Here is a 209,016-nt window from a genome sequence, read left to right on the forward strand (position 1 = left end):
AAGGAAGGAAGGAAGGAAGGAAGGAAGGAAGGAAGGAAGGAAGGAAGGAAGGAAGGAAGGAAGGAAGGAAGGAGGGAGGGAGGGAGGGAGGGAGGGAGGGAGGGAGGGAGGGAGAGAGGGAGGGAGAGAGGGAGGGAGGGAGGAAAGGTAGACTTTATCTGATAAAACCTCAGCCCAGGATTCTAACCTAGTTCAAAGGACTCAGCCCCACTACCAAGTTCAATGAGTCAGTATAGCCAATATTTTTCTTTCCTGTTCTTCTTCTTTTTTTTTTTTTTTTTTTTTTTTTTTTGGTTTTTGGGTCACACCAGGCAGTGCTCAGGGGTTATTGCTGGCTCCAGGCTCAGAAATTGCTCCTGGCAGGCACGGGGGACCATATGGGACGCCGGGATTCGAACCGATGACCTCCTGCATGAAAGGCAAACGCTTTACCTCCATGCTATCTCTCCGGCCCCATCTTTCCTGTTCTTCTTAGGAACAATAAATCTGTCTCATTGAAAATTTTTTTGCCATTAAAGTTCTTTTAATTCAGGCTAGAGTGGTTTATGCTCTTCCCCTCAAAGTCCAATTCTCTATAGACTTAGTCCAGTAACAGAAGACACCTTCTCCAAACTCCGCATGTCTACACAAGAACGACTTGTGATCCCCCACTCATACCCAGCCACCACCATGCTCCAGTCTGAAGAAACAAAGTTAGTGCACTGTCCCTCAGTGGAACATCCTGATGTGGTTGGTGAAAGCACAGCAGTAGTGCCAAGCACATAGGGACCCTGAATGCAGTGTCTAACATTACTGGGTAGAGTTGGTCTGTGCCTTTCCTAAACAATAGTGCTGCCAAATCTCAATCTCCCCAGGCCCTTAGGGTCCCCTCTGCAGCTACAAAATGGACAAAAAAGAGGAACCTCTCATTCCTAGCCTTCTCTTCCTCCATGCTGGCCAGCTCGCCCTTTTTCTCCTCACTCAGCTGCCTCACTGGAAAGCAGTCTGCTCAGATGAGCCTCTCCCAAATGATCATCTATGTCACTTAAAAGTTGCCAGCACAATACATTCCAGAGCTAGCCCAAATGGATCATGGTTTTGTTGTTTGTTTGTTCTCCTTTCTGCACTCAATCTTAATCAATCACTGAATTCTTCAGAGCCTCCTTGCTGCTTCTCTCTGACACATATGCATTTTAAAGAAATATGAACACGGAGACAACGCCTTAATGCAAGGTAATGGCCCTCTAATAGTGGAAGTCAGGCACCAGGAAGGAGAAGGCGATTCAGGGGATGCAATAGGAGAAAAATGCTGGTCACTAAGCCCTCCAGCGCTGCACTCAGCTCCCGGACACAGCCAGACATAGCTGGGGACAGTAGTTCTTAGATGCTTTCTCAGATGTACCCGTCACATCCATTACAAGGGCTCTGCAGGTGACTGGAACATGGCTTTCTGCACCTTAGGGTTACATGTGTGTATCCTGCCATGTATATGTCCCACCGTGGTCTATTGGGGGGGTCTAAAAGCAGCCTACCCACTGTACAAAGGAGAGGGATGGATTTTGTTGGAGAGAATGTTGTGCCAAGAAAAACAATCTGCACCGTTGGCATCTGAGGTCTAAAGAATCCAAGTTAAAGCCATAGAAGCACTTCCACCTCCTGTCACAGGGCAGAGCACTCCTGCCAGCTCCAAAGGAGGGGCATTTTTATCCTCAGCTGCTACTAACAGTGCCTGCTGGCTTCCCAGCATCTACATGCTCCACCCCTCCATCTGACTCCTCATCATGAGAATGAAGAAGGGCTTCTGGGGGGTGGACAGGGGCAGGAGGTCAGGGCTACAGATGTCTGTGCCAATGAGCTTCAAAGACCTCTTCAGGGAATGGAGAGATAGCATGGAGGTAGGGTGTTTGCCTTGCATGCAAAAGGACGGTGGTTCGAATCCCGGCATCCCATATGGTCCCCCGATCCTGCCAGGAGTGATTTCTAAGCATTGAGCCAGGAGTGGCTCCTGAGCGCTGCCAGGTGTGACCCAAAAACCAAAAATAAAAAGAACAAAGACCTCGTCGGAGTGACCACCACACAGCATCACCCTCTCGGTCAGCCCAGCCTCAGCACTTTTACAGATGCCACAAGATCCCCAGGGCCAAAGGCTACTCAGAGAGGGCAGGACAGGAACTTGCAGTATCCTTCCTGGACCTCACACCTTCCCAGTTTCCCTCTACCTGCTTCCTCTTACTTGCCTAAGAGGTGTTGCAAAGATAACACCTTCTTCACACTAAGGTGAGGCACAGTCGAAATCTGAGGGCTGGCAGGTAAGGCCCAGGGGGCTTCCTGTGTACCCTCTCCTACATCCCAGTTATCTGGCTGCCATTTCCCAACTCCACCACCTGGCTTTCTTAACTGGTCTCAGAATAGGAACAGCACAAGTAAACAGCAAAGATCTGGCAAAGCACCCTGTCTGGGACCTGTGTCACCCTCAAACCTGCCTGTGTAGTCACAGGCCACCGTGATCATGAGGGTCCTCTGGCTCTGTGTTCACTGTCTATGTGACCCTGAACACAACCCTTTACTTGACTATATCTGAAATGAAGGTGGCCTCAACCTACCAGCCCCATACAGCTGGTGGTTCCCCCAGCCAACAGCACCTGATGTTGTCAACACTGGCACAAGACCTGGCATAGTCTCCTGGCAGAAGGACCAAAGTCTCCACCTGCTGAGAGCCAGGTACAGAAGTACCTGGGGCAAGTATACAAAATAAGCAAAAAATCATCTGTATGAGGCAAGTTTGAGAGCTACAATGGCCAAATCAAAATCGAAGAAGGAGGGAGGTGGACTGAAAATGGGGTATGTGTGGAAATGGGGACTTCCGAATAGTACATAAAGAAATAGCACTGAGTTCCCACTGATGGCATTTTCTTACACAGAATGGCAAATGGTCCTGAGAATCCAAAACGAGGAGCATGTATGGCCTGAGTTGTGTGTTCAAGACACGGTTAATGGAAAACACCAGTCCTTGGTCATCCTAATTGAGCAACGTGAGATGTACCAAGCAGCACTCAGGCCCAAACAACAGCCAGGGCTGCAGGATTTTCACTCTCAAGTTTATTCTTTCTTCTTTGTGAAGCTTCACGTAGGCTCCAGAGGTCCTGCTCTGTGTGTCCCAAAGGTCATGCTGGCTGATGGTTCTGTCCTCCCACCCCAGCAGAACATAAGCGTCCTTAATCTCTGAGGCAAGTAGTCTCAGTACAGAGCTGGCCATACCACTCAGGCCCCTCTACTCACAACAATCTAACAGTGTCTTCTTTTTTTTTTTTTTTTTTTTTTGTGATTTTTGGGTCACACCCAGCAGTGCTCAGGGGTTATTCCTGGATCCAAGCTCAGAAAGTGCTCCTGGCAGGCACAGGGGACCATATGGGACGCCGGGATTCAAACCGATGACCTCCTGCATGAAAGGCAAGATGGTGCGGGGGAGAGGAGACATCTATGTCATCACAGCCCCTACTGGGGAGCTGTTCCCCTCAAGGTCAAGAAGACCACGACTAACCTGCATCCGTTGTTTTTCATCTGGGTAACCCTCTAAAGTAGTAATTAAGGAGCACTGGGGACACATCTGATGATTCTCTACCAACTAGGCTGAGTGGTTCAATGTGAATACCCCAGAACAGCATGCTGCTTGGGACTTGTGGTCCTGGGGTATTAGAACTCTGGCCCAAGTGCATGTAACTCTGACCCCTGAACTATCTCTTAACTCCATCACTTGCATTTTCTTTTTGGAAGGAGGGGAGACTATGCCTGGCAGTGCTCAGGGTTTATTTCTGGCTCTGAATTTATGGGTTGCAAGATTGGGTAGATAGATATATGAGATGTGGGGAATAGAACTGGGTAGGCTGCATGACTTACTTGCTATATTACTTCTTCAAGTCATCCAACCTTCATTTTTTAAGTCTAAAGTGACAAGGCAAAAAAACTGTAAGTAACAACTTCCCCCACGTTCAGTTTATTCTGTAATTCAGATAAACCCAGATGTAAAAACAAGGCTACACTTATTGAATAAGTCTATTCTCTTCTCTACTGTCCCCTAAAATCCATTTCTCTGGAGCTAAGGGCTTTGTAATCCCTGAGACATAGAGGAGGATAATAAAACTCAAGGTGTCCCTCCCTTTTAGAGAGAAAACTAAGACTAAAATATGAAATGCAAAAGAACCCAGTGTACAAAGCAGCTCATCTTAAGGGATTGGGAATGAAACTTAGCAGTAAAGCACATGCCATGAATGATTGAGGCCCTGGATTCAATCCTCTGGCAGTGAACAATACATGCTATAGACTCACTTTATAACCATGCTATGTCTTCCACAGCAAAACTCTATAACATATGTGTGCTTTCCAGAGCTGGGTTCTTGGCCCAGTTCTGCTTCTCCTGTAACCTCAACCTCCTTGTCCAAAAAATGGGATAATAGAAATACCTACCTCCTGGGATTATGGAAAAAAAAATCTAAATCTTATCTCCAATTATCTTTCAGTAAAAAGACGTTTTTTGTCAACTATAGACATCTCTGCAATTACATGACCAAAAATAGCTCCGAAAATTAAATCCCCTAAGGGTGAGACAAGGGTCTGAGGGAGCTCAAACCTGCTAGAAGGCAGATGAAGAGGGACAAGCCTCCATCCTGGGACTTGTCCATACATCTAAGAGGGACCCGGGCCCCTCCACTGCTGACTCCCCTCCTGACTATAGATTCTCTCTCCTGTAGACTTTCTCTTAAGTGGGATGGATGGTGACTCAAGGACATGGGGGTATTAGTTCACACACTTCCACACACACATTCACAAGCGTACATGTACATACACTCACACTCATAACATTCTCACACCAAGCACATGCACATGTGCACTTGAACTCCCTCACACATACTCTTCATGTATGAACACACACTTGCATACATTCACATAGACTCACACAATTCTTATACATAAATTTACATAAGCACACTAACACACACTTGCACACATTCACACACTTTCATGCACTCCAACACACACACACTACACTCACATATTCTCACACAAACACATTCATACACATTCTTATATATTATCACACTCACAAACACACACATACATTCTCACTCTCAGACAATCACAGATGCATAGGAGCCTGGCCTTCCTGCCCTCCTCCACCCTTCTTAGCTCCCACTTTCAGATCTATCCTGTTCAAACCTCAGGGGCTCACAGCCACATTTCCCCCACAGAGCACAGAGCCACAGAGCACCCCCACTAGGCCCTGCAGTCCTCACCCTCCCCAGCCCAAAGCCTTCCACCAGAATATCTTCCTACCATCTCTACCTGTCAAGTTTTTCCCCAGATACTTAGAAAAATGTCAACAGCAGTTATCTTTGGGTGATGAGATTACAGATTATCGTCTTTCCAATTTTCTCCATTTGGAGATTTGGGAAAAGGAGCCTGTGTTATTTTTATAATCAGAAAAACACAATGACAACCCTACCTCCTTAAAGAGCCTTCTCTCTCTGAATTCTTTGGTGCCCTGAGAGCCTGCAACCTGGCACAGGGGACTTTGTTCTCGAGCCCCACAGCCATGTGGAGAAGGTCTGATGTCCACAAGCACAGGATCACAAGCACACTGAGAGGAGGCACCTGGTGTCTGCACTGCAGTCTTTTATTGAGTGTATCCCCCAGACACTGAGACTTCTGTTTCCCCTCATACAGGGGCTCCAGAGAGGTATCCCAGTAAATCTTACACCATTTTCAATACAAACAATCATAGGAAGTCGGGATAGAGGGGACCACACCATTGACAGGCTGCTTCTGCCCTATAATTTGCCCACTAATAGGGTTTTATTACTCCTACCACTTATGAAGCCCAACTAAGGTCTAACGAGATAAAGCTTTGGCCCAAGAGTCCAAAACCAACATTTTCTATCACCCAGCCCAGTGCCCTCAGCCTGAAACCACAACTGCCACTGCAAGACCTTATTAACAGTCATTTCTCCCCCTAGTCAGTGGCTGGACATGGATTGCCAGGTTAATAATTTGTTCATTAGGCGCCTAATGAATTACTTGTTAATTGCTAACTTGATGAACAGCCAGCAGTCTCCATCTGCCTGGAGAAATGGCAGCAAATAAACCAGAAGGGTCGGCCAAGGCCCAGCTGGAGAGGCTGAGTTTTCCGCCGAAGGGTGTGGCTAAGGCACCCAGAATGAGGATGTTTTGGCCAGTCTCCCACGCCCAGAGTTGGACCTCACCCAAGAATTAGGGGTAGCTCCCCCACCTATGCTGGCATCTAAGCAGTCCAGCACTAACAAGGCCCCATGCTGTATCTGCTGGTGTCCAGGGCAGCCCACATCTGCAGCTCTCCAATCTTTTAAACTCCCATTAAAACCTCCCACAACTTTTCTTCCTTATCCATCTCTCAAAGCTTCGGGCACTTAAAGCCTGCAGTGCTCCATTTGAACCACACATGCACGTTTCTTGTCACACAGTGGCCTTTTCCCTGAGCACTGACTGACCTTGTGGCCCTGTCTTAAAAGCAGTTGCCATTTCCCTATGAGACTCTGTCAAGCTTCCTGTTCACAGATGCATGATGTTCTTGTTAGTCCTATTGCACCACAAAGTAAGGAGGAGGAAAGTAAACCCCAACTAAGTAAGGACTTCTGGCAAGAAGAAATATTTCTTAGTTCTTTCAGGTATACACCTGTACTCATCAACTCAACTTACTAGAACAAAGTCCCTAGCTATTCTCAGAGCTCTCGATGCTATGCGTTATGTGAGCACAGTTTTGCTTTCTCCTGGTGCATAGCTCCTTACCTTGTCAACAGCCATCCTCAATGTCTCTCACAGCCTTTCTTCCCTGTGCACACCCCTGGGACCTCTTGATGTCCAACTTCCACTCTTCATATGAACATCTTTACAAGATTCCATGAGGGCCCAACCCTAATGCTCTCATTTTAACTTAATCACTTCTTTAAAGATCTAAGGCTCAAAGATATGCAGAGGTACTGGAGCATTAGGGATTTTAACAGAGAAGTTTGCAGAGACACAGTTTGGCCTATCACAACTTTTCACCTCAACAACAAGACACAAATTACATGCTCCAGAGATGATATACATTTCATCTTCTCTTGAAGGGCTCATATTAATGCCTTCACATCCCCCTAAAAATTTCCATGGTGGAGTATTTAAGGCAAAACCCTCCTGGTCATATCGGCTCCTAAATCCTAATAGCTTTGTTATTCTGGAAATAGCTCTGGAGCAGCATTGAATAGAGATGATGATTTTTCACATTTGCATAGCAATTTTTCTTATCAGAGCACAGTCTCCTTTATCCTCCAGCATTGCTACAAGGAAGGAAGAGGTGAGTTAAGATGTCCATCTTATGTACAAAGAATTGAAATAAGAGGGAATTAATCTACTCTCCCAAATCACACTAAGCCTATCTGTGGCTTTCACATCTTAGGTCCCTTCCTTGCCAGCCCATGAAGGTCAGGACTCTGCCATTCTCCTCCCTCTGCTGAGCAGGAAGAGGTTGCTCTAGGAACCTTAGGGATGAAGATAGTATAACTTCAAGAGGCCAAGTCAGGACTGACCATACCCAAGACTCTAGGTAAAAGCATCCTTGAGGCCATGTAGACAAGCCAGCTTCAGTATCTGGCATCCAAGCTGGCCTACCTTTCAGTTAAGACCCTGAAGTCCAAGGTTAAAAACTGAAAATGAGTCTGGAAAATAACATCTATTATCGCCTTTGCACTGCTACCAGTGACGATAAGGAAATGTGTTTACAGAACAATTGCAAAATGATTTCACATATTATTTTTTATCCCTTTATATCACAGGTATTTTTAGAAGCTGCCTCAAACCTATTGTGGAATGAAGCAGGATATGAATTTTTAAATAATTCATATTTTCCTCTGAGCAATCCTTTAAAGTGAAAAAGGTGTCATACCCATTTGTCAGATGAGTTAAGCAAAAAATAGAGAGGTCGCAGATCTGCCCAAAGTCAAACAAAAGAACCAGTAAGTAAGTAAGGCAGAGTTGGACGTGGATTCTTTCCTCTGCCTAGATTGGTGTGGAAGGAATTCCCACAGAACCTATGAGGGAACAACTCTTTCCAAGAGAAGAGACTGCAGAAGGTGATAAATTTAGTCTATAGGTGCATTTACTTTGCACATAACTCACCACATTCGAGTTATTTTTTAGAACTGGCACAGAATGGTTTCAATTGAGGCCCAGTCTCCCACACCCAGTGCATTCATCAGTCCACATATTCTCCTCACATCGCTATCTGGATGCCATAGATGTGAATGTGTACCACCATTATCACCACCACTGCCCCAGTCCCACCTGCCAATCACAGCCTGTCACAGGTTTCCTGAGAAGATGAATGCAGGGGCTAGAGTCATAGCACAGCAGGTAGGGTGTTTGCCATGCAGGTGGCTGACCCAGGTTTGATCCCCAGCATCTCATATATTCTCCTGAGCCTGCCAGGAACGATTCCAGAGTGCAGGGCCAGGAGTAATGCCTCGGTGCTGCTGGCTGTGGCCCAAAAGCCAAAAACTAAAAAAAAAAAAAAAAAATTAAAAGAAGATGAATGGAAAGGCACACAGTAAACCCCTTCCACCATCAACCACCCATCTTTGTTGCTGTTCCTCCATGAACAGAGATCCCAGTGCAAATAGACTCTGTGCAACCGTGATCCTTGGGTTTGGAAATTACCTACAAACTCCACTCCTTGTGCCCCTACTTGCCATGTGTCTGTCACCCTACCTTAACTAGTCTGAAGTCAAGTAGTTACTACTTTGTCCTACAGTGATGGTCCTCAGTCTCTTCAGGACCTTTCTTTCCCCCAGTGGAAGAGTCCTTCTTAGATATTTGCTGGTAGCAAAATTTACAGATTCTCAGTGCCAGCATCCAAGGACATGGAGACTCATGGAATCCTGTGTCCATCTAGAGCACCTGTGAATTTGAGGTTCAACTTTGGTTTCCCTCTTGCTCAAACTTTACATGGGCAGCACCTTACTTAGTATCATCTTGAGACTTTTTAACTTGATGATAATGAAAACTTGATGACAATCTCTGTTCAGTAGAAATCTGGCATTGAATTTTGATCTCTGACCTCACTCAAGCTTGAGGATCTGATGTCCCCCTGCTCCCTGTTGCTACTGGCTTCCTCAGCAGTCAGATCATCACAGAGGCAAACAGCAGATACTATCTCTGGTCCTCACCCTCGGGAAAGTGTTTGTCAGGTACTGGGACCTGGCCAATACTTTCCCTGGTGGGCAATCCTGCCCCTGGTACAGAGAACAGGAGTGTGTGCTCTGAGCATGTTTAAAGAGACAGGGCTGAAGTGTAGTCAGTCCTTCATGATTTGAGAAAGATCTGTGTTCCTAAATCTGGGCCCTGTGCCATAACCTCTCCAGATGCTCAAGGTTCTGGAGTTCTCCTACATACTAAGTCTTGCCCTCTCCCTACTATAGGCTTTGCCCAGAAGTGAACAGAGCTCTCCTCTCCTTTCCACCACGTAGAATCTGGGCCATCACTATAGAGTCTGAGCCAGCTTTTGCTTAGTTATTTTTTTTAACTTAAAAACAAAATGACATAAAAAATAATAAAAAATATAAAAATTGACAGAGTAAATTTAAAACTCATCAACAAATAGAACAGTATAAATTGCTCATACCCCAGTGTGCCCAATGAACACAGCTGAACTACTCTGTATTACAGTAGGAGATCCACAGGGACACTATATTCGGCCATTTTCTTTCAGGAGAGACAAAAGTGTCCCACCACAGCCACCAGGTCTCTTCTTCTCCTTTCCTGCCCTCCTTAATTGTCCATTTGCATACTGTCCTTGCCAATGCTCCATTTCTGTTGCTTCCACAGGCCACAGAAAACCTCCTCAGAGACCAGACTAAGACAGACAAAAGTGACCCAAGGCAAAGTGAGATTAATCTATATCTAAGTCAAACAACCCACATGCCCTAGAACTGGGGTGCCACAAATCAGCCCAGACCTGCCCCGCATGTGTCTGGTGTGCCCACTTTTTCTGACCCCTTCTGCCACTTAGGAGGCATAATGTCACCTGCCTAGGCCTCTCCTTCGTGAGCTGCTCTTTGCTGCCCCCACCAGGTAGGATGAGCACAACGAGTCTAATTTGAAATGCTCCTAGTACTGTTCCTACATAACTCATTTTTATTACCTAAATATAGGGATTAATATTTGTCCCTGTTAAATTTCATCTTGTTTGTTTCAGGCATAACTTCAGCTTATCAGGATGTTTTCAACCCCTCAGCTATCTCTCTAGACCTCAATTATCCCTTCTAACTGTCATCTAAAAATTTAATCATCCTGCTCTCTGGATCTTTGGCCACGTCATAGATGAAATCATTGGAGTGAACAGCACAGTGGTGAAAAGTATCCCTCCTAGGATGATTTCAGCAATCTCTGTTGTGAACAATTGTCCAATGTCTCTACTGTAAACTAAATTTCTCTTATTTTCTCACTTATCCACAGGACTACTGCAAGTGATATGATGCTGTCTACTCACAGGCGCATTCGCTCAAGTTGCTGGGTTTCAGGCTTGCCTTCCATACCCAGTCACAGAAACTGACTCCCTGCATCAGCTCCAACAACCAGATGCTCTAAGGTCACCTGAGTGTTGACCTCAAAGAGTGGAAACTCAGCTCCCTGACTTGGCCAGAGCCGTCTCTCCAATGTGTGAGAATAGGGCAACACCTTGCCTACTCTGAACCCAGGTTCTGTACCTAGAATCAAAGATAGATGGCTTTTTCCCAACCCACCTGAGCTCTCTATTAGCTGGGCCACTCTGGGCCTATTTCCAGTCCCTGTTGAACCTTTCCTGTTCACCTTTCTCCCATGGAGCCACATGGTTCTTTCAGCTATGTAATTAGCTATGAGGCTCTTCTTGCTCCCCATTGTTTTTAAGGGCCCTGTACTCCTGAATATGTCCAGGAAAAAAATAGAAATTTAAGAGGGGGCTATCTGACAAGGCCAACCCACTCTGCCTAAGTGCCTAAGTGACAAGAACAATATCTGAAAAAGAACTTCATCCCCACAGCCCACAACTGAATTCCCTATAGCTGAGCAGAAGTACCCTGTCACACTGATTACCAATCTACTAACTGTCAATAAAAGGAAAAGGAGGTAGTTGATCTTCTAGGCTTTAAGTGAACTCATGCTGACTTCTAGAAATCACCTCACTTTTCTAAGAACTCAAAAATTATTCTTTTCAGTCATCTGCTTTGGAATTATACCAAGAATCAACATTGAAATGACTAAATAATCATTGCCAGAATCAGGAACAGTTCCAGGCTATCTGTGCCTGATGAATGGGTAATATCCTCCTGTGGAAGCCGCACTCTTGCCAGCTGTTTCTTCCCTCTTATCAACCACCACAGCCGAACACATGCAAGCACCAGGGCACCCCACAGAGGCCTCCTAAAGACCCTCTAACATGTCATACCATTCAACAGCAAGGCACCACTGGAGTCAACACCCTGATTCTGCCCCATCTTCTCCTTTTTCTCACTCCACACTGTACTGTGCTCCTTCTTCCCACCTCTCTGCAGAGTAATAGACATCTTCATATCTTGTCACTGAGACTGTGCCTAAGCAGCCGAGGGATGTGGGCTGAGAAGATGGGCACTGGGGAAGGCATTTGGGCGGGCTCTGACCCACATCACAAACACAACTCCATCTGTTCGTGGCAACCCTCCCCATGAGGGGAGCTGCCACAGCACTGACTGCCTGCCACTCTACTCTTGTCTGCAAGCACGGCAAAGACACTGTTTCCCATGAAGGAATTCTAAGCTTAGATGGGAGTCTTCTCAGAATTATAGTAATTAGCGCTGAGGAAAGAAACACTACAGCCTCCCTCATTAACCTGTCATTTCTGGGCTGACGTCAGGACTGAGACTTCAAGGTCACCTGTCCTCCTTGGCAATGTCCTCTTTCCTTCCTGCCCCTTTCCCTCCTCTCCAAACCTTATTTCAGAAAGCTCAGGGTCTGGCCTTATCCAATCACAAATGCCAACCAGAACCCAGGCAAATCTGGTCCCTTAACAGTGCCATGATAGGGAGGCAGGTACTGTACTGTTCTGGACCATCTGAGCCTCCTAATGCTTGGGACCAGTTCAGACACCGTGTCAAAGCCAGAAAAGTCCTGCCAATTCCACAGATAAAGGAAGCGAGGCTCTAAGAGAGAAGTAACTAGTTCAAATTCAGCCAGAGTCATGGTTCCCAGATGAGAGTTTGGTTTTTCTGATTCCTGGTCAGTCCCACTACCTTAGACTGTTTACTGAAGCCAAGCACTTGTTAGGTATTTTATGTAAACAGCTACTCTTTTGAGTTTCATTGTCCCCCATTATTTGAAGACTGATAAAAAGGAGTGATTTGCCCAAGATCTTATAATCTTAGAGAGGGATTCAAACTTGTTGCGCCATTGTCTCTCAGACACCCGGTTAGGGTGGACAGAATTGAGTCTGAGAACATTTGTGAACATTTTAGATCTCTGCTAACTCCTAGTGGAATGCTTCATTTGGGTCTCTATGGGCAACTTGGCAAGTCCTTACAGAAGAACTACACATGCCCAATATCAAGGAGCTTAGAGCCAAGCGATATCACCCTTGGGAGATAGGGAAAAGTTTGATGCAGAATGTGCATCTAATTGCAAATGGGTCTGCAGTGGGGAGGGTCTGGGTAGAAAGACAAAACAGTAAGCACTCAGAACAGAGGCATCTTAGAGGAGCTCTCAAGAACCAGCAATCTATCTTGGTGTCCATGCTTAAGGAAGAGAGAAGGTGCTCAGGCTCCCCACTTTGCTCCCCACAGAGCTCTGTTCCCCATTCTCCACCTTCCCTCCTGCATTGGCAGGACAATTGTGTCCAGGCATCCCAGACTCAGAGAGTATGACAAGGTTTCAATGTACTTGCTCTGTACAAACCAAACTCCATTTCTTGAGAAGCCATGGGGTTCTGCAGAGGAATATATGATGAATAGGGAATGTGGGCAAGAGTGGTTATTTGGGGAAAACAAGGCCTTACACAGCAACTGGGACTGGGGTAGGTCCCCAAATAGCTTGATCTTTGTGGTTCTTAGGACAAAATTTGCTCCCTCAGCTCTCTCAGGAGAATGAAACATAGCCTTGCCCTCATCAATTGAGTTAGATCATGATCTCCTAGTTTGTCTTTGCAAAATGAGACTGATAATAGTATTCACTGCACAGGTTAGTTGGGGAAATTAAATGAGATGCAAAGTACTTGCTATTGCTGCTGGCACATAAATTAGCACACAATAAATGTTAGAATTTTTTATTGTTGTTTTTATTTCTATCTTGATTACAAATGCATTGTTTTCATATTGTTATAAAACTAAAAGAACCATGAGTTAGGTCCTACAATTTCATTGCCAACATCATGTACTTTTGACAGTTCGGTTATATTTGTGCATTTTTAACAAAAAATCTTGCTGTCTCTCTGCTCTCTCTTCCTTCACTTTTTTGCCCTTTCTTTGTAAATACACACAACACACACACACACACACACACACACACACACAAAACTTAGGAGGAAAGTACTGCCCTAGCCACCCAGCCATGCCTGTGTTCATAAATCACCTTTCATTTCTAGGAGATTCTTCACTGTTCCTCCTTGCGCTACAGTGTGATTCTGAGGTCAGTGGGGCAGGCATTGTTATATTTCCTTTATTAGATCCTGACACTCACAGCCAAGATGGTGTGTGGTTGGACCTCAGAGTAGTACCTAGGCCCTTCCCAGTCGGAATGCAGCAGCAGTGAGCAAGAGAGCAGAGCAGGATGCCAACCCCTGCCCTTTGCTCTTTACTGTTCTGTTCAGTTTCAGTCAGATAAGATCATTCTCTTATAAGGAGACTTCACAATCTTGTGGAGTTTGGAATCCTGCACAGAGGTGGTAAGTATTTTTTAGGGAGTAGGGATCCACAAAAATGCTTGGGGGCTACTCTTGGCATGATGCTTAAGATTTTGTGCAGTTAAAGGGAATCATATCATTTCAGGAGTCAACCTAAGGACTCCTGGATGCAAGCATATGCTCAAAAACTGCTCTTTTAGGGGGTCAGAGAGATAGCATGGAGGTAAGGCACTTGCCTTGCATGCAGAAGGTCGGTGGTTCGAATCCCAGCATCTCATATGGTTCCCTAAGCCTGCCAGGAGCGATTTCTGAGCGTAGAGCCAGAAGTAACCCCTGAGTGCTGCTGGGTATGACCCAAAAACCAAAAAACAAACGAACATATAAACAAAAACTGTTCTTTTTAAAACTTTATTTAAACACCATGGTTTTCAAACTTGTTCATACATATTTCAGGTGTTTCAGGTATTCAAAGTTCCAATACCAATCCCATCACCAGTATGAACTTCCCTCCACCATTTTCCCCAATTCTCACCCAACCCCCAAGCTCCTTGGCAAGCACCCAAAAAAACTCATTTTATATTGTTTGTTACAACAAAATGCTAAGTGAAATTATCAAAAAATAGTTTAGTAAAAAATGTGTGAATATTATGTCTCACAATGGGGTTATTAAAGACATTGTCTGAAGAGTTGCTGAGCTGTTTGTTGCTAGTTGAGCTTCTGTGTTATTGGTTTTGCATACTGAGGTTAGTTGACTTCTATGCTACTTTCGCATCTAATTGCTATGTTCTTACAACAATTGTAAAATTATAAGATAATGCATAGCCACATTTGTAGTCACATGTTCCAGGAGCTCCAGAATCTGTGTATCTAGGAGTTTTATTAGCTTAGCATCTCTCTCTTCAGAGATTAGTCATGAAGCAGTGAAGTTGGGCCATTTGTATGGCTATGGTATGATTGCCAGGGCTTTGACAGGGCAGAGATTCAGCCTACCCCCTTCTCAAGAGAGCCCTCGAGTTTTCAGTCTGAAGATTGATGTACCCGTGAGTTTTATCAGCTTGGCTCGCATCTCTTCCTAGATTAGTCGTGAAGCTGGACCTATTACATTGTGGTGGTGGTGGTGAGATGTGAGTGTGACTGCTTAGGCTTTCTGAAAGACAGAGAGTCTGGGGTTGGGGGAGGCTGCCACTCCCCCTCACAAAAACTACCCTTTTTTTTATCAAAGTGGATTACATATCTTTCATAGTAATATTTTAGGTACATATTAACATTGAATCAGGGGAATTCCCACCATCAAAGTTGACTCCCCCCCCCCATTCCCAGCATGTATCTGATACCCCCCTCCCTTATTCCCCAGGCTGCTAGTATAAGTGATCCCCCCCCCCCCGTATCTAGCTTGTTGAAACTACCCTTTTTAAAGAAGAAAAACAGTTTTTGAAACTACCCTTTTTAAAGAAGAAAAACAGTTTTCTATCTTAAAGGCTTCCCTGAACTCAACACTGACATTCCCATCTCTGCTTACACTCAACCATTCTTTTTTTTTTTTTTTTTTTTTTGGTTTTTGGTTTTTGTTTTTTTGGGCCACACCCAGCGGTGCTCAGGGGTTACTCCTGGCTGTCTGCTCAGAAATAGCACCTGGCAGGCACAGGGGACCATATGGGACACCAGGATTCAAACCAACCACCTTAGGTCCTAGATCAGCTGCTTGCAAGGCAAACACCGCTGTGCTATCTCTCCGGGCCCCACTCAACCATTCTATTTTTTTTTTTTTGGTTTTGGGGCCACACCCGGCGGTGTTCAGGGGTTACTCCTGGCTGTCTGCTCAGAAATAGCTCCTGGCAAGCACGGGGGACCATATGGGACACCAGGATTCGAACCAACCACCTTTGGTCTTGGATCAGCTGCTTGCAAGGCAAACGCCACTGTGCTCTCTCCGGGCCCTCAACCATTCTTAACTACCCCCTACCTCTGCCATCCTGCTTTCAGGGAGATAGGCAGATTTAAACTGATGCCAGGGCTCTGGAAGCAGGGGTCAATTAACTGCCAAAGCCCCAGTTTTCCAAGATAAGAGTGTTCTCCCAGGGGTTCCATGTCTGAGTACCACCCTGCATATTTTCTTGACTCCCATGACTTGTGTGCTCACTTCCCTCCAGTTAAGTTGACCACTGTGTTTCTGTCTTCTAGGCATACTCTCCAAGGCCTTTCTCACAGTCCTCTCTCCTGGAATTCCTCTTCATTTGTACTCAGCTCCTACCATCCCTCAGGACCCTGGTCAAGAGCCCATTCCCAGTAAAAGCTTTCTGCAGCTCTCCCTAGCCATGGTGTTTGCCACCATTCTCTGCCTCCTTGTTGATTACTGTAGAGACTAGCTTCTTTCAAACAGCAGACTCTGTTATTAGAGGGTCATGGAAATCAATTCAGTGGGTCCCAATGAGTATTCTTTAGACACATCAAATTGAATAGAATACAAAATATCAGGATATCGTGCAATGATGAATATGGATCCTGGCACCTTCCTGCATATGTAAAAGCCACATGTGATGCATATTAATGCAAAGTAAAGTACATTTCTTACTGTGAGGTTTAGATAGGACTTTTTTGGGGTTTTTTTGTTTGTTTTGGTCACACATGGTAATATTTAGGGCCCATGGTTTGTGCTCAAAGATCACTTTTTAAGGAGTTCAGGGAACCTCATGTGGTACCAGGGATCAAATCCAGGTTAGTCATGTGCAAGACAAGCATACCTGCTGTACTATCACTCCAGCCTCTCAAACCTTTTTTTAAAACAATGTGCAGGGGCTGGTAAAATAGCATGGAGGTAAAGCATTTCCCTTACATGCAGAAGGATGTTGGTTTGAATCCTGGCATCCTATATGGTCCCCCGTGCCTGCCAGGGGATTTCTGAATGTAGAGCCAGGAGTAACCCCTGAGTGCTGCTGGGTGTGACCCAAAAACCAAAAACCAAAAGAAATAAAAATAAAATAAATAATAAAACGATGTGTATAAGTGCCTTCCATGCTCAATAGAAACATATATCTACCTGATCCCTCTAGCCAAGATGTCAGGGTCTGTGAGATGAAGAAGAACTGAAAGAAGAGTGTCTGCTCCTAGGACAGAAATCAGGGGTTGGCAAAGCAAGATCAGACTGTTCACCTCCAGAATGACCAGCTTGTACAGGCAGGGATTCAGCCCTACTACTGACTTCTTCATAGCTTGAAAACCAAATAACAGAAGTTGAAATGTCATGCTAGTGTATGGATGATCCAGGTCAGGTTAGCCTGCTCTATAATAGCAATCAAAGAAAATCTACTTGACTTCATAGTGTTTATTTTCCACTCATGTATATGCCAGCTTGGTTAGCTGTTCTCCAGCTAGAGCTCAGAAATCTAGGCCAATAATATGAATCCTACACCCTGTTTCATGTATGCACAGATTCCTAGTAAGAAGACAGGAAAAAGAAAGAGAAATGGCTGCAAATGACAACACATGTCTTTGTTTAGTATCACCAACCCCAGGGGTAGGCCTTGTCACCTGACCTCCAGCCCAGGAACATTCAAATCTCTTGGAGAGGAGCAGTTGCATCTTGACCATTAAATCCAACTGTCTCTACTAATGCTGAGCCCTGTGCTTCCTTTCCTCACCCACTTGGTCAATATTCCTCCCCAGCTTCCCTCTTCCCCATGCCATGGAACTTTTGGGGACCTGTGCTGGCCCCTGTAAATATAAGTTGACTAGGATAGTGTCCTCATTTGGATCTCCCTGGAGCCCAGAGCACATGTGACTGACAGAGGAATGGGGAACCACAGCAGGTTGCAGGCTATAAGAAAGCCTGTGACCAGTAGGTAGGTGTCTAAAGCCCACACCCCACAAAGTAACTCTGGAAACAGTGTGCCACATCCCCTACATGCTCCATTGGAAAAATAAAAGAAGTCTTCAGTCTTCCCCAGTATCAGTTCTGTAGCTTTTCTTTGGCCTAACAGCAGGCAGCCCCAAACTGAGAGACTGAAAGGCAATCTGCAGGAGGCTGTAGGGCAACGTTTGCTTTCCCAAGCCAAAGAGCAGATGTGGCTGCTGCTGAGCATTCCTGCCTCTGGCCTTGAATTCAAACAGGAGCCCCTAGTCAAAAGAGCACTGCAGTGCTAAGCCTAGTGTGTGTAGAGTATGAAGACAACTGCCATAGATTTAAGAATGGCAGAGTGAAAAGACGCTGATTGATAGCCAGGCAATCCTGTCTTCTCATCCTGTGAAAAACAGAGTGTCTTATAACTTTAAGCCCCATTTTCTCTAAGATCCTGTATTTGCAGCCTTTAACAGCCTCAGAGAAAAGTTCAACCAGTGGATGTCAGCTGTGGAGCAGCTGGTGGGGCCACAGAGCATCCTTTAATCTGGAGAGAAAGATGTTGCAAGCAGAGGGAGGAACAGGACAGAAAAGACCCACCTTGGTCAAGGGGAATAGCTCAAAGGGCTTGTGCACATTTTCTGGATTTTATTCCTGGCACTACATGGTCCCCTGAACATTACTAGGAGTGACCTTTGAACACTGAGCTGACCTCTGACACAGGAAAAAATGATTGCTGCATCACTTTTATCAGGGAAACCTGTCACCCCATAAAAGACACAGATGATTTCTTGTGAATAGATGCCGGTACAATTGTATATTATCTATGGCCTAATATACTCACCATTCAGCACAGGCTGAAGTTAACTGAAATGAAGTTACTGTAATTATTTTCACTTGACACATAGGACTTCAATCAACTGCATGAGCTATTCAAAAAGGTTGCAGTCATGTTTCTGTACAAATTAACTCAGTCTGTCACCTCCTGCTCTGGGCCTCAGCACATTTGTCTGCAGCTTCTATACTGGGGGCTGTGACTATTTGGACCACACCCTGAAGAAGGGTCCTGACTCCCTTCTCTTCACTTCCATAAAATAGGGAGTTGGGAGTAATAGGAGGCCTGGTTCTAAGTCTCTAAGTCTAAGTTCTAAGTACTCTCAGTCACTATGCACTAAGCAGGGGAAATAAATTGGTTTAAGAGCTAACCTGGAAAGAAAAGCTGCAGATCAAATGCACATAGCTCTTCAGGCCCCAAATAACTCAGGTGCCAATCTAGCTCTTTCATTTGTGCAAGTTGGGGGCTTTTGTTTTTTAGTTTGTTGGTTTGGGGGCCTAGGAGCTCTTTCTGGACATACTTATCTAATCAGGTCCACAGCTCAGTGCTAAGGCCCAACGACACAGTATTGCTCAGGCCCTGTATTGCTGGAACCATGGGAGCCACACAGTTTATGCCCAGGGGTCTCTAGCACTACATTTAACAATGTTCAGGGGGCTCTGAGGTACCTGAGATCAAGTCTGGGCAGGACAGATGCCTTGAATTCATTCCCAATACTAGCTCCCCAGTCCTGAAGTGGCTGTCACTGTTAGTTTTATAAAACTCTTCCAACTAATATTTCAAAACCCAGGATGAGGGAAGAGATGAAATCAGATGTTTACTCATGTTACATTTAAATATAAAGTGATCAATTAACCCCCTAAATCAGTGGTCCTCAAACTATGGCTTGCGGGCCACATATTGTATTTGTATCTGTTTTGTTTCTTCATTGCAAAATAAGACAAATGCAGTGTGCATAAGAATTCGTTCATAAGTTTTGCTTTTACTATAGTCAGACCCTCCAATGGTCTGAGGGACAGTGAACTGGCCCCCTGTTTAAAAAGTTTGAGGACCCCTGCTAAATTAAGTAAGAACCAGGGAAATCCACCAAGATGAGGCATTGGACTTGGTGTTCATACACCGATCAACACTCCAGTCCTAAATTATATTTGACATTTAATTAAAACCCCAAGGCAATGAAGTCAAGAGCTGAACTGTTACATTTCTAGAAAAGGAGCCACTTTTTAGGATGGATTCATTTATCTCCTGTCACCAAAGGCATCAACACCCACCCCTTATACCACCCAGCTCGGCTCAACAGAAGACAATGGAGCAGTCAAAGGAGGAAGAGCTCCTCACTCCTTGCCCTCGGCAGCAGTGTCCGCCAAGATGGAAATGTTTATCCCATTCCATGCCACTGATGGGAAGTGCTCCTCCTGCCTGCGGTCCCCAACTCACCTCAATTCTACCCTCATTCCTTTCCTAGAAACATCATTGCTTGCACAGAAACACGAAGACATTCAGCATTAAGTGCTTTTTCCCCTTCCCTCATTCTTTTCTTCCTCTCTACCTCCTTCCTTCCTTCCTCCCTCCTTTCTTCTTTTCACCTTCCTTCCCTTTTCCTCATTCTTTCATCTTTTATCCTTCCTTTATTCCATCTTTATTATATTTTTCTAACCTTCCTTCCTTCCTACCTGCCTTAATACCCTTCCTCCCTTCCATACTTCCTTCCTTCCACCTTCCTTCTTCCTTTCTTCCTGGTTGCTGCAGAACTTGCTGAGCAAAATTCATGTTCTAGGACTGTGCTAAATGTGATAGGGGATATAAAAACCTATAAAACTCAGTCCTGGAGACTAGAGCGATAGAGCACTTTCCTTGCACTTAGGATTCAATCCTCGGCATCCCATATGGTTCCCCAGCCATCGGGAGTGATTCCTGAGTGCAGATTCAGGAGTAACCCTTGAGTATTGCCAGGTGTAGCAAAAACAAACAAACAAACAAAACAACTCTTCTGCCCATGGGATATGAGTAGAGATGAGGGACGCTCATGGCAGGCTGACTTTGCACAGTGACAAGGTTGTGGTCAATACTTTGGAGTCTGAAGAAGAAACTTGTTGGACAGAATGGATTTCACAGGAAAGACAAGACAAATCTGAATCTCTAGAAGGCAAGAGGAAGAGGAAAGAACTTCTAAGTCAAGATAACAGTACATAAAAAGGTCAAAAAATGGAATTGCAAACAGGAACTCATGAGCAGGCCCCTCTGCTCCAAGTGGAGGATCAGTAAGGAACTAGAGAAGACTCATAGGAGAAGCTATATTAGTGACATTCAGTAGAGTCCAGGTTCACCTAGATCCCTCCAGGGATTCCACAGATCCTGCCACATAGAGGGAAACTGTGTGCTCCTGACCCCCGAGAGGGGGCCTGTGGCCTGGGCAGTCACTTTCCAGTTGCCAGTTCTTCCTCTCTAAAGGGAGTGCCCATAGCCTACCTTTCAGAGTAAATCAGTACAGTGACAAGTATTAAGTTTGAAAACACAGACAGTAGTCTTGAAGCCGGATGTTGCTTCTTGCTTCCAGAGGTTTAGGGTATCAGAACAAAATGACATTTCCCTGAAGCTAATCACAAACGTAGCACAGAATGTAAACACACCAGTAGCAATTCAAGAGCACAGATGTGTCCAGAGCCACTGAGCTCACTGCCTCCAGCCTCGTCTTAGAAGATTCTGAAGGCAGCAAAGCAATGGTGCTCTCTGGCAAAATTTGATCCAGCAGGAGGAAACTCCCAATTGTTGGACGTGACTAAAACCAGAGGAAAGGGCCAGAAGAACTTGAACTTGTCAACTGAGAGCTTTCCTAAGAGAATAGTAGGGTAGAGAGGCAAGCCAGAGCCCAAGACACAATTTTCAGTTAAGAGATCAGGGGAGGAGCTGCCCATGGCCTGAACCTTTCAAGGGAAGACTTCTGAGAGAGACTGTTCCGGAAAAGAGATTCTCTCTGTGTGATTAAAAACTATTTTAGTAGGGAAGAAAGAGCGAGCTTAAAGAAAACAACTTCAGCTATATTCACAGCTCTCGGGTTTCAGCAGGAAAAGCAGAATTCTGAAATTCCCGCCTCCTGCCTGAGCAAGGGCTTTGTTTTGAAGCTTTAGATTCGGTGGTTCAGAGCCCTACAGTGTCCTGCACAGACTTTCACCACAAACACCAGGCCAGACAGGTTGGGCTCACTCTTGCAGCTCAACAACACCATCCAGTCTCTACAGAGAACCAAATGTACCAGACCACAGGGAAAATCCAGTTCATCACCTGTGAAGCTACAGCTCACGTGCTAAGAATGGCTTTCACATTCTTAAATGGTGAGGAATAAAAACTCGAGATTTTTTTTACTGGTTTTTGATTGGTGATGTGTAATCATAATACAAAATTCAAATTTCAACCTGATATTTCAAGTCTGGTAAGCACAAATGTACTGGCCTGTTTCCATACTACCTGGTATTGGTTCAAAGGGTTGCCATGACAAAACAACACAGATAGGGCCTTCGACAGCAACTCATGTGCAAACCACACTCATTGACTCCTGTTCTAGAATCTACACAAGTCTGTGACAGAGCTTTGGGTTAGTGACTTCTCTTGAGGTCTCTCTCCTTGGATGGCTGACTTCTCCCTGTCTTCACACCTCTTCCTCCTGTGTGTCTGTGTCCCTGTCCTGTCTCCTCTTATTGAACATTAATCATATTGACCAGGGACCTCATTTTAATTAATCACATCTTCCTCCAAATAAAGGCTGTGCAACTAAGGATAAGCATTTCTCACTAGGGTTTAGGGGACATAACTCCCTCGATAGCACACTCACTGCCTGTCCTGCAATAGCAGAACTGAATCAATGCAGCAGAAACCACATGGTCCACAAAAGCTATTAGAAGTGGCTTTACTTTCTATAGGCTGTTAACTACTTGACAGAAAAGCAAAGCTTAGAGCAGCTTTGCTTGCTATTAAGCCTCCAAATGTCTTGCCTCACTTTCTCTTTGCTAGATCTGAGCTTCTCATTTCTTCCATAAAGCCCTTCCTCTTCGTCAAGGCATGAGCAACAGTCATGGCTTCACATAGGGCCTCTGCCAAGGACAGTAAGTCAAGAAAATGTCCCCCTTCATTAGGATCATTCATGTTGTCAACAGAAGTACAGCATCCACATCAGAATCCACATGGTCCTCGCAAGGGGGGTGTGTGTCTGTGGATGATGGTTTTCAAAGAACAGTTTAGGGAAGCAGGAATAACTGCTAGGAATATGGGTGTGGTTTTCTGGTTTGGGTATGAGTATTAGAGCTCTAAGTGAGAAGAAAAAGATATAGAAGTTTAGGGAGGTGGAGCAATAGTGCAGAGAGTAGGGTGCTTGCCTTGTACACAGCTGACCCAGGTTTGAGCCTCAGCATTTCATAGGGTACCCCAAGCACTACCAGGGCTGATTTCTGAGTGCAAAGTCAAGACTAAGTCCTGAGAATTGCTGGGTGTGGCAAAAAAATAAAAAGATATAAAAGGTTTGATACCTACTGCTCTGAGCAGTAAATGTCAGAAGATCCTTGGAAAGATGAAGGCATGGGGAAAGGCAGCAGGTTGTGGAAGAAAACCAGGAGAGGGGGAAGAGAGGAGTGAGCATGGCCACCCGACCTCTTCTGAACAGCAGTCCCTAGTATATAGTCTAAACAGTGGAGAGAGAGAGAGAGAGAGAGAGAGAGAGAGAGAGAGAGAGAGAGAGAGAATGACCAGGTCAATTCAGAATGAGTTGTAGAGGAGGCAGAAACTGCCATAGGATCAATGAGGTAATGTGGGGTCCAGAACTGATGTGTCCCACATGTGTCTTTAGTGTCCTTACTTCCACCAAATGGACAGGGCTCAGGGAGAAAGCCCCTGCATCTTTCCTCAGATACCAACTCCACCCCATGCAACAATTGGGCATGATTATCCCTGATCTTTTACAAAGCCTGTCAGAGAGGCTCCTATACCCCCTTCCTAAGCTTGTACAGTCCTGGGCCAGCCTGGATTCAGCCTTGCTTACGGTAACCTTGACTGCCTGTGTCCCTCCCTCAACCTCAGCATCCCCCTCTGAGATTACAGGGGTAGGGCCCAGCCCTCCCAGGCCTGCAGTAATGTTCTGGGAGGGGCTGATTGTGAGAGGCTGGGCAAGACACAGGCTGTAGGGGATGACAGATGTGGGGGAAGGCTCTGGGAGCAATAGAGAGTATGGTTTGGATGAAGCCCAGAAACCTTCCCCAAAGTCTGTTGGCTCTGGAAGCTTGTACAGGTCTGCCGGGGTGGGAGGGAGGTAGTGACCTTGTGAAGGGCTTCTCATGGACACAGGGTGATGTTATTATGCTGTGCTAGGTATGCTAAGTTCACGTATGTGAGCACATGCATGCAAATGTAAGTGTGCACACTCACACATACGCATATAACATTTCACATACAGCATACACATTCAGACATATACTCACATACTCTCTCCACTCTCTCTTCCTCTCTCTCTCACTCATGATGTATGTTGCCTTGAAGGTATCTTTCTAGCAGAACAGGAGAAAAAATGATGGAAGATAGCCCTTATTCTGTTTCTGACTTTTCCAGACTATTTTGCCATTTTAGAGAAAGCCAAGCTGAGGCAGCTACCATCTGGGAATCCTCCTGGAGATGCAGTACAGGAGGTAAGGTGCTTACCTTGAATCCTGTCAACCATGGTTCAAGCCCTTGACACCATGAAACCACAGGTGGTTTCCCATCACTGCCAAGGGACACTCCTGAGCACAGAGCCAGAAATAGCCCTAAACACCACAGGATATGGCCCACTTCTCCCTCTAAAGAAAAATATAAGAAACTAAATAGGATCATCAGGTAGGGGACAAAATGATAGCATTACAGAGAGGATGGGAGGAGAGAACTAGGAGAGAGATGAGGTACAATGGATGGGGGTGGGAGGGGGCTGAAGACTCTTCCAGCCTAATGGGACTGAGTCAACAGTGAGCAGAGCAGCACTCTCTGACATTCTGAACACGAAGGCCTGAAGGCAAAGGCGGCCTCAGAGCCCATTCCCAGTTCCATGCTCTGCTTTTTCATGTCTCTGTGCCCTGTGCCCAGCTCTCTTAGGTCATAGCCTTTGGGGATTCATACCCAGGATGGACTGCTCTTCCTCCCACTCATTGCAGGCCTTGCTTTCAGATGACCTCAGAGGACATCCCCCACAAACCTCCTAGCAGAAGAAAATGCTCCCAAACTTGTTGGGTTTGTACAGTGGACGTCAGAGCCCCTGGGAAACTCTTAGTGTTAGTAGACATGAGTCCCATGTGTTTAGTGAGGCCCACAGGAGGGATGAGGTGAAAAACCAAGCAGCTAATTTCCAGAACAATTGGCCTGGATGGAGCACTAGTGACTGTATGCATGAGGCTGATGCTGTTAGCAGGCCCTCGTGGGAGCAATGGTGGAGGCAGCTGTCTTTCCCCTGCCCTCTAGACACACCCTTTCCTCTCAACATACCCTTCCATTCCTCTAATGTGATGCCACAGCCACTGTGCAGTGAGGCCCAAGAGAGCCTTTCTGCAAGTCTCCTCTAGAGAAGGCACACTCCCTGTCACTGCCTCTGGAGTGGGGTGACCTAAAGCCTGCCCCACATGCCTCCCTAAGACACACACACACACCCATTCTGCTATTCTGCACACCCTCCTGGTCAATGTAAGGGGCAAGAGAGGAAAATCTTGGGAGCTAGATCAATAGTAGGTAGGGCATTTACCTTGCATGTGGCCAATCTGGGTTAACTCCCTGGCACTCCATATGGTCCCCTGAGACCACCAGAAGTGCTCAGGATTTTGTCCTGAGCAACATTGGGCATGAACCAAAAAAGCAAACAAAACAAAACACAAAAAGGAGATTCTCTAACTGATCTTAGTGCCATAGGTCTCTTCTTATGGGAGAGCCCATTAGGGCTTAGAGGGAGTGTGCTGAGCCCCCAATATGTCCTCTGGTAAGGATTTTCCTTGCTGGCCACTTGTCTGTCCTGGTTATAGGGTTATATGGTTTGTGTGCTACAATTACAAATTATCTCAAATTGGGATGCAGAAGACACAGATAAATGTATGTGCTGACAGTATTGGAAGCCAGATGGCCCATGAATCAGCAGGGCCATGCTTATCCCAAAGACTTTTGGGGAACTTCTCTTTCCTGTCTCACCCAGCTCTTGGAAAGCCCCATGTTCCTTGGTTTGTGGAAGCATCACCAAGTCTCTGCCTCATCATCACACACCTTCCCTTATATCTATGTGTCTCAAACTTCCCTGTGCTTTCTCTACAAAGTTCACCTTACATAGAATTGGGGCTTATCCTAAGCCCAGACCATGTGATCCCTGCATTCCCTGACTGCATCTGCAAAGCCCCAATTTTCAAGCAAGGTCACCTTCTCCAATTCTGGGAAAGGACAAAGCTTTGTGGGGGATAAAAATTTGTTCTATTTCCAAGCCTACTAGCCATTGCTCCTGAAGATGATCCCCTGTACTGTACTTTGAGATGTAGGCTGCTCACGAGTGATTCACTCATCAGCCCAATTTCCCGAGTTGTCCACAATGTGACCCCATGGCAGTCTCCTGTCCAAGCTCAGAGTCCTTGTTCAAGTTACTAAGCTCTACTCAGGCTGCCCCCACATGCAAGTTGTCCCCTCTCTGTCCCCCTGCCAGAGCGGTCCGGCTTTAGAGTCTTTCATCTGTGAAAGAATCTGCCCCCTGTAAACATCCCAGTGCATGTTTGTTCTCTAGTTATATGTTTGTTCTCCAGTTATTTGATCTTCCCTTCCCTGACTCCAGTTCTTATTATGGTCTGCTCTGCCCTTAATTGTTACATTCTGTTGGCTGTGTCTCCTCAGGTTAAAGCTTCTTGAAGAAAAGAGCCTGACTAGGGCTTATCCCAGATCTCTCCCCAGCACTTTGGCCCACCCTTAGTTAAGATCTGAGGCTAGAACAAATACCTCCAGTTAGCTAGTCTATAGGCCATAATCCTATTCCATGTCCACCATCATCAACCTGGGCTCCTTTCTTACTCCTGATCTTGTACATCATGGAGATGCAGGGCCCTGGCTCCTCGGGCTATGGCCAAAATGGGGGTTGGGGGAATGGGCAAGAGTGGGTAGTAATGGAATGAGTAGCACTGAGATCCAATTCCACCATTAAGGTGAGAAGGACAAACTCCAGAGGCCAATTGTTGGTGTAATTAGGGTGAACAGCCTATCAATGCAGGCTGAGAAGCCCCAGGGCCAGACAGGCCGGGTCCAGCCCTGTTCCAGAAAGACCTCTGTGGTCAGCCAGGCTGAGGAGATCTCACTCCATTAGGTGCTGGCAGGGCCAGGCGAGTGGGCTGCTCTGCATCATTCGGGCACAGCGACTGAGTGGATGTGACATAATTGAATGAGGCTTCAGAATCCTCCACCCAGAGCCGGTGAATTAGCAGACTGACCCGCGCCTTGGGAGGCCCACTTCTGCCCTGCATCACTCCACTCTCTGCCGGGGGTGCAGGAAGGAGCTCTGCTAGGGCAGGGTGGGGCCAGGGAAGTCCTGAGAAAGGAAGGGGAGGATAGTCAGGCAGGAGAAGAGGGGCTGCTAAATTGTTAAACAGATGACATAGGCATCACCAGAGAGAGGAGGAAGAAGAGGCTGGAGGGAAAAAGGGATAGAGACAGGCAGAGGAGGAGAGGAGAGCGAAAGAGTCGAGGAGAGGGTAAAGGCAGCTGAGACAGAGATGAACTGGGCCATAAGGGAGACAGGGCTGAAAAGAAACAACTGAGTACGAAGGAAGGACTCGTGGGCAGCTGATATCAAGGGCAGAGGAGTTCCTGCAAAACAGGCGCAAGGCTCTCGCAGGGGCCCACAGTGGGGTAGTGACCCTCCTATCGTGCTCCCCGCAGTGCAGTCCCACATGGAAAAAAGTGGAGGTTAGACAGGTCTGTCAAAGGGAACCCGCTGGAAGTGAAGGATCCAGGCAAGGCCTTGTGAGATTTTTCTGACCTTTCACTGCCCACTAGAGTAGCTGCCGCCAGCCCCAAGGATGCAGGACTTGTTCCTAATGCCAGGGGCCTTGTTCACTGTCTCTCTTCCCTGTCCCTGTCTGAAGCACCTGCCCACGTGAGTGCGACCCACCTCTCTTCCAAGGGTTGTTCAAACTCAGAGTATAAAAGGTAGCCCCTGAGCAGTTCCAAAGACCTGATTTCTAATTCTGTGACTCTGCTGTGTGATTCCCAGAAAACACCAGGCCTCTCTGGCATCATTGTCTTTTTCAGAGTAGTGAGTAAGCTCAGAGTTGTTGCTGAGGGGGAAAGGGAGGTGTCAGCAAGGGCTGGATCCATGAAATGATTTTCTCTAATCCACCTCAGTGAAAAGCCCTCGGTTTATCTATTTTATTAGTAAGAGCTTTGGGAAGGGTTTCATTTGGACCAAACATTTGGTGGATATGAAGAAAACACTTAAACCTGACCTCTGTGACTCCTTTCTTTTTCCTGTCTCATCCTCCCCCTGACCCAGACACTCCCAATTTCCATTCATCTCTCTGGGGTTGTCGATGTCAACTATGAGGCTCAAGCCTGAGTTAGGTTCCAAGTCTCAGGCTAGGTGTATGTTATCTGGGCACCACCCTTCAGATTCTAGGAACCAGATATCCCTGAAAAGGACCAACACAGTCTGTGTCTAAGCCAAGTTGGATATCTTGAGGTCTGGGGATCAGAGGAGACTGTGGCTGGGATGCACAGGTTCGGCTGCTGGAAGTGGACTAAGCTAATAAGAAGCTTTCAAGAGAGGCTTGCACTGTGCATTGCCCAGACTCTACACAAGGGCACATCTTGTTTTCATGGGTGAGCCAGGCAGTAAGACATCAAGATCCTGCCCCAAGTTTCATCTAGAATCCGTCCCCCAATAGTCAAAGATCTAAATCCCCAGGTGCAGCCTGAGTCAGAGGGAACCCCACACTTTTGAGTCCATCACCCAGTGAGCAGTCTGAGACCAGAGTCCTCTGGATCAACTTAGTTTCTCAAATACCACTCAGACCATACCCTTATCTTCTCTGTGGTTCTGGTAATCATCTCTCCTGCAACCCAGTCTCTGACTGTACCTCAACACCTGTACTGTTTAGCCCTAACCAGGACTTAATCCAACCTGCAAATTCTCCTGCTCTGCAGGCAAGGAGCTTTGAGTCAGGCAGGCAGGCTACAGGCACTCAGCCCCAGGTACAAGGATCAGGATGGCACAACTATGAATGGAAGAAGAGGCTTGCTAGGCCTCCATGTTCCTTCCCCCATCCTGGAAGGAGCAGGGGAGGGACAGACGGTTTTCACCTTCTGGAAGAGGGGCTGCCCAGGGGGAAGACCTAAGGAGGAAGGAAAATCTGACAATCTGAAAGCATCATGTCTCAATCAGTCAGTCCTCTCAGGCCTCCCGCACTTCCATTAAATGCAACCTCCACTTAGCACAACCCAAAGGCCCATCAACTTTGGCAAATGAGTGCAGTCTCCTGCATATGCAGAATATTATATGGACATTAAAAAGAGTGCAATAGAGATCAGACCTAGTGAAACCCTGAAACCAGGAGAAGTGATGGGAACATCTTACAGGGCCCCACCTTTGTATCAGAAACAGAGCCAGATGGTTAGGCCAGGAGAAGATGCACTAGAACTCACTCAAGCTAGCTCAGGGGTGACAAATGGAGACATTTTATTTATCATGTGATATATGTGTTTTTGCTGTTTGAAGTTTGAGTGTTTTCAATAATTAATTTTATTAAGCTTTGTGGGGGTAGGCAGAAATGCCCCATAAAAGAAAGCAATAGTGTCACTGGTTCAGGCTGGCATAGGCACTGCAGGAAAATCTGGGTCCAGGGCAGGCATCAGAAGGGAAGATGTGAGCAGGTGAGGCCTCAACTACCCTGCCCAGAACTTTTCTCGGTTCCCTCTGCTTTCGGTCTTGAAATCATTACATGTTTGCCTAAGGCTCACTCTCCAGAGTAACTTTATTAACTAATGCCTTTAAAAATTCTTGATCATTGGAACCCACTTAAAATTTGAGGTTAACTTAAGCTAATATGCATGTACAGGGAAATGTAAAAAATACTATGCCTCTAATGTTTAAGGAGTTACATAAGTTTTATGGCTTTAGATTGCCTTGTGTGCTGTTAAATATTATAATGTGTTACAATTTGAGGACTTGAGGAACAAAGTAATTGTACATGGATTCTATTTTGTTTGTCTTAATGTTCTTTGGCTGAAAGTTCAAAGTTAAGATATTCAGCAAGGGAACTTCTTCGGAGAATTATGTTATGGGTGATTGTCCTTACCACTGTAACTTTACCTGTCCTCTTTCTTTGCATCTTTGTTCTCATTATTAAAAATAAAAAAAATTAAAAAAAATTCTTGATTCATTTGGGCCCGGAGAGATAGCACAGCGGCGTTTGCCTTGCAAGCAGCCGATCCAGGACCAAAGGTGGTTGGTTCGAATCTTGGTGTCCCATATGGTCCCCCGTGCCTGCCAGGAGCTATTTCTGAGCAGACAGCCAGGAATAACCCCTGAGCAATGCCGGGTGTGGCCCAAAAACCAAAAATAAATAAATAAATAAATAAATAAATAAATAAAATCTTGATCATTTACAAAGCACTTACACATTTTTATTCATTCCCTCAGAAATGCTCCTGACTCTCTATTGGGGAAGGCATCACACCCAGACATGGACCACCAGAGCTCCAATAAGTCACTGCCCTTGCTCCTGCAAGGAGGCCCCAGTGGCCACGTGTTGCCTCACCATCAGGGCTCATTCATAGGCATGCCAGAGTGGAACAGAGGCCTCTGCTGTAGAGAGTGGGGGTGCTTGAGCTTACAAGAAGCAAAGGCATAGAGAAAATTGGAAAGACTGGCTCCATAAGCAGAAAGGCTCTTATCCTATCTTCTTGAGCCAGGCTATGGGCTAAGAGTCAGCTGCCTGCCTCTCTTAATCCCACCACACTCCTCTGCTGTGCAGCTTGATCTCTCTCGCATGGAAAAGAAACTGTCTGCAGGAAGTGAGAAGGCTGGCCCACCTGCTCCCACCGCCTCCATCTGCTTCTACCTCTGGCCTGACTAAGCCAAAGGCCATATAGGATGGGAAACAAGCAGCGATTTCCAGGTGCCCTGGGATGATGGGGAAGGTCAAGTACCTGTGAAGGAGGGAGAGTCCCACTGTTGTAAATAAAATGTAAACATTTTATATGGGATTATTATGTTACTGACCCTACCCACTGATCAGTGATTGTGCCCTACCCTAGGGTGTGACCTGGCATTCTGCCTCCACCCTAGGGGTGGTACCTGATTCTGCTTCCACCATTGGGTGGTATCTGATCCCACCATTGGGTGGTACCTGATTCTGGGGGATTAAAACAAGGGTCTGTGGAAGGCAAGGGGCTTTTTGCTGGAACTGAGGCTGAGACTTTGGACTTCAGTCTTGTCCACCAAATAAAGCTAATGTTTCCACAAGCCTGACTGTCTGCAAGCTGTCTACCCGCCATTTCACCTCAGAACCATCGGCTGGACAGGTGTGGCAGACTGCGTGCTCCCAGCTGGAGGGGAAAGACCTCATCCTCCATCCCTCCATCAGTCAACCTCTTCAGGGGCTGACTAGCAACACCCCACCACCAGATAGTTTGCTAGAGGCTGACACCTTACAAGGAGCCTTGATTTCAGTGCCTTGAAAAAGGCCAGTTGGCCTATGAGTCCCCACCATTCCCCACCATCCCCACCCTGTTCTTCTGACAGGACCCAGCACTGCACATCAGTACAGTCTGAGGTGCCAACCCCTCCCCCACTCTAATCATCCTTTGTCTGACCCAACTGGATTGAGCTCTTCTCACAACACTTGTTTTGCACCAACAAAATCCACATGCTTAACTACTCTTCAGTTCTTCCTGTATGTGTAAATTTATTTACAATTGTAGGCCTTGTGTACGTGCATGTCTATAGTGCTTGTGTGTATGGTTGTAAAACACAACTAAACTGTAAATTTAGTAATGCTACAGCTCCTTTAAGATGTTCCATATTTATTTCTAGTCTGTACAAATAGGAATTCTCCATTTCTGTCCCTGCGCACCCAACCCACTATACTCAGAGAAGCTTGTTGCCTCTGTACCCCCTTTGCAGGGCTGGGTGTATAGATTGGATGTTGATACTTGAATCTAGCCCTATATCAAGCTCTAGCCTTCCATCTGGCAGCTCTTCACCCCAACAACAGGAGTAGAAGTTCCCTGTACATGTCCTAGAAGCCATGCCAGGGTCCCAGATCTGAGGTGAGAGCAGTAGACCCTAGAGTCTGGAGCAGTGTTACCACAGCCCTCAGCTCTGGACACCTCTAGAAGCACTCTACTGGGAAGTAGACTATCCTCTGTGCTATCCAAATATGCCACGAGGGACAGAGGGGCCTTGGGGTCATGGTGGGAAGCAAAGTAGTTTAAAAACATTAAAGAATAAAGAGGAGGAGGAGGAGGAAAAGAAGAAGAGGAGGGGGGAGAAAGGAAGAGAGAAAGGAAAAGAAGAAGAGGAGGAGAAAAAGAGGAGGGAGAAGGAGAGGAGGAGAATGAGGGAGAAGGAAAAGAAGAAGAGGGGAAGGAGGAGGAGGAAGAGGAGGAGGAAGAGGAGAAGGAGGAGGAGGAGGAAGAAGAGGAAGAAGAGGAGGAGGAAGAAGAGGAAGAGGAAGAAGAAGAAAAGAAGAAGGAGGAGGAGGAGGAGAAGAAGAAGAAGAAGAAGAAGAAGAAGAAGAAGAAGAAGAAGAAGAAGATGAAGAAGAAGAAGAAGAAGGAGGAGGAGGAGGAGGAGGAGGAGGAGGAGGAGGAGGAGGAGAAGAAAAATGGGTTTCTGGAACTTGATCTCAGAGAGACTAGGAATCCAGTGTATCCTAGGAACCTCAGAATTCTTAATTTCTTGCCATGTCTCCTTGGGCATCCAGGTGGCTTAGTGCCCTCTTAGCATCCAAAATAAAATCTGAGAAGGCAGGAGCACAAAGCCTTTCTCCCAGACACCTCCTATAGAGAGGTAAGCCACTTCTTACCCCATCAAGTATCCAGCCACCTCCATGGCCCAGAGCCAGAACAGTGGGGCATTGTGGGTGGCCACTGCTCTTTGATGGGAGCTAAATCTACCACTTCCCATTAACTAGGACACAGTAGCTTGTACCCAGAACTCCCTAGGGAGACGGGAGAGGGGCCAGGTGTGGCACTGCAGCTCTTAGGATAGCTGCCTTCCATGCAGGTTCCTCTCCCACAGTTCACAGCTCTCCCAGAGAAGCACTGTCCTTCATCAGCATGTGTGTTTTCTGAATTCTCATAAGGACTTTGTGCATGAATTTCAGCTTTTCACTGTGCTCACGGCAAGGAACCAGGTCCAGAAGCAGAGCAGGTTGGGCCAGCAGCGGAGGGGTGCACTGAGCCAGACACAGTGAGTCTTGCCAATGTCCTGGGAGAAGATTGGGGGGTATGACCCCAGTATGATACAGCTGACAACCTGCTCCACATTTCCCTCTTATCCTGGAATCTCAGGAGCTACCTTGCCAGCTGCTATGCAAACTGAAGTGAAGTTGCTGTAAGGAAAAGGTTTTGGCATGCAGGACTCTAAAACATTCTATATAAAAGTCACACACTATTATTATTCTGTTGTATGACCCCTTCTATCAAAGATTCCCTAAGACTAGGCCAGGGCTGGCTGTGGGGTACGATATTTAAACCTCTCTCCTTTTGTCTCTATGTGTCCACATATCCAAACTGCTTCTCAATGCCCACCAGCACAGCTGGCCAGACCCCACCCTGTCATTGTGTGTGTGCTCCCTCAGTGACAGCCATGGGCAATAAATAGCCTCTTCCAGGATTCACACACACAAAAAATCCCTGCAAGTGATACACAAGGTCCCCCCCCCCAAAGTTTTGGTACTATCAATCACAGGATGACTGTCATAGTTACCTACAATATGGCTTAAAATAGGCATTATTGGGGCTAGGGTAGGCATTCAACATGCTGGAGCACACATTGCAGGGGCCTAGGCTTGATGCCAGCACTGGACGCGTCCCCTCGATAGCGCTAGGAGCAACACCCAAGCCCCAGAGTCCTGGAGTAAGTGTTGAGCACCACTAGGTGAGATGCCCCAAAATGAAATAAATAAAACCATTACTGTTGGTAATATTTTATTCATATTATTATTAAATGATATTGATTAATTGATATTAATTATTATAATTGGAATTAAATGATTAATATATTAAAAGTCATAGTAAAAACACGTTTTAGAGGCAAATCGCTGCTCCACCTTCACAGTCTATGCTTAAGCCCCTGTTCCTCCATCCTCAGACAGGAAAGACCAGCTTTACCTTCCTTCTTCTGACCACAGGCTGGGGGCTCAGCAGGTGCTGCTCACTCCCCTAGGCACAGTGCACTGTGGATGTAGGTGTGATGAGACCCTCAGGGTCTCCCTTCTGCCCCACCAGCTGCTCTCCACAAGGGCACCTCTCCTACACGTACTGCCCTGAGAGCACAGCACTTTCCTCAGCATGTGTGTCCTGAATCTCATAATCTCATGCATCATAGTGTGAATGTTCTCTGGTGTTTTACTTTTTTCCACCTTGGTGCTGGGTCAGATCTATCTGCTGAGCTGAGCCAACAGAATGGAGGAGCCCTCATGGCCACCTCACAGTTGGCTTTTCTGCCTGTGGGAAAAACCACTCGCCCTGTGGAAAAACACATTCCTCTAACAGGTTCACCCTGCAGGGCCCTTATCCACTGGGAGACCTGCTCTTCTAGAAGGATCCCTACATGTAAACACCACAACCTGGAGCACTTGCCTCTAATTATGCTTCCAGCACCACTTAACATACTCCTAAGCCCCACCAGGAGAGACCCTGTTAGCCCCCAGTATAACTGGTTGAGTAACACCAAACTGTCAAACCCCCATAGCTGAAAGCACTGCTGGGAGATTTCCCCCAAACAAAGAAATGAAAATATGCTAATTAACTGACTAGTAATACTTGAGGGGTATTTGGAAATAGTTAAGAGCAGCATCTTAAATGCAGCAAACTCTGTGCAAGGTCTATCCAGTAAAACACACACACACACACACAAATAAATAGGACATAATTTTCTTTCAGAAGTCAGCCCATTGGCAGTGTTTCCTACTCCAAGCTCAGGAATGGGAGGTTTACAGTCCCCGACTCTGTTCTCACTTTCGAGTTCTTCCATTGGGAGATGAGTCATCACACTGCAATAATTAAGCAACAGTCCTACACCCCAAACCCCACTCCCTGCCCCACATCTTTACCTCCATCCCACCACACCCCACCCCTGTTGACAGTATTTGATTCCCTTCTCTAATACTCAACTTAAGAGGCATTCATCATCGGGCTTCTTTTTTCAAGGTGGGCAGGGAATAAAAACACACATTCGCTTGAAGAAAAGCAAAGAATGTGGCCTAGATCCCACTTGAGTGCCATGGTCTGGTTCCCATGCTGAATGCTGTGGTCTAGTCCCACTCTGAATGCTGCTGCCTTTGAGGAACTGATCACTCTGCTGATGTCTCGATGTGTTGTCACCTTGGGCAAGGATAATCTGCAAACATATCGGGAGAATCTTTCAGCAAACAGGAAAATCCAGCTGGCCACACAAGATCTCCCTTTCCCTGTTAGGAATCCAAGCCAGCCCTGTCCAATCCTCCATGACACACAGCTGGAAGACCCCTGAGGTGACGGGCCAGGAACACCATCCCTAGAAATTCCCCAATCCTGACCTAGCTCAGCCACCCCTGCCCACCCAGAATCATACCTATTCTGTCATGATACTTTCAGCATCTCATTTGATGTGAAACTCAAGGCAAAGAGCCTAAGAATCTAGGTGGCTGTCCCCTCTTGGTAACAGAAAGGGACCCTGCAGCAGGTCAGGGAAGAATTTCTCTCCCTAGATCCTCATCCAGGTCTGCCACTTTGCACCACTCTGCAACCAGGTTATTAAGGCCTGAAGGGAACACCACCACCATCCCATTGCCACCCCACCATCACCACTACCACCACCACCATCACTGCCTGTCAAAGCCTCAAAGGTCCACATATCATCTTCAGCTTTGGCTCCTCACCAGCCACAATACCTGCCAGCTACTGCTTTTAATTTTCCTCCTTCCCAATGAACTTTTAATTTTCCTCCTTCTCAAAGAACTTTTAATTTTCCTCCTCCCCAAAGAACTTTATGGGGGCTAAGATGTCCATTTCAATGGAATGTATTATAATTCAAAGAAACCAGGGGACTTGCCATAGGTTTCAATGGCACACACAGACTTAGGCAACCTAGCCCACAGCCATTATTTAAGGACAGCATGCCATCTCCCCAAATGCACCTCTTCAATTCCATTTTCTCTCTCTTGACTGAAATGTATTGTCATACAGCCTGCCTCACCCAAGAAGCCTTCCATATCCCAATCTCTCCTATAAACCTCTGTGTTAAACTTCTGCAAGAAAAAAAGTCAGTAGGATGTGAATGTGCAGGCACAAGGGAGAGAGACTGATATTCAGGCATTGGTTCATTGCAGGGCTAGAAAATCACAAATATGAGGAATAGGCCAGCAAGCTAATTAGATGGAGTCTAAAGACCATCTTAAGACTAGAGTTCTCTCTCTTTGTATGAACTCAGACATTTGGCCAGGCAAGACCCATCTCCCTAAGTAATGTGATCTGCTGTTCTCTGAGTCCACCACTCATCTCTGTTAATCTCACCAGAGCAGCTTTTCACTGAAATCTAGACTATATAGGGCCCATATCTTAGTATTGTATTCTTTCCAAGTTAACACATAAAATCACACACACTACACACACTACACACACTACACACACTACACACACACACACACACACACACACACACACTAAGCTTCTCCCTTGCTGCCTGAAACTCACTCCCCACACTTGCAGAGATGACCACAACACAGTGACAAGGATGAGACATCATCTCCGTCCCTGCTCTAATACTTGCCCTGGCTGCTTCTCCCACATCTCCAGGAAGCAGGACCAAACCCTCCCCAGGGACCAACCAGAGGAAAGCCAGTGAACACAGTTTATTTCACTGACAGTGACAGGACAGTCCAGCAGACTCTGACTGGCTTCCCTGAGGATCTTCTCCCTTCAAGAATTACCCACTCCTAGATATATATAAAAATATATGCACACATATCATTGTGTGCAGCTACAAGATTAGGGGGTGAGAGATAAAACTGGTGACAGGTGAGCCCACAACTTGCCTGGGGAAATAAGAGTCCCAGAAAAAATAGGTCTGGGCCAGGCACACCCAAAACTCCTGGAAAATAAAACAAAAAATCTGTCCTCTCCTACATTCCTCCCAGTATTACCTGAGAGGCATTGTATACTTACCAAGATCTACTTTATTTTAAAGTGCTGTTTCCAAAAGTGGGCCACCAAGTGCACCCTGGGACTGAACCCTCCTCTCCTCTCTTCCCCAACTCCTAAAGCTTCCACACCCACCCTACCCCCAGCAAACTGGGAGAGAATCACAGATGCCACCAAAAACAGAGAAGACCAGAGCAGACATCCAGTGGAACATGGCTCTGGCCAAAGGTCATGTCAAAACCTGGCTCCATTTCCCAAAGCAGCCACAGAAAATCTCCCCCAAGAGATTCTCCAAGATCTCCCTGAATGAATGGGGGACATTAAGAGTGAAGTAGAGGGCCTGGAGAGATAGCACAGCGGCGTTTGCCTTGTAAGCAGCCGATCCAGGACCTAAGGTGGTTGGTTCAAATCCCGGTGTCCCATATGGTCCCCCGTGCCTGCCAGGAGCTATTTCTGAGCAGACAGCCAGGAGTAACCCCTGGGCACCGCCAGGTGTGGCCCAAAAAAAAAAAACCAAAAAAAAAAAAAAAGAGTGAAGTAGAAAAGTCACACGTGCGCGCACACTAGCACACGCACGCGCGTGCACACACACACCAGACTACAAAAGAAACCACGGTAAAGAGTACAATACCCGACCATAGGTAGTGGGACAAGATTGTAATCCTGAGGACTCAATAGGAACAGCAATATATATCATCTCCCTGACTAGGATTTCAGAGTGGGGATGCTTAGGATATTAAGGTGCTAAAAGAAACAATGAAACACACTACCAAAACACACACACACACACACACACACACACACACAAGAGGATACTAAAGCAGAAATGAGAAAACTACAAATAGAAACTTGGTAGGTGAAATGAAAAACTCACAAGAAGGCCTCTTCAACAGAGTGAAAGCTGCTGAGGATAGAATCAATGAACAGCAAATTGAGGTGTAGGAAACCTCCAGAAAAATGAATATGGAAGGCGTTACTTTCTCCAACTTCAAACTGTATTATAAAGCTGTAGTAAATAAAATAGCATGGTATTGGAGTAAAAACAGACCCTCAGATAAATGGAATAGAGTGGAATATTTTGAGACAGATCCTCAAATATGTGTTCAGTTAACGACCTTTGGTAAAAAAGAAAAAATTATGAAGTGAAGCAAAGTAAGCCTCCTCAACAAATGTGTTGGGAAGAGGAGTGAGCTATATGCAAAAAATGCATATAGCTAATGCCATGCACAAAAGTCAAATCAAAATGTATGAAATACATTTTTATAAGACCTGAATCCATAAGGTACATAGAATAAAACATAGATGAAATCCCAATGCCATTGAAACAAAGGCATATTCAAAAATAAAATACCACTGACCAAGCAAGAATAAGCAGAGATAAGCAAATGGAAATACATTCAATTAAGGAAGTTCTGCACCTCAAAGGATACAACGGCCAGATACAAAGACAGCCCACAGAATGTGAAGAATTATTTACCTAGTGCTCATCTGATAAGAGGCTAATATCAAAGATAAATAAGACACTGGTAGAACTTTACCCAAAAAAAACCTTTTTTCGGGGCCGGCGAGGTGGTGCTAGAGGTAAGGTGTCTGCCTTGCAAGCACTAGCCAAGGAAGGACTGCGGTTCGATTCCCCTGCATCCCACATGGTACCCCCAAACCAGGGGCAATTTCTGAGCGCTTAGCCAGGAGTAACCCCTGAGCATCAAACGGATGTGGTCCGGAAAAAACAAAAACAAAAAACTTTTTTCAACCCATCATTAAATTATTAAACAATAAAAAAGATTTAAAAAAAGTCTGCAAAAATTTAGAAAAGAAAAATAAAAGAAAAAAAGAAACTTCGGCAAAGAAGAAATACATTGGTCAAAAGACATAGTGAAAAAATGTTCTGCATCACTAATCAACAGGGAAAATAAAACAACAAGAAGATATCATTGGGGCCAGTGAGGTGGCACTAGAGGTAAGGTGTCTGCCTTGCAAGTACTAGCCAAGGAAGGACCGTGGTTCGATTCCCCGGCATCCCATATGGTCCCCCCAAGCCAGGGGCGATTTCTGAGTACTTAGCCAGGAGTAACCTCTAAGCATCAAAAGGGTGTGGCCCCAAAACAAAAACAAAAACAAAACAAAACAAAAAAAGAAGATATCATTCCCCTACACAGAAACTAGCACACATCAAACAGAAGGCAAATATGGTACATGTGCACAATGGAATAGTATTCAGCCAAAAAAAAGAAAAAGAAAGATAGTCATGCAACATGAAACTGCATACCTGTAGAGTATCAGGCTGGCACAGGATGACCTCTCTTGTATGCAGAATATAAAGAAAGATAGTGGTAAAATAAAAAATATTCAAAGTTAATGGAAACAAAGAACACGAGAACTGGTATTCAGTAGGAAATATGCCACTTGAGGGGATTAGGGAATAGGACAGAGAGGAGACAATATTTACTATGGAGGGAAGGATCAAGCAGGAGAAAGGTGGTACTGAAAAATGGTAAAAATGTTATTTATGAGACCCTATCAGCAACAGTACTGTGAACCACAGTGCAAGTACATAAATAAACATATATATAATATCTCCATACATATATATAAAGCATCTCTTGGCGAAGCAAACCAGTGGGTGGGAGTCCCTGATAGAGGGAAGTGGACACTGGTGAAGGAATTGATGTTGTGTCATTGTGTGTCTGACACCCAATCATAAATAACTTCGTCATTTCATGGTGACTAAATTTAAAAAGGAAACAAGATCGGGTTTTTTGTTTTTTTTTTTTTTTCCTGTTTGTCTGGTTTCCATGGGGTTGAATCAAGGAAGGTCCCAGACAAGTGAACCACTTCCACCAACTACCAACTTTCAGCTCTTTTCTAAAGCAATGGGAAGTTGCATAAAGAAGATCTGGTTGAAACTAGGGAGCAGAGGAACCCAGACCCATGAGTATCAGGACATCCATGTGCTTGCACACAATGTATCTTCACCCTAGTAAGGGAGCTCCCCCCGCCCTCCCCTACCAGCCAGCTAACTACCTACTGCCCACCATTACCCCTGTTAAGGTTCTTTTCCATGGTCTAGCCCTGGGAAATTGCTCTGAAATCAGGGAAGCTGAGTGCCTCAGAAATGGCTGGAAGAGGATCACAGAGGCTGGAGGCTGAGAGCCCCTTTGAGGCCAGGAGGGCAAGAAAAAAGCTCTTTGGGCCAAAGAGGAGCTGGAGCTGAAGGCTGCGGGATCAGTCTAGGGGGAAATCACCAAGGATGCACCAAGCTAATGAGATGCAAATTGTCAGAGCTGGGGCGGAAGGATGCTTAGATGCAAACAAGTCAACCAGCTTAATCTGGATTAAGCTCATTATGTTTTTGAACCTCTTTTGGCAGAATTCACCCCCAAGGCTGAAGGGACCTAGAGAGGTCCTCAGGGCAATAGACAAACTGCTGAATCCAAGTCCACACTGGTGGAGGTGCAGAGCCCCTCCTCCAGAGCCCTGGGGGGATCCTTGCAGAGAAGCTGTGTGCACAGATGCAGGCTGTAAACTACCCAGCTCCCCTCCCACTTCCTCTGCCTGCTCAGGGGAACCGGAGAAGCAGGGCTGTGGAAGGATGAAAGGACCAGGAAAGGGTCCAAGAAGTTGTGGGGTGGGGTGTCCAAAAGAAGATGAGGGAGCCCACAGGCAGGAGGAGAAGAGGCCTCCCTCTCTCAGAAAACTGGGCAAAAAGGGATAAAGAAGCAGATTTCAACTAGCTTACTTAAGGCCTAGGTCAGGAATTTTGAATGAAAAATCTGAATTCTAATCACTTTTTAGCAGATATGTGCCCTTGGACACATAACTGAAGCACTTGAACTTGATTTTACTATCTATCAAGTGGACACCAGATGATCCCAGTCCTGCTTCCTCCCTCATAGAGAGACCACCGGGGGAAAAAGTGATGGACAAGAAAGACTTTTTAAATGTGAGGCAAATAGGAGCTTTGTTACTCTGGCTGGATAACTGAGGTCATGTGGTATGTGCCTTCCTGCCATTAGGCATGTTGGGTTGTGCGGGGATCCCTCCATGTTGCTGCCCTCCTTCTGGACACACACACATGCCCATGGTTTAGGTCAACCTCCAATATCTCTAGGACCCAAGAGCAGAACTGGGTTGAGCCAAGGTTCTTATCAGCCTAGCATGAGAGCCTGATTTTTTTTTTTAATGTAGAACAGAGAATTCTGCTGAATACTGGACTGGTATGTGCCCCAAAGAACTCAATTTGTATTTTGGTCTTGCTTTTGGTTTCTTAGCAAGAAACTTCTCTTGGCTTTGTATGGAGGAATGAGCAGACCTTTATTGTCTTAAGAACTAGGGCTTTCCATGCTGAAGAATGAGCACAAAGATCTTTCTCAGAGCTCTTGGGTCAGGGTCCTCACAAACTCTATTTGAGAGGCAAGTGGAAGCTGCAACACTTGTGGGCAGGTACAGAAGAAAAGTGGGGTAATGAAGAAAAAGTGGGTAGACTCAGAAACAAGTCCTGGTCATGGAGTGACAGGGTGCCTATTACCCAGAACTTGCCAAGTCAATCAGGTTCAGAGCGGGGGCAGCGAGCTTTGGGAACAGAACCCAGATATGAGTCTGGGAACTTGTCTAGCCTGGACCTTTGCACCTCACCCACCAAGCTATAGCGTGCTGTTGAAGAAATCTAGGGCTCACTCAGATACTCCAAATCACCTGAATCCCAGGAAGCCAGGAGAGGAGAGTTGGGTCATATACAGATATATCATGAGCTGAAACCAGGAGAAATCTGTCTATCTGTCTGTCTGTCTGTCTGTCTGTCTCTCTCTCTCTCTTTCTCTCTCTCTCTTTCTCTCTCTCTCTCGCTCTCTCCAGTATCCACTTTCATTTGTATCCCTTTATCTGGTTAGAGAAGGGTTGGAGATGAGCTTGGCCTCCTTACACCATCCACAAGATCACTGTGGGGCATGTCACAGTCAAGGACAGACACCAGGAATGGAAAGGATCTCCAAAACTGTGGCCTTCACCAGACGGCCTAATGCTGGGCCTGAACCAGGGCATGGGGACACACGAGAGGTTTTGTATCTGGCTGCCAACTTCCTGAGAGTCATAAATTGGCACAGTCATTTCCTAGAGCTGCCGTAACAAATTATCACAAATTGGATGACTTGAAAAAACAGAAATTTATTCTGGAGGCCAGAAGTCTGAGCTCCAGGTGTCAGCAGTCTCCTGGTTCTTCTCCCAAAGCTCTACTGAGAAATTCCTTGCCTATCCCTAGATTCTGGGACTTCTGCCAACACAGAGTATTCCTGATTGAGTTTCCTGTGCTTTCCACTCACACCTTCCCTCTAGCCTCAAGCCCTCTTTGGAGCAAGTTTCCAGGGAGATGTAGCTAATCTCCTCCTAACTTGGTCATTTCCAGGCCCTCGGTCCCTGTATGGTGCCAGTGACAGAGCTTAGAAGGGCAGGAAAGTGGAGAGTCACACTGTATTTTCAGTAAGCTTCTCACTTATGCATTCCAAAAAGGCCTCTCTCTCCCTAAGGACAGACTGCATGAGTTCTGATCACCTGTCTTACACTCAGTTTCCCTCTAGAAGGGCCAGAGAGAGTTTGCACACAGCAAACTCGGGTTTGACCTCCAGCATTTCCCCTTGCACCCCCAAAGGTGATCCACAGTGCAGAGCCACAAGTAACCCTGGGCATCATCAGGCATAGCTTCAAAACAAACAAGCAAACAAAGATTCCCTCTAGAAAAGGCACCAGGATGAAGAAGATGGGTTTCTGAAGAAGCTATGAGCTGGATCACAGGCTATAATAAGGTGCCAGTTATGAACAGGTTCCAAATTTGGGTCAGCTTTTTGACACAAGCAGGTGATGTGTATAGGCGGTTGCTGAAGACACTGAGAGGGTGATGGAGACGATTTGAAGACAAGATAAGACTCAACTAACCTATCCATGCAAGGAACTGTGGTTTACTTTAGTTCTTCCCTTTGATTGTGAGTAGAACTCCCAGCTATAACCTACAGGCAGCACTTCTCACCTGGGCACTGTGGATGTTTCCAAGCAGAGAATTCTTGATCACAGAACAGGCAATGTCTGTCTGTGCATTGCAGGGCTTGCAACACCTATGGCCTCTACACACTAGAAGCCAACAGCTGTGGTACCAAAAATAGCTCCAGACATTGTTCAGTGTCCCCAGGAGGCAAACCCAGCCAGTTCCAAATCACTTCCTAAAAGGTTCAAGGTGACAGGAGAGATTGGGGCAACTGCTTCCCACAAAGGACCAGAGATTTGCTATGACGGGTCTCTCCAGCCTACAGCTCTATTCCACCTGCACTGAGACCAGATCATTGACAGATTTTTTGAGTCATGACCAAGACCAGGCAGATCCTCAGGGTCTAACTAAAGTGAGAATGGTGAGGTTTCCCCTCTAAATTCAAAATTTGGAGCCTGACCTTCTGAAAGAACAGCCTTTTGTTGAAGAAAGTGGTCCCTACTTAACATAATGCTGGGAACTAACATAGCAACCCCTGTGAAAACAACATGGAAATGCCTCCAAAATTAAAAATAAAACCGCCATGTGATTCAGCAACCCCACTCTGGGGATTTGTCCAAAGGAAATAGAAACCGGATCTCTAAGAGTCCCCTGCCTTATGTTCACTGCGGCTTTCCTCACAACTGCTGCCTAGAGGGTCCACAGCAGGGCCCATCTGTGCAGAGATAGCTAAAGATGCTGTGCTGTAATGCTGGCAGCCCACATGCACAAGTACACATATGAACACAGACAGGCACACAATAGTCACACAGTCATGAGAAAGAAAAGCCTGTTGTAAAGAAATAAATCTCAAAAATATTAACATTGGAGAACAACTGAGAAAACAGAGATTAAAATGGTGGTCAGTGGGGGCCCGAAGAGATAGCACAGTGGCGTTCGCCTTGCAAGCAGCAGATCCAGGACCTAAGGTGGTTGGTTCGAATCCCGGTATCTCATATGGTCCCCCGTGCCGCCAGGAGCTATTTCTGAGCAGACAGCCAGGAGTAACCCCTGAGCACAGCCGGTGTGAACAAAAAAAAAACTTAGTTGGGGGCCGGGCGGTGGCGCTAGAGGTAAGGTGCCTGCCTTGCCTGCACTCGCCTTGGATGGACTGTGGTTCTATCCCCCGGCGTCCCATATGATCCCCCAAGCCAGGAGCAAATTCTGAGCGCATAGCCAGGAGTAACCCCTGAGCATTACCAGGTTGTTGAATTAAATAAATAACGATGGGGCTGGATGGAAGTGGATGGGTCTGGATTTCTCTCTGCCATCCCAGGCCACGTGGCTCCGCAACCCCATCCAGCCGGCGGGTCCCAGGCCCAGGTGAAAGGCGAAATCAAGACTCACTCACAGGCAGGCATTAGGAAGCATCATCTTTATTCATGCCCTAACCACCACAGGTGTGTGGCCTATCTCATAACCTTTCAAGCATTCGGCCATTTTTAGCCCTGCATCTTATAATTCAGCCATCTTCCTTTGGCCTCCATCCTGGTCAAAGATCAAAAGAAGCAAAGAACCTAAAGCCAGCGAGCGCAGCAGGGCAGAGCCCTTAATTCCCTGGCTTCAGGGTTTATCTACCTATTCCAAGACCCCTCCCAGGAATGGGCCGGGTCTTGCAGGTAAGGTCACACCTAATATCCAGTTCCCAAGACCCCTCCCAGAAATGGGTGGGTCTCAGGTAGCTACACCTAGATCCAGGGTCTCAGATAGGTACACTACACCGGGTGTGGCCCAAAAACCAAAAAAAAATAAAATAAAAAATAATGGTGGTCAGCAAGGGCTGTGGGAGGGGCTAGACAAAGGTACAAACCACTTACAACTTCCCACCAGTCTCTGGCTCTCAGACAGGCAAGGCTCAGAATGCATAATGTGCTCATCAGTTACCAATCTATTTGAAAGTGGCTAAGAGAGAAAATATTCAATATTTTTACCACAATAAAGAAGCTGTAGTTATGTGATGTGACGGAGGTGGTAGCTGATCCTTGCTGGTGATCACACTGCATCAAATCAACACATTGTACACCTCAAATGTGTATGTCAATGATGTCTCAGTAAAGCTGGTTGATGCTAACCTCAGGAGCTCACTCATTCTTCAGAAGTTGAGGCCACACCATGGGACTGACTGATAGAGCCACAAGCCTTAAGTGTGAGGTCTGGAGGGTCAAGTTGGTCTGTGACAGGGGTAAAGGCTAAAGACAGATATCATGGAGGAGCTGGCTCCACCGCAGCCTGGTTTCACAGTACCCAGTTTTCCCCATGGACCAGTACCAGTGCCCCTGATCCCAGGGCCCTGCTCCCTGAGAGGAATCTCTTTGGTCTTTAAGAGTCTTGTGTAGGCTGAAGCAGGCCTCAGCCAGGGTTTGGAGTACAGAGCAATGTATGGGCATCTGTAGCAGAGCCAAGAGGTAGCCAAAAACAAAGCTCCCTCCCACTCCTGAGACTCCCATCATTTCCAGGACATCAGCAGCCATATGCAGGAGAAGTCCAGAGCTCAGAGATAAAGGACCTGCAGGGGCTTAGGGGGCACCCCCATTGGCAGAGAGGAGCCGGCTCCTGGGCCAGTATGGACTGTGGGCAGGGCTCTCTGGGAGCAGCAGTAGCACCCGGCTTGGCAGCTGCTCTAACACAAGGCTCATGCAGCCATCTGGCTTCCCGGATAAGCTGTCCTTCCCTCTTGAATCTGGGGTACATGGTAAAGTCTTCCATGATATCCTCTTCACTAAATCAAGCTGACATTTATGGGGTCCAAAGAGCACTTTGGCTAGGGAACCTGCAATGACCACATGTCACAGTATTGGAAAAAGTTGGGCTCACCCAGCTACTGTACCCAAAGCCCTTCTAAGATTTCATTTATTTTTTATAGTGTAGAAGTCTCAGGAGTTGCCTCTGTGACCCAGCAGGGCCCACAGCTGAAACACTGAGAGATCAGGTTTCCCTGGTCAGACCCAGGGCCTGTGCTCTTGTGGGAGCTTAGGCAGAATTTCCAGTGGTGCTTATCCAGATGGCTGCCAGTGGAGAGTCAGCTGGGCTCAGGGATCATGACAATATCTCATCCTTACCCAGCCCTCTCCTCATTGCCTTTGGCATAGATGGGATGACCAAAGTACCCCTTGCAGGCTGCAAAGCCAAAGGATACCAGCTTTGGGGAGCAGCCAGGCAGCAGGACCACCATTTTCTGAGAAGGCCCAGGAGATGTTTGGGTCAGAACCCCCAAACAGGCTTCAGTGCTTTCTTCATCGCCAAAGACGGCAAGGCGGTACAGTGTGGGCGACCTACAACACAGCTTTGTCCTGATTGCTGGAGATCAGCTGCACCGCCTTGCTAGGAGGAGCTCCCTAAATGCAGGGCCAGAGCCAACTGATGCTGCATCTGTAACACCTAACCTCAGGTTTGAGAAATAAATTATAAAATAAGGCAAACAAAACAATGTTTGAAAAAGCCAAAGGATGAGCTGACATTAAATCTAGAAACATTCAATGAATTCAGTTGCTGCTAATACCTGCTGGTCCAAGACACTGGAAACCATGGTGGCTTGTAATCAGGGCATTTCATACAATTAGTAAGACATGTACACATCAGCCTGGTCTGATTTTACTCCTTCCTCTTTTTGAACTTTGTCTAAACCCATTGAGGAACTATGGAGAGATTTCTGGGGGGCACAAATAGTTAGCACTCATGGAAGAATATTCAGTTAAACATCTATTTAACAAGGGACAGTACCCTAGTTACCCCTAGTTATCCCTAACCATAAGGCTTTCTGAGACTAAGGGTCCCAGGTGGAAAACTAAATTTTCATATTACCCTAAATTTCTTGAACTTGATGGAATATAAACTCAGAGATGCCACATGAACTTCCACATTAGCATATATCAGGTGTCTAAAATAAGGAGAAATATGAGAGCAGGAGATGATTTGAACAGTGAGATGCTCTGAGTTGATTTCTGGCACCAAATGTCTCCAGAACACTACAAAGACATGGCCTTGGTGGCCTGTGGTTCCTTACAGGGCTGGGTACCAAACAGGCTATGCCATTTGACTGAGGAATTGCTAGGAATTATCCTTTGTAACAAAAAATAAATAAATTAATAAATTTGAAACTGGATCTCCTGGAACATCCCATATACCCATGTCATTATTGCTCCAATGAAGCTCTTTGGCTCTCCCAGCACAAAATTCTAAATAATCTGTGATATTCTTGAAGGAAAAACATTGTGGAGCCAAAGAGATAGTTCAGTAGTTAAGATATTTTGCTTGAATGTAGTCAATCTAGGTTTGATCCCCAGCACCACCTATGGTCTCCTGAGCACAACCAGAACTAACCCCTGAGCACAAAGTCAGGAGTGACTCTTGAGCACAGAGCCAAGATCCCTATGCACAGCTAGGTGAAAGGAAGGAAGGAAGGAAGGAAGGAAGGAAGGAAGGAAGGAAGGAAGGAAGGAAGGAAGGAAGGAAGGAAGGAAGGAAGGAAGGAAGGAAGGAAGGAAGGAAGGAAGGAAGGAAGGAAGGAGAGAGGGAGGGAGGGAGGGAGGGAGGGAGGAAGGGAGGGAGGGAGGGAGGGAGGGAGGAAGGGAGGAAGGAAGGGAGGAAGGGAGGAAAGAAATAAAGAAGAAAGAAAGAAAGAAGAAAGAAAGAAAGAAAGAAAGAAAGAAAGAAAGAAAGAAAGAAAGAAAGAAAGAAAGAAAGAAAGAAAGAAAGAAAGAAAGAAAGAAAGAAAGAAAGAAAGAAAGAAAGAAAGAAAGAAAAGAAAGAAAGAAAGAAAGAAGAAGAAAGAAAGAAAGAAAGAAAGAAAGAAAGAAAGGGAGGAAGCAGGGAGGAGGGAGGGACAGAGGGAGGAGGGAGGGTAAGACGAGAGAAAGAACTAGAAAGAGGGAAAGAAGGAAAGAAAAAGGTTTCAGCCTCTTTGAAGCACCTAAAGTCTAATTTTCCCCCTCTTTGAAACAACAATTACAAAACCAATTCCTACTAGGAAAAATGCCCGTGTTTCAGACTCAGTACCTTAGGATGCTTCAAGAATGCCAATCAATGGTGAAACTCTAAATCTGCACCCAAATACTAAAATAAACCTTATTCACCATTTGGGACCAGGGACGCTTCCCCTACCCAGCGCTGCACACAGCCAGGGTGCCAGATAAGCCAATTGCTGATGACTTGAGAGAAACATCAGCTGAGCTTGAATTGATAAAGAAGCCCTAGAGATTATCACAAAAGTCAAGAAGTCTTCAAGCTAATTCTATGTCCTTGCAATTATAAACCCTTTTTGCAAATCTTTTCCAAGGACAAGGCTTCCCTCTTAATTATGCCACAATGTATGCATCCCTGAAATGAGAGTCTCGATTGGCATTTATGAATATCTGCTTCTCCTCCAGCCAAAGAAGCACTTTTACATGCTGATGTGCTGAATGCCAGCTTTGCAGGATTCCAGAAACTACCTCTAAAAACAACTTGGAAGAGAAAGAAATGACCACAAAAGTGGGGTGCAGAGAAGACATGGTAAGGCATATTAAACCCAAATATGCTGCCGGGAGAAATAGTGACAAAGAATTGACTACTCTAAAGGGAAGAAGACCTCTCCACAGCCTGAATAGCAGAACAGACTGGAGACTTCAGTGCAGGGGTGAGCAAAAGGCAGGGAAGTCCAATGCACAATTCTATTTGGGAAGGAGGGGGTCACAAGTGATGATCTGGGAGCCCAGAGTCTACACTCTGGTGATGCTTGACCAACTCTGATGCAAGGATTGGAGAATTTAGTGCTGTGAACCACCCAAGACCACTCTTGTGGTACTTGGGAGCAATATGGCGAAAGGATCAAACCTGGGCTAACCTCTATTAGCCCACACATCCCTATTTTAAAGGCTTCTACAAGCTAATGTGCAGAGGTAATTGCAACAAAGTTTACAAGTTAATTCTCCAAATAAACAAATAGAGCAAGTCTGTTGTTTCAGGAATAACTTAGTTACTTCACAGTGACTATATAACAAATAAAATTAGAGCCAAAACAATAGCATAGCAGGTAAGGAGTTTGCCTTGTGCTTCTGGACCCAGGTTTGATACCCAGAGTCCCATAAGGTTCCCAGTTCAGAGAAAAAAAGCTTTTAGCTCTGATGGCAAACAGGGGACGTCAACAGAATGGGGTTTGTACGAAGACCAGACTGTCTAAAGTGGATATTTCCATGTTCTAGTGAGGGAGATATTTAGCCCTGAGATGTCTGGGAAAGGGTCCAAGGTCACAGGGCAGTAGGGGCTGGAAGACATTGAGAAAGGAGACTGCATATAGGACTGTGGAAGTGAACTCTAGAAGTCTATTGAAGGGACCTGCCATCTTGGCTTGCCCAGGACAGCCAGTTCACTGCTGCTATCCGCTGTGATGGTTAACAGCTGTCCCTTAAACCCTCGAGTCAGAGTCCAGGGTCAAGTGAAAGGTCACAGAGTGGCATAGTATTCCATTGTGTATCAGTGAACCATCATTTCTTTATCTCGTCATCTATTCTTGGACACTTGGGTTGTTTCCAGATTTTGACTATTGTGGATAGTGCTGCAAGGAACACAAGGGGGTGCAAATATCTTTTCTTCATTTTGCTTTGGGCCCTTAGAATATATTCTAGAAGTGGAGTTGCTGGGTCAAATGCAAGCTCAATTCCTAGTTGTTGTTATTGTTGTTGTTGTTGCTCTTTTATGAATGTTTGTACTGTTTTTCAGAAGTAGTGAATGAGAGCCCCTTCCCAGTGACACTAGTGAAGGGATCTGTGTTGAAACATTGTGTCTGAAACCCAATCATGAATAACTTTGTAATTTCACAGTGACTATATAACAAATAAAACTGGGGATAAAACAATAGCACAGCCAGCAGGGAGTTTGCCTTGCTCAGATGGATCTGGGTTTGATCCCTCGAATCCCATAAGACCCCCAGAACCTATCAAGGGTAACATCTGAAAGCAGAGCCAGGAGTAACCCCTGATTGCTGCCAGGTGTGGCCCCCCAAAATCTAAATAAATAAAATTTAGAAAATAATTATATAAAAGTTACAGGGTGGCACTATGGAAGAATCTTTGAGCAACCCACCCCACCCCCACACCCTATATACAGGGGGCTCAGAGATCATGCAGTTCCCACTCTGCTCTGCAGGAGTCTCCCTCGCCAGACCAGAGCCTTGCCTGGCATAGCAGCCCTTCTGCCACCCCTACCCCATCCCACCCCACCCCACCCTACCCTGTTAGAAGTGCATAGCTTCCTGGTACCTGAGGGATAAAACAACAGGTAGGGCATTTACCTTGCACACAGAAAATACGCGTTCAATACCCGGTATGCCATATAGTCTCCTGAGTCTGCCAGGATCAATAACCCCTGAGCACTGCTGGGTGTGTACTAAAAAAAAAAAAAAAAAAAAAGGATTTCCTGGGGGCCGGAGTGGTGGCGCTAGATGTAAGGTGTCTGCCTTGCAAGCCTTAGCCTAGGACAGACCCGAGGTTCAATCCCCCCACCCTCCGAGTCCCATATGGTCCCTCCCAAGAGATTTCTGAGCACATAGCCAGGAGTAACCCCTGAGCATCACTGGGTGTGGCCCCCCAAAAAAAAGATTTCCCCAAAGAAGGGGGGGTATTGTTTAAAATTATTAAAAAGACAAAAGGATATTTAAGGGAAAGTAATGGAGCCACATCAAACTAAAAAAAAGTTTGCATGGTGAAAGAAACTAGGTTAAAATTAAAGGTTCCCTTTAGAATGAAAGAAAATATTTGCCAACCATTCATCAAACAAAGACCTAATATCTAAGACACTTAAAGTTGTCACAAAATTCAACAATAGAAAATCCAATAACCCCACTAAAAACAAGGGACAAGAGGAGAAATAGTGCAGAATATAATGCACTTGCATGACACTAACATGATTTGAATCCCGAACATCATATATGCTCCCAGCATTACCAGAATCACCCTGAGCACAGTCAGGTATAGTCCCTAAGCATCCCAGGATGTGAACCCCCCAGCCCCCAAATATGGGGAGAGACAAACAGACACCTACTCCCTTGAAAAGGACATACAGACTACCTGCAAGCATATAAAAAAGTGCTCTTCACTTACCATCAAGGAAATGCAAATCAAAGCAGCAATGAGCTGCTGCTGTCTTACATCAAAAAGACCAGAATAAATCAGTGTTGGAAAGAATGTGGTGAATAGGAACCTCATTCACTGTTGGTGGAAATGCCATTGGGTTTAGTCTGTATACCACAGTATGGAGACTTCTCAAAAGAGTAGGAATAGAGGGCCAGAAAGACAGTGCAGTGGATAGCATGCTTGCCTTGCACACAACAGACCCCACTCAGTCCCTGGCATCCCAGATGCTTACTCAAGTGCTGCCTTAAGTAACCTCTGAGTGCAGAGCCTGGAGTAACCCTTGATCAGTTCTGGATGATTAAAAAAATTTATTTAATATTTTTAAAAATAAGAATAGAGCTTCCGGGCCTGGAGAGATAGCACAGCGGCGTTTGCCTTGCAAGCAGCCCATCCAGGACCAAAGGTGGTTGGTTCGAATCCCGGTGTCCCATATGGTCCCCCGTGCCTGCCAGGAGCTATTTCTGAGCAAACAGCCAGGAGTAACCCCTGAGCACCGCCGGGTGTGGCCCAAAAACCAAAAAAAAAGAATAGAGCTTCCATATGACCTAATAATTGCACTTTCTGTCATCTACCACAAGCACTCAAAAGACTAATTCAAGAGATAAACTAACTGAGCTCATGTTTTGCATGCAGGAGGCCCAAGTTTGATTCTCATGGTCCCAGGACACTGATGAGAGAGGTCCCTGAGCACAGATCTAGGAAAAGACATTGAGTACTGCCAGCTGTGACCATAAAAGGAGAAAGAAGAGGAGAAAGGACGAGGAAGAGGAGGAGGAGGAGGAGAATAGTTATTTAAAAAATGAAGCCTGCAGTTGTGCTGCAAATTGGATGGAACTGCTGACTTATGTTAATACAAACTTTAACAGTGGAGGAAGACCAAAACCAGATTATCTCACTCCTCCATGATATAGAGAGAGATAAAGCAAGGGAATAGACAGTCACATAATTAAAAAAAAAAAAAAAAAAAAAAAACTTGGACTTTGACTATAAAACTGAGGTTACCAGACAGATAGGGAGAGTGTTTGGAGGATAAATAACACAAAGACTTTTTTTTTTTGCTAGCAAAACTACAATAAAATTTATTTAAAATTTAGTGGTGGAAATACATACCAGATGTGATACTCTGGGTGATCCTTGGCACCAGATTAAAATAATTAAAAAGATCATTCAGATTAAGATATTTTTGAACAATTTTTTAAAAATATGACCTCAGCATAGATACTTGTAATTTAAGTAAGAGGGATTCGTAGTCCAAAGACAGAAACTCAACATTGCAGTTAAGAAAAGACATATAATCCATTGAGGGAAGGAACATAGAAAATGAATGGGCATTTCGCCAAGTGGTAAATATGTTCAATCTCACTAATAAGTGTATACCTAGAAACAGCAGGGAAATATTCACCCAGAGTTCATTCTTACTATGTCAAGTGCCAATGGGTTATTATCCAGTTCGTGGAGGACATATGAAACAAGTAAGCACAGCTTTGTAGACCAGAAGGTGCACATGCTGCAAGACCTGCCATTCAGCTCCTTGGTGGAGTCCCAAAAAAGTCCCCTCTGTGGCAAAAGGAGTGCATGTCTTCTCATATAATTAGTTCTTAAGTGCCTGAGAGTAACAATGAAAATCATTTAGGGGAAAAAATTTCAATTTCCTTTAACAAAAGAAAGAACAAGTGGGCCGGGTGGTGGCGCTAAAGGTAAGGTGCCTGCCTTGCCTGCACTAGCCTTGGACGGACCGTGGTTCGATCCCCCGGTGTCCCATATGGTCCCCCAAGCCAGGAGCAACTTCTGAGCACATAGCCAGGAGTAACCCCTGAGCGTTACTGGGTGCAGCCCAAAAACCAAAAAAAAAAAAAAAAAAAGAAAGAACAAGTAAGTTTTATATATCATAGAATGAGTATTATGCAACAGCTAAAATGAATAAAACAGAGCCAAAATAGGTACATAAGAGGGGCCGGTGAGGTGGCGCTAGAGGTAAGGTGTCTGCCTTGCAAGCACTAGCCAAGGAAGGACCGCGGTTCGATCCCCTGGTGTCCCATATGGTCCCCCCAAGCCAGGGGCAATTGCTGAGAACTTAGCCAGGAGTAACCCCTGAGCATCAAACGGGTGTGGCCCAAAAAAGCCAAAAAAAAAAAAAAGAATAGGTACATAAGAACTGTTTAATAATGTTGAAGGGTCCAGATAGTTTATGGGCATATACATATGTCACATACATTTTATTTTATTTTATATTTGTTTTTGGGTCACATCCAGCAGTGCTCAGGGGTTACTCCTGGCTCTGTGCTCAGAAATCACCCCTGGCAGGCTCAGTGGACTACAAAAGATGTCCGGGATCAAACCAGGGTTTTTCCTGGGTTGGCAGCTTGTAAGGCAAACATCCTACTGCAGTGCTATCACTCCATCCCTGTCACATACATTTTAAATTATGAGTACGATATAAACTCACTAGAGTAGTTAGCTGGGGAAGATGGAACAATAGGTTTGGAGAAGAGTATTTAGGGAACTTCTATTGTATTTGTAATATATCATTTTTTTAATATGTGAAGGGCCATAGAGAAAGTAGAGGAGTTAACTACCTTGCATGCAGTTGACCTGGGTTTAATCTCAATCACCACATATGGTGTCCCGAACACTGCCAGGGATGACCCCTGGTCAGGAGTAAGCCATGATCACTGTTGTCTATGGCCCAAAACCCAAAAAGGTGAGTACAATATGGCAAATGTTAAAGTTTGGCAAATCTGAAAGATAGATAAATAAATGTTCGTTATATTATTGACATTTTTTTCTTTGTGTATTCTTGGAATATTTTGTTATAACAACAAAATAAGCATTTCAGTGCTTGAGGGTTGGGTTCAGTCGTGTCCATGGGTACAAAGCTTATAAGTTAAAGGCCACAGACTGCAGCAAGCTCAAATGTGACTCCCAGAGTTTCTCCATGACCCAGTAGGGCTGGGGTCAGGATTAGCATCTAATTAGTTTTATGGTATGGACCAAAATATAGGGGTGACTCCCCTCACAATTGTCTTCTTAAACAGAATTCCTCTTGGCACACAGTGGTAGGATGTTTTTCTTGCACACAGTCAACCCAGGACAGACCCTGGTTGGATTCCAAGCATCCCACATGGTCCCCTGAGCCTTCCAGGAACAAATTCTGAGCACAGAGCCAGGAGTGACCTCTGAGCACCAACAGGTGTGGCCCAAAAATTAAAAAGAAAAAAAAATAAAAAGAATTCCTCTTGCCTTGGAAAACACAGTTTTCACCTACCAGACTGACAAAGATGAAAATGTTTGCTGCAACCCAATATAACAAGTATGAATTTATTCCACAATACTCTGGAAAGAAATGTCACTTGACCCATTTGTCTAAATCCAACTATACTTGACTACAAGTTTCTATTCTCCAATACTGACAAAAAGCAAATCAATCTTTGTCATGACCTGAGGATCCCTCTTCCTCTTGAAAGCTGCCCCAAAGCCCTGGGATTGGGAGTATACATTCCAAAAATGGGACAAAGGCATCAAGTGTCAGTCCATCCTGGCACCTTGAGAAACTCACCATCCCACCATCCAATGTCATGCTCCTTTCAAAATCACAGACACACTCTGTCCAGGTACAGCTTGGAAAGGGTCCCAAAGAATCAAAGGGGTCTTATCTCTCATCCCTGGCTTCTCTGAGGCCCAAGATTCCCCCTCCAAGTCTATATATGAGAAGCAGTCAAGACATATCTCATAGCATTGGACTCAAAAGAATGGTGACTGGAAAGTATTGACTCTCAATCTGCACAGGGCCATACTCTACAGAGAACACAAAGATGAGCAGGGTGATCTCTGAGGCAGCAGATGGAGGGCCAAGGAGGTGCAAAATTATCCTACAAAACACCATAATCCAGATGCAAGATGCCCAGGAAGGGTCTTCGAGGCCCTTCCAGAGTCAGAAAAGAAGTCCCTGATCAGCAAGGGGATTTGAAAGTGACTTTGCATCTAGACCCAAAGGATTGGTAGATTTGGTCCGCATGGGGCTGAAGAGATAGCATAGAGGTAAGGCATTTGCCTTGTGTGCAGAAGGTCAGTGATACGAATCCCGGCATCCCATACTGTCCCCGAGCCTGCTAGGAGTGATTTCTGAGTGTAGAGCCAGGAGTAATCCCTGAATGCTGCCGGGTGTGACCCAAAAAGAAACAAACAAGCAAAAAAGAATTTGGTCCACACGCTTGTGCATGTGAAGATGCTGTTTCCGTCCTCCACAACACTTGGCCCCAGCAAAAGAGAATGGTAGACATTTTAAAAGTGTTTATTATTGCAAGAATAATATCTGATCATTTTGGAAAGTTGAAAAATACAAATAACTCAAAGTATAATCCCTTTATAACTCTATTGTCCAGTGTAAAAGCGCTGCTGTTTTTCCAGCTTGGATAAAAATGTCACATCAACTTTTATCCTGTCAGTGAACCTTGATTCCCTTCCTTGGACTTCCTCTACCTCCCATCTTCCTTCTGGGGTTTTGCTCAGTGAGGAGGAATCAACTTGATCCTAAAGCCAAGGAAAGGGAAAAGAAAGTACTGTTCACAGGTTTCATTGTAAAGGGCTCCTTGGTGTCACTTCCAACTGTAAAATACTGACCTATCTACCCACAGCTGCCTTTTCCCAGCATATACCTCCCTCACCAGGCATATGGGTCTCCCCAGCCCAGAACCTGCTTGTGTAGTTATGACTGGTACTAAGAGTTACCTGGGATCAGGTGAGCTCCAAAGCACTGAGGGTGTGTCTGAATCCAGTCCTCTTTGCTTCCAGGTGTACCTTCTGATTCCATTTTGAGCCAGCTAAGGCTGTGAAGTAATCGAATTAGGCAAATATTATGGGGAAGAAAATGGGCCTGTAAGTAGCTTAAAGTGATGGAAATGACCTGGAGGTGGCCATGCAAATGGTCTGTATAATATCCTGTAATAACCCTGTCCATGCGGCCCGAGGAGGCAGGCTTCCAATAATGAGGTGTCTGATTAGAATAATGTTCAGTAGGAGAACGTGTGAGTGTCTGCATAAATCAGGCCCAGAGAGCCTCCCCAATTAGCTAGCAAGGAGAAAGGCAAGGCAGGGGACATGGTGCACCAGGGGGCTGCCAGGCAGGCTGCAGATAGTAAGTTGGGAGAGGAAACCCCTTTCTTACAACAATCCTTGGCTTTCTGCACTAGAGAAGCTACAGCACTCTGCAGCTTGTAAACCCTTTTTCTGCTCTGTGTTTCATCCAGTCCTTGCACAGATGTTCAATGATGAAATGAGGTCATGGGCCCAGTGAGAAAATTAACTATCAGCTTGGCTCTGACTTTGGCCCCAGCACCCAACATGGTGTCTGGCAACACAGTGGCTGTTCAGGGCATAGAAATCACTGGAGAGGATCACTTTCCACTTTCCACCAAGCCTCCTTTCCCTTTCTCCATCACCAACCCTGGGTGCTGGCACTGCCCACAGGGCCCTGCCAAATGTCAGTTTGTCTCTATCCTCCCATCAGTCCAGCTGACTAAACACAGGTAGAATGCTTCCGGAGGTCCCACAAGACACCTCATTCCTTGTACTGAGAATCTACAGTGTATTGTTTATTCATTTCATGGTTCATAAACAAGTAGTGAAGCCATGATGGCCCAGCTCAGGTCCCTGGGGGAAAAAAAACAAAGGGAAAAAATCAACAATTCTGGGGGCTCAGGCTGGCAGAGGATGCTTCCTCCCTGGGCTTCTGAATGAGTAGGCCATGGGGGTGGGGGGGGTGAGGCTGGGGGAAGGAGGGAGGGACAGTCAGAGGAGGGTGAGACCCAGTCACTCTCCCCATAAACAGAGAAAAGGTCCAGAGAAATCACACCAGTCTGAGATATCTGCTGACCTGCAGACCTTTGTCCTGTCCTTAGTGTTGGGCTCCAAGAGAGTCTGTGAGGAGAAGCATGTGTGGCCTCAAAGTCCTGGAGCCTCCTCTGCTTCACTCACTTCTACTCACATCACTTACACCCACACAGAGATTCTCTCTTCATCGTGAGCATACAGAAGCACCCAAATAGTACCCACCCTCTCAGGCTTTTATCATTTGATGCCAAAATGTAACAAATTGGGGAAGGAAATCGATTAAAGTACCAAACCCAGGGTTGAAAGATTAAGAACTTGTGCCTTACACTATGAACTGGATGGAGGCTCTTGAGAAACTTGGAACAAGTCAGGAAAAACCTGACCCAGGAACCATGTGTCACCTGCAGCCAGACACTAGAAGATTCCTTGGACCTGAGTCTGCAGTGTAGACTGCTAGAATGAATGGGCATGTGCTTCTCCCTCCCATCTCCACACAAGCAAGGAAGCACAGCGTTGTAACAGCACCGGAAGCTACAAACACTCACTTTCTCACTGCCTCAGTGGCTCCAAGACCAAGATAAAGTTGTAGTAGGACTGTTTCTGGGTGAACCGCCGCCGCCGCTGACAGACAATGCTCTTGTCACTGCCTCCTCAAGAGACTTTTCATCTGTGCTCTATGCTCAAGCAGAGAGCTCAGTAAGCAGTTGCATCCCTTCTTTTATTTTTTTTTGGGGGGGGGGGCCACACCCTGTTAAGCTCAGGGATTACTCCTGGCTATGTGCTCAGAAATAGTTCCTGGCTCGGGGGACCATATGGGACACTGCGGGAATGAAACCAAGGTCTGTCCTAGATCAGTCGCTTGCAAGGCAAATCCCCTACCACTGTGCTATCGCTCTGGCTTCTCACCTCTTCTTTTTTTTTTTTTTTTTGGTTTTTTTTTTTGGGGGGGGGTTGGGGGCCACACCCGTTTGATGCTCAGGGGTTACTCCTGGCTATGCGCTCAGAAATCACCTCTGGCTTGGGGGGACCATATGGGACACCAGGCCAACTAACTAGACCCAACTTTGTGGTCTTGTGTCATTGTGATTGGTGTGATTTGTGATTGGTCCCTTAGGGTTCCATGTCCAAATCTACTCAAATCAATTCAGTATTAATCAGCGCATTACCCACCAAACCCTGCTCCCAGAGGAAGGCCTGGCAGCACCCTGCAGCTTTGCTCAGCCCTGCCACACCTACTCTGTCCAGAATCTCCCTGGCCCTCTGGACTCTTTCCTCCAGACTATTCCTCAGCAACTGTCATCAATGCTGAGGAAATGTGTGTCCAAAGAGCAATAGGAAGAAAGCCTCAGATCCCCCAGAACACAAGCACCCCACAACCACATCAGAAGTGGGCCTGAAAAGAGGCATAAATACCTACAGTTTGGAGTCACTGAGACAGATGCAAAATGGAGGAACTTCAACCACAGTGCTGGGAGATACACCCATCATATCTCTTGTCCTATCAATAGAAAAACTGAGGAAAGGAATAGGCCCAAGATAATCAGCCCCTGCCCTGTATGTTACAGGCTTTCATAAATCCTTTCAGTCTCTAGAGTGGTATTTCTCAATGTTCAGGCTGCCATTCCATATGCCAGAAGCACTTGGATCTGATTGTCCTGAAAGCCCCACACCCACGCCTGAGATTGCTTCTTCACATGTGGGATGGGCTGCCATGTTACAACTCTCCAGGTAGAGTACACACTAACACCTGAGGAGTCCAAGCATGCTGCAGCAATTCAGAAATCATCACCACACAGAGAGAGCAAAAGGTCCAAAGGAAGCTCCTAGTGGAGAGGCATGGGTGGGGAAATAGGGAATCTACAACTAGCACAGCTTGGCAGTCTCACCAGGAAGAATGTGGTGGAGGGGAATTGTCCATCAAGGTCAACCAGCTCATGGCACTTATCAGAAGAATAGCAAAGCCACAGGCAATTTGCGCTGACATCAGAAATACAGGCACATACCACATACTTTTCTTTTCCCTTTGGAGCTTAGGGACATCATGACCAGCCAACTGGCATTTGATGGCCATGTGAGGTCAGGTATCAAACACAGGGGGCCTCACACATGCAAGGCATGTATTCTATCACTTGAGTCACATCCCTGGCCCGAGGCACACCATTTTTCATGAGCCCCAGAATTTTGTTCAGAGACTAGTAGTAGCCAAACAGCGTTGGAATTATGATCTGAACTTTGAAGTTTTGTCTATGTAGAAATATACTAGGGGCTGGAGAGATAGCATGGAGGTAAAGTGTTAGCCTTTCATGCAGGTCATTGGTTCAAATCCCGGCATCCCATATGGTCCCCCGGGCCTGCCAGGAGCGATTTCTGAGCGTGAAGCCAGGAGTAACCCCTAAGCACTGCCGGGTGTGACCCCCCCCCCCAAAAAAAAAAGAAAAAAAAAAGAAATATACTAGACATTTATAGATTGCCTCTCCCTACCATCTAGAAGGCAACTGAGCTGTGTAGGTTCTGAGAAGCCACCTGATGGCCACAGAAGGAACTGCTGACAGAACTTTTCCCAGCCTTCTATTAGAAGCATCCATCTTTCAGTAACTTTATCTTTCAGATACTTTATATCACATATTTTTATTGATTCCCTATTAAATAGCTTCTTGATGAAATCACACTCAGATCCTCTACTGGGAGGGGCAGAGTCCAAGCCAGACTATGCTCAGAGCTTACTCCGGACTCTGTACTCAAGGATTACTCCTAGCAATGCCCAGGGAACCATATGCAATACCTGGGATTCAAATCAGTGTGCAAGGCAAACATTTTAATCCATGTACTATCTCTCTGTCCCCATACTCAATTTCTTTTATGCACTTTTTCTGATTTGTTGTAAGGGGGTGGATTAAGTCACACCTGACAATGCTCAGATCTTGGTTCTGGCTCTGTGCTTTGAATAAATAGACCTTTTTGGATACCTGGGATTGAATCTGGGTCAGTCATTGCAAGACAAGCTCCTTAAATTCTTTTTAACCTCTTTTCTCATATTAAGTCACATTACCTAGGGGTTGTTAAATTTAAAGACCAACCAGAAATAATTTTCTTAAATGAAATCCTGTATGGCAAGCAGTCACCTGCTGTCAAATGTAGAGTATTCAAGAGCCTGGTAGAATGTGGATGCTTTTCAGCAATGTCCACTATCCTGGTATAATACAGATATTTTCAGTAATGTTCACTATCCTGGTATAATACAGGTATTTTTTAGTATTGACCACTATTCTGTAGCAATGCTATACCTTTTTTTGCTGGGTGGCTCCAGGAGACGGAGGCTGGGGCATTCTCCCTGCAATTCTCTGTTAACCAGTCAAGCAGCTCAGAGTAAGGCCTGAGGATTCGGTGTTTCTCAGACACTGCAGTGTCAGAGATTACCAGAATCACCCCAGCAGTGCTTGGGGCCCTCCAGGGCTATTCCAAGCAATGATGGTGCCAGGGAACTAGGGATAGTCACATGCAAGACATGTGCTTTAATTGCTGTACTATTTCTCCAGCACTCAGTAGATACTCTCTCTCCCTTTACATTTCTCTAAGTAAATTTCTTTAAATAAAAATATTTTACTTCAAATTTTTCAAATTATTCTAGATCCAGAGAACTTGTGGAGGGATTAGGAGCCAATTTTGACCCAGCAATGCAAGTTACCCACCCCTTGAACATAGACTCAATAGTATTTCCCTAATCCAAAAAAATTTTTTTTGTTAAAGGTAAGCTAAGATATAGCTCAGTGGCTAAAGCTCTTTCCCTGTATGGTTGAGGTTGTGAGTTCAATCCCTGGCATCTCCAGCCTTCACTCAGCATAGTCCTGACAGCTCTGCTGTCTGTGGTCCTTGGCATCACAGGGATCTTTGGCTAGACCCAGCCGTTGTGTGTGAACAGCACAACAAAGGTTCCATTGAGCCCAGTGATCATGAGTACTGCAATGAAAAAGGTGCTTGAGCACTGGAACACCCAGTAATGTGTCATGACCACCATAGTAAAATCCCTAAGGGTACAGCACAGTGTGTGAGTACCCCAACTCAATCGTGTTTGTGTATATGTGCAAGCACCAGAACCAAAGACAAGCACCATGACTGCATGAGCCCCACAATCTGAAGTGCACCTCACAACAGTTACATAAGCAAATGTGTGAGTACCACAGCCAAGTACGGGCAGAACCTCCGTTGTCACAACAACAGAATGAAGAAAGCATACAAGAAAACAACCTTGAGATGACATGCAGGTACTGTATTACATACCTGATTTTTGTATGTGTGTGTATGTATTTTTAATGTGTGTGCCATATCACACTGACCACACTGGGTTGCTTCATCTACTCAGTAGTAGTTTTAATGTGCCAACTCTTTGAGGCCACACAGTACACCAAAACTTTTCATCAGACATCTTAAAATATGCAATTCTTAGTTGTCAGTTGGAGCTCCTAGAGATGTTTTCAATAATAAATGCTGCATGGCATAGACCCAACATAACCTGAGGGCCAACGGTTTCTGAAGTCTGTAGTCAGCCTCCAGTCTCTGAGGGGGTGCTCTCTGAGGGAAGATGAAGTGGTGAGGGAGGATGCCTTAAATTTTAACCAAAATCAGACATTTCAAGAGTTTGAGCCATTCGCCTCTATCTCAGACCCTACACACACACACACACACACACACACACACACACACACACACACACACACACGACTCTCCTTAATGCTATTCCAGATATCATCTCCTCTTCACATAAACCTGCTTCTCTCAAGCACCAGGATTCTAGATAAATTAAAAATGAGTTTATAGTCAATGGAATTGTTTTTTCTGTTTTGTTTAATTACTAGGATTGTAACAGTATTGTTTTATATCATTTCCAATGCAAATGCACACTTTCTGCTTTTTTACGGATTAAACTGGTTTTATGAGCTAGCCTGGGACAGCTAACCAACCCTTAAAAACCACTCCTATGGGAAAATATGTGCCCAGTTCCAATTTGCGTCTTTTCAAATCAGCCCTGGCTGGCACTGTCTGCTCATATGCTGAGGACTGCTAGGCAAAAGCTGTGCTCAAGGCATAATCTTCCTTTCACGCCACTTTTCCTGGAGTTGCAGGCTTTGAGGGTGAGAAAATCCCACTTTGTCCAGCCCTGCATTTTGCAGATGAAAAATATGTTTAGATGCAAAGTGGAGAAGCATGCCCCAAATTGATCAACTAAATGATAAACTGAGTTCCCAGATTCAAGAGCAGAGGTCACAACCTTTGTCCACAATGGGGTATCCTATAGCCACAAGGAGATCCAAGAAGAAAAAAAAGTAAAATTAAGCAACCAATATTTATTTAATACTGGATGTGCACCAGGCACATCACTAGGCACAGGTCTGCATTTAACCTTCCAGAAGCCCTATCAGGTGGTACAGTATTAATTCCCCTATGCAGAAGTTAAGCTATCAACTCCCAAGTCAGTGAAGTCAGATTTGAATGTCAGACTAAGTTTCAGGAGGGACAAAGAGATGGTACAGAAGGTAAGGTGCTTGTCCTGCAAATAGCCAACCCAAGTTTGATCCCCTGTACCCTTGTGTGGTCCCCTGAGTCCCTCCAGAAGTGATTCCTGTGCAAAGAACCAAGAAAAGGCCCCAAATAATACCAGTATGGCCCCAAAACAAAAAGTTCCAGGAAATTCAGGCAGCCACACTCTTAATCAAGATGCAATTTCAAAGTTGTCCATGTATTTCCCCTGCCTACCAAACCCCCATAGAAAGACCTTGGGTGTCAGCCATCCCCCATCCCTACACATTACATCTCACAGCTTCACATGGTCATCCTTCTTTCCTCATGTAGGAGGGCCTCTGGGATGTATGATTCATACAAAGAAGTACCAGCAAGCCCTCTCATTTCAAATAATAGGATAGTATAGACTCCAGAAAATGCTCCCAGGGAAGAACACAGAAAATACAAATAAAAATAATGTCATAAATGTGTGGCTGACCTGAGGAAAACCTAAGAGCAAAAATTTTAAGAAAATCCTGAAAGAACAAAAATCACCAGAAAGCCAAATCTTCAGGTACTTTTCAACTCAAGGGGAAGATGAGGGGATCAGATGGTGCCTTGTGAAGCTGAGCTCTGGCTTTACTGGCTCATCAGGCAAGAAATGGGCTCAGAGGCAAAGCCTGAGCTCAGGAAGTGCGAGCAGTGGAGGAGAAACCCCTCACACCCAGGGAGTCTTCTCTCCCAGTAGTAAACCCACCCCACTATGCCTGTGTCTGCACGGAGAGTCTCTCCCCTAAAATTTCTAATTAAAAATTTACCATCCAGTGGATTTCTAAATGTAATGTGTACCAGCTATAAGGGACAACACATAGAAGAAGTTATTGGTGCCTGGAGAGGTAGGGTTCTTGCCTTGTATGTGAGTAGTCTAGGTTCAATCTCCAGCATCCCCATAGGATCCCCTGGGTCCCACTAGAAGTGACTCAGATCACTGCTGAGGTGACCCCCCCAAAAAAATAAATAAAATAAATAAATGAAAATTTTATCTTAAGATGATTTTTCTTGAAGAGCACAAAAACACAGCAAATCCCCCCTACCCACATGGAGGAAAATTATTCTAATTTAGATATCAAAGAATTCCAATAGATAATGGGTTAAAGAAATAGTCCCATATGGGGCTGGGGCAATAGCACAATGATAGGGTGTTTGCCTTGCATGAAGCTGACCCAGAACGAACACAGGTTTGATTCCTGGCATCCCATATGGTCCCCCAAGCCTACCAGGAGTGGTTTCTGAGCATAGAGCCAGGAGTAACCCCTGAGCACTGCCAGGTATGACCCAAAAACCAAAAAAGAAAAAAATAGTACCATAAAACTACCCCCTTGTTTGACGACATATTAGTCACAGAAACAAAACTTAAAAACAACCTAAGTGTCTGTGGACAGATAAATGGATAAAGAAAACATGGCATATAAATATGCAATGGGGTATTACTGACATTTTAAAAATAAGAAAACCCAGGGGCTAGAGACATATATCATAGAGACATATATATCAGGTAGGGCATTTGTCTTGCACATGATTGACCTGGGTTTGATCCCAAGCACACCATATGGTCCCCTGAACCCCACCTGAAGTGATTCTTGAGTGAAGAACCAGGAGTAAGGCATGCACATTGCTAGGTGTGGTCCTAAAACAACAAAAATTAAATAAAATAAATTAAATTAAATAAATAAAAATAAGAAAATCTTGCCATTTGCAAAGACATGAATGAAGCTGGAGGGCATTATGCTAAGTGAAATAAGTCAGGCTGAAAAAGGCAAATACTGTATGGTATAACTTACATGTAGAATTTTAATAAGTCAAACTCATAGAAACAGAATAAAATGGTGGTTGCTAGGGGCTGGAGAGGGAGGGAATGGAGAAGGTTTAGTAGAATAGCAAAAACTTTCAGTTATAAGATGAATAAGGTCTGAGGATGTAACATACAGCATGGTGACTATAGTTAATTATCCTGTATTGTATACTTGCAATTTGCTAAGAGAATAAATCTTAAGTATTCTCACTTCAAATAAAAAGGTACCTATATGAGGTAATGGATGTGTTAATTACCTTGATTGTGGCATTCATTTTACAATGCTTGCATCTATCAAATCACCATGTTACACACTTAAAATATATTTCAATTTTATTTGTAAATTATATTTCAATAAATGTATGAAGAATAAAGGAACAATCTTATGATAAAAAATTACAGGACATTGCCAGCAGTGATGAGTATGCATAGAGAAAAGCCAAAGGAGAGCAATGAAGAGGGATGGAACTGAACCCTACATCTCAGCTTGTATCCTCTACTAATTAGTCAGCTGGTCAGCCAAAGGGTTGTGTAGGAATGCACTTATAATACACAGTTGGAACAGGCATCCTGGGCCACCTGTTCTCTTGTTTTTGAAACTGTAAGTCTGGCCATTTCTGATCTTAGTTGATATCTAGATGCTGATACAATTGGTATCTGGGCATATAAATGTGTACAGCAGACATAAATGTTTGCATCCTCCAAAGAAATAAAACAACAGATAATATAGATAGATGATTGATTGTTTAATAGGTATATAGAAAAAAAAAGTCCAGATATGAAGTTGAATATGGATATAGAGATTGATAAATTGATATTTATTTCTTATGAGGAATTGGCTCAGCTAGTTATGGAGAGTGAGAAGTCCAGGATGTGAAATCTGAAATCTGGACACCCAGTAAAGCTGGTGGAATGATTCGGTTTGAGTCCAAGGACCTGAGAGCCAAGGAAGCCAATGATATAAATTCTAGTCCAAGGGCAGGAGATGAGATGTCTCAGCTCAGTCAGTGAAAACAAAGAAGGCTAAATTACCCTTCCCTCCTGTTTTGTTCTAGTCAGGAATTCAATGATGATGACAGATGATGATGGATGATGCTGACCAGATTGGAGAGGGCAACTACTTTACTGAATCCATCCATTCAAATGCTAATCTCATCCAGAACACCCTCACAGGCACACCTAAAACTAATGTTTCAGTGACTCAAAGGGAGTTAAGTTGATAAGGAAAATTAGCCATCACACAGACCCATACACTCACACATGTACACACACATGCTCCAAGTCACTGTTTGCTTTTATGGTGACTGAGACCCAAGGAGGGAGCAGTAGAACATTCCAGCTAGGGGCTATGTCCTGCTAAGCCCATGTAACAAGGGAACACTGGAAGCCCTTGCTTTGCACAACCCTGGGCTGGGAACCCATCTTGTACTCCCTGGACAGAAAAAAGTCTGGTCCCACAGGACAAGTCTGATCCCACAGTAATCAACTGTCAGGGCACCTCACACTTCCAAATGATGCCTACTCTATCTTCAGCCCCTTTGGAGAAACATCCACAGTACATCTGCTCTCACAACCACACCCAGTCTCAAGACAGAAGTAATTCTGAATTACTCCCATGCCATTTTCTTTTTTTCCAAGCACGTGTGTGCACATGTGTGTGTGTTGTTGTTGTTGTTGTTGTTGTTTTGGAGTCACATCCAGCATACTCAGGACTTATTCTTGGTTCTGAGCTCAGGGATTGCTCCTTGTGGGGATTGGAGGACATACGGTGTGCTGGTGATCAAACTCAGATTGACAGAGTACAAGGCAAGCACGGTACTTGCTGTAATATCCCTTGGGCCCCATCCCATGCCCTTTTCTTTCTGATAATTTGTCCAATGACTTGCTCTTAAAGGATAAAAAGTTTAAACTAAAGGCAAATTTTTCTAATTTTAGCATCTTTTCCTTTAAACCAGCCAAAAATCACTGATAACTGCCATGAGGGAGGGTTGGGATGCCTGGTTGCCTCTCTCTCCATGTGTAGTACTGGGAACATCCTTCCTAGGGGTGGTGGTGGTCTTAGCACTGTCTTCCTCACCTTGGTCTCTTGGGGTCAGGTTGCTCTATTTTGGGGTCAGGGCCCTCCAGTCTCTTACTTGCAAGGTTGATAAGAAGATAAACAGATAAGATTTTAAAGTTATGAAACTACATTTTAAACAGACTTAAAATTCATATTAAATAAAGGTACAAGCTTTACCGCTTGAAATTTAGCACCTTGGGAGACAAATAACTTATTTCAACCATGCTTTCCATTTCCTTCAGCATCTCTGGTTCACGAACATAAACGATCACAAATTAACAAATGTCACTTATGGATCAGGCACTCTCCATCCTCTACCCAATTAAATCCTGAACAAGAAGAACCATCTCCTCTAGACAAAGCTAGTTTTATTTTATTAAATCAAACTTCATTGGTGGCCATAAAAACTCTAATCCTCCATTTTCATCTTCACACTTGGCTCTAAATGACTTTAGGCTGTTTCCAGGAATCAAATCTACACTTGAGATGCAAAGAGTGGCCCCCACAGAGAACAGTTAAGAAAGTATGTCATCTGCTCAGTGGGATTTCCCAATATGGAGTTTCAGGAATATTTGTACCATGGCAACATCTTTGCAGTAAGTTCATGGCAGAGGATGACATTTATGTGTGTGTGAGTGTGAATCTATGTGTATGTGTTTCATCAGTCAGGATAGTTCAGATATGTTCGCTGTATTCCTAGAAAAATCTTCCTATATATCTGACCTAATCCTTTGAACCAGAGGAAGCAGGAAGAAGATGCCTTATGAGTTTCCTTTACTGCTAGGTGAAGAGTCATGGCCGTCATGTCTCCTGATGCCCTCCTCTCAGGCTATGCACCCTTTCTCTCATCAAATCCACTACATTTAGCTACTTCACACAGAGGGTCGTCAAGGGGAAGGCTTGTTTCTCAGGGAGAGAAGGTGTTAGGGTTCCCCTTCCTTTAATAACGAAAGTTATCCTGGTAATTGCATAGTTCTTTGCTCTCTCCAGAAAGTGTTTTATTCGCTATGGTGACTGAGTTTCCTCATCTTGATGTGGGTGCTCTGCAGGTTCAGACCCAGACTCCTGAGTCCTTCAAAGAGAGAAATTGAGCAATGGGCTGATGCTGCTTGATCCACCCCAAAGATCCTGAATCTCACGCTTCCCGCAATTTCCACTCACAATCTGAGATTCTTGTTTTACAGAAAAAGACAAAGGTCTAAAAAAGCACACCCAGATCTCAAAACTTTTTTCTGTGCCAGTAACTTTTCGGCAAGATGCAACTTAATTAACAATGCCCTGCCCTCCTCAAACTACTTCTCTCCTCTGCAGCCCATGCAAAGCCCTTTCTCCCCTAATCTCTCAGCAGAAATGCCTTCAGCTGCAGGGGATTCATACTCAAACTTTATCTTTGTTCAAGTTTTGAGGTCACACTTAGAGGTTCTCCGTGTAGGTTCAGGTTGTGCTCAGGGGAGTATATTTGCCAGGGATCAAACCTGGGCCTCAACATGAAAGCATGGACTCAGACCATTGATCTAGCACTGGCCCAATCCTTGAACTTTTATAGTTTACAACCACTTTCAAAGTGAACTTATTGAAACTCTAACACCTGACTCCTATATTTCTATCCAGCCTATATTCTCCAAGAGTTCCAGACTCAGCTGTCACAGACCGTCTTCCTCCCAGTCTTATTCTTCCCCACTGAGAGCCCCGGTTCTTCCCTCCAGGCTTTTCTGGGAGCCTTTCCTGTACCAGTAAAAAGCAGCTCTATTTTTCCAGCCACGCAGTCAAACACCTTGTTATATCCTTCTCATAGAACCTCAGTCAGTGAGTCTCTTAAGACCTAATTTCACAGTGAGAACAGAGTCTGGCTATTTTTCACCACACACTAGCTATATCCTGGTCTCCCCACACTTATCTCCCTGGATTACTGCAAAAAGAACATTTACCACAAAACAAAAAGAGAGCGAGAACATTTACCAAAGGTCCTAAACTTGAACAACTTAGTAACATTGACTACTCAATGAATAAGTTCCCCTTCTTAGTTCTCTTTCAAAGACTGTTATGGTTAGAACTGTGCTCACCCCAAGAGTTCAAATATCTCAAATATGCTCTTACTTGAAGATAGGAAGGTTGCTGCTATAATTAAGGTAAAGCCATACACATAAAAAATGTTTTTCATCACTAATCATCAGGAGATACAAATCAAAACAACAATGAGGTACCATCTCATACCACAGAGACTGGCACACATCACAAAGAACAAGAACAATCAGTGCTGGTGGGAATGCGGGTAAAAAGGAACTCTCATTCACTGTTGGTGGGACTGCCTTCTAGTCCAGCCCTTCTGGAAAACAATATGAATATTCCACAAAAAATTGGAAATTGAGATCCCATATGATCCAGTAATAACACTCCTAGGAACACAGAAACAATACAAAAATGCCCTCTGCACACCTATGTTCATTTCAGCACTATTTACAGTAGCCAGAATCTGGAAACAACCCAGATGCCTGACAACAGATAAGTAGCTAAAGAAACTATGGTACATATACACAATGGAATACTATGCAGCTGTCAGGAAAAATAAAGTCATGAAATTTGCCTATACATGGTTGGAGATGGAGACTTATGCTGAGTGAAATGAGTCAGAGGGAGAGAGACAGAATAGTCTCATCTGTGGGGTTTAATAAAAATAAAAGACAAGTATGGTGATAATACCCAGAAACAATAGAGATGAAAGGACCAGCTTATCACAAAGATTGGTGAGTGCAGTTAAAGAAATAACTACGGGGCCGGGCAGTGGCGCTAGAGGTAAGGTGCCTGCCTTGCCTGTGCTAGCCTTGGATGGACCACGGTTCGATCCCCCAGCCAGGAGCGACTTCTGAGTGCATAGACAGGAGTGACTCCTGAGTGTCACCGGGTGTGGCCCAAAAACCAAATAAATAAATAAATAACTACTCAACAACTATCATGAATATGATAGTGAGTGAGAGAAATAGAATGCCTGTCTTGAAGATAGGCAGTGAGTGGGGAGGAGGAAGATGGAGAGCATTGGTGGTGGGAAGGTTGCACTGGTGAAGAGGGGTGTAATTATTTTATGACTGAAACACAAATACAAACATATTTGTAAACATGGTGCTTAAATAAAATTATTAATAAAAAAATGTTTTTAAAGATGAGGCCATAGTGGAGTAGGGCTGCCCTGAATCTGCCAAACTGTGTTCTCTAAGAAGCTGACCATGTGGAAGCAAGTCTCAGAGGGTGACCATGTAGGACAAGAGCACTGAATGGGAGTGATACCACCCAAAAGACCATAGAGACCAGCTATGGTGGCAAATATGGGCCTGGAGGATGGCCAGTGGCCACCAACAGCTCCCCACAGTTTAGAGACAGCACAGGCCTTGAACATCTTGATTCTGACTGTACAGAAACCAATTGCTTAATTCCCGGAACTGTACAGAAACTATCTGCTATTGCTTGAGCCACCCAATTTGCAGCCTCCCTAGGAAGCTAGCACGGATCCTGATTACCTCCAGGATAGCACTCATTGGGGCTGGCAGTTTTTTAATGCCTTTCCCACACTTGCTCATTTTCCTTCTCACAAACCAAAAACCCATCCTCCGGCTAAGAGCTTTCATCAGGAAAGGCACCTAACTAAATTTTAATAACCTTGTTTTGATCTCATTATATTTGTTTTTGTGATTGCCATCTATTTCTGGCAAGTGGTAACTAGTTTTCCTTGCAAGGATGTAAAACAACATTTCATTTTTAAATAAATAGATTGAGTTAAAATGAGTTAAAGAAAAAATTGCCGTATTAATAAAAGTAGTATAAAATATGGCAAAAAATAAGCAAATAGTAATGGAAATGTGACCTAGACAGTCTTAAGGAAAGCCAAGTCCAGCTAGCTACTATGTGGCTGTCTTTGATGGTCAAATCACAAAAGCAAAGCAAGTAAAAATGACAGGCCATACAATAATTGGAAAAAAATATGACACTGCAAAATAAATTACCTTTGTGCCTTTCTCTGTCTTTTCCAAGCTTGCCACTCCACACCCCTTGTTGGCCTTCCCTGACTTGCCTATCCAGGGCCTACACAGGGTCAATGTGCCTCTTGTCTCTGAAGAAATCAGATCTCAGAAGCTGAGCTGGAAGCAGAGAAGTGGGTGACAGCCATGCACTGTCTCCCACATGATGAGTGACCTTGGACAAATCCTTTATGCTCCCCAGGCTTCTGCTTCCTCCAACAGAAAGATAACACTATCCACAACATCTCTTCCCATACTGAATTTTATGCTTCTGGAATGCTCATGATATAATTCCCTCTGAGAGATGCCTTTTTTCACTTTAAAAGAGACCCCAGGAAAGGAATGAATTTGTTCACAGAAATTATTCCCTCAGAGAGGGATTCTAGGCACAGTGCCACATGGAAGAAACATTCTAGGATGGTGGGGTGGCACATGTGTAAAATTACACACTAAATAATCATTTTTTTCTACATGATTATGGACTGATTGTCATCTCAGATCCTGCCCACTCGCTCCCAATAGATTCATTTTGCCCATCCTGGTCACTATCTTCTAATTCATGAGTAAACAAGAATTCAGGTCTCTGATAGGCTCATTTATACTTGTATTGTTTATAAAGCAAACTATAGAAGATAGAGAGATAGTACAGGTAGTAAGTTGCTGGCCTTGCACCACATCTGGCCTCCCAGCAACCAGGAATCACTCCTGAGCACAGAGCCAGGAGTAAGACCTGAATCCTTCTAAGTATGCCCCCAAATATAAAATAAAATATAGGCATTGGGGCCAGAGTGATAACACAGTGGTAGGGTATTTGCCTTGCATGCAGCAGACCTGGGACGGACCCGGGTTCAATCTCCAGCATCCCATATGGTCCCCCGAGCCTGCCAGTAGAGATTTCTGAGGGCAGAGCCAGGAGTAATAAACACATGAGTGCTGCTGGATGGGGCCCCAAAACCAATATATATGTGCATTTATTTGCAAACAGGCACACACACACACACACACACACACACACACACACACACACACACACACACCAAGCTGGGGGCAGGAAAAGGCTAAGAAGAAAAATCAACTTTGACAAGCTAATAAATGTCAATTCTGAGGGGGGCTGAATTGAAGATGAATCCTCACAACTTTAATTGGAGACATGATGCTCTCACTTTGCCAGGCAGCCCTGTAGCTCCCCAGATCCCTCCAGATAGGAGGCCTCTGCCTGGATCTAATTGACAAGAGGCCTCTGTCTGCTGAGATTTGTTTCTAAGATGTCAGAGATGGGTGGTGGGGGATGCTCTACTGTCTCTCTGACCCACTCCAGAGCACCTCAGAGAAAAGAGGGGAGCAGGGGGGCTGGGTAGAACCCAAATGCTCCCTGAAACCTCCCTGTCCCACTTCCATGTGCCTGACCTACAGGGCAGAGACAAAGGAGCCTTTGGGCTCATCATTTGACCCATCTCCCAGGAAGTCAAAGGCACCTCTCTGACGCAGGCTAGGTGGGAGAAGGTGCTTGACATTCAGTACCTCAGTTTCACAGTCTGAAGTAAAGGTGTAGCTCTGCGGTTTCAGCACTGGTCCCCAACCTCTGTCCCATCAACCTGGGCAGGAAGGGCCATTTTCACCACCCAGGTCAGCCCCATGAGTCACTTCTTGTAATAAACCAGGACATGTTTCCTTCAAGACCACCATGTCAGGGACCTCCAGAGCTACACTCAGCAATATCAAGCCAAGGAATGATCCAGGATCAGCCACATAGAAGGCCAAATTCTCCCTTTGTAAACATAAAACATAGTCTAATCTAAATAGAGTTTGTGTTTTTCTATCTTTTACTTGGCAATAGCTAGCACTTCATAACAAAGGTTTCCATTTTCCCTCTTATGGCTTTGTCCTTTACACAGTAGCCCAGACATCAACTCTGAGACTCTCGCATGATTTCCAACCAATCCATCGCAAGAAGGCTACATACATAGCTCTAATGAGGCTTCTGTCTCAATGCCGATTTACTTGCAAGACAGAGTCCCAGGAGTGGAATTTCTGGATCAAACATATGTATGTCTCATATTGAGAGCCCATGCCACATAGCCCCCAAAGACGGGGCTATTTAGCTTCTCTTAAGAAATCCAGGGTGTTCCTCTCCTTCCCATCTACCCATTAGAGTGTTATCACAAAGCTGGGCTCTTGCCAGGCTGGCAGGTGAAAGCATTATTTACCAGTGAGATTTAATTTCTGTATCTCGTCTTGTGAATGAGGCTAAATCTCCGTGCTGTGTAAAGCTAAGAGTCATTGCTCTTTTATTTGCCTCCATGTACATTGCTCACCATTCTCCTTCTCTGCACCTCATAGGAGCCTGTAAGATCTATCTGGAAAGTATAGTATCATTACAAAAATCTGCATTTTCATATAATAAAGCAAAGTCAGCAAAGGCTGACTCCAAACTCTAGGCTAATACTCCACTTTCCTTCTCTGACTACCTCAAATCCTACACACCCCTCAGAGAACCTAAAACAGAGCCTAGAGGTGGCAGGAGGAAGCAGGGTCAGGAAGTTGGGGGCAGCAGTTGGAGACCTGGCCACTGACTGTGGCCTTTGTGCTAGTCCCTCCACTCCTCATGGATTTCTCATCTCTGTAAAACCAAGATCTGAACTACAGCACCCAGGTTCCTTCCAGGAAATTATTACAGCGGGAAACACTCCATGAATCTTTTATTATTATTTCTTTTTGAACGGAGGAAATAAAACAGTTTTCAAACCTCCCAAGATAAGAACTTTCAAATCATACCGTTTATGTGAGCCTCATCTAATCAAGGCAGTGAGTGAGGCGCAGGGGAGGGAAGAGGGGGGGCTTTGGGAAGGGGAGGAAAGGAGAGGGTGGGGCTGTATGCTCCAGTCAGCTCTCAGGGGAGCCAACCCAGAGCTTATCAGCAGCTTTGCAAGTGGCTGACACAAACTGACAGTGGTAGGAGCTTGAGCAAGTTGCTCAACTGCTGAGCCTCAGGTTGCTTGTCTGCTAAATGGAGAAGTAAAAGCCATTGCATGCACCCTGTGCGGGGGTGGGGGCACATAGGAGGATGGAGAAGCAACCCACGGACCCCACAAGCCTGGATCTGGCTCCACAAGGCCTGTCTGGTTGCTCACAGATGGAACGCAGGACACAACACAGGAGGGGAGAAGAGGACAGTCCACCCTATTTTATCCTAGGTCTTTTTTCCTGAATACAGTGAAGTTGGAGACCCTCCTTCAACAAATCCCAACCCTCTTGCTTATGGCCCTACAAGGTCAGCCCAAGTCAACCCTGGCTCCCAGGGAGGCCTTCTTAATGCCCCTTTTCAACAGACCCACCAGTCTCTTGTCTCTCTGCCTGAGTCCTCCCTCCCAGTGCAGCAGTGCTCAGCTGGGTCACCTCCTCTGGGAAGTCAGGTATGTCTGGGAAGTCAGATGTCAGATAGCTGGGCGCCTGTACCTGGTGAAGACCAGGCCTGGATCAGTTACCTGTTCCCTACCACACAGCTCAAGGAAGGAATGTGTCTCTTGTCTAGGACCCCAAGACGAACTAATAGAAGAAGAGAAATGGATAGGGAAATGGGCAGAGGAAGGAAAGCAGGAGGGTGGCAGAGACCCTCCGAAATGAGACCTTGCCCTTCCATCCCAGACATGGTGCTGTTTCCCAGCATACTTCCCTCCCCCTTTCTCTCATTTTTCACTCCCCCTCATCTTTCCTCCCCAAACATCTCCCTGTCCTATCCTCTCTCTTCTCCCCAAAACTTCCCACCTCACACACCTTCCCCCTCCTCCTGTCTCTCCCTCCCCTCACAGTCTCTCCTCCTCCCCTACACATGCTCTGCCCACATACACTCTCACACAGCACCATCCCAAGCCTTGATTTTTCTCCTGCAGAGTGACCCCTGTTCCTCTGAATGGCTGCAGTGTTCCCTCAGAATCTTGGTGTGAAACAAGAGAGAAATTGCCCAGATTAGAGCTGGGTAATGAGCCATGGAAGTGAGCAAGCACCATTTTCCTTACTAATCATGGCTGCTCCGGAGACTTCCCCGCCAACCAGGACTGTTTCTAGCTGGAGGCCTGCCAAGGGGATAGAACCCATGGTCTGGTCCGCTCTCCTGTGGCTGGAGGAGGAAGACAAGGACAGAGAGCAGGTCTCAATACAGGAGCCTGAACTTGGGAACCTAGAGCCTCACAGCTGCACCCACCTCCCAGCCCAGCCCAGAACCTGGAGCAGCCTCAGCTACCCTTCCCTGAGTCTTGGTCTTCCCCAGAAACAGGACCACTAGTCAACTCCCTGAGGTTCTAGTTGGGGGGTTAGCTGCTGTGGCCCCTAAAATAAAGTAAGCTTCTCTCGAGTAAGGATTTCCTTCTCTTTTGTTTAACACTGCATCCCAGACCAAGAGTTCTATTTGGCAATTTCCTGAGGTTTGATCAATATTTGTTGGATGAATGGAAAAATATATATCCCAGTTTCAGTACACTTTCAAAACACACACATATAACATTTCACTATCACACACACAAGCCTTATAATTAAACATACACTCACCTTCACAATCACACACACTCACACACACACACCTTCTCAATCACACATACACACACTTTTTTTTTTTTTTTTGGTTTTTGGGCCACACCCGGCGGTGCTCAGGGGTTACTCCTGGCTGTCTGCTCAGAAATAGCTCCTGGCAGGCACGGGGGACCATATGGGACACCGGGATTCGAACCAACCACCTTTGGTCCTGGATAGGCTGCTTGCAAGGCAAACGCCGCTGTGCTATCTCTCCGGACCCACATACACACACTTTTACAATCACACATATTCACACACAAACCTTCACAATCACACATACACACCGTTGTCACATATATGCCTTCATACACATAGGTTCCTCTCAGAGGTCATATTTCTGGTTGTCCTCTACTTCTTGTTGGCATAAGAATAACTGGGGTGTTTGTTGATGGTGAACTTAAGGCCTGACTACTTTATATAGTGCTAGCATTTTATCATGGGGGGGCTTAAGAATGTTGAATATTTCATGTGGAATAGAGTTATAATAAGTGGATTCTGGGCCGGAGTGGTAGCGCAAGCAGTAAGGCATCTGCCAGGCACGCACTAACCTAGGACAAACTGCAGTTCAATCCCCCAGTGTCCCACGTGGTCCCCCAAGCCAGGAGTGATTTCTGAGCACATAGCCAGGAGTAACTCCTAAGCATTATCGGGTATGGCCCAAAAAACAAAACAAAACAAAACAAAAAGTGGATTCTATGGGGATACACTTAGGACCCCCCACCTCTGCTCTGTTTGGAATACCTCAAAGCAGATGAGTTCAGAGAGGAGAATTGGATCTCAACATCACATGACCAGTAGCCTCTATTCAGTTTGGTATCCCTAAATCATGGGGAAGCTTTATGAGCCACCCCCCCACAAAGTCTTCCATATAAGGATTCTGTCAGTCTTTGAAATGTCCCCAGATCTGGGCCCTCTCTGTGTTTCAGTCAGGTGTGGGAGCTGCCTGTCCTGTGGCCTGCATTCCTCCCCTCATCAGCTCTATGGGCCAAGCAAGCCCTTCTCTATGGAGTACCCAGGACAGTCATCAAAGTGACCCTCCCTGAAGAAGGAGACCCATGGTTGGGAGGAATTTTCCCACTGGAGACCCCAATCAGGGAGCCAATCTGCCTCTCCTCTTGCTGGAAGCTGAATGGGCACAGCCCTGGCCTGGAAAGGAGCTGCTGAGGTGAGTCTGCAGGCAGTACCTGAGCAGTTCTGTCCAAAAAAAACCCCAGAACACCCCCCCCATCAGGACACTCTCTGCCCTAGCCCTGTGTTCATGGGGGACAGCTCCAGATACCAGGTTAAGACCTTGTCAGTTCAGAGAGGGTTCCTAGGAGGGCAGGAGTTCAATAGGGAGAGATCTTAGAAAGGACCCTGAGCTCCAGCTACAACTGCAGGGGAGAACAATGGTTCTGGGGTGCCTCTGTCCATCCCCTTCAGCAACATAGTCTCTAGGCCCCATGGAACCTGCAATGATTAGTTCAATCCATCCTCCCCTGACTGTCTAGAGTCTGTGGCCTGCCCAGATCCAAGGATCAGGAACACCCATTTGGTGTCCTGTCAGCTGCCAAATCTCCTTCAACCTGGGGCATTTACACTGACTCCAGCTGTGCAGCCTCTGGTGACTCTTAGAGGCAACACTGGTTGCAGGTGGGTGTCATGGAAGCCTCATGTTTCAAGGACATTAGAGAGACACAGGACTAGAAGCAAACGCTAATTCAGGAAATAATCCAAACACACGAAAGGGGGTGAAACAAGTTCAGGAATTCCAACAAGCAAGCCTTCCACTCCTAAGAAGCTGATAGTTTAATGGAAGAAAGCCAGAAATGCAAAAGAGCGGTTGCCTGAGACCTGGGATTTTTTGTTGTTTTGGGGGGGCCACATCAATGGTGCTCAGTGGTTACTCCTGGCTCTGTGTTCAGAAATCACTCTGGGAATCATATGGGATGCTGAGGATTGAACCCCCATTTGTCCTTGGTCAGCCATGTGCAAGGCAAATGACCTACCACTGTGCTACCACTCCAGTCCCAACCTGAGGTTTTGTTTTGTTTTGGTTTTGGTTTTTGGTTCATACCCAGTGACACTCAGGGGTTACTCCTTGGTATGCGCATAGAAATTGCTCCTGGCTGGGGGGACCATATGGGACACCAGGGATCAAACCCAGGTCCATTCTGGGCAAACACCCTACTGCTGTGCTTTTACTCCACCTCTTCCCCCTCCCAGGATTTTTATCAGGAAGAATCCACACCCTGGGTGGAGAATAGGGAGGGACTGATTAATTCAACAGATGGAGCTAAGAGTTCTCAATCCCTGAACCCCTTCCTGGGGCCCCACTGCACCCAATGCTATTATTCTCACTCAATCTGTGCAAGTCCACATGAAACCCAAGCCATGAACCAATAATTCAGGTATTTCTCCACTGCTGGGGCTTAGGAAGGTGACTTTTGAAGGAACAGAGGTGCGACCTTTCTGTGATGGCACATAAATTCCAGAATAGTGCCGTATGTTGGTGGGTGGTACCAGTGATACACGTATCACCAGCCTGCTGTCCTGCTCCTTTTCCACTCTGGCCCACGACCTCTTGGATGTCTTCAAAGTGTCGTCTTGGCAGGCAGGTCACCTGGTGCCACTCCAGCCTGCAGGCAGACCCGGAAAGCTAAACACCACTGGGTAGTCTGCTGGACATAGGCAAGTCCTTAAGTTTCCAGTCTGCTACAGCTTCCTCCTTGCAACAAGCTAATAACACCCACTGTTTCTGAGACAGAGGACTGGGCAGGACAGTTCAGGTCCTAGCAAGTCTTATGCCCAGAAGAAGGGCTGTGGTCTCTACACCCCCGAACAGCACCCACACAAATACTCAAAAGGGTCACTATGGTGACAAGTCAGCCTTACCACAAACTTACTGCTAGAAACAAAGCTCTGCTTCCTCTCAGAATGCTATACCAGAACAAGAGGGCAGGAAGGAGAGAGAGAGAGGGAGAAAGTAGCACAAGATGGGGGACAAGGGAGAGATGTAGAGGGGTACTGGGAATGGAGGAAGGGTGAACTGGTGCTAGAAAAATAGTACAGAGGTTAAGACACCTGCCTGGAATACAGAAAACTCTGGCGCTTCATGATCCCCAGAATAAGGAGCCAGGAGTAGCTCCTAAACACCACTAAGTACAGCCTAACAAAGAGAGTAAATCCAGCTGGGACAACAGGAAAGACACAACAAGGTGGTGGACAGAGGGCCAGTTCGAAAACCGACTTCCAGTGCCAGTAAAGGCCTAACAGTGCCTTAAAGCCTCCTCCACAGGCAATGCCCCTCATTTATGGGGGTCCCCAAGCCCTTGTATCATCACCAATACCACCTCCACTGAGCTCACCGGGCCTAATGCTTTGCACTGCTCTGCCCACTGTGCAACACTGAAGCATGGCAAGGTGAATCTGCTGACAGTTTGACAACCCAAGGAAACTCTGCTCTTTCTCTGTCTCGGCGACCGCTGTGGAAACTCCCAGACATTCAGTCAGTGATCTGACAAATGAAGGTTCTGAGGGCTCTTGCCTTGTATACAGCCAGCCTGGGTTCAAGCCCTGGCACCCCATCTGGTTCCCCCCAAGCCCTGCCAGGAGTAATTCCTGAGCATAGAGCCAGGAGAGGGTCCTGAGCACAACCAAGTGTGGCCCAAAAATAAAACTAAACTAAGAAAAAGAGGGTGCTGAGGGGGTCGGAGCGATAGGACAGCAGATAGGGTGTTTGCCTTGCATGCAGCCAATCAGGGCTTGATGGTCACCCAGAGCTTTCCCGGAGTGAGTCCAAAGCCCAGAGCCAGGAGTAACACCCGAGTATAGCCGGTGTGGTACAAAAACAAAAACAAAACAACAAAAAAAAAGAGGGTGCAAGGTCCAAACATACATGATCTACATGACCCCACTTGTCGCCTACATGACCAGTACTTCAGCTTCTGCAGGGGCCCAGCTGCTTCTCTGCACATGGTAGCCCTGGGGAAACTTAGCACACTGGCTACCAAGATGTTGTTTGTTCCTTGCCAAGCACTCATTCAGTAGCCCCTGGGTTTCATTACTCAGATTCATCCTTGGAAGAAACCTCCCAGCTATCACTTGCCTTCAGGGTAGATTCACTCCAGGAGTGCATCTGACCCTCATGAAGAACCCCCAGGGTGGTTCTCCATTCAGCCATATCTGATTTCAATAAGGGGGCCCCCACGTATCAATTTAATATCAATTTAATATCAATTCTCTCTATTCTCCCTATAGGCAAATTTTTTTCTGAGAATTTCTGTGAATAATTTCTGGAGAAAAAGTCTCCAAAAACAAAGGACAGAGAGTGGGACAGAGAGAATTTTGAAAGTCTAGATCCAATTTTATCACTTCACAACTGGCAAAAACAGGCCCAAAAGAGCATGACACTCACCCAGTCAGGTAGTACTCCTAGCTTAGTGCTCTCCTACTGGCCTTGGAGGGTCAGAGCACAGAGTTGCTGAGCAGGCCAGTATGCCCCAGAACCTCCAAACTGCTACAGCTCTTCAGCCACTCTCAGCAGTGCTCCTAATAATGTGGGGACAGTCATTCGTGCCATCCCCACAGTGCTGGAGGCCTTTGGGGCCTCCCTAGCAGTGCTCAGGGATCAGACCTGGGCATATGCCAGGCTTGGTGTTCGTCTCTTTGGGTAATCTTGTTTTCAAAGGAACTCGGTTTTTCCCTGCTAGAAGTGGATCCTGTGGTACGCCAGCCCAGCCAAAAGGCAGGACCAGATTACAGGTGGCCAAAGGGCATCTGGCAATGCCCCAAGGAGGGGCCCAGTCTCTGCCTGAGGTTCCTTCTGGGGTTGGCTGATCAGCTAACCCATGAAACAGATTTGAGCTCTTGAAATCAACTCTGACTTCCTGGAAGTCATCTGTTCCCAGAAGCCCAGCTTAGGCCACGCTCTGGGGACCCCCGTCAGTCAAGTTCTCACTTCTCTGCCAACAATCCTTGAAAAAAGTTGGAATTTCCCCCCTTGTCGCTTAGGCATCATCTCTTGTTCTCACAGCTTCTCTGAGGTTACTTCTCCCTCTGTGAGCAGGCAGAGGAGCCCACTTCAGCTCCTCTGCCCCAGTCTCCCAGACTCCATTGGCAGCCCATTGCCTCTCTCCTTCCACTACCCTCCAGTATCTCTAGGGGGCTGTTGGCAAGAGAAGGGAGCTGACTGCACCCTTCCGAGTTGCCTGCTGAGGAAACAGACGTGCACTTAGAGTCAAGGGTGACATGAGCGGGAGAGGAAGAGGGTGTGACAATAAGGAAAGGCCAGCAGACCCACGGACTCCCTTCTTGTGCGTCACTGAGGGGGTGAGCAAGAGAGGAACCGCTGCCCTTGATAATCAGGCCATGTCTGCTTCTTCTGGAGACATGGAAAGGAAGGTCCTCATAGAGGACCCTGCAGGGGCACAGGGATGCTCTCCCCGATCCACATAAGTTGTTTGCACTAACACCAGACAAGACCTCCAGGGAGCTCACAAGAGGGTGTAGTGAAGCCTGTACCCACTGACCAATGGCCCTTCCAAAGTCATGTTTCCTGGTTCCCTCTTCTATAAAACTTCCTTCTGTGACCACGCAGACCAGATGGTTGCTTTAAGGATGAATCTTCCATCTTCCTACCTGCTGTCCATTGCTAATAAAGTTCTTTCTCGGCCTGTCACCCTCTCTCATTTGACTGGTCCTAAGTGGCAGGGGAATAACTTCCACAGTTACATCCCCACCCAGTGGCCTAAAGGACACTCATATTTGTTGTCGTCTCATCTCTTTGACTACTATTATGTTTTTCTCTTTGCTTGTCAAATTCTTACTTTTCCTGGGTCCAGAGTGATAGTAAAGCAGAGTGATTGATAGTCTTGCACGCAGCTGACCTGGGTTCAATCCCTTGCATCCCATATGGTTCTGTGAACACCGACCCAAAATTTTTTTTTCTTCTTTCTTTTTTTGCTTTCTGGGCCACACCGTTGACGCTCAGGAGTTACTCCTGGCTATGCACTCAGAAATCACTCCTGGCTTGGGGGACCATCTGGGTCTGTCCTAGGTTAGCACATGCAAGGCAAATGCCTAACCGCTTGCATCATCACTCCAGCCCCCAAAATAATTTCTGAGCACAGAGGCAGAAGTAACCTCTGAACATTGATGAATATGACCCCAAATTAACAAAAATCCTCCCTCTTTTTTTCTAAGTCCTCCCACTTCCACAGTGTCTCAGTTTACTTCAGACCCCTAAGATATGGGACCCAATGCTCCTACCTTGTTTGTAGGGCAGAAAGTCCTGCCCTGCATTCCCAGGGAGATGCTGGGAGGAAAACCAAAATGATGCCCCTGCCTAGGGCTCTGTGTGTCCAGCAGCAACCCAGGCTGCGCCACATTAGTTTCACTTAAGCTTCACAGCAGCAGGTTATTTCTCTCCTCACTTCAGGGCAGGAAAACAGATGCATAGGGCAGGTGCCATAGACACTGCTCTCATGCAAGCTACAGTCTGTAGAATATGCCACTTGCCCCTGAGTTACTTGGCAAAGAGACAGCTGTATGTATAGCTTCTTGCCTCCAAGAGAGAAAAAATACACACAGGACATTCAGGTCAGTGACAGAGATTTTATCAGGAGAAGAAGGGAAAGAATAATAGTTTGCTCTGAAAGACACAGGAGTACAAGCCCCCATCCTCCATGGGTTTTATTTGCCCATTTATTTCTTTGTTCCCCTTCCTGGTGTTCTCACCATTCTCTGACTGCTGTATTTATTACTTCTGGCCAAGTTGGCACCATATAATCTCCTCCTGCTCAGGACAGGATTCGGGCATAGAGAGAAGTCCCACCCCCAGATGCTCTCACCTAAAATAACCCTGGTTTGGGGCTTTCTTAGACTTTGAGATCCCACCCTGCAGGGTGCTCTGACTAGGCAGTTTTCCTGACTCTTAACATTCCAGAAGGCCCTGGAGATCCCACTTGGATGCTGTGCAGTTCCCCTCAGCTCACTTATGTATGACAGAAAACCGCCCCAAATGGATTGCAAATAAGGCAATGCAGTACAAACTCAAGGGCTTTATTATTATTTTCCCAAAGTCACCTCCATTCAGACCTCAGGGATCAGCCGCCTGAACACACAGGCCGACCTGCTGTGGGGGTAGAGATCCCAGAGTTACTTAACCCAGTTCTGGGGCTCTTGCTCCTCCCCACAAATTCTTTAGAACCTCTGTGTTTCCATCCCCTCCTTGTCCCCAAAGAGTAGGGGGAGCACAGGCCATAGTTGCCAGCACAGAGATTTGGGAGCTGGCATCAGGCAAAGAAGAGCAGTGAGGGGAGAGAGGCAGGCGTGTTAGGCTGAAGATGCCCAGCTTCATGCTGGTCAACCTGGGGAGGCACAAACCTGAAGAGGCAGCAGCTCAGCGAGCAAGTCCTCCACCCACTCCACCCCTGGCCCCACCGCCTTCCCAGCCCCTCTCCAGCGCTCCAGCTGCTACTTAAGAGTTTATAAATAGCCCTTGCAGCTGGTGGGCACCTTGGCTATTGAATCAGTGTCCATGAGGCAGGGCTGGAGGCTGGTTAGCATCACAGGTGAAAGGTGGTGGCAGCAACAGCTTGAGCGCAGCAATCAGGGAGGAGCTGAGCGTGCTGCTATGTGGGCCTTGGCATCTTCTGAAGCTCCAAGGTGTGAACGCAGAAGGGACCCTGGCGCCCCTCCACAGTCTGAGAGTGGGCCAGTGGGTTGCACCACCCAGCACCCAGCACCCCACCGCCACTCATGCATGCCAGGAGAGCAACAAAGGTGGTGGAGGAAGGCGAGAGCAGGGTCCTAGCCGGCACACCACGCACCCTTGCACTTCTGCTGATCATGCGAGCCGGCCCCTGTGCCCAGAGCCTCAGTGGTCAAAGCAGATCTATTTCTAAGAGTCCTGCTCCAAGCCCGTTCTCACAGAACCAAACAGGAATCTAGGAGCTGTTTTTGCTGTGGATGTGACACTTGGCTCGTTTCCTGTCTGGTACCTAGGACTGTGCCTTGACCAGCCAAGAGGGCCTCACAGCCCTCAAGCTCCTGCTGTTTCTGTCTGAGCTGGCCACTCGGCCAGAGTCCCTCTTGGCACTTGGGGAGGAGGTTGGCCTGAACCAAGGCACCAGGACAAGTGGGCTCCCTGCAGGACAGCCCTCCAGGGCCTACACTCCGCTTTACATCTGTGCCCCACGCCTTAAGGGCGCTTTCTGGCTTCCCCCCCCCCCAAATGTCCCGTGTCCCCTCTCCCTGGGCCTGCCCTTGCCTGTGCTTCAGGTCCCCTTACAGTAAAGCTGACTCTGAAGAGAAGAATTCAGTCCTCAAACCCTTAGGAGAACAACCACTTCAGCTCTTTTCAGGGCGAATTTCAAGGCAAGTACGCAGCAGCATTGGGCATTCAGTGCACCAAAAGGGCCACTCTAAAATGCAGAGTCCGAAACCTGTCTGTGTGCTTGGGGTAATAAATACTCAAGTTCCTTCAGGGCCAAGCCCCAGGCGGCCTTTTCCGCGGGTGTACACTGCCCTCTGCTGGACAGAACGAGGATGTGCACCCGCGCTAAGCACGCCAGCTCCCACCCCAGGCAGGCCTTAGGGCATGCAGCCTCTGGGTATTCTGATTAGGTGCCAGCAGCAAGGCAACCCTCAGTTCCAGGCAGAAAAGGCCCCGAAGGGTCACCCACTGTCTTCAGCCTTCTCACTTGTTGGTTTAAGTGCTAGTGATAAGGGCAGAGGCCCAGCAGGTAAGAGAAATGAAGCAGTAAGGAGGTAGGAGTCTGGTATTCCCCCATCCCCCATTGCCCTTTAAGAGCAGCTGGGTAGAGTGGATTTATCCCAATATCAGCATATTAAGAACTCAGCTTTCCTTCTTCCTATACCAGCAGCTTCCTAAACACCTGCTTCTCTGTGTCCATAAGGGGCAAGATGTGAAGCTTATGCACCTCTGATTTGTGAACCCAGAGTCTTTTCTGACCATCCCCTTACTATTCAAATGAATCTGCCCAGCCCAGTCATCTTCCTCTGGGCCTTGAGCCTTTTGTGTGTTTTGGGACTTGGCATGGACAGTCTGGCTACCTGTCCTTCCTCCCCAAGGAGACAGGAAAGGGATGGACCATCCAAATCAGAGATCTCTGCAGCTTGACTCCAGAATCCTTTCCAGAGCATCTTCCTCTCCAGCCTCACTTGCTCCTGCCCATTGTTGTATATGAAAATATTTCCATAAGATTATTCTTTGCCTGTTGTCCCACCTTGACCTTCCAGGTGGGGGCGCTGTTGAGAGCCAAATAAATAGTCTGGGAGCTAGGTTTTCAGGGTCTTTGGCCAAGTTGGCAGGCTGGCTCGAGTGTGTTTTGGAGCTAGCAGCAGGCTGACAAAGGACTCTCTTCGCCCAACCTTTTACCCCTTAACCCTCCTGTCTGTGTGGATTATTTGCTGCGGATAAATATTACCAAGATCTCCCCCCAAAAGGGGACAAGGGGATGGAAATCAATTTCTCATTCTGGGAGCGCTTTGCGGATACACAAACAATCAACAAAGGAGTAAACGAGACCCAACAAATGGGGCAATACCCATTACTTCCTGAACTTAAATGCCACCATTGACCCCACAAACAATTTTCACCCTGAACATTCATATGCTGACACCCCTCATGACATGCATCCATGCCCCTCTTGCCCTGCTCTGGGCGTCTCTAGCTCATCTTCTGAAACACTTCCACCCTGTTAGAGAACTGCAAGTACAGCCCACCCTTGTTTCCTGCTTTTAACCACCCCCACTCCCCATGCCACCAGCTGTCTTCAAGGGTTGCTCTGAGACCAGGCAGACTTGCAAACAGTGCCCACACACCGACCCAGCTGAGTGCAGGTGTGATGAGGAGAGCACAGACCTGTGGTGGAGAGCAGGAAGAGCTCACAGGATGGAGCTCTTTCTTGTAAAGACAAAGGGTGTCTAGGGGAAACTGAGGAGGCCCGCACACTACCTGCTCTCTCCTCCAACCCTATTCCCTGTGACTTTCCCCACATCAGCCCTAGGATGGCAAAGTGTCAGGGTCTCTTGTTTCTCGTTTCCTGACTAAGTTCAGGGCTTATTCCTGGCTCAGTGGTCAGGGATCACTCCTGGCACAGTTCAGGGTATCCTTAGGGGTGATGGTGACCACTTAGGTTGGCCATGTGCAAGGCCAACTGTGCTATCACTGTGCTATCACTCTGGCCCCTGGATCAGACACTCGTTTTTTGTTCTTTTGTTGTTTTTGGGTCACACCTGGCAGCGCTCAGGGGTTACTCCTGGCTCTATGCTCAGAAATCGCTAGACTCTTGATAGCTTTCCCAGGTGTCCTAACTTTCATATCTGAGCACAGGTACCAGAGTCCCAGCAGATGTGACTGATGGCCCAGTGAAGTATATGTCCCAACAGCACCGTATCACTAAACTCACCTCCATACATTCAGACCACACACATTACACAAGTTACAATCCAGAACGTTTTTTTTTTGTTTGTTTGATTTTTTGTTTTTTGAGGGTGGGTACAACTCGTGGTACACAGGGCATACTTCTGGCTCTGCACTCAGGAGTCACTCCTAGCAGTGCTCAGAGGATTATATGGTATGCTGGGAATTGAATCCAGGTCAGCCATGTGCAAGGCAAGTGCCCCGCCCACTCCCTGGCCCAATTCAGGAATATCTAATGCCACCACGAAGCCACACTCCCCAGAGAGTGCCGGCACAAGCCAAGGAACCACAAGTTGCTGATGTAGTTTTGTCCCTTGTCCTCTGCCCTAAATGCCTGTGGCTCTGCTGCGGAGTGTGGGCGGAGAAGAGGAAGTGTGAAAGGACTAGATGGGCCCTTTTTCTGCTTTGGGAGGGTGACTCATGTCATGGCTCTAGAAGGGACAATGCCTTTGACTAGAAGAGTAGCTGGAGGGAGCTATTTGGGAGATGCAGTAGCCAGAGGAGCAAGGTCACTTGTCCCAATGATTTAGCTGACAGTCTGTCCCCACCCTTCACTTGGGCCCTTTCCTGAGCACAACATTGTCATACTCGGTGCCTGGTGACCAGTCAGTAACACAGAGCTCCTGTCCCGCTGAGAAGACATGCTGGAGGCCACTCGGGTCCCCATCAGGGGTGGCCTGCCTCCTCCAGGCCTCCCCTCGGGGCTCCTGGGGACTGTCATACAGAGTCAGGGCCGCCACTCCCTCGGGCTCATCATATATGTGATCGGGTCTTGGGGGCTCCTGCTCCTCAATGCTGTCATACAGAGGGTCGCCTGGGTACTGGGGAGGGGCTGCCAAGATTCCCCTCAAGCTCTTGCTCAGATTCCGAGCCACAGCATCAAAGGGCACGGCATACTCCCCCTCAGGGCCCCGAGGTCTGGCTGTGGACACTGGAACCGTGGGCGAAGGGGGTGGCAATGAGTCATGGGGCCGGGAGTAGGGACTCTCCAGCTGGGACGGTGCCACAGGGACCACAATGGGGACCGTGGCAGGCTGGGTTTGGGGTCCGGCAGGGGCTGCATTCTTCTGGGCAGCAATGGCCTCGTCCAGGGCCTGAAAGATCTCACTGACTTGCCGTGTTTCAAATTCAAAGGTGCCTTCTCCAGAATCACAGCGTCGGCCAGCCTCAAAGGAGAAGGTGACCTAAGTGGAGGAAAAGGAAGTTACTGCTTGTCCTCTCCTCCAGGTGCTGCATGGCCCCTCAGCCACAGCCTTTCTCCAGCCGCTGCTGCAGGGGTTCTTCTACCGCTCCCCACACACCACACCACTTGCTCTGTCCTTTCAGCTAGGCCTGCAAGCCCTTAGTATTCTCCTCTTCTCCATCCCTTGCTCCTGTTTCTCTACAGGCCTCCCTGCCCCCCACCTTTCCTCTCTGCTACCCTTGCTGAGGTCTCCACTCACCTTGTCACGCCCAAAGCGCCGCAGGAACCTGTAGGGCCAGTTGTACAGCTGGGTGCCTGCCTCAGGCCCACCCCACAGCTCCAGGGCACCCTCCCCAGTCCGGAGGGTATAGCACCCCCGGAGCCGGCACCTCTCACTGGCTTCTGTGGCTCTCACAGTCACAGCAAACTCCTTACGGGAAACCACTGGAAGAAGAAGAAAGGGATTAGCAGCTAGCCCAGGTAAGCCAAAGTCTAGAGAAACAGCTAAGCTATTCTTACCACCCCACAACATCAGCTCCACCCCTGTCGTCATAGCCCCATGCCCTCACACCAGTACCTGACCTCTGGCCACATCCTTCCTGCCCTGGCCGTTAACAGAGCACATACTGGCCTCTCCAGCCCCTCTCCCACCCTCCCCTACCCCACAAGTGGGGCCCCCAAATACCCTCTTTCCCACTGCCCATGTCCTCTGAGGGAGACCCCTGGCTGTCCTGCTGCATAGCAGCTGCATACATAGACACATACATGCAGACGCACAGTCTCACACTATACACTTAGTCTCAAACACTCATATACCCACACACACTCACAGTTTCACACATACTCTCACAGAAACATTCTCACATACTCCACACAAACACACACTTAATCTCACACACATACCCACAAACACACATCCTCAGACACACCCACATACTCACACCCACACACATAGCTACACACACTTAGTCACAGTCTCACATATTTTCTCTCTTTCTGGGTCTACGCTCAGAAATCGCTCCTGGCAGACTCAAGGGACCATATGGGATGCTGGGATTCGAACCACTGTCCTTCTGCATGCAAGGCAAATGCCTTACCTCCATATTATCTCTCCATCTCTCTCTCCTCTCTTCTCTCTCTCTCTCTCTCACACACACACACACACACACAGAGAGAGAGAGAGAGAGAGAGAGAGAGAGAGAGAGAGAGAGAGAGTTGAGCTCTCTTTGTCAGCAATGCCCATGCCATAGGCTCTACTTTTTTTGTTTGTTTGTTTTTTTGTTTTTCGGGCCACACCCGTTAGATGCTCAGGGGTTACTCCTGGCTAAGTGCTCAGAAATTGCCCCTGGCTTGGGGGGACCATATGGGACGCGGGGGGATTGAACCGTAGTCCTTCCTTGGCTAGTTTGCAAGGCAGACACCTTACCTCTAGCGCCACCTCGCCGGCCCGCCATAGGCTCTTTAAAGCACTCCAGGAAACCAGCCTTTCCTCAGAAAGTTTCTGGGGTCCCGCTGAGCCTGGGCAACCCTCTGCCCCATCCTGTCCCACCTGCAGGTCTGGGTGTGGGGCTGACTCTTGGGGTCGAACTCCTCTCCTGAAGACACTCAGCAAAGAGGCCGCTAAGGGGCCCAGTGGGTGGCTGGGGAACCACAAGCAGGAAGACTCCACGACTCCTCCACCGCACCCCGAGGAACTGAGGACCTGGCAGTCCCTCACCTGTGTTCCGGCTGCCGTATAGCTCGTTCTCCGCCATGCAGGGCCGGCTGCCCTTCCCCTCCAGCCCCGGAACCTCCTTCCTCTGGCCCTGGGGAGCAGGCGGGGTGTCACCACCGGCACCAATCCTGAACCTCACCACTGACCCTCTTTTCAGGACCCATTCAGCTGTGTTCCAGGCTGGGGTCCACTCTGCCGAGATGCACCCAGCCTCCCAACCTGGGCTCCCAGAACCCTGACTACAGAAAGCATCAGTGCCCCTCTCCCCCAGGCCCCTTTGCTTTCCACACCCCCAACATCTCACCGGGAAGGCCAGGAAGCAGATGGTCTGCACCCAGTCCCCTCGCTCTGCAGAAGGCGCCGCCAGCAGGTACAGGCGCTCCTTGGTCTCCAAGACGAAGGGGCTGGTGTCCCGGGGGCTGCTGGCCTCCCCACCAGCCTCAGCCACACGCAGGCAGTCACTGAGGCGGATGATTCTGCGGGGGGCCTCCCCCCTGCGTGGTTTCTCCGGGCCCTCCTGCAGCTCCAGTCTGGCCAGGGAGCAGCCAGACTCTGCGTATAGCGCAGCCCCAAACCGGCGCCATTTCTGAGAGCACACAGAAGGGCTAAGCACCAGGAATGAAGGGACCAGGAGAGGACCTGGGGGACCACTAGGGATGGGGGTGGCAAAGGTCACAGGTAACAGGTCTGGCTGCTTAGAAGAGCTGGGGGAACCTGACAGCAGACCACACCTAGGCCGGAGATGCCACCAGAATGGCTGCTAAAAGGGTAAGGAACTCCAGGAATACTAGTGAGGGGAGAATCTGGGGCCTGGGGCCTGGAGCCCAGAGGAGGCCAGAGTGGGCAGCATCACTAGTCCTCAAAGGACGTGAGGACCCCTATAACTCCTGCCCCCAGGAACCTTATAAAAACACACACACCCCTGCCACCTTATAGAGGGTGGGCTATGACCAAGTGAAGGGAGCATGAATGTGGATCAGCTGGAGGAAAGAGCACTTCCTTGTTCAAGGATCCCAAAGAAGGAAAAGAGGCCCTCACCACACTGAGGCCCTGGATCCTGATGGCCCAGCTCAAGCTCACCACCGCCAAAGCAGGAAAAGGGATGAGCTTCCACATAGTCCCAGATCAGTCCCTTCCCTACCCAGGCAGGGCTCATCATGAGAAGTTACCCACCACCAAGGACAGGTTCTCATCTACACCCCCACTTTCATGCTCAGGCTAGACTATGTGCAGTAAAGAGCAGGCTAGGTTGCAAGCTAACCCGTTAAGCCCCAGTTAAGCCCCAGCTCTGGCCTCCATCATTCCAGACAGGCCCCACCTTTGCCCCAGGAATTCCATGAAGCCCCCACTCCTACCTTGCCACCGAAAGTCTGCTGCAGCTGAAGGTACAGGCAGCCTTGCATCACCGCCACCTCTTCCATCCTCCCACCATCCAGCCGCACTCTGCCAGCCTCTCCCGCCCTCTGGCTCCCCTCTTGGCCTGTGTTCCCCCTTCTTTCAAGTTCATTTCCTCTCTGCCTAGAGTTCTCAGCACTCTTCTAGTATGCTCAGTGAAGACAGGCTGATAGGCTCTGTGGTTTCTTGTCCTCTCTCTGAGAGGGTGTGTTTGAGGAGGGAGTTTCGCGCTCAAACTTCCTGCATTTTCAGCCAGCAAGAAAGAAATTTTAAAAAGTCACATTTGCTCCCTCTTTGGCTAAAAACTCTGGCACAGAAGCTGGCACAGCATCACTTGGGTGGCATCACCAAAGAGAAGTGGCCAGGAACAAAGAAACCCAGGAAACAAATTTGAAACTAAACCAACAGCACCCCTGCCGCTCTGCCCACTCAGGTGCATAGCACAACTGGAAGAGGACTCCAAAATCAGCCTGCTAAATAAATACCTAAGGCTAAGAATTGAGAAGACAATGATCAGCCAGAGTTCAGCTTTCTCAATCCAGTGAGACCCAAATTCTCATGGAGGCCGCAGCAGGCAGAGTTCACCCTTCACACACAGCTGCCGCCACTCTCGAGGAGGAAGCACAGCAATCTCACCTCCCTATCCAGCCAGAACGATACAGAACTCCCTGCAGCAGGCTGACTGCTAGAGTGCATCTAAACACTGCCATCTGCCATCTGTCCAGCTCTCCTGAGCTCTAGAAAGACACAGGTTTCATTCTTTTCAAGTTACAAAAGTGCCTTCTAATATTAAGGAAAAAGAGTGCCTGAGTTGGGTCAGACAGATAGTAGAGGGAATAAAGATCTCCAGCACATATATGGTCCTACAAACTCCACCAGCAGTGATCCCTGAGCACAGAGCCAGGAGTCATCCACATGCCCCCCCCCAAAAAAAAAAATTTGTGTCCTAGTTGCCAAAACACACTGTTTCTGTCTCTGGTAAAAGACAGAGCAAGTGGGGCCGGGAAGGTGGCGCTAGAGGTAAGGTGTCTGCCTTGCAAGCGCTACCATAGGATGGATAGCGGTTCGATCCCCCGGCGTCCCATATGGTCCCCCCAAGCCAGGGGCAATTTCTGAGCATATAGCCAGGAGTAACCCCTGAGCGTCAAATGGGTGTGGCCCCCCCCAAAAAAAAGGACAGAGCAAGTATGAAGTTTATACGCTCTCTGGGGCCAAAGGACTAGTGGACCCACTCCCCAATAAATATCCCTGTTGGTCAAATCTGTCGCTGCCTCTGACTCCTATTCTGCCACCTTTTAGACACAGAGGAAGAGTGCCAGCAGGGTTTTGTCCCATTGTGAAATCTAGCCACACACAACAAGTAAACTGTTTGTTTTGTATATTGTATATTGGGGGGAGGAATCTAAACTCCCAAGAGAATCATCCCTCAATGGTTGAAAGAAGCAATCTAATGGAGGTGTGATGCAGAAATGGGGGAAGCAAAGCCCTCTGGGGGAAACCTCTTAGAGGAAGTTTAGGTTACTGGGCTCTCTTCATCTGCCACAGGACAAGACTTCACTGAAAATAGCAAGAAATTGCTGCTCACACCCCCACACCCTGCCATGCTGAGGGCTTCCGCATACACTGAACATTCCACTCAGTGCCACAGGGGGGCACCCACAGTCACCAGACTAATTGAAACTGGGCTTAAACCCAAAGGCTGAGCTCCAGATATTGCAGATCCCTCACCCATTACTTCTGGCCTATGGGAAATGGAGATGTTTTCTGCTGAAGACTGGACAGTAAAAGTATGTCCCTTACACACACACACACACACACACACACACACACACACACACAGAGCCCTTCAGTGAGCACCATAAGCTGGGCATCGTTATAGGAACAGAAGCTGCCAAAGGAAAATGTCTCCCCATGTGTGGCACAGGTAAGGTTTCACTGCTCCTGGACCTTTTGCTTTCACTGGGAAAGAGGGGCTATACACATCTCACCCGAGCCAGAGGCCCATCTCCTTTACAATGGCTTCTCTCAGCAGGAGTCAGGAACCATACAGATCAAAGATTTCTGTTCCCCAAACTGCCAGGTGTTTTTTTTGTTTTTTTTGTTTTGTTTTGTTTTGTTTTTTGTTTTTTGTTTTTTTTTTTTGGTTTTTGGGCCACACCTGGCAGCAGTGCTCAGGGGTTACTGCTGGTTATCTGCTCAGAAATAGCTCCTGGCAGGCACAGGGGACCATATGGGACACCGGGATTCGAACCAACCACCTTAGGTCCTGGATCAGCTGCTTGCAAGGCAAACACCGCTGTGCTATCTCTCCGGCCCCCAAACTGCCAGTTTAAAGGGCATGTGAGCTTATCTCTAGGGGCAACAAAGGCAGAACAGATTCCTAGGCAGGCCTGGATATTAGATGACCCACAAATAAGGTAATTGGGGGCACCTCAGTTCAGGTAGCTATACATATAGAATAGGAAAGAAGGAATCTAATGTGCCTGGAGCTGCATGGGCCATAGAAGGAAGGAGCACTGAGCAAAGACATGAGCACGGGCTACATGAATGTTCTACCCAGTGGTCCCTGACTGGAGAGGCAGCAGAAAGGACAGACTTTAGTTTCAACCCTGGACCCCCCCTCCCCCTTTCTTTACTTCTCCCAGCACTAGGTCCTTCAAGGAAGGGAAGAAGGGCTTATAATAAACATGCTACAATATAACATTGACTTAACATTTCTGGTGCTTGATTAGTTTCATGAGCCCCCCACATCCTATAACAAAACTGATACAAAGAAATGAACTTGGGCCAGAGCAGTAGAACAGTGGATAGACAATTTACCTAAAACTTGGCTGACCCGGATTCTATCCCCCAGAAATACATATGGTTCCCCAGAGCCCACCAGAAGTGATTCCTAAGTGCAGAGCCAGGAGTAACTCCTGAGCATCATCATGTATGACCCTTCCCCCCCCCCCAAAAAAAAAAAGAAAGAAAAGAAAAAAAGGGGCTGGAGAGACAGCACAGAGGTAAGGCGTTTGTCTTGTGTGCAGAAGGTCGGTGGTTTGAATCCCAGCATCCCATATGGTCCCCCAAGCCTGCCAGGGGTGATTTCTGAGCATAGAGCCAGTAGTAACCCCTGAGCACTGCCGGGTGTGACCCAAAAACCAAAAAAAAAATTCATTTATAGAAGTACAAGGTACACAAGATAAACAAGACAGGGGGGAATCACTATTTTCATTTACTAGATTACTTTCTAGTTAGAGAGTCTAACAAAAAAAATTATGAGACCAGAGGACTGGGTACATGCCATGCATGTGGCCAATCTGTGTTTGATCTCCAGCACCCTATATATTCCCCTGGGCCCCTCCAACATTCATCATGAGCACAGAGCCAGCAGTAAGCTCTGAACCCTGCTGGGTATGGTCCAAACACCAAATTTTTACAAGAGAGGATAGAGAGAGAAAATATATGTTAGCAATTTGAAATAGTGATTGATGCCATAAGTACAAAGATGAGGTCAGGGAGCAATTTCAACATAATGAAAGAAAGCCTAGCTGAGGACTCAGTGACAGCTACTGATGTACAAGTTACTCCAGAGCAAAGTCCTCAAGACAAGAAGGGCAAAAGGACTGTAAAGCTGTAAGTGAGATGAAGTGAGATCAATGGGGCAGGATGTGGCTCAATAGAGCATGCTCCCTGCAGGTGTGAGGCCCTGGATTCTACTGCCAGGCACCTCAAGAAAAAAAGAGAAGAGAGAGAGACAGAGACAAAGAGAGACAGAGATTTATTGATCTCTGATCAAGCAAAGATTTGAAATGCATCCTAAAATGGAAGGCCACTTAAGAATCTGATTTTGTTTTAGGGCAGGGCAAGGACTCCCAAGCAGTGCTCAGGAGGCCTACGGGCCCTACCAGCAATTACTGGTCAATTGGGCCATTGGTTCAATGCAAAGTCCTGGTGCTGGGACTACCAGGGTCAAACCCAGCATGCAATGGAATCATGTGCTGTGGAAACCAAACCCATGCCTGGCATGCACTCTAACTACTGTACTATTCCCTGGATCCCTAAAAATCTCTCTTTTTTTTTTTTTTTTTTTGGTTTTTGGTTTTTGGGCCACACCCGGTAACGCTCAGGGGTTACTCCTGGCTATGCGCTCAGAAGTTGCTCCTGGCTTGGGGGACCATATGGGACACCGGGGGATCGAACCGAGGTCCGTCCAAGGCTAGCGCAGGGAAGGCAGGCACCTTACCTTTAGCGCCACCGCCCGGCCCCTAAAAATCTTAATGCGCAGCACTAAAATTACTCAGTTTCTTTTTTTTCTTTTTGAGTCACACCTGGTGACACTCAGGGGTTACTCCTGGCTATGCATTCAGAAATTGCTCCTGGGTTGGGGGACCATATGGGACGCTGGGGAATTGAGCCGCAGTCCGTTCCAGGCTAGCGCCAGCAAGGCAAACACCTTACCACTCCACACCACTGCTCCAGCCCCAAAAGTACTTAGTTTCTACATATTCTACCATTGTCTGAAAAAAGGATTAGCAAGGGGTAAAGGAGAAAGCTGGAAACAAGTTAGGAACATACTACCAGAGTCTAGGAGAAAAGTGATGGTGACCTGAGCCAGGGTTAGCAAAAGAGATGAGAATCAACCATAGTTGGAGTGTGTTAGATTCAATAGGATTTGTGAGTGAGGAACTAATGAAACCCTAGAAACCAAGACAACTCCTAGGGTTTTAGTTTGACTAACTGGGTGACGGATGATATCAAGGAGAAACAAGTATGGAGGAGGCAATGACTAGGGGTTTGTTGGGGCTGACTCACAGTAAACTGTTTCTTTTACCCAGTCAGACAGTAGGGAATTGGAAGACTGGCATACAATCTTGACCTCAAGAATATAGCAGTGTTGGGGGCCGGGGAGATAGCATGGAGGTAAGGCATTTGCCTTGCATGCAGAAGAATGGTGTTCGAATCATGACATACCACATGGTCTCCAGAGTCTGCCAGGAGCGATTTCTGAGCATAGAGCCAGGAGTAACCCCTGAGTGCTGCCAGGTGTGACCCAAAACAAACAAACAAAGAATATAGCAGTATAGCTGTGGTGCTAGTCAAGTGGCCCATGGCTCATCATCCCTATTCCCTACATGGGAAATAATGATGAACACTGGAAATTCTTGGCGCATGCACACACAAATCTGTCCTCTTCCTTTCACGCACCCCCTTCCAAACCTCCCTCCCCAATGTAGGGTTAACCAAAAGCAACAGTCAAAAAGCTGCCTTACTTCGGTCTCCAGCATTCTGAGGGACTCAAACTGGCATACAGAATCCTAGTTGCATGGATATTTGGGTAATGTAGTTTTTAGATGTCCTAGCTCTGCAAACCAGGAAGACAGGAGTTGAACACTAAAGGCCAGTCCATTCTATCCACAAAAGTGTTTCTAATTCCACTACCATCATCATTCCCATTGCAAACGTATGGTAGTCCCCAGCCAATACAAATTTCAGAGATGCAGAACTCTCAGGATCCAGCAAAACTACTTATCTGGAGGCCTTGATTCGAAGGCAAACTGGAATCCAATTGGGATACAGGAAACAGCATTATCGAATGTCGGTCATTTTAGGTAGAAAGGTTGTGATTGTTCTTAGCACGCAGGGCCAGAGCAGCTCTGATGCAAAGAGATGACCCTTTAGCCCCTGATGGATCTCCCCACCATCATCAGACCTCTCCCCCTTTCCAAAGGGAACCTACAAGACTGCTTAAGCGCCATCTATTTGGGACTCAATCTGTGCTGTCTGGATTTTTTTTTTTCCCATCCTCACCATTATTTGGCAGCTATTTCCCTGGATGTTTATCAAGGAGAAAAGAAACTGAAGTGAACACAAGGAATGACTGTTTGGATCGTGGTAAAAACAACAACAACAAAACCAGAAACTGGGAGCAATGGCCTTTATTAGCCAGGGAAGATGAAAGCCAGAAAGATTTCAAAATAACAAAGTTGGCGGCTGCTGCAACAAAGCATTGGAAAGCAGAAGATAATAATGCAGGTATCCTAGAAGGAGGAGGCCTGGGAGGTGAGCACATCAGAAGACCCCCGGGAAAGGGGAGGTGCAGGAGGGCGGCGGATCAGCATCCGGAGGCGCCTATGGAAGTCCAGAGACACGTTAGGACGAAGGGGAAAGAGAAGAGCCCGCGCGGTGCAGTGCAGGCTGCAGGGCGGAGGCAGATTCCGGCTCCCTCCGAGAAAGTCCTCAGCGTGCAGCCTTAGCAGGAAGCGGCGGCCATCCATCCGCGTGTGCCGGAGAACCACCGGCCGAGTGAGCACGGCCCCTTTAAAAGTCCATGTAAACAAAGCTTTGTTTCCCCCCCCCCCTCCCCGGCATCCCTCCCTTCGCGCTCCCCCCAGCGTCTCCGGGACGTAGCTGACGTAGCCCGCGCGCGCGCTTTTACGCCGTCCCAGGCTGCGCTGCGCATTCTCCAAAGCGCGAACCCAGCCAGCTCGGGGCAGCCTGCCTGCGCCGCGCTACGCCGCGAGCGTAGCGCGACGAGCCCCCCCCCAGCGCGCAGGCGCAGGCGCAGCGGTGGTGACGACGACGACGGCGACGACGACGGCGACGGCGGCGGCGGCGGCAGCGGCGGCGGCAGCAGCGGCAGCGGCGGCGGCCCCGGCCGAGGTGCGCGCTGGGGGGGAGGAGGGGGGGCCGCGGAGGAGAGGAGCATGAATGGAGCAAAATGGCGGATCATGTGCAGGTGAGCGGCGCCGCGGGGGAGGGGGCGCACGCGTTTCCCCCCCACCCACCGCACCCCACCCCACGAGGCTCGGGCTGGTTCGGGGCGCGGCAGGCCCGCCGGGGACTCCGTGGCCGCCGCCCGGCCCGTTCCCGCCTCCTCGGCCCCACGCGCTCCCGGCCGACGCGCGGGCTTGGGTGGGCGCCCGGGCCCCGCAGCCACAGCCCCGCGGCTGCCTTTCCCGCCCGGGCAGGACAGGGAGGCCTCCGCGAGTCAGATGCAGCCCGGGACGGGGAAGGGAAGGAAGCGAAGGGAGGGAAGGGGAAGGAAAGGAAAGGAAAGGAAAGGAAAGGAAAGGAAAGGAAAGGAAAGGGGTCCCCTCCCCGGCTCGCTCGCAGCTCCCCCTTTTGCACCCTCAGCGCTCTCACAAAAGACACCCCAGCCCGCCCTCCAGGGCCCTTCCCGCCTCTCTCCTCCTCGCCCCGCACTCGGGCAGGGAGCCCGGCTCATCGCCCCACGCGGCCCGGCCCCGATCCCCCCAACTCTCCAAAATGGGGGCCCGGGCCTCCTCCTCCTCCACCACCACCACTAGGGAAGGGAGTTTAATTGAGCGCCCATGTCTCTCTCTCTCCCGTGAAACGGCGGGTGCAGGGGGTGTGTCTGCCACGAGAGATGAGGCTCCGTTGGGTGCCAACGTCTCCCCACTCTCCGGTGCGTCTTGCTGGACCCGGGACCGGAGTCTCCTCCTTCTCTTCCTCCTCCTCCCCTTCGCCGGCCGTTGGGCCCAGCCACTTTTCTCTTCCCGCACATGCAGGCCCAAGGCTTACCTGGGGCAAGCCCGTTCGTGCCGAGCCCCCCATCGTTGGAGGCGTGCAGGGCTGATTTTTTTTTTTTTTTTTTTTTTGGAAACTTGGTGAAGTCTTTTTGTTTTCTTTCTCTCTGTGTGGCTGAGATCTGATAGTTGGGCGACTCTCTTGGCACCTCTAGATGGTCTGGCACCTTCCGATTTCTTAGGGAACCGCTTCGGTTTGGTGTTGTGGCTGGTGGAAATTAAGAGAGCAGACGAGCTGTCGTTTTATTTTGCTGACTATGTCGTATCATTTTTCTCGAGGGGGAAAAAAAAAAAACTGATCCTGCCCCTAATTCATAATGTAATGCCTTGCGAAAGCTGGAGTTCTAGAAACTTCAACCATAGAGAAAAGGACTGCAGTTAAGTCTCAGGTCAAGGGTCACTAGAGCCCTTTGGAGTGTGACCCGACAATTATATTTAAAAAAAAAAAATTTGTGGCCACCGATGGAAGACTTAATGGTTTGTGCCTGGAAAGTGAGTTTCATAGCCTTCAAAATAGCAGGAAAACTTGATACAAGGTGATTCATAATACTCGTGTAGCACCTCCAAGTTTCTAAACATCATGTATCTGCCGCTGAGAAGCATGAACAATTTTGTGTGATTTTCTTTTTAAAGTAAATGCTTACATCTTAAAAGAGTAGGTAGACAGGGATTTCTTATTTTAGGTGTGTAATAGAGGAGAGTCTGAGGAGTGCACTGCTCAGGGATAACCCTGGAACTGGGTGGAGTACTCTTCCTGAAAGTGGGCATGGGAAACATCCCGAAGTGTTCCAGAACTGGTTTATATGTAGCCTTTCTGAGTGATACTATGGAAAGTCCTGCAAGTGTTTATACTTTTATGAACATATGTCTATTCTTTCTCCAATAAGGAAGTATTTAAGACTTAATATGATGTCTCTCAAATTTTGAATTAAAAAAAAATAACACAACAGGGGCAGGAGAGATAGGATGGAGGTAAGGCGTTTGCCTTGCATGCAGAAGGACTGTGGTTCGAATCCCGGCATCCCATTTGGTTCCCCCAGCCCAGCAGGAGTGATTTCTGAGTGTAGAGCCAGGAGTAACCCCTGAGAGCTGCTGGGTGTGACCCAAAAACAAAAAAATAAAATAATAATAACACAACAACATTGTTCCTAACTAGAGGAAAGTCAAGATGCATCAAAGTAAGCTTCGTTGCACTTTGGTACATTTTTCTCTTTCCCATCCCAAAATGAAAACCTACCAAAAAACTTAATAGCTTCTCAAAACAAAAGTGCAATGTGTTGGTCAGTGTTTTTGTTTTATTCTTCTCCTGGGCTCTACAGTAGTGGTTTTTATATTAGCAGGGTACCTTTGGTGGAAAAAGACTTTTTTTTTAGCCAGATAGAGCATATTGCTTTTCTTTGTTAGACAACTGAATTTGTTTTAGTGTGAGGTAGAAACTTTAAGATTATACTTTATTGTAGTAGCGAACCTTCCCTAGAAAAAGATTCATTTTTCCTGGTTGAAGGAGGATTAAAGGCAAATCTGCATTGTGAGGAAATTCTTCTCATATTACACTGTTGGGACACACAGTATAGAAAGGATTTACTGATAAAAGACAGCGAATGTGTGAGCATTGCATGTGTTGTACTAAATAGTTGAGTCATCATGTAGCTAGTACTTTCCTGAGCCACCAGGGTGAGCAATTTTTTTGTTTGCTTTTTATCCACAGTAAGCAAATATCTTATGATTTTAGGCTGAAATCCTGAGCATCACTTCTGTGTTTTGTGGACTATTTTAAGTCCAAACACAGTCCAGTCACTCTAAATTTTAATCACCATCACAGTGATTTAGTGATGGAAAATTTTTATTATTTGATAAATCTTTTAGCTCTATCCGTGTCATGGTCAAGCCTTTTTCAAAGACAACTCTTTCATTGTAATGGTTTTCTCACTCTTGGTCTTAAATGACCTTTTGAAAGCCCCTCATGGAGATAAGGATTACAGAGTACTAGCTGGAAGGGGAAAATATCAAACTCGTTTGTATTTATTTTCTGTTGCCCTTCCTTTTTTAAAAAATAAAATTTTTTAATTACATGAAGATAATGAGGAATCAGTATCTTCATTTGCTGACTAGTTATTACAAAGAAATGAGGACAAAGCAGGGTATAGTGGTAATGAAAAAAATGATTCAGTATTAGAATTAATAGGGTTCCCCTGGTATTCAGGATCTTGAGAGGAAAGCATAATATATACCTATATTATATATGTGTTTTAGTTAATAGATGTTTAGTACATTGAAGAACATTTTGGGATTTTGTTGGATTTATTATGTTATACTGGGCCTTACAAGATCTTGATACTAGTTACTCGTTCTATACTCTATATTAAAATATTTCATCTGGACATGTTTTGTTTTTAATTTAAGGTAGCTTAATTAAAAATGATGACCATTGTAACTCTGGGGAGTTCTGAAGAATCGTAGCTAATGCTAGGTTAAATTTTAACAGTGCAGAAGTTCAGCCTTTAAAACATGCAAGGAAATTATATGGGGTATGGATAGTCCATTTTGAGAAGAGAATATTGTACACTTTTGAGAATTTTAAGTAGTGATAGGGAAGTCTTTTTCCTACTAAGCTAACCCAGGAATGCTGACTGTGTGCAAGGCCCTTTTCTGTACTGGACATTAGAGTGGACTCAACTGGGGAAGACTGGAACCAGACTGCTGAGCTGTCAGATTCTGGCAGGACTCAGAAACACAGATACAAAAACTAATACACGGAATGTAAAACATGCTACATTTTTGTTGAATGACATTGTAATATATTTTCTCTCCCACCCCTTCTACCTCTTCTGTGAATTTATGCAAATAATGTCTGTATTTTAAAAGAACATCTATATATACTTGATAGCTTTGACTTTAGTACATTTCCACTTGCTAGGAAATCCTTCAGAAAAATTAAGGAGCATGGTATCAAACACTTAAGTAATAAAAAATATATTACTGTAATGGCATCTCATTTAGATGTAGAGAGGCAAGTCACTGAGGGAAAAAATCCTTGTTCTGTTTTATACAGAAACATTAACTTCTGTTTGATTTGATACAGAATTTGATGTTCTTAATTACCAGCCCCTTTTTTTTTTCTTGGTTGGATTTTGAGAGCAATATTGCACCACAGCTTTTTGTGAAGCGAGTATTGCCAATGTAAATCAATAATCTAATGTCTGAAAAAATAGCTGTTGAGACTACTTTGCTCGCTTGAGTATGGAATATAGTATTTAGAAGTTGTCGTGGTTGTTTGTTTGTTTGTTTTTTCCCAAAAGATTAACACTAAACATAACACAGATTCTTTTTCTCTCAGTGTCTGGACATGTGGGAGTGACTTCACTAAAGAAAGAGTTCTGGGCTGCAGTCAGTCTCCGGGCCAGACCCAAAATGGAAAGACAGCTTCCATGCTTATCCATGAACTGATTGGCAGGCCTATTCGTTGCAGGCTCTTGGACCAAGGACTTAATTGCCTTATGTCCTGTTTTAGAGTTGTTTGGTCTTTACAACCTGGTCATCTATACAACATTTTAAAGAACTTTTACTTAAAATTTAGTAAATGTGATTTAGTGTGTTTTCTTGTTTTGGGAATATAATGATACACAACACTCATCATCAGGGTACTAGCATCTTTCCACCACCACCCCCACCTCTCTCTCTTTGTATTTGCATACCCAGTTCTGTGTGCTGACTCCCAGGGTCTATTGTTTTTTCCCTTCTGATGTTTCTTTATACTTCACATTTGGTAACCTGTCCTTTCTCTGAGTACTGTGCTCAGCATAATGTGCTCCAGTTCCATCTCAGTTGCTCCACACTGCAAGATTTCATCTTTTCTTATAGCTAAGTAGTATTCCATTGCGTATATATGCCAGTTGTTTAATCTTAAATTTATTTATCTGTTGTTGGGTGTTTGGATTGTTTTCTGTAACTTGGCTATTATGAATAGTGCTCCAATCAATATGGGTGAAAATGTATTTTCAAGGTGATTTTTGTTTGTTTGTTTTGGGGCCACACTTGGTGATGCTCAGGGGTTATTCCTGGCTATGCACTCAGAAAATCACTCCTGGCTTGGGGGACCATATGGGACACCGGGGATCGAACTGCAGACCCTCCTAGGCTAGCACGCACAAGGCAGACGCCTTACCACTTGTTCTGCTGCTCCGGCCCTCAAGTTGATTTTTTTATGTTCTCATGGTAGATAGATACCAAGAACCAAGAATTGGAATCACTAGATCATATGATAGCTCTGATCTTAATTTTTCAAGACTGTTGTTTTTCAGAGGCTAAACCAGGAAGTGAGACTTTTTTTCTACATGATGTACTGATGTCAACTTTGTATAAGAGCCTTCTCTTTGCTGCTTTTTTAAGCTCATTGAAATATACCTTCAGACAAGTACAAAAGTCATGTTTTGATTGATGGCTTTCCACAAGGTATCATCAATCTTTATAACCCTTAAACAGTAATACTAGTTCCTCAAAACTTCCTCTGATTCCCGTCAGTAACTGTTCATGTCCTATCTTCTAAGGGTAACTACTACCCTGTCAGTTAATTTTTAGAGGCTTTTAGAAGTGACACTGAGAGAGACCAGAGAGATAGCATGGAGGTAAGGCGTTTTCCTTCCATGCAGAAGGTTGGTGGTTCGAATCCTGGCATCCCATATGGTCCCCTGTGCCTGCCAGGGGCGATTTCTGAGCATAGAGCCAGGAGTAATCCCTGAGCGATGGCCGGGTGTGACCAAAAACCAAAAAAGAAAAAGTCACACTGAGTAGGATCTATTCATGACATCAAAGCCAGAGGACAGAAGCAACTCTAGTTGGTAGTTCTTTAGCTTTGGGGGAATTTGGGTAATATGTAAGTTCCTTTTTGTTTGTTTTTGTTTTGGGCCACAACCAGCAGTGTTCAGTGCTTACTGCTGGCTCTGCAATCAGGGTTCATTCCTAGCAGTACTAAAAGGACAATATGAGTATCAGGGATTGAACTTGGGTCAGCCATGTGCAATGCAAATGCCCAACCCCACTGTACTACCACTGCAGCCCCGTGGAGTTTTTCTAAAGGAAGTGATAGAAATTTATGCTGTCTGTGAGGGAAATGTGTACTTCCACTAAAAATTGTGTATAATTTCACGCTTTTCATGAACATTAGAATTAAAAGATATTTTCTTTTTAGATGAAAGTGATCACATTTTATTGAGAAGCTGGTTTGCAAGTATTTCTTAGTTCAGGTTCACAAATCCTTAGAGAATCACACATAGAATGAATTTTTAAATATGGAGTTGTTGTGTATCATTAATAGAGACTATAAAGGATCTATTAATGTTCTATTCTTAGTGCTATAGAAACACATAGAAGGAAGGACAAGATGTGATGTCCTACTTTCAGGGACTTTTTGTTTTAATTGGGGAGATAATGACAAGTCTGGGTTTAGTTTAGAGTTTGTAATGTGAATCTAGTTTTGTCACTCTGTTCCTGAATGGAGTTGTCTATTATTCTCTTACCTTTCTTCCCCTTTCTAATATATCTGAATTCCCCCTTTACATATATGTTGACTTACTACCGTGGGACTTCTTGGTAGAATGATGTTTGTATCGGGGCTTATCAAATTCTGTGGAAAGGAGGGACATGGTCAGGGACATGGTCAAATACTGTACCGAGTGTATCTGATGCTGGTGTTTGTGTACTTCACACCTATTAGTGTGCACTCCAACTCATAAAGGAAAGGATATATTTGAAAGAAAGCAGTAGCATTTATTGGACTTGAACTGCTTTTTGCTTCATATGATCTCATGTAATCTCATAGCAACTCTGAAGGTAGGTATTATAGAGGTCATAATGGAAACTGTCCTTGAAATAGACTGATGACAGGAGCTGGTGTAGCTGGAAGATGAGAACTTGGAGGATTTAGATGATGATCGTTACAAAATTATGTGGTTGGAATATTGGGTAAGGTTAAGAGTCAAGAGATAACATTAATTGAGGTCAAGGACTATCCCTGGCTTTGTGATCAGTGATCAGTGATCACTCCTGGTGGGGCTCAGGGGACTGTTTGTGCTGCCAGGAATCGAACACCCCTGGTCAGTTGCATGCAAGGCAAGGACCTTACCTAATATATGATCTCTCGCCCCCTTCATTTGCCCATTATTTGATAAATTTATTTAGTCTTTTTGACCCTCATTTAGGTGATCTGTTAGGTTCTTTGTACTACGAACATTCTACCTGGGATTTCTAATAGTCATCCTTGCCATGCATCCTTAATATATTACTATTATTATTTTATAATATATAATAGTGTCATAAATTTTCCTAAAATGTTTATGTAAATGCTAACATTTTCTTTTTACCTCTATCATTTATTTCCACTTCCCAATTTTTTAAGAAATAGCTCCTGGCAGGCACAGGGGACCATATGGGACACCAGGATTCGAACCAATCACCTTTGGTCCTGGATCGGCTGCTTGCAAGGCAAACGCCACTGTGCTATCTCTCTGGGCCCTTGATTTTTTTTTTTTTTTTGGCATCTAAAATTTGTAGCACTTTTTACAAATTGAGCTATTAGTTCCCTGAAGGTCCCTGAAGTAAGGAGAATAGAAGTAAGCAATTAAAGATATTTTCTGTGGAACAAGAAATTAGCATTAATCAGATTTTGATGATGAGAGTGATTGTCACTCAAGTCCTTGGGTTTGAAACTTTTCTAGAGAAACATATAAGTGAAAAACAATAAAAAAAATGCTCTTCTAGAGGGGCGGAGTGGTGGCACAAGTAATAGGGTGTTTGCTTTGCACATGCTAACCTAGGACGTACTATGGTTCACTCCCCTGGTGTCCCATAGAGTCCCCCAAGCCAGGAGTAACCCCTGAGCGTCACCAGTGTGACCCAAAAAGCAAAAGGGAAAAAAAGTTTTTCTAGAAATACCCCTAAAATAAGTAGAGTATCTCTTTTCCTAGTTCAGAAATTTTTAATTTGTGTGTGTGTGTGTGTGTGTGTGTGTGTGTGTGTGTGTGTGTGTGTGTGTGTGTGTGTGTGTGTGTGTGTGTGTGTGTGTGTTGGGATGCGATGCGATGCGATGCGATGCGATGCCTGGGACCAAACTGGTCTGATGGCCACGTGAAAGGTAAACACCCTACCTCTGCTGTGACTCCAACCCCGTGTAAGTTTTCATCTTAAAGTTGTACGAACCAATTAACATTTTATGATCTGTGTTAGACTAAAAAATGCTGATTTAATTTGTACTTTGTATGATTAGAAATTATGACATGAAATTTGTAGTGTGAGAAGATTTGAGATTTGTGCTAGGTTTTATCCCAAAGTTTAAGTCAATTGTTTGAGTTTTGTTTTGTTTTGTTTTGGGGCCACACCCATCTGTACTCTGGAATTATGCCTGGCGATGATGCTCAGGGACTCTGGTGCCAGGAATGCCTGGTCAGCCACATGCAAGGCAAAAAGTCTTACCATACTATCTCTAGCCCCCATTGTATGAATTTTGTTTGGAACCATTCCCTGTAGTGCTCAGGGTTTACTCTTGGCTCTTTTCTCAGGGATCACTCCTGGCAGGGCTCAGGAGACCATATGTGGTGCTGTGGATCAAACCTGGGAATATCCACTGTATTAATGCTCTGACTCTGTCACTTGTATGATTAAAGGAATAAATTGGGGTTTTGAAGGACTTTCCCCCAACTCTCGTGTGAATTGTTTCCAGAGTTTTGAAACCATGTGGCAGAAATTATTTCAAAAAAGTTATGTTTTTTGTTTATTTTTAAATTATTTCAAAATTTTATTTTATAAATCTTTACTGACTGCTGAATTTTATTTTTTTCTCTTTTTCAAATGTATGTTGTTTAAAGTCGAGCCTGATACTTGATTTGAGTCTAGCCAATAAAATAGTGTGCTCTGAAGGCATCTTGGAAATCAGATATTTTTTTCACATATCTGTACTTAATTAGTAGATTATCTTTTTTTGTCGTCTTGTTAAGAACTATTCTGTTGATGCGTTTTGAGAATGTCGTTAAAATACCCAGAGACTAGTCTTTTGGAGGCACTTTCAAGAATTTAATGTGAAATAGGATGTTCCTAGGCTGAGCAAATTTCTTCAAACTTTCTTAAGACATAAAATAAGGATGTTTCCAAAGATATTCTAAATATTGGGATTTCTACCTTAGTCTAACTGAAGTTCACATGACAAGGAGATCATATGCTATGGACAGATTTTTTTTGTTTTTTTTTTTTTTTTTTTTTTTTTGGTTTTTGGGCCACACCCGGTGGTGCTCAGGGGTTACTCCTGGCTGTCTGCTCAGAAGTAGTTCCTGGCAGGCACGGGGGACCATATGGGACACCGGGATTTGAACCAACCACCTTTGGTCCTGGATCGGCTGCTTGCAAGGCAAACACCGCTGTGCTATCTCTCCGGGCCCAGATTTTTTTTAATTTACAGAAAATAATTCCTAAAAGCTTACACTTGCAGTGCTCTTTTGTGAATTAATATTCATGTGTAGATGTCAAAGAGACATTTTTCTCAAGAGGGCTTGTAAACTTAATCTCTCTCTCACATGCCGTCTCATTCAGATAGGACTTATAGAAGTGATAGTTCACCCAGATTGCTGTTCGGTAAATCTGATGCCAGTGGATTTCAAGTCTTTGTTTAAATCTATTTTATGTATAAATTGCATTTAAAGTGTACACAATGACAGATACATACCCTATGACTCTCTGAACATTTCCTCCTAGCTTTGCATCCTAACTCTTCTCAGTCCCAAGCAACCCTCATCTATTTTCTTCACTATATTATAAAATAATTTGCATTTCCTGGAATTTCATAGAATGTACCTTGTACTTTTGCCCAACCCAGTGTAAAATGAGGTATTCATGGTGCTGTGTTGCATTGTACATTGTTGATTTTTATTTTAATTGCTGAGAAATATTTCATTGCATGAGTTCACCCTTTAGTAGATAGTTGAAGTGCTTTCAAGTTTTACTTTCTGAATAAAGGGGCTGTAATTATTTATATGCATATTTTTTGTGGGCACAACATTTAATTTCTTTTAAGTTAATTAGCTGTGAGTAGAATGGCCGGGTTTTTGTTTTTTGTTTGTTTGTTTTGTTTTGGGGTTACACCTGGCTCTGCACTTAGAAATGGCTCCTGGGCCAGCTGTGTGCAAGGCAAACGCCCTAACACTGTGCCATCTCTCCGGCTCCTGTTTTTTTGTTGGGCTCTGTTTTTATCTTGGAGAGCCACACCCTGCTGTACTCAGGGATCTGGGCTCTGCTCATGGATCACTCCTGGTGCTATAGTGCCAAGGATATAACCTGTGTGAGCTGCATGCAAGGCAAGCTCCCTACTCACTGTGTTATTGCCCCGCCCCTGGTTTGTTCAACTTTTAAAATAAATTAGTAACCTGAGACAGAGTACAGGGGTTAAGACACAAGTGATCATTCTAATTTATTTTCCAACACCACATGATCCACCAGGCATCACTGATTTCAGCCCTAGAGACTCCAGAGCATTGCCTAACATGCAAACCCTGGAATACCATCATGACTCCTCCACCTGTACCACCAGTGTGACCCCAGCACTTCAGACCTTGAGCAATTTTGCATCCTTGGGCTATTATACTTAAAAGTAATCGCCACTGAGTGCCCTGCAGCCACCTAAGCATTGATTGAATGCTGTCCACCCCCAATAAAAAAATACAATTTTTTTAAAGCTTGGTTTTCCCAGGGTCTGAGCTGTGGCGCTAGCAAGTGCTAACCTCGGATGGACCAAGGTTAGATTCCCTGGCGTCCCCGGCGTCCCATATGGTCCCCCCAAGCCAGGAGCAATTTTTGAGCGCATAGCCAGAAGTAACCCCTGAGCGTCACCGGGTGTGGCCCAATAAAACAATTTTTTAAAGGGGGGGCGTGGAAAGATAGCATGGAGGTAGGGCGATTGCCTTGCGTGCAGAATGGTGGTTCAAATCTCAGCATCCCATATGGTCCCTGCCTGCCAGGAGCTATTTCTGAGCATAGAGCCAAAAGTAACCCTACTGCTGCTCCCCCATAACACCCCTCCGTGTGACCCCAAAAAACAAAACAAAACAAAACAAAAAACCCTTGGTTTTCCAAAATATATTGTTTACTTTTTCATCAGCAGTGATGAACCATTTGGATGTGCCGTTCTGTGAGTTCTAAACTGAGGTTTGGATTTGCATTTCCTTGACTGAAGTTAAAGGTGTAGTGCATCTCTTAGTTTGCTGCTCATTGACCTTTTGTCTATTTCAGAGGTTTGCAATCCAGACCTGTGGTTTGGCGGCTCAGCCTGTTTTTGTATGGGCTGAAAACTAAGAACATTTTCAAATGGTTAAAAAGGGTTTAAAGGGGGGAGGGATAATATCCAAGACAATTACATGAAATTCTAATTTAAATATTTATTAATTGGAGTTTTGCTGAAATAGAGCCCTGTGAGTTCATTAGTTCTTTGTGTCTGTCTACTTTTGTTCTACGTTGAAGGAGTTGCAACAGAGAACTTTTGGCCTACTATCCCTCAGCCGAAAATATTTACTATTGCTCATTTACAGAAAGTTTGCTTACATGCTTCTGGTGATTTGTCTCCTCAAATCTATTGTGTAATTTTTGTAAAGATGACAGGCCACCTTGTATGCTTTTGTCCCCAGCGCTGTTGGACAGTCCAGATCAGACATGGTAATATTTCTTTATTTTTTGTGGTATTCTGGAATCATTACTGCACTGTCCAAAAATGGTAGTGAATAGTTTTGTGTTGCTTCTTAAATTAATTACTTTTTTGTTTGTTTGTTTTTTGGTGGGCCACACCAGGTGGCGCTCAGGGGTACTCCTGGCTATCGCTCAGAAATAGCCCCTGGCAGGCATGGGGAACCATATGGGACACCGGGGATTTGAATCAATGACCTTCTGCATGAAAGGCAAATGCCTTACCTCCATGCTATCTCTTCGGCCCCTTAAATTAATTACTTTAATAAAAATAAATAAGTTATTGGGCCAGAGCTGTAGTGCAACTGGTAGGGCATTTGCCTTGCACTTGCTAGCCTTGACCACGGTTCAATCCCCCACCACCACGTCCCATAGTCTCCCAAGTCAGGAGTGATTTCTGAGTGCATAGCCAGGAGTAACCCCTGAGTGTCACCAGGTGTGGCCCAAAAAGCAAAAAAAAAAAAAAGTCTTTAATTTATGACAACATTCTATGTACCACAGTTTCTTTATACTCTCATCTGTTGTTGTACATCATTTGGGTTGTTTCTAGATTTTTACATTGTACATTGTGCTACAATTACATATATGTATATAGCTTTTCCTATTAGTGTTGTTGGGGGGGGGAATAGATGCCAAGGAGTGGAATTGCTGGGTCATAGGAAATTTCTTTTTTTTTTTTTCCTTTATTTGAACATCTTGATTACATAAATGATTGTGATTAGGTTTCAGTCATGTAAAGAACACCCCCCTTCACCAGTGCAACATTCCCACCACCAATGTCCCAAATCTCCCTCCATCCCACCCCACCCCCACCTGTACTCCAGACAGGCTTTCCAGTTCCCTCATTCATTCACTTGATTATGGTAGTTCTCTGTGTAGTTATTTCTATAGCTGTACTCACCACGCTTTGTGGTGAGCTTCATGGAGTGAGCTGGTGTTCCAGCCCTCCTCTCATTGTCTCTGAGGATTGTTACAAAAATGACTTTTATTTTTCTTAAAACCCATAGATGAGTGAGACTATTCTGCGTGTCTCTCTCTCTCTCTCCCCCCCTCTGACTTATTTCACTCAGCATGATAGACTCCATGTACATCCATGTATAGGAAAATTTCATGACTTCATCTCTCCTGACGGCTGCATAATATTCCATTGTGTATATGTACCACAGTTTCTTTAGCCATTCGTCTGTTGAAGGGCATCTTGGTTGTTTCCATAGTCTGGCTATTGTGAATAGTGCTACAATAAATATAGGTGTGAGGAAGGGGTTTTTGTATTGTATTCTTGTGTTCTTAGGGTATATCCCTAAGAGTGGAATAGCTGGGTCGAATGGGAGCTCAATTTCCAGATTTTGAAGGAAACCTCCATATCACTTTCCATAGAGGCTGTACTAGGCAGCATTCCCACCAGCAGTGGATAAGAGTTCCTTTCTCTCCACATACCCGCCAGCACTGATTGTTCTCATTCTTTTTTTGTGTGTGTGTGTGGTTTTTGGGTCACATCCGGCAGTGCTCAGGAATTTTTCCTGGCTCCGTGCTCAGAAATCGCTCCTGGCAGGCACAGGGGACCATATGGGACGCCAGGATTCGAACCGATGACCTTCTGCATGAAAGGTAAACGCCTTACCGCCATGCTATCTCTCCGGCCCTGGAAATTTCTATTTTTAATTTTTTGAGAAATTATCATGTTGCTTTCCATAGAAATGATGTTAAATAGCATTCTCATCAAGAGTGAATGAGAATTCCTTTTCCATTTACTATATATTTGAAAACAAATATGTCAAAACAAATAGGGGCTGGAGCAATACTGCAGGGATTAAGGTTTTTGCCTTGTACTTGACTGACCCAGGTTGCATTCTCAGTGGTTCCCCCAGGAACCACCAGGAGTGATTCCTGAGTCAGAAGTAACCCCTGGGCATTGCCAGGTGTGACAATAAACAGTAAAACCAAAAATAAAAATTTTCAAATGTAGTTTTTTTTTTTTTTTTTTTTTGGTTTTTGGTTTTGGGTCAACCTGGCAGCACTCAGGGGTTACTCCTGGCTCTATGCTCAGAAAATCGCCCCTGGCGGCAAGGGGGACCGTTTGGGGTGCCGGGATTCGAACCACCGTCCTTCTGCATGAAAGGCAAACGCCTTACCTCCATGCTATCTCTCCGGCCCCTCAAATGTAGTTTTTAACAAATTCTTTGCTTTCTTTGGGGGCTATCTCCAGTGATGCTCAGGGGTTGCTCTTGACTCTGTGCTCAATAATTACTTCTGGAGGTGCTCTAGGAACCATATGGGATGTCAGGGATTGAATCCCACTGAGTTGAAAGCAAGGTAATTCCCTGACCTATTTTCAGCCCCTCAACAGATTCTTGAGATCTCTTGTCTCATGTGTGCCCTAAATGTGTTGCCTATTTGTGACTTATCTTTTTACCTTATGTTCTATGTGCCATATTGCTTGACGGTGAGAATATAAACGTGAATAAATGCAGATCTGTGCTCAGGAACTTTAATAACAAGAAATATATACCAATAAGGACATAATATAAAGTGATATGTATTCTGTGTATGTGTAGGAAATAATGAGAAACAAATATCAGTCCTTCCTTTGAGATCTAGGGAAGGCTTCATACAGTGACTAATGTAGACAGAAGAGAGAGTACAGAGGACCAAGCACATGCTTTGCATGCCAGGATCCTGGTTTTGATCCCTAGCATTGGCATGCCCCTGTGAACAGCAGATGCTCACCTTACACAGAAATAGACTCCTTACTACCATTGGGTGTGGATCAAAAAAATCAAATAAATTGCTACATACTTCAGTCAGATCTAAAAATATATGGCATTCTATAGGTTGATTTCGGCTACCAGAAGAGAGAGTACCAGAAGCAGTAAGTCAGAACATTCCAGGAAAGTGAGTGCAATTAAATATAGTATGATTGCTGTGTGGGAAATAAAGAGGAGTAATTTGAGAAATAAAACCTTCATGATCAAAAGGGACTAAAACAGAAAAAGCCTATTACATTCTGATAAAGACTTTATACAGTGATCATGTATTGATGGCTTTTAAAAAAAATTAACCAGAGTCCTTTCATCCCTATGATGAGGGTATAGAAATTTGATGGGATGTTGGTTGACAAAGTAGGAGACAAAGCAGTAATTGTGTAAGAAATTATCAGGTCCACGGGCCCGGAGAGATAGCACAGCGGTGTTTGCCTTGCAAGCAGCTGATCCAGGACCAAAGGTGGTTGGTTCAAATCTTGGTGTCCCATATGGTCCCCCTTGCCTGCCAGGAGCTATTTCTGAGCAGGCAGCCAGGAGTCACCCCTGAGCAATGCCGGGTGTGACCCAAAAACCAAAAAAAAAAAAAAAAAAAGAAATTATCAGGTCTTGAACTTAGGCAAATATGTGATTTGACATGGTAGAATTTGACAAATGTGTATAGGTAGGCTTCCATGTCCTGGGCAGCTGAATGTATATGAGGAATGTAGTTCTTTAAGATCAGCTTAAAATTACAGTGTTTTTCATAATTACATGCATTTAAATGAGATTGTAAGAAACTATCAAACTGGCAACTATTAGCAACTTCTTTTATAATGAAAACCTTTTTCAGTAGAATTCAGTTACTACGGATATTGAAAATCTTAGCCACTCACTACAGATTTTTGGGAAGAGGGTTGGCCATACCCAGCTCCGCTCTAGGCTTGCTCTCAAAAGGTTCCAAGGGATCAAACACATGTGAATGGTGAGCAAGGCAGGTGCCCTACCTGCATATTACTATTGTGTTAGCCCCTAGATTCTATGTTTAGGTATCGCTGGGGGGGGCGGGGGCTGTATGTGAAGCCTGGGATCAAATCTTGGTCAGCTACATTCTACTATCATTCTAGGCCCCCTCATCTCCCAAAAAAGACTTAAAAAATTGTTTTCTTTTGAGTCACCCTGATGGAGTGGAGTTACTCTTGGTGATGCTGTTACTTCTAAGTGCCTAGAGCAGAAGCATCCTTCTGAATACAAAAGCTGCTCTCTGGCCCCTTGAACTTCTCTCCAGCCCCTATTAGAAAAGTGTTTCTCAACCTTGATCTGGCTGTGCCCCTGCTAGCCCTGTTTCCTTCCAGTGTCTCTTTCCTATCTGTTGGCCCCTGTTCACCTGCAGTTGTTTCTCACTACTAGAGTTTTCACCTGTTGCCCTTTGGATTGTCCTGGGGGCCCACACAGGGCTCTCTGACCCTGGTTAAGAAGTGCTATATTCAGGGCCAGAGAGATAGTATGGAGGTAAGGCATTTGCCTTTCAAGCAGAAGGTCATCAGTTCAAGTCCGGCTTCCCATATGGTCTCCCGTGCCTGCCAGGAGCAATTTCTGAGCATGGAGCCAGGAGTTTCCCCTGAGCACTGTGTGTGACCCAAAAACCACACATACACAAAAAAAGAAAAAAGTATTGTATTAGAAGATTATTTTAAATGTTCTCTTTGTTATTTCTGGGTTTGGGGGCCCACACCCAGCAGTGCTCAGGGATTGTTACTCCTTGCTCTGCACTCAGGAATCAGCCCATGTGGGCTGTGGGGAACTATATGAGATGTCAGGAATCAAATTCAAGTCAGCCTTATTCAAGGCAAAAGCCCTACCTGCTGTATATTGTACTGTTGCTCTGTCCCCAAGTGCTTTTTTTTTTTAATGGCTTTTCTTATTTGCTGGCTTGATGGGTTCCTGGAAATCATTTCTCATTATATCATGTAATTGTGTAAACTTGAAAGAAAAAATTGATAATGAGCAAAACTGTTAAGAAAAAGTTTAGAATTCCAGAAAATCAGCATGTATGAGGCATGACTACCAAAACTTTAAAGAAACATTTACTTGATGCTCTTTAACATAAAACATAAGTGTGTGTATATATGTACTTTTTTTTTGGTGAAAGGGTAAATATAGAGCTAAATAACAATTCTTTCTTTCTTTTTTTCTTTCTTTTTTTTTTTTTTTTTTTTTTTTTTTTTTGGTTTTTGGGCCACATCCGGCAGTGCTCAGGGGTTACTCCTGGCTGTCTGCTCAGAAAATAGCTCCTGGCAGGCACGGGGTAAATAACAATTCTTGACTTCTCTGAATCACACGGTTTAATATTAAGTATTTTCAGTTGCTTTATCTCTCATGTTGTAGTTTGAGTTTTCTAAGCTTTTATTATTTGCTAAGTCTTCTAAAGGAGTACATACATGTTTGGCCTTTTCTCATGAAAAGTGATAAGGAAAGACGAAGCACTTTCTTAATTTTCAGACCAGCGGGAAAAGTGCCTTTTCTATTCCTTTCATTTTTGTTGTTGTTTTGTTTTTGTTTTCTTTAAAGGGCCAAATGGATGTGTTCAGGATTTATTCTGGGCTCTTCCCTCAGATCATATTGGGGGAGCCTTGGAGGATGCAGTGCTAGGTATAGATAGACCTGGTAGATTTTGCCCACTGTACTGCCTTCAGCCACAACTTTATTTCTTAACTCTTCTTTCATCCTGACAAACATTTAAATTATTAAAGATAGTTAAACTTGGGGCCAGAGCAATAGCGCAGCAGTAGGGCATTTGCCTTGCACGTACCTACCTGATCCAGGACGGACCTTGATTCGATCCCCCATGTCCCATATAGTCCCCCAAGCTAGGAGTAACCCTGTACGGGTGTGGCCCCACCCCCAAAAAAAGATAATTAGAACTTAAGTCAGTGGACCAGAGGATATATTATTATCTCAAACTCAGAAACTTATTGTTCTCAGTAACCTCATTCTTAACACTTGTAGATACAAGTATATAGCAATAGTGTAAAATGAGGTATTTATTTTAACAGTTGACTCTTAAATATATTTAGTATACATACTAACTTCTTAAAAGACATTTCACTTTAAGGCTCTGCATTCAACAGTTACTCCTGTGGGATGCCAGAGATCAAACCCAGGTTGGCTACATGCAAGTCAAACTTCCTGCCCCCTCCCCTCGTGCTATCAACCCACACATTTTAAACACAACTATTTTAATCATGTATGGCAGTTATTTGTTTCATATTTATATTAATACTTAGTTTATATAGGTTTATTAAGGAAGCATTTTAAAATAGTGAAGTTTTTTATTAAGTGTACTGTTTTATTTACCCAATACTAATATTTAGAATTGTTTGTTTATGAGTGTAATATTGTGGTACATGTTTGTAATAACTGAATAATAATATATGAGAATGTTAGAGTGTGATGATACAACTTTTTAAAATTCATATACCCTTACACAAAGAGCTATTGTTTTTCAGAGATAATGTAAGTCAATAAAATCTTAATTTTGTTATACAAGTGTCATGGTTACAGGGGAGAAATACAAACAAGCATGCTCAGGTGGGAAATATAGAAAAAGATAGACATTTATTTATTTATTTATTTTTGTTTGTTTTTGTTTTTGGGCCACACCCGGCAGTGCTCAGGGGTTACTCCTGGCTAACTACTCAGAAATAGTCCCTGGCAGGCACGGGGGACCAGATGGGACCCCAGGATTTCAACCAATGGCCTTCTGCATGAAAGGCAAACAACTTACCTCCATGCTATCTCTCCGGCCCAAGACAATTTTTTTTATTGTACATTTTATTTCTGTGGGGTAGACACTACTAAATAATAGATAATACAGAGAAAATGGGTATGGTCTGGTTTTGTTTCCAGGCCTATGAGAAATTGTACCAATAAATATACATATATATTTAAATAGTTTGATAAGTGGTACAAGAAAAGGAAGATATTTTGCAGTATTGGGAGCAAGGGAGGTGAGGGTAATGAGTCAGTCACACTTGGTAGTGCCCAGGACTTACTCATGTCTCCTTGGGAAGATTGAACCAGGAACAGCTGTGTTCAAGACTCTAACCCTATGCTTTCTTTCTTTCTTTCTTTCTTTCTTTCTTTCTTTCTTTTCTTTCTTTCTTTCTTTCTTTCTTTTTTCTTTCTTTCTTTCTTTCTTTCTATCTTTCTTTGTTTCTTCTCTTTCTTTCTTTCTTTCTCTTCTTTTTGTCTTTCTTTCTTTCTCTCTCTTTCTCCCTCTCTTTTTTTCTTCTTTCTTTCTTTCTTTCTTCTTTCTTTCTTTCTTTCTCTTTCTTCTTCCTTTCTTTCTTTCTTTGTCTTTCTTCCTTTCTTTTTCTTTCTCCTTCCCTCCTTCCTTCCTTCCTTCCTTCCTCCCTTCCTTCCTTCCTCCCCCCTCCCCCTCGCTCTCCCCCTCCTCCTCCTTCCCCTCTAGGATGGAGAATTTGTATCCAACTAAAAGAAGTGGTGCTTAAAATCCTGTGGTGCTTAAGCACTCCCTCACAAACTTGAAGGGACCTTCCCCCTGAAATTTACTACACTCTGGACGACAAAATACACAAATTAAGGGGAGGGAATATGGCTCAAGTGATGGAGCCTGTGAGGCCTTTAATTTGATCCCACTACTGCATGGCCCCTTGAGCACAACAAAAAATAAAATTGGAAATATTCAAACTAGATTTTTGAGAGACTTACATAGCTTATTAAAATACTCATTTCAGGGGCCAGAGAGATAGCACAGTAGTAGGGCTTTTATTTGCCTTGGTGGTTCATTCCCGGCATCCCATATGGTGTCCCAAGCCTGACAGGAGTAACCTCTGAGTGCCGCTGGGTGTAAACCCCCCTCCCAAAAAAAAGAACTTCATTTCATAAATTAAATTGGAAAAAGCAAGGAATAAAACGTAATGCAATGTTTTTTACTTTTGGAGCAGTGGATGAAAGTGCAGTACTGGATATATCTGTTCTCTGTGAACTCACACCCCCCACTTTAGTTGTTGGGATTAAGGAAATGACATGACTGAAAGGAGGTTTGTTTGAATATTGCCCCCCCCAGGATAATTTTTTATTTTTAAGGACTTATATTTATGTGTGCATTTAGTAATTTTTTGACTTTTCACCTTTTCCACCCTTTGTTCCTTTTACCTCTCATTACATAATTTTCTTTCTTGCCTCTGCTCCCATTTCCCTTTCCCTTCTTCCCCCTTTCTTCTCTTTCCTTCCCACTTTCCTCCTTCCCCTCCCTTATAATTCCTTTTTTTTTTTTCCTTTCCTTCCTTCCTCTACTAATTGCATGCTTTTTAGAACTGCTGCTCTTTGGTAGCACATCTAAATATGCAGTATGCTGGAGTTAAAACTAGATTTTTAAATGCTTTTTCTGAGAATTCAACGCAGGGGATGAGGTGTACTGAGGGTCTTTGTTTTATTTATATGGGGGCCACACTCAGCCGTTTTCAGGGCTTACTCCTGGCAGAACTCAAGGGACCATATGGGCTGCCAGAGATTGAACCTGGCATGTGAGGCAAATGCCCTGCCCATTGTGCTATCTTTCCAGCCTTTGGGCATGAGCAGAGACTAGCATTGGAATATGCTAGAATTCCTGCTGGGTAATCTAGATAGTTGATTGTATTAATGCCAACTAGCTGGAACATTTTATTCTGGTATTCATGGACAGTGAGATTAATAAAGCTTTTATATATAGGTGTTGCCTCTCCTAGCAATGCTTCCTAGCAGGTGATGCTGTTGGGGATAGGGTATGAGAACCATATATATCTATAGTGTCATATCCAGGGATCAGACTAGAACCCTCATGGCATGCCCTTTGAATTTTCTTTAGCCCCACTCCTATGTGTCTTACTCAAACTCATGTCATGTCTTTCCTGCCTATTCTGACAATTTCTGCATATTTCAGTGCTCAGTTTTTCAGTTTTGATTCATTTATCCCAGTTTTTTAATGTAATTGGTTTATTTTTTCATTTTTTATACTTTATTTTATCCTATTCAAACCTCTGCATGATAATGCCCCCACTAGTGGGATCAAGTTGTGCTTGGGTGACCAGGTGGTACTGGGACTTAAACCTGGACCTCCAACATGAGAAATAATGCATACAGCCTTTGAACTGTCTCCCCACTCCCAGCCTTTCTTAATTTTGTTAGTTGATGCTCTTCTGACCCTTGGGGCCTCCTTTTCCAGAGTTTTTATGTAATTCCCCCCAAAAAAACAATGTCAAAGGGCTTTTTTCCTTAATAGGTTTATTCATAATCACAACCAGAAGACTGGTCAGGAATAACAACCACAGTGAACATTGAGCTTTCAACAGTCATTTGACTAAGTACACAAAGCCACTTACTAAGATAATGAACACTTTCTGTTTTATGCTTTAGAACTACATGATCAGGAATGTTATTAGAATTTGCATTTTTATAGAGAACTGAGGCACTAGAGAAGTTTAATCATTTGCCTAATTTCACACTGCTATTAAACTGGATTTTAGTATGAAGCCCTAGATCTGAACTTCATCCAGTCCAACAGCATGCATTGAAAATACAGAGGTTAGTACCACACTTACTGTTTCTTAACTTCCTTTTGAGAGGCAGCAGGAGGCCCTTTCATTTTAGTCACAAAAGTTACTCTTTTTTTTTTTTTTTGGTTTTTGGGCCACACCCGTTTGATGCTCAGGGGTTACTCCTGGCTATGTGCTCAGAAATCGCCCCTGGCTTGGGGGAACCATATGGGACGCCGGGGGATCGAACCGCGGTCCTTCCTTGGCTAGCGCTTGCAAGGCAGACACCTTACCTCCAGCGCCACCTACCCGGCCCCAAAAGTTACTCTTTTTTTTTTACAAAAGTTATTCTTGCCAACTCTTCCCTCTCTCTTCTAACCTACCTTTATTGAAATCACTTAGAACCCCTTCTCAGCCTAGTGAATCAGAATCTTTGGCAGTTAGGATTTTTGTTTTGTTTTGGGTGCCACACCAGCAATTCTCAGGGCTTACTGCTGGCTCTGCAGTTGGGAATCACTCCTGATGAGTTTAGTGGACCATATGGGATGCTGCTGATTGACTCTGAGTCAATCTGTGCAAGTCAAGTGTCCTACCCGTCGTATATCTCTCCAGACCCCTGAATAGGTTTTTTTAAGAGCACATTCTAGGGATTTCTGCTTAGCAGTAACTTAGATCATTAGTAATTAAAATTTCTTCCACCATTGTTTACCCTTTTGTTTCAAGGGCAGTTTAAATTTCTAAAACTACAACCATCCATAGTCTCCACACCACTAGATTTTCTCTTAAAAAGAATGTGTGATTCTTATCTTTTTTTTGTTTTTGTTTTATGTTTTTTGTTTTTGGGTCACACCCGGCAGCACTTAGGGGTTACTCCTGGCTCTATGCTCAGAAATAGCTCCTGACAGGCTCAGGGGACCATATGGGATGCCGAGATTTGAACCACCATCCTTCTGTATGCAAGACAAATGCCCTACCTTCATGCTATCTCTCCGGCTCCGTGCGATGCTTTAACAATTAGTCATACATGTTTTCAAAAGATTGATCCCCTAAACTTTATACATCTTCACATATTGACCATATCCTATGTATTTGGTGGTTAGTTTATCATCATCTGTTTTATATTCCCAAAAGTATTGTTTGGGAGACCATTACTGTATTCCCAGTTGTTGGAGGCTGTAGAGAGATAGTATAGGAATTGAGGTGCTTGCCTTACTTAATGCTACTCTAGTTTGCTCCTCGCACCCCATCCTGAACACCATCAGGAGTAATTCCTGAGCACAGAGTCAGGAACAACCCCTGAGCATTACCAAATGTGATCCAATCCACCCCAATAAACTATAAGTACAATTTGAATCAAAGTTGTTTTTGATTTTTAATGCTTGTTGCTGTGTTTAACTTGGTAGTTGTCAAACTAGAATGTATTCAGTTCATGTAATCCTATTGTAGCCAATGTAAAACACAACTCTTTTTTTTTTTTTTTTTTTTGGTTTTTGGGCCACACCCGGCGGTGCTCAGGGGTTACTCCTGGCTGTCTGCTCAGAAATAGCTCCTGGCAGGCACGGGGGACCATATGGGACACCGGGATTTGAACCAACCACCTTTAGTCCTGGATGGGCTGCTTGCAAGGCAAACGCCACTGTGCTATCTCTCCGGGCCCAAAACACAACTCTTAAGTAGAATTTTTCTTTTCATTTGAAAGAGTGGAAATAACATCTACTTCCTACAGGGTAGTTTTAGGAATGAAAGTTAAGATAATATTGGCTAATTCAGAAAGCCTCTTATAACCTACATAAGTGCCTTGCTACTATATACCAGCCTCACCAGAATAATAACTTGTGCTTTTAATGACTCTTGATACACTTAAACTATTGAAATTGTGAATTTCAAAATTGTACTATACAGAAAATGGAGGGAGGGTTCAGAGAGATGGTATAACCCATAAGGTGCTTATCTTATGTGCTGCTGACCCATTTTCACCCCTTACCTCTGTTAGTATGACCCAAAAACAACTAAGTAATAATAGAGCTGAAGAGAGCATAATGGGCTGAGTTTGTGTTCAATCTCAGACATTGCTTGAGCTTTCAAGCATCAAAACTGAAAGCCAAAATATTGTGATAATGTGGCTGAAGAGATATAATGCAGTGGGTAGGTCACTTCCCTTGCATGCAGTCTACCTGGGTTTGATCCCAGGCATCTCATATGGTCCCTGGTACACTGCCAGGAGTGATTCAGGAGTGTAGGGCCAAGAATAATCTCTGAGAATTACCTGATTGGTATGCCCCTTCCTCCTAAAAAATAATAGTAACAATAGTCACCTTCATGTTGAAGAAACCATTTTATTACCTTGAAAAGGATAAAGAAAAAGCAATTAAGTATTTGCCCTAGCTGTTCTATATGAAATATTCCAGTAGATATCTAATAGTAGGTGAGGGACAGAATTGTTTTTTAAGTGGTTTTAGGTTTTTGGGTCACACCCGGGGACGCTCAGGGGTTACTCTTGGCTATGCACTCAGAAATCGCTCCTCACTTGGGGGACCATATGGGATGCCCGGGATTGAACCGAGGTTTGTCCTGGGTCAGCCGTGTGCAAGGCAAACTCCCTACCATTGCGCTATTGCTCTGGCCCCTGTATTTTATTTTTTTAAATGAAGGCCAAAGTACAGTGAGTAGGGTACTTGCCTTGTGTGTGGCTGACACAGGATCGATCTCAGCAATCCATATCCCCTGAACCCTGCAGAGCCAGGAATAACCCCGGAGCACATCCAAGTTTGACCCAAAATGTCAATAAATGAACAAATAAAAGAAGATACTTGAAAATAGTTCAGTCTTTAGATCCATCTATAACATTTTGGGAAATACCAAAACGTGAAATACTGGAAATACACCAAGAATAGCCAGTCAGCCCAAGCCGAGATTCAAACCTGGAACATAGGTCAGGCAGCCTGGTTTCTATAATAGTTGAATGATAAGGTAATAAAGGAATGCAGCTTTGTTTACTAGACTCCACATTTGGTGAAATTATTCAATATTTTCCTCTTACTTCACTTCACTTAGTTTATTTCTACTTGTTGATTTTCCTTGCTTTTGGGACCAGTCAAGTCCTTAAAGATATCTCTGATGCTAATACCATGGAATGTGTCACCTGTGTTTGGTTCTATGTCTTTCTTATTTCATATCTTTTAATCCTTTTGTCATTTTGATGGGTTGTATGTGTGTATGTGTATGAAGTTAAAACGGATTGCCTGTCACTTCCCAGTTTTCCCTGGACTACTTCAAGAGATTTTTCTCAACAGTTATATGGACACAGTTCCTTTAAGTGCTTATATTTGTGTGTGTTTATTTCTCACCTGAATTCCTGTGTACCTATTTCCATACCATTCCCTTTGTTCCATAAAGTTGGGGCCTCTGTTTTTCTTTTTTCTCAAGATTGCTGTAGCTATTATTGGTCTTTTGTGACTCCATATAGATTGTAATTTTTTTGTTTCATTTCCTTAAAGCAGATAGTAAAATTTTGATAAGGGTTGATTGAATATGTGTTAGTTAAGAGCTATTTTGGCTATATTAATTCTCATCCATTGCTACGGAATATCTTTTCATCTGTTGTGTTCTTGTGCCTTTTAATATTGTATTATAGTTGTTTTTGTATCTTGAAATCAGAGATGAAATCCAGGCCTCACTCACATATGCAAGGCAAGTGTTCTACCATTGAGCACACAAAGATGTAGAAACCATAAAACGAAAATAGAAAGCCATCGGATAGGGCCCGGAGAGATAGCACCTTTGCCTTGCAAGCAGCCGATCCAGGACCAAAGGTGGTTAGTTCGAATCCCGGTGTCCCATATGGTCCCCCGTGCCTGCCAGGAGCTATTTCTGAGCAAACAGCCAGGAGTAACCCCTGAGCACCGCCGGGTGTGACCCAAAAACCAAAAAAAAAAAAAAAAAAAAAGAAAGCCATCGGATAATGGTTATTTAGGTTTTATGATTGGGATGGAACATAGAAAAGGTGTGGGTTGGGAGGGTAGTGTCCATTTTTTATGTCTACACTTCTATTCATCTCATAATCCTTTAATAGCCTTTATATTGTAATATAGGAGAAAATATTAGATAGCCAGGAGTATTTCCAGCTATTTCTTGGTAACTAAAATTAATTGAGTGGTTTGTAAGTCATGCTGTGTGAGTCACAAAAAGTGAAACAGTGCTCCCAGAGAGATGTTTTACATTAGGTACAACAGCAGTTGTCAAAGTTTTAGTCTCTGGCCCCCTTTACAATCTTTATTATTATTGAAGACACCAAGAGCTTTCCCACACATACATGATTTACAGCTATATTTGTTATGTTGGAAATTAAAGTGAACATCTTTAACTTGTGTATTTAAAATATCACTTAAAATAATCCTAAACTCATGCTTTTATTAATAAACATTCTAAGAAAAAAAAAACAAAAAGTTTAGTAAAGTAGCATTTTATACACTATTTGAAAATTTCTTTAATATTTGACTAGTATCTGCTGCACTGATACTGAGTGCAGCTAGTGTCTCATATTTACTTGTGCTTCAGCTCATTACAGTACACTGTTTTGGTTGCAGTGTGTAAACAAAATCCACCCTCAAACAGATACGTAACTAGAAAAGTGATTATTTTGTTTGTTTTTGGGCAACACCCGTTGACGCTAAGGGTTACTCTTGGCTATGTGCTTCTGGCTTGGGAGAATCATATGGGATGCCGGGGATCATCTTAAGCTAGCGCTTGCAAGGCAGATTCCTTACCTCTAGTGCCAACGATCTGGCCCCAAAGGAAATTATTTTAATCTTTTTTTTAAATAATTATGGATATTCTTTGATACTTTTAGAAGTAGTTTTATGAATTTCAGTTGCAATATGAAATCTGAATTTATGGCTGAATTAAAACCTATTGGGAGCTGGAGAGAGTTCAAAGGGCTGAGTGCATGCTTTGCATGTGGGATGCCCAGGTTCAATCTACAGCACTTCAGTCCTTTTGAGTTAGCTCTTCAATCCTTTTCAAAGACATTCTTAAGTGGAATTGACCTTAATTTAATGAATTTTACTCAGAATTTTTATAGCTACCCTTAATTCGGGGGGGGGGGAGCATCTCTATCAGTGCTCAGGGATTATTTCTGGCTCCATACTCAAGAGTGATTGTTAGCAATGTTTGAGATGTCAGAGACTGGAACTTGGGCCAGCCAGTGGAATGCAAGGCAAGCACCTTAACACTTATGTTATCTCTCTGGCCCCAGAACTGACTTTTTTTTTTTTTTTAAATAAAACTTACATATGTAACAGTGATTTGTAGTATATTTTGGTACTGCTGGTGCTACTGCATTGGTTTATGTTGAGACAACAAGTTTACCACTATTATCTTTGTGCTATTGATACAGCGTTTTTACAAATATCCATGTAGTGAAAAATGTAAATGATGTCTTAGTATTAGGTAGTAGTTTAAATTTATAGGCTTCTTGGAAGAATCAACTTCAGGAGTTAGTTTTGGAGAGCTTTCTGCCAGCTCACTGACTTATATTCTGCATTCATCTTAGTTATTTTTCAAGGAAGATATGAAATCATTTGTATTATTAGTATCTGCACACAATGTGGCTCTCCCAGGCCTTGTCAAGCTTAAGAATTCGATCATTTGGGCCTGGAGAGATAGCACAGTGGCGTTTGCCTTGCAAGCAGCCCATCCAGGACCAAAGGTGGTTGGTTGGTGTCCCATATGGTCCCCCGTGCCTGCCAGGAGCTATTTCTGAGCAGACAGCCAGGAGTAACCCCTGAGCACTGCCCGGTGTGGCCCAAAAACCAAAAAAAAAAAAAAAGAAATTCGATCATTTGTGGACATTCCTTTTGAGTATTATCAATTAAATAAAATATTTAGGAATGTTAGTGTGCTATGGTGATTGTATATTTCAATATATTCTAATATCTTATAAGTTTCTTTCATAAATATTTCTGTTCTACCCTGAAGAAATAGATTTAAAGATACAAAAACAGGGTTTTTCTGGGAGCACACCTCGTGGTATTCAGGGCTTACCTCTGGCTCTGCTCAAGGATCACTTTTGTCAGGGATCAGGGGGAAAAGGGGTGGTGGGGATCAAACCTGCGTTAGCTGCATACAAGTCAAGAGCCTTAGCTGTTCTCCAGCACCAACAAATGCAGATTTTGTTGGCATTAAAGGGTAAATAATAGTTTTAATGTGGCAATAAATGCTGTGAGACTATCCTGGGGTCTCTTCCTTGGTTCTTGGACAACCAGGCCAGTGGTTAATTGTGAGAGCCTGCGAATGCTGTGCTGCTTGGATTGTGCAGTGCAGTGATGGTTGGGGTACTTGGTCATGCTGGGACTTGAACCAGGGTCTCTTTGTGCAAGTCATGTGCCTTACTTAATCATTATGTTCTCTCTCCGTTTCCCTCTTCCCTCCCCCAGGAGTAACACCTCAGCTCTCTTGGATGTGGCCCAAATAACAAACAAAAAAACTGACTTTGTTAGGTCCACATTGGGGCTGAGCTCCCTCTTACCAAAGAAATTTTCAGTAAAGAAGGTACTAGATAGTACAATAGACTACTAGAGCATATGGTTTGCATGCAAGAAGCCCAGACTCAGGCCCCAGCACTATATAGTCTCGTAATTGCTGCCAGAAATAGCCCCTGTGCCCTGAGCCACAAATAGCCTGAGTACTGCTAGGTGTGGACAATAGTACAGACAAAATAAGGTAATTGAGGGGCCAGAGCGATAGCACAGTAGGTAGGGCATTTGCCTTGCATGTGGCCAACTTGGGTTCAATCTCCGGCATCCCATATAGCCCCAAACCTGCCAGGAGTGACCCCTAAGGTCATCTGGTATGACCCCCCAAAAAGAAAAGGTAATTGACCAGTGATGGCTTGCTGTATGTTCAAAGCCCTGTTTAATATCATGATCAAGACTGATTGAACAGCAACATGTAAAGAGAAAAATGTGTATTGCCAAGTTCAAAGTTGTGCTAAAGAGATCAGTATGACCTGAGTATTCAGAAAGACTTCATGAAAAATTTAAAAGAAGTCAGTAGGGCTAATAGAAAAAGAAAATGCTATAGACAAAATATCTAGGAACTTTAGCAAAGCGTTTGATAAAATTTTTCAGAAGATCCTCATAGGCATTAGATAATTAGTTGAAATATAAAATGTATGCAGTTTTAAGTATGAGCTGAATCATATTTAGTTGGAGTGGCCATATTCAAAAGTGCTAATCGATGGGTCATTGACCGCCAGGAAAAAGCCTATGCTATTGCTCAGAGCCATGGGCTTGGTCTATTAAATACTTTATCATAAACATAGATAGGAGCATTCAAGTAATAATATTCAGAGTGGATGGAGGTAGGGAGATAAGCCTCCCCAGCAGTACAGAGGACAACTAGGACTGCTATGCCCTGCGGTGCTTAGAGAGCCTTGCAGGTCAGTAATTGAATCTGCAGCCCTGTGCTTATACAACACGTGTGATCTAGACCTTTTAGCTACCCCTTGCTTCAGTATTTCTTTATTGAATAATTGTTTTTTGTTTTTCATTTTGTTACGAAGTCACACCCAGTAGAGCTCCGGGCTTATTTCTACTTCTGCACTCAAGGATCACTAATGGCAGGCTTGGAGGATTATATAGGGTGCTGAGATAAAATTCACATTGGCTATTTGTGAAACAAGCATCCTACATGCTGAACTTCCACTCCAACCCTTATTGAATAATTCTTGCAATTTTTTTCAAATGTTACATATTGTTTATTTTAACGTGGCCTCAAAAATAATGACTAAGTTAATCTTTACATATCAAAGGATAATAAGATTTTAATACACTGACCATATGCAAGTTGAAGGGTGATCCTCAGGAAACTGGAAAAAAATCTACCAAATCTATCAGAGAAATGCAAGATTCTACTGGTAGGTTATGGAGTAGAATAGCAAATATATTATGGGAGAGATCCAGTAAGTAGCTGGGGATAGGGAAGGCAGAAAAGACTTCTAAAATTTCAAACAGTGTAAAAGTATATTCAGAAATGTTTAGTAAAATAATAAATAATATAAAATAATTTCCTCTAAACATATTTAAAATGTAAATAATGATAAACATGCTTAGTAACTCTGTTTCATTTCAGTGTAAATGCACTGAAACAAGTGTAGCAAGCAGAAGCTGTTTTCCAAGGATGGGGAACCTTTCCTGCCTAGGGCCAGTTGGATATTTATGAAAGTTCATAGGTCTCACAATGCAGGCAAACGGTATAGGCGACCCACTGGCATATGTGCCTGGCCATCATATACCAGGGCAACACACCACTTTGAGGGCATTATGACCCACTGGCCAGATGTTCCCCAGCCCTCTTCTAACGAAGGTAAGATGCCAAATGCTGTGCCTACAGCTTAAATGAGGAGGCTACAGTGTCAACTTTATTAATACAGGACCCCAGAAAGCACTCCCTGTTCGCTAAAACAGAGTGAAAATATAAAATTAGGAGTTTCACTGACTTCTGTGAACCAATTATGAATTTCTGTTATCTCTTCATAGACTGAAAATGCCAATATGTAAGATTCAACAGAAACTGTAAGCCAGTTAGGTTACGTCATCCTCACACACATAATTGCGGAATTATCAAATAGCATTTTAAATAATCAAACTATATGAAGTTTGTGGGGGTTTTTTTGTTTGTTTGTTTGGTTGGTTGGTTGGTTTTTGAGTCACACCTGGATGCATTCAGGAGATACTCCTGGCAGGCTCAGGGGACCATATGGGATGCCAGGATTGAACTAGGTTCGTCCTGTTACTGCTGTGCTATCGCTCTGGTCCCTATATGAAGTTCTTAACAAAATAATGAATTTGAGGAATAGTATCAAGGATATAATACATGCTCTGCCACAGAATTACTTCCCTATACACCCAAGAAATAGCTATTTAAAAGAAAATTTGAGAGCTTAGAGAGATAGAGCAAAGGAGGGAGGAAGCAAATGCTTCCCTGAGTTTATTCTCCAGCACTACATAGGCAGCACATTAGAGATAATACAGAGGTTAAGATGTTTGACTTACATATAGCCAACCCTGGTTTGATCCCCCAGACTACAGCTGATCCTTCAAGCACTGCTAGGAATGACTCAAGAATTAAAAAATAAATAAATAATTAAATAGAGCTGGAGAGATAGCACAGCAGTAGGGTGTTTTGCCTTGCACGCAGCTGATCCAGGACAGACGGAAGTTCATTCTTCCTTCCTTCCTTCCTTCCTTCCTTCCTTCCTTCCTTCCTTCCTTCCTTCCTTCCTTCCTTCCTTCCTTCCTTCCTTCCTTCCTTCCTTCCTTCCTTCTTTTTTTTTGGTTTTTGGTCCACACCGGGCAGTGCTCAGGGGTTACTCCTGGCTGTCTGCTCAGAAATAGCTCCTGGCAGGCACGGGGGACCATATGGGACACCAGGATTTGAACCAACCACCTTTGGTCCTGGATCGGCTGCTTGCAAGGCAAACGCCACTGTGCTATCTCTCTGGGCCCAACGGTAGCTCTAATCCCGGCATCCCATATGCTCCACTGTGCCTATCAGGAGTGATTTTTGAGTGCAGAGCCAGGAGTAATCCCTGAGTGTGACCAGGTGTGACCCCCCCCCCAAAATAAATTTGGAGGGGGGACACCTGTTTGCTCAGGGGTTACTCCTGGCTAAGCACTCAGAAATCACCCCTGGCTTGATTGGATCATATGGGACGCCAGGGGATCGAACCAAGGTCCTTTCTTGGCTAGCACTTGCAAGGCAGATAACTCTAGCGCCACCTCTCCGGCCCCCCAAAATAAATTTTTTTTTATAAATAAATAACCAATGAGGCAGGGGGAAAGTATCAGGAATTATGGCACTTAACTTGCAGAGTCTAACCCCAGTTCTGTCCCTTTTACCACATATTCCTTCCTGGGCACTACCAGGAGTGATCTTTGAGCACAGATGACTCAGAAATAAACTCTGAGCACCACTGAGTATAGTGTAAACCCCCTTACACACAACCCCAGTTTAAAAAATAGAAGTTAAAAATATTATTAGATCCAGGCTCAGCAGTCAGAGCTGCAGCAAGCAAAGCTCTGGGGTTCAACCCCTGGCACCACAGGACACCTTAATGCTGAAGAAAATGTCTCTTTTCTATGCCCAGAACAGCAGGGCCTGGCTAGGTTCCATAGGGCATTGCATTGAACCACCTAAACCACTTGTCCAAATATTGCTAGATGTGGCCCTGTGAGGCTTCTAAGTACTATTTGGGGAGGTCCCCTTCCATAAATAAATAAATAAATATGTATATACTAATAGAAATTCTAAACTCAGTGAATTTGGTTAGCATATTAAACACAGTGAGGAAGCTATCATATAGACTAGGTATGAAGATACTGTTCAGAATACAGGATACAGGTCCAGGAAACAAGGGGGGGGAGTAATAAAGGTTAAAGTTTATGGAAGATTATCTAACATACTTACAGAGGAGAATGGAGAAAGCACAAATATTTGGAGAATATTTGCTAAGAATTTTCTAGAATTAGTGAAAGCTAATGAAAACAGATCTTTAAAATCAGAAAGAAAACATTACCTGTAAAAAAAAAATTGGCCAGGCTTGGAGTGCATGCTTCACATGTGGAAGGACACTAGGCTCCCTTGCACCCTAGGATTGATTCCTTTAGTGCAGAGCCAGAAGTAAGCCCTGAGCACGCCAGGTGTGGCAGAAAAACAAAACAAACAAAAAATACCCTGAGGAATTGAGGATGCTGGGGGCTTTTTGTGGTTTTTGGATTTTGGGAGGGGGGTCTGTTTTGTTTTTTTGTGCCACACCCAGTGACACTTGGGTTACTCCTGGCTATGCGCTCAGAAATCGCTCCTGGCTTGGGAGGCCTTATGGGACACCAGAGGATTGAACCACCATCCGTCTTAGGTTACCGAATGCAAGGCAAACACCCTACATTAATAGGCTAAAACTGACTGTACTCTCAAGAGTGTCTGTACCCGGGCCCAGAGAGATAGCACAGTGGCGTTTGCCTTGCAAGCAGCCGATCCAGGACCAAAGGTGGTTAGTTCGAATCCCGGTGTCCCATATGGTCCCCTGTGCCTGCCAGGAGCTATTTCTGAGCAGACAGCCAGGAGTAACCCCTGAGCACTGCCAGGTGTGGCCCAAAAACCAAAAAAAAAAAAAAAAAAAAGTGTCTGTACCCTCAGCAACAGCCTGCTTGCAGGGCAGATCGCTCTGCATTTAATGGTGTGCTGAAACTAGAGGATGCTCCACATCAGCCTGAATCGATGAAAGAAATGCACAGAATCCAGAATCTTTAAATATAAGACCTAATACCAACAATAGCTAAAGTATCAGGTCAAGGATTTTTTTCATTTTCCCCATTTTTCTGGACCTATGCAAACAACAGCGATTGCCACTATCATGCCTTTACTATAATTTTTTACTCTCATCCTTTAAGGAAAAAAAATACAATTTACTGAACTTAAAAACAAATAACTTTAGTAGAATGCCTGTCTCTAATACAGGCAGGGGAATGGGAAGCAGGAGGGGGGAATGTTACACTGGTGAAGGGGTTGTTCTGTTTGTGACTGTAACCCAACTATGATCATGTTACTTAAATAAAAAATATATTAAAAAATTAAAAAGAAAAGAGTGTACCAAACCATCCCAAATTTACTTAATTTATTACACACCAGATAATGTCAGAGTTAATGGCATACTCTCAGACTCAGAAGGATGGTGGAGTTAATTTCAAAGAAACTTCTCCTAGAATCTTTTAAAAGCCAATTAGTATCCTAAAAAGTGTGTGTACCAACTGTTTTGATTTGAGTTGTCACCAGAAAATACCTTTTGGGCCTGAGGATTTCTGGAGGCAGTGGCAAATTAGGTATCTGGATATAGGAACAGAGGAAAGTTCCAACAATTCAGAATAATTTTCCTTTTTTTTTTTTTTTTTTTGGTTTTTGGGCCACACCCATTTGACGCTCAGGGGTTACTCCTGGCTATGCACTCAGAAATCGCCCCTGGCTTGGGGGGACCATATGGGACACCGGGGGATCGAACCGCGGTCCCTCCTTGGCTAGCGCTTGCAAGGCAGACACCTTACCTCTAGCGCCACCTTCCCGGCCCCGAGTTTTTTTTTTTTTTGGTTTTTGGGCCACACCCGGTAACGCTCAGGGGTTACTCCTGGCTATGCGCTCAGAAGTCGCTCCTGGCTTGGGGGACCATATGGGACGCCAGGGGATCGAACCGCGGTCCGTCTCCTAGGCTAGCGCAGGTAAGGCAGGCACCTTACCTCCAGCGCCACCGCCCGGCCCCAGAATAATTTTCTAAAGGTTAAATGAATATTTTTGTGCAATGCTCTAGATGACCTCTAGTTCTAATTTTTATTTCACTGTTAAATTACACTTATCAATTTAAAAAAAAATCTAAACACAGTGGTTCCAGAAATTAGTGTTAGAGACAGATTAGTTGATTCTCACCCTCTGAAGTTTCGTTTCCACATTTATAATTTAGTGAACTTTTCTGTATGCAGCACAGATTCTCTAGCTTAAACGAGTTTTTGCTCTTGGGGCCAGAGCAATAGCACAGCGGTGGGGTGTTTGCTTTGCATGCAGCCAATCCAGGATTTACCTGGATTTGATCCCCAGCGTCCCATATGGTCCCCTGAATCGGGAGCGATTTCTGAACGCAGAGCCAGAAGTAACCCCTGAGCATCACTGGGTATGACCCAAAAACAACTTTTGCTCTTTAGGATTCAGTTGTTGCTTCAGTAGCCATCTAAAACTGGCATCACTGTTAGCAAATCATCTACCCAGAGGCAATTACTGGCATTCCTGTTTCTCCGAAGTCTGTTTTTTTTTTTTTTTTTTTTTTTTTTTGGTTTTTGGGCCACACCCGGCGGTGCTCAGGGGTTACTCCTGGCTGTCTGCTCAGAAATAGCTCCTGGCAGGCACGGGGGACCATATGGGACACCGGGATTCGAACCAACCACCTTTGGTCCTTGGATCGGCTGCTTACAAGGTAAACACCGCTGTGCTATCTCTCCGGGCCCCCGAAGTCTGTTTATTAAATAACTGGAAATGAACATGTAACTATCATATTCTTTATTATTTTTATCATATTCTTTATATAAGTGTGACATGTCACCAGAACTGTGGAGTCAGTAGATAATGTTCCGACTCCGACTCCTCAGTTTTTTTGTACTTCTGACTCCAGTTACCCAAAATTTCAACTTCAACTCCTACTCTGACTCCGCTGCCCTGCATGTCACCTCTCATCATTGCTCAGCTGAGAGTTATAGTATATGTTAATTATTTCTGAATAACAGTAAAGTGTAGCATTTAGGAATTAGACAGTGTGATGAAAGTGGGAGAAGTAAAAGTGGTAAAAATATTCTTGTAAACTGTAGCTTAAAGACAAGGTGCTTCTGATTTTCCTATGTAACAACAGCAAAGGCATTGCTGCTGTGGTATTAGGCTGATACTTAGCTGTACCAGGTAAAGTTTCCTCATGGCAAAATCATTATTTTGTGTGGGGATTTTTTTGTTTTCTCAAATTTCAGATCCAGGGGTGAGCCACACATACCTATGCTCAGGAAATCATTGCTGGCAATACTGAGGGATCATATGCCATGCTGGGGAATCAGCTGGGCTGACAGCTCATAAGGCTAAGTGCCTTAACCCTACACTATCTCTCTGGCCCCTGTCTTGCTGGTTTTTTTTTTTTTTTTTTTTTTTTTTTGTTTTTTGTTTTTGCTTTTTTAATACACATTTTACTTCATTTTAGTCCCTTTTGTCTTTTTTTTTTTGGTTTTGTTTTGTTTTTGGGCCACACCCGGCGGTGCTCAGGGGTTACTCCTGGCTATCTGCTCAGAAATAGCTCCTGGCAGGCACGGGGGACCATATGGGACACCGGGATTCGAACCAACCACCTTTGGTCCTGGATCGGCTGCTTGCAAGGCAAACGCTGCTGTGCTATCTCTCCGGGCCCGCTTTTGTCATTTTTTTAAATACTCCTCCAATTGCTATTGTTACAAGGACTGGGGGTCTGCACCATATCCTTGGTTGTGGTACTCATGCACATTAGGGGATGATGTGGCATCATTAGTTGCTGTTCTTGCACTCACCTTACAGTTTGCTAGAGAATTAAAAGTTGGAACTACTCTATGGCATCAGGGATCAAACTCAAGGCCTAGTGCTTGTGACTTTTTCAACCACTGAACCATCCAAGAGACTTTTGTTTGTTGTATTTGGTTGGTTGGTTGTTTGGGGTCCACACCCAAAGGTGCTTAGCAGTACTCCTGGCTTTGCAGAGGCTGTTGGGGAGTGAACCTGGGTTGGCCGCGTGCACAGCAAACTCCCTCCTCACTGTACTATCCCTCCGGCCCTTCAAGAGGTATTTTTAAAGACATTCTCAGAATTAATGTTTGAAATTTTAAATATCTGATTTACAAAGTTGTTCACAATACAGTAGTTTCAAATAGTATTTCAGCACCAATCCGAACACCAGTGTGACATTCCCTCTACCAATGTCCCCAGTTTCCCACCCACTGGCCATGCCTGCCCCATAGCATGCACAAAATGATTTACTTTATACAGTTTATTGCAATGTATATTTCACAATGGTGTTACTGAGGTCATTTAAAGGATTTACTGAGCTATTGGGTGCTAGTTGAGCCTTCTGTGTTCTTGTTTCCGCTCATTGAGATTAGTGGGCTTCTATGCAACTTTCCCATACTGTATGATTCTTCTGGGCTGTCAGTACTGTGAAATTAAGAATTTTAGCACAGCTGATCCAGGAGCTGTGGAACTGAGACAGTTCAGCAGCTTGATGGTTTTTTGAGGTTATTTGTGGAGTTGTGAAGCTGGATCATTTGTATGTTAGAGGATGTTGGATGTGGGTAGAGCACTGGGCCTCTCAGTAGGGCAAGACTCAGCTTGCCCCCATCCAGAGAAGGTTTCAGAGATCTCTGCCCAAAGATGGGGCCAACAATTAGATACAGCTTGTCAAGAGTCTCTCAGACCTTTAAGATTCACTGCGTATTTATTCAGTCCTAAACTTTATTGAATATTTGATTATTTTTGATTGGGAAATGCAGACAGAATTTTAGTTTGTAGCAGTTTGAGAAGTCTTACATTTCCAAAGAAAAAGCAATAAATCAAATTGCAGAAACAGACTTCTCAGTTTCAGAGAATAAATCAAGGTCATTCTCACTTAAGATCTAGGTTTGAAAAAAAATAGGCATTGGAGCCAGATCAGTAATATATGGGTAGAGTGTTTGCATTGTGTGCAGTGACCCAAGTTCATCGTATCACCCTAAAGGTCCCTGAACTGGCAGTCGTGATCCCTGAGCATAAATAGAGCCAGGAATAATCTCTGAGCACCTCCAGCTGTAGCAAATAAAAACAAAAACATGCATAGTAGATTGGCTTGGTTTTGACTTAATTCACAGACATACCTTAAAATAGTTTTAATTCAATTGTACTGACTAGATCTAAGTTTTGTTGGTTTCTTTTGTTTTGTTTTTTTGTTTTTGTTTTTGTTTTTGGGTCACACTGGCAGCACTCAGGAGTTACTCCTGGCTCTGCGCTCAGAAAGAAGTCACTCTTGACAGGCTTGGGGGACCATATAGGATGCCAGGAATCAAACGGAGGTCTTTCCTGTGTTGGCCACATGCAAGGCAAAAGCCCTGCCACTGTGCTATTGCTCCAGCCCCATCCCCCTAATATTTTTTGTTCGTTTGTTTTTGTTTTGGGGCCACACCACGTGACGCTCAGGGGTTACTCCTGGCTTGGTGCACCATATGGGATGCCGGGGATCCAACCCAGTTCTGTCCTGGGTCAGCTGCGTGCAAGGCGAGCGCCCTATCGCTGTGCTATTGCTCCAGCAGCCCCCCTCCAGATTATTTTTAAGTGGTTTCTTTAATCTAATTTTGTCATAAGTTTATAAAGACATATTCAAAGAGCAGAATAAATTTCTGTCCCCATAAAATGCAGAATATTGTTGGTAAACTTATGTTGAAAGGTTATGTCATGAGTTTTGAGGGCTAATACTGTCTCTTTCATTTCAGCTATTAGATTATCAAATTAAAGTATCTTGTTCATTTGAAAACAAAAACATGTTGCTTAAGAGATAGTGCAGTAGGTAAGTTGCCTACCAAGTTCAATCTCCATCACCACATACAGCCAGAAGTAAGCTCTGAGCACTAATGGATATGTCCATAAACAAGAAAAAATATTTTAGGGGAAGGCAAAGTAGCTTAAGGGGTTTGGATGCATGCCTTGCATATGAGAGGCTCTAGTTTGAACCCCAGCACAGCAAAAACATGACCCCACATAACAACCTATAGCCCTAGCAGTCCATAGCACTTGTGGCAGGGAAACCAGGTATTGGAGTGTTCCAGCATAAAACCTTCAGACTTTCATTGCCAGGCTTAGCATCACTGGAGCAACCGTAGACTTGTCCTATAAATTAATAAACAGTATTAAGTTGAGTTAAATATGCATGTCGGTAATACCGTTTTTATCCCAAAGGGTATGCTTTTGTGGGTTTTTTGTTTGTTTGTTTGTTTGTTTTTTGGGTCACTATGGCTCTACACTCAGAAATTGCTCCTGGGAGACTCGGGACCATATTGGATGCCGGGATTCGAACCACCAACCTTCTGCACTCAAGGCAAATGCCTTACCTCCATGCTATCTCACCCCCCCCCCCCATTTTGGGGGTGGTCACACCTGATTTTGTGTTTTCTTAATGAAATAGTATTTTGATGAATGTATAGACCAGGATCCTCAAACTTTTTAAACAGTGGTCCAGTTCACTGTCTCTCTCAGACCATTGGAGGGCCGGACTCTTTTTTTTTTTTTTTTTAATGGTTTTCTGGGTCATACCCGGCAGTGCTCAGGAGTTACTCCTGGCTGTCTGCTCAGAAATCGCTCCTGGCAGGCACGGGGGACCATATGGGACACCGGGATTCGAATCAACCACCTTTGGTCCTGGATCGGCTGCTTGCAAGGCAAACGCCGCTGTGCTATCTCTCCGGGCCCAGAGGAGGGCCCGACTCTTAAAAAAAAAAAAAACTGAATAAATTTCTATGCACACTGAATATATATTGTTTTGATCATTCCAACCTAATCCATTATTCCAGACTATGATAGTCACCAGGGCCATCTTAACTTCCTGTGGGGTTATCACTCATTCTGGGAATGATCAGAGCCTGAGGTGGGGTGCATGGGATCATTACTTTCTATTTGCCCATTTCTAGGGGGCCTGAATAATTCTATTTTCTGAAAGGGGGGCAAGAGGCCAAAGGTGCTTACAACCTCTAAGGTAGGCTTAGATTGTCTCCTCAAGATGCCAAAAAAGAAAAATTTTATACCAGATACACACAGTTTAAGTTTTGATTTAGATCTACAGAAAACTGCTCTCAATAACATCACCTGTATTGCATGCTGGACATGTGGGTGGGGTCCCTGGGTTCCAGTCCCTAGCACTGATCATCCTCAGGCACTGAGTGTAAATCAAAACAGCAAATTGGGTTGTTGTTGTTTTTTTTTTAATAGACTTTGTTTTGTTTTCAGTGCTCAGATCTTTCTTTTGGCTTTGCACTTGGAGATCATACTGCTGGCAGGGCTTGGGACCCTATGGGGAGGCAGGGATCGAGCACAGATTGGCTACATGTGTGCCTTCCCTGCTGTACAACTATCTCTTCAACCCCCTAGACTTTGATTCATTAGTCAGCTTTTTAGAGCAGTCTTGGTTTTTGGTTTTGGTTTTGGTTCTGTATTCAGAAATTACTTCTGGCAGACTTGGGGACTATATGGAATTTAACCCTGGTCAGACACGTGCAAGGCAAACACCTTAATGGTGCTATTGTTCAGTCCCTTTTAAAATAGTTTTAATGGACTTTTTTTTTTTTTTTTTTTGGTTTTTGGGTCACACCTGGCAGCACTCAGGGGTTACTCTTTTTTTGTTTGTTTGTTTTGTTTTTTGTTTTTGGGCCACACCCGGCGTTGCTCAGGGCTTACTCCTAGGCTATCTGCTCAGAAATAGCTCCTGGCAGGCACGGGGGACCATATGGGACACCAGGAAACCAACCACCTTTGGTCCTGGATCGGCTGCTTGCAAGGCAAACGCCCTGTGCTATCTCTCCGGGCCCCAGGGGTTACTCTTGGCAGGCTCGAGGGACCATATGGGATGCCAGGTTTCGAACTCCCATCCTTCTGCATGCAAGACAAATGTCTTGCCTCCATGCTATCTCTCTGGCCCCTTAGACAAAAAAAAATTATTATTATTATTATTTTTTTTTTTTTTGGTTTTTGGTTTTTGGGTCACACCTGGTAACACTCAGAGAGGTTACTCCTGGCTCAGAAGTCCTCCTGGCAGGCTCGGGGGACCATGTGGGATGTCGGGATTCGAACCACCGTCCTTCTGCATGCAAGGCAAATGCCTTACCTCCATGCTATCTCTGGCCCTGAGACAAATTTTTTTTTAATGGATAAATTTAATAGATAGTAGACTCTTCTTTTTTAACCTCACCCTATACATACATTTCTCACTATTACTACCATTTGTGGTATATACAACTAGTGAGCCAATATTAGAACATTGACTAAAATTTTCTCTTTGTGTTGTATAGTCTATGTTCTGACAAATGTATAATGACGCCTGCCCTGTGTTACAGTATCATATGAATTACTTTGACTGTGCTAGACATTTTCCTGGTTTCTTACCCTAGTCTGAGTCACCACGACAGTTACCTCAAAAGAAAATACTCCTGATAATGAACTACTCTTTTTGGGGGCCTGGCATTAGGTGCCTCCTCAGCATTAAACAATGCCACTCACAGTGATACTGTAGCAGAACCACATAAGCAGAAGCATTAACTCTGATTGTCTCAAGCATGTGTTTGATGGTGTTTCCAATATAATAGCCATTATTTCATGAGTCACCCTTTTCCATGGTTTCATTTCCAAGTGCCTAAGGTTAACTAAGGTCTGAAAACATTACATACAATAAAATATCTTGGTATACTATATTCATATAAGTTATTATAATGTATTATAATGATTTAGACATTGGTAATCTCTTCCTTTGCCTAACTTCTAATTTAAACATTATCATAGGATATTCCATACTGTATAGGAAAGAGCATGGTATAATAGCATTTAGTTCTGTTCATAGTTTTAGGCATCTATTGCAGTTCTTGAAACAAATTTCCTACAGATAAAGGTGTCTGGACTACTGTATTAAATTTGTAAGGAAAAACTGATATTATCATTAGATAGTAACAATCCAATTAAATTGTTTAAGATGTGGTTAATACTCCTAATAGGAGTAATGAGCTATTTTTTAATAAAACTGTTCTCCCTGATAGACCTGCTTTTAAAATACCCATTTTAGGAAAATGGTAATGTAGCAGAAAAGTTTATTTATACATATGCTTGCTTTATACTGTAAATTAAGTTTCCCAAATGACTGGCTTCCTTTTCTTAGGTGCTCTGTTTGGTTTACATAATTTGCTTTCTTACTCAGCCATTTTCATAACAAAGTGCATTGTTTTGGTCTTTTAATACTGTCAGCATGACACAATAAGTTCCATAAAAGGTATTTAAGAAACAGCTCTTTATTTGTGTGTAGGAAATGCCTTCATTAGCAAAAACCAATTGTATTTTTCTGGTTTTTCTCCCTTAGTGAAATTCATCTGTAAATCAAAGGGTATGAAAATTATATGCCTAAAACTTACAACTTTTTAAGTGCTATAAGTAATCTACCATGCAGTGTTAATTTTGCAATTATCCTTTAATATTGCACAACTTGCCTTTGTCCTTCGATGCTTATTTAAAATGACGAAATGAGTCTGACATGCTTTTTGTGTTGGAAGCTCTGGGTTTGATCCTGACACCAAAGGAAGAAAAATAAAAAGAAGAGTAAGTTAAATCCAGAGAACAAGAATTAAGATAAAGATTAAAATAAAAGTCAGTGAAATTGAGAACATAAAGGTTGGGGGGAAAAAACGTGAAAATGATAGAAAACTATAGAAAATCCTCCAGAGTTTTCTAGAAAGTGGTTACTTTGTCAGTTAAAGGCTTTTCTATAAACTGAACTTTAATATGGACTAACACAAGATTTCTAATACCTAAGTATTCTCTCCCCAGAGAGAGCAGGGAGTTTGGTGATTATCAGAATATGCCTTGTCCTTTGAGCTCTGTGCTTAAGGAAAGACTGACTCCTTCTGATTGTTCACTCACAAATCCTCAATTGTCACCATCCTCCACGGGTTTCCCTCTCTCATGTTGGATTCCCAGGCTTTGTAGTCCATAATTAATCCTTTTTTTAATGGGATTGTTCTTGTTTTGTATTGAAGCAAGTTCTTTGGTAACTTCTTAGGAAGACAGAGCATGGATGACAGGTTTTTGTGATTTTATGTGCCCGAAATAACTCGGTCCTATGCTCACACTCTGTTGCTTGTTATTCTGGACAGTTTTCTGTGCTGATCAGTTCCCTTGAGTATCAGAATTACCCTCTTAATTCTTGCATTCCGCTGCTGCTTTTGTGATGTTCACATTGCTGATCCTTTGTCTTTTACCTGGATTGGGTTTGGTTTGTGTTCCTGTTCTCCACTCTCACCCTTATCTCGTCCCAGTTCATAGACTCTTCTTTGGGTCTTCATGGGCTCTTTTGAGGGTGGAACTACACAGGGGTTAGGGTTTTTTGTTTGTTTGTTTTTTAGTTTCACAGTAGTATGTGGGGGACTTGATCTTTTTTTTAATCTCATTTCATTTTCACTTCTACATCAGCATAGTGTTGTTATGCTGGACATTGAACACTTTGAAAGTTTTCTCACATTCTTTCATGTGTGGAGCTCCTATTGTAGATGTGGAGTGTTTCTTTTTCAAAGCATCCTGTTCTTAGTCTGTGTGTGTCTTCAGTGTATTTTCTTATCTCTTTGGTAAGCTTAATGTAATTTTTTAATTTGTTTCTTTCTACATACGCAATTTTTACTGGTTCCGTGTGTGTGTGTGTGTGTGTGTGTGTGTGTGTGTGTCTGTGTCTGTGTCTGTGTGTGTTTATTTAGGTCACTGTCTTCCATATTAAAGTCTTAGAATTTCTGATTATCTTGTATTATTGCTTGACCATGTGAGATTAAAAGACTAAAACCTGATTGTATCTTACGGTATGGGTGAGGTGGCATTACAGTATAGTCATTAACAACACACACACGCACGCACATCTTTAAGTATTTCCTTTATTACTAATAAGATGGGGAGGTTTCAAATCCTGCTTGGTATTTCTAGGTGGAAGTAAATTGGTAAGGAAGAAGACTGCATGTCTACTTGATTGAGCTGTTTGCTCTGCAATACCCATGTCCTTAGATGTATGCCATAAAGAAAGTCTAGAGGGCTCTTTTTTTTCTTTTTCTTCAGTGATGCTGGTTCAATCCCCAGCCCCACATATAGTTCCCCAAGAATTTCCTAAAGTGATATCTGAAGAGAGTCAGACATAAGTTTGAACATAGCCAGGTGTAAGAGAGGGAGGGAGGAAGGGGGAGAGGGGGGAGAGGAGGAGGAGGAGGAGAGAGAGAGAGAGAGAAAGAGAGAGAGAGGAGAGAGAGGGGAGAGGGAGAGAGAGAGCAGTCTAGAGGGCTCTTATTGTCTCAAAAAATACTTTTTCCTGTTTTCCCTTGCTTTTGTCAGTTCACGTAACTTGAATATCAGAGCATGGAATACAAATTGAGTTGGTTTTCAGCCTTTCTCCTTTCAGCAAGGAGTTTGACTTGTTGCTTTGAGGCTACACCTGGAAGTGCTCAAGTAGGGCTTTTTCCTGACCCTCCTCAAAGGTCACTCCTGACTACGGGTGGTCCTACATAAAGCCAAGGATTCGAATCAGGGCAACTATATACAAGCATCTTACCACCTATAATACAGGTGATGGCAAACCTATGGCACGTGTCCCAAGGTGGCATGCGAAGGCCTTGCAGCTGGCACTCGGGAAGAAGGTTCGCAGGCGTTGGGAGGTGTGCCGGTGTCTGCTTTGCAGCTCACCTGGCAACAGGGCCAGACTGGCCATTGAGAGGACCGGGCATTGTGCGGCAGTTTGGGCACTCAGGCTCAAAAGGTTATGCATCACTGATCTCTCCACCCCAGATTTTACCTTTTTCTTGGGAGTGAGCAGGTACGCTCCTGTCTCTGAGCTCTGGGGCCATTTCTTGTTAGAAATAGTTTCTAGAAACAAATAGTTTCAGGGAAGTATTTGTGGTGAAAATGATTGAACCAAAGTCAAGTACATGGGTGACAAGCACCTTATTTCATGTATCTTTCCAGCCTCAGGATTTCACCTTTCCTAAGTCAATCCTTTTTATTTACAATTCAAAGTAATCTTAACCAACCTCTTTTTGTTTTGGTTGGGTTTGGAGTGGGAATTAATCTGCCAATTTTGAAATTTTTTAAGAGTTAGACTTAGGCTGGAGTGATGGCGCAAGCAGTAAGGCCTCTGCCTTGCCGGCGCTAGCCAAGGACAGACCGTGGTTCCATCCCCTGGCATCCCATATGATCCCCCTAGCCAGGAGCTATTTCTGAGCGCATAGCCAGGAGTAACCCCTGAGCATTGCAGGGTGGGCCACCCCCCCCAAAAAAAACAGAGGTAGACTTAGTCATTTTAAACAAGAAATTTTTGTGAAGTGCCTACTGTGTGCCAGACACTTGCACAACCTTGTCCTTTGTTATTTAGAGAGTGATTAGCACTCATTAACTAAAATCCCTAAGTACAATTAATTATACAAATGATACTTTGAACACTTGTCAGTTGTATAAAAACATCTATAACAAATAACCGTAGCAATGGAAATACTGTTCCATGTCTGTCTGTTGCTGAATACACATTCTTCTTTCTGGTGTCAGAAATAAAATTTATTTCAGATCTCATGTGGTTATGTTTTGTCAGTACTGAACCATTGCTTATAGAGAATAATCAGGCTTGGGTTCCTACCACCAATAGTTAATATATACTGTCTGCCAGTCCACCTATAATCTTGTTTTCTTTATGTTTCTGTTTAAAGATGCCTCTCTTAATGTGCATGAATGAAGCTTATCTAACAGGCATATTTTCTATGTGTGACCTATGTCACAGTGTTGTGCTCTGGAGCTTGTTAAACAGCACTTGTGTTCTGTGTTTGATGGCCTTTTTAAATAGTGAAACCACCAGCAAAAAGCACAGAATTAAAGGGAATAAAAAGGCGCTAAATCAACTACGTAAAACCCATGTAGACTTGTTTATAGTATGAAAGCTGAAGCTAGAAGACAAAGCATCTTCTTGTTCAGTCTCAGCCGGGAATGTGTGTAAGGTAACTCATTTTTAACCATCTGTGCATGACCACCAAACTACAAAATTGCCCCAAGTACAGATTTGGGGATTACAAATAACTTTTAGCAATTAAGTGTATTCACAAGTACAGAATCCACAAATAATGAGGATTAATTGAATATTCTATTCCCAGTCTCTCTACCCCTGCAGAGAAAGACTTTTATAGACAAAACACTACAAATTTTATATGCATTTATGCATGAACTTTAAAATGCTGCTGGTTGCCAGAGGTTTCAGTAACCATTTGTAATTGATAATAGCCAATAATAAACTCAGTGGCTTACACATATTACCTCATTGACATTTACAACCTTGTGAAGAAGATGTCATTTCTTTTTAAAAGAAGTGAGAGGCAATTTGAAATGTTTGAGTTGTTTCTTCACTTTCTCATAGCCAGTAAATGGGTTCGTGAGGGTTAATACCATTTCCACTGAATCTCCACTCCCAAAGGACTCTTTTTCTTACTGCTGGATACTAAAGTTTTTATGAGATACATGTCCACTGAGAAGGATGCTCGGGGAATGTTTGTATGTGTGTGTATGCATGTGTGCACTCTGCCCATTCCTTTGTTGTTGTGATGACCAGTGTTTCCACATATGCATAATTATGCTCTGTGGTTGCAATGCTTGTGGAAGTTTGAACTTCAGACTGTGTTGTCTTTAGTTGTGGTTTTGGAGATCACATGCTGTTGTAATGCCAGGGAGCCAGGGAGCACAGCTGCTGGGACTACATTTGGCATATATGTGTAGGACAGTCCCAGGGATTGCACCCCTGGCCTCACGTAAGTAAGACAGGTGTTTTTTTCCATAGAACCATCTCTGGCCCTCTGTGACTTTTTTGTTTCTAAAGGGGGCACATCTAGCAGTACTGGGAAGGAATAAATCAGGCTGGGGATCAAATTCAGGATTTGATATACACTTAGCATGTCCTCTACCACTTGAGTTCTCTCCTTCACCCCATTTATCTTTTTAATGTTTTTCTTTTATAAGTTCTGTTGTTAAGAAAACTAGTATCAAGATGAGACGCACGCTTGCACGAAGCTGAACCTGGTCCAGTCCCCAGCACCACATATAATTCCCCAAGCACCACCAGAAATGACACTTGTACACAGAGCCAGGAGTAAACACTGTGCACTACTGGGTGTGACCACTCCCCCCCAAAAAAAGTAAAATAAGATTTATATATGGCAAGGGAAAAGTAGCTCAAAGAGATGGAGCATATGCACAATGTTTGGATTTGAGTCTGTCCCTGCACCCTGGAGCACCACTGAGTGTGGTCTTAACAGCCACCCAGTGCCACCAGACCCCAAGCAGCATTAATCACACTCCACCTCCATGACCACTCAGGAGCCCCATTTAGTCTACAATGGAATAGTAATATAGTGTAAAATATGGTTTGTTTTACAAATAAGAAAATTAAAGCTGTATGAAATTAGTTTGCTCAGAATAATAGTTCTAAGACTAGTATCCAGATTGCTTGCTTATACCAATCTGATTCTCTGCCCTAGGTTTAAATAACCTCTTGTACAGAAAAAAGATCACATTTGTCAGTTTGCAGAGTTAGTCACTGGATATAAAGCCAAAGAAAATTATTGTATTACCATATGCTCACTCCTTTGTAACTGTGGCACCCTGGAGTGAACCACTGTTGTGAGACAAAATTGCTTTTGAGCAGGGAGAAAGGATTCACATGCCTTAGAAGGGCCCCTAAGTGGGAACTGTGGGAACTGGAGTCTATACCAGAGAAGCACTGCCCTCTGTCTGGTGAGTATATTTGGACATAGGAACAGTGTTATCAGATACTCTCATTTTTCATGGGGAACTAGAAAGCCAGGTGTTGTTATAAATATTGATAATAATGTCATTTATTGAAAAATACACAGGCCAGAAAAATGAGCCAGCTTAGGACCAATGACTTGCATGCTCACTGTGGCAGCACATGTTCTAAAATTGGAACCATAGAAAGAAGATGGACATGGCTCCTTCCGAATGTTGCATACAAAGTTTCGTTTTGGGGAAAGGGTGACAACAGTTTGAAACCTGTGCTTTGAAGGATTCATCTTACACTATAACTTTCATGTACAGCTGGCAAAGAACTCAATTACCAGTTAATTATCTGGTGACAGAAAGAACCACAACCAGTGTCTAGTGACATGTTAAATGAAACTCTTGACTTAAACTTTTAAGTCAATATTCCATTAAGAGACAGGTGTACAGCCTGTTTACCTTATGAACTAATTTGTTTACATGTGTTTGGACTGCATATTATCCACCATGAAGAGACCAAGTTTGTTTATTACAAGTTTAAATTGATTTATTTATTTTTTCTGAACTGTGTTGAATTTGCAGTCTCATATCACATGTCGGCAGACTTGCTGTCCTTATCTAATGCATGCAAGGCTCTGGCATAGCATTATCACATACTGAAAATATGTTTTATCATGTTTACAGAAGAGGACATTACACAGCATCTGCAACCAAAACTTACTCAGAATGTCCCCAAATGCATCCAAAAATCTGTCTGTCTGTCTGTCTGTCTGTCTGTCTGTCTGTCTGTCTCTCTCTCTCTCTCTCTCTGTCTCTCATGTTTCTTAAAGCACGGGCTAATGAGAGTGTATAGAGCTAAAGTGTAGGTTTGGGATATTGAAGCACTTTTCTATTAGAAAAAAATTAATGCGTAAAATAACCTGGAGAACTTGGGGAAAACTCTGACACTTGGTCATCTGGGGTTTTTTTGTTTGTTTGTTTGTTTGTTTTTCTGCTGTTAGCACCTAAATACATACATGTTGGTTGTGTGCCTCAGAAACACACCAAATATTCAGATATTTAATAGCCATATCTTCAACTTTATTTTTTGTATGTGTGTGTGTTTGGGTCGCACCCAGCTGTGCTCAGGGGTTCCTCCTGGCTCTGCACTCAGAAATCACTCCTGGCAGGCTCGGGGAACCATATAGGATATCTGGATTCAAAACACCATTCTTCTGCAGGCAGGGCAAACACCCTATCTCCGTGCCATCTCTCCAGCTCCGGTATCTTCAAATTTAAAAAATAAAACTGCTGTTTCTCCAGTTGGTTGGAACTAGTCTCGATTCCAGTAATAATGTATAGGTTTTATTTGTTTCACATCAAAACCATTTGATCTTGACTTTTATTTTAGCCATTCAACTAGAGCTTACTGTGACTGTATCTACATTTCCCCATTAGACTGAGACTGTGCTCCTTTTCCTTGGCTCAGTCTCAAGTTGGGGATTGGTCATGTGGTGACCAGTCATCTCAGATTGAAGTCTTTTGCACATAAAACTTTTTTTTTGGTTTTTGGGGCACACCCTGTGGCGCTCAGGGGTTACTCCTGGCTATGTGCTCAGAAATTGCCCCTGGCAGGCTTGGGTTTCTTATGGGATGCCAGGATTCGAACCACCATCCTTCTGCATGCAAGGCAAACACCCTACCACTGTGTTATCTCTCCCACCCTGTTTGGTGATTTCTGACTAAGAATCAGCTATTAGTAATATGTTATTAATTAGAAAAAGTTAAAGTAGGGCCCGGAGAGATAGCACAGCGGCGTTTGCCTTGCAAGCAGCCGATCCAGGACCAAAGGTGGTTGGTTCGAATCCCGGTGTCCCATATGGTCCCCCGTGCCTGCCAGGAGCTATTTCTGAGCAGACAGCCAGGAGTAACCCCTGAGCATCGCCGGGTGTGGCCCAAAAACCAAAAAAAAAAAAAAAAAAAAAAAAAAGAAAAAGTTAAAGTAGAAAAAGGATGTCACTTAAATATGCCATTCTAAAGATTATGCAGTTGTTTTCACAGTTTTGTTTCCTGCTTACAAATAACAATATTATGGCTCAAAAGTTTGATTAGAAAAATCAGTAACAGATGGGGCTGGAAAGATAGCACAAAGATAATTATGATTAAGTTTCAGGCATACAATTTTTTAAATATGGGTCCCTTCACCAGTATCCACTTTCTTCCAGCAATGACCACCATCCCTACATACTGTTTTGCCTCTTGCTTTCTTTTTGTTGAGTTTCTGGGTGTTTTGTTTGTTTGTTTGTTTGGCCACACCGAGCAGTGCTCAGCGGTTATTTCTGACTCTGTACTCAGAAATAACTCCTGACAGACTTGGGGTAGTATAGGGGATGCCAAGGATCTAACCCAGATTGGCCATGTGCAAGGCAAACCAAACCTGCTGTGTATTGCTCTGGCCTGCCACTTTCTTTCTTAACATAACAGTAATTGCTACTGAATCTTTAGGAATTCAAAAACTAATGTTTATGTTAATTAGATGACAAAATAAATACTTTATAAAAATGTAATTTTAGTTCTTTAATTTTATTACCCTTAAAGATCTTTATAATGGTTTGCTTAATATCAAGTTCAGTGTACATCTTTTCACTTTACATGTTTTCCTAATACACAGAATTTCAAGTTGATATAAATAAATATAATATATAAAAATACATATTTATATATAATAAATATAAATAGGTTGACAGTAACCTCATTCTTTAACAGCTCTTATGTTTCAGCTACCCTGAACATGTATACACATCCATAAGCTGGCCAATAGGCCAGATTCTCTGAGGTTTTCTCAGGCTAAAGCCTGTACTCTGTACTTTGCAATCTGGTGGTGACTTAGATCATTTCAGGTGCTTCCACTGACTTGTCAGATTAAAGTCGTGCTCTACAGAGAAGAGACCTTTTTTAAAAGCAGTTAAACTAATTTAAACTGCAGGGTTTTGTACTTTGTCAACTGTTATAATCTAATATGTAAACAGTCTTTTCTTTCTAATCTAGGTACAACTTTTCCAGATAAATTATGTTCTATGTTCCATAGTCACAACTAGCTGCAATTTATATTAAAATGAGACTAGCTGAGATGTATTTTCACTATATATTCTTTTATTTCCTTCATTATAATCACTGCTGAAGTCCATGTAACATAGATTTATGGAATTTATTGTTTTGAGTTTGACACTACATTTTGCTAGTTGAAGATCGCCTTTTATAGTATTTCATCAGGCAAACATTTCTGTTTTACTGGAACCAAGACAAGAGTTTATCTGTAGATAACAAATAATCCTGAAATTTGGTAGTTTCAAGAGTAAAAAAAACTGACTTCTCAGATGCTAAAGTGATTGTTTAATATATAGGGTGCTGAACTGGGCTTCATCTCAGCACTTCATATGGTCACCTGAGTACCAATGGATGTGGGGCTCCACCAAAAAAGAACCCCAGGTTTCAGTAAAGGCTTTTCTCAGACATAATTGTCATCAGGTAATAGATGTCCTTGTTAAGACAGGAATTGGGAGTTAGGACAGACATCATTTGTGTAGTTGCTACCCTAAATTTTAAGTACTACTTTTAATAGGTAGTCATATCATTATGGGATAAATTATTTATTCTGGGTCCTTCCCTCTTCCTCCCGTCTCCAGCGAATTCAAAAATGTCTAATGATAATCATTCATTAGATTTTCATACCCGGCGGTGCTCAGGGGTTATTCCTGGCTGTCTGCTCAGAAATAGCTCCTGGCAGGCACGGGGGACCATATGGGACACCGGGATTCGAACCAACCACCTTAGGTCCTGGATTGGCTGCTTGCAAGGCAAACACCACTGTGCTATATATCTCCGGGCCCCATTCATTAGATTTGCTTTGAAAACATTAGGGTTAAGGGGCTGGAGAGATAGTGTTTACATCTTAGGTAGGACGCTTGCCTTGTACCGATTGTATCGATTATGGCCTAACCCCAGTCCCCAAAAAACATTAGGATTCTGAGGCTGTAAATGTAAGGTATCTCACTTCCCTCCTTCCACGGGTCGTATTGGCAACTCAAATAAAATGACTATTAACCCGATGGTTTTAGATATTTTCACTAATTGGGAAAACAAAATTGTTTTTCATTTGTTCTTCTGGAAACAAAAAATAATGTTCTTCAAACTGTTTATATGATCAAATAACTTTTTTGTTTTTTAAACAGTCTTGTTTTCGAGCTGAGAACTCATTACCAGATTTACCCTGCAGTATGTTTTTGTCTGCTAAATTAAAGCAAATCAAAACAACCACCAAAAAAACCCTCCTCCAACCTGCCATGTAGGTTTTTAGCAGTGCTAACTAGTGACAGATGCTTAGGCATTGTCATGTGAGCAACTTATTTGTAATAAACATAAACAGGATTTGCACTGGGAGAGCTACTGGAACTGATTGATCACACATTAAGGAAAGTAATTTCAGTTAAGCAGCACTACTGTTTAGGGAGTGTCTGTTCATGGTATTGGAAAATTCAAAATGTACAGGGGCTGTGGGAGTTACAAAGTGACTGCTACCTCATATCTAATAATAGGTATTGGGCTGCCTCTCTGTGAATGTCTTATCTGTTTTTAAAGTGATTTGTCCCATTTTATGTGGGGGGGGGTAGAGGAAGCTTATCAGGTTGAAACAAAACCTTAGAGAGAGGATTTGATACCTTACTTAGAAATGTGGAGACTTATGATTAAACTGATTTGTTGATAGGGTCTTGAGCCAGTATTAACAAGCATGTCACTGTTAACATACATTTTATGGAATAAATTCACTTAGTCATAACCTTCATTCCTTGTGTTTATAAACTATGGGGTGGGTGTGGACACTGTTTGGGGGACTTAATTCTTAGAATTAAGATCTGATTTTGATTTTGCAAGGGTGATTTTCTTTTTTTGAGTTGAAATAAGTTTGAACACAGAGAGGAATAAATTCCACAGAAGGTTGGGGGGTTTTGGGTTTGGGTTTTGTTTTTTCCTTGTTTGTGATTTTTTTTTTTTTGGTTGGTTTGGTTTGGGGGCCATGCCTGGTGGTGTTCATGGATGCCTGGCTTGAGAGACCATATAGGATGCCCGGATCAAACCCTGGTTCGTCCTGTTGTTTGCATGCAAGGCAAACACCCTACCGCTGTGCTATCACTCAAATTACACATAAGTTTAATCAAAGTCCCAAGATACTTTCTTGTTAGATTAAGTTTTAAAATTTATCAAGTTAGTAAAATAATCCCTGAGGGGGGAATTGTTGCTTTGTAGTATTATAGGTGTGGTTTGGACAGACTGACTCTATAATATATTTTCATTACATGAGCTGGTATGATTATTATTATTATTATTATTATTATTATTATTATTATTATGAGCATATAAAATATCTTAACTTTTATGTTATATTAAAATATATAGAATATAATATTTCATATATTTTTTGTTTATCCAAAATTTTATTCTTGTTTTTTGGGGGGCTGCACCCTACTGAGCTTAGGGCTTATTCCTGGCTCTGCACTCAGAGATCACTCCTGGCATGGGACCATATAAAGTACTGGGAATCAAACCCAGGTCAGCCACTCACAAGGCAAGCACTTTTTCGGCTATACTATTGCTCTGGTCCCAAGTTTTTTATTTTTATAGTAGTTAACCTCAGACTATTTAAACCAGGTTTTTCTTGTTACTGTTGAAAATACTCAGCTTTCTTTCTTTTTTTTTTTTTTTTGGTTTTTGGACCACACCCGGCAGTGCTCAGGGGTTACTCCTGGCCATCTGCTCAGAAATAGCTCCTGGCAGGCACGGGGGACCATATGGGACACCGGGATTCGAACCAACCACCTTTGGTCCTGGATCGGCTGCTTGCAAGGCAAACACCGCTGTGCTATCTCTCCGGGCCATACTCAGCTTTCTTAAAGTCCAAACCATTCAGCTTTTAAAGACTAACTGATATTTGCCTTTCTGTTAGTCAGGGAAAGTTTGCTTTTCAATACTATGTAAGTGGAAGTAAGTAGATCTGTGTCTCTTTAGGGTTTTGGCCAAAGCACATAGCCACTTCTCTTACTGCTTCCCTGGAACTGGTTCAAGATTTGGAGAGGTTTGTTTGGGGGCGTTTCCCTTGTCTTATCTCAGTGCGCACATATGCTAGGGTTGAATATATTTTGACCCTGCCATTTAAATTTGGAACCAAAGCAAGAGTTTAAAGTACAACAGAAGTTTGCTGAACTTTAGACATGAGGGACCCAGGGAGAAAGGTGCGTATGTGCATTCTAAAGCTTTGCCATCTTTTTTTTTTTTTATATGAAAATGTCTGATTGTAGGTTGATAGATACTATGAAAAGGTAAAACATTTTAAACTGTATAAAGATATATATAAATATATGGCACTTATAGCAAATGTATAGTTAATTTTTACAGAGTGCCTCTAGTGTTTATAATTTTTGAAAATGATGTATGACTGTTAGTTTGTAAGGAAAAGCTGTCATTGTGATAGATCTTTAAGGAACAAGTAAAATGCATACAGATAAAAATATTTTGAAACACTTACATTTTATCTTCTAACACATCAAAGAAAGCTATAAATTCTTATATTAAAGGCCATCTAGATTGTCCTTCAAGTTGAGAAACTAGATCTCTGTTCACTAGTTATTAATTATCTTCACTCAGTATTATATTTTCAAGCTCAGTACTTGCATATCTAACAGACTAGACTGATTTCTTCTTGGCTGATCTCTTCCAGAGCCTGGCCCAGCTAGAGAACCTGTGCAAACAGCTGTATGAAACAACAGATACGACCACTCGGCTCCAGGCAGAAAAAGCCTTGGTTGAATTCACCAACAGTCCGGACTGCCTGAGCAAGTGCCAGCTACTTCTCGAGAGAGGAAGTGTACGTGAGATGTGAAAGTCCTGACAGCAGCACAGGGTTCTGAGATTCTGGTCTTAAGTCTGGGTAGCTTATGTCCTTCTACTGGGAACTCATCCATCTTAATTTCATTTTTTGCAAGCACAGTAAACCCACTCTAGTAGCGAGAAAGGCCAGTTGGCCTCGGTTGGAAAATCTCTGAACATATATTTTGGCCTGTTGTTTTTCACCTGAATCAGGTTATCAGGTTTCTAGGAATCAATCTATCCTTTCCTTTTCTTTTCTTTTCTTTTCTTTTCTTTTCTTTTCTTTTCTTTTCTTTTCTTTTCTTTTCTTTTCTTTTCTTTTCTTTCTTTCTTTCTCTCTCTCTCTCTCTCTCTCTCTCTCTCTCTCTTTCTCTCTTTCTTTCTCTCTTTCTTTTTTTTTGGGGGGGTCACACCCACCAGCGCTCAGGAGTTACTCCTGGCTCTACGCTCAGAAACCCCGCTCCTGGCAGGCTCGGGGACCATATGGGACTCGAACCACTGTCCTTCTGCATGTAAGGCAAACGCCCTACCTCCATGCTATCTCTCCAGCCCCTAGGAATCTTTTTCTATTTCTATATTTAGTTCCACCCCAGAGCCTTTGCAAAGAAAAATCTAAATGACCTTTCCTGTCCACAAAGCTTATGTCACCTTTCAGAATACTAGTCTACTAGTATTCTACTCTGTTGTTCCTCTGTTCAGTGGTTTTTTTTCCTTACCACTACCCCTTATCACTACCTTAGGGGTAGGGGCTATCAATCATGACAATAAAATCTCAAGAAAGGATTGTTTATCATATAGAATTAAGAGTCTCTTTTAACTTCAGAAAGGCAGAACTGTAATAAACAACATTTTCAGTGAGTTATGATCTGATTAAATTAATGTTTTGGCAAGATGGAGATCTTATAAAAGGTCAGAATTCAAGAAGGGAGTCTGGATAGGCATCTAAATATTAGTCTAGAAGCAAACACTGCTTGGATGGAAAGACATGTGGAAAGAGAAGATTAGATTATTCAAAGAGTAAAATTCTATTTTTAATTTGTGTTTTTTTTTTTTTTTTTTTTTTAATTTTTTTTTATTTAAACACCTTGATTACATACATGATTGTGTTTGGGTTTCAGTCATAAAAGGAACACCACCCATCACCAGTGCAACATTCCCATCACCCAAGTCCCAAATCACCCTCCTCCCCACCCAACCCCCGCCTGTACCCTAAACAGGCTCTACATTTCCCTCATACATTCTCAATATTAGGACAGTTCAAAATGTAGTTATTTCTCTAACTAAACTCATCACTCTTTGTGGTGAGCTTCCTGAGGTGAGCTGGAACTTCCAGCTCTTTTCTCTTTTGTGTCTGAAAATTATTATTACAAGGGTGTCTTTCATTTTTCTTAAAACCCATAGATGAGTGAGACCATTCTGCGTTTTTCTCTCTCTCTCTGACTTATTTCACTCAGCATAATAGATTCCATGTACATCCATGTATAGGAAAATTTCATGACTTCATCTCTCCTGACAGCTGCATAATATTCCATTGTGTAGATGTACCACAGTTTCTTTAGCCATTCGTCTGTTGAAGGGCATCTTGGTTGTTTCCAGAGTCTTGCTATGGTAAATAGAGCTGCAATGAATATAGGTGTAAGGAAGGGGTTTTTGTATTGTATTTTTGTGTTCCTAGGGTATATTCCTAGGAGTGGTATAGCTGGATCGTATGGGAGCTCGATTTCCAGTTTTTGGAGGAATCTCCATATCGCTTTCCATAAAGGTTGAACTAGACAGCATTCCCACCAGCAGTGGATAAGAGTTCCTTTCTCTCCACATCCCCGCCAACACTGTTTATTCTCATTCTTTGTGATGTGTGCCATTCTCTGGGGTGTGAGGTGGTATCTCATCGTTGTTTTGATTTGCATCTCCCTGATGATTAGTGATGTGGAACATTTTTTCATGTGTCTTTTGGCCATGCGTATTTCTTCTTTGTCAAAGTGTCTGTTCATTTCTTCTCCCCATTTTTTGATGGGGTTAGATGTTTTTTTCTTGTAAAGTTCTGTCAGTGCCTTGTATATTTTGGAGATTAGCCCCTTATCTGATGGGTATTGGGTGAATAGTTTCTCCCACTCAGTGGGTGGCTCTTGTATCCTGGGCACTATTTCCTTTGAGGTGCAGAAGCTTCTCAGCTTAATATATTCCCATCTGTTAATCTCTGCTTTCACTTGCTTGGAGAGTGCAGTTTCCTCCTTGAAGATGCCTGTAATGTCCTGGAGTGTTTTGCCTATGTGCTGTTCTATATATCTTATGGTTTTGGGGCTGATATCGAGGTCTTTAATCCATTTGGATTTTACCTTTGTACATGATGTTAGCTGGGGGTCTAAGTTTAATTTTTTGCAAGTGGCTATCCAATTGTGCCAACACCACTTGTTGAAGAGGCTTTCCCTGCTCCATTTAGGATTTCCTGCTCCTTTATCAAAAATTAGATGGTTGTACGTCTGGGGAACATTTTCTGAGTATTCAAGCCTATTCCACTGATCTGAGGACCTATCCTTATTCCAATACCATGCTGTTTTGATAACTGTTGCTTTGTAGTACAGTTTAAAGTTGGGAAAAGTAATTCCTCCCATATTCTTTTTCCCAATGATTGCTTTAGCTATTCGAGGATGTTTATTGTTCCAAATGAATTTCAAAAGTGTCTGATCCACTTCTTTGAAGAATGTCATGGGTATCTTTAGAGGGATGGCATTAAATCTGTATAATGCCTTGGGGAGTATTGACATTTTGATGATGTTAATCCTGCCAATCCATGAGCAGGGTATGTGTTTCCATTTCCGTGTGTCCTCTCTTATTTCTTGGAGCAGAGTTTTATAGTTTTCTTTGTATAGGTCCTTCACATATTTAGTCAAGTTGATTCCAAGATATTTGAGTTTGTGTGGTACTATTGTGAATGGGGTTGTTTTCTTAATGTCCATTTCTTCTTTATTACTGTTGGTGTATAGAAAGGCCATTGATTTTTGTGTGTTAATTTTGTAGCCTGCCACCTTGCTATATGAGTCTATTGTTTCTAGAAGCTTTTTGATAGAGTCTTTAGGGTTTTCTAAGTAGAGTATCATGTCATCTGCAAACAGTGAGAGCTTGACTTCTTCCTTTCCTATCTGGATTCCCTTGATATCCTTTTCTTGCCTAATCGCTATAGCAAGTACTTCCAGTGCTATGTTGAATAGGAGTGGTGAGAGAGGACAGCCTTGTCTTGTGCCAGAATTTAGAGGGAAGGCTTTCAGTTTTTCTCCATTGAGGATAATATTTGCCACTGGCTTGTGGTAGATGGCCTTCACTATATTGAGAAAGGTTCCCTCCATTCCCATCTTGCTGAGAGTTTTGATCAAGAATGGGTGTTGGACCTTATCAAATGCTTTCTCTGCATCTATTGATATGATCATGTGGTTTTTATTTTTCTTGTTATTGATGTTGTGTATTATGTTGATAGATTTACGGATGTTAAACCAGCCTTGCATTCCTGGGATGAAACCTACTTGATCGTAGTGGATGATCTTCTTAACGAGGCATTGAATCCTATTTGCCAGGATTTTGTTGAGGATCTTTGCATCTGCATTCATCAGTGATATTGGTCTGTAATTTTCTTTTTTGGTAGCGTCTTTGTCTGGTTTAGGTATCAAGGTGATGTTGGCTTCATAAAAGCTATTTGGAAGTGTTTCTGTTTGTTCAATTTCATGAAAGAGTCTTGCCAAGATTGGCAGTAGTTCCTCTTGGAAAGTTTGATAGAATTCATTAGTGAATCCATCTGGACCTGGGCTTTTGTTTTTCGGCAGACATTTGATTACTGTTTTAATTTCATCAATGGTGATGGGGGTGTTTAGATATGCTACATCCTCTTCCTTCAACCGTGGAAGATTATAAGAGTCCAAGAATTTATCCATTTCTTCCAGGTTCTCATTTTTAGTGGCGTAGAGTTTTTCAAAGTAGTTTCTGATTACCCTTTGAATCTCTGTCATATCAGTAGTGATCTCTCCTTTTTCATTCCTGATACGAGTTATCAAGTTTCTCTCTCTCTCTTTCTTTGTTAGGTTTGCCAGTGGTCTATCAATCTTGTTTATTTTTTCAAAGAACCAACTTCTGCTTTCGTTGATCTTTCGGATTGTTTTTTGAGTTTCCACTTCGTTGATTTCTGCTCTCAGCTTTGTTATTTCCTTCTGTCTTCCTATTCTTGGGTCCTTTTGTTGAGCATTTTCTAGTTCTATTAGCTGTGTCATTAAGCTACTCAGGTAAGCTCCTTCTTCCTTCCTGATGTGTGCTTGCAAAGCTATAAATTTTCCTCTCAGTACTGCTTTTGCTGTGTCCCATAAGTTCTGAGAGTTTGTGTCTTTATTGTCATTTGTTTCCAGGAACCTTTTTATTTCCTCCTTGATTTCATCTCGGACCCACTGGTTATTGAGCATGAGACTGTTTAACTTCCAGGTGTTAAAGTGTTTCTTCTGAGTCCCTTTGGAGTTCACAAATAATTTCAGAGCCTTGTGGTCAGCGAAGGTAGTCTGCAAAATTTCTATCCTCTTGATCTTATGGAGGTATGTTTTATGTGCCAGCATGTAGTCTATCCTGGAGAATGTCCCATGTACATTGGAGAAGAATGTGTATCCAGGTTTCTGGGGATGGAGTGTCCTATATATATCCACTAGGCCTCTTTCTTCCATTTCTCTCCTCAGGTCTAGTATATTCTTGTTGGGTTTCAGTCTGGTTGACCTGTCCAGTGTTGACAAAGCCGTGTTTAGGTCCCCCACAATTATTGTGTTGTTGTTGATATTATTTTTCAGATTTGTCAGCAGTTGTATTAAATATTTTGCTGGCCCCTCATTCGGTGCATATATGTTTAGGAGAGTGAATTCTTCCTGCTCTACGTACCCCTTGATTAATATAAAATGTCCGTCTTTGTCCCTTACAACCTTCCTGAGTATAAAGTTTGCATTATCTGATATTAGTATGGCCACTCCAGCTTTTTTATGGGTGTTGTTTGCTTGGATAACTTTTCTCCAGCCTTTTATTTTGAGTCTATGTTTGTTCTGACTATTCAGGTGCGTTTCTTGTAGGCAGCAGAAGGTTGGATTGAGTTTTTTGATCCATTTAGCCACTCTGTGTCTCTTAACTGGTGCATTTAGTCCATTGACGTTGAGAGAAAGAATTGTCCTGGGATTTAACGCCATCTTTATTTCAAAATTTGGTGTGTCTTTTGGGTAGTCTTGTCTTAGATTAGGTCTTTCAGTTTTTCTCTTAAGACTGGTTTTGTGTCTGTGAAGTTTCTGAGCTGTTTTTTGTCTGTGAAACCATGTATTCTTCCATCAAACCGGAAAGTGAGTTTTGCTGGGTATAGTATTCTGGGTGAAGCATTCATTTCATTCAGTCTTGTCACAATATCCCACCACTGCTTTCTGGCATTGAGCGTTTCTGGTGACAGGTCTGCTGTAAATCTCAGGGAAGCTTGCTTGAACATGATTTCCCCTTTTGATCTTGCTGTTTTCAGAATTCTGTCTCTATCTGTGGGATTTGTCATTGTGACTAGGATGTGTCTTGGGGTGGTTTTTCTGGGGTCTCTTTTGGTTGGTACTCTTCGGGCATGCAGGATTTGATCACATATATTCTTTAGCTCTGGAAGTTTCTCTTTAATGATGTTCTTGACCATTGATTCTTCCTGGAAATTTTCTTCCTGGGTCTCTGGGACTCCAATGATTCTTAAGTTGTTTCTGTTGATCTTATCATAGACTTCTATTTTCGTCTGTTCCCATTCTTTGACTAATTTTTCCATTGTCTGCTCATTTGCTTTAAGTTTTTTGTCCAATCTCTCCTGCTGTATGGAATTGTTATGTATCTCATCTTCCACAGCACCAAGTCTATTCTCAGCTTCTGATACCCTGTCCCAGAGCTTATCCATTTTGTCATTCACTTCGTTTACTGAGTTTTTCAGGCCTGTTAGTTGACATGTTATTTCAGTTTGGAGTTTTGTCATTTCTGCCTTCATATTTTCTTGGTTCTTATTAGTGTTCTGTTCAACTCGATCCATGGTTTCTTGGAGTCTGTTGAGCACCTTCCATATTGCTAGTCTAAAGTCCTTATCTGAGAGGTTGATTAGTTGTTCAGTCATTATCTGGTCCTCAGAATTGTCATCTTCATTCTCTATGTCTGATGCTGGCCTGCGCTGTTTCCCCATTGTCACATTTGTATTGTGGGTTTTTCTACGTGTTGTAGTGGTATTCATTGTCTATATGATGTAGGCAGCACACTCCTCTGGCTCCTCCCTTTCTGGATGGGCTGACTTGCCTCTAAGGGAGGGGAGTCCTCCGTGGATGAAGCCTCACACTGGGTCAAATCTTAGGCCCGAGCATGTAACAGAGAAGACAGTCCAGAGAGAAATGTTTGCTTCTGTGATATAGCGCCGTTCTTAGTGTGATTTTTCCTTCTTGTTGCAATGGAGTTCTTTCCTTAGAAAGAGTGCACGGCCGCGTAGCGAAGCGGAGCGGCCGTGCTCCTCTGAGCCTCTTTTTGCCCCACTCGCAAGAGTTTCACGCAAGAGGACAGTAGACAGACATAGACAGGTCACACTCACAGTCTTTCACAGCTGAGCCCCACTGGGCCGGTGTACTTTCACGGATTTTCCCCGCCTGGTGTCACACACAGGGAGCCAGCTTTTGCAAAGGATAGCCGGTTTTTATGCTCTGAAGTCCCTCCCTGAAAATGGCGTCTGGGCGAGCGAGGTTTCTGGAGGCTCTTTTTGCCCCACTCGCAAGAGTTTCACGCAAGAGGACAGTAGACAGACATAGACAGGTCACACTCACAGTCTTTCACAGCTGAGCCCCACTGGGCCGGTGTACTTTCGCGGATTTTCCCCGCCTGGTGTCACACACAGGGAGCTAGCTTTTGCAAAGGATAGCCGGTTTTTATGCTCTGAAGTCCCTCCCTGAAAATGGCGTCTGGGCGAGCGAGGTTTCTGGAGGCTCTTTTTGCCCCACTCGCAAGAGTTTCACGCAAGAGGACAGTAGACAGACATAGACAGGTCACACTCACAGTCTTTCACAGCTGAGCCCCACTGGGCCGGTGTACTTTCGCGGATTTTCCCCGCCTGGTGTCACACACAGGGAGCCAGCTTTTGCAAAGGATAGCCGGTTTTTATGCTCTCTGCCTACCGTGTTTTTGTTTTTTGTTTGTTTGTTTGTTTGGTTTTTGGGTCATACTCGGCTTCGCTCAGGGGTTACTCCTGGCTCTACGCTCAGAAATCGCTCCTGGCAGGCTCAGGGGACCACCATATAGGATGCCAGGATTCGAACCACTGTCCTTCTGCCTTACCTCCATGCTATCTCTCCAGCCCTTGTTTGTGATTTTTAATTGGGGTCCAGAGATATAATACAACAGATACGGGTTTACCTTGCACACAACCCAGGTTCAATCCTCTCTTTCTATATGGTACTCCAAGCACTGCCAGGCTTTTTTTTTTTTTTTAATCAAATCTAGGAGTAATCTCTGAGCTGCAACAGGTGTGGTCCAAGAAACAATAAAAAAGAATTGTAATGTATGTATAGCAAATAAAACAACTTACAGCTCAATAAAAATCTTCTTTTAACAGTTAAGATACTTTTTGCAAGTATATGAGGGCTACAGAATAATTTTTGTTAATGCTATTCTTTATCACATGTATTTTATAACTTCTCTATCATTGGGCCTTAAAATTCACTCACTTATTTGGGAGAGACATAACTAGCTTTCACAGTTGCATCCCAAAGAACTATTTTCATTATCTAGTTCCCCCTGTTGATACTCAACACAATGGAATAAGGAGGATTGGTGCAATACTAGAAAAAAAGATAAGGTGGATTTTTCTTTAAATCACTATCTTTTCTTTTTTAGTGACGTAGCAGATTTACTAGAGTTATAAAAGATGTTATTTACATTTTATTTGTATATTGATATCTGTGTAGCCTCTTGCATATTACTTGAAACACTTGCTATACTCAGTATTTAGAAATATTGAATAAGGGGGCCGGGCGGTGGCGCTGGAGGTAAGGTGCCTGCCTTGCCTGCGCTAGCCTAGGATGGACCGCGGTTCGATCCCCCGGCGTCCCATATGGTCCCCCAAGAAGCCAGGAGCAACTTCTGAGTGCATAGCCAGGAGTAACCCCTGAGTGTCACAGGGTGTGGCCCAAAAAAAAAAAAGTGAAAAAAAAAAAGAAATATTGAATAAGAACCATGCCAGTGTCATTTTCATAAAATTCTTTAAAAACTTTTAATCTAGTGGTAACATTTATGGATTGCCTACTGTCTTGTAATTTTAGCTTCATGGTTCTTCAAGCCTGTGTTCTCCCTTATATGTTGTATATTTTAATTGCTTGCTTACTTGCTTTTTCAAGTTCCTATTCTCTTTGAACATGTTTTCCTCTCCTTCTCACAACACCTCCCCCCCAAGCATCTTTCTAAGTTTCATTCAGTAAAAAGTACCTTGTTTCACTGTTTTTTTGTTTTGTTTTGTTTTTTTTGTTTTTGTTTTGGGGTCACACCCGGCAGCGCTCAGGGGTTAGTTACTCCTGGCTCTACGCTCAGAATTCGCTCCTGGCAGGCTCGGGGAACCATATGGGATGCCAGGATTTGAACCACTGTCCTTCAGCGTCTAAGGCAAACGCCCTACCGCTTCACTATCTCTATAGCCCGTTTCACTGTTTTTAAAAAAGAACAATTTTTAGCTTTATGGAAAATAATCCTTGGTCATTTAATATTTCCAAGTTTGTCATATGATATAATCATATGATGAAATTTTCATATCGTTTCTTTTTATACATATGATGAAATAGAACAGGCTGATTCTCTGTAAGGTTAAAATGTATTAAAAACCATGCTTGAGAATATAATAGTGCTACTCTTGCTCAGGACTGTAGTTTACTTTCTCATTGTGTGTGTGTGTGTGTGTGTGTGTGTGTGTGTGTGTGTGTGTGTGTCGCACCTCATGCTGTAATTGATTGATAGCTGTTCTGATGGAAACAGAACAGTTTCTATTCAGTTTGTTTTTAATATCATAGTATAGGAATATTATGCTGTGAAATGTTTAAAGCATCACTATAACAAGGGTATTAAAGTGATATGGTTTCTTGATTTGAATGAAAGCAGAGATTCCTCTTTAAAAGATGTTAAAATCTTTTTTTTTTTTTTTTGGTTTTTGGGCCACACCCGTTTGATGCTCAGGGGTTATTCCTGGCTATGTGCTCAGAAATCGCCCCTGGCTTGGGGGGACCATATGGGACGCTGGGGGATCGAACCGCGGTCCATTCCTTGGCTAGCGCTTGTAAGGCAGACACCTTACCTCTAGCGCCACCTTCCCGGCCCCAAGATGTTAAAATCTTTTTGAAAAAAATCCTTTCTGGGGGCCAGAGAGATAGCGTGGAGGTTGACCATTTGCCTTGCATGCAGAAGGTTGGTGGTTCGAATTCCGACATCCTATATGGTCCTTGAGCCTGCCAGGAGCAATTTCTAAGCATAGAGCCAGGAGTAACGGATGAACGCTGCCAGGTGTGGACCCCCCCCCGCAAAAGAAATCCTTTCTGATACCTTACCCCCTCAAAATGTAGATATCTGTATATAAGGCTCACTTTGATAGACCATTCACTTTTTCCTGCCCCTACTTTATGAATAAAGTCAATTAAATATAATATATAAGGATCAGTTTTTCTTAAAATGATAGGCCCTGTAAAATTCAGAGGACCAAAAATCAAAACTGATTACTATTTCTTGAATCTAAGCAGATTTTCAAAGGCGTGTTTGCCTTGCACATGGCTGACCTAGGACGGACCTCGGTTCAATCCCCTGGCATCCCATATGGTCCCCCTAGCCAGGAGTAACCCCTGAGCATCACCAAAAAAAAAAAAAAAAGGAAAGAAAGAAAGAAAAAAATGCAGAAAAACTGAATTCTCTGTTCTTTTCCCCATTTTTTACAGTCATCCTATTCCCAGTTACTGGCAGCTACATGCCTTACAAAGCTTGTATCACGCACAAACAACCCTCTACCATTGGAGCAACGAATAGATATTCGTAAGTAAAGCATTACCTGTTCTCTCTTAAGGAAATAAGGTTTTTCTTAATGATGTATCCATAATAGATTTGTATTGCTTGTTGATAATATTCTGAAATTGCTAGCACATGGAATATGGGGTTTTCTCCCCCAAATTTTGTGCTTTTGAAGGCAAAGAGGACCAAATTTACTACTGCAGATAAAGTCTAGGGGCCGGAGAGATAGCACAGCAGCGTTTGCCTTGCAAGCAGCCGATCCAGGACCTAAGATGGTTGGTTCGAATCTCGGTGTCCCATGTGGTCCCCCGTGCCTGCCAGGAGCAATTTCTGAGCAGATAGCCAGGAGTAACCTCTGAGCACCGCCAGGTGTGGCCCAAAAACCAAAAAAAAAAAAAAAAAAAAGATAAAGTCTAACTTAGCCTTTCTATTGTCCAGAGATTTTTTTTTCATATATCCTTTATGTCCATTAATAATTTGGTGGTGGTGGTTTTGTTTTGGGGTTACACCTGATAGTGTTAAGGGATTACTCCTGGCTCTGCATTCAATTAGGATACCACCTGGGATGCCAGCAATAGAGCTGTCATCAGCCATATGCAAGACAAACAGCCTACCCCTGTATTACCTCTCTGGTCCTTTTTACCAGTAATGATTTTTTTTAAGTTATATGTGGCAAGGACTGAATTGGGGTTAGTTATTTGCAAGGCAAATGCCTTAATCCCTGTACTCTTTCTTTAGCCCTACTATTAACATATTTATTAGAGAAATGAAAAGTTTGAGTTCCATGGAAAACACATTGTTGAACCACCTGGCAGAAAATCATGGTTGACACACTTCAAAGTTTTCATTAACAAGTATCAGATTCTGTATTGGAAAGCCTACTAAACAGTCTTAAGTTATGTTTCTCAGTAGCATGGGGAATTAAGAGAGCTTAAGGCAAATAGTGTAAATTTGCCATTTCTTAGATACATTTAAAAATGAACACCCTTTTTTGACTGAGCTTTCTAATGTGTGGGTTATCTTTGTTTTATAGGAACCTATGTGCTGAACTACCTTGCCACTCGACCAAAGTTGGCTACTTTTGTGACACAAGCACTTATCCAGTTATATGCCAGGATAACAAAACTGGGCTGGTTTGACTGTCAGAAGGATGACTATGTCTTCAGAAATGCGATCACAGATGTCACAAGGTTTCTACAGGTATGGTGCATATATATAACCACTGTAATAGGAGTGGTACATATTCCCACATTTTTCTATAAAACTAAGAAGAAAGGACTAAAAAAAGGCTGGGGCCAAAGCCAAGTGGTCTCGGATGCATTGGTGGGGAATAAATAAGGACAGAACTAAATGTTCATGCTAAGTTCAACAATAATAGAATCAAACTAAACTTACAATCTAAACTTAAAGAGGCCTGTTATATTGACAGGCCAGGGGGCAAAGGGTGGTGGTATAAGATGCACTGTGGTCCATTGGTGGAGGGAGGTTGACACTGCTGGTGGGAAGGGCCCTGCTCACTGAAATGAAGGACTCTGTAGATGACCATTGTTTCAGTAAAATAAAATTTTAAAAAATAAGCATGGTAGAAGTGACAATATCCTTATTACTGATCTACTTAGATACAGAAGAGAACATACTTTTTATAAATAAGATTTTACATTTAGCACATTTAACCCACAGAAAAACTACTTCATTTTTTTCTATGAGTGAATATACTCTTCTGATCTAAAATAAAATACCATAACTTACTGCAGGTGGCATTTAGTTTGTATATTTTGACTGTTAATTACTTCAATTAATAATCTGTTTTTGACTTCGAAAAACATTTATGCATACATACCTGGCAGGGGCGATACCATGATCACAAAAGTGGTTTCCCCAGGGCGAGGCTTATCCATTGCACTCCGGATGTGCTGGCCCCTGCGATTTCCCCAAATGTGGGAAACTCGAGTGCATAATTTGTGGAAGTGGGGGACTGCATTCGCGTTCTCCTCTGGAAAAAAAAAAAAAAAGAAAAGCATTTATGCTGGAGCCAGAGAGATAGCATGGAGGTAGGGTGTAGGGCATTTATTTGCCTTGCATGCAGAAAGACAGTTGTTTGAATCCCCTGAGCACTGCTGGGTGTGACCCCAAAACCAAAAACGATAAAAGGAAAAGAAAAACATTCATGCTTATTCTCCCAAAATGTTATGTCTTTCAACAAAGAGAAAAGTGCCTGTCTCTACTGTGAAGTTCAATTTTCTGATTTTCTTTCTACTTGGTAAACGTAAACCATGTGTAACTCAGAGTGGGTTAGATGTAGGAGAAACAGTCACGTTAATTTATTATTCATATTTGGTTTTCTGTAAATTCGTAATTATGTCTTACCTTTTTTAATCAGGATGTTTCAAATAGACTTTTTTCTTATTATATATGTTCCCTCTGAAAATTATGCTAGCATTTATTTGTCCTTCATCTTTTTTCTTCTCTCTCTCTCTTTTTTTTTTTTCTGGTAACCCCAGCAGCGCTCAGTGGTTACTCCTGGCTATACGCTCAGAAATCACTCATGGCAGGCTCGGGGGACCATATGGAATGCCGGGATTCGAACCACTGTCCTTTTGCATGCAAGGCAAACGCCTTACCTCCATGCTATCTCTCCGGCCCCTATTTGTCCTTCATCTTAAATGTGTTTTGTTCATATCTCTCTTTAAAATCTGTAAGATACTATGTTTACAGATATTTTTAAAGTGAAAGTTTTAAATTTTGATCGTATCTTATTTAGCAGTTTCCCTTTGTCACACTTAGGTTTTATGCCCTGCAAAGTAAGAGTTTTAAATCACAATTCGTTGCTACCTTGTCTAAGTAGTTGTAATAATGATACAGTAATTGTCATTTGATTTCTTTCATTCCCTCATTTTGTCATATCTGTGGAATTATTTCTGTTTTTTGGAAAGCAAGTATAATAGCTTTCCAGATGCTGAAATCAAACTTCAGAAACCAACTCCTCTACCTTACTTGTTTTTTTTTAACCAGGATAGTGTTGAATACTGCATTATTGGCGTCACAATTTTATCTCAGCTAACCAATGAAATTAATCAAGTAAGTGCTACAGCCTTCCTCATTGAAGTAAGTGCCATATTTTTTCTTAGTTTTGGTGTTTTCTGCTGTGTGTGGGATGATCTTTTTTGGCAGTTGTGTGCTTTGCGGTAAGTGAAATAATAGCTTTTGAAATAATAGCTCCATTGGATTTTCCTCTGTTAGTGTCACCTACCTTCACTCTTACTGTTCTAGGCCCTCTCTGTCTGTAGAATATCAAACCCTTCCATCTCAGGTGTCCTTACTAGATTTAATGTTCAAAGTTTAACCTGACAGCAGTTGTCTTAAAGAGAAGAGCAGAAAAGAGATCACAAAAATCCTGGCATTGTTTGTTTGACCTTTCTGCGATAGACATTCTGTGTGTTTATAATCACTTAAAAATTAGTTCTCACAAGTATTTCCTAAAGACTTTGGTGAAAAAACTTTTCAGAATGCTTAAAACTTTCTGCTAAATACCAAATAATTGTTAAGTCTTTGATGTCACAAATTACTACAGAAGAACATCTCATGGTGATTCAATAAAAAAATTTTTTGACTACACTCATCCATACAATTAAAATAAAACTACAGAGGAAACACCAGTGGTTTTCTTTAGCTGTGGCTGTTTCATTTTTTGTTTTTATTTTTTTTCCTCAGTCATTACTTTTGTATCCAGCTAAAATTTGATGACTTTGAGTAGGCTAATATTAACATTATAACATCTTACCCTTCGGTTGTCAGCTGTGATTACATTGGCATCACTGTGGCTATTGCTCATACTTATGCATCTTTATTAATTCCTAGAAATTTTAACTAATACTAGGTTTTTCTTAAAAATAATTTTTACTGAGATTATATTGGTTTCCAACATGTTCTAATTTTCAGTTATACACTGTTCACACTGTTAAGTAGTTTCTATTCATCATGTTATTGACCCTCTTCCTTCTCACCCATGCTCCAATACCTTTTCTCTCTGATAGTTATCTCTATATCTAAGGGTTTTTTTAATTTATTTGCTTTATTTTCTTTTTTTAATATATATTTTTTATTTTCTATATGCATAAAATTATATAATACAGTATTTCATTTTTTTTCCATCTGACTTATTTCACTCAGGGTTCATGTGCATCCTTATTGCTGCAAATGACAAAGTTTCGTTCTTTTTAATCACTATTATTCCATTGTATGTTTATATGAGGAGTCTACTAATCAAGAGGTTATTTCCATGTCTTGTCTATTAAAAATAACACTGCAGCGAACATATAGGATACATGTATGTTTTGGGGCTAGACCCACCAAATGATAAGCCAGTTTACATTGGTACCAGTATAGAAAGGTTCACTGTTCTTACATCCTTCCAACTCTTGTTATTGCTTATCTTTTTTTTTTAAGAGTAGCCAATTTAACAGGTACAAAAATCCTGACTCATTGTGGTTTTGATTCACATTTCATTAGAGGTGACAGTGAACATCTTTTGTGTCTGCATCTTATTCAGAAAGCTGTCTATTCAACTCCACTTCCTGTTTGTTTTATTTATTTATGTTTTGCTTTTTGCTTTAGTTTCTTTTTTCTTTTTTTTTGTTGTTGTTGTTGCTATTGTTGTTGTTATTGTTGTTTTTAGGTTTGGGGGGGTATTGGATCGATCCTGGCAGGCTCGGGGGACCATAAGGGATGCCAAGATTTGAACCACCTTTCGTCCTGGGTTGGCTGTATGAAAGGCAAATGTCCTACCACTGTGCTATCTCTCCGGCCCCTTTAGTTTTTTAATGTACATTGCTCAGGTCTTACTCTTGACTTTAGGATTGAACCCAGATTGAACATATGTAGGCAAGCAACATACCCAATTTTTTTTATCTTGGCTCTCTGTTCTTTTTGTTTTGTTTTTAGTTTAGTTTGGCTTTGGTTTTTTTGGGCCACACTCAGTGACACTCCATTTACTCCTGACTATGCACTCAGAAATTGCTCCTGACTCAGGGAAGCATATGGGGATGCCAAGGATTACACCCAGGTTCCTCTTGAGTCAGCCGCGTGCAAGGCAAATGCCCTACCACTGTGCTATTGCTCCGGCTCCTCTCTGTTCATTTTTTAATCATTTTTTCTCTTTTTTTCTGACTTTTTAAATTGGTAAAATCTAAATATACTAGCCTATAGCCTATAAAAATGTGAGTTATGGTTTATTCTCTGTCACATATGATTCTATAATTTATAATTATCAAAATAATAGCTTACATGTTTCGAACTGTGCAAGTTATTCTAAGAGTAATTATATTCTTTAGTTATATTCTCATTATAGTCCTATTAGGTCAGTACTATGTATATTCCATTTTCTAGATAAGGAAATTGAGACATACAGGTTAAATTGCCTAAATGTCTTAATTTTTAATTTTTTTCAGTTTTTAACAAAATCTGAATTCTGACCCAGAGCAGTTACAGAATATGTACTCTTTCCATATGACTTACTGTTTAACCATTATTTTCTCCATAGTTGGGAGAATATTATGTAAGTGCAAATTGTAAAAATTTACCCCACAAACTATATTTTTGTTGGTACAGAACAATTTTAAGGGGCTGGTTAGCTAGGATAGTAGTTAAGCCATTTGCCTTGCACAGAGCCAACCTAGATTTGAGTCCTGGTGTGACTTATGCCCCCCCCCCCCCAATCCCTACCAGGAGTAAGCTCTAAACAGAGTAGAAGATAGCCGCAAAATGAAATGATTAAAGACTAGAAAAGTTGAAATCTTATTTGTCTTTTTTATTCTTTGTATTTTGATCTGCATAATAAATTATACTGTATATGGTATAACCTGATAGAATTTTATTATCTAGGACATTACATAGTACTTAAGGTAGAAATGGAAAATACTTTGAACTGTGCAGCTTAATTTCTGTTGTTGTTTTTTTGTTGTTGGATTTAAATAAAATATATTTTCATCACCATTTCTATCTGAAACTGTAAATAAAGAAGGGTCTCTTAACTTTTGATCACTCTACCTAAATCTTTCTACTTTACTCATTAATGATGAGTTTACTTTTGGATAAAAATCAATATGTAAAGGAGATTTGAGGCTTTCTTTAGGCTATTGGACTAAAAATAAAAATACCTTTGGCCAATTATTTCACTCCCTGGGTGTCTACTGTGTGTCAAAGATAGGGGGCATGCTAACTTGTCTTTAATCACAGAACTTTTAAACTTTTGCTGAAAACATAGGAACAGAGGGATAAATAAATGAAAGACTAATGCTGACATTTTTTATTAGACTACATGTTGAAATAGGTTTAAAAATGAAGTGATACAGTAAGATTAACTTAATTTATATTAAGATTATATCAATGAGTATTTTGGAAATTCTGCAAAATATTGAGCCCCGGGGCCGGAGGTAAGGCATTTGCCTTTCATGCAGGAGGTCATCCATTCGAATCCCCGGCGTCCCATATGGTCCCCTGTGCCTGCCAGGAGCAATTTCTGAGCCTGGAGCCAGGAGTAACCCCTGAGCACTGCCGGGTGTGACCCAAAAACCACAAAAAAAAAAAAAAAAAAAAATTTGAGCCCCAAATGGATTGTTCACCAAAGTTTAATCTGTACTATTGTCTGTCTTTTTTTTTTTTTTTTTTTTTTTTTTTTTTTTTTTTTTTTTTTTTTGGTTTTTGGTTTTTGGTTTTTGGGCTACACCTGGTAACGCTCAGGGGTTACTCCTGGATATGCACTCAGAAGTCGCTCCTGGCTTAGGTGACCATATGGGACAGCGGGGGATCGAACCTCGGTCCGTCCTAGGCTAGCGCTGGCAAGGCACCTTACCTCTAGCGCCACCGCGCAGGCCCCAATATTGTCTGTCTTTAAGACAAAACCACACTATAATATATCGATTAGTAATTTGTTTAATTTTACCTTTCTACGCACAGAGGCAATCAAAACTTTACAGTGAAAATGCTCATCCCTCCATTTCCTTAGTGTAAGCTATGGGTTATGATATTCTGGCTCTTAGTAAGCAGTTTGTTGTTCTTTACAGTCTCACTATATAACAGTAATTTAAAGAGAGAGGAAAGATGTACCTTCTGTTTATGCTGCTTTCACTGGAAATTTCTCCTAGTTCATATGAAATTTACATGGGGAAATAAAGTGTTCTGCAATTCTAAACTTTGTTTTGGTAAATTTTTTACACAGGCAGACACCACCCATCCTTTAACCAAGCACAGAAAAATAGCCTCTTCTTTCCGGGATTCTTCATTATTTGATATCTTCACACTTTCCTGTAATTTACTAAAACAGGTGAGATTATTATAGTTTGATTTCTGTTTATTTCATTTTGGGTTTTTTTTGTGTGTGGGGGGGGGGGTGTTTAGATAGTGGAGGGAAAGTCTGGCATTGATGGCTGTATTCTCAGGGATCACTCCTGGCAGGACTCAGGGGACCATATATAGTGCAGGGGATGAAACTGGAACAGCTGTTTGCAGGCCCTTTACCCACTGAACTAATAATTTGGCAAACACTAGGATGAGTAAACTTATTGGGTGTCACCTCTTAACTGACTTCTTCAGAGTTTTTACCTTTCTTTCATTATTATCATTCTCCAAAATTTGTCTTCAAGATATTGAGAAGTTTGTGAGACTGACCTCTAGAGTTAGAGAAAGGTTGTGATTTGCATATTTCAGTTATTCCCTAGGACAATAAGTGAATATTTACCTAGACTGCTCCCTTAAAAAAATGTTCAATTTGGGACTGGAGTGATAGATAATACAGCAGGTCGGGCCTTTGCCTTTCATTTGACCAACCCAGATTTAATCCCCAGAACCCTATATGATCTCTTAAGTTCAATAAGAATGATCCCTGAGTTGCTGAGCCAGGAGGAATAAACCTGGAGCACCCCAGCTGTGCCCACCCCCAAAATATAAGTGTTGAATTTACCAAAAAGCTTCACATCTCATCCCCTGAATTTTTCATAATCACATAAAACCTTTCTATAAGGAGTGGAAAGTATATTAACTTTGCAGTGTTCGGATTCTTAGTGGTCTCAAGGAACAGGTTCAGAATATATTGTTAGCATACCAAAACCAGGCTGGCTCCCTAGTTTCCTGCTTAAAATCAGCAAATAAACTAGCAACATCTGGGGCCAGAGAGATAGCATAGAAGCAAGGCGTTTGCCTTTCATGCAGAAGGTCATTGGTTTGAATCCCGGCATCCCATATTGTCCCCCGAGCCAGGAGCAATTTCTGAGCGTGGAGACAGGAGTAACCCCTGAGCGTTGCTGGGTGTTACCAAAAACCCAAAACAAACAAAAAAATACTAGCATATCTGTAAGGGAAGTCGATTTAGAATTTTTTAACATCTATTTAGATTTTATAACCTGAAAGAGGTAGACATTATCACATAAGGAAATTACCTGATTTAAAATTAGAACATTGGCTTTTCAGTTCATTTATGAATAGAATTGGACTAAGAAATGGTAAGATGTAACTTCCACACATTTATTATAGTCTTTGAATTCTTTGTCCCTATAGAAAGCTAAAAAATGAAAATAGTTTCATAATTTTTTATTGATACGTGATTTGAGCTTTGGGATATTTTTTGTTGGTTTGGGTTTTGGGGGAGTTGGGTTTTTTGGTTGTTACTGTTTACTGTTTTTCTCATTTTTAGTTAGTCCTGCCCCCTTTATTGGGAAGACACCCACTGAGGCTCAGGGGTTACTCTGGCCCTGCACTCAGAAAATTTTCCTGGCAGTGCTAGGGGAACCCTATGGGATGGCAGGGCTAAAACCCAGTTTGGCTGTTTGCAAGGCTAGCTCCCTCCCCCACTGTACTATTGCTCCAGACCCTAATTTGTCCTGATTTTAATGTTTTTTGAGATTCTTTTTGTTGTTCCAGTTAATTATATTCAGCTTTTTCTTTACTTACTTAGCTTTACCTCAGAATTCCTAGTCTGTAGATTAGTCACATTGCCTCACCAAAATTCTTGTACTTCCTAGAGGAAACAAAGGAAAAACTTTTGAAAAAAACTGAGGATTAAATCCTGTGCCTTCAAGCACCATGATCACAGCTCGTTAAGTTTTGAATCTGAAATCACAGCTTTTGACCAATATTGCACTATAAGCAGACAAACAATTTAGTAGGGATTCAGTTTTATTTGGGGGCTTGAATATTTAATAGAACTAGAAAGATAACTCAACAGACTGAGTGCTTGCTCTGTAGGTTTCAGGTTCTAATCCCTATTGCATTTTGCCCTGAACACTGCTGAGAATAACATGAGAGCTAGGAGTCAGGAGTAAATTCCCAAGTACCACTGGGTGTTGCCCCCCCCCCCCGAAAAAACATCATAAAGATTTTATTGATGGTGATACTAAAAAGAGGAAGAAAGTTAAGTAGCAGGTAGTAAAAACATAACTAAAAATCCTAGCCCTGTCTAGAAATAAATAGTAAGATCTCAAATATTAATGAAGTGACTTCAAACCTTATTTTGCTTCAGAATTCCTTCTGGGCCCTATGTCTATAGTTCATAAAGAATGAGTATTATAGGGTATGTCTTTAAATGTCAACTTTATATTTTTATATTAAATAAGGAGCACAAATTTTACTGGTGACATTACAGTGATCAAAATACAGAATCTTGGGTTGGCAGAGTGGGCAGGGAGCTTGACTGTTGAGTGCCCTTAGCCTTTCTTTTCTGGCTTAGCAGCTTTCTCATAAGTATGGTAGCTAGGTTGGAAGAGAGGAGTACTTGTTTGGTGTTCATTATGTGGTAATTTTTACAGGCTTCAGGAAAGAATCTAAACTTGAATGATGAAAGTCAGCACGGCTTGCTTATGCAGCTGCTCAAACTTACTCATAACTGCCTAAACTTTGATTTCATCGGCACATCAACTGACGAGTCCTCAGATGACCTCTGCACAGTACAGATTCCCACCAGTTGGAGATCAGGTAACAGCACCGGACTATCGGAACCAGGGTCTGTCTGCAGGGGATATGAAGTGCTAGCTCTGAGTGAAACAGTGGTTTCCAAAGTGAGTAAAGCCTCCCCCAATAAAGTAGGTTGCTAGAAAGATTCATGGGGTAGCATAGCCACCCATTGGTACAATTGGGGGTACACTTTCTGTTTTATTGTTTGTTTAAAAAACATACTTTTCCGGGGCCGGTCAGGTGGCGCTAGAGGTAAGATGTCTGCCTTGCAAGTGCTAGCCAAGGAAGGACCGCGGTTCGATCCCCTGGCATCCCATATGATCCCCCCAAGCCAGGGGCAATTTCTGAGCGCTTAGCCAGGAGAAACCCCTGAGCATCAAACGGGTGTGGCCCGAAAAAACAAAAAAAGAATAAAAAAGATATTTTTCCAAGGGGTAGGCTGAGTGTTTCTATTCTATTTTTTTCTTTATCTTTCCCTAAAAGGGGGGCAGTAGGCCAAATAAGTTTGGCAACCTTTGCTTTAAGAGAGCAGTTAGGGGGTCGGAGAGATAGCATGGAGGTAAGGTGTTTGCCTTTCATGCAGAAGGTTATTGGTTCGAATCCTGGCATCCCATATGGTCCCCCGAGCCTGCCAGGAGTGATTTCTGAGCGTAGAGCCAGGAATAACCCCTGAACGATGTAGGGTGTGACCGAAAAACGGAAAAAAATGAAAAAAAGAGAGAGCAGTTAGAATTTCAGCATGACTTCAAAATGAGGGGAATATTGTTGAAAGGATATTAGAGATTTCTCAATGTAGGAGAACTCTTCATTTCCAATTACTGTTGGATGTGAGTTTGTCTTTTTGGTTTTGTTGTTGTTTTGTTTTGTTTTTTGGGGGGGGCCACACCTGGTGGTGCTCAGGGGTTACTCCTGGTTATCTGCTCAGAAATAGTTCCTGGCAGGCATGGGGGACCATATGGGATGCCGGGATTCGAACCAACCACCTTAGGTCCTGGATCGGCTGCTTGCAAGGCAAACGCCGCTGTGCTCTCTCTCAGGCCCAGAGAGTTTGCCTTTTTTGTTAGTCATCACCTAAATATTTCTGTTATCTTGCTCATTTGAGATAATGTCTAACTTTAAAAATAAAGATTGACAGATGTAACCACTGAGCGTCACCAGGTGTGGTTCAAAAACCAGAAATAAATAAATAAATAAGATTGAGGCTGGAGAAATAGCATAGGGATTTAAGGCTAGTTGGCCTTGCATACAGCTGCCTCTGTCGATATTCCCAGCACCATATAAGGTTTCCTGAGCACTGCTGGGTGTAGCCAAACTCCACTCCAAATAAATAAATAAAAACATTCATTGGATATGGAGAGGTAGTTAAGAGGTCTGGCATTTACCTTACTTGCATTTTACTACAGTTTGTTCCCCTAGCACCATCAGGTGTGGCCCAAACCAAAATAAATAAATAATGAGTAAATCATTATAAAGACAAGTGGGGTTGTAGCTCTATGGTAGAACATAATCATTCCTCTCAAATGTGATGTTCTAGATTTGAAACCCACCACACATGCACACAAAAAGCCTTCCTTACGTTGTTTTTTGGTTTCTAAGGATGAAAGTCCTTGCTATAGACAAAGTTCTGATCCTCTTATGTACTATGAGGAACAAATTAATCTGTTTCTTAAATAAGCTGGACTTTAGAGTTTAAAATAAAAAGAGTACTTTTTTTTTTTTTACTTTAGAAGGAAATAAGACCGTAGAGGGATTTGCTCCTTTGTCTACAGCACATACCATACCAATAGCAGGGTGCAGACATTTTTACTAAAGTGCTCCTTTTGTCTTTCAGCATTCTTAGATTCTTCGACTTTGCAGCTGTTTTTTGACCTATATCATTCCATCCCTCCTTCATTTTCACCTCTGGTAAGTCAGGACCATAAGTTTTCTAAAGGAAGCCTATTTCTAAGGACTATGGTTGTTATTCAGTGATAAAAAAGATTTGCCAATGTGTTGATTCTATTTCCAGCAAACCCCATCCCCCAGACAAAAACAAAGCTTCTATTTTTAGAAAATACCAATATTGATAAGCTCATTTTTTGTTTTACAAAAATTACAGAAACCAAGCTTGGATATACTAGTGTCATCTGACCTTTTGAATGAAACTTGTGGCTTAAATGGTCTCATAATAAAGTCTTTATGCAAAAAATAAAATATTTATGCTTATTTTTTTGATCTAGTGACAAATTGCTACAACTTTTGGTCTGATTCTATATCTTGACTAGTCAAGTTAAAATTATCCTGACTGGAAAATTTGAAATACCTGAGACATAAATTACATAAATGACAATGGGAAGTTGAAACGGGTATCACCATATTTCTCCTGTCTTCTTTGAAAGTTTTTAAGAAAGGTGTATTTAATTTTTAAAGCAATAATTAACTTCAAAAATCAAAATGTGTGTATGTCCTCTAGAGACATTGAATTCTTTAATAGATCACTGGCATTAAATTCAATTGTACAAACCTTTAAAGAAATCAAGTTTCTGGGTAGATTACTTCCTTAGTCTTTGCACATTTCTAACTAAATGTAGGACTTGGCTATAGCAGAAGTATGACTTCTTTGTTGTAAGTACCATTAATTTACTTCAGGAAAAGATACACCTTCAAAGAAGGGTAATTGTGGGTCCGGAGAGATAGCACAGCGATAGGGCATTTGCCTTGCACACAGCTTGTCCAGGACGGACGGTGGTTCAAATCCTGGTATCCCATATGGTCCCCCGTGCCTGCCAAGAGTGATTTCTGAACTCCGCCGAGCGTGACCCAAAAACCAAAAATAAAAGGGTAATTAATGAAAGCACTGTCTGTAAAGCTGTAGACAAAGTTAGGGGAAAACAGAGGAGTTTGTGGTAAATATATTGAGATTTCTGAAGGTATAAATACCAGAGACAGTACACTTGGTTGGGCACTTGCCTTGCATGTGATGACACCAAGTTTAATTATCTGAGTGTGGGGCCTGAGCACTGCCAAGTCTGGCCCCAAAACAACAAAAATAGAACATTACTATAGTATAATAGTGGGGAATCCTGGGGACCCAAGGAAGGAGACCCTGAGCCCTGAAGCTATAGCTGAGGGGAGAAACTATCCAGTAAAAATAGAAATTGCAAATCATGCCCTCTTACCTATCCTTTTGGTTGAGGCCAACTTGAAAGCAAGAGGACAAGAGAACATGTCTGTCAACTGTGACACAGATCAGCTTCCCAGCAAAGCTTTGTGGAAGAGTAGAAATGAGAACTACAGAGACAGATTATAAATACTGAGCACAATAGGAAATGGGTGGAATGTTTTCCATGAAAAAGTTGTTTCTTTCAGGTCATCGACCTGACTTGGTTATTTTGGTGAGTGTGACGGAGTCAAGTCTGATTATCCTAAAGATTTAGTAGAAAAAGAAAAAATATCCCATTAACTTTTTAGATATAAATTTCAGATAGCTATCCTAAGATAAATATATATTTTTTCTTTTTCTCTTCTGATCTTTCCATACTGTTAAAATGGTAGCATCCAAAAGAACAGAATTAGCAGTCAATGTAATATTTCAAGAGTTACACTTGTTTGTAGCTGATCCCAGCCACTGCATATGGTCCCACAAGTACTGTCAGGGATCAGTTCTAGACACAGAGACAAGAGTAGCCCCTGAACACTGCAAGGTGTGGTCCAAACCTACAATTTTCTTCTACCACCTACCTCCCCCCAAAAAAGAAGGCACAGAATTATTGACAGCTGTACCTACTTTTAATCAATAATGTTTTTGTTGTGACCTCCCTAGGTACTATCCTGTTTAGTACAAATTGCTTCAGTCCGAAGGTCCCTGTTTAACAATGCAGAGAGAGCCAAGTTTCTCTCACATCTTGTCGATGGTGTTAAGCGAATACTGGAAAATCCACAGGTAAGATTTTTTTACTTTTGAGAATTTTATTTTGAGTAGGGGTGGAGGGTAGTATATATGCCTATTGTGATTGAGAATGAGATCCATTTAGAGTCCACATTTATTAGAAATCCCAGTTTGTCAATCTTAGATTGATATAAATCATATTTATAGGTAAATTCTTAAGAATATTTGGCTAAAAGAAGAGCTTGTTTCCTTTAACTTCAAGAATCCTTCTGTGGGAAGAATATAATAGACTTTAATATGCAAAGATAAGCTAGTCATTTTCCCAAAGAAATAAAACATCTAAAGTTTTTCTTGCCTTACATGTTTGAGGAGACCCAGGAGTTCAATCCCCAGCACCATAGGGGGAAAAAAAATCAATCTAAATGGTTATGGTGGGTATTTTTGGTGAGGTTTTTTTCTTTGGATTTGGCAGGGGAGATTGATGCAAGAGAATTTTTAATTGACCAGAATTTAGTTAGAAAGACATGAGGGGAGAGAAACAATATTACATATTTCAGAGAGAACATAGGAAGAAAGCAGAGAGAGAGAGAGACATATTCAAGAAAGAACACTGGCTTAAATATCAAGCTGTTCTTTTTTTAAGAGGTAGGAAGGGGTCAATGCTAGATTTATGTTCTGCCTCATATGAAATATATACCCTGCCCTGGAGAGAAATAAAAAAAAACTTTTTTTTATAGAAAATACTTTATTTTTCTATTTTTTTTAAGTATGTTATCAACTCTAAATGATTAGAGTAGCTTTTTATGGGGAAGGAAGATACTTCTCATCATTTCATCATTTGAATGTTCTCTTTTACTCGGTCCCAGAGATTCAGTCATCATCTGTTTTTTAAAGATGTCTCTTTTTTTTCTAGTGGAAAATAGCATGAGAGCAATCATTTTATTTGGGTATGCAAGAAAAGATGAGCAACACCCAGCAGTACTCAGTATTATAGGCTCTTTTCTTAGGTTTTTTCCCAGTGGTGCTTAGAGGGGCCACATGCTGCCTGGGATCCACCATGCCTTAATCTTGGAATCTCTCCAGCCCAATGCATCCTCAGTTTTGTCCCTCTTAACAATTTGTGTATTTATTCAACAAATTGTATATAGCATCATTTCTTAATCTTTTTCCGCCTGCCCCTTCCAACCCTGTTTCCTTCCCACATCAAACTGTTGGACTGTTGGATCTCTAGTTTGGTGCTTACACTCAATGTTCACACACACACACACACACACACACACACACACACACACACACACACACACACACACACACGTTGGATCTCTAGTTTGGTGCTTACACTCAATGTTCACACACACACACACACACACACACACACACGCACGCACTCAGTCTCTTTAGTCCATTTTTACCTGTGAATAGTCTAAACTAAACTCTAAAGGGTTATTAGGAGAGCTTGTGGCCCCTAGTGAGAATCATTGATGTAGAGCACTTGTCATCTGAGAGATAATGGGTGCACAAAACCAAGTGAACAAAGCGTGCCCTACTAGAATAAATAAAACCAAGGAAAAAAATTTGTTGCTTGCCGCACCCAGCCATGCTCAGGACTCCCTTGTGACTCTGGCTTAGGGATCACAGACAGCTATATAGGATGCCTGGGATTGAACTCAACTGTGTGCAAGACAAGTATTCAGTGTATTACCTCTAGCCCAAGAAACATGTTTTAGAGTAATAATGATATGAATGTCTGAAATGTGGGAGGACCTGGAGCAAAAGCACTATGGGAGAGCATTTGCCTTGCACGCATCCCCGGCATCCCATATGGCCTCTGAGCCTGTCAAGAGTAATTTCTGAGCAAAGAGCCAGGAATAACCCCTGAATGTTGCCGAGTATGGCCCAAAAAAGTAAAAAGAAATGTGGGACCAGACAGTGGGTAGAGTGCTTGCCTTGCACAGAGACCTGGGCTTGATCCCTTGTGCCCCATATGTTTCACTGAGCACAGAACCAGGAGTAAGCTATGAACACAGCTGGTTATGGCCCCCAAACCAAATATATGTAGATTTATGTTAATGTCAGTCTTTGGTGGGAAGCAGACAGGTCACCTTAGATTTCTTTCCTTTTTCTACAGTTAATCAGTGTTAGAACTTGAAACAAGTAACATGACCCTTCTGAGCTTCTGTTTCAAACTCTTTAATGAGACTAATAATCCCAGCTCACAAACCAGAAGAGATGATAGTTATGACAATCCTTTTAAAAGTGCCTTTTTAAATGTGTTGAAACACAAACAAATACGACCATCTGAATGATGACCTACAGCTCAGCAATGAAAATAGACTCATTTCTTGACATCTAGATATTATTCTAGAAGTATAATGAATGACAAATTTTCCTTCATTTTCTTTCTCTATTATCACCAGAGCTTATCAGATCCAAACAATTACCATGAGTTTTGCAGACTACTTGCCAGGTTGAAGAGTAACTACCAACTAGGAGAATTAGTCAAAGTTGAAAACTATCCTGAAGTCATCCGATTGATAGCTAACTTCACAGTGACCAGCCTACAGGTTTGCCTTTGAATATAATATGTCTCATTTCCTAAATATTGGAACCTCTTCCTCGTTGATATTAACTCTATAATAAATTGTGTTGTTTATTCCCTTTGCATAAATAAATATAAGTAGAGTGTAACCTCCAGAGGGGTTACTCTTGCTGCCTACTTTACTATTACAAAAATGCAATTTGGTTAGAAGAACATGTTGCTATTACAAAGATACTTCTTTAAAGCAGAATCCCTTTAGTCAACCTGGAAAAAGGCAAGATTGAGACAAGAATGCAAATAAACATAGAGAAAGTTTATCCTCTCTGTCATGTAAGACAGGGCAGTGCTGTTTCAACAGTACAGCTTGAATCAAAATCACCTGGGGAGCTTGATTAAAAGTACAGATGTGAGGTCCAGAGCAATGATACAGCAGGTAGAGTGCTTAACTTGCATGTAGCTAACCCAGGTTCAGAAATGTGCATTCTATGTGGTCCCCCAAGTGATTCCTGAGTACAGAGCAAGCAGTAACCCTTGAGCATTCACAGAGTGTGGCCCCAAAACAAAACAAAAATAAAGGTGCCTGGATATTACACCTTTATCTCTGCTTCAGTAGGTTTGAGAAAGTATTGGCATCTCTGTTTCTAACAAGTCTTCCAAGTGCTTCACATTCATACTAATATTTGAGAACCATTGACACAAATTATTTGTGATAAGGTTTACACAGCCAGCCAAGAATAGCTCTTTTCATTAAATGCCTAATTTCTGAAATAGACGATTAATTAGACTGGCTACATATGCAGAGCAAAGCACATGAGTTTAGCTTTTAAAGAAAGTCCTTAACTTTTGCATCAGTTATATGGAAGTAATGTGTACAAAAATGAAAAATATAATTTCACTCTTTTGGTTTTTCTTAGCATTGGGAATTTGCTCCAAATAGTGTACATTATCTCCTGAGCCTCTGGCAGCGGCTTGCAGCCTCTGTGCCATATGTGAAAGCAACAGAGCCTCACATGCTTGAGACATACACTCCTGAGGTCACCAAAGCCTACATTACATCCCGTTTGGAGTCCGTGCATATCATACTGAGGTAAAGAAACTGTCTCCATCCTATCCCACCAGTAGTAGTGTCAAACTCAGTTAAGAGTCTTTTTGGAACTCATACTAATAACAGTTATTTTTATATGTCAGCAGAATAACATTACAAGAACATAATATCTGAAGGATGCTTTGTAGCATCCTGTTTACCTATTCTCCCTTTTTATCCAAAAGCAGTATCTCTGATTACAAAGTATATTGATCTGTTTGTCCTCATCATTTCTTTAAGCATGAGAGAAACATGGGCTAGAGGGATAGTACATCAGGTAATTGCTTACCTTGCATGGGACTGACCTGTCTTCAATCCCCAGCATTTCATATGTTTCCCCAAGCGCTACCTCTGTACCCTGAGTACAGAACCAGAAATAAGCCTGAGCACCACTAAGATGGCCCCAGAATCAAAAAAATAAACGTACATGAGAGAAACATTATTAATGTATTTATTGGTGCTGAATGTAACCTAAGAATTAATGCAACCCAGAGTTTAATAGAAGATTTTTAGGAAACTAGTCACCAATTGCATTATATTAACAGATGGTTTCTCTCTATACTGACAGTTAATTGAGCCAGAAATATATAATAAAATATCAAAACCTTTTAAAAATGACCTGTGTAAGTGGCCAGAAAGATAAATAATATTTTACCTATTTGCCTGGCACAGGCCAAGCCAGTTTTAGTTCTTTATACTGCGTATGATCCATGAGCTCTGCCAAGAATAAACCCTAAGTACAGTCAGGTATGGCACAATGCCCTCCAACCCCTAATTACCTATATATAATGAAGTTATTTGTTTAGGAACCTTTGGGGAATTTTTTTTCACTATTGGTTGTTTCTCATAAGGACTTACTTTGACTCTGTAGTTTGAGTGCTTTTTTTTTTTTTAAGTTGAATTTTTTTGTTTGTTTTGGTTTTTGGACCACACCCAGTGACGCTCAGGGGTTAATCTTGGCTGTGCTCTCAGAAATCGCTCCTGGCTTGGGGGACTATATGGGACATGGGAGGATCAAACCGCAGTCAGTCCTAGGTCAGCACATGCAAGGCAAAATGCCCTACCGCTTGTGCCACTGCTCCAGACCCTAAGTTGAATTCTTAATAGTCTTAGGAGTTAAAACACTGTTTACAGTGAATTATTTCAAAATAAAAGTTTTTGTAAAATCCACTGTAAAGTATTCTTTTAGTTGCTGAGGATCCAGATAATTTTCAGTAGCTTTATTTTATTTTTATTTTTTTTGAAAAGACAAGGTATTTATGATTGGGTTTTAAACACACAGCATTTTAATTTTAACACCAGTACCTTTACCAGTGTCTACTTTTCTTATGGTCAAGTAATATTCCATTGTGTGTCTGTACCATAATTGATTTATCAAATTGTGTACTATTGTACACTTGGCTTGTATCCACATTTTGGCTATTGTAGGTAGTGTTGCAAGGAACAGATGGATGCAAGTGACTTTTCTTTATTTTGTTTGGGGTATATTCCAAGAAATGGGAGTTGCTGAGTCAAATGGAAGTTCAATTCCTATATATTTTTTGAAATATCTCTTTATATTTATAATCGTGATCATTTTAGAATGTATTTTGGTGTATTTTTATTTGGGTCTCTTAACTGGTCCCCTCGGACCTCCTCCAACTCTGGGAACTTCTCTGCAGTGATGTCTTTGACTATTGCTTCTTCATCAGCGTTGCCTTCCTGACCTTCTAGAAACCCAGTGGTTCTTATGTTGGTCCTCTTTAATTCATCACAAAGTTCTCTTGTTAGTTCTTCATTTATTTTGAGGCTTTTTCCCTTTTTCTATTATTGTCTGGTGATTTTCTATACCTCAAATTTGAGCTCATTGATTCTGTCTTCAGCAACTGTTACTCTGCTGGTAAAGCCTTCCTGTGAGATTTTCATTTCACCTACCAAGTTTTTTAGTTCTGTCATTTCTGTTTATAGTTTTCTCATTTCTGTTCTCATATCCTCTGTGTTTTATTGATGATCTGTTCCATTGCTTATTTGAGCTTATTAAAGAGCCTAAGCATTTCCACTTAATTTATTTTTGGAGAGATTATATATGTGGCTGTTACTGATTGAATCCTTCAGGATTAGTCTTGTCCCACTGCTCATACTTGTGGTTGGGTTCTTTACTGCTTTACCATGGTTCCTTTTGTAGTTTTGGGGAAATGTCTTTTCACTTCACGCTCGGTGTTGTTCACACTGCCAGCTCTCCAGGGGAGCTATATTGAAAGGGAGATTATCTTGTGGTACTTCAAGAAATGGCAATGCCTTCTGACCTTTGAATGAAACCAGAGTCTGGCACAGCTGTTCCATGTTTGGGACAAACGTCCTCTCCCAGCTGGCAGTGGAGGAATGCAGCCTCAGGGTGTACTTGGGAACCCACTTCAGAAAACTACAGTTCAATCTTCTCCAATGAAGCATATTTGGGGAGTAATTATTTCCGTGGCTCTGAGCCTAGGCAAGTTTTTTAGTTTAGGTGAACCTCATAAGGCTACAGGGAAGACAAAGATCACAGTGAATGTGGTAAACACAGAGTAAGAACTGCTCAATATAGCAGTATTGATGCTACTGTGTTATCATGCAATGACATAACAAGTGAGCCTACATTTGTAGCCAAACTACCTACACTGATGAGATCATTTATGTGTGTGTTTTAATTATACTTAGCATGATTGTTCATATTATTAGGATATTTTATTACAAATGTATACATTTCACATATCACAGAGCTGATTATGGTTTCCTGTTAATTGTTAGAATTGTCGTATTGCCTCCCTCAAATCTGAAGATTTTCAATTTCTAAAACAAACCTATGTTTTCGGTGTCCTCTTAAAAGGAATACTTATAGCCCCAACGTTCACTTAGACCAGAGCAAGCAAAAGATTATCAAGGCAGAAGAATCTGAAGGGACTGGGAATTCATGGGATGGATTCTGCTCAGTTTTCAGTGACTCAGGGGCAACTTCTGGCTCTAGGGACCAAATTCAGTGCCTTGAATGTATAAGTCCTGTGCTCTACATCTCTGAACAAACTGATGCTTCTTTTGCCTTCCTTTTTTATATTCCTTAGTAAAAAGTAGTTTGTGGGGTATAGTGTGAACCTCTATCAGTAGAAATAGTGGCTGAGTGAGAAAGGACCCCATCAATGGGAAAATCATTGGGCATATTTTGAGAGTCCTACCTTCTCTTTTCTCCTGGGAGTAGAGATGGACTGGAAGATCCTCTGGAGGACACAGGTCTAGTTCAGCAGCAGTTGGATCAGCTGTCAACCATTGGGCGCTGTGAATATGAGAAGACATGTGCCCTCCTTGTGCAACTGTTTGACCAGTCAGCCCAGTCTTATCAGGAACTGCTACAAAGTGCTAGTGCCAGTCCCATGGACATCGCCGTGCAGGAGGGTGAGTGCCTAGTGGACTGAGCCTGGAAGGAGGAACTACTGGTGCTCCTTCACTTTCACCAACACTTTTTCTTTCCCTCCTCCCAAATCATCACCCATTATCTTATATACATAAAGGAACACTTGTTAATAAATGTCACAAGGACCTGGTAAAAACTAATTGAAATAGTTGAATGTATTGCTTTCATTGGGGCCAAAGCAATAGCACAGCCAGTCAGGCATTTGACTTGCTTGTAGCCAACCTGGGTTTGATCCCCAACACTGCTATGGTTCCTTGAGCCATCTCGGGGTAATCCCTAAGTACAGAGCAAGGAGTAAGCCCCGAGCTCTAGTTTTAGCTTCCAGTGTAGTCCTAAAACAAAACAAAAGAAAATGTACTGTTCTTGAGTAAGAGCAAGAGTATAGCAGGTGGGGCTTATTCCTTTTACATGTACCATCTGGGTTTAATCCCCAACACCCCCATATAGTCCCTTGGGCATTATCAGAATATATGAGTAAGCCTTGAGTACCCTTGCTATGGGTACCTCCCCAAATAAAAGAAAAAGTACTGTTCTAGAAATAAGAGCTTCTCTGATTGAGGGGTGTTTGTTGTTTTTCCTTTGAATTCACTCTTACTACAGTAAAGCAATAGCTGAACTCTATTATTGGGTGGGGTTGCAGTTTACCATACTGTTAAGATTAAGGAGTCTTAGAATTGAAATTGTTAAGAAAGGAGCCATATAGTACGGAATTCCTCCATCAAAATATTCCTAAACACCTATTGCAGGAAGGCTGACATGGCTGGTTTACATCATTGGAGCAGTGATTGGTGGCCGAGTGTCTTTTGCCAGCACTGATGAGCAGGATGCTATGGATGGCGAACTTGTCTGTCGGTAAGTGCTTCCACAGCAGCATTCCTTTTCACAGCTCTGGCCCAACCTGAGCCCTCTCAGATCTTGAGATCACTGGAATTGGATATACTCCTGCTAATGATTTGTTTGTTTATAGACTATATAATTTTGAAGAAGCTGGTTGTTGATGGAAATGAAGAGCTATACAGTTTCAACATCAGACATTTTATTGCTATAGCAAGAACCCTGCCTGGTTTCTTACTGAAAAATATTTGTAGTATTCACAAGAAAGTGATGGAAACGGAATTTAAGAGAACCAGAAGGGCTGGTAGAAGGTAGTACAGTGGTCAGGGCACTTGCCTTTGTATATTCCTAATTTGGGCTTGATTTATGGCACCACGGACATGGTCTGTCCCTTAGAAATCACCAAACGCAGTCCTGGCACTACCTTCAAGGTAGCCAATGTACCCTTGGTACTGCAGGACTCAGGCAGCATCACATCCTTGCACCCTTTCACTAAACCATCCCAGGTGACCACGAGTCACTGGTGACCCTCTGAGCACCACTTGGGAAGGCCCTCCACTACCCCACAGAAAAGTAAGAAAACCAGAGTGGAACAGAACTTCATTTAAAGACACTAGCTCAAGAACAGGTTGTAGCTCTGCAAAAGAGCATTTGCCTTGAATGTTTGAGATTATCTAAAAATAATAACAATAAAATGCCCATATCTCAATGTTAGTGAGTCCACACTTTATTTCGCTATTTCATGAATAAATTTGATTGGAAATTAGGTCTCCAAATATCCCCACATTTAAAAATTTTTCACTCTTGGAGAGAGTTAGGGACCATATATGGTGCTAGGGATTGAACCCAGGTTAACAACATACAAGGCAACCACCCTATTTCCTCTGTACTGTTTCTCCACCCCCCATTTAAATTTCTTGATTACATACTGTACACCTTCAGTATTTTTAAGGGTTTTTCTTTTTTTTTTTTTTTTTTTTTGTAATGGCATAGGAATCTCATCTTACTGAAACTTTTATATGATTACTAGTTTCTAATGTTTTTCCTAACACAAAAATGAGAATGCAGAAATTTTAATACCTTAAATTTTATTTATTCATTTAAAAGTAACAGGGGCCACAGTGATAGTACGGCAATTAGGACATTGCCTTGCACACAGCCAACCTAAGTTCGATCCCAGCATTCCTTCCTAATACACCAGGAGTGATATCTGAGTGTAGAACCAGGATAAATCACTAAGCACAGCTTGTTATGGCTCAAAAACAAAACAAAAAGTAGCAGTAAGTTCAGGGATGTGACTAAATTGTAAAAACAGGCCATGTGCCTGGAGAGATAGCACAGCGGCGTTTGCCTTGTAAGCAGCCAATCCAGGACCCAAGGTGGTTGGTTCGAATCCCGGTGTCCCATATGGTCCCCCGTGCCTGCCAGGAGCTATTTCTGAGCAGACAGCCAGGAGTAACTCCTGAGCACCGCCAGGTGTGACACAGAAAACCATTTAAAAAAAAAAAAAAGAGTTCATTCTGCATTAAAAGTTTAAAAAAAAAAAAAACAGAGGCCATGCATATGTAAGGCCCTGGATTAGAACCCCAACACCACAAAAATTAGATACATTTTTTCAAAAATAAATAGCAATATCCTGTTATAGAATAATATATTTTGACAATATCTATTTTCACCCCAAATTAAGAATAGTAACTTTGTTTGAGTGTCAGGCACAGATATCAGCTAGATGCTCACAACTGTTTCCACGCTCAGCCTGTGGAAAGTGAGCACACAGTTGATAGCCTCTGGAAACTCCACTGTCCCTCGTGAAAAGGCTATTAATGTTTTTATATTTTAGTGAAAATAGTTTTGTGACTTTATGGAACCACTACTCTGAGGCCTTTTGAACTGGTCTTCCAAAACACATTTTTTGCATGATGGATACCTTCAAATGTGTGTTAGTTCCCCACATATTTTAATTCATAATTCTTCTGAAAAATGTATTTGTCTTTTTTAATTCCCATTTTGTTTATTAGCTGCAGTCTGCTTCTAGGTTCCTTACTTCTATTGAAAGCTCTTATGTCATGCCCCACTGGACTTGCACTGAACAAAATTTTAATATTGATTAATTTAAATGTAATAGTCATGTAGCATAATTAATCCCCCCACCACCACATGTCATAGATAGTTTGTTACTGTTCTCATACTTTCAGAATGTCATATGGAGATGATGAGAGGGTTCAAATAGAACAACACAGGCCTAGCGTGTTCAAGGCCTGAATTCAGTTTCCATTACACGTGGCCCTGAGCATGTGTAACCAGACCACACATCCCCAGGAGAAGCTCTAGACCTCCCAAGCACCCGCAAATCACCCACTGTTAAATGGGGTGCCCCCTACTTATTATTGTTATTGTTGTTAGGTTTCACTCTTACAGTAAAAGTTGTCTTATTTTATCATTCACTCACTTGCTTTTGCTAGAAGGATGTGTAACATTCCTGTTCTTGTCCCTAGAAGTATTGCCAATGGATGGCCATTATCCTTTGTATGTCTCCATCCTTTTCTATGTGCGGAAAAAATGGAGAACTACTAATCTAATGCAGAACCCCTCATTTCATAGATGAGGAATAGAACCTCAAAGTTTTCAAGATCTCACAAAAGTTTCAAGAATGACCATTACCCTCAAAGTTAGTGTTTTGTTGTTGTTATTTACCCATTGTGGGGTTTGAGATACATTGCCAAGTTTGTTTGTTTTTTTGTGGGGTTTTTTTTGTGGTTTTTGGGTCACACCTGGCTCCGTGCTCAGAAATTGCTCGTGGCAGGCACGGGGAACCATATGGGACGCTGGGATTCCAACCGATGACCTTCTGCATGAAAGGTAAAGGCCTTACCTCCATGCTATCTCTCTGGCCCCACATTGACAAGTATTTAACCTAGGACATTATTCCAATTTTTCAAGGGAATGATGATCTTGCCATAATCTCAGTAGATTGGCAGTATTGAACATCTCGCTGTGTCTCAGGTACACATCCTATGGGGCGGAAATGGAAACATGTGTCAGCAAAATTTAGAGACTAGAGAAGGAAGAAGAGCTAAGACTGTCAGGGAAGGAGAGATGAGCTAAATCTATTGGGTAGATTGGATTCTCTAGCATGATCAGGATATCCTGCTGTTGAGAGAATCATTGCTTCTCTTCCTCTAGGGTGCTTCAGCTGATGAACCTGACAGATTCTCGCTTGGCTCAGGCGGGTAATGAGAAGTTAGAATTGGCTATGCTGAGCTTTTTTGAACAGTTCCGTAAGATCTACATTGGGGACCAAGTGCAAAAGTCCTCTAAGGTAACAGACTTTCTTTTTAGTTCTCACTTCTGCCTGTGGGATTCATTATTGAGAGTGACAACTGATAACAGTTCAAATAGTTATTAGAATAGTACAAATGTCTCATTTTAATCTGTCAAATTTGGGAAGATTCACTAAAGAAGTAAGGCCAATAGGGCCCTGATGTTCTGTATGCTTAACAAATAGCCAATTAAAACATCTTTTATTTTCTGTCCAGTTTGAAATGCCAATCGCTATACATGAATTAATATTCAAATAGCTTAAGGTTATCATAGTCTTGGTCTAATTTCAGTGTTAAAGAGGGCCAGTAAAATAACTTAGCATATATCCTGTCTTTAGTAATACTTAGAAACTTCTGGAGAGACTTCTTCATCAGTTTTGTTATTCATTATCTTTCCATAAATTAGCTATGCATGAATAATGACAAATAATGAGTATTAATATATGATTTTTCTAATTCATGTTTTCTGATTACTTCCCTTAATGCTAGCTGTACCGCCGGCTCTCAGAAGTTCTGGGCTTGAATGATGAGACCATGGTCCTAAGTGTTTTCATAGGAAAAATGTAAGTATTTTGGCGTGCCATCAGCAAGAGTTCTTTGCAATCCTATTGCAACAGTAAAATGTGTTACATTGGCATTGTGTTGCCAATGCCTTGGTATTCCAGCATTAATTGTTTGCGTCAGAAATTTGTGCATTTGATTGTGTTTGGCAAGTTGTACTTAGAGATATGGCCCGGCCCCAGAGCATTCCAGGCTTGAACAAGCTAGGATTTATTCTTATTCATGTGAAATCTCACCTTTGGTATCTGGAATAATGGGTGAAACCATATTGTGTACTTAGCAAAATGGATTTCTTTACCCAGTGATGGATGCACACATTCAACCTTTTGAACCTGTTACCTGGGTGCCATGAGCAGGCACTGCATGTATGTGCATGTAGTGCCAATTCCTATTGGATATGGCCCTCTCCAACCAGGAGGAGAGGCCCACTTTAAAATGGGCATATTCCTCTTGAGGATGTATTACACTTTTTTGAGAGTCTTGAATCTTCAAAACCTAGTGCTATTGATTATCTTCAAAGTTGGAGTTTCTAAGTGGCATGTTTTGTTTTGTTTTTAAGTTGTGCCCTATTGTTACATTTCCCCACTTTTTAGGAGCTCAGCTGATCAAAGCACACATGTAAGAGCCAGGTGTATTACCCAGGGCTGTGTGCAAACTGACATTTTGCCTCCTACCAACCATCCCAATCCTAAATGCATATTCCATGAGCTGGTAATTTAAGATGAAAGAAAAAAAAGGCAAAGGGGGTCTAAAGGACTCTGCCAGCTAAAAACCCCAGAAGCAAGGGCTACTAGAATTCTGCAGCTGACAGTGGATGGTGCAGGTGCAGAATTGCATACGTCTGCATGTTATCACTGCCGCAGAAATCTCTTACCCTTGCTGCAGAAATCAGCCCTGGAGTGCCCCAGAATTCCAAGGGCCTAGGTATGGGCCAGTGTAGCTTTGGAACCAAGTAGTGAAGATTATCTGAAGGATAATTTTTCTAGTCAACCAAATGTGAGTATGGAGATTTTATACCCATTTTTTTGTGCTTGTGATGTCTGTGATTCAGTGATGCAGATGTGTGATGACTTCTGATGGATGATTTTCTTCTTCTGCCAGTCTTCAAGGAAGCCAGGCAAATCAAAAATAGCTCTTTTATTTTTTTTCTTTTTGTCCTCCAGCATCACCAATCTGAAGTACTGGGGCCGTTGTGAACCAATCACCTCTAAGACACTGCAGCTTCTCAATGATCTCTCCATTGGATATCCTTTTCTAAACTCACTTCTATGTAGAATTGTGTGTCATAGGTTTACAAACATAGTCCCCAGGGTTGGAGAGATAATAGAATAGGTAGGGTGCTTTCCTTACATGTAGTCTACCTGACTTCTATCCCCAGCATGACACCAGGACTGATTGCTGAGTGCAAGCCAGGAGTAAGCCCTGAGCAATGCTGGATGTGGCCCAAAAACAGTACCCAACCCCACCCCACTCAAAATAAAAGCCAAGGCTACCAAATGAACCAATACAAAAGCTAATTATTTACTGAAACTTATCCCTGAGATCCAGAAATATCCGACAAATCAAAGTAGCTCTATGCTGGCCATGTTGTGCCAGCACTGTCCAGCCAGTTTCCTGATTGGTTATAAGGTACATGTTAGAATGAAGGGGTGTGATCTCACTTTTTACTTGCAGACCGACTGTAAAGTTTAAAGTGTTCTAAGACAGCCTTTTACAAGCAGAGATTTGCAAGAGAAGTAAACACATAATTTGAGTTATTTTCTTCTTCCAGTTTGCCCCAAGATAGCCAAAGCTAGTGCCAGTCTAACTGCATAGGAAAGCTATACATTATGGAAAATGGTTGCATTAGGGCCTTAATTCTCATAGAACCCCATTGAGACAGGTTTTTCTAGGATATACTTGGTGTTATCTTGACTTGGAGAAAACTTAGTGTGTGTATGCCTTCTGCCAGTTAAATAGTGCTTAGAAGAGAACGCAGTATTATACTCAAGAAAATAAGGTATCTGTTATGGAATTCATAATTAGAAAAAGAAAACGAACTGTACTTTATCTTTTTTTTTTTTTTTTTTTTTGGTTTTTGGGCCACACCCGTTTGACGCTCAGGGGTTACTCCTGGCTATGTGCTCAGAAATTGCCCCTGGCTTGGGGGGACCATATGGGACGCCGGGGGATTGAACCGTGGTCCGTTCCTTGGCTAGCGCTTGCAAGGCAGACACCTTACCTCTAGCGCCACCTTCCCGGCCCCGAACTGTACTTTATCTTAAAGAGTTCATTCTGGGGCCCGGAGAGATAGCACAGCGGCGTTTGCCTTGCAAGCAGCAAATCCAGGACCAAAGGTGGTTGGTTCGAATCCCGGTGTCCCATATGGTCCCCTGTGCCTGCCAGGAGCTATTTCTGAGCAGACAGCCAGGAGTAACTCCTGAGCACCGCCAGGTGTGACCCAGAAACCATAAAAAAAAAAAAAAAAAAAAGAGTTCATTCTGCATTAAAAGTTTTTAGTGTGATAGTCTGAGCAATAATCGCACAACCTTAGGGCATTTGCCTTGCACGAGGCAAAACTGGACTCAATCTCCAGCATCCTATATGGCCCCCCGAGTCTGCTGCTAGGAGTAATTTCTGAGCACACAGCCAGGAGTCAGTGCTACCTGTTGTGCATTCCCCCCACCCCCCCTTTAGGGGGGAAAAAAACCTATCCTTTGTGTCACCACTTTCCTTGACCCTCTTCCTTTGTCTCTACATACAGTAGTGTAAGGAAGCTAGTGAAGTTGAGCGCAGTACAGTTCATGCTGAACAATCACACGGTGAGTGATTGGAGCTGTCGGCTTGGTTCTCCCTGCCTTCTCCCTTACCCCCATATCATCACATACACACACAACAAAGTCTTAAAAAGAGTGTTTGGATTGAGGTCCTCGGTGCTGCCACATTTAATGGCTTTGGCCCCTTTACCCATCACATGCCAAATTATACTTATTGTCATTGGAATCTCTCCTGGGGATCCAGGTGATCTGTGTGTAACTTCCCACACTACTAAACAGACTAAGATAAAATTTAGTTAATAACAATACAGATTTAATACCCCTCATACTCTTAAGGAATAACTACTTAGCCATTAATTTTAAAGAGCACAGTAATTCTGAAAATTACTGGTTTGCGTTCTGTCCCCAGCTTATGTTTTTATCTTTTAAACTTGTTTTCTTTTCCTCAATAGAGTGAGCACTTTTCATTTTTGGGTATTAACAATCAGTCCAACCTGACAGACATGCGGTGTCGAACTACCTTCTACACAGCACTTGGGCGTCTCCTCATGGTGGATTTAGGTACTGCAATAAATCCTACAGACTCAAAGTAATCTGGCATTGTTCAAATTTTTGAGAACTGGATGTACTGGAGGTCTTTTCACCATTAATAAAGCTGCTGAAATACTCTCTGTTTTCATCAAGAACAAATCAGGCTGTCATAGTCCTGTAACTGGAAGACTTGATATACAGAACTTTAAAGTTCTGTTCATATTCTTGTCTGTGTAGTGGGAAAACTGAGATTCCTAACTGCTGCTGTTGATTGCTGACCTGAAGTGCAAACCACATGCAATGATCACAGAAATTTAATTACTCAATTTACTGCCTACATGAACCTGAAGGATTTGAGCACCTTTTTTCTGCTCTAAGTTGTAGCATGAGTTTGAATTTAATTTGAATTTAAACTATAAATTCAATTTGTAAATTTAACTTAATTTGACATTAAACTATATACATTTTATTCTACTAACGGGAATTATAGTATTCATGAAAGACAAAGGTATAAATAGAGTCCACAAGATACTAAAATCAGGTTGGGGTGTCATCACACACCTGATGTGAACATTTCTCATCCAGCTATATATAGTTCTCATGTAAGGAAAAGCCAGTATCACATTCAGATGGACTCTCTGGTGATTTAGTATCAAAAATATGAACATGCCCAAACTAGGTGATTTTGATCATTTTGTAGTTTTACGTTTTTCTTTATGTACATTTTATTCTGAAACCCTATTAATATCAATTGAGATACTTGAGTGCCTCCCTTGAATTGTCCTTCCATCTGCTTACCTGTTGTTCATTTTCTTGAATGCATCTATAAAGCTTTGGGTTTCTTATATTGGATTTTTTTCTTTGCAGGAGAGGATGAGGATCAATATGAGCAATTCATGCTACCACTCACAGCAGCCTTTGAGGCAGTGGCCCAGATGTTTAGCACCAATAGTTTTAATGAGCAGGAGGCTAAGGTAAGTTCTTTTCCTGTTGATTAGTTATCTTTTGGTTGAGGGCACACTCCCCAACAGACTATATGGTCAGCACTACTACACAAATTCATTCTTAGCTTGAATTTCACTGTTGAAGATTTTCATTTTATTCTCTTGGATTCCTAGAGTTTGAAATAAAAGAACCAGTATCTATTTATAAATTCTATGTTAAAATACATTTCTTAAGGAATCCTTGGTTTTGTTCTGGTTTTGCTTTTGGGTCACACCCAGCTGCGCTCAGGGGTTACTCCTGGCTCTACGCTTAGAAATCGCTCCTGGCAGACTCGGGACCATATGGGATGCTGGGATTTGAGCCACCATCCTTCTACATGCAAGGCAAATGCCCTACCGCTGTGCTATCTCTCCGGCCCCTCTTAAGGAATCCTTGGGGTTTGTTTTTGTTTCCTTTGTTTGTTTGTTTGTTTTGTTTTGTTCTTTTGGGGGGGGGTCACACCAGGCAGTGCTCAGAGGTTACTCCTGGCTCTGTGCTCAGAATTTGCTCCTGGCAGGCACTGGAGACCATATAGGGTACCGGGATTTGAACCACCGTCTGTCCTAGGTCAGCCACATGCAAGGCAAATGCACTACCTCTGAGCTGTCTCTCCAGCCCTCGTTGGGATTTTTTATCCTAAGTTTTCAAATATAGTAGCACAGATATTTTTTGTTTGTTTTGGGGCCATACCCAGCAATGCTCAGGACTTACTTCTGGTTCTGCAATCAGGAATTACTTCTCCTGGCAGTGCTCAGAGAACCATATGGATACCAGGGATTGAACCCAGATTGGCTACATGCAAGATAAATGCTAACACTGGTCCAGTTTGTTTGTTTGTTTGTTTGTTTTTGGGCCACACCCGGCAGTGCTCAGGTGTTACTCCTGGCTGTCTGCTCAGAAATAGCTCCTGGCAGGCACGGGGGGACCATATGGGACACCGGGATTCAAACCAACCACCTTTGGTCCTGGATCGGCTGCTTGCAAGGCAAATGCCGCTGTGCTATCTCTCTGGGCCCCACTGGTCCAATTTTTATGTCTTTCTTTCTCTCTCGCTCTCTACCACTCTCATAATTTCTCATCCAGTTATGTTATATTTAGTTTTAATATTTATTTATTTTAATGAAGTATTTATTAATGCCCCAAAAGTAGTGTAATCTATTTTACTTTATTTAACTTAATCTTTATTTTCATAGTTTTCTTAGAACTATTTTATTATTTTACATTTGTGCCTTTTCAGCCCTTTTTCTTACCACTAAAAACTGTAATGTTCTTATTATTTCACAAGTTTTTGTGCATAATAAAAGTTAACCATTTTTAGCATACAGTTTAGTAGCACTTCATTCATTGACATTGTTGTAAAGCAGATCTCTAAAATGCACTGATTTACAAATTTTGTTACTTCATTATTTGTATCTTTGTATAAATAGTAATTTCCATGACATATGAATTTCCATTGACATATGAGCCATTTAGTAGGAATAAGGAGTTTTAAAGACCTTTAGTTACTGACTTCTGGCTTTCCTCTTGTCATTTTTGACCCTTTAATTTTCCCTGTGGGGACACTGGTTATTACAATGATAGCATCATACTCCCGCCCACACACTTGGTTGTGCTCCCCAGTTGCACACTTTAAGATGCTCACAACTTCTTTCAGTTGCAGCGTTTCCCTGAGGGCTTCACATTTGTTTGTAGTGCCCTAGGATCATGCTCAAAGGTATGGGATAATATCAGGGCTGAAGCTCCTGGCCTCATGCCTACAAACTGCCATTGAGTTCCCTGGACCCCATTTCCTGATGTTTTCTTTCCTCATCCTTTTGCTTCTCATATGCCAGTTCTTACCTATAGACCACTATACTAACACCAGAAAACTAGCATTTGTAAGACTTCAATAGGACACTGAGGGTAAATTTCAGAGGCACCAAATAATCAGGCATGTTGCCCCCAAATGCCAGGTTATAACCAACATTCTAAAGTCCTCTTTCGCCAAAATTTGTTTTTATAAAGTTTAGTTTTTCCAACTCCAAATTAGCAGAGCACTTTGTTTTCTGTGATGGGAACCATTCAAAGCCAAGACTAGTGTTAAACATAGCAGTAATTTAGGTTGGAGTCAAATAGGCCCACTCAAAGGAAGGCTGTGATTGAGGGCTGTTAGTGAATAGCATACCTTTTGCAGATAAAATTAGTTCTATGTGTTGGTATTTGAATACTTTAATGTTCAAAACAACTATATTATAAACAGCTTGGTAAATCATAGGGTTACAATAAAAATTAGGGAAAATTATTTTAGTTCCATGTAAAACAGGTAAAATAAATGCTATGACTGACTCTGGCCCTGAACTACAACTGTCAGCCACATCTTTGTCAGACCTCATGTAGTTTTTCAGATTCTGTATTAGACTTGAAATCTGACTTAATGTATCAGTTTGGGAATAAATTATTTACTTAAAGCAGGTTGGTAGCAAAGGTACAGTTATTGTTAGCAGCTGAGTTAGAATGTATGAATATTGTATAAATATGCTACTTCCTTGAGTCTACTGATGACTGGTTAGCCCTTTTTTTCCTTCTTTTGGATTTTGGGCCACAACCATTGATACTCAAGGGACCTTGTAGTACTGGCAGTCAAACTATCATCAGCCACATGCAAGGCAGACATCTTATTAATCATTGTATTCTCTCTCTAATCTCAGCTTTGGTAAAATCAATCTTATGGGGCCCTAAACAATAGCGTAGCAGGTAGGGTGTTTGCCTTGCACACAGCCAACCCAGGTTCAGTCCCCAGCATTCCACCTGGTCCCAAGACCACTGCTCCCGAGAGCACTGCCAGGAGCAATTCCTAAGAGCAGAACTAGGAGTGATTCCTGTGCACCACCAATTGTGGTGACCCCTAAGCCACACACACACAAACACCCAAAAAATAAGTAACATCTTATGATTGTCAGTCCACATGTGAAATTCTATTGAGAAAGCATTGAGAGCTGGGATGGAGCTAGCTCAGTAGTAGAGCATATACCTCGCATTTATCAGGCCCTGGATTTGATCCCCAGTGCCAAACAGAAAGAAAGCATGGGATTTTGAGTCCTAATTCTGTCTTCAGTGGTTCTGAGCTTCTGAATTTCAATCATTTCTATAGAATCCACTATCAGCTCAGGTACCACAGAGTAGATTCACTTGCTTCTTTGTGCTTGGGTTTGCTCTCGAATTCCCTTTAGTTGCATTGGACCTGGTATCAGACCTTCAGGGAATACGGTTCTTGCACCTCTTCTTAGATGGACTTTGTGCCCCTTTTCACCTCTTGAATAAGTTTGTTTGTTGGTGGGTGGTTTGTATTTTGGTTGGGTTGTTTTTGCTTTTTCTTTTTATATATATACACACATTATATTTTGGTTTTTTGGTTTTTGGGTCACACCGGCGTTGATCAAGCGTTACTCCTGGCTGTCTGCTCAGAAATAGCTCCTGGCAGGCATGGGGGACCATATGGGACACCAGGATTCGAACCAACCATCTTTGGTCCTGGATTGGCCGCTTGCAAGGCAAACGCCGCTGTGCTATCTCTCCGGGCCCTGTTTTTGCTTTTTCATGTGACACATTAATAAAACTTTCAAGACTTGGGGCCAGAGTGATAGCACAGCGGTTTGCCTAGCACTGATCCACAATGGGCCTGGGTTAAATCCCCGGTGTCCTGTATGTCCCCTTAGTCAGGAGCAATTTCTGAGTGCATAGCCAGGAGTAACCCCTGAGTATCACCAGTTGTGGCCCAAAAACCAAAAAGAAAAAAAAACTATCAAGACGTGGGCCAGAGCGGTGGTGCATGTGGTAGAGCGTTTTGCCTTGCACGCACTAACCTAGGATGGAGTGTGGTTCGATCCCCGGCATCCCATGTGGTCCCCCAAGCCAGGAACGATTTCTGAGCACATAGCCAGGAGTAACCCTTGAGTGTAACTGGGTGTGGCCCAAAAAGCCAAGGGAAAAAAAATAAAAAGACTTGGGCCAGAGCAATAGTTCAGCAAGTAGGCCATTTGCCTTGCCCACAGCCAATCCAAGTTCGATCCCCAGCATCCAGTATGGTTCCCCAAGCACAGTCAGGAGTAGTAAGCCCAGAGCACCACTGGACTTACTGTTTTTTTGGGGGTTTTTTTTTTTGTTTGTTTTTTTGTTTTGTTTTGTTTTTGTGACCCCAAAACAAAAACAAGCTACCAGACTGTCTTGATGGGCCGGGTCCCATTCATTTTTCTTAGTATAACAAGATCCCAACCTAAGTGAAACAAGACATTCTAGTATGGACCAATCAATTCATAATATTGAGTATTTATTGAATAGTGAGAAGAAGAATTTGATTAAATATCTGAAATCTCCATAAGGTGGGTGTTTTTCCTCCTATTTTAACCTACTTTTGTCTTTTGCTACAGAGAACTCTAGTTGGCCTAGTAAGAGACCTGAGAGGAATAGCATTTGCCTTCAATGCCAAGACCAGCTTTATGATGCTCTTTGAGTGGATGTATCCTAACAGATTGGTAGTATACACACCAACCTTTATCTGGAATGTAAATGAGTTATGGAGAGCCATGGGGTAAGGAGGAGAGGGAGTGGTGAGGCAAAGAAAATGAAGAATTACGCAAAAGACCTGCCCTACTTTCTGTAAGCTGTCCTTATCTACTGTTGACATTGAGTTTGGGAAATAAGTAAGGTCTGTCTTTATCACATAGATCTAAGTCCTATAGATCAGTACTTCTGTGAGACTGACATGTAACTTTTGCTACATTCATTAAAGAGAAATTTCTATCTGCAAAAAGAAAAAAAGGACTTAACTGTGCTTTGCTCTACCTGATCTTACTGATTTCAAGTAGCACCATATCATTACAAATATAAGAGAATAAATTGTAGTGAAATACATTGTAATCTTTAGGAAAGAGGCATTAAGTATATTATATTAGTAAATGCTTATTAGAAATATTATAGAACACATAGTCACTCTTCTGGTTAGAAAAAGTTTAGAGTTTGGGGCCCGGAGAGATAGCACAGCGGCGTTTGCCTTGCAAGCAGCCGATCCAGGACCTAAGGTGGTTGGTTCGAATCCTGGTGTCCCATATGGTCCCCTGTGCCTGCCAGGAGCTATATCTGAGCAGCCAGCCAGGTGAGCACCGCCGGGTATGGCCCAAAAACCAAAAAAAAAAAAAGAAAAGAAAAAAAGTTTAGAGTTTGGCAAGTAAAAGCCTGGAAATTAAAGAAGTATGATTTGACTTTTTGTACTTGGCCAGTGTTGAGAAACTTTAAAATTTCTTTCTGGACTCGGAAACCTTTCCTTAGCTTTTTACTTAAAGATATCCATCCTACATGCCAATTCTTCAACGGGCAATTGAACTGTGGTACCATGATCCAGCTTGTACCACACCAGTTCTCAAACTGATGGCTGAATTAGTTCATAACAGGTAAGCATAGCAGTAGACATGATTGACCTGAGCAGACACTAAAAAAATTTGCTTTATTTGCTTTCTCTAGGGTTTTGAGAAGATAACACAAAGTATAAGATTATTTCTTTAAAATTTGACAATCTCTAAAGTTTACTATATGTTTTTGTTTGAAAGAAGGGTGTTTCCAGATTCACAGAGCCAGACTTGCTTATAGGAAATGAGTCACTTAATGTAATAGAATCTTAAAAGATCTGTACTATGGGGAGTGAATTTGTTTAGCCACCAAAATTCTGTTTCCCCTGCCCACAAATATAAAGATTGGCATTTAATAATGGTGCCATGCCCATTATATTTTATAATCCACCATCTTTTATATGACTGGAGCACATTTTGCTGCAAAATCCTCAGTCATCAACCCTAGCGCTTAGGGGTCATCCCTAGCCTCTGCTAACTCGCATTTATCAGACCCTGATTTATCAGTGCCCTCTGAGCACTGTGCACTGCCAGGGGTGGCCCAAAAAAGAGAGTTAGGACACATTAGAGTTCCTGTTCTTTTTTGACCAGAGCTTAGGTAGAACTGCCTGCAGCTTCTCAACCCTGTCCTTCCGTGTAAGGGCCTCAGGATGCCAATGCAGCTCCCGATGTATGGGGACCCCAGGATGTAGTGCTTTGAGAATACAGATCTCTTAGCAAGGTGATACTTAAGTAGGATCTGAATCACAATTATGGTAGCAGTGCAAAAAATGGGAGTATTCTAATGCTAATAGGAAAACCTTTCCCTTGGAAGAGTCCTAAAATGGGATGAGTTAGCTGCTGCTGGCGAGAGGAGTCTGGTTATCATGTAGAGAGAGGCAAACGGGCACAAGGCAGCCAGATTGTGTAGCAACTAAGCAGACTACTGCTAAAGAGCCTGCATGTGTTCTCACTACCTCAATGAGCTGCTGAATAAGAAATTGTAATGATCTCACTTACATTACTTAAATACAGCATTCTAACTGCCATGTGAAATGAAGCTATAGGAATAATATAGAAATATGGGAGCAAAGAATCTGGAGAGATAGTACAGTGGGTAAGGGCTTCCCCTGCATGTTGTCAGCCTAGATTTGATCTCTGGTGAGGAGCACCAGGAGTGATCCCTGAGTATCACTGGGTGGGGCCCAAGGGGGAGGGGGCAAAAGGCCCAACTAGTAAGGGGTTAGTATCTGAGCATAGTGTTGAGGTCTGAATGGATTCAGTCTGGAGAGAAAAAAAAGAAGAGATCCTGGTTTTGGTTAGGAATTTACCAACTCCATTGGGGAAGCTTGTGAAAAGGTAAACAAACCAAAGGTGTACTCTATGCTTTGCCACAGGGAAAAGGCAGGCATGTGAAACTGAAGTTCAGCTTTATTTTTTTTTCCCTGCCTGACTTCTGTTATAGCAAGTCCTCCAATCGTGGGATAAAAAAGGAGTGGTCAGGGGCCGGTGAGGTGGCACTAGAGGTAAGGTGTCTTCTTGCAAGCGCTAGCCAAGGAAAGACCACAGTTCAATCCCCCGGCGTCCCATATGGTTCCCCAAGCCAGGGGCAATTTCTGAGTGCTTAGTCAGGAATAACCCCTGAGCATCAAATGGGTGTGGCCCAAAAAACCAAAACAAACAAAAAAAAAAAGCAGTGGTCATCCAGGAAAATAAAAAGTGGTAACAATGATAGTCGTTCTGTTGTTGCCACTAAACTATAAAAATATAAACTGGACCAGAGCACTTGTCTTGCATATGGCTGTGGTGGTCATAACTGGTTTGAAGCCCTGGTATCACATATGGTACCTCGAGTACCACTAGCAATGATATCTGAGCACAGAGGCAGAAATAACCCTACATTACCCTAAACTCAAAAATAAAAAAAATTGAAGGTTTTTGTCTGAAATTGAGTTAATACTACCAAGAGGTAACCTAAAGAAGCCAGACTTTAATAAAACGTTGAAGTTTAAGAGAATGGTATTGGGGGGAGGCATACCCAGAAGTGCTCGGGGGTTAATCCTGGCTCTGCATTTAGAAATTATGACTGTTCGATCCCCAGACATATGGGATGCCAGGGATTGAACTCGGGTCGGCACAGCAGTAGGACATTTTCCTTGGCATGGAGCTGACTCAGGACGGACCTAGGTTTGATCCCCGGCATCCCATATGGTGCCCCAACCCAGGAGCAATTTCCGAGTGCATAGTCAGGAGTAACCCCTTAGTGTGTGGCCAAAAAAAAAAAAGATTTTTATTCACTTTTTTGTTTCTTTTAAACTTTAATTGAGAAGCAGATTTGAATCTAGTCTACTGATCTTCAATATTTAAGCTGATCACTGGTTAAGTGTCTTTGATTTACTTGGTTCTTGACATGAAGGATAGGTAATTTGCACTTCCTAGTACAAAGGAATTAGCTAAGGTATTCAGACAGATGTCATGGATAAGAAAAATGCCTCTCACTTTTTTTTCCTCTGTTCAGATCCCAGCGACTCCAGTTTGATGTATCTTCTCCCAATGGCATTTTACTCTTTAGAGAAACCAGCAAAATGATAACAATGTATGGTGAGTGCTTTAAAATGCCTATGTAGTGTGGGAACACAGCTAGCACTGCTAAGACTTGCAGTATTCCAGTGCCAACTGATACCAGGGGCCTTTGTGTAGGAAGATTGGTGTGCTGACATACCCGTTCCAATGTGGCTGAATAAATGCGTATTTTCCTTGTGTCTCAGGGAATCGCATCTTGACGCTCGGAGAGGTCCCCAAGGATCAGGTGTATGCACTGAAGCTCAAGGGCATTTCCATCTGCTTCTCCATGTTGAAAGCTGCTCTCAGTGGGAGTTATGTCAACTTTGGAGTCTTCCGTCTATATGGGGATGATGCCCTGGACAATGCTTTACAGACCTTCATCAAGTTGCTCCTCTCTATTCCTCACAGTGATCTCCTGGTAAGCCCTGAGCCTAACTGACAGGATCTAAGCCTTTCATCTGTTCCTACCTGACACTATGATGTAATATATCACTGGACAACTATATGCTCCTTCCTTTCTTCCCAGCTAATAGAAACTAAGCTTTTGTATTTGGGGTCTTGGAACTATGCTAACTTTTGCTATTCTTCTCTTACAGGATTACCCCAAGCTCAGCCAGTCTTACTATTCACTACTGGAAGTCCTGACCCAGGACCACATGAACTTTATTGCAAGCCTGGAACCTCATGTCATCATGTATATTCTCTCTTCCATTTCTGAAGGACTTACTGCACTAGGTAATTACCTATCTTGGTTTATTTGTTTATGCCACCCACAGAAAGGAAGAGTCTTGTCCAATGTCCAAAGGATTATGCTTTGGAGAGTCAGCCTACCAACAGAGTACATAATTCATGGGTACATCTCCAGTATATACCTAGTGGTCCCTTCCTGATAAACAAGCACTAAACCAGGCACTAGGATACAATAATAAGCAGCACATAAACACAACTCTTTGTTCACCATCCTTAGTATTCATACACCATAGTGGGAATGAGTACAAAGTACTGGACACTCTCAAGAATGAGACTTCCTGGTTTTGAGAAAGTGAGGTTAGGAAGGCTAGGCAAGTAAATTGGTATCGAAGAATAAACCTAAATACTGCCTGTTCGAGTGAGTGAGTGGGAGGGAGGAAGGGAGTGAGGGGTGGGGGGGGGGGAGAGAGAGAGAGGAAGGAAAGCAGGAATACAGGATGTTCTAGAAGGTTTTCCACGTGGGCCTAACTGAAAGTTGCTTGTGCAGTTACTTTTATTTTCTCGTTTATAAAAGAAAAAACTTTCCGTCTTAGAGATAGTACTCAAAAGTCCTGACAAATATTACTCCCCATTGAGTTTGTTGTCTCATCTATTATCGTACATGCTTATCGAACTTAGAAGTGCTGGGGGTAAGAGAAGAACTGAAAATACCCCAAGCGGTGACTTGGCTAAACTCGCCGGTTTCATAGCCTGACAGGGAATGAAGTTATTAGCAACTCAGTACCCTTTTCTTCCAGACACCATGGTATGCACAGGCTGTTGCTCCTGCCTGGACCACATCGTGACATACCTCTTTAAGCAGCTATCACGCAGCAACAAGAAGCGGACGACACCCCTCAACCAGGAGAGCGACCGCTTTCTGCATATTATGCAGCAGCATCCAGAGATGATCCAGCAGGTAAAATCCCTTAAGGCCAAGGGCATTGTGGAGTGTCCTCCAGTGGAAGAAGCTTTCTGCAGAAGAGGGTTGCCCAGCAAGATGATAGCTTGACTGACATAACAGTTACATTCCAAAGGTAGAATTCACAATCATTGCACTGTGTTTAAAGTCCTGACATGACTCCCGCCAGTAAGCACTGTCCTCTTTCCTTGATAGTGACTTTGCTCACCTATTACCATTAAAGGGGCATAAGTTATTAGAGCTACAAAGCTTATACACAATTTGCTAGATGGGGGGAACAAGAATGTAGGATAAAGGGAAATGACAAAGGTCAAGCAATATGCTTGCCATCAGATCATTTGTATACATCTTTTTCGAAACAAGTGTTTCAGGGGCTAAGATGCTTGCTATAAAAGTGCTGTAATCATTTACTTGACCTATCCCATCCCCCATGAAAATCAAGGTGAACTGGGATGTTTTTAAATGGATCATCCAGCCACATTAGAACAGAAAAGTAAATACTGAATGCTTGTCTTAAAAAATTAAGATTAAATTGAAGCTTCAAAATATGACTAGTCTGTTCTAAGAAAGAGGCCTTTGACCATAGAAATGATAATTATCATGAATAATAACATAGATCCACTAGGTCAGTGGTCGGCACATGTGGCTCTTTACACTTTTAATTTGGCTTTTCTGCGTGCCGGGTGGCCGCTCCAGGAGTCAGGACTCTGCTCCTAGCCTCTGTCAGTGCACGCCCTGTGTGGCTTTCAAAATAAATTTCAATCGTGGTTTTGGCGAGATTTGTCTCAGTTGAAATAAAAGGGGCCGACCACTGCACTAGGTCACTACCTCAGATTTTCTATTCCAGATGCTTTCAACGGTGCTGAACATCATCATCTTTGAAGACTGTAGGAACCAGTGGTCTATGTCCCGGCCCCTGCTTGGCTTGATACTACTTAATGAAAAGGTGACATGGACAGCTGCCAGAGTCCTAAGCAGTGGTGGGCTCATAGTTGGTTCTCAGTTTCCAGGATCATGTGAGATCCTGAGGTTTGTAGGAAACCTCAGGTTGGTAAACAGTTTTCTATTGGTGGCCATTATACTAAGCATGTACTTGGTCATGCTTTAGCAGCACAGAATCATTTGACTGTTAGAAGCTAGTACATGTGGCAGAGCAACAGAATGTGGAGTGTTGAAAAGGAAGACTAGTACTGTTTCTAAAGTAGAACAGACTGAAGTTTTATTTCCACCTATGCTATGACTTTGAGAAAAAAAAAATGTTTAAATCATTAAGGGCCGGAGCAGTGGCACAAGCAGTAGGGTGTTTACCTTGCACGTGCTAACCTAGATGGACTACAATTCAATCCCCTGGCATCCCATATGGTCCCCCAACCCAGGAGTAACCCCTGAGTGTCACTGGGTGTGGCCCAAAAAAGAAAAAAACATATATATCATTAAGCCTCAGAAGGCTTTACAAATTTAAAATTCTTGACTTTTAACTAGGCTTAATAAAGATTGCAGGTGTTGACTGCCACAATCTGGTTCTGACCCTACAAGGGATGAAGGGCTAATCTGTCTTTCCCTGTCTTCTATCCTTATCCAATCTCCTTCCTCACCCCACAGTATTTCTCTGACCTAAGGAACAGTATCGTGAACAGTCAGCCACCAGAGAAGCAGCAAGCTATGCATCTGTGTTTTGAAAACCTGATGGAAGGCATTGAGCGGAATCTTCTCACAAAGAACAGAGACAGGTGAGTGTAGAGAACCGTACCAAGAAATCATCTGCAAGTGTTCTTTTCAAAACACTGAAACAAGGGAAATTCTTTAAAAGTCACGTGAGGAACATCCATCCAGCCTAAGGGCTGTATTGGTTCCATAGACTCCTGTAGTATGACCCCAATACATGACGGGACAGACACATCTGCTTCTCAACAGATGTCTTCTCTATTGCTCTTGAATGATATAAAGAGCCATTGGTTCATGGCAGGAAAGAAAAGTTCCCAGCCCTATTTAACCTTGTTTATTTTTTTTAACTTTATTTATTGATTGATTAGTTCATTGGTTTTTGGTCCACACCCAGCGGTGCTCAAGGGTTACTCCTGATTCTGCACTCAAAAATCACTCCTGGCAGGCTGGGGGACCATATGGGTGCCAGGAATCGAACCTGGTCCCTCCCAGGTTGGCTGCATGCCCTACCGCTGTGCTATCTCTCTGGCCCATATTTAACCTTGTTTAAATCTTTGAGTCATTCGATAGGAATGTAAGCCACATAAGCAGTTTTAATCTTTTCTAGTGACTATATTAAATAAAACTGACAGAATTCTTTCTTCCTCCTCTTCTTCCTTCCCCTTTTCCACTCCCCATCTTATTTCTACACCCAGCTGTGCCAGGGCTTTACGCCTGGCTCTACATTCAGAAATCATTCCTGGCAAGACTCAGGACCATATATGGTACTGGAGATCTAACCCAGATCATCTATGTGCAAAGCAAGAGCCTGACACACTGTGCTAATACTCTGGCACTCAAAATAGTATAATTTATAAAATTATGTCCATCTGTATTTAAAATAGAGGTGTTATTATCATCATCATCATTATTATTATTATTTTGGTTTTGGAGCTATACATAGTAGTGTTTGGGGAAATCCTGCTGTATCAGGATTGAACCCATTCTTCTGTGCTTTGCGCTCTCTTCAGTTCCTCAAAATTGAAAATTTTGTTTTGGGGGTTTTTTTTGTTTGGTTTTTGGGTCACACCGGCAGGGGTTACTCCTAGCTCTATGCTCAGAAATCGCTCCTGGCAGGCTCGGGGGACCATATGGGATGCAGGGATTCAAACCACCATCCTTCTGCATGCAAGGCAAATGCCCTGCCTCCATGCTATCTCTTTGGCTTAAGTTTTTAAGATTCCAGTATTTTACATTTAACAGAGAATCTCAATTCAATTACTAAATTTTTATTAGTAAAATTTTTTTATTTATTTTTGATTAGTATTCAGATTTCACAGTTTGCAGTTGATGATAGATTCCCATGCATACTTAGAAGTTCTTCATAACTGAATTAAATGTTTAGTTTTTCTTTGTTTTAAATTTTATTTTAATTATTTTTAAATGTAGTGGGTCAGAGAGAATAGCATAAGGGTTAAGGTACTTGCCTGGCATGTAGCCAACTCTAGTTTGATTCCCAGCACCACATGGTCCCCTGATCCCCTTAAAAAAAAAATAAAAAGGGGCCGGGGAGATAGCATGGAGGTAAGGCATTTGCCTTTCATGCAGAAGGTCATAGGTTCAAATCCCGGCATCCCATATGGTTCCCTGAGCAATGCCGGGTGTGACCCAAAAACCAAAAAATAAATAAATAATAAAATGAAAAAAATCTATCACTTTAAAGAACTTTGAAGGGATTAAAGTTTAAATTTAGTTTGATTGTTTCACTGAGCATTTAAACTGGACAGCACAGTGCTCAAACATTGGCCTTGGGCAGTCCCAGATAAGACAGCTTAGCAACTCTTCCTGTGCTCACTTTAATGGATGTTTTCCACCACTGTCAGCCCAACATGGCCCCATAAGCCCAAGATGTGTTCAATAAAGTTTTAAGGTAGAAAAGACCACAAAACTAACCTAATTTTCTCTTAAAACCTTATTATGATGAACTGATGTTCAAAGGAAAACCTCAAAATTTCATATATTCTGCCTTCCGTGCTGAAAATGTTATAGGCAATGTCTTTCCCTCAGAACATGTTTGTTCTTTCCGCAGGTTCACCCAAAACTTGTCAGCGTTCCGTCGGGAAGTCAATGACTCAATGAAGAATTCCACTTACGGTGTGAATAGCAATGACATGATGAGCTGACACCTTCTTGAACTCTACCTGTACAGAGCAGCAGTCCTTGGTCTAGCCCAGAGGGGCGAACAATTATAAGGGAGAGAGCCTGGCTGTTCCTGGCTCCCTCCTCCCGGGGTGTGGGGGAAAGGCTAAAGTCAGCTAGCTACTTCCCCAGGGAATAGGGGTGTGCGTGCACTCACTAGGGGCAGGGCGCTGCCGGTTCCGGGGGGGATTGGGTGGGAAGGGTGGTGGGAGGAGACAGACACAAATGTGTGAGACTCCAGCCCCTCTTCCAAGGGGCCACCCAAGGGGGAAGAGCCCCCAGTGTCCTGCCACAACCTGCCTTGTATAAACATGTACATTTTTTCATAACATTTTGAACAAGGTTTATATTGACTCAAGTTTAAAAACAAAAAGTGTGACTGAAAACTTTTTACAGAGTCTAGTGCACCAATGCTGATGTGAGCGGGTTGTGTATGCAAGTGAGGAAATGTGTATTCTGGTGGCCTGAAGCTTTACTGGACAGGACGTGTGAGCGTGCAGAGATATATTTAGTGACACAGTGTAGAGAGGCAAAAAAATTAAAATTCCAAATGTATATTTTTTCTTATTGCCCTTTCCCTATCCAAAAAATATCACTTCCTGTTACTGTATTACCCTTGTTATTAGGAACTCTAAGCCATGCAAAGCACCATCCATCCTCCATCAACCACAGGCGCCCAGTCCCTCTGCCTCTGCAGTGAGTGACAACTCTAGCTGAAAGTTTTGGTGTTCTTAGCTTCTTCCTTTTTCCCACTTTGCTATTCTCATCCTCAGACAAATGCCTCTTGCTTTTAAAAGTCAGATGTAACTTTACGATTTAGGGTTCTTGTTCTCTAAAGATAAGAGACCAGAGAGAAGGAAGTGAGCCAGTTGCTCTTGTTGAGCAATTTGGATGTGTCCACCAGAGGCCCAATGTGTGTGGCCAGTAACTTTTAGTCTTCCCCAGCCCTCGAGGCAGTGTGTGTGGGTGTGTGCGTGTGGATATTTATATATGTACCTGCACTCGTGAATGTATGAGCAGGAGGAAGTTACTACAGTGGAGGGGTTCTTAATAACAAGGTCTGCCTAGCATGAAGTATTTAACATTCTCCCACCCCTTTAAAAATATACATTTTTATAAAATGAAAACCATAATAAATGTTTTGAATATTAAAAAATAACCTACAGAGGAAAATTAATGGAGAAAGTTATTTGCCTTGTACTTTTTCCACAATTGTTGCTGCTAGTTGTACGCATCTCTAGTTCAGCTCTTGCCCATAGGACACTCATCAATTCGGTTTTATTTTTATTTTTCTCCTCTGCCCCCAAAACAAGCCTGTTCATTTTCCCCCTTCTCCTCTGGCGACTGTGTGGTGAATTCTTTCTTGCGTGGTCAGGTTGCGGATAGACTTGTAAGGGTGTTTGCTGCATACAGTGTAAGCATTGTGACCGCCAATAAACTTCAATGGTTTCTACTGACCTGGTTTCAGATATCAAGTGAGTGTGTTTCTAGGAATCTGTCTCGTCTTAAACATGTGAAGGTGTGGAAAACATGCATTCTTAAAGGCCACTGGGAATGACGGGAGCCACTCAACTTTATAAAATTAGCTGATCTCATGAGACCAAGTTCTACTTTATTTTAGTATATTGGGTTTTGAGGCCACCCAGCAGTGCTCAAGGGCTACTCGTCACTCTGTGCTCAGGAATCACGGTGCCATAAATCAGACCAAGATGAGCCACATGCGAGGGAAGTGACTTCATCTTCATATCCTCTCTCTGTAGCCCCCACATATATTTTTAACAATTACAGTTTAGGTGTCATTATGAAGACAGCATTTAATATTTACAATTTGGATGTACAAAGTTTCTGCATCCCACCAAAGTGCCCCAGACTTTACACCAGTGTCTTCAGCTCTTCTATTCCATCTCTTTTTTGGTTTTCGGGCCACACTCGGCGGTGCTCAGGGGTTATTCCTGGCTATCTGCTCAGATGTAGCTCCTGGCTGCACGCGACACCATATGGGACGCCAGGATTCGAACCAACCACCTTAGGTCCTGGATCGGCTGCTTGCAAGGCAAATGCCGCTGTGCTATTCCATCTCTTCATTCCACTCTCTTACTGCACCCTTTGGATTCAATTGCTTTAATATGTATGATTAGTTTAATTCATAGAAGATATGCTCACAGCCAGAAAAGCCATGAACCAAGTCATAAATTGGCAACCCATGGAAAGCTAATTTCTGTTAAGATCTGAATCTCCTCTACAGTGAGGACATTGAGGTTACAGATAAGGAGACTATTTCTCATTCCTATAAAGTATAGTATTGAGATAGGAGAAAACATCCTAGTAAGATCGACAACTATTGGATACAGAAAATAGGTCTCTGGGGGCCAGAGAGATAACACATCAGTAGGATGTTTGCATTGCATGTGCCGACCCAGGATGCACCTGTGTTCAATTCCTGTCATCCCATATGGTCCCCTGAGCCTGCCAGGAGTGATTTAAATTGAGCAGAGCCAGGAGTAACTACTGAGCGCAGCTGGGTGTGGCCCAAAAAAAACAAAAAAAAATAGGTCTTTGGACCTCAGTGCAGACTTTTATACCTAGTAAATCAGACTTAAAGCCAAGTTTGATCAACTATGGGTCACATGACTTATAAAATAATTTGTTTTAAAATAGGGAACTAGGGGCTGGAGATGGCACGGCTGTAGGGTGTTTGTCTTGTAAGCAGCCTACCAAGGACCAAAGGTGGTTCAAATCCCAACATCCCATATGGTCCCCCATGCCTACCAAGAGTGATTTCTGAGCAGAGCCAGTGTGGCCAAAAAATCCAAAATAAATAAAATGAAATAGGGAGCTAGACAGTGCTAGGGCTGGAGCTCTTGCCTTGTACACAGTAGACCAGGGTTCAATTTCAAGAATCATATGTGGGCCCCTGAGCCCAGACAGGAGTGATCCCTGAGCACTGCCAGGTGTAGGAGGTGGGGGGGGGGGCAGGATAGTACAGGGATAAGGCACTTGTATACAGCTGGCCCTGGTTCAATCCCTGCAGCACATGATTTCTGAGCATCAGGTGTAACACCCAAAATTATTTTAAAATGTCTGAATTGTCAATAAATGTTTGATTTTATACCTGGGTCTCAAGAATTTATCAGCAAAGAATTTGTGAATAGGATTAAGTGTAAGAAGCACTGCTCCAAAATGACAGCCACTCTTCCTTACAAAACATTACTTTCTGACTTATGTTCTGTCTCATGGAACCTCTTAGTCCTAAATTCTTTGAAAAGCAAGCAGTTGTGTTTTAGTGCCTAGGACTGATTCACATCTGTCTCACACCTGATAGAAATGCTCTAAGTACAGTACAGTTAGTCTTCCATAGCCCCATTTCCTTCCCCTTTTGGTTTTGGAGCCACATCTATCAGTGTTCAGGGTTACTCCAGCTCTGCACTCAGGACCACTCCTGGCAGGGCACAGGAACCACGCAGGATACGAGGGGTCAAGCCCAGGTCAGTTGTGTGCACAGCAAGCACCTACCTACCTGCCTGCTATGCTATCTTCAGCCCTAGCTCCATCTCCTTATGCAGTAAAGCAGTCTGCAAATTAAAAATTATAAGGATACCTTTCAAATAGCCTGACTTCGCTGGTCACTTAACAGCAGTTGGGGGGGGGGGGTGGCTTATACCCGGTGATGCTCAGGGGTTACTCCTGGCTATGCACTCAGAAATCACTCCTAGCTTAGGAGACTGTATGGGACACTGGGGGGTTGTACCATAGTCTGTCCTAGGCTAGCTCATGCAACCCTTTGCGCCACCACCCAGGCCCCATGATTTTAGATTTTAACATAAGTTCTCGCTGTCAAGTTTCTATTGACAATAGCTTCATAGTCTGAAAGATTACCCTATTTTTATACCTTATATACATTAAAATCATACTTTATAATTACCACTTTTACATACTTTATAAATACTGCTTTTAAAATGTTCGCAATAATTGAATATGAACTGAATTTTTATTACATGTGTGTATATGTATAATCACATAATGTATATCGAACTTGCTACTTGCTAATAATTTTAAGTTAATTCTAAAAAACGCCCTAATTTGCCATCTAACACTAAAAAAAAGACGCTCAAAAAATGAGAGGAAAGATAATTACAGGAAACCTGTAATTAAAAAAACCTACACACCTGATCACTAGGCCCTGAAAAATTATAATTAAAAAGTTTTAATATGGGGCGGAGAGATAGCAATGGAGGTAAGGCATTTGCCTTGCATGCAGAAGGTCATTGGTTGGAATCCCAGCATCTCATATGGTCCCCTGAGCCTGACAGGAGCGATTTCTGAGCATAGAGCCAGGAGTTAACCTCTGAGTGCTGCCTGGTGTGACCCAAATACCAAAAAAAAAAGTCAATATGGGGCCCAGAGAGAGTACAGCGCATTTGCCTTGCAAGCAGCTGATCCAGGACCAAAGGTGGTTGGTTCGAATCCCGGTGTCCCATATCCCCCGTGCCTGCCAGGAGCTATTTCTGAGCAGACAGCCAGGAGTAACCCCTGAGCACCACCGGGTGTGGCCCAAAAACAAAAAAAAAGAAAACAAAAAAAAACAAAATTTTTTTGTTTTTGGGCCATACCCAGTAGTGTTCAGGGTTACTCCTGGCTCTGTGCTTAGAAATCAATATTTGCAGGCTTAGAGGACCATATGGGATGCTGGGAATCAAACTCAGGTTAACTGTGTGCAAGACAAACACCCTGTCCATTGTACTATGGCTCTAGGCCCTAAAAAAATTTTATAACCAGCTACTGGGGTTGGAGAGATTGGATAGCCAATAGAGTATCTGCCTTGATTGTGGCCAACCAGAGTTTGATCCCTGACATTGTATATGGTCCCCTGAGCACTGCCAAGAATAATTCCTGAGTGTGAAGTCAGGAATAAGCCCTGAACATTACTGGGTATCACACAAGAATAACAGCAACACCTATCCTAAAATACCAGCAGCTAAAACTAATAAAATGAATTTTTTTAAAAACATTCACTGTCGGGCCCGGAGAGATAGCACAGCAGCGTTTGCCTTGCAAGCAGCCGATCCAGGACCAAAGGTGATTGGTTCGAATCCCGGTGTCCCATATGGTCCCCCGTGCCTGCCAGGAGCTATTTCTGAGCAGACAGCCAGGAGTAACCCCTGAGCAACGCCGGGTGTGGCCCAAAAACCAAACAAACAAAAAACAAAACCATTCACTGTCTAATAGAACATCCAAAACAATGAATTACACAGAAATAAATGAGCAAGATATGTGCCAGACCTGTGAAATAAACTCTATGAAAACATAGTTGAATGTGTTTAAAGAACTAAACAAATAAGAGAGGTTATAACATATTCATGAATTGAATGATTCAGAAGTGTGAGGTCAGTTCTTCCTATGCTTATCTATGGAGCAGAAGTAAGTCCAGAAATGGCCCAACCTGTACAATTAATTGATTTTTGCTAATGTGCCAAGGGAACAATAGAAAAGGCATGAAAACATGAGATCTAAGATGCAACCACGGAAATTTGTAACATAAAGATGAAAGTGGGAGAGGCAGAATGAAGCATAGGAGGAGAGTGAGCACTGGTGGTACAATTGGTGTATGCATAAAACAACTATTTAATAAATTTGGAAATCACAGTTCTTTAATTTTTTAATTAAGAAGAATAATTAGGGAAAAAAAGATAGAAAGAAAAGCATGAACTTTTCCAGTGGTGTTTGAGGAACTAGTACAGTGTTTCCCAAAGTGAGCAATAAATATTAAGTCTTCAGGAATGATGGGAATGAGAAGACTCCAGTGAAATTGGGGAGGGGATTCTTGCCAAGGCACTGAGTAATGTGTTGGCTTTTTTCTAAAAAGAGGACAGTAGGTCAAATTTAAATCTGGAAACCTCTGAACTAGAATTTGGGAAGAGAAATGGTCCTTAGCACATAAAAATTAACTCAAAATGGTGTAGACTCCTAGTAAAAACTTGGATTAGATTATGTTAAACAATGATTTCTTAGATAAAATAAGCCATAATTTTTTTAATTTTAGGCTTCAAATATTTTGATTCTTGCTCTTCAAAAGATACCATTGTTTTTTTGGGGGGGCAGAGAGATAGTACAGAGATTAAGGTGTTTGCCTTGCATGTGGCTGATCTTGGTTTAAATCCTTGGTCCCACAAGCACTACCAGGAATAGGACTCCTGAGCACAGAGCCAGGAGTTATCTCTGAGCACAGCCAGGCTTGTTGATTTCCCCCCCCCCCAACAAAAGAAACCATTTAAAATAAAAAGTCAAGACATCGACTAGAGTAAAAATAAAAAATTACTGGCATAAATATATATGACATAAAACAAGAATCTAAAATAACCCCTATAATCCACTCACATAAGAATAATCAAATTTATAAATTAATAAAATAGGATAATAGGGGGGCCGGAGAGATAGCATGGAGGTAAGGCATTTGCCTTTCACGCAGGAGGTCATCGGTTTGAATCCCGGCATCCCATATGGTTCCCCATGCCTGCCAGGAGCAATTTCTGAGCCTGGAGCCAGGAATAACCCCTGAGCACTGCTGGGTGTGACCCAAAAACC

At 43.2% G+C, this 209,016-nt stretch overlaps 2 protein-coding genes and 1 non-coding gene across 3 annotated transcripts; 2 read left to right on the forward strand and 1 right to left on the reverse strand.

Moving 5' to 3' along the window:
• Positions 1-85,519: 85,519 nt before the first annotated feature.
• On the reverse strand, positions 85,520-89,631 carry DOK2 (docking protein 2). Its single transcript, XM_049770273.1, has 5 exons — positions 89,551-89,631; positions 88,500-88,781; positions 88,199-88,286; positions 86,741-86,925; positions 85,520-86,482 (listed from the first exon to the last, which is right to left on the reverse strand). The coding sequence occupies exons 1-5, from the start codon at positions 89,614-89,616 to the stop codon at positions 85,850-85,852; spliced, it is 1,254 nt and encodes a 417-aa protein (XP_049626230.1). The 5' UTR covers positions 89,617-89,631; the 3' UTR covers positions 85,520-85,849.
• Positions 89,632-96,201: 6,570 nt separating this feature from the next.
• Positions 96,202-203,891, forward strand: XPO7 (exportin 7). The gene is made up of 28 exons (XM_049769433.1): positions 96,202-96,311; positions 148,986-149,132; positions 159,103-159,196; positions 160,206-160,372; positions 162,185-162,250; positions 166,389-166,493; positions 168,970-169,135; positions 170,946-171,019; positions 172,917-173,036; positions 175,400-175,546; positions 176,436-176,608; positions 179,817-180,010; positions 180,776-180,881; positions 184,047-184,182; positions 184,673-184,746; positions 185,908-185,988; positions 187,482-187,545; positions 187,953-188,061; positions 188,899-189,005; positions 193,422-193,510; positions 194,334-194,441; positions 196,894-196,976; positions 197,144-197,358; positions 197,537-197,675; positions 198,428-198,588; positions 199,439-199,537; positions 200,194-200,321; positions 202,325-203,891. The coding sequence occupies exons 1-28, from the start codon at positions 96,294-96,296 to the stop codon at positions 202,416-202,418; spliced, it is 3,264 nt and encodes a 1,087-aa protein (XP_049625390.1). The 5' UTR covers positions 96,202-96,293; the 3' UTR covers positions 202,419-203,891.
• LOC126004880 (U1 spliceosomal RNA) lies at positions 161,005-161,168 on the forward strand. Its single transcript, XR_007494107.1, has one exon. It is a non-coding gene; the product is annotated as a U1 spliceosomal RNA (small nuclear RNA).
• Positions 203,892-209,016: the final 5,125 nt, after the last annotated feature.

This window comes from Suncus etruscus, chromosome 3, assembly GCF_024139225.1.
Source record: "Suncus etruscus isolate mSunEtr1 chromosome 3, mSunEtr1.pri.cur, whole genome shotgun sequence".
NCBI lineage: Eukaryota > Metazoa > Chordata > Mammalia > Eulipotyphla > Soricidae > Suncus > Suncus etruscus.

Bases quoted from the DNA above. Each gene is read 5' to 3' on its own strand.
- DOK2 (XM_049770273.1), bottom strand. From the start codon at position 89,616: ATGGAAGAGGTGGCGGTGATGCAAGGCTGCCTGTACCTTCAGCTGCAG. The intron at 88,782-89,550 runs GTAGGAGTGGGG...GTGTGCTCTCAG, and splicing joins AGCAGACTTTCGGTGGCAAG to AAATGGCGCCGGTTTGGGGC. The intron at 86,926-88,198 runs GTGAGGGACTGC...TTCTTCTTCCAG, and splicing joins ATACGGCAGCCGGAACACAG to TGGTTTCCCGTAAGGAGTTT.
- XPO7 (XM_049769433.1), top strand. The intron at 194,442-196,893 runs GTAAGCATAGCA...TCCTCTGTTCAG, and splicing joins GCTGAATTAGTTCATAACAG to ATCCCAGCGACTCCAGTTTG. The intron at 199,538-200,193 runs GTGACATGGACA...CTCACCCCACAG, and splicing joins TGATACTACTTAATGAAAAG to TATTTCTCTGACCTAAGGAA.